This window comes from Agelaius tricolor, unplaced genomic scaffold (genome assembly GCF_023055355.1).
Source record: "Agelaius tricolor isolate 1412-34295 unplaced genomic scaffold, bAgeTri1.0.p SCAF_5, whole genome shotgun sequence".
Classification (NCBI taxonomy): Eukaryota; Metazoa; Chordata; class Aves; order Passeriformes; family Icteridae; genus Agelaius; species Agelaius tricolor.
Window position 1 is genome coordinate 37,835,082 of NW_027269265.1, and position 288,358 is coordinate 38,123,439.

Sequence of the window (288,358 nt, forward strand, 5' to 3'; positions counted from 1 at the left end):
TTTTATTGTAGGAAGGTTGGTTGTTCTTTGTTCAATTGTGTTATGGGGATTTTTTGTGGTACATGTGTTAGACTATTTGTGTTCACCTTCAAGCACATTAGCAAAAATCTCTGACATCTGAGGTGCGAGCTTGTAGGAACAAATGTCACAAAATGTCTGTGTGTCCTCTTCTGGAGCTCAGAAGAGGACATTCACTGGTTTCTGCCAGCAGAAGAAACGATTATCAAGACTCTGAAAATAAGCTCAGTTACAAGAAACTGATCTGTAAGACCTGCTAGCACCATTCTTACTGGTATTTAGCTTTTCCAGTAATTAAAGGATAGTTGGTTGCCCTACAGGAAGAGCTGGGGGATGGTTTGATTTTGATTTTTGTTTATACAGAAGGTTTATTTATGGATTGATAAATACAATATCCAGTCTCACTGGGACAATAAGGCACAACTGTAGGTTACAACTATAGTGTCAGAAGACAGCAACACCTACTTCTAAGCAAATCACAAAGCTACAAGCAATTTTTACTTTTCATTAGTACTGTTACATTCCTATTTTACATGAGGCAGTTATAAAAGTATAATGTTTCTTTCTCATACAGAATAGAGCTTTTTAATTTACATTTCTTTCTGGAACTGTGCTGCACTCTGCAAAACTATGAAGTGCAACATTTTACTTTTGAATTTCTTTATTTATAACAAATCAAAAATCCTTCAGAGACTTGCATGTTATTTTTCAACGAAAGTGATGATTGAAGGAACTGAGAAAAAAGGAAATGCACATTTAACAGTAGTTTTGAGACCGGTAAGTATTTATAGAAACGTTAACACATGACAGAGAAGCAGTTATAACACCGATTCTTCAACAAACAAGCTCCCAGGATTTTTTGGTTTTATTGGAAGTATCTCCCAGATTGTGGAATGCTCCAGCTGAACTACACGAGATCATTTGTCAATCTAGCCACAGAAAATTGTTACTATTGAACCTTCAAGGATTCCGATCTCTTTAATTTATCATCATTACATTAATAGTGTTAATCATCTTACACTTGCAAAGAGATTTGTATAGAAATACATTCTGAAATATTTGGGATAATATGATCTTTCCCAAATTGTATTCTTATACCAGAGCTTTCTTAAATACAGCTACCACCCTCAACACAAAAATAACAGACTAGGACTTTCATAATGGAAAATATAAATAATTACTCATTATGCAGGCCACTATAATTGGGGAAAAAACCCTATAAAATAAAGTTTCACAATTTCGTGTTTCACGACACTGTTACCAGGGGCAGTTACAGAACTACAAATCCAGATTTTAGCACAACTGGTTTTCTTGCATTTTGTACACTGGTAAACAAATTTACACTTTCAGAAGCAAAACCACCCTGATGAGGGGAGGGATCTTAGACGAAAACAATCTGGAGAGGACACTTCATGGTCCACCAGCTGTCAAGCCTGCAAGCTATGCAAAGGAAAGAAACAAGTTTCTGCCTCTGCTGCTAGAACAGTTCAAGTGACATAGTGCAGATTTCCTATTCCTTTTGAGAATACCACAACCTGTCCCAGAAAATCTACCACCATAGATTCTACTATTGTCCCCGAGAATTCATTCCACAAAGAACAAAATCTATTCACAGTACTTTAAAGTACTCTTGGCTATCATCATGCATTTGTGCTAGTTGTACAATGCAGCCATAGAAATTGAGAAGTTCTCAAGTAAAAGGCAGACTTAGAAGCACTGAAGAAACAAGTCTGCATGTAAAGAGCCAAATGGGAAAGGGGAAAAAATACTTTTTAAAAAAAGGCAGCTGTAATGTGGCAAAAGTGAATTATCAATGCACCTAGTATTTGAGTAGATGCTTGTCTCTGAAATGTTTCAGAGGGCACTTCTGTGGCATGTTCCTGTTTTTCTATTCTCAGATTCAGAGCTCAGAAGAATCAGTTTGTAGATTAAACAGTAGTGTTTAAGGAGAGACATTTTTACTAAAACGGTAGTGCAGAAGGAGACAAGAAAAAGGGCAAAAAACCCAGGATGGACAGCATTAAAAAAAGCTCCTTTTCCAAGTTGCATGGTAGCCATTTCCCTTCGTTCCTGTTGCACAGGGAATGTTCACATTGGTAGAACAAATCAGGGAGGGGTTGGAGATGTACTGTATATGCACCAGTAGCAATGCTCTGGGGTATGGTGCTAAGGAGAAAATGAAGTTCTATTCATTACATAGTTGGAGTAGAAAGGAATAGGCTCTCCATCCATCAGTGAAGGAATCGAATGCTCATTTTCTGCTCTACATCCACCTTCTCCAAAACCTGCAATAAAATTGAGAAACAGCTACTTAAGTTACTGTACATCTCTTCTACAAGGTTTCTTATTCTAGTAGTGAGGGAATGTGCAGGAACGTGGGATGTCTTCAATTCAGCATGCCAGTCCTTCATCTAGATGGAGACTGCTGTTTCTCATTGTGGGCTAAGGTCCATCCAAGGGAAGGAACTTAGCCATCAAAGCCACAAGAAGGCCAATCAAAATGTAACTCATGTGGTTTCAGTCTGCCAACAGCACAGAAAGGCCTGGATTTCCAAAACTAGACTGTGTAGCATAATGTCCAGCCAGGAAACACAAGGGAGAATGGAGTAAAGAAAGGGATTTGAGCAATCATTGAAGAGCAAAATCAAGACCAGAGCACCACTAATGTAGATCATTGTAAAACTGGGGTGGCAAATTCATTCACTAAATTGCTATTAACACTGAGGCATGAAGACATTACTCTGCTGCAGGCTATTTCAGGCAGCAGACTTCAGTGCTCCAAGATGAAAGTAATTTATGTTTGATGAGACCTCTGGAAGTCTTTCAGTCCAATCCCTCAATTCCTACTTAAAGCAGGGCCTACTGAATCAGGTTGCTCAGGGCTTTGTCCTGGTTAAGCTTTAAGTATCTCCAAGGAAGAAATTTCTACATCTTTCAGAAGCTACGACCATCCTCCTCGTAAAATGTTTTCCTTGGAGCAAACCACAATTTCCCATGTTGCAACTTGTTTCTGTTGCCTTTTTGTTATCTCCAAGCCTAGTTCCTCTTGTCAATAGTATCCCCTTAGATAGGTGAAATTGCTCTGCTACAGGATAACTTTCTCCACTGACTATCTAAAATGGCTCCCTACTATTACCTATTTCAGACTATCACAACATGTAATTCAAAGTACCAGAGCTAGGACCTTGAATACCAGTATTAGTTGTGTTGCTAGCAGATGAAATCTACCCGTGAAAGCTGATCAGTGCTATTACAGCAGAAGAATTAACCTGTTCTAACTGTGATAGTCAGGTTACTTGCGTAGAAAGAAGCTGCAAAACAAAAAGTGAAAGTTCTTCAGTATATTCAGGGCTGTAGCTTTAATTAAGAGTATAAAGAAATATGTGGACTAATTATTAGCACCCTGACAGTATTAAAAAACCAAAACATGACTAATAAAGGGATTAAAAAGCTAGCAGGCGGCTTTGCCCAAATGCAGGCACAACTATTTCAATGACTTCCTCTCTGTTCCCATTTGCATTTGTCTGAACGACTTGCTCATTACTGAGCAGCTTCACTTAGTCATTAAAAACATAGTTTACAAACCTTTACAAATTCTGCAAAGGAGATGGCACTATCTCCATCTTGATCAGCTTCCTGGATTGTCCTGTCAGCAATGCTGCCCAGCTGTTCATCAGAAATATTTACACCAACCATCATCCGTAATACCTGTAGCATACAAAATAACCATCAGTGACATAGGAACAGAAGCATTCTTAGTGTTTTCTTTTTATGTGTACTGTCAAAATAACACCACACAAGATTTTTCACTGAATTAATTTCTAGCCAGACTTCCGTTGTCCTTTGTACATTAAGTCTTTCAGGAAATACAGGTATCTTTTGCAGCCACCACTGACAAAGAATCCCGCTTTTTCACTAGGCAGCAGGAAAAGGCAGAAGCAAGAGAAAATTTTTGGAACTAGGAATGAGTAATTTTGTCCAATGCTTCTACTTTTTCCCCCAGAAAACATACCAGCATTTGATTGAGTATCTGCTGTTTGAGATGTTTGCCTACAGGAATCTTGAAGGCACATGGTCCAGTGCCTGAACGTTACCCTCCACGTTCAGTAAAGCATTTTCTGAGCAGATAGAAGAGGGCAGTTCCAGTCAAAAGCAATCCTTTTCTTACATCAGGAACCACAAATTGCCATGTGTACTTCCCAGGATTAGTAGCATGTAATTACTCCTAGCACAAGCCTAGTTTCATACATATGCAGAACTGATGAACTTTGATTACCTTTGCTGCAATTTCAAGAAGTTTTATTGTGTACAGAGGATGCACAGAGGATCAGACAAACAACCTAATCCACCTCAGTGACTGTCCTTTTGAAATCCTTTCAGAAGCACCTTTGAAAGTTACAGAAGGTAGTTTTTAAGGAGCTTAGTATATTTGTTGAGTGTTTAGGTGCCACTAGCAAAGTATCTGCCTAGCCTACCAAATAAGAATAAATTCCCATACTATATTTAAAGCTTTAAGGCAGAGGTAAGCAAAGCCACCACATTACTCCAGCAGCTCTTTTGAGAAAACCGTTGCAACTCCCCTCTTCTAAGTGGGTATGAAGTGACAGAGATCATCATGATTGAGTCATTCAAAGCAGCCCTGTACTATTTACCTGGAGAAGCTCATCCCTGGAAATTTTGTCATCTTTATCTAGATCATATAATCGAAAGGCAACTACAGAGAAGAAAGAAAGAGAAGAAACAGTTAAATTCAAGTGATGTCATTTATATTCATAATAATAGATGTATCTGCAAGAAAACCAACAAAACTAAGTACTTGTAAATTATTTTAAGAGAATTAGCTTAGAATTTTAATTCACCATAAAACTCATCCTCAGTTCCATAAAGTATTGTTAGCACACACAGGAATAGCATTACTGCCAATAATGGAAATTTTTTTGTTCACAAGCACTCTGCTTGCAGGATATTTCCTAAAAACCTCAAGTCATGGAAGAATAATTATCACTAGGATACATTCAGACCTTTAATTTCAGAGCCAACCGTTTTTACATGATCATTCCTTCTTTTTGACTATATTCTGGATGAGATATGACAAATTTTAAGTGTGAGGACTGTTGCCAACTTTGATTAGCAAGAAAGAGCATTCTGCTCATAAACTGTAGGCAGATATCCAATACTTGGGAAAGTACTCAGCTGAAGGTGGGGAAAAAAAGCAGAATTATATGGAAGTACTGGAAAAATAAGCATAAACACTTATTCATGTATGGGATGAGGCTTCTAAATCTGAAATAATTTTGATACAAACCATTTTGAAAACACTTCTGTTATGAGACATCTTGCAAAGTATGTATATTACTCAAGAGTCAACTAATTCCACCAAATTCTAATAAAACAATGGCTCAATTGTTGACATTCTGAACAGATAAGGTTCCAAGTAAGCTTTTCAAAAGATTAGGCATTAGAAGAGATCATTCCACAGGAAATAACTGTGCGGGAAATCTCAAGCCACTTCCCTCCAATCCTAAGGGGGGGAAAAAAAACCCAACCCAACCAAAAAGAAGATGGAAAAATAATTGATTCTATAGGAAGGTTCATATTTCTTACAGTGGAGCTTGTTACTTCTGCTGTTCAGTGGTTCTGGTCCATTCTGGTCTTTGCTCTTTTCATTATCTTCTATGGGTCGGAAGTGGGCTAATGTCCTCATGAATCCACGGAAATTCACCTGGTCCTCTCTGTGTAAGAATTCAGCAGGTCAGTTTTGGCATACCTTATACAAGCTCTTCATTTCAGTGAGGAAGACTATTAATATCCAAAGCACCTAGACCATGTGAACTCTTATTCTCACCTCCCCAGGGTTTGGCTGCCTATGCTGTTGCACGCTGGGATTGTGCTGTTACAAAGTATGAAGTGTAAAAAAACAGAAGCTGTGAGAAATCTTACTGAGGGCTCTCCTTCCCTGACCTGCAAAATCTATTTAAGCTGAAGCCCTCACCCTTAACCGTGCCTGAGCTATCTTGCTGATCTGGATTGACTTGATACAGTTTCAGCACTGTCAGACTGGCCGACCTGACTGCAGTCACTGGGCCTGCTCTGCTTTTGTGTTCAGGTGTGTGCCCTTCTTCAGCAAGTACAGCGCCCCTTCCAACTTTGCTGTCACTCTTGGCCCCTGCCTGTGGCGCTGTCATTGCTCAGTGCTCTCTGACAAAGAGTTCTCTAGTTTCTGTGGGGACCAGCCATGTAAGTACTTCCCAGGATGCCTTGTTTCTGTTCAGTAAACCCTGCCTCGTTTTAGCTGTTATTATGACTTGATCAGACAATCCAACCTTCATCAATCAGTAATAGCAACTGTGTTCAAGAGATTCCATAGGACAATCCAGAGGCATAATGAAGAGAGACAATATTGAAAATTTGACCATCTCTTTGGATTTGTGTTACAAGTGTCAAAATCTATGTCTAAATGTAATAAAAACCTAAAATCAACCAACCAAAAGACAATGTAATAACAATGGTACAGTTACTATATCAGATACAGTAAGACCAAATTAGTTAATTGTAATGCTGCTTTGCACAGAATAGTGTTGATACAAGTTTGCTTTAAGAACCAAATTCTATACACAGCCAGGAATTTCTTCCTAAGTGTTCAGTAGTTTAAGAAGAAGAGTGGAAAACTGTGACAGGAGCCTGAGTTTGTCAATAAATAAAGTCCAAAAAAGTCTTGTAAAGTTGTAAAGTATTTCTCATTAAGAGAATTAAAATATGCTGAGGAAATTATGTACCCACATACACTTCATGGCAAGTTTGAAGTATTCAGGTATTAGTCAATCAAAATTCTGTGCTTTAACTATCAGCATTTCACTTCTATGAAAACTTCTGACAAACCACAAATTTTGGGCCTGCTCATAAATTCAGTTTGTTGAAACTCACCCTTCTGGAAAGAAGGCATTGATAATTCTGTCTCCGAGTGGATTGATGGCAAGCTCTGGAATCCGCTGGAAATCTTCACGGCTAAGGAAAGCAAAAACACAACCAGTCAGCATAAAGTTGAAGTCAGAGAAGTTGCTTAAAAAGAATTTACAGTAAAACATCAGTGGAATCCTATTTCTGCAGCAAGACATTTGGTGATTTTGAAAATGCAACTTTTTAAATCATGTTTTCTTTATGACTAATGGCAAAATAAAAGACAATGCCAAACCTGTATTGCATTACAAACTAGCAGTGCTCATTTATCACGTTAACAACATTTCTCAGACACTAACATCATTTGTGCTAGAAACTTCACTGTAATGATGCCAACTAGTTTGCAATATTAGAAAAGGAAAGCTTCTGAAGTTGTTTTGAAAGAAATTCCGGCTCAATGAAAATATTCATTGGAGTTTTTAAATACTTATTTTGGTACTTAATCATATGAGCTGTCATGACTTTTCTAGACTGCCTTATTTCAGATTCTGAAAGAATACCATACTTCTTTAAGCATACTGTAGGCCATTAGCCTGTTTTGATAGATTTTTTTTGTTTGTTTATGCAAGAAATCTTTATCTTATTATAAATACCAAATTTCAGATTATTTTCGCTTCAACCAAGCAGTATTCCTCTTTTAAACTAGCAATGTTACACTTTTACAGGTACCTGTACACCAGATATAATTTCACCAGTACAGGCAAGTACTCAATGCTCTTGCCAGCCATTCTATTTTCTGGTCATGATTATTTGTACACAGCACAATATAAACACAGCTATGCTTACACTATTATTCTTCTGATCTGAAAGACATCGTGAGCTGTACTGCATACACATTTTAGAACAGTATGACATGAACACAGGCTTCATTCTCCTATTAGAATTGCACTAAGATTTTCTCTTTTCTTTCAACCTGACAGACTGTCAGTGACAGCAGAGTGGGTAATCTTAGTGTGACCAAGGCAAACACACCAAATGTATCTTAGTGAGCAGGTTTGCTTGGTTCGTTTTTCCTTACAACAGAAAACAGCAACTTATCAGTTAGTTCAAGATGCACTTCATAATCATCTAGATTTTAAACTGCAAACAGCAAGGGGGTTAAACTGTAAGAAATTCCCACCCTGTTCTGTCTGGATGTGTAACTTGACGTTTCCTGCCCAATCTCCAGAAATATTGGCAGTTCCCTTCAAGTCAAATGCAGTCTTGCTGATTTTGAAATTGGGGTCAAAGTCTCAAACTTGATTACTGAATTTTCAAAACTATGCTCACTAGCTAAACTGGCAACAAGGTCTGACTCATGGCATCATTAAACCAAAAACTTGGCTTAGTAAAGTAAACACAACGAAATTTTGAGATAATTTAAATATAAAAGCCTTTTATATTGCTGTGATATTAAAGGGTAAAAAAGAAATTGGCTGACTTTACCACCAGTCTAGCTTGGGAAAGGCAGAGAAGCAAAATGTTCTAGTTTTAAATGTATTCTAAAGCACTTTTTGCACCCAGTCACCACCACAGCACTGTTAAGAATCCTTATTACAGTGCATCTGGTTAAACTGTCTGAACTTCTAACAGAGTGACCTGACCATATTTTTAAGTTATCCCAGCAAACTTCTCTGACCAGGTCCCGTGTTATTTTTAATAGGCAAAGTTAACATCTGTTTAGCATGATCAACTTGTTACCAGGCCCTTCAGGACTGCAGCATTTTAAGCTATTGCCGAAGGGCAAAGTATGCATTAATGATTTAAGCAGGAGATGCAGTGTTGTGGAAAGCCCATGTCCTAATAACAGTATTTTAACAGCAGAACTTCAATGTCAATGCTAACTTTATAACCTAAAAGCAGCAGCTGCTCTCTCTTCCATGTAGACCAAAATCCTAATCCTTCAGAAACTTTTACTTGCATATAATGACTTTTTAGTATTCAGCCTCCAGTGATTCTGTTTTCTAAGAGGAGATTAACAATTAACCACAAATAATTCCCTGGTTTCAAATCTATTTGTCCTGTCATTATCAGGGTTGCAGTAGAGCACTTTTGCTTATTAAGAGCACATTACTGAGTGAGTGTTATAACTGAAATAGCTGCAACAGCCATAAAAGCAAATGAATGTGAGGCAAGTTATTCTCACTTTATAAAGCTAAGCTTTCCTGCAGTCATTAGGGACCAACTTCACCTGGCTGAAGCTGGCACTTACATGAAATTTAATATCCTCTACTTCTTCTGTGTTCATGGGCAACAAGGCTCCTCTAAGGTATCCTTACATGAACCTGGCTCTTATGAAATCTTTCCTTAAATGCAACAGGCAAAGCCACCTTTAATTGCATGTGGACATTATGTAGGCCAACCATTTAATACATGCGCCAGTGTATTCACAATTAGATGTCATTTGCAGCTAAGAATTTCTAGAGTCTAAGCAAGACAAGCGTTCCTAAGCATGAGTATTCCCTCCAAGACACAGAGCAGATCCCTGCTGTAAAGGTAGTTCTGCCTGATTCTAAAGACTGCAAAAAGCCTACAAGACCCTTTTTTTCCTTCTGTTTCTGGTTGTTCATTCTCCTGTTACTTCTAGATGTTAGCAAAATGCTGTTCTATTTGTTCAGGGTGACAGGGATGAGGAGGGGTATCTAGAGCTGAGGGAAAGTAAAATAATGGAAAGGAAAAAACTCCCATATATATGAGCATCAGAAGTGGTAGAGGAAAGAAAAGATGCCCAGACTATACAGGTAACAAGAAATGACTCGAAGAAGGGAAATAACTAAAAGCAGTAAGGCGTATTATGCAAATTAGTCAAAAATTTTTAAGAGCTTACTGCTGAAGAGGTTCCATTGCTCCATTCCCTTTGCTAGCATCAGCTTTGCATTCATCTAACCTTTTTGATGGTCTAACGTATCCCCTATAAAAAACTCCCTACCTTCCCCCTCTCCAATTAGCTTTCTGTTGAATTCACAACTTGAGGCAGTTCAAAAACTTCAAAAAAGTCTAAGAGCACCACAGCTGACAATGAGGTGCTGGCAGCCTGGAGAAGTTATGGGGAAAGAATACCAATATGCCCGCCCTTCAGGATTGTGTCATCCATCTCATCTAACTCCATCCTTACGCATGCTCTATGCAAATGTTAAAAGTTGCTTAACTATCACAGCACTAATTGGTTAATAAATGTAAGGCCAAGGAGTATGTAAAAAGGTGATAATTAGATGAGCAATAAGGAAGGGAAGAAAAAAGGCAGCATGCATAAAGTGTGGTTGAAGATGCAAGTATAGACTATTCTTGTACCCTGTCTTTTCCAATCCAAACCCATATCCTTCCTGTCTTTTCTATTTTAGATAAAGCTAAAAATGCTTTGCATTTGCTTGAGCAAAAGTAAAGAATTCCACATTCACAGAGCTAGCTTTTATGTTTTGCAATCTTGAAGTATCTGTTTTAACTAATAAGACCAAGCCTGACATCTTTCCAGACCCAGATGGTTCAGTCAGCTGACAAAGACTGACAGATGGCCTGGCTGGCTCATGTTACCCTTCTCTCAGGATCAGAGGCTTTCTGAAGTTCTCCAGAAGACATGTGTGAACAGCTTTCATAAACACAAGACATGTATAAACAGCTCAGTGTGTCTATTCTCTGTAGCTACCAGCTTTCAGATCCTTCCTCCTTCTATGCTTACCAGGCTATATCAATTACTGTACAGTAAAAACCACTTCTCAAGTGCTTAACCTGTCTTTTCCCCAGTGCCCCAGAAGCTACTGTTAAGTGGGAGGTTCCATACAAAAGTTACAGGCAAAGATTGCAGTGTACATAAGTACCTCCTTTTACAGCTCTCTATATGTCTGTCTAGAGCTACTTACAGTTGATAAGCTTTGGAACAAAGGTATTCTTGTGTGGTGTACGCTGCAGTACCAGCCCAACAGGAAGACTCACTAAGCAATCACATACTTGCCCTGTTCATGCTATACTATTTCCCCATATTGGAAATCAGCATGTAAGTAAGGAAACATGCACTCTTTTCCTCCTGAGCTATAGTTAGGATGTAAACTGAACAAGTATATTCACAACAAGTATATACAGATTTCACAATTTAGATGTAGCTATGGACAACCAAGGGTATCAATCTTTTGTTTTGACAACTCTGCATGTCACAATATTTAAATCAAAGATGACAAAAGAATTTTCAAGAACAGTTTTGTCTTGTCTTTTCCAACATGGTTTTGTTTAGAAAACTCATTTTGTTTAGAAAAAGTGAAGCTAAGGAAAATTACAAAATTTTTCTACACTTTTAAAGAAAGGTGAAGGTAAACCTGATATTTTTATCTTTACAGGTAAAAATGGCTGTAGTCACTTAGAGAATAAATATGTGAGAAGGGAAAAAAGGAAGCAAAAACCAAAAACTTTTTGAAGACCAAGCTTTGTCTTTATCAATAACCATCTCTAATATTTCATTTCTGTAACTCTTTAAAAACAAAGTACCTTGAAATTGCACATAAGTACACTGGATAGAAATATCTGGCTATGAAAGATTTCTGCTTTTGATTATAGTTCCAGAACTACCAGGATTAATCATCATCTATCAGATTTTCTGTACAAAGTGCTCTTTACTTTGCCCTTCTTCAGAAATGTGGTACACATTTAAAGATTTATTTCATGCCATAAAGAACTGACTGACATTTCTTTTCCTAATCATGGTCACATGAGTGATTTTGTCATGTTTGATTTGTAAATCAAAGGTGCAAGTCATCCTTACGGAAACAATAAATCTTGCTCACAGGAAACAAACGGAAGACATACCCTCTAAACTGTTTGGTGGTAGTAAGCAAGTGATAACTTCTTCTTACTTGTCTTAAAGCATCAAGTTCTCTTTGATCCGTATCTCAGAAACCAACATCTATGACCTTCCAAGCTGTAGTTCTTGCTCTCTCCTGAATCTATTTTTCAGGAAGTAGTTATCTATTACTTAAACTTACAAAACCACATTTTGAGAGTACCAGAACAAGTTTAAAAAATTGAATGCCACTCTTAAGTCAGACATGTTTGAGAGTGGGCTGTGCTTAGGGGGCAAGACTGCAAGTCAAGGGATCGTAATATGCACGGTTGCTAGGATTTCCCAACCAACCTCCACTTCCTTTCCTAAGTACTACATGATTATCAACAATGGAAGTCTGCCTCCTCCTGATGCATAATACCATGAAACTAAGCATTGTGCAACAGACATTCATAGCATATTTAATCAATTACTCCTCTTACATAAACTGAGTACAATCACTTTGACATTTATACAAACCTTACGGATTCAGTAAGTGAATTTAGTGTTGGAGAACATGCAAGAGACGAGGAAGAGCACGTCCTAGGTTCAAATTGTGCTCGACTAATTCAGTAGCCATCACCTTTATTCATCAATGAATATTAAATTCACATATAAAGTTTGAAAAGGCTGTTAATGTTCTTTTCAAAATAATTTTAAACATAAGGAGTATTAACCTTATCCACAATCTCATCAGTTGATCTCTGCATCAGAATTGCCAATGCTACAATTTAAATGCATTGGTTTAAGTGTCAGAGCGGGCTTTTGGAAGTTCCTGCATATCGTATCTCAAGCCAATTTTTTACGTGCACAATCCATTTAGTCATCCCTTCAGCTATGCAAGTCTAGATATTTACAGTACAGCCACAGTCCAAATCACTGGAGTCAATCAGCCTCAAAACCTACACAAAAGGCAAAAAGGGAAGGAGAGTATTTTTAACCCAAAATAATCACTCTGTAGTCCTGTTTACCATACAATTCCACATCCAATTACATAAATGCTGAGAAGTCAGCAATTCGTGGCATCAGAAGGAACTGCGCATTTCCTTCAGGAAAGGAAACTGCAGTAAGCCCAAAGTACTGCCAAAGACCTTGTATCTTACAACTTGCCACTTTGATCTTTTAAGAGGTGATTCCAGCATTACAGTTAGGTTGGTTTAAAGGTAGGCCTATAGCTTTTCTGGGTTTATAGTGCATCCTGCAGTCATATTTTACAAGATCACATACAAAACCTCAGGTGATGCCTGAATCACTGAATTTGACTGGGATAGAGCTGCTATGAAAGAAATTAACTCTGTAAGAGCCAGATCTCATGTTATGCTACAACAATGTCCCTTTCTCCTTCCTACTCTCTCCTGTATTCTTCTCCAGCTTTCCTGTGCCACTGTGGCTATACGGTGAATGGGAAACAAAATTCATGAGAGCGGGAAAGGCAGGGAATGACAGCAGGCAGGGATATATTTTAACAGGCCATCATCTCACCAGAGTTTACCTTTTGGTTGGGAATAGTATTTTCTAGCAGACTTTTCTAGCAGATCTTTTTCTAGCAGACTAGTCCATCAAAATTAAAAATATTTTGCAGATAAAGTTAAAGAGTCATCTTTATTTAATTGACTAAGCTGTTAGAAACCAGTTTACTTCTGTAGCTTTCGAATTGTAGATAGGAAACAAACACTAAAGATCTTAGAATGTTCTGCACTACCACTTTAAATAACAGAATGTTTGTTTAGTCACAATGACTTGGTTCCAGCTCTTTTTTTATTTTTAAGCATACTAATAGATATGGGTGTTCAACAAGAGGTGCAAAATTAAATATAGTAAATGGATTGCAGATCCAAGTGTTGTTTTAAGACACTGGATATCAGAGACAAGTAAGTATAGATCTTTTTTCTTATGAAAGCCAGGATAAAGATGACACAGCAGAACCATTCTTGTATTAAATAGTAGAAGCAACATATAAAGAAAGGTAAGAAATAACAATCTAAAAGTGTTGTTTCACAATTCTGAACATTTTTATAAGACTCTGAATACCAAATCTGAACTTTCTCCTATTAACTACTACAAACCTTCAACACAACAGTAAAGACAGTTGGTACTTAGAGCACCTCAGCTCAACAATTAAACCTTTCATGTAGACAGTAGCTATGAAAAAACTTGTTACAATAGCCTCAGTGATTTACTAATGAGAAAAACAGGCAGACATCCTGCAACAGCAAGCCACCAATACAGATGTGCCAATGCAAGTACAGCGGATTGAATTACCCACCTAAGAGTGCCATTTTCTCCTTTGTCCAGGCTGGTGAAGCGACTGTAGAGGCGGGTGATTTGACTGTGGGAGACTGAAGAAAAAAAGAAAGATGACAAATTAGCATGTCAATGATTCCTCATAGGAGAAGACCTCTGAACTTCGATGTTGCCAGAAGCTGTATTCAAAAAAAGAGTTCACGTAGAACCAGTTACATTGAAAGCACATGACAAGGAGCATTTAGGGACTTTATGAGCTATAAATCACAGCTTAATAGTCAAGAATCCACAAATTAGCTCATTCTTCAAAAATCTGTCTAACTCGGTCTTCTACCCATTTCTATTTTTTATCTTTAACAATTTAACAATTTTTGGTTATCTGACTCAGTAAACGTCAATTAAAAAAAAAAAAACTTGATTCACAGTTCCACTTTATTTCCTTTAATTCCTTTACAGCTAGAAATAATCTGAACAAAGCCTACACTGATAACCTCTATATCACTCATGACACTAAAGACCCCTGCTATAGAATCTTTCCTTAACTTTTGCTTATCTCTACTCCCATTGTCTGTTTTCCACCTAAAGACAGAAAGTGAGCTCAGTTTCTCTGCATCTGGCAAGTGGTCAGAAAGGCTTTAATTTTTACTTTACTTTTCTTCCTTTACAGGACTGCTGAAATCTGAACATTTTGGGGTTCACAGAATAAGAGAATAACCTGACTTGGAAGAGACCCAGAAGGATCATTTTTCTTCAGCTCCTGACCCTGCACAGCACCATCCTCATGTGCCTGAGAACACTGTCCAAACATTTAAGGAACTCTGTCAGGCTGGTGCTGTGACCCCTTCCCTGGGAAGCCTGTTCCAGTACCCATTCACTCTCTGGGTGAAGAACTTTGTCCTAATATCCAGCCTAAACTTTCCCTGTCACAGCTTCATGCTTTTCCTTCTGGTCCTATGACTGTTCACCAGAGAGCAGAGATGAGGAACGTTTTGTTCCAGAACTTGGAGCCAAAGATAGATTTATTGTTTTTATTTACTATTAAATCTTTAATAGTATTTTTTAGATCATGCATTCAACCAGCAACACTTTGGTGCCCAGCCCTCTGTTAAGATCTCTCTGCCTTCGAGGGAGTCAACAGCTCCTCCCAATTTAGTGACACTGGCAAACTTAGTATGCCTTCCAGTCCTGCATCCAAGTTGTTTACAAAGACATTAAGGAGAACATCTCCTTAACATCAAAGATGTTGAGGAGAACAACCGGCCCTGAAATGGAGCCCTGCAGAACCCTACTAGTGACTGGTCACCAGCCTGATGTTACCCCATTCACTGAAACCCTTTGCACCCAACCTGGGAGCCAATTGCTCAGAAAATTAATTTCCAGGTTCTAGGACATGGAATTAAAAATTAAAAAGCCTATTTCTAAAGAAATTTGAGAAGGAGTTGAGCTATAAAGCAAGCAGAAAGTTATTGCAGACTTTAAATCTGCACTTTGAAACATAAATTACAAAGGCAATATTAAGTTCAGCATAACTGTGTCAACATTACCAAGGTACTAGACAACCTAAGGTATTAGACAACTAGATCTTTAGTCTGTGATGTGAGTGGGATAAACCTCTATAGAATAGCAATTCCTTTAACACTGAAAGAACACTTGTCCTGGTTTCAGCTGGGAGTTCATTTTCTTCTTAGTAACTGGTACAGTGCTGTGGTTTCTGGATTTCATAGGAGAGTAACGATGACAACACACTGTTGTTCTGGCTGTTGCTAGGTAGAGCTTACCCTAAGCCAAGGGCTTCTCAGCTTCCCAGGCTCTGCCAGTGAGGAGGTGCACAAAAAGCTGAGAGGGAGCACAGCCAGAACAGCTGATCTGAACTGGCCAAAGGGATCTTCTGATCTTCACAGAACATCATGTCCGGTGTATACAATTCTGGAGGGAATTGGCCAGGAGGGGCCAATTGCAGTCTGGGGACAGGCTGGGCATTGGTCGACAGGAGGTGAACAGTACTGTACTATGTACAGTACTTGTACTGTGCTTCATTTGTCTTCCTTGGGTGTTATTTCTCATTCATTACAATTAGTATTAGCATTGTTATTATTGACATTTTAAAATTTATTATTATATTTTACTTTATTTCAATTATTAAACTTTTTATCTCAACCCATGGGTTTTACCTCCCCTCTCCCCGAACTTCTACCCTGACCCTGACAGGGACTAAGGAAGCATCTGTGTGGTACTTAAGTTGCCAGCTGAGGTTAAACCACAAGGCCCTACAGTAGATCTTGGCTTTTCAGTATCTTCTGATAAATTTAATAAATACATTAAATAAGATTGATTGACTGTTAATGTGTATTCAGTAAAGATGTGATTGTCTACAATGTTAAACTAGGACTTACTGTAATTCTCAGATTAAATAGTTTAAAAAGCCTTCACCAGGACATGCACAATGCTTCTCTTACTTGCTCAAACTTATTTGGGAAGAAGTTGCACACTAGCTGTTTGATCTGTGACAAGTGAGGCAGGTTTCTTTTCAGGTTTGTTTTTTCTTTCTCGAGGCTATTTATTTGTTTAGGTTCAACAGTTCTCTACTTTAGCACGACCTGCCAGCAACTGGGTTTTCAAACACATTCCCCCCCCCCCCCCCCCCCCCCGCCTTTTTGTCTCCTCAGCGACTTGCATTCTTTGCATAGGATTGGGCAATTTGTTCAGTTTCACCTCAGGCAACTTCTCTACGATAAGACTGGGCAGCTTGCTCACTTCCAAGTTAAGCAACACACACAGAGAAAACAAGTACCAGTACTCTAAAGACTTCAACCTTCTGCATTTCTGATTTAATGTTTTAGATACCATAACAACAACTGATGGTGAAAAAAAGAAGGCTAGAGATAGATCTATTAGAAGTCCCATACTCCCACTCCTCCCTGAAAACAAAGAAGGTGATGAGAATTCTACTCAGCTACCATTCCCAAACTGATGTCAGCATCTCCATTTTTGGAACATCGCTGTACCAGCTAGTATGTGAGAAATAGTCCATAGCTGTTGACAGGAGAAGTGATATTTTCATTAACGTCACTCTAGACAAAAAGCATATCACAGCTCTGTGCAAAAGGAGGATGATTCAGGTTCACCACTGTCTTCTGTCGTAATTTCCTTTTGGCTCTCATCCCTCACAAAAGCTGTGTCACTGGACATTTTTCAGTGCATTTGTAAGCAAAGTAAAGATTCTCCTGAATACCTAGGAGAGTTAAGATCTGCAATTTATGACTGCTTGTAAAGTTATGACTCAAAAGCTACGGTTAAGGCTTAAAATTAGCTGAAACACCATTTTATACTGCTACTCCACTAAGATCCTCCTAAAAATTTAGGGTCAAGACCTCTAAATCAGGAGTTGCTCTCTATTTTACTTATGTTAAATCACTGTAAAGCTTTTAGCAATTACATATTCTTGTCTACAACAGTAGCATAAACTCATATAAAAATATATATATACTTGGAAAAATATATAACTATCCATCAGAAAAATCTATTATCTGCTACCATGCAAACATTTTTTCCTCCTAAATTAAGGTATGAGCATTAATTTATTATTAATCCTTAGGCAGAGTGCTTCAAAGCATGGAAACAAAGGGTGTGAACCAAATAGTTTGAATACTGTTACATTCCAACAGCTTTCCAAAAGCTTGCAACAGCATGCAGACAAGCAACATCTTGGGTCTCTCATCTGTTTTTTTGTTTTGTTTTGTTTTTTTTTTTTTATAGTTGTTAATGAAATATCAAAGCAATCAGGATGACTTCAAGGTGTTTTCCTGCTCAAATCTCAAAATGTTTAAATGCAAAGCAAACACTTTCCAGACAACACCATGTGAGATTTAGGACTGTCAACTTCAGGCTTCGCACCTGCTGCTGAGAACCTCATGCATTACCTTTGCACATGTCTCTGAACTTACCCTACAAAGTGCTTTTCACTACCACAAAAAAGAGAAGAATTTTAATTCAAGCAAATTTCATTCAAGAGATTGTGTCATTCCTTAGCTTTTGAAAGACTATGCCTCTAGTGTCCTAAAAGACATGTTCTTTATCTGTTCTGCTGAAGAACATTAACATACAGTTTCTCACTCATGTCAGTATCATTAGCTATTCAGTTTTGTGCTACATGAAATTGAGCAGAAGTTATATAATTCCACAGCTGAACTCAATCAAATTGGTTAAGTTGGTTCTACTCAGTACTACACACCTACCCCAAACAAACTGTAGAAAACACATTTCACAGTAAAGAGGCCAAAAAGGAATCTTTGGGAGCACTTATCAGACCACCAGTTCAAGATGGACTTGTAATGCTGCCAGATTTTTTCATGTCTACAAAGTCCCTTTCTCAAACTCTTCAGTAGCTAAAGTACCATCAGCATCAAGTTTCCAACAGACCACAGCAGTCTATTCAGTAACACTACCTTAGCATTCTGCCTGTGAACTTCGATCCAGTTAAGTAGTGTTTGTTTGGGTTTTTTCCCCACCTTGTATAAATATTTTCACCTGTATGAAGTGTATAACAGTGCTAACATCTTGGTGGAATTTTCCATCTACCTAGAGAAATATAAAAAGCAGAGATAAATCACATTCCTAAACTGCAGTTACAGACTGGGGAGAAGAAGAAAATGATTGATAACGTCAATGAGACACACTGTGATGACTTACAAGCAAGCATGAGTCAGAGATTAGCAATGGTTGGTTAACAAAGTGGTATTAATTATAAAATTTACTAGATAAAAACATGGGGAAATGAATGGACATCAGGTCACAAAGCTGAAACCCACCAGTCATAACTTTGATCACCCTCTGATGATACAAGAAGAGCATTTAGAGGCTAACTAGAGTCAAGTGGATTTATTGCTTACAATGCCTATATAGCCATCTAAATGGTATTTATTTAACTATCATGTAAGTAAACTTTAAGGAATAAAACACCACAGACAATAAATCAAGTAGCAGCATGAGGAAAAATGTAAAACCTTCTGGAAAAATATTCCAGATTTGGGGTTTGGATTTTGAAGCATCTTTATAAATGACAGGAGGCTACCTTTACTCCATGATCTTTGTGATTAAAAAGAAAAAAGCCATAGAAAGTTATTGCTGGATAAACAGACTTTGACATTTCTACTTGTTTATCACAGCTTTCCTGTAGAAGGTTTTCATGACAGATGGAAAAAAGATCATGGAAACTATGTTAACTCACTCAGCCTGCCACTACACTAGCTCCAGTGCTCTCTTAATCTTCTACTCCTTTCCTGTAGACACGGATTTTCCTGACACAAATAAACTAACACTTAAGAAGAATATATGGTCTCATTTATATTGGAAAGAAAACCAAAGAAAGCATTTTCAAGTAGCAAGAACAGATCAGAATGTATATTCAGAAGAAAAATTGGAAAAGCTGGGCACAGCATGTTAACCTGAGAACATTCCTGGAGAAACAAACAGCAAAGTGATACCTATGATGTTATGACCTCTGCTCCCCAGATAGTTAGGAAGGCATCCTGCATTTATTATCATTTAGTGGAACTAAATAATTTCTTATCATTTGCTGGAACTCTCAGGCAGTCATTCTATCAGGCAAATTAACAACACTGGAGTTTCACCTTCTCTAAGGTACTTTATGTTTGTGCAGTATAACTCGATCAAATACTGTAGGGTAAAGTATCTAAATATTAGAGTCCAGCTTAAATAATGCTCACCCCGTTGCTGACTAGTACAGGAATTTCACTTCTTTTTAGTTAATAACACTTATGTCTCGTGAGTTACATTACTTCCTTTAGGGTTTAAATACCACTCAGCATTCATTCTGAATACCCTTACGGCAACTTTAGCATTAACCGATAAAACAAATAACACTTGGGGGAAAAAATTACTATCCAACGACAGTTTCTCTGGGTTAAAAACTGAGAGACACTCCAGCATCAGGCATCGATACATACAACTCTTCAAAACCCAAGGAGTTATCTCTGACCGAATACAATACTGCACACACCAAGAGCACTGCTTCCCTTCTATCCCGCTGGGATCTCGCTGCTGCTACCGGCAGCGGTGGGGGGGAACCGAGAGGCGCTTCCCAGGTTTCCGCGGGCCTGCCACACATGCCCGGCCCCGGGGGCTGCGCTGGCTGGGACCGGGCACTGCCCCGACGCGAACGCCGCGGCCGCGCCGGGCAGGGCCTGTCCGGCCCCAGGGACTGCGAGCGGCCCCGCTCCGGCCGCCGAGCCCGCGTACTGCCCGCCCCGCCCCACTCAGGCCCCCGCACTCACAGCCCGTCTCCTTCTTGATCTCCTCGATCTCCTCGTCCCGCAGCAGAGTGGACGCCCGGGACCCCATCGCCGCCGCTGGGCCCGAGGGGAAGGGAAGGGAGGGGCCGGGGGAAGAGTTACGCAGCCGAAGAGCGGCGACGGCGGTGCCACAGCCGCCCCGGCACAGGCCCGACCGCGGCCGCCCCCTGCACTGAGGCGGAAGGCGAGCGCGCACCGACTGCCGCGGCCCCGCCCGCCGCCTCCGCCCGGCCCGGCCCGGCCCGGCCCCGCCCGCCGCCGCCCGCCCCTCACACGCCCGGCAGCCACCCCCGAACCCCGCGCGCAGGCGTGTGGGAAGCTCTTGTGCGCAGCGAGAGAGCAGCCGGCTAGAGTAACTGCGTTGTTCTTTCTTTCCCGAGTTGATAGTGGCTCCCGGTCCTGCCGTCTTGCTTTGTTTTGCAAATCGCAGAATCACAGAACGGGGGAGGTTGGAAGGGATTGCAATGGGTCAACTGGTCCAAGCTCCCTGCTAAAGCAGCACTTGGCACAGGATCCCATCCAGATGATTCTTGAGTATCTCTTGTGAGGGAGGCTCCACAACCTCTCTGGGCACCTGATCCAGTGCATGGTCACCCACACAATAGTTTTTCTTCATGTTCAGGTGGAACTTCTGTGCATCTATTTCTGCCCATTGCCTCTTGTCCTGTTGCTTAGCACCACTGAAGAGAGAGCCTGGCTCCATCCTCTGACACCTTCCTTCAGATACTGATAGACATTGAAGAAGTCCACACTCAGTCATCTGTTCTCGAGGCCAAACAGGCCCACTCCCTCAGCCTATCCTCCAGCTGACCATTCATCCTTATTGCACTCCACTGGTTGCTCCAGGAGCTCCACATCTCTCTTGTACTGAGGAACCAAGAACTAGAGCACAGGACACCATTGGCCTTCTTGGCCACAAGGGAAGGCACTGCTGGCTCATGGCTTGTTGCCCACCAGGACCCCCAGGTCTTTCTCTGCAGAGCTGCTTTCCAGCAGGTCAGTAGTAATGATAAGCTTCCACCTCAAACAGTGGAACCTGATGTATGTCTGTATTTTTTTCCCTCCTTCATGTCAGTGAAGAACTTGGAAATTGGCAGAAGCGCTCCAGGATTAAGGATAATTTTTGGTCATGGAATAGTCAATGGTGAGGTTTGCTTACTGCATTTTGGGGCAGGGGGGTCGTGCCCACCAATAGTTCAGCATTTTAAATCCTTTTTGGGTCACATCTGAATTACTTGGTTTCATTTTTTCTCCTAAAATCAGTAGGAATTAGAATGGTGTATAAATCAAACGGCTTTTGTTCCCCAATTATCTATAAGTGAAATAATAATAATAACAGCCTCACTTTGGGAAGGTCTTGGGACTGTATTGAATTAAAGCTTACTGGTTAAATAACAGTGGTTAATGTCCAATGAGACTGCTAATGAAAGTAACTCCTCCAAAGTATTCAGTTGAGATAAGAGTGCCCCCTGTTTACATCCTGAAGGCAAGTTCATTTGATATGTTGCTGTACATGTGCAAGACTTTCCCTTATGGACTGTGCTGAGAGGTTAAAATGTTTAAAGGTCATGTTAAGTTGGTCTTACTTTTATTCACACAGGCAAAAACATCTCTATTGAATGATCTGTTTATCTGAGCCTCCTTCACTAATGGCATAAATATGGGAATATTTAAGAAAAACATTTCTAATGTATAAAGGTCCTGTGCATTTCTATTGCCATCTGCTTTGCCTCAGGGATAGGAGCAAAGTGCTGAGGGGCAACTAGCTAGAAGGCATCTACTGGACTTACCAAGTGATTAACTTACTTCATTCTGCCTCTTTTTATGTACTTGCTTTATTCTATATGTAATAGTCTGTAAATTAATTAGTTATAGTTCAATGCTGGCTTTGTTTCTGATGGGATGCTTAAGTCATTAGATTTGACTAGTCTTTAACAAGTGTGCAAAAGTTGCTTTTCAGCACTAGAATATAAATTGCTTCTGTCATTAAATTAAACAGATTCAGGGAAGGGAACAGCAATGCTTTTTGAGTATAGTGAAATGCTTCCTTCCTTTCACAGGAGGAGAAGGGATGCACAGTGCTTGCTGGGGGAACCACAACTCACATTGACTATAATTCCAATTTTCAAACTCAGTTGTTCCAAGTTTGTTTTCCTCAGCTCTGAAAAGGTGAACAAGGTGGTGGGTATAAGGCTTCTTCCAAGGTAAAAGGTTCCTCCAAGGTATTGTTTACAATTCTTCTCTCTCACATTTTTCTCTCTCTTTTTTATTTTTGTTTGTTTGGTTTGGTTTTGGTTGGTTGGTTTTGATTTTGTTTTTTGTGTCTTGTTTCCCAGTAATGTTCCTAGATAGAAGAATTTCCTTGGTTTGTTTCCTTGTCAGCTTGTGGTTTCAGGGAGAATTTCCTATGAGCATTTCACCTATGGTGGAATGGTTCCAGAACAATTTTACAGGAAAGTTAGAGTTATATAGATGCTCTCAAAACATTTATAAGTGTGCCTTCAGAAAGCTAGTAAAATATATATTTCAAACTCCTGCAGACCCATGCTCCAAGATGGTTTTACTTTAAGTCTTCTCACAAGACCACACTTGAATAGTTTATTCAAATATTATGTTTCTTCTTGTGGTCCAGTGATGTTACCATTTTTTTTATTATTTTAGTAACTTCTATTTGACTACAGTAAAGTTTCAGTGATGCAACTGTTTTTTTCATACTGGTGAGCTTGTATAATTGCCTTCCAATTACTACCTAACTAATGGATCAAATATTATTGATTCAGGGTAAAGACTTACAGATATTTAATTTGCATCATTCTTGGGCTCCAGTCAGGTACTTCATTCTTTGTGCCTTGAACTGCAGTTTACTTTAAGACTGTTGCTGATCTTTGCAGTGAACATCTGTTCAGGTTCTGCTTTCACCTTATATTTTCAGAATAAATGTGAAATTTTATCTGAGATAAGGGCTTTTTTATGGAAAATAAGCTTATTGTTGGCTAGCTTCAGGATCTTCTGTAAGAACCACACACACTGAATTAAGGAGTTGCTTCATATGCAGCAGTTCATTTTCTGAACAGAGGCAGAGGGTATTGCCTGAAATATTTCTCTTTCACATTGCACCAGCATGGACATTATTTTAATAATGTTTTGACTTCTGTGTTAGGTTTGTTTGTCTTGCTTGCTCAGATGCACTTTAGGCTGTTGAAGTTAACAAACAAGCAGACACAGAACCCAGCAGACTGTGGCCCATGGAGTTCTCCCTGTGTTTCCTTAGAAAGCCATCTCAGGGCTTCAGATAGCTCAAAATATTCCCTCTGAGGTAATGTGGATATTAGCCAAGCAGTGTACTTAGTCTTTGTCAGACAACGTTTTTCCCAGAGATTGTAATCTCTTGGTTTGTCTGTATCAGAACAAGATGTATTCTGAGAGAACAATGGCAACAGAAAGGTAGGTACAGAGCTTGTTATCTGCAGACATCGTAAGGAAACTGGCTTGCTTTCTAAAATGTTTATCCTGTAGCTCTTACCAACTGTAAAAGTGGCTGAGTAGCACCACTGATCTTTTGGAGGAATCAAAGTGCTTCAGCCAGTGAGCATTCCTCTTGGTGACTATTTTTATCTTATACTTGTTCCTGAAATGTACATGGTGTGATATATAACTCAAAGCTCAGTAAGTCTATTTCTAGGGACACAGTTTGTGGTAATTGGGAGTGGGGCTGCAGCCAAGCCTCATCCCCAATGGGCTACAGCTGTGAAAAGCAGGTGAGCAGCATTTACAGCAATGAGCCATGGAGTGCCCAGGGGCACTGACCAATCACCAGAGGGAACAGAGGGCACACAGGTGCAGTGCATGGACATGAGGGGTATAAAAGGTTGGGCTAAAGACTAAGAAGGGCAGATGCTTGCAGCCTTCTGAAGTGATGTGGTGATGCTCTGTATGGGTGAATGCTTGAAGCCTTCTGAAATTGTATGGTGCTACTTTGTGTATTGTGGCTGTCTCAACTGTGCCATGTGCTGCAACAACGATTGCCCTTTGGATTTGTGGTGGCTGTCAGGTGCTGATCTGGTTGTGTGGTTCCTGCTCTGATGCATATGCAGGTGTATACTTATACAGACACAGATCCAAAATCAGCTCATTCTGTTCTCAGAGAATGTGACAAGAGTGCAAGGCCTGTATAGGCTAAAGAACAGGTACCTGCTTTTACCTGGATAGTGGGAGAGAAAATAGAGTCATAGAATGGTTTGGATTGGAAGGGACCTTAAACATCATCTAGTTCTAGAGACACTTTGTATTAGATGAGATTGCTTAGAGCTCCACCCAGCAGCTTTGGTTGCATACCCCCAACAGGGGTTGCATACCTGTTGGGCTGTAGCCTTGAACAATTCCAGGGAGAGGACATCCACATCTCCTTTCATATAAAATATATACTTTGATCATTTTACAATAGTCTGCTGTTTGTATATACTCCACAGCTGAGCTGTTAAGTGTTTCAGCTATTTCACTGTCTATTCACTTTTATATTTAACAATTCAAATACCAAAGTATGAGAGGAAAAAAAAATTGCAAGGGTTGATGTGATTGGTCTGTTAGTTTTGTCTTTGCAGAAATCTTTTCCCTTCCCTCGCTAAGCCTGGAAATTAGGGTGCATTCTGGTTTTAGTGCACATAATATTTAAATCTGAAACCTTTTTGTTTCATTGTGCATCATAATGAAAAAGAGTAGTGCTGCAGTTCACTCTTAAACAGACAGGGTTTTTGTTGTTTTTTTTTTTTTTGTCAAATAACAGAGTTGGGGTCATGCTCTAGACTGTAGGCATTTAAATCAGACTGTTCATGCTTGAAGTCATGCATGGCTGCTGCTGTGTCTCAGACTGTCTCTTTCACCAGTACAGTGTCCTTCAGTGTCTTGGATACACAGGTGCCCTTTGAAAGTATTCTGTTTGGGAACAAAAATTTAACCAAGAGAAACTTTAGGGCATTCTCTCAGAGAAGGTCAGCATTACTAGGATGTGACAGTTGTTGAACCATGTGAATGTTCTGGCTAGAAAGAATGTTGTTCTAGCTAGAAAGAAACTGCGGGCAAGGCTGATAGAATCTTGTGTAGACCCATTTTAAAAGGTAGTTACTACCCAAAAATAGCAGCAGGTTTAATGTGCTTTTTTTTTTTTTTTTTAAGATGTGTTTGCTGTTCTTGATCAAACTTGGAACAACCTGAGGCTACTGTGACTTAAGCAGGAGCCAGGTCAGCTTGTCCATTATGTTCTTTGTTCTTTCTGCCCCTTGCACAAGTGCAGAAACAAATTCAAATACAGGCATCCAGCAGTAGGAAGCATCTGCTGGTAAAAACAGAGGTGAAAATGAGGGAACAGGCCAAATTATCACAAAAATCTGATTTTGCTGGTGCTAGCCCTGGTGGTGTGGTGGTTAGTACGTGACTAACAGGAGAATTAAGAGCCTTTTGAAGAGAAGAAAGTAACACAATGGCTATGATCCTTCATAATGGGCATGGTATGTTATACATAGTTGACTTGTGCTTGCATATAGACTAACTTTTCATGTCATAGGTATGACTGCCTGTAGGAACTCCTCAAATCCCAAACATGGGCTATATAGCAAGCTTTCTATGGCACAGGATTCTCTCAGTTACATTCTAATCTTAGAATTTTTAGGGGCCTCTTGCCCCTAAAAATTATGTTATTTCTTTACAGATCACATATCAGTCATTGTTAAGTCTTGACTGTATGAAAAAGGTAGAGCTGAAAATTCCCACCCAAAGCACTCCCAAAGGTACTGGCTAGAATATGTAACAGAAACAGTGGCAATAATTAACCAGAGCTGCCCACAGCAGGATCCAAGGTACACAGAATTGCACTCATTGTTCTGTTGTCTCGGTATGAGCTGCTGTGCCTGCTTTCCTTGCACTGATAGCTCTCTGTGCTCGGAGAGTCAATTACTCTGATTCCTTGGCCTCAATCCTACTTCTAATGGAAGTAAGCGACTGATAGAGTCTGGTTTTGGGTACCCTGTAGTGTACCCGATACTCTGAAATTGTCTTGTCTTCTACTCTGTACTGCTGGAAGAATAACTGGGAGGTACTTCTGAGCAAATTCTCACAGATGCTTTTTGTGAAGCACTTCCTCGAGACAGCTTCTCAGTGTTGTTAAAATGGGAACAGGCTGGGTGCACAAGTGAGACTCTGCATAAAAAGGCAGCAGTGGAATTAAGAACTCTGGCTTACATGGAATCCTGCCTGCATAATTTGAAAAATGTTATCCCTGGTTTTATCCAGTGGCTGCAACAGTTTATTCCTTACAATAAGTAAACTAATATAATTAATACACCATTTAGAGTGCAGCAGTGTTCTGATGTTCTTATAATACTTAAAAAATCACCAGTTGAAGTAACTTTTAATAAAGTTTGTGGAAGTGTGATACTGCTATTTTACATTTGACTTCCCTGGGGGCAGGGGTTATGTACCTCTTGGGCTCTAGCAGCCTAAAGAGCTCCATAGTGAGCAGGCAGCTAGCTGTTGTCAGTGCTTACATCCCTAACCTTGCTTTCTGGGCATCCTCACACTTTGAAACTCCTGCCTTTGTAAAATGTGGGTTGCATATATGTGTACTACCAAAACAAATACTGCACTTCTTAAAGGTGTGTGCTGAAAAAAATACAGAAAATTTGACAGCTTGAGAGAGACTTTCCATAAGACAGAAGTCCATGAGTCAAGGTTTAACCATAAAATGCACAAGTGAAGAACTCACTGCTGCTATCTGATTCCACAGATCATGCAAACAGGTAAAAAGGATGAAAGCAGGAATAGAAACAAGCAAACACCATGCTGTGCTGTTGCCTGCTTTCCTTCTGGCTCTGTGTTGTCAGAGATGAGTCATAATGACAAAATCAGTTTATAGACAAAAGGTTTGACAACTTAGCTATTCTTTCATCATGTTTTCCTTATCTTGAATCATTATTTTAGGTTTTGGATAAAAGGTAAAACTGTAAGTATCCTGGGAAAGTATCACTGTATGTTTACTCTCTTCTGAGTACCGGGCTAGAAGAAGACATAGACAAATACAGCATAAAACTTACATAAGTCATTCTTAAAACATAATCTACCCTTTTACATAACAGCTTTAAGGAGTCAGATTGCTAGCTCTGCACTGCATGCAGTCAGAATGGTGGTTAATTTGCTTGTAACATATTTTACTTCTTATATGCAACCCCACTGTAAAACCTCCCAATTCTTTGCCTTGGGTTAATGGACATTGGTCATGGCATATTGATCCCTTCCATCACAGGCTGCTGATGCTCTGCAACTGTTCTGCAGTTTTCAGTGACAACTTGTGGCTTCCTTCTGCACCATGTCTGCACGTTACAGGTGAGGATACCTTCCAGTGAGATGCCATCATGAAGTGCAGACAGCAGGTGACTTCACTGAGTGATTCAATGAGGCACCTTCTGAAGACTCAGTGGTGAGCTGTCCTTTGCCCATCTTGAGATGTTTCTGTGAGGTTCTTTTTTGAGGGCAAGGCAGTAAGAAGTGATTAAATTGCTGTAGTTAAGGACATTTTGTAACACTGCCTTGATAGACAGGTGCAAGCAGTAGTTGGCATCAGTGCTTATGCTGGTATTTCCTAATAGCTCATTTGAAATTCAGGTTTTGAAGAACCACAAAGGTTGTACAATACAGGCTATATATAACTTGAGTGGGAAAATGTTCTGGATATATGTTAATATTTTTGACTAATTCTGAAACCTAGTTTCAACAGAGCAAATTGCTTAAAATGAATCCTGAGTCAAATGGGGGAAAAGGGAACTTTTATTGACAGCACTATTAGAATGAAATAATTCTTGTGCAGTTCAGCAGCCAAATTATCATTCTCTATTTTCCTTGGTTTTGTTCATCTTTCAGATGGGAACAAGCAAGGGAAAACTTGATGGGTTAAGAACTTCTAAGATTTGGGGAACATAAGCTTGATAAAATAGACTGTTTCATATGGAAGGGACCTACAGTGAGCATGTAATCCAACTGCCTGACCAGTTCATGGCTGGCCAAGTCAAAGCCTGGTATTAAGGACATTGTCCAAATGCCTCTTAAATACTGTTAGGCTTGGAGCATCAACCACCTCCCTAGGAAGTTGGTTCCAGTGTTTGACCACCCTCTCAGCCAAGAAATTCTTCTTAACATCCAGACTAAACCTTCCCTGGTGCAGCTTTGAACCATTCCCACATGTCCTGTCACTGCATACCAGGGAGAAGAGCTCAGCATCTTCATCTCCACTGACCAGCTGGTGATGCTGTGTTTGATGCATCCCAAGATGCCATGCTGCTGACTCCCACTGAGCTTGCTGGCAATCAGATCCCTGTCTGCAGGGCTGTTTTCCAGCCACTCTCACAATATATACTGCTGTCCAATGTTATTCCATCCTAGATGCAGAATCTGGCATTTCAACTTGGAAAATTTCATCCCATTAATTATAGCCCAATGCTCCTAACTATGTAGATCCCTCTCCAAGGCCTCTTGTCCCTCAAGAGTCAGCAACACCTCCCAGTCTGGTACCATCAGCAAACTTCCTGATGGTGCATTCAACTCCTACATCCAGACTGTTGACAAATATACTGAACAAAACAGGCTCTGGAATTGAACCGCAAGGAATACCAATGGTATCCCTCGACTGGTGCCAGTTGCCAGCTAGATAGATGTAGCTCCATTCACTAGAACCCTTTGAGCTCTGTCCTTCAGCCAGTTTTTCACCCAGAACACCATGGACCATCCCACAGCTGGGCAACTTGCTCAGAAGGATGCTCTGAAGGGCAGTATCAAAAGCCTTACTAAAATCCAGAAAGAATGTGACCAGCAGGACCAGGGCATTGATTGTCCCCCTGTACTTAGCACTGGTGATGTCATGGCACAAACCCTGCAGTCGGTTTTGGACCCCTCACTACAAGAACAGCATTCAGGTTCTGCAGCGTGTCCAGAGAAAGGGAATGGAGCTGGTGAAGGGTCTGAAGCACAAGTCCTATGAGGAGCATGGGGACCTCGGCTTGTTTAGTGTGAAGAAAAGGAAGCTCAGAGGGCACTTTATTGCTCTCTACAAGTACCTGAAGTGAGGTTGTAGTGAGGTGGGATTGGTCTCTTTCCTCTGATAACAAGTAACAGTACAAGAGGAATGGACTCAGGTTGTGCCAGGGAAGGTTTAGATCAGATATGAAGAAAAGCTGCTTCACTGAAAGGGTTGTCAGGCATTGGAGCAGGCTGTCTGAGAAAGTGGTGTAGTCACCATCCCTAAAGATATGTGGATGTGGCATTTAGGGATGTGGTTAAGTGGTGGACTTGATGGTCTTTGAGGTTTTTTCCAAGCTAAATGATTCTATAATTTTTCTAGGATTTTAAATCACATGACCTGGCTTTTTTGTTCTGGAGAGGGGTTGAGGTGGGGTGAGAAGACTTCCAAAGGAGCTATTAAATAAGGATATCAGATACTTAATGAGACCTCACTATATAGGCAAGATTTTTTACCAAATAGGAACAATCTCTTTCCTACAAGAGCATTTTCTTATCCCTTCATTCTGGTCTTTTAACTTCCTCAGTAAATATAGGTGGGTTTGTGCTGCCTGTTCATAGACTTAAAATCTTTCTTTCTCAAAAGCCTGGATTAAATGTTATTTGATATTGCTATAAAAGCTACTCAGTGAAACCTCTAATTCAAACACAGCTTTATTTTTATCTAAGTTTTAGAATTCCAATAGTGTCTCTCAAAATTTCTGTTTTGAGAATTCTGTACAGCAAACCTAAGCCAAATGGCAACATGCCTTCCTTATTACTAGACCAAATCATCCTATTGCCCTGAAGACTAAAAGTGGAAAATGACCATGTAATGTGCATGTAATAAATATACCAGTGTAAACCACTCCATAGAGCAGTTTTGCCCAGGGTATCATGGTCGTGCTGTTTAATTGGGGCTTATTTTCATGTTCTTCTGGTTTTGACTACTGATGATGTTACTATCCCTAGCTGCTTCTCTAGCTCCCTTCATGGGAGGTGGTTTTTTTTGTCTATAGGTCTTTTATTTCAGCTCTTCGGAATCCAGTGTAGTTTCAGAGATAGATGATAGAGAATCCAGCATTAAATGCTGGAGTAGGTGTGTGTTGGTTTTTGGTTCATGTTTTTGTTGGTTGGGTTTTTTGCTGGTTTGTTTTGTTTTTTTTTTTGGTTTTTTTTTTTAAGGAAGCAATCCCTCCTTCCAAATTTCTGCTTCTCTAACCAACACAGACTTGTACACAGATGGCCTTAGACACTGAAAGCATTCAGTTGCACTGAAAATAAAGATCAACATGAGGAAATATGTTGTAAACTGCAGAAGTCTATGATGAAAAGCTTTCTTAAATATTTTTCAACTTAAGTAACTGTCTTGGGACAGAGTACATTTTCTTCTTAGTAACTGGTACAGCACTGTGGTTTTTGGATTCAGTATGAGAATAGTGTTGACAACACTGATTTGGTTCTTACTCAGTAGTGGTTACCCTAAGCTGAGGGCTTTTAGATTTTCCATGCTCTGCCATGAGGAGCTGCACAAAAAGGTGGGCATATGGCCAGGACAGGTGATCCAAACTGGCCAAAGGGATATTCCATACCATAGAACACCATGCCCAGTATTTAAACCAGAGGAGTTACCTGGAAGGGAGCTGATTGCTGCTCAATGATTGTGCATCACTTTTTCTCTTGGATTTTATTTTTCTTTCTTCCTCCACTTATCATTATTATATTATTAGCTTTTTTGTTTTTTGAATTATTAAACTAATTTTATCTCAACCCACAAGGTGTAACTTTTGTTTCCAGTTCTCCTCCCTACCCTGATGGGGGTTGAGGGGAGTGACCTTACAGCTGGCATGGGATTTAATTTGTGCCTGGGATTAAACCACAACAATAACTGGTTTCATCTGCACTGGGATACGCAGGAGAATCTTGATATATGGTCCTTGAGACCCTTCCTAGCTTCTCTGCCTAAAGTATTTGTTCTGAAAGCTAAGTACCTTCTGCTGCTCCACTCATCTCTAATGGATAACTTGATGTCTGACCTAACAACTTATTTAAATGCTTACTGGACTGGATCTGGAGATCACTTTGTGAGCACAAAGGTAGGTATGTCTTTGATTATTTCTCTGGCTACTGATTGGATCTAGGGCTCTTATGGATAAACTCCAGAGTACCCAGTTACCAGAAGCTTCTTTTTCTGCAGCTGCACACCCTGCTTTATGCTACCTCCCTTGTTTCAGTTTGCAGAAGTGCTGGTGTCTGTGTGTACCTATCTCCATTTCCTGTTAGTTCAGTAGCAGAAACCACCCCATGTCTGCCTAGTGGATGGTGAGTTGCAGCTCTTAAGGCATGAGCACAGTCACCTGCACCTTCTGTTCACTCTGCTCAGAGACTGAGAACCACTGGGCTCAACAGGGGCTGGTACATGTGTGAGGATATGAAGAGCAACAGGCAGGAGTAAAGTGCTGGTACCTGGAGCTGACAGAGTTGCTTTGTTTTGGTGAGAGTGTTTGGTCCCCACATCTTGTTCTGTTTTTCTCCTGATCTATCAACTGTGCTGCTGAGCTGGTTTGCATACACTGTCTGGTTTTGAGTAATATTTGTTCACCAAAGATTTTTATTTCTATAAAAGCATGACTGAGTTATCTGGTCATCCTTTTAATTCTCACAAGAGTTATCTTTAAAAAAAAAGTGAAAAATCAAATGAAGTAATGTTTTTCATCTTTGGTTACACAGAACCAGTTGTAGTGGATGCTCAGGTACCCTGGAGTGGCTGGATGGTGGAGACTTCTGTAATTGTTTGTTAATTTTTAAAGCGGAAAGTGGAGGAAATGAGATTTTTGGTGAAAGAGCTTCACTTATTGCACTGCTGGAAAGAACAGGTCCATGCAAACCAAACAAGCAGTGTATTGGTGTGGTGCTTTTCTGTCTGCTCAATGACATAATCTTGTGAGAGCTTACACTAACTGTGGAAGATATTGTTGGTATTAAATTTGGGTGAAAAGTGCATGGTCAAACATCCTCATTCATAAGAAAGAGACCAAACTAACATGATTAAATCCTTTTAGCTCCTCATTTTTGCAGTTTTAAATGTCTTGAAGTATTTATTAGGAAAAGAGAATGCAGCTCTATCTTCATGAAAAAAATTCTGTTTTTCTTTGCCCTAGTTTAACAAAGCACTGAAGCACAGACTTGAATCCTTTGGGAATTACTTAAGGGCTCAAAGCCGTAAATCCCATTATTGAGGATTTAGGAGTAGATCAGATAACCACAAGAGGTCATAGTTGCTTCACAGATAACCACAAGAGGTCATAGTTGCTTCACAGATATAAGAGAGGAGGTCATATTTGAAAATCTTTTCTGTTTAGAGGAAAGCTGCCAAAAAAATAAGGTTGTTCTTAGTTCATGGAAAAAAAAAGAGCTTGACATGTGAATTTCCATGTGAAATGCATGCGAAAGTAGGCATGACACAAGAGCAAAGAACAGTTTGTTAAAGGGAAGAGAGTACAAATTCTGCTTTGTATTGGGCTATTTGTATAATTTTTTAAATGGTGCTCAGCTTGCTGAAAACAATCCTTTTGTAAATCCATTTATTCCATAAGATTAGCCAAGGAATTAACTTGATCCTGGGTATTTCAAATGGTATTTTGAAGACTGATTTGATATCTCATCTTGTTGTCATTACTTTCTGCATTCTAAAGCAGTTGGCTTCAGAAATCTAGTACGGGTAGCAAAAGGAGCCATTTTCACTGTCATTTCACTGTTAATAATTTTCTGTTGTTTCTATATCTTGTGGGTAGATCACACAAATAAAAGTTTCTTCTACTTTATTTGAAATCTGTTTGCAATACATATTTAAACTCCAAATGTGTAGTGGCAAACTACCAGAATCACTTTCTGACTAAATGAGCTCCTGCTAGGGTCAGATCATCCGTGTGGTCTTTGACATATTCAGGAGTGCTTGATTTCAGACTTCTGCATCATTGCATGTGATAGATGTGATCAGACTGTGTCTGACTTACTAGCAACAGCAAAGTACTGCCAGTGGTTCACAGCAGCCAAAAGAGATAATGCAGCATTCTTGTTGATGAAGTACTGGCAGAAGAGGATGAAGAAGAAAATATAGAAAAAAAATAATAAAAAGGAAGGAAATAAAAAGAAAGGCATCTCATTGATCCTGATGTTTTTGGAAAGGTATGTTGACATTTCCTGTGGTTGCCTGTGTCATCATCTGCAAGTGGTAGTTGAGTCTTCTGAATGGTGGATGCTCCCTCCTAAGCAAGGGGAGGACACTCCCTGACTTTTTACCCACAAACCAGATGCAAAGCAGCAACCTCTGATCCTCAGGGCTTCATTATCGAAACCCTCAGCTTCCCTCTTCCTTGTCTTTCAGAAACTGATAATCTTCCTCCCTGCTGAGGGGGAGGAGTGAACACAAACTTCCCACCCTGAAACGCCTGGCAGTTCCTGCATTTTCAGTGTGACTGTCTGCCAGCAGTAATTGTTCTTCTTGTGGATGCAGACACCTAGGAAAAGAGCTAGTAAAGCAGCTACATCTGCTATATTTTTACCCCCTCCTTGTGGATTCATACTGATGGTTGTTAGGTACTTGGAAATCCAGACGTGTTCTCATGTTTAGGACTTAAATTCAAAGAAGCAGATGCCTGGGAACCTGGTGTACAGAAGTAAATATTTTCCTAGGAGTTCAGAGTCCTCTTGTTTAAGAGGTGCCAGTTCACATGCAGAGCTCTGGTACCACAGAGCCATTACCACACCCATGTGCAGCACAGTTGATATCCCCAGTGCACTTATGGTAGAGCTGCAGTAGATAAGGTGCTGTGCTGTATGTGATAGCAGGATTGTTGTGTTCCATTGGCTAACTACAGAGGGACCTCGTCCCTGCTTCTAACAAAACTATAGTATGCTATTTCATGTTATTGATTTGATTTCTTTTCTGTTTCTTTTTCCTTATTAGCCCATTTGCATGAAGCTGCCAGAGGAGCTGTGTCAGCTGGCAGACATACAGAAACTGAAAAGGGAGAAAGTAATAGAAGACTACAGAATGAATGAGGATGGTCTTTTGATCCAACCAGCCATGGAATTTAATAGAGGGAAACAATCCACAGAAGGATATAAACTACAGAGATAATGGCAATTGCTTTCCCACAAAAAAAAAAAAAAAAAAGGCAAAAAAGCAGGGTCTCAAAACACATCCTTCAAAAATCAAGGATGTACTTTGTTAAAGCAGAGCTTGAAAATCAAATTCATATGGTAAAATCTGTGGGAGGACCTTAAACTGACCTCAAGCAGACTGTATGAATTTAATTTCTGACACAGGTGATTTGATGAGCTTAGATTGGATGTTTGGAGACATCCAAGTGAGAAAAGAGGCTACTCCCCTTGCAAAGGTGTCCAACAAAAGCTCCTGACTTTACAATGACAGGTAATTCAACATTCCACTCTTGAATGGAAATAACGATGGTCTGTCTTTTGGAGGAAATTCCTGCTGTGTCTGACTGTTCTTCTCTAGGTCTATTTTTGAGATTCGTTTTTTCCAAGAGCTATTTTCGATTTTAGAAGAGTGACTTTTATTTTTCTTGCATTGTTAACAGACCACTTTCTTAAACTGTATTAGTTCTTTTGCTACCTGTTGCAGGTATGTAAAACTCATTAGAGCAGCTTCCTGCTGGAAGCTGCAGACCACCACCACCATTGTTCGCCATGCTGCCACATCCAGCTCTGTGGATAAGGCTGTAACACCACTGTGCTGTGTGGTGTATGTAAAAAGCACTTTAGGAGGTACAGACCAGTCCCTCCCCAGGCAAAATAAAGTATTAAGGCAAAACTACTGTTCTATCACAGGACAAAATTAATGTGGGTCGTGCCTCAGTCTCAGAACAAGTTTTCTGACATATTGGCAAATACTGAATGTAGAATAGGGAGGAATGAAGAAGGATCAAAGGTTGCTGTGCCAACCAGATTGCAGTCCAAGAACAATCTGGGCATCAGGCTGCAAAGGTGGGAATAATAATGACACCAGCTTGGAAGGTATGTGACATCTGCATGTGAGTATGTGCCACTCACTACCTGTTTTGAGTTGGTTTTCTTTGGATGTAAATTGGTGTGACTGTGTTTATGACGTATCTAAACATTTTAAAAATATTTTAGGGGAAACATGTTGGTTTTCTGGTGTGTTGGGTTTTTTTACCTTTCCCCACAAAGTACTAGATTGGCAGTATTTAAATACATTTTCATTTGAAACTGTAAGTCAGACTTCCTCACTTGGCAGAGTGACAGAAAAACTGCCAAGGTTTTCTTTGTCATTTAACTGAAGGAAGATTTTTCCAAGCAGTCATGGGTTATCACAGATCAGTGGGGCACAGTGTGGAACATGCAGGCTCTTCTGTCAGAGACAGCTCAAGAGCACTTAGGTTGTATTTCCACAACATGGTCCATGCAGTCCTATTACCAGACAGAAAATAGTGATGTATCAGGTAAGGGAAAGGGGGGGAGGGGGGCGGGGGAGAGGAGCTGAGAGATGAAGGCATCAAGTCTGGGATGTAGTATGGAATGTTTTTACATGACACAAAGTAATTGCTGAAGCTACCCTTCTTGATAAGAGACTGAGTGCTTTCTCAGCCTCTTCCAAGGACTTGATCTCTGACTGGAACAGCATTATCATGGAATAAGGATTTCCAGAGAGGGACTTCACAGTCCATTGCATCTGTGCCACTATAATGATTAAAGTAGCAAAACTTCCTTGGGTAAATATAAGTACTGTTTTCCCTTTGGTTCTCTTTTGGGAATGGCATAAAGAAAATAAATATATTGGAATGGAGTCATCACTCACTGAAGCACAAGATTAAAAATTACTATTTTCTTAAGAAGAAAAAAGGGATTATTTTTTTAAAGGTCCATCAGCAGTGATGCTGCTCAGTGCCAGCTCTGTTTGTCTGAGCTCATGTGGTACTAACATGTAACCAAATCATGCACACCTCCTGAACAATGCAATTCCTGGCTGTACTTAGGGGTACAATTAGCATCACTAGTTAAGGACAACTCTAGTGAAGCTTTACTGGAGCAGTAGCAATGGTCTTATTTTTATATCCTAGCAACTCTGTGTGGTGGTTTAAGCCCAGCTGGCAACTAAGCACCATGAAGCTGCTCACTCCCACCCTGCCCCAGTGGAATGAGGCAGAGAATCAAAAGTAAAAACTCATAGTTTAAGATAAGAAGAGTTTAATAATTGGGGGAAAAAAAAGCAATAAATAATGATAAAAAGGGGAAGAAAAACAAGTGATGCACAATACAATTGCTCACCCTACGCTGACTAATGCCAGATTCCCTTCCTGAATCCAGATTGGCCTCATTTCCAAGTAGCTGCCCTTATTTATACTGGGCATTATGTCCTGTGGTATGGAATATCCCTCTGGTGAGTTCAGGTCAGCAGTCCTGGCTGAGCACCCTCCCAAGATTTCCCTCTCCGTGGCAGAGGATGAGACGTGACAAGTACTTGACCTAGAATAAACACGATTTAGTGAAACTCAGAACATCAGGTTTTTTATTCTGCATGCAAAACTCAGTACTGTCTCAGCTACTGAGGAATTAACTCCATCCAGCCAAAACCAGGGCACGGATACCTACTAAGCGCTGGAGTGACAAAGCTTAGTCCTGAAATACAGATTTTAATCGCTATGCAGTAGGTGACATGGATTAATCATCCACTTAAGGATTTGCTTTAAGTGTACTGGTTAATGGGTTAGGGGAGGCAGCAGTGCTGAACAGCAGATGGCCACACTGTGTTTACGGTGCAAAGCATCTTCGCAATTAACCTTCAGGCCTATTTCCTTTAGAACTCCTCTAATGCAACTCCTAGCGCCTGACAAGGCGAGAGCGGTAGAACGCACGCAGCCCCACCGACTGCCCCACGTGTTAACCCTGACAGCGCCCCGGCTCCAGCGCCGCCAGCCCCTCACCGCTCTCATCATCTGCGGCGGCTGCCAGGCCGGACAAGCTGCCTAGCTGCCGCGGGCGGCCTCCGCGACACGCACGCACGCCCGGTACCGGCTCCCGGCTGCCCCGGCCCAGCAGCGAGAGCGACCGGCGCCGAGCGCACCCGCCGCCCCCCGCGGCGCCTCAAGGGCGAGCGCGCGTCACTTCCGGGACGCACCCGCCTCCCCGCACCAGCATCGCGAGACCCCGCCCCGCCTCGCGCGAGACTCGCTGGCTCACCCGGCCGTCTGGCCGAGTCCCTTCGGCAATTTCCGTCACCGCCAGACCCTATCAATCGGCTGCAGGAGCGCATCGATGAGGAAGGGCCCCCCGCGGGGTCCCTGCGGGGCCGAGCCCCGCGGTGCGGTCGTGGGGTCCGTGCGGCGGCCACGGCGACGCGGGCGGGGCGGCGGGGCCCAGGCGCGGGGCCGGAGCGGCGGGGAGGCATGCGGGGTTCGATTGATCAGGCCTGGGCATGGCGCCTCTCCTCCCCCCCGCCATGGCTCCCCGTGTCCCTGCTCCTCTCCTCTCAGTGAGCGAAAGTGGCCGCCGCCGCCGTCCCAGCGCCCGCAGCCGCCGCCTCCTCCTCAGCACCAGCGCGGGCGCCATCTTGGCGAGGCAGGAGCCGGGAGCGCCCCGCGGCAGGAGACAGGCAACGCCAGCCCCGGCAACGCGGGGCGAGAGGCCGGGTGGAGCAAGCGGGGGAGCGAGCCCGGGAGACACCCCCAGCCCCCCGCCGCCGCCGCCGCCGCGTCGCCGCCGGGCCCGGTACCCAGGTGAGCCACCGCGGCCACTGCGCAAGGGCACGCCAGGCCGGGGCTACTGGAGGCGGCAGTGGGGGCGCCGGCTGGGCAGGCCGCGGCTTCACCCCCCGCGCCGACCGGCGGCCGCAGCAGCCGGGCCTCTTCTTAAAGAGACAGGCCCCTTCCCCGCTCTGCCCGCCGGATGCCTCCCGCGGTACCGGCGGCCGTGGAGCCGCCGTTCGCCCCCTCCCCCAGCGCCTGTCTAGAGCGACGGCCGGGCCCCGCCAGGCGCGGGGGGGGCTCGGCGGGGGGGCGGGGGCGCCGCCGCGCACCTGCCGGCGCACGTGCGGGCGGTGGCGCGTGCGCGGGTGCGGGCGGGGGGTGCGGGGCGGGGGGGGGCGAGGGCGGCGGCGCGGCCGGGCCGGGAGCGCCGCGTCACCGGCGGGAGCGCGTGCCCGCCGCCGCCTGCGGGGGCGCGCCTGCGGGTACGCGCTCGCCTCCCCCCTCCCCGGTGCCGTCAGAGCGCGGCCTCCGCCCCGCGGCCCGGCCGGGCCGCCCCTGTGCGTGAGGCCGCGTGGCGCGGCGGTGCCCGCAGAGCCCGGCGGGACGGGGGCCCGGCCGCCCCAGCGCTCCCGGAATAGCCACCGGCACCTGCAGGAAGGGGCCGCCTGCCAGACTCGTGGCGTTGTTGATGGAAAGTGTCTCCCGGGTGCCCGTGAAACGTAGTTCAGCGCTGTGTTCGCGCCCGTGAATGCGCACTTCCCTAAAGCTGCGCTGTAAAGTCCGCTCCTGTTTGACAGCAAACAGGTAGCCTGGTGCAATTGCTCTGGGAGACTCAATACAATTTCTGTTCGTGATTTAGCGTTATACGTTCTTAACGCTGTTGCCTGTCTTCTGTGAATGATTTCTCCTACTGCGGTGTTGCAGATAATAATAAACTCCTTTAATTTATTTTCGCCTTTGCATGAAGAAAATGGTTCAAGTCAAGTTAGTTTTTTTATAGTGAAATATGTATAATTCGGATTTTAGTTTCCTTTCTTACAAACAAATCTAGTGCATGGATTTGTACAGCACATCTGATAAGCCCTGTATGGATGTGATCAACACAGTTTTTAACTTCAACGATTCATTTTTGCTGTCACTCCTTTAATGTGTATATATAAGTGTCGTGACACTGAGAGGTTGGTAAGATAGTGAGGGAAAAGTACAAGAAATAGAACTGTATCTTGAACCTTTATCCAGGGCTAAAGAATATTGCCTGTAATTCTTCTTTGTATATTCTCACATGTATTTTGTTGAAGCTGCTGAAAATACTGCCTCCCAATTTTTGATGGTTGAAATGAGCAAGTTTTGTTCCATTTGGGTATGACATAATACGCTGTAAATTCTGTAATAAGCATGCTCTTTGACAGGCTAGACTACATGCTAGATTAGCTTAGATGGCAAGTGCTCTTAGAGCTTTTTTTTGGATATAGTTCCCTTTTCATGGTCTGGGGTGGAGGGAGTAAAAACCAAATAAAACTGAAAATATCCATGCAGTTGTTATTTTGTGTGCACAGAATGGCAAAGTGTGAGGGTAAGTGTTGGTGCTGCTGTGTAGAGCAGAAACTATAAATGCATTGTCAGAGGCATCCATAAATACTATAAACTCTCTTGGGACAAGAGTTACTCTAATTGAATGATTAAATAAGTTTGTTTTTCTGCGAATTTAAACTTGGAAGCAGAGCTCTGATTCGCCTACTTTTGTGTTCAGTATGTTTGAAGGTATTCTGCTGTTTGCTACGTATAGGCTTCTGATACACTGCTGTATAGTTTTTCTTTTAAATAATAAATAAGGCCCTATCTCTAACTGGGATTTTTGGGAATTGGAAAATCCAGGGCATTCCGGAGGCAATGCCCTGCTGGCTCTTCTCTGTATTTAAAAGTGATTAAAAGGTGGAACACAGATCACTGAAATGCTGTCTCATTCCTTGGAAAACAATATGAAGCCTTACCACAAAAGCAGAACGGTAAAGTAAAGCATCTAGTTTACCTAGATTTCATTACTCAGAAAAGCAATTAAAATGTCTTTTTTAAATTTCAAACTCAAATGGTGTGAACGCAGAGTTTAGTTGTATATACATTAGTTTTATTTGTTCAACTTGAGGTTAGTGGAGGCTTTCGGTTCATATGAAATTTCGTATTTGCTTTTTGAAAAGCCATAGTGTCTTATATATCCCAGTTATATTTAGGACGCTGCCATAAAAAAACCCCATGTGGGACTTAGGTTTTGCTTTAAAATGTGGTCTATAGCTCTGGGAAATTGTTTTTAATTTTAACTATGCATTTACCAAAGCAAGCTAAAATGAGTGGGGAAAGGAGAGCGTGTCATTGTCCTTCAAACAAAATAATTCTTCAGGTTTTTTATACCACTACAGTTTTTTCTATTGGAGATTATATGCATTTAAGGAAGTCTGACAAAAATATGCCTAGCTGCTATTACTGTGCTAGTCTTTGTTTTCCACACAGACCTTGACTTGGTGAATCTTCTGTTTGGATATATTTTTGTCAGGATTTATTCTGGAGATATTACTACTGGAACATCTCACAGCATTAACTATTCTGCTCCTCCAATGAGACCTGTGTATGTCTCAATTCTAAATTTCTTCAAGAAGGAAAAGTATTTTAGGGATTTGCGTAAGTTTGGAAAACTATCTTAATAAGTTGGTGTCAAATTGCAAAGGACAAAAACCCCATTTTTTAGCAGAAAACTGCTAAAATTGCAAGGCAATTAAGGTGGCATAGAAGATTGTATTTTGACCAGTTTTAATCCTTATATAGATAAAGCCTTCCATGCTATAATTAATTGAGGAATACATACTTTCTGTGATTTCAGGTTTTTGTCCACATGGATGTTTTGTCAGTGTGTTTGCAGTGATGGGATGGAGAAGAGAAAAGAGGCTGCTTCTGTGGGCTGAAGTACTGGAACAAGTATTGGTGCTCACCTGCCTGGTCACACTTCATATCCCTGTACTTAGTGTGTGGCTGGGGAGACTGAATTACTTTTTCCTCCCTGATTTGCCTTGCTAAGAAGAGGGACTGTGCATTAGCTACAGTCCAGTACTTTTTACTTGCATGGCAGCTTGTGTTTGTGCATGTGCCCTCAGCTAGGAGTGGAGTTATTATCATTATTTACTATGACAGTTGATGTTAGTCATAAAGAGCAGAAAAGCTAATCCTCTGGGCTTTGTCTGAGGTGTAGAGGTGGCAACAGCTAAAGGGAAAAAACACAAGAAACTCATGGATGAAAAAGTATTGCTTCAAACAGCTCTGCAAAGCAAACCCCATCCAGCTTGCAGCTAGGCACAAGAGCCAGATTTTGCACTTAGCACTTGTGGGGTTCCTCTTTGATACCAGTAGGAAAAGCTTGCTGGACTTCCATTCAGAAATATGCAGTGGATATTTGTTTAAATTGGGAGAATCTACTTTTAAAGCTAAGCTGTTTTAGGAGAGCATGGTTGTGCTGTTTGGTTGGTGCAGGTCAGTGGGCATAAAATTTAGACACCTTGTTATAAAACCTAGCTGCTCTCAGAAGATATCCTTGGAGGATTCTTCTCCAGTGTGGGGTGTTTGCTTACTGACTGGATGCTATAAATGGGCAGACTTGAAAAAACAGGAGTGAGGGAAGAAACCCCACACCTACATTAACATTGAACTAAGCAATGGGACTTTAAAACAGCGTAAGGAAGGCTCTTCCAGAACTGAAATTAGTTATTAAAAAAATACAATTACTATGAAAATTATTTGCATGAAGTTATTACATTCCTGCTGATATTTTACCTGTACTTTTAATAATTTAGTGGTTCATATGATACAATTAAACGGCTTCATTGTGAACTTCTGATTAAGAATGCCAGAAGATTCAAAGTGCCAGCCTGGCAGTGCAGAAGCTATTTATTTCCAAATGTTGTTTTTCTAAACTGTTAGAACTCTAGGGAAGAGGAAGAGAGAAAGCAAATAGCTATTGAATTTGATACTGAAACTTAACATGAAGTTGGTATATATCAGTAAGAAAGTCATGATGGCACAAGGATTACTGTGCAGCTTCTGCTCATTTTACCCCTGTAACGTACGAGTATTTACCTAAATGTTACCATCAGTAATGAAATCTTTTTGAAAATCTGTGTTTTGTCCTTAAACTGAGTAGACAAAAGGTTAGATTCATTTCAAAAATGTGAAAGAAAGGTGGAATGAATGTCATCACCATGTAAATCCACTGAAGCAGTATGTTGGTGGTGTCATACACAGTTACATACAGTAGTGGATCAAGCTGTGTGCCTCTCGTTTGTTCCTGTCTTCTCTCACTTCAGTGTTCAATCAGTTTTTGCTATTGGAAATCTTTGTTTGTTAAAACCTATAGTGGAAATGAAAGAATAGAGAATGAATTATCTGTCACTTAGCCTTCTGTATTACTACTTTGATCAACAGAGAAGCACTCTGTGACTGTCAGCATATAAATAAATGAAGGGTTGAATTAAATGTCTGAGTTATTCACTATTCAGTATGCTTGTGTAACACTGAATTTCTTTTGGGCATTGTAAATATGTTTTAAGGATATTGTTAAGCTCTCCTGTGCTTATTTGTTTATTTGGTAGGCAGGATGCAGACTAGTAACTGTTTTGAGGACAAGAGTAATTAATGTTGTATGTACAGGAGTCTTGTGGAGCAATTAAAATAGGAAGACAAGCAAAAACGTGTCTTTTATATGGGTGAAATGCAGAGGAGTTGAGCTGTGTCACGTCAAGGAGGACTTCATTAAGTGTGGAAATGCAAGGCTGAGTTTTGGGAATGTGGTTTTCTGCAAAGAGCAGACAGGTGAAAGTTGCCAGGTTTTTTTGAGTTAACTGTGTTAACATAATACATGCCCTTGTTGATGGATACATTTTGAAATGGAATGGGAAAAGAATCACCATGCTTGTTTTGCTATGATACTAGGGAGAGATTTTCGCTCTTGTAATATATGTAATTTTATTAGTGATCATGAGGAAAGGAAGACGCCTTTCACCTTCAAGTGTTATTTTCTACCACTTCATCAATTATCTCTTCCATTAAAGGCACAAGTTTCATGTTTCCTCTCATTTTTTAACCCTTTTACTTAATTTCTTCACAGAAAGGGTTGTCAAGCATTGGAACAGGCTGCCCAGGCAAGACGTTGAGTCACTGTCCCTTGGAGGTATTTAAAAGGTGTGTGGATGTGGTACTTGGGGACATGGTTTAGTGGTGGACTTGGCAGTGTTGGATTAACAGCTGGATTTGATGATCCTAGAGATCTTTCCTGACCTAAATGATTTTGTGGTTCATTTTGTGTCTTCCTCTCTCTTGGAAGACTGTTCTTGATTTAAGTTTTTTTGTTTGGTTTGTTTGGTTTCAAATACCTGTTAAGCGCTATGACATATGTAGATAAAAGTTGCTTGGAAAATATGCATCTTACTACCCTTATCATAGGGAAGGCTTTCAGGTGTTGCTAAGTTCTGCTGGAAATGAGGATTTGGTGACAGAGGTCAGTCATTCAACTGCTGTCAGGTATGCAAAGACCTAATATGTAGAAAGCTTCAGTCTAAAAATAATTTTTATCACAGAGCTGTTACCTTGTCTAATGAATTCTGGTGTGTTATTGGTTATCCTCTGTGGGTAAGGATGTTAACTCAAGAGCCAGTGTTTATTAAGAAATAATACGATTTGCTCTTGTTCAAGCACAGCCATTAGTCTTAAGATGAGGATCACTTATAGTTAATTGTAACTTTGAAGTTCTGAATTTGTTCCGTAATTTTGGAGGATAAAAGACTTAGAGAAGGTTGGATGCTGGGTTTTGGATCTGTACATGTGGAGGGAGAGCACCTTGAACATTGGATACTCAATCTGGATGTTTACTTACATAAGCATAAAACAATTTAGTCACTGATTTAATAATTGAACAAATATATGTCTTTCAACAAATTAATGAGAAGTTTGCTTCAGATTTTGTAGTATTTTTAAGAAGTGATAGAAACCGCAAGAATCCTTCAGAAGAGCAATTAATCTAAGTCTGACTGGTTTTAATTTGAGCATCCTGTTCTAGCGAGAGGTGTCCCTCCCTGTGGTGGGGGTTGGAACTAGATGTTCTCTAAGGGCCTTTCAAACCTAAACCATTCCATGATTTTTGTCCTCCACCAGAAGTAAAAGCTTTAGACATTTATTTGTTTGTTTGTTTGTTTGTAAATATTTAAGATCTTGACAGCACTTTGATTTACAAAGTAACAACTCTGGCTTTGGAAATCACATACCTTTCTCACTGTTATTATAACAGTGATGGCATCTTTTGTAGTCAAAGAAAAGTAAAATTTGAGTTGACAGAGCTATTTCTGTAACAGTTGTTATGATGTCCTTTGTAATTGGAGGAACAGAAAACTGCAGTTGACAGAGGAATAAAATGTTTTGATACCTTTGTTTCCAGAGTATGTAGTATGCAAATATTGCAGGGGGGTGCATTTGGATTTATTAAGTATCTTAAACTTATCCAGAGAACAAATAAAAAAAAATCCGGTGGACAGTTCCTACTAGTGGAGAAACATAATGCTAGAATACATTCTAAATTTTTAAATATTAAAAAGTATCTTGAAAATTGCTTTTTATGTATTATTTTTCTTTAATAAAATAACAGTTGCGCTTTAGAAGGAAAGGGTTTTTGGTCAAGTATTTGTAGCTTGTTTGCCAACAGGTAACAGCTATATTTTCAGTGCTGAAAGAGCATTGCTGTAAGGTAAAGGAGAAATATAACAAGTATTCAGTAGACTACTGCTGTGAACTGAAAAAAAACAGAGGAACAATATTTTTAGTAATTCCTCCTTTTTGAGTCAGTTATATATATATGCCTTCTGTTCAGGGTTAAGCATGTTACCTTTAATAACGTGATGAAAGCTTACTGTGGTTGCTTGAGGACTATCTTCATAATACTTTTGAATTTCTATGTCACCACTTGGATTATCATACTAGGTTAAAACAGTGCTTGTTCCTATCAAACAGCAACCACAAAGTCATAAACCAGAAAACTAAGAATCTAGTTTGTGTTTGTGGTAGTACTGTGGTGGAAAGTTGAATAGCAATTTCTGTTTGTTTACTATATCTATTAACTGCAGCCTAAGCTTTTGCCTAGAGTTGTCTTGGTTTTTTGTCTTTTTTGCTCCTTTCAGAGGTGTGGTGCTGATGGCCATTGTTTCCTTTTACAGCTGTGTGTTCAGAGGCACCTGTGCATGAGGAGAAGTTTGTTCTATGGCCTCAGAGCTGGGTGCCAGGGAGGATGGCAGCTGCTCAGAGCTGGCAAAACCCCTCTATCTGCAATACCTGGAAAAAGCTCTGCAACTGGATCAGTTCTTACGACAGACGTCTGCCATCTTTAACAGGAGTATATCCAGGTACCAAAAGCTTTCCTACTTTCCCTTGGGAGTGCCAAGGAAAGACAGGCATTTTTATAATATTGTTCCACACCTACACCGTATGAAGAATTTATCAGTGACTTGTTCGTTAGAAGCTCTTCTGCTTTAGGAGAGGTCACTTGGATCTCTCAGCCTAGAGAAGAGGAAATCTAAACAATACTATTAAATTTAATAATAAATCTAGCATTAGGTTTGAGTTTTGAAACAAAGCTTTTCTGATTTCTTCTCTCTGGTGACCACTGATAGGACCTGAGGCAATGACATGAAATTTTGTCAGGGGAGATTTAGGTGGGATATTAAGGAAAGGTTCTCTAACCGGAGGGTGGTTGGGCGCTGGAACCGGCTCCCTAGGGAAGGGGTCACAGCACTAGCTGGACAGAGTTCAAGAAGCCTTTGGACAACACTCTCAGGCACATGGTGTGATTCTTGGGGACTCTCCTGTGCAGGACCAGGAGTTGGACTTAAAGATTTTTGTGGCTCCCTTCCAACTTGGGATATTCTCTGATTGTATAAAAGATTTTGGACTGTGCTTCTCTCAGTTCATAGTGATAATACAGTGTGCTACCAGCTCATGTACAAATTAGTACAATGTTTTAAAGCTCTTTTTTTGTAGCTGAGTGGCCAAAACTTTCTTTGTCTACAAAAAGTAGAAGGAGGAAGCCCTAAGTAGATTTTCAGGGACACTTACAGCCTTTAGTCATAAAGAAAACTGAAAGATTTGTCAGATGCAGAATTTGTCTAAGTTGTAGCAATGAGGCATCATTAATGTGTGTTTCTGTCTCAAAACAATCAAATATGTAATTTCATCAGTGTTTGCAGAGTTACAGAGCTGCTAACAGAATGGGCAACTGCTAAGAGATATATTTATAAGCATGTATTAAGACCCACAAAAGGATTAGAAAAGGTATATGTACATCTCTTACATGTTCCAGTGAGTATGACAATATTATGCTTTGGTTTGACTTGCATAGTTCATGCTTCTAAAACTAGACACCTAGTTGAAGACTGGAGGTGCAGGTTGATAACATAGCCAGGCTGATCTCATGATTAACTGTTGCTAAGAGTAAATGGGAAATTATTAACAGCAATATTTCTAATGTCTAGAATTACATCTGTAAGAGTCTCAGTTCTCAAACCATTAGACAAATGCCCATATGTAAGAAAGCTGGATGGTCATTTTCTCTTTTGAATATTTTCCTGTCATTGTCACTGTATTATGGATCTTCTTGCAGTGATGAAAGTGAAGATGGATTGGATGACAATCCTTTGCTGCCTCAGTCTGGGGATCCCCTGATGCAAGTTAAGGAAGAGCCTCCAGACTCCTTGCTTGGAGAGTCTTCTGGAGCAGGAAATTCTGGGATGCTGAACACACATTCCCTGAATGGAGTACTCCAGCCAGGTGGGCGTGTATTAGGTTGAATCTTGACTTTCTTTGGGTTAGTCTGGAAAAGCATTATTTCTAAGAACTTTTTTTTTTTTTCCTGTAAACAGAACCAAAGTCTGAAAAAGGGAGCTTGTATAATTTTTCCAAACTGAAGAAAAGCAGAAAGTGGCTGAAGGTAAGAATATTGGAAAGAAATGCAGCTATTGTGGAATCTCTGAGTAGAGTTACCCACCTAGCCATTCTCAGTCATTTACCAGAAGTCCTGGGTAACCAGGGAGATCCTAATTGACTGAAAGTTTGCAAACATGACAACCATTTACAAGAAAAGCTGGATGGAGGGCCTAGGGAACTACAGAACTGTCAGCCTATCCTTGGTGCTCTGTGAAATGTTATGGAGCAGAACATCTTGAGTGTCATCACACAGCATGTGCAAGATAACCAGGGGATCAGCTGCAGCCAGCATGGGTATATGAAAGTTGGGTCCTGCTTGTCCAACCTGATCATATTCTGTGACAAGGTGACCTGCCTAATGGATGAAGGAAAGGCTGTGGATGTCTGTCTAGACTTCAGTAAAGCCATTGACACCATCTCCCACAGCATTTTCCTTGACAAGGTGGCTGCTCACATTTGGATGAGTGCATGGTTTACCAGGTGAAAAACTGCCTGCATGGCTGGCCCCAGACAGTAGTGGTGCCTGGAGTTACATCCAGCTGATGGCCAGCTCCAGTGGTGATCCCCAGGGCTCAGTACTGGGCCTGGTCCTGGTCCTGTTTATTGTCTTTATCAGTGATCTGAATGAAGTGATCAAATACACCCTCACTCACTTGCAGACTAGTTGGGTTGCAGTGTTGATCTGCTGGAGGGCAGGAGGGCACTGCAGAGGGGTCTGGATCATGGGCCAAGGCTGATTGCATGAGGTTCAATGCAGTGAATATCCTGCACTTGGGTGACAACAACCCCATGTAGCACTACAGGCTGGGGGAAGCATGGCTGTAAGGCTGCCCAGCAGAAAGGGACCTGAGGGTGCTGGTTGAAAGTAACTGAAAATGAGCCAGCAGTGTCCAGGTAGCCAAGAAGGCCCATGGCATCCTGGCCTTCATCAGTATCAGTAAGTGTGGCCAGCAGGACCAGGGCAGTGATTGTCTCCCTGTACTTGATGTCCTGGTGAGGCCACACCTCGAACCCGTGTCCAGTTTGGGCCTCTTGCTATGAGAAAGACATTGAGGTGCTGGAGTGTGTCCAGGGAAGGGCAGTGGAGCTGGGGAAGGCTCTGGATCACAAGTCTTAGGAGGAGCAGCTGAGGGAGCTGGGAGTATTAAGCCTGAAGAAAAGGAGGTTTGGGGGGACTCCCTTGAAGGGAGATTGTAGTGAGGTGAGGATGAGTCTGCTCTCCCAAGTAATAAGCAATAGGGCAAGACAAATGGCCTCAAGTTGTGCCAAAGGAGGTTTAGATTGTATATTAGTAAAATTTTCTTCACTGGGGAGGATGGTCAAGCATTAGAACAGGCCGCTGAGGGCAGTTTTGGAATCACCATGTCTGGAGGTGTCCAAAAGGCATGTGGATGTGGCACATGAGGATGGAGTTACGTGGTGGGCTTGGCAGTTAGTTTACATTCAGAATCTGAATTAATTTTAAATTAAGCAAATCTATTATAAAATGTATTAAATGGAGATTTGGGACTTGACTGAGAATTTGTTTTTACATTGAACTCACTACAAGGTCTCAGTGAGGATGGCAGAAGAGAGTGGAATGGTGGCTTTATGCTGTCTTTGCGTTTTCACTGTATTGTAGCCATCTCAAGTTAGCTAAAACATGTTGCCAAGAGGTCAAACAAGAGCCAAACTTGCAGAAACTGATGCAGGTAGAAGTGGTAGAATAGCAGGACAAACCACAAATGGGGTAGAGAAGCACCTGCAAACAACACATCACAAAATACCCCTGCTGTTATCCTGGCTTTTCTCACTGCTGCTTTTCTGAGATCACAAACAGACAAAGTGGACTAAAATGATTTAACTGTCACAAACTAAGAGAAAACTACTTTCCTCCAAATCAGAAAATGTGTATGGGATTCACTGCTATACAGGTCTGCTCCTCAGAAATCTATTTTCTATGAGTCTTTTTAGATGGACACGTTGTTAGTGCTAAGTACCATTGTTGGGTGAGACCCACACCCCTTTATTAGGTAAAGGCTCAAGAGTCCTTTGCATAAATAAACAGGGACTTGGGATTGTTAAATTAGTTCCCATTTATTCTTGTTAGAGTATCCTTCTGAGTGATGATTCCAGTGACACAGATTCACCAAGTGATGAGGATGGAGAGGAGGAAGAAGAATTTTCTCTTTCAAGGGAAGAACTTCACGATATGCTGCGATTACACAAGTATAAAAAATTGCATCAAAGTAAATATAGCAAAGACAAGGAGGTAACAAGAATGTTTACCTTTTCTTGATTTTTATTCTTTCCTTAAACTGTATTATTTTAACTGCTCTTATGTTTTTATCAAAACTCATAATTTTGTGAACTGGAAAATGCACTGTTTGGTAGACAGTAATTGTCTAACAGCACTTTTAGACAAGGGTTATTGAATCAATTGCATACACAGAATGAAAGATGCTGTGAATCTGTCAGTAATGTACATAACTAGTACTGGCACATGTTATATATAGTTTCCACAGTGCTCTGTCCCAGTCATTAGAGCAAATACTGGGTGTTAAAATGCAAGATTTGGATTATATATATGCAATGTATATGAAAATGGAGATGCTGTGAGTTAAATTCTAATACAGGTACTAGCTGCTATTCAAGTGTATTTATATCATCGTTAAAGTAATGAATAGTAAGGTGATGTTTACAATCTCGAAAAGGAGTCCCTATTTTACTACCTTGTCATTTTCTGTCATGATTTGAGGTTTTACTTGAGTCTTTTTCTTTCTTTTTACCTTTTTTGTTTGTTTGTTTTGGACTTTCTTTTGATATTTTCTTTCTTTCTCTTAGAAGAAAATAGTCTGCTGCATTTTTGCATTTTTCTTTATAGTAAGCCAAATTCCATGGCTGCATTGATTCTAATAATGTATTTCTTCAAATTATAAGGGCTTTTACAGAAATGTTCACTGATGATTTGAATTGCAGCAGAAAGTCTTAGATGAAGGAGGTTATCCTATTCTGTTATCTGAGAATGTGTCTGAAGTTAAAATTTGTCCTCCTGTTTTATATTCTTTTCGAATCTCTCCAGAAGAGTGAAGAAATATTTTTCCACACAGGTCTTTGCTCTCTCTACTTCTTTCTTTTGTTTTCTTGTAAAGCTCTGAACCAATACTGTGTTAGCTTCTTGAAATATCATAGCTTCGTTAGATTTTACACAAATACTTATTTCCAGACTTGTAAGAAATAATACCCAGTGAAATTAACCAGTGAGAGATTGTTAGATCAGCAGTACACAGTTATGGAGGGAGAGGAGCATATATCAGAAAAGTTTGTTTATGCTTGTGATCTCACTTTTCAAAAATCTTCTATTAATTTAAAAGTATGCTTAGATTTTAATTAGTTAATTTCTGAGCAGTACTGCCTTTAATTTGCCTGTTTATGTGTAAGCTGTGTGGAATTCTTCACTACTTCATTTCAATAATGCTGGGAATATACTGGCATTTTTCATCATTTAGAGGAAAAAATGTTGAGGCAGCTGTATTTTTACTTGACAATCTGAGTGTTCAAGTTGTTTGTCCTTGTGGAAATCTTTTAAATGCCTTTTCTTTAAACCTGTCCTTTTACATCCTTTGGGATGATAAAGTAGAACATGTATGTAATTTGGGAATGCAGGCCAAGCAAATGTTGGGTCCATAACTGGACCTCTTCATGTAGTGTGTTGTCTTGCTGGGCAGCACCTGTGTGGAAAAGACAGAGCAGTATGTTCTGCAAGTACAACCTTGACTGCACCTCTTACTTCACCAGGTGGGCTCAGTTCCCTGTGCTCAATTTGGAGCCCACCCCTGGGAGCAGTGGTTTCACTTTAGACTCTGATAGTTGATAACAAATGCAAAATATGGAGAAGTACATGCTTCCTGATCTCTTCCTTATGTTCAGGATCTGAGCTTGTTTGGGGGCTGTCTCTGTTACCTGCTCACTCTCCCCTTCAGTTGCAGCAGTACCAGTACTACAGCGCGGGGCTGCTCTCTACCTACGACCCCTACTACGAGCAGCAGCGCCACCTGCTAGGGCCCAAGAAAAAGAAGTTTAAAGAAGAGAAAAAAATAAAAGGTAAAGTCACTAACTTCATGCTTTTAAATGGCTGCTGGGATTTAACTTCTGTCCTACGTTGTTTCCTTTGATTAAACATAACTGTTCAAAACTTGTGGGTTTTGTAGGGAAATACCAAGTTCTGGCAAAGAAAAATGTCTACAGAAAATATTGTGCTTTATCATCTGGCTTCTAGAAAGCTAGGGTGGAAAAAAGGTGTGTGACTGGAGAGTTCATGGCTTAAGATTTTCTTTGTGGACCTTATTCAGTAGTTTGGAATCCACAAACATTGTTTCATATCATGGTCCATTTACTCAAGAGTGTTTTGAAAACATGATAGGTCCTTGAAAAGTTTAAGAGCTTATCCAGTACCTGCTGCAGTTATTCCTGAATGTGTAGTTTTAGTGATTAGGAAGTTTCGGGGGGTGAGTGTTTTCTGGAAAATAGAGGGAACTTGGAGTTGATGTTTGATGTCAGTTAGAATAGAATTATATCTCTGACATAACAACTGGAGTTTCTAAGATGTATATTTGCCAGGAAATACAGTTTCCTTTCTTCTTTGGGCTGGCAGTAGTTGTAAATCTGTAAAGAAGCAGAGAAGGCTATGAGCTGTCAGCGTAAGGTGAACTCCCTTAGTGTAAGTACTTAAGTTTGAGCTGTGTTTTAAAGGTGTTATTTCAGGCTGACTTCCATTCTTTTTGCAAGTTCCTTTAACTGTGGTGGTTTTTTTCTCCATTATGCTTGCAGCGTCCATAATTTTGCATACTCACGGTGAACATTTTTAATATCTGATACCAGTATCAATTTCCTCTGAAAGCTGGTATGACATGACAATGTGCCAATATCTTTCAATGCAGTCTTCTCTTTGCTGAGAAGTTTGCTTTGAGACTTATTGTACCAAATGATAATATGTCCAATGTCACCTTTAAAAGTCTTACCTTTATGTAGCTTTAAGTAGAATTTTGCTGCAAAGCAAGGAACATGCACCAAGTCTGAGACATTTTAACTCTCAAGGCATGTTTCCCTGGGTGGAAGTAATTGCATTTCACCCCTCTATTAAACAGGAAAATCTTTCCATTATAAAGTACTGAGAAAATATCTAATAGTATAAATTAATTGTACCAGAATTGGAAAACATGGATAAGTTTGGCTTTTTTCTTGGTTCCACATATAAATTGACTAGGAGAATTTACTCAGGAAAAAGGTGCCTGATTAAATGTACCCCAAAAATAGAAATGTATTTTTATGATTGTTGTTGCCATGCAGGCAAGTTGAAAAAAGTAAAGAAAAAGAGGAGACGGGATGAAGAACTCTCTTCAGAGGAGTCACCACGACGCCACCATCACCAGACCAAAGTTTTTGCCAAGTTTTCCCACGATACACCTCCACCTGGGTCCAAGAAAAAGCATTTGTCTATTGAGCAACTTAACGCACGTCGGCGCAAAGTGTGGCTTAGCATTGTTAAGAAGGAGTTACCAAAGGTGAGCTTGGCTAATGGCAGTAGATCAGTGATGATACAAGAAAGTGAAATAGGAAATTAACTGAGTGGGGACTTGACACCTAGAAAAACAGAGTAAAGTAAGACCTGATTTTTCCAGTGGTCATTAATGACCTAACTGGAATTCTGTAATCTGTAAGCAACGTGTAGTTGAAATATCACCAGTGGTACCTAAACAGATCATGCAGTGCTTGCTGTGGCTATTCAACCCTCAGCAATGAAAGGTGCAGGAAGCTCTAGCAGGTTCTCACACTGATCTGCAGGATGGCAGTATAGGCCAAACCACTATCTAGGTTTACAGTGGAGTTCAGAAAATGGGTGTTTCAGTCACAACATCTGTGTTTTTCAAACCTTACCTCAGAAACAGATCAGGGAAAAGTGTTTGTATCATTTACAGTACAACCTTCAGGCACATTTGAAATAGAAGGCTGGATTCACTGTTGGTAGTTTTCTGAGATGGTCAGAGTGGACCTTAGAACCTGCTTTTTGAAGTTCACAGTCAGCAGACTTTGAATTCTACAACAAGTCATGACTGTGTCATCCTGTATGGACTTAAAAGCCAAACAAAGGGTATGTGCAGTGAGAGAGACCATATTTTTTCAAAAGATGAATTTTGATCATGTGAAGAACATAGGATCTACATAAATTCTTAACATCTTTGGGAAACAGTGGAAAATATTGTTTCCCTCAGTGATAAAAATGGAATAGGAGACCTCTGCTTTGCAACAGTAGTAATTAAAGAAACAATTGTGAAAAAAGAGGTGTTTTGCATGCTTCCTTCAGGATTTGGAATATATTTATGTATGCCTTCAGTAATTTAGGGATGAAAAGCTGTTTCAGTCAAAATGAAAAATAATTGCAGTATCTATTCTGAATTATACAGTAGTGTGCATGACTGAAGTTGGTGCATGTACCTGCTGAAGACTAGATAGTGATTTTTTTTAAAATACTGTGAAGCAATTACCCTTTAACTGATTTACGGGTTGTCCTCTTTTACAGGCATACAAACAGAAAGCTTCAGCCCGTAACCTCTTCCTAACCAACAGCAAAAAGGTAGGTGGTGTTTAATTTCATACTGTTCCTTGTACTGGATATAATAAACAAACTGTAACCTCTCTGTTTCTTACAATACTGACTATACTAGCAGGGCAGTATAGGAGAAAGAACTGTTTCCAATAATTGTGATTTACTATAAGGCTTTTCATTTTTTAGCTGTGTTGTTTTGTCTTGTTTCATAAGCAACAGATGAAACAAACAACATGAGTTCCTTTCATGAGATCTTTCTGGCTTTTGAAAGATTTAGTTTGTACATTTTAAATTTACTAATCTTTGATACTGTACATTAGTGGCTTTGATACACTTCACTTTTGAGTTGCCCATCTATCCACTAATTAAAACTTGATGGTTTTAAGCATTCTGGTTGAAATCAAAGGGGCTCTTGGAATATTAAGTGCTTTAATTTAGATAAATATGTAGAGGACCTGAGATTTTAAATAGAGCAGTTTTCAGCATAAGTGATTGGGAAAGCAATCCATCTTCTCATCAGAGTCTTCTCTGAGAATTGGCATTGTTTCTACCTGGAAAACTTTACTTACAAACACTGGGTAACAGCTTTCTGAGCACTTTTCAAGGGTTATGCTCAAGTGTCTGATTCATTTATATTGCTGCTGAGTAAAGTATCACAGTTTTTTCTCTTTTGAAGTATCAGACTTGGTTATAATTAAATCTGATACTGTTTCTTGCTGGCTTTCTTTACAATCTGCCCATTGTATCACTGTTCCCAAATCTTATTTCTTTCTAGCTGGCCCACCAGTGCATGAGGGAGGTCCGTAGAGCTGCTATCCAGGCCCAGAAAAACTGTAAGGAAACTCTACCACGAGCACGTCGTCTCACCAAGGAGATGCTTCTCTATTGGAAAAAGTATGAAAAGGTGGAAAAAGAGCATCGGAAACGAGCTGAGAAGGAGGCTCTGGAGCAACGCAAGCTGGATGAGGAGATGAGAGAGGTACAGCAAAATCACAGATTGCTGATACTTCATATGCTGAGGAGACAGAAGTGACTGGACAATTTGAGTTTCTGAATCCAAGCCATGAAATTCAGTTATTTGTTCTGTTTTGGTGCTATTTCACATATTTCTTCTGCTGTCTTATTTTTATTTACGTAATTATTCTAATGTTAGCAAGAGGTGATTAAAAAACCCCTTCAAATTGCATAAATTCTTTATAATTGAGTGAAATTGAGGAAGGAATCAGAGAAGCTGTGCATGTCTCACAGACATACACAGCTCAGTGTTGGTAAGGGCCAACATTTTGTAATGGTTTGTATATCTTTCTGGATCCAGAAGGGAAGACACTTTTTCATTGACATTGAATTTTTTTGTCCTGTTCTTTTTTCCCCCTGCTGCTGTAAGATGATTCTGTCATTTATGTACGAGACACAGAATTTTTCTGTGCTTGCTTTTTTGTTAGCCAACTGGCAACTTCTTCAACTCTATTACAGAGTAAAAGGGATTGAATTCAAGACAGTTTCCTTGTAAAAGCTCTCTAGTGAAACTGTGATTGTTATTTTAGATATGTATACCTTATATGAGGAATGGTTGAATCTGAAAACTAAATATAAGGCATTATAATGCTTAAATTATGCTTGCATTTATTGTGTTCCTCTCATTCTTGCAAATTTATTAACATTTGGTAAAGTTTTCTGCTGACTTAGATAAATAGACAAATTTTAACAGTTGCATTTTTTGCCAAAGCCTGAGGGTGAACAGAGCTTCAGCAATGCCTTGCTGAATGCTGAGTAATGATAATATCTCAAATCTGTTACTTATTGATGTACTCATGTGTACTACCATAATTCCCTCTACTAATAAGTAACAGAATGTGGGAGTGAGGTTGCCATGAGAGCACTTCTTAACTGCTGAGTTCCTTTACTATAAACCACTAAAGTCATGCTATTTTTTGTTGATATTTTTATTTTTCAGTGTAAACAAAACTTTGAAACTTTCTCTTAATAGATTATGGTGTTTTTTGTAATGATTACTGAATTTAAAAAAACTTTTCATTTACAACATTTTTATATTTTAGTATAGATATTTATGGAGTTGGTCAGTGTTCTTATGTGCAACTAATAATGTAGCACTTCAAAGTGATGTGCTTAACATAATCTAGATAGATTGGTTGTTGATACATTATTAGATGAATTTTTTTTGTTTAATTATATTTTTAACATTGAACTCTTGTCCTGTCTCTTTTTCCCCTTCTTTTGTTTTTGGTAAATGCTCTTCTCTTAGGCTAAGAGACAGCAGCGAAAACTGAACTTTCTGATCACACAAACTGAATTATATGCCCATTTTATGAGTCGTAAACGAGATATTGGACATGATGGGATACAGGAGGAAATCCTGCGCAAACTTGAAGACAGCTCTACCCAAAGGCAGATTGATATTGGTGGAGGAGTAGTGGTCAACATTACCCAAGAAGATTATGGTAAATGATTCATCTACAGTCCTTTCCTTGCACTCTTGAAATTTACTGTACTCTGTGTGTTACCGTGAAAACTTAACAATTTCAAGCACAATAATTACAGCAGTCCCTCTGCAAGAAGGACTGCTGCAATTATTGGAATTTATCTGTGTGTTTGGGTGGTTACTGATGCAGAGCTCTAATATGGGTCTGGTATTTTCAGATAGCAACTATTACAAGGCCCAAGCTCTGAAGAATGCTGAGGATGCTTACCAGATTCATCAAGCCCGGGTATGTATTTTTTTGATCCATGAAGTAGAAGAGCAAGCAGAGTAATTGGTAGAAGCCACAGTACCAGGATCTTTCATAGCAGTCAAGTCAAATAGGTTAATCCGGTGACCAGATTTGAATTTAATTCCATATACACATTTTGTGTTAAACCAGTAGAAAACCAGAGTATGACGATTTGGGCTATAGGAACAGACTCATTTTCTCTTCATTTCTGACGAGTATCATGTCTTAATGTGAATTGTAAAGCTCTTTACACTACAGTTTCTTGATAAGTTAATATATTCACCATCTTATGCATTACCTTCCTCCTCCTGTTCAGACCAGATCATTTGATGAAGATGCAAAGGAGAGCCGGGCAGCTGCTTTACGGGCTGCTAACAAATCCGGGACTGGATTTGGAGAGAGCTACAGTTTAGCAAACCCATCTATCCGAGCAGGAGAAGATATTCCACAGCCTACCATTTTCAATGGAAAACTGAAAGGTTATCAACTGAAAGGCATGAATTGGCTCGCCAACCTATATGAGCAGGTATATTAGTATATCTTGCAAATTTTTATAACTTTGTCATTAAAGTTGGCCAAAAAAATCAACTGTTTTTAAAAATAGACTGTGTATAGTTGATATTTAATGTATTTGGAAAAAAAAAATACTAGGTAGGCCATGTACCAGTTCTTGATTATTCTTTGATTATTGAATCAAAGTTCTTAATTATTTAGTACATAACAGCTTTGAATGGGGCTTTGAGTTCAGTATTCTTTGTGTGGTTTATACAACTGTATAGATCATATATATACAACTTAGATCATATATGGAGGAGACTTTTCCTGTTTGGAGTTGCATATTGTTTCAAGCTTGGGTCAGCAGATAAACTGCAGGCAGTCTTGTCCTTGTGAGTGTGCCCAGGTCACAATGGGATCATGAAGTACAGAGAGGCTTAGGGGAAAAATAAGACTGAGAGATGAATGAAATACAGTTGAGATCAATTACGTCTCAGGAGTAGATGCAAGAGATTATAAAGTTTCAGAGTTGTTACAGTGGGGCTGTTCCTCCTCAGTTCAGTAGCAACTGTTTTGCTAGTTCTTTGTAGTTTAAAAAGTAGTAAAGTGAAGGTGTTCATTTATGGATCTTTTGCAGGGCATCAATGGAATCCTGGCAGATGAAATGGGTCTGGGTAAAACAGTACAAAGTATTGCTCTCCTTGCACATCTGGCTGAGGTAGGTGGGTTATACCTTGTTCCTGGGTAGTACGCTTGATAGAAGATGCGTACTTTTCACATGTTGGAAATGAATTTTGGATTACAAAGCTTAAATGTCTTGAAGGGTATTTTATACATTGTTTCCACATGGAGCCATTGAAATAGTTATGAATGTATGTCAATTTTTATTTATATAGAGTTTTCATTTATTCACAGAGTAAAATCTTCTCACTTGCACTGAATGTAAAAGCCTCAGGAGAGAACACTCACACTTGATGGTTCACTGAGTTTTACAGATCAAAGTGCTCAGATTCTGAGCTTCATGGCAATTAGCATTAATTTCCATATTCCAGTGGGGTGTTTTAGGAAGCATAGTGATTCTTTTGTGCCAGACAAACAAAACAGAATTAACAACAGGAGCTTACCTCTTAATGCAAAAATAGATACATTTTTTTAAAAAAATAAAAGTCTTGATTGCAATCCACTCACTTGCCCTAAATAGGAGATATCAGTGAAGTGATACTAGAAGCAAAATTAGCTGCACTAGTGACCAAGTGACAATTGTGTGCATTTCTTTATGTTACTGCTACTGTTGGCCAAAATACTGTAAAAGTGTGCAGAGCTGAAGGTTCCTGAGCTCATCTGTATAGAGAGAATCACAAGATAAGCTTGTCTTGCTGTGACACTGCACCTTGAGGTTTTTCGAAGGTTACATAGCGCTTTGTTCTTCTGCCTCTCCCTTAGGAGGGCCTGCTTGTAAATGCTAATATATTAATGGATCAACTCAGTTATTCACCAGAGAGCACTGTAATTTGTGATGTGGCAGAGCTAAGTTTTTCAATGTGACCTCAAGTTCTTATCAAAATAACAGGGGCTGTTAGTAACATGCAGGTGGCAACTCTCAGAAACAAAGGAGTTTGTTCTGGGAAGAACTTTGCTGTTATGAAATAAGTTTTGGTTAAACATTAGATCTGCTCTGTTTGATTTTGTATCACCCTGCTGTGCTGGAAGAGTTTTGCTATTTTGCATACAGTTCCCTCTCATGTAGTCGCTGTCATTTAGTAGATTTAAAGCCATATCAAACCATCTCTTTATCACCTCACTTCAATTATTTTTTTAAATTTAATTTTTTATGTGTGTTTTCCAGAGAGAGAACATCTGGGGACCTTTTTTAATAATTTCACCTGCCTCTACTCTGAACAACTGGCACCAGGAGTTTGCCAGATTTGTACCTAGATTTAAGGTAATAAGCATGTCCAAGAAATTTCTTTCTGTTTCCTTGAGAGCAAACCATTTTGTTCTCCTGAGTTCTGTATCACATCTGGGTGCCTACTGAATATGAAACTCTGTAATGGGACTGTTTCTGGTACTTTTTCCCATCATCCTGTTTTTTTTCTGAAGTGTTTAGTTTTTTAGGGCTTGAAAATATTATGACTTTAATCACATGGTTTTCATTTTGCATTGACTTAAAGACACCTTCTCAGTAAGGAACTGTAGTAGGTCAGCAAATGGATGCATAATTGTAACATGTGGGCCTGGCAGCAGAACCAAGAATTACATACTGAGTTTTATGTAATGTCTTTGGGGTTAGAGCTGTGTTTTCAGTCATTCATATGAATTTGAGTCAGATAAAGATTGTATGTGAACGAATGCTGAACAGATAACAGGGAAGCAAAATGCAGTTATTACAGAAAAATAGAAGAACTATGGACATACAGTTAATAATCAAGGAAAAGCAGAGAGGTGAAGCACAAATAGATAAGAACAAAAAGATTGAAAGAAAACATGGAGTTTTTCAGGTATATTGTGAATGTGAAAACATAGTAAATAGAAATAGTAAGCAGTTAATTAGAAAGAAGGAACTATCAGTTACTGAAAAACAAGCTGCTTACCTGTCCCCCAGTGGAAATATTGGAGTGTTGCAAAGGAGAATTTGAAAAGAAATGTGTACTGCTAAAACAGTGCTGTAATTTCAGAATTCAGGATAGGCAAAAGTTTCAGAAGCTTGCAGTTACATCTGCAAAGAGAAACAGATAATAATTTAAGTGTTTGTGTTGTTAACATAATAACCTTTGATATAAAGAAGTCTTGATTGTTTTTTTTTTGAAACATCAGATTTTCCTTTTTACAGAAAACAGTAGAAGAAATCTAGTTGTGAGTAACCAGCATACCAGTAACATCAGGCTAATTGTTTGAATGTCTTGGCTACTTAAAAAAGTATGAGGAAAAAACTTTGAATGTGTTACTATAAGTGATTCTTGAATCTGGGGCAAGGCAAAATTAAAGGACTTGGCTTTTACCAAATAGCTTGCTTTGGAGATCCTGGTGAGACTGTACATTGGTTGTGGTGTTGTTTAGTTTGAAGTATCTGTATGAAGAGAAGGTGTGCTAGAGCATAGTTCAATACTTTTTATTCCAGTGACTTGTATTTTGGAATCAATTGACATTACTGAGCCTTTAAAGCAACTAAGAAATTCAACTGAAGAAATTCAAATACTTGTGTTATTGAGGAGGTATTCGAAAGAAAAGAAAAGCCAACACAACCTAAAAATAATCCATTCATGTCTTTTCATAGCCCAAAATAATAGGGACTCTTGATTAAAAAACTTGAGAGCTGTTGGCCAGTCTATCTGCTTTGTCTCACTTCTTTGATCTATTCATTGTATGGAATAGGCAAGCAACTGTTTATGCTTTCTCCTTCTCAGGAATGAAATACAGCAAATGTTTGAAAAATGCAGTCAGGATGCTTGTGAAAAGACAGTTTTCTCTTTTTTGACTTAAACACCAAACTGTTTATATCATTGTATAGATGTTCTTTGGCATGCTGATCTTACTGCATGCTGATGTTTACCTCATCCATGGAACAAAATGTATTTTAAAAATAAGTTTTCTAAACTTACTGTCACATGTTTACAACTTCAATCAATCTTTTTTTCAACCAGTTTTGTTTCTTCCTCTAACCATACAGAAGTGTGCAGTCAGTTCTGCTTGTAGTAAATCACAGTGAATTTATGTCCCTGGCAGAATATATAAACAAAAAGACTAAAAAGTGATTTGTCAGTCTGGTTGTTTTACAAACAGAACAATAGGAAGAATATTCAATTACAGGCTTTTGGAACTTGCCAGTTGAAGTTGTAAGGCTTTTCACCACCTCAGAAAGCAGCATTCTTCCTCCCTCCCAAACCTCCCAGTCTTAGCTGACTGTAAGTCTTTCCACCAGGCAGGAGATGGCAGTACAGTGTTATTAACCAGTGGCAGGATTCAGTGCTCTGCAAAGGTCTGAGTAATAGTTTTGAACTGTAGATAGTTTAAAGGCTTTCTCTGGTGGTAGTGCTTGATTTTAAAATCAAGCACTTATATATAAGTATAATATATAAGTATAAATATAAGAATCAAATTCTTATATTAAATATATTCATGCCAGACATTTTAACTTCATCTCAGCTTTTTGGGGTCAGTTCTGAAATAGAAAACCAACAGGACCATGGAGGTTGTTAAACAGGCAACAAGCCTTCTAGTCCTCTAGCTTTAACTATAGCAGTTGAGTGCATTCTGCCATAAGCAAAGTATCATTTTTAATTTTTGGAAAAAAAAACTGACTAGAAGGTTTGTGCTAAATGCTAATGGGCATTTTTAGATTCTCAGCATAGCTTGATCAGGCCAAGTTTCTTGATGCCTTTTCCTGGAATGCTCTTTTTAGTAAAGTAAATTAAAGTATTTTTAAATGCTTTCTGATTTTTCTCAATGGTAAAAAGATAATTTCCCTTTTTGTTGTTTTGGAGAAAGAAGTATGTAATTTTGTAGACTGCAGACTATTTCCAGAGCTGGTGTCATTATTTGAAAATAATGTCTTTCTGGTTTTTTTACTGTTTCAGGTGCTACCTTATTGGGGAAATCCCCATGATAGAAAGGTGATCAGAAAGTTCTGGAGTCAGGTAATGCCAGCATGAATGTGTACTTTGACTGTCTTTCTCTATGCACAGTAAACCAGAAACTGTTGCTACATGTCACCAAACTAGGCTAGTGGTGTGGATGCAGAGTTTCTTAATTCCTGTAGTAACATTTTCATTAAGATAATGAGGTGGACCATACAGGGCAATTGAATGTGGCGTGGGGTTCAGATGAAGAACTAGAGCTCTGTAAATAAAGCAGGAAGTTTCAGTGTCAAGGACTGTTTATTCTGTTTGAGTAACCTAGCTTGGGATATCCCAATGCAGAATCCCTGCAGTTCTGTCAAGATTGTTCCTTATTTAACAATAGCATTTTGTAGGGTTCAGTACCCAGGTCTTGTCTTGCCTTGCACATTAAAAAACGTCTGAATTTGTTCGAGGGCTGAAGTCCAGGTCCACTAGTTGAGTAACTGTGATATAATTAATTTTACAAGTCAGCTGTGGAAAATGCAATAGTAATGAGAAGATTGTAAAACAGAAGTCTGAAATTACAGTAAACTCTTGACAATGTACTTACATTATGTGGACATTTGTTTCTCCTTTTGTGGTTGTAGAAGACATTGTATACTCAGGATGCTCCTTTCCACGTGGTAATTACCAGTTACCAGCTGGTAGTGCAGGATGTGAAGTATTTCCAGCGAGTGAAGTGGCAGTATATGGTGCTGGATGAAGCACAAGCACTCAAGAGTAGCTCCAGGTAATAAACTAACTGAAAATAAAATCTTTTCTGTGTATCAGCCTCTTGGAGGAGTATCAAGAACGCATCAAGAGAACATAAATTGATAGAAGTTAAAATTGACACACATAAGACCCCTTAAGTATCTAACCCAGTTAAATATCTATATAACTCTCTGACACGGGATAGATTCATTAGGGTTTTTGCATTTAGATTTTCCAGACATGTAAAATGTAATTAAAAGGTAGCTCTGGAACAGAAACTTGTATGGAGCACAGGACAGTTAAACAAAACAGTGTGAAATGCTGTTCACTTTCCCTCCTGACTACTCACATAATTCTGCCTGGTGAATGATCTGTAGTCTTTAGTTTATATTGCTTATATTGGCTCCATTAATTGCATTATTTTGATTCCTTATTCAGTGGCGCTTCCAGACATGAATGAAGGTCAGAACCCCATGAGTACTGTTGGCTGCAGTAAAGCCCAGTGTGTGTTATGAGACTCTATGCCAGAAAATTTTCTGTTTGTTTTCAAGTAATGGATTTGTCCGTCTTTATTTCTGTAATTGCTTTCCCGTAACCTTTGTCCAAGTCGCAGTAAGTTGAGGACTGCTTTAGATGCAGGCTGATTCTGACCAAAGTTTGTCTCTTCAGCATTCTTGGGAAACCACCCCTCAAAGATTATTTTAATGTATAGCTCAGCACTCTTGTCACAGAATCCTATATGCTTCCTCTTTTAAAGTGTGAAAAATACATGACATTCTGATTCAAAGTACCTGTTTCTTTTGGAAAGTTAATTATTCTGATCATGAGACTTTATTAGTAAGCATTTGTTTTAAAAATGAGTAAAAAAGATATTTAGAAAAATATAATAAATTACACTCTTTTTTTTTTAATTGGAAAAAGGTTGTTTTTTCCTGTAGTTGTCTTTTGAAAGACGGGAACAGCTGTAATAGTTTTGTCCAGTGACTTCCAAAGATCATTTGGGAAACTCACTGGAAACAATTTGCCTTAAAATACCTTATGCTTCATATCATTCTACAGTTTTCTCTATAAATTATTTTTCTTGCTTTTATTCATCAGTGTTCGTTGGAAGATCCTACTACAGTTCCAATGTCGAAACAGATTGTTGTTGACTGGTACCCCAATTCAGAACACAATGGCTGAGGTATTTGGGAGCTCAAAAGAGTGGATTTTTCTTTATACCAATAATACATACTAAATATATGTAAACAGTTGAGAAATCTGTTGTATTTTTGTGGTTGCGGGATCATGCTTGTAGCAAACCACTGGCAGACAAACATGGGATCTGCCCTGGGAGGGAAAAATATGGAAACTTGCCACACATTTAAACAAAACTAAAGATATTTGAAGTAATACTTAGATTACAGGATGAAATTTAATTCTAGTGACTTTTCCTTTTGTTGGCTGCAGTAATTAGAATATGTTTGTCACTGCTTTCTAGTGGGATTCTGTTAAGTTGATATCTGTGGCATTGTGGGGGGAGGCAGGAAGAGAATGCAGCTGGTGTTTTGTTTAATTTTGCCATGTCTCATGATCTAGTGAAGTCATTTTGCTTATGAAGAGCTGCAAGCTTTTGGGATCCCCAATTACCTTATCCACAGTAGGATGACTTTTGCTAATCTGGTGTTTTCTCCTCTCCTTTTAGCTGTGGGCCCTGCTGCATTTTATCATGCCAACACTGTTTGATTCCCATGAAGAGTTCAATGAGTGGTTTTCTAAGGACATAGAGAGCCATGCAGAGAACAAATCTGCTATTGATGAGAGTGAGTGCAGTGTGTAACTGTTATGATTTTTATATTAAGAATCTGTTGCCTTTTTGAACTAAAAATGGCTAAATTTTCTATGAGATATGCAGAGGATGCATAATGAGATTGGAACATTACTGAATTGCTGTTGATGATTTACGTTGAAGTTTCTGTTTCTGGCTGTAATATAGCATGTGTAATGAACAGAAAAACAATGTAGCACAGCACTCATTTGAAAAAGAAAAATCAACAGAGAAAAATATCAACTCTATGCTGTAAGAATTCACATGGGGGAAATGGCTGAGCAGTTATGGACTTAATTTGTCATAAAACACCATATAATTTTCCTTTTTGATTAAGTAATTGTTCTTTCTTTCCCCTTCCCTTTATTTCAGACCAGCTATCCCGCTTGCACATGATCCTGAAGCCTTTCATGTTGAGAAGAATCAAGAAAGATGTGGAAAATGAACTGTCAGATAAGGTGAGAAAAAGTATTTCTCTGGAATGGGTATTACAGCTCTATTGTCATAGCTCTGTTCTCTGATCTGGTTTTTGCAAACTTGTTTTTCAGTCTGCATACCTGAAATCTGACTGTAGACTTCTCTTCAACCTTCACTTTCTTGCACCTCATCCCAGCAATGTCATTAGATATGAATGTAACTAAAGAACTTCTAATTAATAAACGTTTTTCTTGGGAAAGTATTTTGTTACCTGTTAAAAATGAAATATCTTCAGTCCTGGTTAAGTTGACAGAAGTATCCCTAATGGCCGTGAAGGAGATTAATACATCAATTACTGGGTGATAAACATCTCCAGTTGCCTTTGTGAAGGATTTGGCATGGATTTAGTATTTTTTTTTTTGCTTGCCTGTACAGAGAAATACATAGTGGCAGCATCATGCTCTTCTCTCTTGCCTCTTAATTTCATATGGATGTTAGCTATACTAGATGATCTTGTGGTCAACAGTCCCCAGGTTGAGAGACATTGGCTGAGAGACATCTGGTTTGTTCTGATGAGCTTAATTATTTCAGTGGCCTTCCCACAGACACTGTTGTTGTGCGATGCACCCGTCGCTGCTGTGGGTCCTGGCACTCCTTAGCATGGGTCTAAGTGGGGGCCTGTAGGATGGTAGAATTGAAGTCAGATTTTAAACTGATCAGCTGCAGGTGTGATGTCAGCATCTTAAGAATCCATCTGTTTACTCAGTTGTGTTCATGTACTTTTAAAGGTCTGTCTCCCACATCATTACACAAGCCTTCCAAAACACACCTGTCAGTCAAGTCCTTTCCAGGACTTGATTTTAGATCCTGAAATGCATATCTGAATGCAACTGCCTATAAATGTATTTTTTGAAAAAGTTGTGTTTTCCTCAAGGTGTGTTTCAGCTTTATGTACACTAATGTTATCATCCTTCATTTTAGAGAAAGAAATGGCTAAATCTTCATTATCATTTTGCAGATTGAAATTCTTATGTACTGCCAGCAGACAAGTCGACAGAAGCTCTTGTACCAAGCTCTGAAAAACAAAATCTCTATTGATGACCTCTTGCAGTCATCAATGGGCACTACTCAGCAAGCACAGACCACCACTAGTAGTCTCATGAATCTAGTCATGCAGTTTAGGAAGGTAAGGCTATTTTAAATAATAATTTTTGAAAAGTATGATCATTGGTTAGCACCAAACTAAGATATGGCTTCTAGAAAACACCATAATGAAAAAAAATCTGGCATAGGCAAGCAAATTGGCATGCAATTCAGTTGTGTTTCAGATGCAGTGTAGCACTGATGTTGGGTGAAGAAGGGTTTTAGCTCTATGATGCATGCATTTGCTAGCTGGTTTGGTTACAAAGGTTGGTTTGGTTGAAGGAAGCCATTCAGTTGGGAAGAAGAGGCAATAGCTGTTATATTAATAGCAAAAGGTCTGATGCCATATTCAGATTTGAGCAGATACACTAAAATAACCATGCAATATTAAGCAATACTAAAGTTTCAGTGATCACTGATCATGGTTGATTTGGGATGTAGATGCTGCACTGGACTAAGTTAATTCTTCCCAGCTTTTGACACGCTCTCTGTCTTACAGGTGTGCAATCACCCAGAACTGTTTGAGCGACAAGAAACTTGGTCTCCATTTCACATCTCCCTAAAGCCATACCAGATTTCCAAGTTCCTCTACCGTCATGGACAGATCAGGGTCTTCAACCACTCACGGGACAGGCAAGCCTATTCCACTTACTATCCAGTTTAGCATATTTAGTATTATTACTTACACTTATTTTTATAAATGCTAATTAGCTCCCTTACCTGGTGTACTTAAGTGATGTTGGCTGAGCAGTCCATTTCCTTTTAGTCATTCAGCTGTTAAACATCTGATATAGGTGCTCTTTCTTGGTGGAATTCTAATCACAGAATATCCCTTTGATTGTGTAAGAAAGCCAGGAAAAGGAATTTAGAGTTGTTGCTGATGATGTGTAGTAGAATTGAGCTTTAAGAGATCCTTGAAACAACAAAAAGCCCCACCTGATTTTCCTTTAGTGAGTTTTCTCATGCAAGGAAACTGTCAGTATCTGTCTGTTGCAACATGGTATAACATGAGCATCTGCTAGTGCCTTGACAGCTTTTAATGCTCACCTTGGATGAGGAGAATCTGCCTAAGTGCAGTTTCCTGTTTTCTCCAACCATGCCAGTTCTTGATTAATTTTGTCTGCATTCAGTTATGAGAAGTGCTGAGGGAAGACACAAGAGAGACATGTATGAAGACAAGATCAGCTTTTCTAGAAACATACAGTGCAGTTCCAACACAACAATGGTGTGTCTCAGTGTCAAATTAACAGCGGTGCATGTAGACTGATGGCACTTTCCTTCTACTGCTGTCCAGTTCCCGATATTCAGAGCACTAAAATACTTACCTTGAAGAAGTGATTGTGTGATTGAACATTTTATGTGTTAACACCTTCTTATTGATGTTGTTTGGTTTTGTTCCTTTAATTTTCAGGTGGTTACGGGTTTTACTTTCGCCATTTGCACCAGACCACATCCAGCAGTCTCTCTTCCACAGGAAGGGTAGGTTTTCAGTCTTGGGAAGCAAGTTGGATTTTAATATGCCTTCTTCTTCAGGGGGAAGGACTGAGAGGCCAGATTAATTAGTTCTCCGAGATAATATGATAAGAACTTACTAAAATTTTGTTTGTGTTTGTACGTACATTTTATTTGCTCAGAGAGGAAACAATGGAAAGCAGCTGGAGGAATCTGTTGGATAACTTGTCATTTAGTTACTGCTTAATCCTAGTGCGGTATTCTAATTCAGTCTGTCTTGTTTTAACTTGCTTCAAGAGATTAGTGCTGCCTTTTTAATCTAATGTGAATTTTTCATAGATTCAATTATAAGAAATCTTGGATTCATTTCAGTACATTCTGTGTTGTATCTTAAACTGCCAACTTACTTTCAACTAGAAACTAGATGAGATGCAAGTGACCCAGAATCTATCAATGAGCAAAGACCCCAGAAAAGCTGCTGATATTGGCAGATACAATTTATTATAGATGGTTGGATATTTTTTCTACAAGACCTAATTAGATCATTCAGCTACTGAGATGGGAAAATCTTCAGAAGTATGAAGCAAGAGAGATACTGGCTGCATTACTATGCTGAAATCTGTTAGCGTGGACCTCTTCAGCTGGTATTGGGGCTATGCAGTGCGCATGGGTGGGCCTGCAAGGCTTTTCCCTACCAATACCTGCAGCTCCTTCTAACCCATTTGACTTCCTGTGTGAGAGGGACCATGTGAGACAGACATCCTGAGCTATGCATGTTCTGGACTGCTGTCTGGAAGATATTTGTTCAAATTTGCAAATATACACACTGCCTATTAATTCTTAATAAGTGAAACAAATGTCCACTGCACTTGGGCCTAGCATGTATTTCTCTTTCTTGGTAAGAGCCCTTCTCTTGCCCACACTGGGAAATGAACTGGAACGTGGAGTCTGGCAACAGAGATTCAAACTGAACTTTCTAAAAGATCTAGGTTAAGTATTTCTAAGAGATGTAGGTTAAATTAAGATCTCCTGTTTATTCACCTAGATTTGTCATGTGTCATAGAATGTGTATCCTGAATGGATGAAGTAAATTTAGTTTTCAGCTATGAGTGTCTGTGAAATGTGTTGGCCTAACTTCAGTGTTTCTGTGACCTAGGCATCAATGAAGAAAGCTGTTTTTCTTTCCTCCGGTTTATTGATGTCTCTCCAGCAGAAATGGCAAACCTTATGAATCAGGGACACTTAGCCAGGTGATTACAACTTTTTTTCTCTCTTTTAGTAATTACAGGAAAAGTACAGATGATGTCAGTCATTCCTCTCTAAACCTGCATTTTCTGTGCCTCCTAATATTATAATTTCTCTATCATTATCTAATACTAGAACAGCTTCTAGAGTGTTCCTCCAGGTATAGGGCACCATTATGCAATGCAGTTTTTATGCCCTGTCACAAGAAACCCTGTGTTACAAAGAGTTGACATTGTAAATACACAGGATGGTCAAAGGACAAAAGGAGAGTTTGCTTCCGGTCATGCTGCAGGTTGCTGGTGTTATCAAGCACAAAATCCAGACTTTGGAAGGCCAGTTCAGTGCAGTTCTTACCAGTTGCACTCGAGTGTATGTTTTAAACACACGTGGAATAAGCTTCTGCTGTGGTAGTTGTTCTTCAGCCCTGAGCCATACTTTCCACATGTCTTGTTATTAATATGGAATGTCATTCTGAGGCATAGGCTTTGAACTGTGGATTTATACTATCTTGAGAGGAGAGGTGATCTTTTAAGTTATACTGTAGTCTGAAAGGACTCTGAGTCAGGTTAATAGGGACTGTAAGAAATTTTAGACTAAAAGTAAGTCTTAATTATTAAATAGAGATGTTCCACTTTAGGGCTTTTTAAGTGTAATATTATTTTTTTGTTCTGGTTATTTTGAATTACTGTTTCTTGACTGCCCCTCAATAACATAATTCAGATTTCTCTTGATGTGTCTCAGTGGTATTTATGATAAATTCTGTATTCATTACATGTTGTTATGAATAATTTATATGTAATTTACAGAAAAGTCGATGCAATTTTAAATAGTAGTGGCTAAGTGGGGCTTGACCATTTTAGATTAAGTGCTTCAAAGTATATCCTGATTTAATCACTTAGATTCAGTTAAGCCACCTTAGAAAAAATTGAAATAAGAAAAATTTTGAAGATGTCCAGCAGAAATTATTTTCTTTAAGGCAGGATGCTGTAAGCCTGATATTCTGACAAAAACCCCATTTCTGTCAAATACAGTTATGCTGTAAATATATTCAAGCCTTTCTTTCACAAAGCAGTGAATAAATGCATCTCCTCTGGTTTTTTTTCAGATGGTTAGCTCTTTTCCTGTCTCTGAAAGCATCCTACAGGCTCCATCACATGCGCTCCTGGATGGAGACTGAAGAGGACAAAGAGCAGGGGTCATGTTTTCTGAGGAACAGGGATTTCTTGCTTGATGTAAATTTCCCACTGTCTTTCCCTAACTTGCACAGCTGCACTTTGCTGCAGGTAAGCAAAATTTCTGTGGTCTGGGGACAGTAGCAAATCCTCAAAGACTGAGAAATGATGAAAACCATTCTGTCCTTATGAAACAGGGAAAACAGACTTGATAATGGGATGATGATACTGTCTGCTTTTTTAGATACAGTTAAGAGACTTTAGAGTGCTGAACAGAAAAATATTTAACCCGTCTCCTTCACATGTGGCATTACATTTCAAAACTTGCTATAATGAAAAAATCAGTTGACTTAGAAGACTTCAAAATATTACTGGAGCACCAAAAGTAGATACAGGAGCAGCAGAACTAGACTCATGATTTGTCAGGGATAGACTCTGTATGTAAGCTTAGGAGTTTCGTAATGTTTTTATATGCAAAATGGTCATTTTCTGGCTGAAACTGCTCTTCTCCTGTCCAATTCAATACATTGTTGCAGCAGCTGGGGAAAACAGTCTGACAGTATAGCTGGTGAACAAGCATTTTCAGTGCTGTATTTCTACTCTGAAATTTGCTTTGACTACTGTCTGGTAGATCCGTATGTATTCCAATTACTGTGAAATGCAAGATCATTTTTGTTAGTCTTTGGCCTAACAATCAGTGTGAAGATTTTGCCTTTTTATGACTAAATTGCAGTTGATTTCCTGAGTTAGATTAAGGCTCCATTGATTCAGTTCACTGGGAAATAAGTTCACAGAAGTGCTAACGTGGAGTCAGGAAAACATCTTGAGCAGTTAGCAGATATGCTGTAAAAAAAAATAATTTCTGAAAGAGTGAGATTGTGCCAAATTTCTCAAGGGAATATTGCTTCTGCTCATGAGTCTGGAAGGGGAAAGGAGATAGCCAGAATTCAATTGAATATTGTGTAGAGGAAGTTGAAATTGAAGACGCATAAGCAGTAGGAAACCAACCTTGGACTTGGTGTCATGTTTTGCAGCGTTGACAGCAAAGCCAACAAAATGAGTTCTCCTAGTTATCAAACAAAGAGCCAGCCAAGTGAATGTGTGCCTGTTAACTCTGGCTGTGCTGGTATTTCAGTAGTCCGTGTTTCCATGTCTAGCTTGGTAAAATCTCTATGCTATATGAATTTGCTTTCAGTTAGTTTTTTTGTGAATACAGTCAGCTCTTTCTGTAGTGCCTGCAGTGCTTATCTCTGAGACTGTAGTGTAGCTCTGTCCTCCTGTTTGTACGGTTAAGGAGAATTTGTGTGTTGGCAGTAAAGAAGATGGTATCAGAATTGAGAAGGTAGCATTCATTTCTACATATGTAGAACAAGTCCTTACATAGCCCTTGTTTTGGTGTGTATGAATATCAAAATGAAAATCATTAGATTTTCTGAAGGACAGAAGATGGATTAAGATTTTAGACTTTAAATGTAAAATGTGGAATATGCATGTGTAGGTTTTAATATTAATGATTAAATTTATAGGATAGGCTACAGACCCACCTATACCACAGTATAGCAAGATTTAAACATTACTTTGGTTTCTCCAGATAATTTCTATTCTTTGAGGATGTCAGTATTGTGTCCTAAGGTTTCCCAGGGCTGTTGGCTGTGTGTAACTAATGACTGTTGCAACTAATAGGTTCAGTACAGAAAAAAGCCAGCTGAGGAGCAGAGTTCATCAGTGGGTACAATACAGTGCATTTGTGATAACCCCAGTGAATCTAAAGGAAGAATAGCCCTGCAGTTATGACAGATACTTTAAAGCTGTTTTCTAGCCTTCCTGTTAGACAAATTACCACCTGAAGTCACTTTAAAATAAGCTATATTTACAGAATTTTGTTTGCAGAGCTTTTGTTTAGAACACCTTAAAAAAAAAAAGGGTGGTTGGGGAGTGCAAAACCTAAAGGAGAGTTGAAAATCAAGCTTCCCTTTACGTGCCTGTCATTTAGCACTGCACATTATTGTGAGTGAAATGAACTAACTTTTTCCTTAGCCCTGACTGGAGAAGCTTTCAATGTAACATTCCCCAAGGCTTCCTCTTGGGCTTCATAAGATAGTAACATGTAGGGAATGAGAAGGGTGAGAAAAGAGGAAAAAGGAAATGGTAAAATCTGGAAAGGTTTTTCTTAACTGCTCAGATCAGCATTTCCGATGTAAGAGACAAAGTATGAAAATAAGTCAATAGAAAAAGAGACACATTTATTTTTAATGGATATTTCTGAAATTGAAGTAGTATCTGTCTAAAGACATGTTTAATCATGTAAATACAGAAATTGCTTGCAGAGTGTGAGGTCTCTTGATTGCCCCTGCTCAACACCTCCACATGTTATGTATTCATTTGTATGCATTGAATTAAATGAATATAAAATCTGCTCTGTTTACATGAACCCTTCCCTCCTTTCCTTTCGTAATTTTATTTCTATTAAAAAGTGTTAATGGGCTTAAGATGTTGGTAGCAATCACCCATATTTATGTACAGCTCTATTTGCAATATAGGAGACCCTCTTTCAACTTATTTTGGAGTGCATAGTTGTACATTCGTGGCTTTTAACAGTCTTCCTCTTTGGTTTTTGGCTTTGTTGTTCTAAAGTATGTGAGCTATTTCAGAGCTGTGACTGTGTTCAGTCCTGTAATTTTACCCAGTCTTTTCCATGTATGTGGTTGATGGGAAGCTGATGGGTTTCCACTGTCCCTGTTATATCTGGTGACTGCTCCATTCATGAATACTTAACAGCTGCATATGTCAGAATTCAGAGGGATGTTTCTTATGTGACCTGCTCATAGTTTGTACACAGGAATCTAGCACTCAAAGCAGATTAATGCCCAGGTACAATTATTTTTCTCTTATTTTGAGTACCTTCTTGAAGCTTTATTGTTTCCTCCTAGGTACTTCAATTGCCATAAAGTCATTTTAAATGTGTCTTTGATATTGTTTTCCAAAAGAGAATTAAGTAACAAACTTGCATAGGTTTGGAATTACAGTTTGTTAACTTCCTCTCTATCCATTTCTTGTATTCTGACTTTCCAGGAAATAATTACCAAATGCCTCTATTGACCAGGGTTCCAATCAGCATGTCAGTGCTTGCTGTCATAAGACTTAGCTCTTGTGACTGGCTGCAGTGATGATTCTTCTTCATAAAATCAGCTGTACTCCCAGTGTGGTGTCCAGGGGTGGGGAAGAGAGAGACTTTGAGCTAAAGCAGCTGTTCACTCTTCCCCCTCTGACTCTTGCTGTCCTTTCTTTACTCTCAGCTCTGGAACCCTGTGTCTGCTGATGCAGGCATACCCCAACACATCTAGTATGAACCAACTGCAGAAAACCTTGTATTTTCATGGCTGTTGAATTTTTTGTTTGCTCAGATGTGTAGCCAAAGAGGCTTCTGGAGAGGAGACAAAATTAGCATAGAAAGTGGCACAAATATGGGAAAGGACTTGCCCTTTTTAGCAGCAGAGTTGGTGCTCTGTTGCCACTGTTTCTGTTCTCATATGAGTAAGTCAGCATTCATATCCATTGTCCACAGGCATGTATTTCCAGCCCTGTGATTCCCACACTGTTTCAGCACGTGGCCAGTTTTACCAGGTGGTGAAGCATGTCACAAAACTCACTTGGAGCGGAGGGGCAAGGGTTTGTTTTCATCTTGATCAGCATCTTAAATGAATACAGACAGCTTGGCCAAGAAGAAGGGGCTCTGTGAGGACCGGAGAAAACATGTGAAGCAGTTGTTGCTTAAGCCAGCATTACTGATTAAGAATTGTCAGCTGAGTAAGAGCCTGTTTTTGGGATCACTTCATATTATCCAGTGGGCCAAGCTTTGACCTGTACTTTTTAGCTCTGCTGAGTGTCATTGCAAGACTATTGTCAGCTTTCAGCTCTCAGCTTTCATATATAGAAGAGGAAATGTTCAGTCAGAGTATGAACTTTATTTTTGCCAGCTCCAGCCCATGAGTCTCGCTAGCTGCAGCTGAAGGACGTGCTTAGGGGCTATGGTTGAGTGCAGGTAGTGCTGGCATGTATTTGACAGACTGTTCTCCTCTCTTGTCAGCAGGTTCCAAATGATATGTGCTTGCCATCTGCATCTTGCCCAGTGAATGGAAATGAAAGGGCCCAGAATGCATTATCCATAATAGACTCCTGCTGTGGGTGTTTTCTAGCATTTTTTGACATACATAGAAATGCGTATATCTAATGTATGACATGCTGTACAGGGTGTCTACTTCTATCATGTATCTGGATGTTTACAATTTCAAATACTGGGATTTCATAAAATTGGTAGGCTCTGTAAAGTAAAAGTAGCATGCCATTAATTTTGGTGCATTAGGAACTGGGGCAAAAAAATACCAAAACTTGAGATCCTGTTTACCTTTTACTTAAGTGAACTTAAGTGCTGGAATTGCCATTTACCACATCCTGTGGTCCTATGGCAGTGAGAGGTATACCTCTTAATGCTTCTAAAATTATTGCTAGTTTCCTATTGTGTGCAGAATAATGCTCTCTGCAAAATTCAATTTTAACTCAGAATAGATAAATGAATAGCTAGAAAACGCCCTGAGCATCATACTTACTAGAATATTCCTGGACTGCCTTCATTAGAAAAGCTAGGGTCAAAAGGTTCAAAGGTAGAAAAACTTGTTTCTGGTTCCAACTGAGCATCAAGACAAGTATTGATATGATCTATTCTGACTGCAAACATTTCTGGATTTAATTGTTCTGATAATTACACAAAGATTCTTCACATATTCTCCACAGAAGATGTGTAGAGTTTTCCTTATTCAAAGAGAAATACATACAGAATGTGCTTTGTCTGTCTTCCTCATGAGTGGATACAAGATTTGAGAGTAGTATTTCTTCATAGATATTAACTTCTTTGTTTTAATTTTGTTTTCAGAACCTTGTGTTCAGCAGCCACTGTAAAGCAGTTACTGGCTATTCAGACCATGTCATATATAGAAGGAGATCAGCTACCTCATGTGTACGATGCTGCCAGGTGACTGAGGTACCGTCCTTCTTGTGCATAGCCAGTCCACGGGTAAGTCCCAGTTAAGTTGTAAATTATGTATTTTCTATTGTGTTTTAAACCCTGGTAGAATTGTGTCTTAGGAACACGATATATTACTTTCTTTTGGTTGGGTAAAACTGTTGTGAGGATATCCTTTTGCTACAGTATTCAATAGTGGTTTTTCGTAGGGGAAGTGACTGTAATGTGTACTGAGGGGAAAAGGAAAGTTGTAAGATGCACCCAACAGGAGCTGTTCTAAGATTTCACTTTCTCTCCTAATACCTAAAGCAATTATGGAAGAGATATTAAATTAAAATATTAATTGATAATCCAAGGGGGAGACTTAGGTGTCATCTCCACAGAATGAGGTGGTTGTTCGGTCAACTCAGATGACAAAAATGAGCTGGGAAGCAATGCTTTTTTGAAAAGGGTGTTTGTTTTCTCTCTTACACTCCAGAGAGGAATCACCAAATTGCAAGTTGGCATTTTCTAGGTCTTTTGGATGTTTAGTGCTACTGCATGGAGTTCTCTGTCATCTGTTAAATTAATTTTGAAATTATTTCAGTTGAAGTTTCCTGGCTGACACAAGAGACCTTCATTAGGTCTATGGCTATTGCCTGCCATGTTGCTGGATCTTGACAAAACTGGACAAAATACAATTTTATTACCAGACCATCCAGATGTTATATTCTTTAATCACTGTTGAAGTTATTGCTGTAGGCCTCATAAAATGATGTGCAGTTATACTTTTGCATTTGGGGAAGGGTGGATGGCAAGCTGGACCTCACACAAATAAGCTCATTACTTGCCTGCTGCTGCTCAAGCTGAATTTATCTGTGTCAGCAGCTCAAGGGCTGGGAATCCAGCTGAACTGCTCAAAGTCACATGTCACCTCTCTGTAAAAATCTACTGCCTCACTGGAGAACAAGAGGTTATTCTTAGAGTAAATTGTGAAAGCCACTTTGCCTTCAGATTCCTTTGATTTGTCCTTCTTTGTACCTAAATTTGCATCATGGATGAAGAATATGTTGAATTGCTCCCCTACAGCAGAAAGGGTGGAGAGTGGCTTAGAAGGCTACAAATTAAAGGAAAGGTGAAAAGAAATTGTATCTGAGTTTATTCTAGTGAAAAAAAGTTATTTGTTTTGGTTTGGCTGGTGTATCAAATGATTAAGTATAGACATGGCTTTTTGTTTCTAGGAGCACAAAGATTTAATTTTATGCTTGTTAGAAACTTTTGGCAGGAGTGTATAAGACCTGAAAGAGCAGAAAGAGCACATATGTTCCAGAAGCTATAGTCTTCTGTTGTTTGACCCATGATGAATTTTGGGAAGTTAACAGGGCAAATGATAGAAATAGGAGTGTATGTTTATGTAGCAGCTGGGGGAGGGAGTAAGTCTTCTTTCTATGCAGGCAGCTTTTGTGAGTACAGACAGGTCTCAATCATAAAAAACGTAACTTGGAGGATGGATCTTGCATTGTCATTAAGAAGCTAATTAAATAAATTTTGAATTATACTGTTTGGTTTAATTTCAATAGATTCCTTACACACTGGAATATTGTGTGAAGCCATTTTGGTCATCTCACACTGTCTCAAAGGTGAACTTTGCATGAAGATAAATGCAGGAAGCATTTTACAATTGCCTTAGCTAAACTAACTTGTTTAATTTAGGGTGGAAATGCATTCATACATCCCTATCACTGTATTTTTGATGTATTTCTGAACCATGACTCTTACAATCAATCAGTTTGACAATAATGTGTTGACAGAAGAGGATTTAATGCTGAAGATTAATCTACCTTTTGTTATTAGTAAAACCAGAAAAACAAACCTGTGGGGAGAAAAATTTGAAAAAATGCGCCATGACAAAATAAAGAGGAGAGTGAACAAACTTAAATGAAAGACTTTGTTTTGTCCATTTCAGAAAAGTCTTGCTTTCACTTGTAAGGGCATGCAAATGATACAGGAGTCTCTACCCTAGAAATATATGCCTGCATTCTAAAAAAAAGGAACTGATGGTAAAGATAGTCTGGGGTCCTCAGAGGTCAACCAGTTTTGCCTGGGATATGTAGGAAGAGTAGTTCTTGTTAGTGTAGAAATAACACTGAGGTGCACAGTGTTTGTGTCAAGATTGTCTCCTACCAATTCTTCCTTAGGTTGAGGTGTTACTGAAACATGGCTTGTAGAATCTTCCGACTTTGTCTTGTAGAAATCCTGTGTACAAATCTCTGTATTCTTTTCAGAAGATAGGATATGTGTCAGAAGTTAGTCTGCTCTGTTTTGTGTGTAGTGGCTGCCTGTCCTAGGGGTGGAAAATCTAGGTCCTGAAAATCAATATGGCAAGTTGTTTGTGCTTGAAAAGAGTGTTTGTTCCAGTCTGTCCAGTGTAGAAATGTGAACTGAAATGTGATGGTGCATAGTAAACAACTTAAACAACCTAAGTTTGTACCATCATTTGTGATGTACAGTGTTTATAGCGGTGTTCAGGTGACAGAACTTGCTTGCATTTTGAATTTTTTGTATTTTGGAAGAGGTTTTGCCCTTTTATGCAAAGGTCAAACATATGCTTTGACTGCAGGTGGCAGCACAGGATAGCAGCAACTCTAAGAGTACCTTTTAGGTAGAGGAAATGTGTTCAGTCTTAATATACCCTGTTTCACTTTGCAGTGTTTTGTGTGGTTATGTGTAAGACCCGTAGACAGGTATTAAAATAGCTCTTGACATCTTGAAAAACAATGGCTTTACCATTATTGCAAAGATTGTGTATGCTTTTTTGTTGTTTATTGTTTTTTGTTTAAGTGCTATAACTGTGCTCAATAATCTGTCTAAACAATTGTTTGGCCCTTGTAAACAGAAGTCTCTATGAGATTAATTTTTTTCCTATGAGAAGAATTCCTGTGAAACTGGTCTGGGCCACAGTTCCAGCTAGGAAACCTTGCTTAATACCTGTTACTGTTGAGTTAGCTGACAAATGTGCAGAGACATACAGCCAATATCTAAGATACCAGGCAGTCCTGAGGTATGGGTTGCTCTCTTTACCTTACAGTTCTAAAGGGCAGTGTTTATAACTGGTAATAATTAACTATCTATTGCTTATCACTTAGACAAGCTGCTAAAATATTTCATTTGCATAATACAATGTTGTATATGTTACTCTCAATATAGCAATTTTATCACACCAGAGTAAACTGGAACAAAAATTTAAACTCCCTTCAAATATAGAAGCTTTTCATCTGCCATACAAAGATGGTTCTTTTATTGTGTTTAATGTTTCAGATGTCCCATTGTCACACTAATCTCAATTCTGCAGGAAGTCCACTGCTTACTGTTCACCATTAAAACCTATAAGCCTCCTGTACTGTTTCTTCCTATGCAGCCCCACTTGCCTCTTTTACATGTGAAAACTCTCCCAAGCTTGATTTTCTCTGTTGTTCATTTGTTACATTGCTTTTCACAGTCCTGGAAGGAATGTCATTTTGCGCACTGTTAGGATTCATGACAATGTTTTTAACTTACATGACTGTACATGGGGGATTTTTTTATTGTACTTCTGAAATAAAAGCAACAATGACTTCTAAATTAATGATACATTTGCTTCTTACATTGGTGAAGAAAATGTCACAGCATTTCAAATCTCACTGTTACTAGCCTGTATTGTAAGGCTGTTAATAGTAAAATTTGCTTTCATTTCTATGTGAGTTTGTAACACATTATTAAGTCTTTAGATAGTATGTAAAAGCGTCTACTAGCTTTTTTTTGTAAACTTGGTTATAAATAGATTTTGTAAACACCCCAGAATGTTTTCCCAAAACAGATTTGCATTCAAAAAATGTAGAAAGAAGTTGGTAATCTGTTGGGTTTGTTTTTTTTTTTTTTAATTTTGTGCTAGACAGTGAATTGTTTTGCATTTATATTTGCATTAAAGTGTTGTAATTGTGTTTACTTTGGATCATGGTATTTAACTCCTGGTGAAGTATCTGAGGTTAAATCCAGCAGAGCCGTCCGTCCTGCTGTGTACCAGGCTCAGTTTCACTTTTGGTTGTTGTGGTAAGGGAGAGATATGAGAAAGCTGCAGATTTTACAAAATCCAGCCTTTTCTGCTGGAACAGAGTTTTTCTTGAGCACCTTGCAGCCACTGGCATTCAGCTGTTTGGCTCATGTGCACATTCCACTCTGTACAGATTTGGGTGGATGGGGCAGAAAAGGGGGAGTTACACTGAGGGAGCTGTTCCAGAACAGCTCACATGGCATGAAATCACACTTCCCGTGTTTGCAACACTGGTTTGTCCAGCTGGGTTGTATATACTGAAACAGGTAATAGGGCATAGGATTCATAGAATGCCGCAAGAAAAAGAGCTCTATTTCTGTGCCCACTTCATTCAAAGCAACTGTAAAGCCCAAGAAATATGCTGTTCCTTTTTTCCTCATTTCTAATCTATGAATTCCCCTAATTTTGAATTATCACATAAATTTTTGTTAAGGACAACATGTGTAATTTCTGCTAATGAGATAAATACTTGCTTGTGAAGGGTGGAACTAAAAAGAAATAAATCTTGGCAAAAGGAGAAGTAGAGCAAGGATATTACTCCTATAGTTTTGCTATCAGTTGTGTAGCAATTGGCAGAAGTCATAGTTTATCAAAAGGCAGGTTTTCTGTGCCTGGTTGTTCATATGGTGTTTTTTGTGGTGTGGAGAGATGTTGCATCTTTGCTTGGTTTAAGCCCAACCAAAGATTGTTTTCTGTTTCTACATTTCATAATGACTTGACTTCTAAAATTTGATCCCGTGGTAAGGTACTTGAACTGGGGGTTTGGGGACAGGGAGAAATGTGAACAAGAATATTGATTATTATTATTTTACCTGTAGGTAACAGCTGTGCCACTGGAGTTCTACTGCAATGACCGAAGTGCAGAATACGAGCGCAGGGCACTAAGGGAAGGAGGAAGTCTGGAAGCAAAGCAGTGTGTACTCCATGGATCCCCTGAGCTTGCAGCTGACTGGCTCAAGCAGTGCTCCCAGTTCTTCCCAGAGCATCCAGGAGGGCTCTTAGGGATCAGGCCTCAGAACGGCTGGTCTTTTATCAGGATACCAGGTAAGTTTGGGGGTTGAAGTGGAATGGAGATGAGATAAATAAGGACATCTGTTATTTGGTGGTAGTTTATGCTTGGCTGTGGGCTTTTTGAAGGATTAAGGATATCTGTGTGTTTATTTTTCCTTCTGAATGAAAGTTAACCTGGTATCTTAAAATACACCGTGATTTTGCATCCTCTGTCTGAAGTAAATCTCCAGTGGATACCGAAAACATCTAACACAGGTTTTTCTAATGCTTACAAGCCTCTCTTTGCATGCCAGTCCTCCAAATGACTGTAAAGAGATAGACTTGCTTACTAGAGCACAGTCTGCTCTCACGACCAAATACTGTTTTGAGGTTGGAGATAGGAAGATTGCATGAAAAGTTACGAGACATACCTTGCCTCCTAAGGTGTTGGAAGAGCTTCATATTGTCGTAAAAGATCTTTTATTGGTCTGCCTGGTGAAAAGGGTAGAATTACTTTTAGCAGTCTACCATGAGAAGGATAGGTTTGAGGACCAAGTTCAGAGGAAATCAGTCTGGAAAATTAGGCATGTGGGATTTACTGAATTTCCACTGAAATAAAGACTTACTCATATTTCCTTGTAAAGTGGGAAAAAGGTACCAGTGTACCAGTAAAATAAATGTACTGTTTTTTCTTAGAATTAGACTAAAGTAATCCAAGATCTCATAGAGTTTGTCAGTACTGTGGTGACTTTCATGGGCCAGATATGCTCTAGCTGTCAGAAGATGGTCCTGAGCAACAAGCAGAATTCTGCAGAAAGTACTAGAGATCTGACAGATAGCCAAGAGGAAAAACAGCTTACACTGCCAGATGCAAAGTTATTCCCAGACCCTTTTGGGTCAAGGATGTTTGGCAGGGGAAGTTAGTACAGTAAAAGGAAAATGGCCTTTTGCTTGCTACAGTCTGGTTTAAGAAGGTATCTTCTTAAGTGTTTGGAGTCATTTGAAGCACATGCAGATTTGTACCTAAGAAATGGAGAAACCATTTTTCATGAGTTTGCACTGCATTAATACTCAGTCATAGCTGATGATTTTATAATTTCTTCAGCAATTCTCTTAATTGTTTGCTGGTTATTTGGAAAAATAAAATGAATCTCTGTAGGAGAAAAGTGGGAAGTATTGAAGAGATAAATTAAGATAGAGGACATGGATAGAGATATGTAGAAAAGTAGCCAATGCAGAAAAGAGACAGGGCTGCATTCTCTTGAAAGACTTCCATTTTAAGCTGGGGACTTTGTTATCAGCAAAAAATTTTAGAGGAATAAAGGTAGGGTACAAGAAGCTTTCAGAAGTGAAAGGATAGGTGCAAGGTTGGGCAAATTGTTGTCAAAGCACAACAGAACTTGCTTGAGAAGGTTGGGATGAGTGTGTTACATAAAGCTGGCTTAATTTAGGAAGTGTTGGACCTAGAAGTGGGGTGACAAAGTAGTTTTGTTTTAATTTAAAAGTAGAAGGTAGCATTCAAGCCTGAACTTACTCTAAGAGGAGAGAGACACACCGCAACAGGACAGCTGTGTTCATAGGTGCAGAAACAGGCGCAGTGCCTTACAGAAAGTGAGTGATGTGCTGAAGGAGCCGTTTGCAAGGCTGAAGTAGCAAATGTCAAATGGAACAGTTGCTGTGAAGGTCTGTGGCAAATAGGTGACAAGAGGAAAGGGGGACACCTCTCTCTCCTAAACCCTGATCTATCCTCTCCCAGACTCTGCATTCCCAGTACCCTGGCAGCAGGCTCAGCTGTGATCACTGTGGGAATCTCTTGAGGTTTTTCCTGTTCTTTGAAAGAAAAATGGTCCTGGATTAAATGGCAGGAAGTGTCTGAGTCCTTTTAGTATCGATAAAAAGCACCGGCCTCGCTGGCTGTTTACTGTGAGAGCCAGCTAGCTCCTCACTGACCCCATTGTGCCGTCAGGAGGGGAACCAGGGGTGTCAACTGGAACCCAGGCTTTATCTCTCTTTCCTCTGCTTTTTGCATGTCCAGAGGCACTTTTTCTCATTCTCCAGAGAGCACTGAGCCCAGCTACAGTCATCAGCCAGAGCTCCTGACAAAGGTTATTCTGAGTCATAATCGTTTGTAACTATTCTTCCCAGGCCCACTGTATCCCCTTGTAGATAATTTATGTCCACATCCTAGCATGGCTGGAGGCAGTTGGGTTTGGTTTTTTTTCAGACTGACAGCCATTTGGTCTGGTTCCTTTTTCTAGTTCATTTCATAAGTGCTGAAGAACCTAAAAATTGTGTCCTATGGAGAGCTCTTGGACACTGCAGTACAGGACCTCTATCTGACTTAAAGTTTTAAAAGCTCCTTTTAAACAGCAACCAAAAAGAAAAATCCGAAGAATTTGTCATTTGGAGTTGTTGCTGATCATTAAATGTAAAAACATGTAGAACTGCAAATTTTGGAAATCCCCTTTTAAAAAGTAACAGTTTTTTTCTTCTCCTAGGTAAGAGAAAATTAGAAATAGAAGTGAGAGAAACTAGAGGTGGAAGACAGGGGTTTTTTTTCTCTTTTGAATAATTCTGGTGTTTTCTGAAGATGGCATGAGTAAAGCACATTTTCTGCTACCATTTTCCAGAATTTGTTGTTTGAAGCACTAGATGGCAGGCTTTCAGCGTGGAAAAATACTTGATCTTAGAAAAAACAATGGCATCAAGATAGCAAGCTTAAAGGTGCCAGGTTAAGGACAAATTATTTTCTCTTCCAGAGATGATAAATCTCTTTTTTGGTAGTACTGTTTTGCTCTCCTAAAAAAACTTCAAAAACTTTCTCACCAGTGCTGTCTGCTCTACTGATGAGCTATTGGATGACTTATGAACTGTTAACAAGTTGCTAACTTTTCAAATCATCTGCAAATAAATTCTTTACTTGTAATTTGCATTTCTTTGCGATTTAAAAATAGTAACTTACACAATGGAGACCTCAGGAGCCAGCAGCAGAGGACACGCATCATTTCCAGTTAGCAAAGCTTAATTCTACCTATTGGTGCCTTTGTGAGAAAAACAATAGCACTTTGCTTTTCGAAACTTGCTAATATGTTAATCTAATTCTGTCAACACTAACTTTTGAACAGACCCTGTTGATTCTCTGAGTTTTCTTCCAGTTAGATAGCTTTTGGTTAATAATCATGTTAGTTTCCCACTATATCTAGATTATATATCTAGACTTTTCATGTGGCTTCACTCAATATAATTTGTTCTGAAATAGCAAGCTGACCACTTAGAATGAAAGCAGAATGTCATGGCTGTATTTATCATTAAAGGAAATAATAACATTTTGTATAAAGAGTAAATACTGCTGTTGAACAAAGGCTTTGGCTTCCATAAGTGTCTTTTGAAACCAAGTAGCTGTAATTCATTTCCATTTTGCTTAATTGCCTAAGTTGAAAATTTGGTTTTCCTTAGAAGAATGCATGATACTCTTAATGATTTACATGTAATTGAGACTGAATGCTGTTCTAGAGATGAGTGCATCATTATACATTCTGTTGTACTTAGAACAAATGCTAGCCTGATGTATGGGCTCTAGTTTTCCTAACAGTATTTCCTTGACTCAGCTCTCCAGTTAATGGATCCCCTAAGGTAGTTGTCAACAATTTAAGCAATGGTGTAGTTCTTGCTCCACACAGAGCAAGATCATCAGTGCCAAAAGGAGAAAATACAGTCACTATCTAGATAGGCAGACAAGCAAGAAAGAGCAGACCTGTCTTGTCTTGGGTTCTCAGCTAGTGAATTGCAGGTGCATGGCTCTAAAATTGCCATAGGAGAGAGCATTCGCAGCATTGTTTTATACAGCAAGTGGAATAGTTAATTGTTTTAAACCATATGGAAACTCACAATTTTTTCAATTTCAGAAAGGAGACAGTTGCATTTTCTGATGTTCTGAGGTAGATTCCAGCGTCAAGTCCATTATTTATATTTAAGCTAAAGATACTTTTGAAAGAGAGCAACTGCAATCCTGCTTTTCCCAGCAAGCCCATAGCTGTACTTGCAGGGATTGCTTACTACTCTGCCACATGACTGCACACCTACCATATCACTTTGGTACTCATGGTCTGTGTTGCCTGCTGTGCTTGTAAGACCTTTTTAGGAGTGCTGTTATGTGATCTGTGCTCCTCTCTTCTGCTAGTCTGAACCTGCTTTTGGTTATATTAAAATACATGGTGGTCAGATGGAAGAATTAATTTTGTATATAACTTTTTTTTTTTAATTGGGATATTAGGCAAGACAGTTAACTGCCTTACAGAAAGCTGAATTTTCTTCAGCCCATGAGTTAATTCATTCTATGTAGGAGGAAGTGTGCAAAAGTGTTACCTGCTAGGCATTAGAGAACATTACCTGCTAGACATGCTGAAAATCCTTGGGTTCTGTACTAGCCTGCACCATCTGCAGTTGTCAGCTTTCCGTTTTGGCTGTAAACCCAAGTTCAGACATCCAGAAGAATAGAGAATCATCAATGGCCTTTCCAACAGATAATTTTTTGGAAGAAAATTTCTCTTCATCCTCTTTCAACAGTAATGTATTGTTTACTGACGTTTATGTACAGAATGTACAAACAGGAAGATCTCCTTCCTGAAAAATACTTCATGAGCAGTGCTGAAATAGACAGGACATGAAGTATAAAATCTGAAGTGACTGAAAAGATTGCCATCTGGAAACATTTCTTAAACAAAACAAAAGAAGAAAAAAAGGAGAGGGCAGGGAAGAATTCAAGGCAGTACTGTGAGGGGATTGTTTTACAGTGACCTGGACAACTGTTCTTCTTTTCTGGGAAGGTGAGGGGTTTGATTTTTGGAGGATAAGTCTAAAGCTCAGCAGCAGGTAGCAGCAAATGTGCAAAGGACAGCATTTTCATGTGTGTAGTGGAAAATATTTCTTCAAGTGTCAAGGCATTTAGTGCTTGTTGATCTGGGCAGAATAAAACCTTAGATGAGGGATATGGCTGTCCAGAAAAAGGATTGAGCCCATATTTAAGACCAGTCTGTAATGAGATTTTGCCACATGGAGCATATAGGTGTGCTCCCATCCCAGCAAACAAAACTTAATGTTACCATTGTGATTTTAAGTATCAGCTAGAAGGGATGTTGGAGTTTCTCCCATCACACCTCCCTACTTCAGAGATTATAATGCAGTGAAGTGCTAGGAACACTTAGAGGATAACTTGTGGCATGTATCTGGATTGGCTTTATTAATTACCTGCTTTTCTTCTATTTCTTTTTAGATAAAGAAAGTCTGATCACTGACAGTGGAAAACTTCATGCTCTTGATCTTCTATTGACACGGCTGAAATCTCAAGGACACCGAGTTCTCATTTACTCCCAGATGACACGGATGATTGACTTACTGGAGGTAGGAGAGCTATAGCTGACAGAAGACAAATTATGAAGATGGAGATTTAGCAACACTGTTTTGGAGAAAGTACAATAATTTGGATGCAGAAAGCCTAAATAAAATTATTATACCAGAGGATACCCAGAGGTTAATACATTAATATAGGAATATAAGAACTGCCATACAAAGTTAGACCTAAGGTTCAACCTAGTGTTCTGCTGATGCCAGTGTATAACAGCAGATGTTATGCAGAAAATAAGTGCAAGAATACTGATACTTCACCATTACTCACTCAATTTCCAGCAGTTTGCAGCTCAAGGGGTTTCTCAACCAAGTGTGCCTCCTATATACTCAGTTGTCCAACATGGATTCTTCTTCCATGGACTTCCTTCATTTCCATCTTAACACCTTGTTAGGTGTTGGTACTTGCACTGCCCTGTGGCTTAATTATCCTCTTTTTCTGGTTTGAACTGCTTCCTTCTTTTTTCATTTGATGCCTACATGCCTTTTTATTGGAAGGAAGAGGGAGGACAGTGGTAAATTTTACAGTGTTTATATTGCTTGTAATTTCACAGACCATTATAATTTTCCTCTAATATCTGATTCCTCTCCAGAAGCTTCATAAACATTAGGAGGTTCTCTGGCATATGGGATAGGAAAGAAATAAGGGATGAAGTCATAACTTATAATTTAAAACCAGACATTATGCCTCTGAAGAAAAAAAAAAATCTTTATTTGATGAGCAGCTGTGCCATCAAAGAGCTAGGATACTGTCTTCTCCACAATAAACTGAAGAGAAAAAGTTAGAAGCCTGAATCAATAGCTGCCTAAGTCATGAGTTCTGTATGAACAGGAGAGTATTTTAAGGTCAGCAGTTAATAGTTCAATAACAAATCGCAAGCTGAATTTTGTTTTTGCTGCTGTGAGGAAAAACAGAACTTGCATGGTTGCAATTCTGTATTTTGGCACTTTGCCTAGCATTGCTTTGTATGCCTCTTCTTTTGGCAAACATTGGACGTGGTGTAGGTTTGTTGATACCCTGCATTACACCGTGAAGCTCATAAAGCTGTGTTTAGTGCTTCTGTCTTTTCTCTTAGCATTCAATTTGAAAGGCTTATGAGCATACCATTTTGCTATTCCATCTCTTGAATGTTCAACTTCACTTGTGTTTTATTATCCAAATAAGCCACCTACTAAGTCCTCTGTTTTTCTTTTTCCCCACCCAAGTAACAGAAGCTGAAGTTAAGCAAGCTAAAAATCAAGTAAGGACTCCATTAATAAGAAAATCCTTGCAAAAGCTGTGCATCTATAGATATCTATTTTTTTCCTGATCTGTCAAAATATATCTGCCTTGAATATGAAAAAACACAGAATGTCCTTTTTAACAGTATTTGGACTATATTACACTAACCGAATCTATGCAGGGCAGAGAGCACAAAGCACATTGTTTACAAAGTTACAAAATGATGTTTGTTTTATGTAGCTTCAGCTGAAGAGCTGTTGCATAGTTCAGCCATTATAAAATGGCAGATATAAATACAAAGAGGAAAATTATTTTCTTTCAACAGAAGAGGAGAAATTATAATTTCAGTATTGTTTTTTCATGCAGATGTGTATTTCATACTTTTTAAGATTTTGGTTGTTTCTCTCCATGTGATTGCTTTCTTCTATAAAAGTTTCATTGGGAATCAGATTGTATTCATGAGATGAGGGGTTGGATTATGTTCTGCATGAAGTAAAATGCCTTGGTTATACTCTACCACAAGTTAATGAGTTGTATGAAAACAGAAGAGTTCTCTATTTACTGAGAAGTAATATGAAGGGAAAACATTTTCCTGAGAAAGTATCATTGTGGAAGCCCAGAAGAGCACTGGCTTTAGCAGCACTGCATTCTTGCCATACTCAGCTAAGGACTAATGTACAAAGCTGGTTTGCAGACATGGGGGAATAAATGCCAGTACTGCAGGTGTAGAATAACTTGTTCTTTTGCACTTTGTGCCTTTGTGAAAATGTCTGAAGTATGGAATAAGGATAAATGCACCTGATGGAATGAAATAAGTTGTCTTCTGTTTGTGCTGAAGTTTTTTTAGAAGACAGATAATGAAAGATGGTTAACAGATGAGGGAAAACTAAGTCAAGATCAAAAGGTTGAATCATCATAAAGGCAGATAAAGACAGTAACAAAGAAATGAAAGGGAAAGGTTCTTGTGATAATAGTAAAAGAATTTATCAAATCTGGAGAAAAGGCGGCATAGTGCCTGACAACTCTATCTGTCTGGTTTTAGTTTGTGACAGAAACCTGTCATAGAAATGGAATAAATTAATAGTTAATTAGGATTTGTTTGTCTGTGTGGTGAAGTAGCTGTTCTCTGCTTTGAACTTCTGTTGTTGTACTCCAGAAATCCTACTAGCCATGAGCTCTGTTTCATGGAGGTAATCCATGTCTGGATTTGGCCATTTCCACACTTTTATTTACCTCATTTTCTCTTTTCACCTGCTTCATGTTGAAGCTTGCGTCCTCTGCATTAGTCTTTTTCTCAGTTTCCTTATAATATGGCAGCTCTTTCACTGTTTCTGCAGAACACAAAGGGATCAGGAGCCCTGAAGGATAGGTGAAAAGGAGGACTGGGCATGGTTCTGTCAGAAGGTTCATTAGAGTGCAAGCACTGCCATGTTTTCTCACAGCACATCAGTTCTGTGTGTGCTGAGCACTGTGGCTTGGAGCAAGATGAATCCAACAGTTCTTGCTGCTAAAGCACTGTCTGTTCCTTTCTGTCTTCATTTGCACTCACAGCATCTCAAAAAGACTCATGCACCAGTATGGCTAAAACTAACTTGTGTAACCAGTAGGTGTTGCCTTTTTTCAGCCAAGTAAGGATCCCATTGTTTAAGCACCCCAGAGGATGTCTTTCCAGAGAAACTCTGTGGTTATTTGAGCTTTGTCTATAATTCAGATTTTGTTGATAGTTGCACAGGTATCAAGAAATGCTGAGAACCTTAGAGCATGAAAAATGTGTCTCAGTGGGAAAATCATTTGCTTTTTCATCAGCATTCCTAGCTGATGCCATTTGATTTGTGTCTCAGGCAATGGTTTCAGTTCTGCTGCTGTGTGGGCTCACACACCAGTGTAAGTGTTCAGTGTTCTCCTATGTAAGAGATTAACAGGCTCTTCGCTGCTGAGATAAAGGCTAGACAGACATTATACAGCTCCAGGTTTTTAAAACCACCAGTCAAATGATATACAATCGACAGGGAGCAGATGCAATTGGTTTGTTTGGAAAGGTTTGCTTGCACAGTAAAAACTTGGGATTTAGTAAAAATTTAGACTCTGTGAAAACAAACTTCCCATTTTAGTGATTTTTGTTTAGTTTTTTATTTATAGGAAAAGGCATGTACCAGGTCTGCAGTACAGCAAATGTATCTCCAGCTCTGAATTGACATTGTCATCTATGTCTTACATGAAATAGGCAGAAGCTGAGATATGATTAAGTAGCTTTAACTTCTGGATTGTATTATTATCAAGTATTGCTTACAGAACATTTGTCAATGATGTTTATGGAACCTTGTTATAATTAGCAATCCTGTTTTTATTGTGTGTGGCGAGGGGCTCTGCAAGAATCAAGACGGAACAGTTTCAAGAACAACTGTATTTTTTTTGTGCATGTTTTTTGCAGGAATACATGGTTTATAGGAAACATACCTACATGAGATTGGATGGCTCTTCAAAGATTTCTGAGCGAAGGGACATGGTAGCAGATTTTCAGAACAGGTAATGTAGTTTGCAAGATGTGTTCGTGCTAAAATACATGTACCTAGGAAATTGATGTAAGATGTAATGGAAATAAATGAAATTTGCACTTACCTTTCTTTATATCAAATTGACCTCATTTATCTGAAACAGTTTCTTGATGGTTTGCTGACCAGTCGTCAGTGGTTTTGATATGAATCTGTGAAAGGGTACTGGAAGCAGTTTTAGTGTAGCCACCTATTGGACTTCTTACCAATCCAAATAGGCTGTTGCTTAGAAAGAAGCTCAATAGAAAAGCAGCAAATGTCCAATGGTTATTAAATGCTTTGACAATTGACACTGTAAAGATGAGACTGAAAATCTTGCATATGCCAGAGTGTTGAAAGTGACCTAGTTTTCTGTAAAACAAACTATTTAACCATATTTTACTAAGAAACCTTAAACTAATATACAAAAGATAAAATGGGGATTTTATTAGCTAGAAATGTAGGGTAACTCTTCTCATTTAGTAAACCAAAATGGATCCTGACCATTTTAATAAGCGAATCAGGGTGCATTACTTAAAATGATTGCGTTTATGGTTATTAAGTTTCCTTTTAATCATGAACTGTGGCTTGATACAATGTCATTTTGGTATGGTAGTTCACAGTAAGGTTATCCTTCCTGTATGTTGAGGTGAGCTTGGAAGAAGGTCACTTTCCCATTTCAGTGGAGTTAGGTTCATAGATAGTTGTTTATTGCAGGGTGAAAGCAACATTCTAGACTTGAGAAAATTCCTTATGTTAGTGGTCCCAAAGTACTGTTGCTGAAGATAGAAATCAAGGCCTTTCAGGTCACTGGTTCAGGAGGCTGATGGACCTGAAGGACTGTGTTGCAATGATGAATCTTCTAGTGAACTTGAACATGTGCAGAAGTGAGAGGACAATGTAGTACCTTTCTTTCTGCCTGTTTCCAGGTGTCAGAAACAAGGTCCTTGCAGGTTATGATGTCCTCCTGGAATACTCACACTTACTCATACTCCTCCTGTAAGGTTCTTTAACCAAAAGAAGTGGAAAAAATAGTTTTATTAACGGACAGAATTTGGTTTTATTAGCAAATAAAACAACTGAAGAAAAATAATAATTTCAGCAGGAAATCCCTTTGAAATGTATGTCAGGCAGTCTAAACAAGAATTCCTATTAAGATGATAGTTGAGTTCCTCTTATACATGATTTACTTATGAGAAATATTTCCAGGAAAAAAAGCATGACTGAGACTAAACTATTCTGCAGGATATCCTTGCAAGGTGCTGAAAATCCATAGCTATGGCATGATAATTTGTTCACATAGTCTGTGGCTCTGTCCACTTTGCTCCCCAAATGGCATATCCAGAAGCATATCACAGCTGCATGTTCAGGTGACTGTCTATACACGCATCCCACTATAGTTACAAGAGATTACCTGGCCAAAGATTACCTTCAGTGCAAACAGGCACCTGTTGACTCCTTTGGCTTTTTTATTTGCAAGATAAAGTCTGAAGATTGACAGCTTGGTTTTAGTTCCTTCCCGTTCATTCCACTCGAGTTTCTGGTACTTCACTGATTTTACATTTGCCAAGTTGTTCAGACAGTGTAGTACCAAAAGGATGTGGCATTCCAGACTGTGTCCTCTCTTAAGCAGAGAAAGACAATGTGTCAGTGTCTTTGGAGTCCCTACTAGTGTAATGTCTGCTTTGTTTTTGTCAGTCTGTTCACAGATCCATAAGGTGCGGAACACTTCTAAATACTTGTGACCCTGCAGAGACACTAGTGCAGTTCACAACCTTAGCAGAAGCTTTGCTTTTGCTGTTATCACTGGAGTTTTCATCAGTATTTGGTCATGCTACGTATAGGGTTGTCTCCTTGTTTGTTCTGTTCAAAGCACCAAATTTAGAACAAAACTTGCATCTACACAGTTTTGACTTCTGTTTTTCTTTTTTTTTATCAGTTGAGCATCATTAAGGCAAGATTTCTTTAACATTGGGTCAGTTCTGTGAAACAATAGATTGTTCTTTGTGTGTATGAAATCCTTATTTCCAGTGTGGGGAAGATAAACAAGCCCTGGTTTGTTTTGATACAGATTAATAAACTGCAATTGCAAATTGAATGTTTACATGTTCAGACAGTCCTCATTTGTAGATTACCTTCTTTTACTCTTTCATATGTTTCTTTTCCTTGACCGTGAATGAACAGCACAAAGCATTCTGAACTGTTCAAGTAATAGAAATAGCCCTGATTGCTTCATATGGGTCAAAAAATTGCTTTTGTGGTTATTCCTTGTTTGTGCACAAAATAAGGGGGTTTCATCTCTTTCCTCTACAGGAATGATATTTTTGTGTTCCTGTTAAGTACAAGAGCTGGAGGCTTGGGCATTAACCTTACAGCTGCAGATACGGTAGGTGAAATTTGGTAACAATTTATGCTGGAAAATTGGTCATTCTGTGTGAAAGTTGGCCACTCTTGCCCATACTGATCAATATTTTTAGTACTGCCATTCACATTGTGAAATTGCATGTACTGTTTACTTTGTTATTCACAATGTAATATTATCTTGATGATAAAGTTGTAGAATATTGGACATTTTGGTACACAGTTTTTGGTTACAGTTGGAAATTTCTTCCCACTCCACACATACTTCAGTACCAGGGTCCAGAAAGGAGTTGGATTACTGAAGGGGTTTACAGGTGCAAATGACACTTGGATGAAACAGCATTCACTGTATGAATGACCCTTTGCTCCCAAGGTTCAATTGCAAAGGAACCAGTGGAATAGTTATCAGTTACCCGTTTTTCTGTGTCCAGAAGAATGAAACAATGCCTGTAAAAGTAGGAAGGAATTTGTAGTTGAAGATCAGCTACTCAGGAAGGATAAATTTCTTCCCCTGAGGTGTAAAGACAGACTGATTTAGTTGAATTGCAAGGATTTGCACTCTGGAGCAGCTGCCACTAATCACTAGGGAAGGAATACTGATGAACTATTCATCTTTTCATTAACAGCTATTCTTGTGCTTCTAACCTGCACCTGGTGTGCTTGCAGATTTGACCTCAAGTCCGTAGCCACACAAACCCAAAGATCTCTGATTCAAAAAAATCCTATCCTATCTTGCTGTCATTCACAAGAAATCAGAAGAAAATAAGTATCTGTAGAATTTTCAGGGTTTAAAAGAAGAAATAAACAGATGGAAGCTCAGGCAGGTTCCTTGCATGAGGACTTTTAGTGGTTTTCTGTGTTACTTTCTTAATACTTTGCTAAAATTTTTTAAATGTTTTTGGTTTTGATGCTTATTGTGCATAAAGTACTATTAGAGTAATAGTGCAATATTAATTTAATGTAGCATCTCAGTTTTTTATAGTCAAAGTACTAGAAACATGAGACTTTATCTAGGTTTTGAATACAAATAGGAGTACTACTTTCTTCATGAAATTCTGATATGACACTAAAATGTATCCATGATGGGGACTGTAGTCTGTAAGTAATTGTATGACAGTGATTCGATGTGATAACAAACTTAGGAATTTTGTGCCTCCCTATCAAGTCTATTTAAGAAGATATTAAAGATGTTCTTTGGAAGTTGAAGCATTCATAGTGTCAGTTAGTTTGAATTCACCTGAAATGCAGTGGAAGAGAATTCACAGGACCGGGCAAGGCTAGTTTAACACAGCCTACAGTGAGGCTGTAATTCTGTGAAACATGACTGAACTTCTATCGTTACCAGTATATTGGATTTCTGTTTGTTTAGTCACCAGGTGCTCTAAACGTGTTTTTTTATTTAATCCCTCTGGTGTTGCCTTGCAGGTCATTTTCTATGACAGTGATTGGAACCCAACAGTAGACCAGCAAGCCATGGACCGGGCCCACAGGCTGGGTCAGACCAAACAAGTCACCGTGTACCGCCTGATTTGTAAAGGCACCATCGAGGAGCGCATCCTACAGCGCGCAAAGGAGAAGAGCGAGGTAGGACTAAGGAACTCCCCTGCAACGAGAAGTTACAGGAATGGTATCATAAAGCATATATCAACATGAGTAAAGAGACAGAAAAAGTGTCTGCAGGGAGACAGAAGACAAAAGGAAGTATCTTTGTTCAAATATGTGTCTCTAACACAGCAGCATTTCAGTGACATATGAACTGGAAAGAAGCTAATTATTTACAGTATGACTTCATGAAAACTGTTTCTTGTGTTGCAGTGAAAATACTCAGGCTTCTTTAAGACTAGGGCTTCTGTCTTTGCTGTGTCAGAGTTACTGATTCTTCTCATGTTACACAACAGCTGATTTTTTTTTAAAGACATTTGGAAGGTAATCAAGTGGAAATTATTTGAGGTGTCAGTGTTGCCAGAAAAGCTCAGGGTCCTACAGCAAAGTGCACTAGGAACTTTAAACCTCATGATACTTAATTGGCAAGAAAATAACTAAGGAGATTCATGGGTTTTGGTAGCAGTAGGTACACTATATACAACACTCAGATGTTTTTTGTACTTGGAGTTTTTTCTAGCTTTTGTCTTACTTGGATGCTGCTCATGATGTTGCAGCAGCTGAATGCATTCACATTTCCCTTGTTGAAACATTTTTTTCTGAGATACTACACTAGAGTTACCTGAAATCAGCCTGAAAATGAGGCGTAGTCTGCTGGTGATCCAAATAATTGAAATTGCCTTATATTAAAGCTTGTTCTCTTCTGTTAAGTTACAACTCTTCTTAGTTTTTGGGTTTGTTTTTAATATAGTAATAGAGGCTGAGTGAATTGCTTAAACTGCAACACCGACTCAGGATGGAGATAGAATTTTCAGTCAAGGACACTAAAAATGTTGTACCCATTAAAAATGCGATCTTCATGATCCTCTGTGCAATTACTTGAATATTTGAATGGGTAAATAATACTTGAGGGCTGTTGCTGTATTTTTGTTTTGTTTTGTTCAACAGTATATTAATTAATACTATTATAATTTGTATTTTATTACATACTGCTTCAGAAAAAATGTAACTTTCCATAAGGGATGGTAATTTTCTGCTTTCTATCTCAGTTGCTTCTCATATTTTATACCCTGAAATTTTGCTGCTCAATTTGGTATGATAGAGAAATTGGATCAAGTCTAACTTAGAGAGACGTCCTTGCATGATTTTTGCAGCTGACTGTTAGTAATGGGTAATGAGAAATGTTTCATGGTGGCTTTGACTAATCTTTCCTTTTCTTCACTTGTTTTTTTCCTTCTAGATTCAACGAATGGTAATTTCAGGTGGCAATTTCAAACCTGACACCTTGAAGCCAAAAGAGGTGGTCAGCCTTCTGCTGGATGATGAGGAGCTAGAAAAGAAATGTATGTGAAATTAGTGTTTCAGCAGTTCCCCCATTTTCCACTTCATTACCTTATGAAGTCTGTGTTTTTATCTCTACAAACACATGTATTGCTGATAACAACTTCTGTTTCCTGTCTCTTTTTGTACTGCAACTCCTGTTAGTACAAGCTGTTTTGATATCACTGCTGAGCTGAATGAAGTTGTGCAAAATGAGACATGATGATGTGGTTTAAGTTTTTATTGGCACTCATTCAGGATCATTACATTGTTCCTGAATGACAGAGCTTTGACAAGAACTATGTGGGTCATGACAAGAAAAGTGTTAGTAAAAGTGCTGTATTTCATCATATTTTTGAAGTTAGAGGCATAGACTTTGATGTTGCTTGAAAGAAGAATTTCCCTGTAAGACTTTTTAGTGACTTGGAAGCAAATGGTGTTAATGGAGTAATGCTTTCAATGTGTTTTAGTTTCAATACAACTGACTTTTCTTCCCAGTTCTGTTAGAATAAGAACTTCTTGTAAGATTCATAAAAGGATAGGAAATGTCTTGGTGACCACTTTGTATTTCTTTTCCAACAGTGCGTCAGCGTCAAGAAGAGAAGCGGCAGCAAGAAGAAACAAATCGTGTGAAGGAACGTAAACGTAAAAGGGAAAAATATGCTGAGAAGGTATTTGATACAGAGAGATTGCCTGTGTCAGTAACAGAGCCAGAAGAGCTTCAGGATCACTGCTAGGGAATGTGAAAACATTTTATGCCAAGGCACTCTTAATGAGTAAACCTTCTTGCTTTTACTGTTGAAAGTCAGTCTGTGGGAGTTCCTTACACAGAAGAGGGATATTAAAAAATAAGTAATGCATAGTTACCTGTATTTTAGCTATTAGCAACTTGAAAAATAGGGAAGTACTGCCTATCCAACCAAACCTGACAATCAACTGATCATTAAATTGGTGACTTTATCAAGATTTTGTTCTGCAAGGACTAAAGGGGAATGTAAAGGAAGCACCAAACACAGGTAAATCCCATACAGCTATGAGCTTCCATGGAACTGGGAAGATTAGTTTGTTTAAAAAGCATCGCTAAAACCAGCTTATGAAAATTCTCAGTTTGTAAGACAGAGAAGCTTTGCATTAATTAATTGGAATTTTGTGTAATGATAAAGAATTTAAAGCTCACTCCAAAAGGTGCTAGAAATCAAAGTAATTTTGTAAGAGTAATACTCCATCGTTCCAGCTATTTTTTTAAGAAAAACAAACAAAACCCTTCTGAAATCAAGAGGAGGAGTATTTAAGGGATCTGTTACCATATGCTTCAGAAACTTGTTTTGGGAAATTCTTCCTATGGCATTCCTGAGTTAAAATACTGCACTAGATTTTGAGATTTTGGGTTGCTTGTTCCCATTCTTCTGTTTTACTGCCTTTTCATTCCTGGTATTACTTCATTTATTTCAGAAGAAGAAGGAAGATGAATTGGATGGGAAGAGAAAGAAAGAGAACATGAACCTTGTGATCCCATTTGTTCCCTCAGCTGATAACTCTAACCTGTCTGCTGATGGGGATGACTCTTTCATAAGTGTAGACTCTGCCATGCCCAGTCCTTTCAGTGAGGTAAGACTCCCTGCTTCTTTAACCCACATACTGTTTCAGTTGTGGCCCTATATCTTGTAGGATTCTTGCTGTCTGGTACATTAGCTCTCGTAGAACTTTGAGTTTTTGGGAAGTGACACATCTTAAAGGTGAACCGTGCAAATGAAAATAGTATATTCAAAATGCAACAGCTGCTAATAAGCTGCATTACAGCTCGTCATGTTATTTGACATTCCATTATTCCCCTCTTCCTTGACTCTCTGCCCTCCCTTTTCTTACAGCAAATTTATCCCCTGACTCCTCCCTTCCAGTCCATTAAATTTTTCCACTCTTACCTGGAGTCCCACTTAACTTTCTTCCTGCTTTCTTGTTCCTTTTCCCTGCCTTTCTCATGCTCACATTTATAACCATGTGCCCTCTCCCATAACAATATCTTCCATAGCAAGAACTCTCTGCTCCTGAGCCAAAAAGTATCCCTCAAATAGCTCCTTGACATTCAGTGTCTTTGAAAGTACCCCTCAATAGTCTCATCTGTGTCTCTCTCTCTGCTTCCTCACTTGCATCAGGTTCTGAATTATTGTGGTTTTTCTCCTCTGGAATTCAAATTAAAAATTCTCAGTGGCATATATCTTGTTTTCCTTCATCTGTGTGTAAAGAATTGCAAATTGGTTTTAGCAGCAAATGTATTTTGTTCTGTGCCATCTTGATTAAGATTTCTGTATTGTACTGTTCCTTTATTGATCAAGATTTTTATTAGCAGTAGTAGTGGATTAAGAATCCTATTTTCTCTTTAGCACTTGAAAATGCACAGTTGAACAGCAATTTGCTTAAATCTCTGTTGAGCCCATTAGTCTTTTTCTTCATAACTTAACATCTATTTTCATTGATTGAAATTAAATAGTGGGTGGAGGTCTTTACTGCTGCTCAGCCTGTAAATAAAGTGTGGTGTGATCAGGCAGATAATGTATCATGCTCATGCTGCTATTGTAGAGAAAATAGGAAAGAACAAGTACCAATTACTTGTGATTGTATAGGTTTTGAAGATCTTACTATTTTTGTACCCTTTCCTAACCTGAGGAGCTAATGGCTTTGTTCTCTGTCACATTTAGATATCCATCAGCAGTGAATTACATATGGGCTCTATCCCTCCCGATGAGAGCAGTAATGATATGCTTGTGATTGTGGATGATCCAGCTTCTTCAGCACCTCAGTCAAGGGCAACAAACTCTCCTGCTTCCATTACTGGCTCAGTTTCAGACACCGTGAATGGTCAGTACTCTTGCCTTGATTTATTACTAGCATTTATTAAACCATGACTTTGCATAGCTAAGTAATAGGTTTTCTGCATTCTACCCAGGATATGCGAATGGTTGGCAAGATTTGGAGGGAAAATAATTGCCTTTTCATTGCAAAGTTACTTCTGATTTGATAGGAGATCTGTTTATAGTCTGTCATTTACCACACTTACCTCTTTTCTATGTTAGTTACTTCAAAACCTTGTGTCCTTTGTTCCTATGTTATTGAGGGATCTCACCCTTAAGTTTGTTACCAAATTACAGACAACGACAGAACTATTAATCTCTAAGCTTTTCCTTGAATTTGCTATTGGGTTAATAATTAGTTCTTTATCTCCAGTGGGTGGTTGAAATAATTTTTTTCAAGGGCAATGTAATTTTAAATAATGTCAAGTGGTTTTAATTACTGTAGTTTTTCACTGTGGAATAAGTAGAATCATAGTTCTTTATGAGTTTCTTTAGAGGTAGCAGATGGAAGATAATTGCATCTCCATCTTCAAACAAGAAAATGCATTATCCTGAAGTAGAACTTGGAATGCTCCACCTCTTTGTAGGTTGGATTCATAATAATACAAGTAGTTGCAGTTAAGATACTGTTGCTGAAGAGTGAAGTTTTGTATACATAATTTCTTATCATGAGACCGCTGCTTGCTAGCAGTGTCCCTGTTACTGTGAGTGCCACACAGGAGCAGTATTGGTGTAACTGGCAGGCAGCTTGGATGCGGCACTCAGTGGTGAGGAACACTGTACGAGTCACTGGTTCAACATCCTTTCCTTCTTCAGGCGTTTCAATGCAAGATACATCTCTCGCTGCCAGAGGCCAGTCAAGTCGAAACCGAGGTCGTCCCAAAGGCGGCTCCAAGGGTGGCACTGGGAAAGGCAGGAGCCGGAAGTCGATAGCAGGGAGCGCGGCGGCCATGGCAGGGGCCAAGGCGGGGGCGGCGGCGGCCTCTGCGGCAGCGTACGCGGCCTACGGCTACAACGTCTCCAAAGGTACGTGGGGCAGGGCACAGGCAGCGGGAGCTGGCCTGATGCTGCTTACAGCCTGTCAGCAGATAGCTTAAATGCTGTGTTGTTGGTATTGCTTATCCATTATATTCTGAGACCCAGGCAGCAGAAGGTGTGACATGGTAAGGGTGTGAGAGGATAGCCAGTTTTACCTCAGATAACTTTGAGTTTCATCTGCCCTTTGAATTATCTCACACCAAATATTTTTTCCTCTTGTTGCTTTTGTTGGTTTGGGGTTTTTTATGTGGTATTCAGGCAGATCAGATAGTGTTGTTTATGCCATGGCTATGTCTGTGGTTTTCCTGCATTGCATTATGTTGAAGTCACAGTATCACATTCCAAAATCTGCTAAACTGATGGTGATTAAGGTGCAGCTTTACACCAGCTGAAGATAGCCCAGGGTATAACTGTAAGATGTTTTGTATCTTAAGGACATCCCTCTTCATTAAACTGTTGTAAGTCATTAATACAGAGTGGTCTTAGGGCTGATTGTTAATCCATTGTCTGCTGTTGAAGAACCACAAGTGGAATAATATGCTCATGTAGAATTTGATTCTCTTTTCCATTGCTAGGCATGTCTGCAAGTAGCCCTCTACAAACAGCAATCATTCGGCCTTCCGGACTTACAGATTTTGGACCTTCAAACGCCTCTTCTCCCTTGAGCTCCCCTTTGAGCAAAGGAAACAGTATTTGTGGGACCCCCAAAAGTTTAAACCTGACCAGCAGTCTCATATCAGAAACTTCAATTCGGAAGCAAAGCAAAGGTGCCCACACCTCAGGTGGTCGGTAGTAATTTTGAACCCCCAAAGCTTGTCTAACTGTGTTGGCTTTCAGAGTAGACCACCCTGCCAGTCGAAGGCGTGCTAACAAATGCCTTGTTGCTGTCCAGCACATGTGTGGAAAGAAAATCAAAGCACAATGGGAGTGGGTGGTTGATGTGAGCACTTTGATTATGTGTATTCCAAAAAACTATCTTTGCAGACACTGCAAGAAGGAGGGAAGGGAGTCTGGGGTAAGACAGCATCCAACTACTCCATGCAATATCCTGCAGCTGTGTGTGCTTGAAGTCACACCAGTATACTTCCTCTCTTGTAGCCTGAGGTGGAGCCCAGCATTAATTTTGTCCTATGAAATCAGTATCTGAACCCCAGGAGAATACTGTAGAGTCACAAGACATTTGTGTCCTGGCAGCTGATCAGTGAGCATGCAGGAGTAATTGGGGGCTATGCTGAAGATGATGTATGATCAAAAAAATTCTTGGGTTCTTCTGGTGTGGATCTCTGGGTTCTTTAAAGACTTGAAATTCAAAGGAAGGTGTCTCAGGTGGTTTCCAGGGAGCAGACTCTTTTCAGCACCATTTGTCAGGAAGATGTTCAGAGCTGCAGAATACAGGGAATGCTGTCAGGCCTCGTGAGAGCAGCAGCACAGCCTCTGCTTCACACAGTGGGAGAAACCACAGGCCAGTGATTGGTTTGCATTTCAGAGTTCTCATCAGCACAAACACTCACCGTGTTCAGAATGGTTTCTGTCATTTTTGAGGTGCGCAGAACTCTTAAAACCTTAGAAACAAAATAATGCTCTATTTGTATAAATCTCAAGAAGGAGGAAAACTGAAGTGTTGAGGAGGAGTTTGTGCTGCTCCTCTCACTGTGCCGTGGCAGAGCATGGATCTGCAGCTTGCAGTGATGTGAGAGGAGCAATGAAAAGCAATCCTGAGAGAGAGAGAACTGTGCCATTCCCCCTTCCAGCCAAATCCTGGGAAAAAAATTGTCTCATATCCCAGCCATCCCATTGACTGTTCCTGCAGTGTGTTTTCCCTCATCTCTGTGATCATCACACATACTGGCGTGGTTGAGTTCACTGCAGCGTGGGCGGTAGCCGTGTCCCATGAGGTTGCTGGAAGGCAGTGCTGCCAGCACCCATCCATGTTCTTGTTCCCCGGTTGTTCCTTCCCCATTCTTGATGCACAAACCCTGCCCGTAGCCCCTTGCTTTGCTGTAAGCGTTGTCTGCATTGCACTGAGATTTAGGTGTGGGACAGTTGTTCTGTCTCACACTTGGAATTAAGAGGCTGTTCTGCCGGGGCACTTTCATCCCTTGAGAGAAGCGAGTTGAGTTGCAGGTCTGGGCTGTGACAGTGGAAGATGATTTCTTTTTTTATTATTATAATTTTTTTCTGACCCCAAATCCTTTGCCTGGCGTCCTACAGTGTAGAGCGAGTGCTTCCTGTTGGTTCTGCCTCTAATTTGCACACCTGAAAATAGCAGAACTGAGCTTAGTTAGATTGATTTTTGAACAGATTTGCAGGGGATAATTGAGGGGGAGGTGATGTTTAATTAACTCATGAAGACTTCCCCCTTCCCCTTCTATTCACATGTATATATGATATTTAGAGGGAATCAGACAAATGCCAAGCCTTTTTTTCTCTTTGAATGTGCTGTCTATTTTTGTAACTGAACTTGTACATATGTATAAAGAGAGACACATCTTTCTTTTACTAACTGGAGGAGAAAATCTTAAATAAAATGGAGTGAGATAATTTTATGTAAATCAGTGTCTTTGTGGTTTTTATGCATGTAGCTGTATGAATGAGAGGATTAGGAAAGAGAGCATGGAGGGGTGTGCATCTGGAGGTGCTTCTGGAGACAAACACTGCTCAGTGTAAAGCTCTAGAGCATCTGTGCTCTGGCAAGTATCATGTTTGTAACCTTCTTCAGTTACAACTGTACCCTTATCCCATGTTTGTATTCACTGATTACCTCATAATCTATTTTGGAGGAAGTGTGCAGCAGGTCACAAGAAAACAGAAGCAACTATAATATTAAACAGTACCTGGTCTTCAGTGGTATTCAATACAGTTGATTGTTGAGACATTATTCTCTTATAGTTATTTCTTCTTTTTTCTTATTTTTTTCTTTCCAGTGGGAGTTGAAAGGACTTTTTTTATGCACAGTCTTGATCTCCAAACTGCAAGACAGTTGCATTAGATTATAATCCAAAGCGGAGAGAAAAAAATTTATCATTTGAAAAGCTTGCAAAAATGTAATATGTACTGTCACATGCTATACTTTTGGAAGATTAAATTATTGATATTTAAACCACTGATAAAAATAAAAAGATTTATTTAAGAGTATAAATATATTTAGAATATATTTCTAAAATAAAACATTTAATATATTTAATGTAACATAAATAAATTTTTTTAATATCATTTAATTTTCAAGAGAAACACTAAATGACATCACAAGTTGTGGCAAAAGCAGTGGTAGCCGATCTGCTTGCACAGTTTGTGTCAGTCTAAGAAGTTCAATAAATCTAATATAGTTGTAAAATAAATGAACTGCTAGATCATATTCAGTTCAATTTCTGTAAGACATTACATTTCAACATTCTTGGTATTATGCATCACAGGAGAAAAGATTCTGTGATAGTAATCAAGGAACTAGGAAAAATCATGTGATGGCTGTCCTAGTCTAATTTCTTGGGTTGGAGAAGGAAGTAGTGCTGTGAAAACAAAGACTGGGAATTTTTTAAGAAAGTGGAGGTAGTTTTGTAATCAATACCTGGGGAACAGTTATTCTGAAGTGAGCAGATGGGTGTGCACACTGAAGCTTTGTTCTTTATAATTTTATCTGAGCATCTTTTCACTCCAGCTGTGTGCTATGCACGTACATGCAGTAATGGCAGAGAAATTCACTTTACTCCAAGAGATCAAGGTATTTGCTAAACGTGGACACAATGATCGAATGAACTGAGTTTGTGTATGAGCTGGAATGGTGAAATAGCTGTCAGTATGGTTTGGGGCATGGTGGGAGTGCCATGTATTCATCATGCTAGTTGATTATAGCATTTTACTCACTAATTACTACAAAACTGTTAAATACAGTTCACTGATCAATGCTCCTATTGAAGACATTTAAAGGTGATAATTTTCTTAGGTCCTGAGAAGTTAGGACCTAAAAGTGCTGTAGTGTCCCAGCCTCACACACATTTTGGTAGTTTAGCCTACAAGGGTTGTCTAGTTCAGAAGGGTCCCAGAACACCCTTTGTCCCCTAGCCTGCATTTTCTCTTATCTATTATGGCTCAAGTCTGCTGTCCTTTCCATTTAGCCAGCCATTCAATTTCATTTCCTTATTCTGCAAAGAGATGAACAGTTTACTGCAGGATGGTTTGAACCAGGAGCTGCTTTAATTTTTCACTTTAGGATATTATTGCTGCACTCTCCAAATGTAGTGTATTTCTGTGCCTTCTCCCCCTTCTGTTGCATGCTTTCCCCACCACAGTGTCCCTGCTCTTTGCTGTCTTGTGCCCCCTTTGTAGAAAGCTGCCTGTCTGCCTAGAGCTGTATCTTGCTTTATTTCCATATCCCCAAGTATTTCCTTCAGCAGCATTTCCCAGTAGGGGAGGCACGCAAAGCTTAGTGGGAAAAGCTCCATGCAGCAAGAATAGGGATCTGCACTACTTTGATTGTAGCTCAGGAACAGCCAAGTTGCAGCTGAGAGGAGGAAGAGCACAATTGATAAAATCACTCTGGCACAGGATGTGGATCAGTGTAATTTGGGAAGTGCTGCCTGTGACCACTGCACTGCATGTTCTGTCCTGGTCTTCTCAGTGAGCTGGCCTGCTTCTGCTCCCAGATGGACATACAGGCTCCTCAGCTTCTCACTTCTGCCTCCATCTTTCTTTTTTTGTTGACTCTTCAGTCTGAAACACACATTATAACTCTCAGGGATCCTTACAGGCATGTCTTGTGCTCCCCTTCCTGCTCCAGGAGGGATGGTGGTGCACACCCTGCTGTCCTCTGGAAATTTCTGTTGGAGTGGCTGGAAAACAATTTGTAGCTCCCTATCCAAAGGGATGCTGCTTGCATGTGAAGTATAACTGAGAAATATGTACTAAAATAAAGGTAATCGTATCTTATACTCCTAGAATTGTGAAGGATTTATTTTTTATTTGCAGCCTGCACCAGTTGCACAGCAGTGAATGAGAGGGGAAAGGATGATTCAGCCTTTCTCTCAGGAGCATCCATTAGGCCACTACAGATGGCCCAGCTCTCAGATTCAACCAGCAGATCTGTAGAGTAAACAAGTCGTTCTTGTAGCACTCACATTAGCATGTGCTCCTCTGAAAAGCATCCAACAAATGCCTCTTGAAATGGAGGAATGCATGATAAGATGAGTTGGGTTTCCTCCAGCTTCAGCCTCCTCTTCACTCCTGCCTACCCCTTCAGAAAAGTGAAGTTACTGCAAAGCTAATGGGCCTTCCAGGCATTTTGTACTGTACTCTATTTATAGAATACTCTTCTAGGGGCATATGAGGGAATGCTTTTGCATCCTGAGCACGAGGAAGTGTTTCAGTACTCAGGTATGAAACAATGACTCCTTCCTTCCTCAGCTGATGAGCATCCCTGATAGAATGAGGGATGAAAACATTGGAACACCACTTTTGTGTCTTCTTGAGTTTCCCGTGGACTGTCTCTTCCTTCTTTGTCAGTAGTGCTGGTTCTGTTAGGTCTGTTGTACTTAACAGGTGACCATGTGAGCTAAACCTCCAAGCACTACAGTATCCTTTGTCATCCTGTGACTTTTTTGCAAGCAGTTTTTTTTGGTTGGTAGGGGAAATGCTTCTGTCTAAAGTGTTAACTTTTAAATGCATGTCCCTTATGCCTTGCACCTCTGTTGTGAGGACTGTACAAGAAAAACTCTTCCTGTTGCTCAGAGATTAGAATTTACTTGAAAATTTACTACTGATTTGGATTGTCTAACAAAACTGATTTTTTGACTATTTGTTAAATTTATTCAAATTTTCTTATTCATAACAAACTAGCAGCTTTCTTCTCAAGATGTCTTTAAGAAATACTCTCCTCTTAGTGAAGCAAATCCTGTTAATCTCACCTCTCATCTATTTCTGTAGTTGCTCTGATGTACCCTGCATTTTAACTTCCCAACTGGGTCTTCCTCTAGGAAGAAATACATCACAGGTGGGAGCCCTCCCTCCATATAATGGTAAGATGTCATCTGTCTTTCAGGTGACTGTCCTTCAGGTTTCTTTTCAAGTGTGGTGTTACAGTTTCCCTTGATATTACAGTAGAGTTAAAACACAGGAATTCTCATTTTTATTCATTTTAGCGAGTACATTTTAGAGTTTTGCAGCTGCTGTGTAGACAAGTGGTTTTATGATGCTTCTTCTTCAACAGCGTTCCAGAAAAACTCCCCTCCCAGGTAAGCTCTTTGCTGAGGAAGAACATTCACATTTGCTGGGAACAACTATTCTACAATTCACAGTCTTCTGTAATTCAAGTAACTTTCCTCCACAGACAAGTCAAAAATTGTATCAGGATTGGTCTAAACCCATCTGAGTTCCTCCCAGAAGTGCTTCCAAAGCAGTCACCTTTGGCAGCCCTTGCCCTCCACAGTCAGTCGGAAGCAGCAGCACAGAGTGCCTGTCTATATTTCACTCAGCCTGTGGAGGCTGATGGGGGTTTTTTAAGAATGGGAGAGTCAGCAAATTTCACCTGTAGTAGGCTGAATGTTGCTTTGGGTTTTTTTTTTAAAGTACATTAAGCTTTTGGCATGTGACTGCAATTAGCTACGTGCTGATCAGCGGAGCGTGCTGCTGCACAGTAAATGCAATGGCACGTGGCCCGACACACCCTTGAGTGACACTTCACTTTGTCTGTGACAAAGCTCACAGGTTTTCCTTTGGAAGCAGGGGAAACAAGAGATGTTCAGGCTATATGAACCTTCAGAGAATATTGAAAACTAACAGCCAAAACCTGTTTTGGGGGGGGATTACTCCATGCATCTGGTGGGTGCTAATGGGAGGGCCCTTCTGAGTCTTGTTTTGCTTGCTGCTCCTGGTCTTTCCTTAGAGGTCGTGTGAACAATGTCGGCATTCCTGCAGACCTCCCTCTTCTTGCCATTTAATCTAAATTTTTCTTTGATTTAATCTTAGTTACAATCACAGTACTATGGTATTTCATAGAACTATAGAATGTAGCTAAAACTCAGGTTTTAGTTGGAAGGGACCTTGAACATCATCTACTTCCAAACCCCCTGCCATGGGCAGGGACACTATTTTTGTTGAAGTGGATCTCGAAATAGCTCTAAAGGTGCATAATGGGACATTTCAGTCTCTGGATTTCAAGGGCCCCTGACACAGTAATTCAGCTTCATAATGTCTGTTTGTCCAGATGATTGCAGTCTTTCATCATTCTCTGTGTTCAGAGTTTGGAAGAAATTACTGTAACTATCTTGCAGTCATAATTTTAGTAAGATACTTATTTAATCTGGTTAACACAATAAGAAATTTTTTTTCTTAATATTCAAGTAAATTGACATTCAGATCAATTCCAATTGACTAATTGGAAGCTTACTGACATTGTGATTCTGAATCTGTAATGCACAAGGAGGTTTCTAAAACACTGTTGACATGGGACTGAAAGTCCTGACAATTCCTTTTATTGGCTGCTTTGAAGTTCTTTACATGATTTTGAAACAACCAATCATGAGCTTTGCAGCTTCCCTGGCTTTGATAACTTGCTGCTAGCATATGCAATCAGGGGTATATATTGTATAATTAACATAATTTGGTTTCACTGCAGTTTGCTGTTGTTTGTATCATTGTGTCTGTCTGGAATCAAATAACTAAATACTAAATGTGAGAACTGGTTTGGTAGAATATTCACAGACAGATTAGAGAAGGCCAGCTCTGCCTTGCAGTGATATAATTGATAGCATATGGAAAAAGTAATGTTTAAATTTTTACTTTAGACCAGATCTCATCTTTGAGATGTTACAGGTATTAACACAAGTGAGAAGTTTGGAACTGTCAGCAGGTAAAAGAGCTTGAGATACTGCAAGAAATTTGAGTGATCCCTATAAAGTAAAAACACCCCAAGCTATATAAAAATGTTTCTCTGCTGAGCTTAAATTTTAGTTGCTTTGGTATGTGAAAGTTTAAGAATATTGAAAGCAAATCACTAAACTTGAAACCACTCAGATCCTCGCTGAACGACTGCAAACATAAGAGTATCCATGAAAATATGAGATGACTCTTGCATGTTTGCATCAGGATGTAGTGCTGATTACAGGAGCACACACTGTCTCTTTTCCAGTGTGATATCACTGAACACCCAGTGTACAGTTCCCAGTACTCCGAAAAACATCATCCCTCAGTATTTCACAATGTGCTTTTAAAGTCATTGAATGCTTTTGAAATCATATTCTTGATGTCTCAGCTCCCCATCTGTACAATAGAAATTACACCTCTTCACAAAGGTCTCATGAAGAGGAATTTAGGCTTGCCAAGGTGCCACAGTGATGTGCAGATGTTGCTATAGTGATTTGCCAGAGAAAAGTCAAAGTGGGGAGGGAACAGTCCCCCTGCATTTGTGTACATAAAGGCATAAACAAATATATACAAGAGAAAAAGGAATTGAGCTGCTGCTCATTTTTAAGGCCCTCCCATCAACTGAAATGAGGCAGCAATCCTCTGGGAACAAACAGTGGATATTTATTCTGAATGAGCCTAGTCCCACAGTTACTTTTTTCTCCTCAGTCCTGAACTCATCTGCCCTCAAATTATAGGATGTATTCCCAGGAATAGATTCAGTATATATGTAGCTGAGAGACAGAAATGCTTCCAGAATCAACTGTGCTGTGCAGCAGCAAGAGACACTTTCATCTGCCTCCTGCCTAACATGTCCAGAGGTAATTGAGTCTCTTAACAGCTGCTGTCAAAGTAAAGATGAAAAGCAGCATCTGTCATAGCTGTGGGGAGCTGGGCACTCCTGCACTTTTCCCTCTTTTAAAATGGGATTGTGTGTTTGTGGGGATAAACAACTTGAAGTAAAGCACACTCCTATAAAGCAGAGCGAAGAATGCATGTATGTATAATCTGAAATGAATTTATGTACAATCAAAGAACCTGCTAGCTGTTTGAAACATACTTTTGGCTCAATTTTACTTAAAGAAATGAGTACTTCACTGGAAAACAAGAATAAGAGAGATTTCAGCCCATGGCGCCAGTAGAAGCACCCTGAGGACAGAGCTGCTGACCCCAGCTGTCTGTAACAGGATCCGCCCCCCTGCGCACCTCCAGCACACCCAGCCACGCTCAGCCGCAGTCCTGGGAGGTCACTGGCAGCGCTGGTTGTCACTCGCTGCTGTGACACGTGGAAGCACACGAGCCAGCGCTGGCCCGGGCGGTCAGTGCGGCGCCCTGCCTGCCTGCCTCCCTCCTTCCCACGGCATCGCGCGGTGCCTCGGGCCGGGCTCGGGGTTTGGAAAGGCTGGAACGCCGTCTACCAAGGAGGGGATAAAAAGCTGCTTTTAAAAGTTTGTTTTCTAAGTGTTTTCAAATGTCACATACGCTTTGTGTAGACAGACTTTAATATCAGCAGGCTGGCCGGTTGCCCCCCAGGCGGCTCGCTTGCAGACGAGGTTCTAATTGCTGTAAGTGGGCTGGATGTGTCTGTGAAATGACTTCCATATTGTCTGTGCTGTTGGTGTCTCTCTGTGCTCGGGCTCAGCTAAGGCAAAGCAGAGAGCTGAGGCCAGAAGGCGGTGAAACCCAGAGCTCACGCCATCCTGGACCGTTCCCAGGCTCCCTTCGCCCGTGAATGAGGGCCCTGGGGCGGGTGTGGTGCGGTGCAGTGAGCACATGGCGCGGTGTTGGGTGCAGGTGGCAGGGAAGCCCCGGTCTGCAGCTGCGGCTGGAAGTGGGAGCGTGGGCAGGTGTCCCGTGTGCTGGGCCAGAGCTCTCTACTGGCAGGGCACGGGTGAGCTGCACGTACCCAGCATGTGCCCAGCCAGCTCAGGTGCAGGTTCATCGTGTTTCTGAATCTCAGGCTTGCTAACCAGCACAGGTACGTGAAACCCCTCCAAACTCTCCAAAAGTCACTCTCTGACTGGCCTTTCTGTGAGTGAAACTCTTACAGATTTCCAGGTGCCTCTGTCGCTGATACCTGCTTGTGGACAAAGCAGCACTCTGGGGCTTCCTCCTGCTATGTGAGCCCGCAGGATTTGGGTAGTGGGCTAAAAACTTCCCCTTTCCTTTGGTGACAAGAGTTTTAAGTGATGGTAGCTATCAAGTGTCTCCTCAGTTGTCAGGCTTAGGCCAAGTTGATCCCTGGTAGTTTTAATTGAAGCTTCATGGAAATGAGTCCTTTTAAAACAGTGAGGTGAGGGAGGCAAAAAGCAGCGTAAACAGGAGTACATAAGAGAGAAGTCTTTGTTCTTGTGTTCCCAGAGCAGCCCAGCGTGGTCTGGGAACAGTGTGGTGTCCCCAGCTAGGAAAACAGCACCTCTGTCTTTGAACTTCCCTGACCTTTTACGTTATTTCAGTCTCATTCTCTAGAGTTCAAGGTACTGGCTGTGCTTCAGGAATTCACAAGCATAAACACTCATCAGTGTGGCTGGCACTATGATGAGATGAAAAGGGAGTTGAGAAGGGATAAAAAACATCCAAAAGCCAAACAAAAAGTGTACAGGGTTTGTAAACAAAGCATGTAGAGCTTCCCCAGAGCTGCCCAGAATGCCCACTTCCTTCCACCCTCCCTCCCCTCCAAGGCTCAAGACTCCTTCAAACCCACAAGGGGCTTCTCTCATAATTTTAATAGAGCATATAAATCAGGGTGGTTTTCACCTAAGCCAAGGCAACTAAGTTAGTAGGAAATTCCTAAGTGTTTTGAGCAGCTGCTAGTTTTGCTGCAAGTGTAGTTTTTCCACAGCTTGACTGTAAATCAATTTTGTTAATCCTTTCCTGTTCCTCCCATGCACAGGGACTGATTCTGTAGTGAGCTGGGCTGAGTGCTGATGGCACATCACTGCTCAGTCATGCACTGGGACTGTCCTTTCTTATGCTGCATCAGTCCTTGAGTTCTAAAAAACATTTGGATTTGGTGCTACTGAAGTCTGTGCCCTGTTGTGAAAACTGGCAGCATCAAAGTGAGAAAGAAGTCTGACTCAGGGAACATCTCCCATCCAAATTCTGCTCATTTGCTTTCCTTTCTGCCTTTGGGCTGAATTACTGCACTGAATGTGATAAAACCTGATTTAAAGTTTCAGCCCTAGATTGACTACCAGGTTTTGGGACATATCAGCTGTGCCCCCATTCTGGTGCTGAACTGTCTGGAATGTGTTACCTGGAGAAGTGTCAAATCACACAGGTGGCCACATCTGCATACTTCATGCAAAGCATCTGCCTTGTTCTGGTGCAGCTGTACAGCCAGCAGACCCTCTTTCTCTCCCCTGCTTTCTTTTCCCTGCCAGCTTTGCTGGTGGCAGGAGCAAAGAGCAGGCTGTGACCCAGCCAGCCGTGCTCTCAGGACAGATGCACCCTGTGTTCATGTGCACAAAGTGCCTCTGCCTCTGCTGCTGCCAGGGGAGCGCGGCCAGCACGGCCTCCGCAGGCTCCCACACACAGCAGCTTTCTTTGGGGTCTATCTCTTGCTATTCCTCTGCCTGTGAAACATCTGTAGGTAATTAAATCCATATTGCAGCCTGTCTCTGAGGAGCAGGCTGACACATATGGAATAATATGTGCTGCATACAACCAGCTGCAGTTCTGTAACAGATGCTAAGTCCAGCATGTGCCATTCCCTGTGACTTGCAGGCCACCTGCAAGGCTCTCCCTGCCACACATGGCGGAGCCCCAGGGAGCCTCTCAAGCCTGTGGGCATGCATGCAGAGCTCCACCTTCCCCCTTCAGCTCCTCCTGGAACTGAGACTCTGGGCTGGCCCTTCAGTAGCCTTCAAAGTTTGTGCTGGCCCCACTCTTGGGATGCTCAAATGTACCTTTTCCTCAGGTAGACTTGACCAAGCCATTGGCTGCTTTCACACCCATTTGAGGAAATGAGGAGATCTGATCTGTTTCCTCTCTTCTCTCTTTTTCTACCACCTCCTTCTCTTGCCAAGTTGCATGCATTTATTGTCATCAGCCACAAATACGAATTTGGTCTCATTAATTTTCTGACCTGGAGGAGTACATGAAGCACAGGTAAGTTCACACCTTGGAGATGCTATATTTAAACTAATTTTTACTAAAGCTGGAATCACTTTGGTGGATATATCTGCATGGTCTCCTCTGTTCTGGACACTCCACCTTGAAATTGCAATTGTACTGTAGCATCTAAAAACCAGAGGTTTTTCCTCTTGGCTTGGTTCTCTCTGAATCCTTTTAACATTGCTGAGTTTGCTTATCCTTTCTCTGCCTTTCAAGGACTGTTTGCCCTCAGGAGTGCTTTAACATATGAAGGCTGGGACTGGATTAACTGTTGTCCTCTACTTTATTTAGAGGCCTTGTGCCACTGCAAAGCAGTTGGGTAGGTCCTGTCTTAGTGTACTCAAGGAAATGGTGACTCAGGCCCATGTTCCAAGACTGTGTGGGAACTGCTGGGCAGGAAAATGGAAAAGACTGAAGAAGGAACTGAAATCATATGAATTGTGCTGGTTTTAGGCTTGGGAAATATGCAATTGATAGAGCTTGTAAATGTGTTTCCATTGCAATTGGTTTCTAATGTGAGGTGACCTGATAGGCATGAGCTTGTCATAGGGAAGTCAGAAAAAACTGCACATGCAGTAGGAAGCTGCTGGATAGGGAAGCATCTCCAGAGGTGTCTGGCAGCACTGGGTGTCCCTCTGACTATGGTGAGTGTTTTTTCCCAGGCCAGTTGTCAGTGGCAGGGCTGCCGGAAGCTGGAGCTGCACTCACAGCCAGCTGCTTGGCTTGGGCTGCACAGGGACAGGAAACCTACAGGGAAATATACCTGGGGTAGGACACTGTCTTTGTGTGTCACCATCCACCTGGCACTCCCAGGTGCCATTGTTGTGAGACTGCCTCCAGACAGCAATTACATTCCTCCCACTTGGTTCATCAGAGGCAAGGAATCCCCACCTTTGTGTAGCAGTACAAAGTCTGGGCATATAGCAAATGTTGCAGGGTGCCATCTCTCCTCACTCACATGGCCAAAGTTCAAGTCTGGGAAGTTAACCTTTTAAATTAATCAACTGATCAAAATATGACCAGTCCCCAGACTCACAGGACACAGCAAAAGCCTTGGGAGAAAGAAGTTAACTAATGACCTCAGTGTCTTACTGACTTGAAGATGCAGTGACAGGGTGACAACAGCAAGCTGCCGAATTCACTGCTTCTGATGAGAAAATGGGGTCCCTTTTTTGGAAGTCCACTACAAAGAATTCCTTGGGAAGAAAATGGTAGCTCAGTGGAGTAGTGTACCTGTGTTTAAAACAGTGAAGTTTTTCAGGAAGAAGAAACAGCCACTGAAGGAACATTCCTAGTGCAGCTGCATTGTTCGTAAGCATTCACTGCTTGTCTCCTACCAGATTGTGAAGGATCACGGGGCCATTCCAGGCTTGGCAGGACAAGGCACGGGGCTATCCCTGTGCAGTGGCAATGGAGGTTGCTCAGTGCACATCTGATGTTAATTCCTGTCAGTGGCATCTTTGTGCCTGTGAAGACCGGAAAGGTGTGAAGATGGTTTTGTTTTATCTGGAGTTATTCTGGAATCTGACCCCAGTCTTGTACTAGTGAGGGAGTGTTTCTCTGCAGATCAGTTCCATCTTTAACCCTTTGATTTTCCAGCTGGAGGATACCCCAGCCCCCAGGGTGCAGCTGCTCAGCTGAAGTGAGAGTCTCCACAGGACAGTGAAAGTGTATTTTTCTCTACTCTGTTATCCTGCCTTTAATTAGTGGTACATTCAGTTGTTTCAGTTAGTTTTTACTTCATCACTCAAGTCTTGAGGCAGGTTATACTGGTAGGTACAGTGATCTGCTGGTGCTGAGGGAGCTGGTAACAAGAGGAGTGGGAATGTGCACATTACCCCTGTACACACCACGTGGGGCACAAGGCAGGAAAAAATAACTGACTCCCTTACAGTAGCCAGCAGATCTGGCTGCAGCTGCAGTTTCTGGTCCGCCCACTATTACTTCTTGGAAACAGCAATGCCAAATTACAGTCAGAATGAAAATCCTTTCACCTGCCAAGGAAGAATTACATTTCTGTGCCTGCCCTGCAGAGTTTGGAGGGCTGGCTTGTGTCTGTTGTCAGTACCAGCACTCCACAATCAACAAAAGCTGGAAAGAGAAAGTCACTGAATCCCCTTTTCTCAAAGGGAAAGAGTCAGTTGGGTTCTTCCACTAGATTTGGCAGAGGCATGCTTCTCAGCAAGATGATTTAAAAAAACAGAACAAAACCACAAAAAATTCATAGGAACTTCAGCAGCATTAGCAATTAAGGCTTTGTTTAAAAAAAAAAATCACCATTAAAAAACCCACAAAAACAAACAAACAAAAACCCACAAAAATAAACAAAAACAGCCACACACCAAAAAAAAAAAAACCACAAACCCCAACAAACAAAAAACCCCAACAACAACAACAAAAAACCACACAAAAAACCCCAAAACCAAAACAAAACAAAAAAACAATAACCAAAAAAAACCCACAAAAACCCAAGACTTCTTAGTTTGAACTCTAAGTCCATCATGAAAAAGACTAACACCAAAGCACATGAGACTGACTTTGTCAGTTTGTTTTATTACTGGGCACAGCACCGTACCACTTCATATGCATACAAGCCACAGTAATACAAACAGTCCCTCGCCTTTTTTATAATTAAAAAAACACATGGCATTTGGGAGGAGCCAGCAGTCCCAGGGGGCAGCTCTCAAGAGCTATTTTGCTGCAGTTGCAGTAGCAGCAGTTTTGTCACAAAATACTGTGGGTTTTCATGCTGTTAATATGTGAAACTGAAAAGTCTGAGCTCGCAGCAGTGCCTCTGCTTAACATGGTCAAGGCAGGCTTTTCAGCAGCTCACAGGCGTACAAGTATGGTCACTCATGGTGCTCTGCAGTCAAATGGAAGGTGCCAGACACCCCTGTATGGAACTAGAACCCTCAAAAAATGCTTCTACAGAAACCCACGTCATCCTGAAGCACCAGAGGTTTATCCAGTTCAGGGCTAGTTAAAAGTCTCTTGACACCTTTCCTGCAGGCAGCACAGGCTTCCCACACAGGCAGGACCTTTTCTTACAGAGTCAGTTATGTCTGGAGCAGCACAAGGACAGTGAAGCTTGGAGAAAAGCTTGTCATTAAAGCAGGCTTAGCTCCTCAGAAAACGGATTTAAAACTAGAAGGCACAAATGCAAGGTTGAGCGTGGGCTGCATACCACTGTGGCATGTGAGTAGTTCAGATACCCCTCCTAAGAGGAAATGTATCACATAATAAATACAGTATGACATTTTATAAAATAAGTGCATTACTGTGATCCTTCACAACATAAGGAAGTAGGATCCACAAGAGCATTAAGAGGCCTGTTCACTTTATATTGCACAAATGTTCTAAAATTTAGTGTCAGGTCATTGCATTGGAGGTGGGACAAGGCAGGGGAAAAAAATAAAGGTTTTATTTGGCAGAATCTGCCAAAGTCTCCACCACCACACAAACAGTTTTTTGCCAATCTGAGGTAGAATTACACAGATACTGCTTAAACCCAGTCAAGTCCTGCTCAACTAGTTTTCAAAGAAAAAAAAAGGTAAGAAAAAAAGAGAAAGTGCACAGAATAGATGAGCCTCTTTCTCTACAGAAAACGAGTGCCTCAGGTTTAACTCCCAGAAGCAAGTCTTACAGAGCAGAGTTCCTGTGAATATCCCAGCTCCTCAGCTGGAAAGCAGTGATGGGGTATGGTGATGCTACAGACAAGGAGTGTAACAAGTACTAACTGCAAGTCCTATAGCAAGCCTTTTACTCTCCACTTCCTCCCTCCCCAACTACTTGCTAGTTCTCCCTTTATTCACTCAGTCCAGTATATTTTATCAGTTAAGATTGTCCCCACTGCTTTCTTCTCCCTTATGTCCCTTTTACTGAACCCTGCAAAAATATTTCCTATTTCAACCCTTAGACTTCTGAGGGACACTTGCAGTTTCTTCTAGAGACTCCTCTGTGTAGTATAGACAAGGAAGGATGGAGATAAGAGCCTCTTCAATGGAGAAGAGATGTTTATCCTCTGCTTGAGGACAGAAGTAGCGCATAAAGTCTGCCAGTCTCAGCAAGTACTCTATGTTATGACCAGCACAACCGCTTGAGACAATGATTTGAGCTGCAATGTCTTCTTCAGATGCTGGGCCAAGGTAGGAAGGGTTCTGGGGTGTTGCAATGTAAACAAGAGCCAGGATGGGTTCCTCTGCATCTTTCTCCTGAGGGTGGAACTTCACCAGCTTGGTGTCATAGCCTCCCAGGACAGCTTCTCGCATGTTGAGATACTCGAGCGATGCAGCAATTTGTTCCCCACGGACCTCATAGGCTACACCCCACGTGCATGCCTGAAAGTCAAAGAGCAGGGTGGTTACGGGATGCTGTTACCTGCACTGGCCTGTCTAGCCGCCCGCCAATGTTTCAAATCAAGGCTCCCTTGCTCGGGGTGGTCCCCGCACAAGTGATGAAAGAGCAGAGAAGGGTAACGCACCGCACAACCCCCCACGATCCCGGGGGGGCTTAAGAGCACTCGGCTGCCACCACACCTGTCCGGGAGGTGACGCGGGCACCCCCCACCCAGGCCAGCCCCAGCGCCCCGGTACTCACCCCGCAGTCCTCCAGCAGCGTCACCACCCGCCCGGGCTGTGGGCACAGAAAGGCAGCGCGTTAGAACCGAGCCGAGCCGAGCCGAGCCGCGGCACCCCAGCACCCCGCGCCCCCCCGCCCTTACCATCTTCTCGCTGCCGCGGTGGAAGGTGTCCCCCTGCCAGAAGCGGCGGCTGTAGCCGCGGATGAAGCCCACCTTGCGCGACGTGAACTCGAAGCCCGGCCTCCACACCAGCGAGCCGTACCCGAAGATCCACACCGGCGCCGCCAGCTCCGCGCCCTCCGCCTGCCCCGAGGGCGAGGAGGAGGAGGAGGAGAGGGGCGGGCGTGGCGGCGGCTCCGGGCTCTCCTCGGGGAGCTGCGGGTCGCGCTTCATCTCGGGGCTGCGGCGGTGGCGGTGTCGCGGCTCGGCCGCCGCGGCGCTTTAAAGGCGGCCCGGGCCGCCCGCCCCGCCCCGCCCGCCCGGGTGATGCAACGAGGGCGGGAGGTTTCGCGGCGCCGCGCGTGGGGCAAAGCGGGGCGCGGGTTGCGTCAGGCGGGGTGCCCGGCCCGGGGTCCGCACGTCCGGCAGCGCCGGGTGCCGCATTCCCGCCCGGGGATGCCAGAGCGCGGAGGCCGCCGGAGCAGAGCGCGCCGTGCCCAAAGGGAGACGCTGGGCTGCAATGAGCGGGCCGGCCCCTCTTAGCAGCCTGCCCTGCGCTATCGGCTTTGGCTTTACCCCAGAACCTGAGGTGCTGCCATGGAAAACCAGGCAGTTAATGTTTAACAGGGTGGCGCGACAGCACCTGACGTCCACAGCGCCAAGGTGTAAGGAACATAGGCGAAACAGAATAATAACATCCACACTAATGCGAGGACACGGTGCTGAATCCAGCTACTTGAGTGCATTTTCCCTAGTACTATGTCCAGGCTGGAGTGTCAGCTTGTAATACATAAATAACATTTGTTGCCTGGAGGGGTGCAAGTGCTGTCTGTGTATGGGATGGACACCCAGCTGTCAACCAGCTCTAGGCAGGTTGTGACAGCTAAAGAGGTGGACTTTTACATTACAAAGTAATTCCTTTTGGTGAGAGAGGAGGAGAAAGAACAAAAAACAAAATTGCCAAAGTGTTTCTCATTATTGTTCTTGTCCTTTGCACTCAGTCAATCTAAACAGTCTGTTTACAGTCTTTTATTTAGCTTCCTGTTGGTCCCCATCCAACTGGCACCCACCTTTCCATTCCGCTTCACAGGGTGTTGCAGCTACAACACCCACAGTGTGGTGGGTGCTCCCTGTACTGTGGTGTGTTCACCACGGGTGACAAGAGTCTGCATGGCTCTCACATCTGCCCTGCTGCTCTGTGCCTCACACAGCACGTCCTTTTCTCCTGCCCTGCACGACTGACTCTCTGACTTGTCACTGTCATGACCCTTCCCAAGGTCAGCCTTGTTACGGAGCCCAAAGCTCCTTCATTTTCCTCTCTACTTACGCTTTTCCCAATCACCTTCTCTGTCTTACTCAGGCTCAAAGGTATGGGGTTGGCATGGCATGCTCCCAGCCCTTCACACCACACACCCATGCTGGCACAGGCTGCAGCCTCTGAATCCTTTTCTGTTGGTCCCTTTCCATAGGCAGAAGGTGAATCTGTCACCTGTCTGTACAGCTGCTCTATTCAGAGTCCTTAGACCAGAAAATGCTCCAGAAACTGTTCTGGTCAGCTGTCTGTATCAAAGCTTCACTTGGCAAAACAAGAAACTGATGTCTAGTCTTATGTTTTTTCAGTCTTGTGGTTCCTGTCCCCTAACATACAAGACTCCTGCCTTAGCAGGAGTTTGTCAATGCTAAAATGATGTGGCCTTTCAATAAAATGAAAACAGTGTCCTCTGGGAATTAAACCAGTCTTCTGTGTCCGATTGTATATCTAGGGCAAGTGTATATTTTTCATATTCAGCTCTTTACTTTTTGTTTCCTGCTAAAATTAAGGAAATTCGAGCAAACCCCCAATATGTAGTTAATAAAAGCATTAAAACACTTGTCTGTAGGTGAATCCTCATTATTAAGAGCACAAAAAGAGACAAATCAGTCTAAAAGATAAGATGAAGGTGGTCTTGCTAGGTCCTGGTATTAGTAATACCAGCTGAAAAAAAAAAATCTGACCTCTGTCTTCAGCTTTCCCCAGAAGGTGAATTTCATCCATTTTCTTGGTTTGTTCAGTATGGAGGAGACTTAGAGACCTCATTGTGGTCTTCAACATCCTCGTGAGGGGAAGCAAAGGGACAAGTGTCGATCTCTTCACTCTTGTGACCAGGGACAGGACTTGAGGAAAAATCATGAAGCTGAGTCAGGGGAGATTTAGGTTTGATATCAGGAAAAAGTTTTCCACCCAAAAGTGGCTGAGCACTGAAACAGGCTTCCCAAGGAAGTGGTCACAGCACCAAGCCTGTCTGGTTTCAAGAAGTGTTTGAATAACACTCTCAGGCACAGGGTGTGATTCTTGGGGTCAGGGCCAGGAGATGGACTCGATGATCCTGATGGGTCCCTTCCAACTCAGCATCTTCTGTGATTCTGTGATCTGAGAAATGCACTGTGACTGAGAAATGCATGTGTGACAAACAAAGCTCTAGGTATCTTATCTGCTGGTACTAAGCTAAGGAAAATTGGACCAAGAAATTCAAAATTATATCACTGGGAAGTGACTGTATGCTTGCTGGCGAGGGAGAAAAAATTGGTTCTTTCCTTTGCAGAGCTGTCTCATTTGTGTGTCTGCCTTTGCTTAAAGGCTCTGGTGCACGGCTAAGCCAGATTTGCAATGGAGAGCCAATGTGTACAGCAAAAGCCTCAGGGGATCAGCTTCACATCCCACACCAGTTAAACACTACAGGTGTCTGCTCCCTGCAGTGCTGTACAACCAGATCAATGAGGTTAGAAACTCCTTTTGAAGTCCCAGATTTTCTTGTGTAAATTGGGATATTGCTCCATCATTAGGACCACAGCCTGAGGGAAGACTGTAACTGAAGTTGTAGCATATACAGCAACAGCTTAAGAATTTTTTGTTGTTGTTTCAAGATTTCTTTCATTCATTTCTTACCTTGACTGTACCTTCACTGTACTTTGGTTAAATAAACTAAGGACCTGAGGCTCACCAGGGGTAAAAGCCTGAGCAAGAAAAGGTGTCTTGCAGGCAGTGTAGATGCAGCTATGTAAGTGAAGCAGGTGGGTATAAAGGAGGTGGTTGGAGCTTGTGTTCAAAAGGCCAGGGGAGCAGCCTGCCAAACTGAGACACAGGAATGTTCAAACAGATGTGAGAGAGGACATGGAACAGCAGTGGAGTTAACTGTTAGGGAATATGATGTAGATTTTGTAGTACAACAAAAGGAGATGGAAAAAAGCCATAGCATTTCAACAATTTAAAAGTGCCTAAGGGAAAAAGAAATGGAATATAATGGTCATACTCTGTTAATATAATGATAATTTAAAAAAAACCCTTAACAGCATGTTTTCTTTGCCCTGGAACCTTTGGGAAAGAGAAAAAGGCAATCATAGCTTTATTTGTTACTCCTGAAACAAGTTTTTCCATGTTTCAGGAAAAGGAGGAGCTAGTTTCTCTTTAGCAGTATGTGCTGTGCTTCCCCAGAGCAGGCATTCCCATGTTAGTGTGGGGTGACCAGCAGTGCCAGGGCTGCCTGTTTTTCAGGATACTGGTGAATCACCTTAGAGCCAGAAGAACCAACAACAGGGCTGGCATGACACATAGCAGTGGCTTGTGTGTCAGGCTCTTATTTACTTCAATAAACTGAGGGCACACACTGGGTCTTACCAAAAGTTGGTATGTTCAGAAAATATCAGCTGGGGATAGGAGGATTGCCAGATCATTTCCAGACACCACAAATCTTCCAAAACCTTGGCACTGCTTTCCTCTCTACAATGAGCAGACAGAAGAATATAAAAACTAATTGTCCTCTTTTCCTGAAGGCTTCAGTAAAAATTAAAACTACTGGAATTGAAGATTAAGTTCAAACAATGCCACAGACTTTTTATAAAGAAATGTAAATCAGTGCTATTCACCTGACATTCACAAAGCCACATCCATGTGCATCACCAGGGGTCTTACTTCTGTTTGAGGAATCCAATTCTTATGGCATTCACAAATCCCCTCCAGATGTGAACACTTACCATAGAAACATGCAGTCAGCCTTGTTTCCAACATGGAAATGCAGAAGCCACATCGTCAAAGCTTCCATATTAAAACCTGGGGATCAGGAAAGACATATAGAGCAGTAGGAAATAGGTGTATTTGAATTTGTTTGCTGCATCCAAAGGGAACACACTTCCATTGTTAAAGACATTAACTCATGGGGTTAAATACAGTCTTGAGCACAGAGAACTGGAAATGCCAAAGGACACACCAGTATGTCGAAGAGAACAACTGAAAAATCCAGAGGAAGAAGTACCCTAAGGACTTCAGACTGAAAACCAAGTCTAGGACAAGGTGGTAGTTTGGGTGATTCTTCTGCAGGACAGAACTTGAACTGATGCTGACCTACTCCACATTTAGTCTGTTTACCCCATGATTGCTACAGCTCTGACTGTTGTCAGCTGTCTTGGGAGATTTTGCAGTGTCCCCAGTTCACAGATGAGAGTGACAAACTTGATGGAGACATTACAAACTTGATTTGTATTTGAATTCATTATATGACAGGAAAAAAAAAATCAATATATCTGATAAGTGTTTCAACACGCCATCAATACCCTACCAGTATCTTGGTAGTTAGCTGAGGGGGTCCTTTAAGAAAATCCAGCACTGTCATTTTGGCTTTTGAGTTGTACACCAGAGTGATCTGCTGCACAATGGGTTTTGCTGAGTTCCTCCACCCTGTTCTCACTTCAAGCTGGTGAGCAGTTTTGACTCCCCTGGCAGGAGCTGGCCTTGATTGCTCTGGTCATCCTGTCCCTCTCTCATATTCCATGTTGCTGACAAAGTTCCTCGCAGCACTAGTACATTTAAAAAATTCACCATAAAGAATGAGAACTACAATTTCAGATTTGTTTTTTTACTGGGTAAAGGGTAGGAAAGAAGCTCAAACACTTCCTAGTAGCTTAGCTTGAGGGATGAACAAATTGGACACTGAAATTAAAATCAGAGTACAGACTTGTGAAAACTCCTATTCCTTGAGCCCACAGCATCCCAAACCTAGGAGCTCATGTGAGTGCCATGCTGTGAGCCATGAACTCAATTGGCTCATCTTTTGGTACAGTATAACCCCCTGCTCTTTGCTCCCCATGGCCTCACACTGCTGCCCAAACACCAGAGGGGCATTCTGAGGAGTCATGTGGATGTCCATGTTGGCAGCTTTAAGGCAAGACAGGGATGGAGGAGGCATGGGCTCACAAGGCCAGGGTTGGGAACCTCAGCCCAGGCTGTAAAACTCAGCATCTTGTCTGGGCTGATGTAATTTCATTAAGTTTCACTGCAGGAAGTGATTGCGTTTCAGTTCCAGTATAAAAAGAAGAAAGATGAGTTTACAGCTAAAATTTTAAACAAGTCTGAGAAAAACCTGAAGGAACTGGTTGATATAAGCAGGTAGACTGAAGAATCCAAAGACAGAAATATGGTAGAACAACAGAAATTTTAATTCAAAGGTAGAAAGCAAATCTATGATTTGCATCCTAAGTAGGGAAGGATAACTGTTTATGGAAGTAACCAGCTGATTTCAATAACAGCTCAAGAAATAATAGGGAATTCATTCAGGATGGACAAGGAATAATGCAACAGAAAGACTTCTGTTTTGGCACTTAGCTATGTAATGAAATAACTGCAGAAGTTTGGGCCAGTTTGCACATTTGCAAAGAGTTTAAAATCCAGTAAGAAGCTCTCTAGTCAAATAAAAAGAGGATTAAGATAAAAGTAGATTACTGGCAGGGATATGACTTTAGTCAACCCCAAAGATACCTTAGATGCAATCCAATAAAAGTCAGGATGGTGATTGCTGTGAGTCCTTAAAAAAATTACCACATCTGAAGGAAAAGCACTGTTCTTAGAACTCCTGGTGCTTGTGTCAAGGGAGGTGAAAAAAGAGACACAACCCAAAAGTTTATTAGCAAAGAATGTAAATATATAAATGGGGCAGGTACCACAAGTGGAAAATAGCAAGTGGTTCCTGTATTTGAGACATTAAAATAAATCACAGTTGAGCAAACTAAAGCCCTGTTATTGAAACTGAATTCACACAAAGGGATGTGAGCATTAACTGGACACGAGTGGCTTAGCTTGAAGATTAAGAATATCCTAACCTGCAGAGCAGCAAGTTTTAAAATCTGCAATCCCCACTCCTCTATATGAAGGACCAATAACAGAAAAATAAGTTCTTTATGTAGATTTAACTGCAACAGAGATTATGTGATGTCATTACCTCTATTACCTGCTGCCTTTCCATCCAATGCTCTTGTTTGATGAGCAGAAAGTTTTCATTTCAGGAGTATCACAGGAAGTAGCTGAAGTATAGCCAAGCAGCAGAATTTCCCCAGATTTGTAGTGTCAGAGAGGCTTCATCAGTTTGCAGTGATGAGGTTTTGTCCTGACACGCTTGCAGCTGTTCTTATCTAGATTGTCACAGTGTCTTCATAACAAGAATTGCTTCTCTTCTGCTAAGGATTCATTTTCTACAACACAGCTAGCTAGAGTATGACCACAAAGCCCTAAACAGGCACAAACTGAGAGTTCTGAAATATCTGACTGATATATTAATGACAAAACAAAGGCTGCAGAACAAATGCACACCCTGAAACATTACCTCATCCCTTGACTGCTGAGAAACCCCAGCATTACAGATAAAGCAGTATTACAGTATCATCTGGAATTTTGAAGGGTAGAAGGAAGTTGAAATTCATGTTCTACTTAGCAGCCGAGAAGTGAGCTGTAAAGTCAGCCACGAAGCTGTAAGAAAGAGCCACAAGTAGCAAGCCTGCTTTTCAAAGAGAGGAAGCAGCAAGCTGCCAAGTGTAATAAAGGCACAAGAGATTTCTCCTTGGGAAGAAAGCCCATAAAACACACGGCTAAAGAGCTGAGAGAGAGAGCAAGAGCTAAGTCTGCAACAAGACTAAACAGCACAAAGAGGAACAAAGTCCTCCTTCTACCAGGCATCTGGTAACACTGCCATGCCCCACTGTAAGGAGAGAGCCAGCCTCCCAGCAGCCCTGCCCCTCTTTGTAGTGGCCAGAGGGATGGATTTGCGCCTGGAATACGCACTAATAGTCTTCATCTGAGAGAGGAAGAAACCCACCTGCTACCCACTCAGACAAGTCCTTATCAAGGCAAAAAGGAGAGTAGGAACAGTGCTTTTGACTCTTGATTGCTCCAGGGCAGGAAGATGTGTGTGTTGACTTTACAATCAAAGCAATAACCCAGCCACTCAGTGTGTGGGACTTATGAATCAGTGTGGAGAAACAGTGATAAGTAGCTATCTCACTAAGAACTTCCTCCTTCACTGCATCCCTTCTCCTTTACAGTTTTTAATGTGTCCATATGGCTTACTTACTTTGTATTCCACTCTTTTGAACATTTGCAAGCAAATGACCTACCTAATGTGATGCTTAATGCAGAGGAAGACAGATGCTTTTGCTGTTGTATCGGTAAGTGGGATTTGTTTATTTCTAGAATGACTAAAAGTCTCATTGCTGTGACCAAAAATCCCAAATAGTCCTGAGATTGTAGCTCATAGCAAGCAGATTATTGTTAGTGACAAGTACTGAAAGATTTTGCTTTAAATGTGGCCTTGCTGGGCAGAATTTTATGTTCTGATGTAAAGACTACATTTCTGTCTGAAGGAAATTTGCAGTCCTGCTGAAAATATTTGTCTTTCTTTTTTGTATCTCTGGCACATACGTTGAAAACTGTTTGTGGCTTGAAAACCAGGTGTAGATGTGATGTATGTGATCTAGCATGTTTGATTTTGTGGCATTAACAGGACAGATTGTCTCAACAGTGGCTCCACTCCTTTTGTGTGTAAGTCATGTTCACTTAGGTTTTGGGCACTTAGTTCTCAGCTGTCTCAAAATAAAACCCTGCTTTCTTTGCACTTTAATTTGGTAACCTAGGTCTGCAGTTTCCTTTTCTGAATCTTCCTGTGATTAGCCCAGCAGATCCAAAGACCTGTCCTTCCTAATTACAGGGGCTCTTCCCTAAGATGAGGAGCAGAACATGCTAATGATCACCCCCTTCCTTAAAGCCCAATGCTATTTATTTAGAACAAAATGCTATGGAAAAAAGCTACTTAATAAGCCAAGACATGACTCACACACCTGCTAAGTGTTGCCTGTCTTCCTTGTGGTGCCCTGGCAAATATGATAAGCAAGATCTGCCAGCTCTTTAATTCAGAGAGAGCATCTGTGTATCAGCTCATGCTGTCTCTTCTCCAGAAGACAAAAATGAGTGCCAGGATAACAGGCATGAGAACTTGTGTGAAGACATGCAGGTTCCACAGAAACACTTCTCATTCAGCCTGGAGCACAAATGCATAAGTAACATGTGCTGCCCGGCAGTCAATCCACACCATCCTTCCCATCTTGTGGGCCAGCAGTCAGTGCTGGAGCATCTCTGCAAAGCTGGGTGGACTCCTGCCTGTACCAGTCATGCTGCTCTCTGAAGTCAAGTGCCTGCCACCTTCTTGCATGTGGGAACAGCAAAAACTTGCATGGCTGGACAGCTGAGAATAGTCAAAGGTAATCAGTGGCTGTTGGATTTTCTGTATGGCAAGGATGGGCATTGTCCTCCTATGCTCAACCACATGCAAGATCAAACCAAGAAAAGCATCTACCTGGACAGAGCTGTCCTGCATGTTGGTTGTGGCCCCTCCTGGGTTGTCCTGGTGCATTCCATGCTTCATAATCTTTGTGGCAGTTTGCTGTAGAAGCATTTGAAAGCTTGGTGTTATCATTTCCATCATGGGGATATCACGACCCTCAAATACTTTAAAACTGTTGCTGATTGTGAAAGTAAATTATTTCAACATTAAACCCCTTTCAGTTGAGTTTTTAGCAGATATGATGCTTCCAAGCATACTAGAATGAGAGGTCAGAAAGTGCAGCTGTAGTCCATGTGGAAACAGAATTTTTCTAGTGAAATAACATTAATCCTGTCTTGAAGAGAAGGCATGATTTTTGTGGTCTTGTTACCAGACAGGCAGTGGCTCTGGTCACAGGCACTTTGAAATCTGCTTTGGCTTTACAAAAACCCCAGCAATATGTGTGTCTTACTATGCTCTTTTTGGAGAGGGAAGGTTTCCTTTCTGCCCCATATGGAACACTGGGGCCATGTAGCAGAGGGTTGTGCTGTCCTGCACTGAGATAGAAACAGAGGGCTTCTGAGAACATGTCAAGTCATAGGCTGTGGTGGTAGCAGAAGGTAGGTAGGAAGAGCACCAGTATCCAGGCTTCAGGCACTTGACTGCCCGGCCAAGACTGCTGTTGTAGTGGCTGCAAAGAGAGAAGATGATCAACAGGGTGACTCAGGCATTAGCATAAATTGAATTCCCTGTGGCTGCACTGTGTGTAAGGGGGTGTGTTTGGGGGAAGCTGACTCCAGGCACGTATAAGACTGGGCTGATTCACCTGTGCTGCCTGTGACGCACGGCACTGTCAGTGCAGAGCCCTGGCCTGCGCGGCTCTGGCAGCCGGGCTTGCAGTGACCGCTGGTGTTTCTGCCCCAGCTTTGTGTCACCAGACATGCCTCTGCCTGCAGGCACTGCCTTCACCTCCCTCCTCCAGGCAGAAACCAGCAGTCCCTACCCAGAAGCTGTGTCTTTGCTTTTGTTCTCTGGGCATAAGTCTTGGGTGCACTTTGTGTGCAATGATAGCTCTGTTCCTGTGCTGTGTCAGAATGCCTGAGCAAGCAAGGCTCCTGCAGCCTTGAGCAGCCTCTCCATGAACTAATAATAATTTCCCTGCTTCCAGTGCATGTGTGAGAAGGTTTCTGTCAGCTTTTTGATGGAATGTGTGACAAGGAAGGGTAACTCAACAGCTTTTCTGGGTGCAGAGATGTTTCTGCTGCACCTTCTTGCCGTGTAAGCAGTGTGTGGGAAGTGTTGACAGTGCAGTTCTGTGGGCCGTGCTCCTAATTGGGAGGCAACAGGAAAGTGACTCATGAGACATTGCATCCTCCTCTGTGCAGGCAACACGGTGACTTGAAGAGCAGGCACTGGACCACACAGAAGCTGTGGGACTGACAGCAAAATGATAGAGGCTGACAGTGACCAAGCTCTTGGCTGGTTAAGGTCCCGACTGAAGTCATCTGAGCTCCTCTTAGGAGTTCCTCAGCTATCATTGACCTGTGGGCACCATCAAACAGAGTTCTGCTCCGTCCAGAGCTGTCATACTGTGCCAGGCTTTTAATAGCCATGGCCGAAAACAGCATCCAGTGTTGACAGAACGAGGTATTTACTGTTAACCTGTCTGCTTGTGTAACTTCTCTATGCATGTAACTGCAGTGTCAGCCTGAACTCTCTGCTGCACTCACCATGTCCTGATGTTGCTGCTCTTTTGGCTAGCCCTGACCTATCAATGTTCCCTGTGAGATTGCTTTTCTCTGTCTGGTCTGATTCTGATATTGATCCTGTTCTGGCATTAACCTTTTCCAGCTCTGCCATGACACGTCTCCATTGCAGATTTTAATTCTTCTCATGTTCCTAACCTTGTCTTAGCTGAAACCCTGCTACATGCTGAGTTTTTTGGAACGGATGCGACAGCCTAAGTTCAGGTGAGCCATGTTGAATTCAGTAACTTCATCTCTTTATGTCAAGGCCAGAGATTTTCTTGTCATTCTTCCCATTCTAATGTCATCTCTCAGCATCTCTCCAGTAGTTTGAGGTGCTGTGGTATCTTTCCAATGCCAAATACCCTGCTTAGTTATATCTGTCTGTATGTGGAGGCAGTAACAATGTCACCAAAGCAGAAAGTAAGTACAGTTTATCTGCCTTGCCTGAAGTAAAGGATAGTGTAGGGTGCAGTAGTACACGCATCTGGCTCTTAAAAAAAATGGGACTTTTTTGAGAGATGGAAAAGAGGGAGAAGGGAGATTGATTTGGCTTATGTGCTTTTTTAGATGTAATCTACTTAAATTAATCCAATTTGAATTCTACCTGCACCCTGTAACGACATTTGTAGCACTCATTCCTCCAAAGCCAAGTGTAACAACACAGAGTTAAAGGTGATGTAGTTTGGTTGAATCTGGATCCAGAGTTTAGCAGGGCACTGTCCCTGTTTAATGGCCAGTGTGAAATCTGGCAGTGAGCAGTACAGTGCTGACCATGGGGAATCTGCTCCTGAGACAGACTAAACCTGCAGACGCTCTGGTGGCATGGGCACTGGATGCTGATGACTGGTGTGTCAGTGGAATATCAAAATCATAGCTTGAGTGGTTGGTATGTTACGTAATGATTGGACTGGAATGTTGTACACAAGCAGAGGCACCGTCACCACCTGTTTACTAACTCTGATGTTACACATAGCCTGGGGTTACATCAGGCTAAAGAGCCCGAAAGAGACAGATTCTCATGAGGTGGGAACACTAACTGGTGCCAGGACAGCAGCTGACAATGTCAGCTTTTTTTGAGAGGTATTTCCCTCCCCTCATTTCAAGGAAAAGCCTCTAAATGTTCCCTCGATGGTATCCTCAGTATAAGATTTCAGGACTCTCAGCTAACACATATATTTCAAATCCTCAGAGATGTGTGAATCCCATCATGGTACAGATTGCACTGTTGAGGAAAGACTCTGTGTTTCTATCTGTGTGTTTTGGATAGAAACAGTTCCTTGAGTACATCTTCCCAGTAAAAGAATAAATAAGGTCTTACCCCAGAGCCTCTAGACCATTATAATAAAGTGGCTGTACAGCTGCTTGTGTTCCAGTTTCTGATGAATGTGGCATTGCTATCAGCAGTGCTGGGACATGTACAGCCTATTCTTAATTTTACACATATAAGTCATATTGTGGAACACTGAGTGGTTTCCAATATATTTTAATCTGTTCTAGTTGTGTTCCCATTTTAGGAAATCTGTGCCAGCTAAGATAGGAAGGCTGTTGCCTTATAGATTTTAACAGGTAAATGATTCTTCAGAATAATAGTTTTCTCTTTTTAAAATTGCCCTCTAATCTCAACCTCTTGAGAGCACTTGGGTACAATCTGCCAAGACCCCTGCCTAGCAGCAGGTAGCTCGCAGCATCAGCTGGAGCACCTGGGCACTGTCTGGAGGAGAGAAGCTTCATGCAGATGTGGATGCAGGGTGAAAGGACAGCAGTGTTCTCCTTTCTAAGATCTTGGCTGGCAGATGCTTATTCCTAAAGTCTGTCACTGCAAGCTAATGGCAAATCCTTTAGCTTTATTCCCTGTCACACTACCTCAAACTGTGGAATGGGAAGTGACAATGCTGCCCTCTCATAGACTGACCATGTGCATGTATAATGTTATGATCAGACCCTGCTGTGTTTTAAAGCTTAGACAAGAAAACAAGGATCAGAGTTTCCTGATTGAAGATTGATAAGAATGTGTTTAAATCACTTGATGCTGATCTTCATAATGCGCTTAAGATCAAGCAGTTAGTGATTCCTTTAATTTGAGTCTGAGCCTATGCATAAGAGAAGTCTTCAGAGTCAGAGGTAGAAAGAATCCCTCTGAATCTGCCAGTGCCTTTTCTCTCTAACCCTGAAGATGGCTGTGGTATCACACTATTGCCCAAGGACTGTTTCATGCTGCATTCCAGCAGATGATGATTGAATCATCATCACCTATTCTTCTCCTATCCCCCACTCCATTACCCTCTGTGCTGAAATGGGAGCCTCTAACACGAAGTTTCCTCAAACCAAGGCTGTGGATGGCTGTTCTCTTCTTGATCCCAATGTTGGGAAAGGCCCAGCTTTTCTTGTTTCTTCTCCAGGGCTGCTGGCTGAGCTGTGTGTACATGTTTTATCCTAAATGAGCAGGACAAGCAAACTGCTCTTTAGCAGTTTAAGATGACATCTGATGGCACAGTAGCTTAGAGTGCACCTCCAAGCATCCCTCTTTTCCCTTAACTGCCCCATTAAACTGGCTTTACAATATTTTCCCTTCCCTGTATTGCAAAGCATCACAGTAGAGCCTTAGGATTTCTTAGCCCTTGGATTTCCATGAACGAGCATACAAAGGGAAGGGGAGCAGACAACTATTGTGTGTCAAGGGCTTGGCTGTAAAAGAGCAGTTGTGGGTGGATATGAGGATAGGCAGGTTAAATGCAGCAGCAGAAAGGATTTAGATTTCACTGTAAGTTGATGGATGGCACCAAGCTGTGATGGTGTGGCTGAGGGGGGCTCCATTCATCTAACAAAGCCCATGTACTGCACTTTGCAGTCAGGCAATACTGCAATACAGGCAACGGGAGACCAAATCTAAGCCAAGAACCATCTCTTATCTTCCTCCCTTCAAGCCAGTATGTTGAACATAAATATAGCTTTGCCATGTGTCTTCTTTTAAACACCAGCAATCAGCAGGTGTAAGGTCTTCTAGTTCTGTCATAACATTGGCTTATGCACCAAAGAAAAGCCAAAGCAAGACTCCATAGCATCCTCTGTGGAGCCTTGAGCCTGAGGGGTAACCCCTCGGACAAATTTCAGCCACTTTCCTGTAACAGACTGGCCTATTTTCTTTGAGCTATTTTTTGCGGTTCTTTAGAAATATATGTGGTAGAGGAAGATAATGAGAACAATTAAAGAGGAATTTCAAGTTGCTGCGCTGGAGGTAATGGAAAGAAGGTGTCATGATATGATTGTGCAATAGCCTCACGTTTTAGGTATTGCTCATGGCAGAATGTGTTGTGAGAGGACTCAGTACCTGGGTAGAAGGGTCATTGTGGCATGTCACAGCATCCATGATATATCTAGCAAAGATTGCATCATAAGGCTGAGCATTACCATTAAAACACATCTGAAGAGCCTTCAAGTGGGAGAAGTCCATGTGGGAAGGCCAGCTGGTTTTCACATGTGGCTTTTCCCAGAAGATATCAGATCAAAATAGTTACAAGTTGAATCCCCCAGGTTTTTTTGTGTGTTTGTTGGGAACACAGTGCACTAGATTTGAAAACAATTGATTTCATGCTTTGTGACCAGGCTAGTCAAAAAACAGCTACAAATGGGAAACTGAGAAACAAAGGCAGGGCAGGAAACAGAGCTGAGCTCTCAATATGACCCTTTAAATTGAAAAAGCTATAAAAGGCTGGCATAGATTTCATAAACAAGGGAGTTGGGGAACAACACAATTTGAAAGCATCATTGTCTTTTGTCAGATTTTTATTGACAAATCTTTTTCCTGGTATGTTGCCTCAGTATGAGAAATTAAAGCAACCGCCCAGATAGTGTTATTTGACAAATATTGTACCAATTGATCCTCTTAAGAAAACTCAGCGGGCAAATTCCTTTTCTCATGCAGGTTTTTTTCCTCTAATCTCTCATTCTCCCCATTTCCAAGTGCCCTAAGCAGGACCACTCAGAATCACAGAATATTCTGGTTTGGAAGAAACCCACAGGATCATCCAAGTTGAACTCCAGGCCCTGCACAGGACAGCCTCAAGAATCACATCATGTGCTTCTTAGCAAGCTCTAATGTGCATATGGAGAGGTGATGTGAAAGAAAGATGCTGATGACCATGACATCTGAAATTATTTTATGGCTTCAGTAGACCACAAGTATCATCAAAGTTTGTGCTGACCTTGTTCTATTCAGTGCTCTAGCCTGAGCATACCTCTTGCCTGAGCAGGTTCAGATGTTGCATCAGTGGGACACAGTAGCACACAGAACTCTTTTTACAACAGTTAATTGAGTCTAACTACCCTCTAGGCAGATGAGTGAGTACCAGCCCCACTTTACACCTAGGAAGAGGGGGAGGGGAAAGTGACTTGACCCAAGTTTGATTGGCAACCAGTGTGAGCAATGTGAAATACCCTGTTTGCCTGCACCCAAGTCCTGTGCATGCAGAAATGGTCAAGTTCCTTGGAGAGGAGGTAAGTCTTAGGCTAACATTCCGTGTTAGATATTATATTGCATGTTGGGTGCCAGGTAATGTGTTGAGAAATGCACGAGGGGAGTGGGCTCAGGGGCACAAGCTGCATTGCCAAGGACAATAACAGGCTCCACTGGCCTGCTGAGCACTGGCAGGAGGACAGCCTGGGTAGTCTGATGGCAAAAGGGATGCTGGCCTCATTTCAGCTGCTCAGTCTCGCTGCATCAGTGCCCTGGTTGGTATTTCCTTCCTTCTCCTCTCAAGAAAAGACAAGATAATTTGAAGCAAAAAGCCAAGACTTTGCCCTCTGGAGGGATTCCAGGGCTGCAGATGGACCGGGCTGTTCGCAGGGCTGCTGGAAAGCAATTACATTTGCAGTTCAGGGAAGGGAAGAGGAGGAGGGAGAGTCACTGAACTGACAGCAGGGATAAGAAGGTAGCTCATTAGCACATCATCTTTTCTGCACCCTTCTGTGTGGGAGCAGATCTCCATATGATGACATTCAGAGTCTGGCAGGAATGTCATCCTGGAACTAGTAGAAATTTTTCTGCAAGAAAGTGTGAGCAAGTAGGTTTAAAGAGATCAAAAGTGAGTTCCTCTGTGGTCCAAAGAGCATAAAGGTTCATCTTTCAAGGTTGTTCTCAAACTGCACCACCAGCTGCTGATCTGGAATATGAAGACAAAGTGTGGAAGTAATGAGGTATTCATTAAAACAATAAATACAAAAAACCCACATACAAACCAACACCTTCCCCATCTAAAACAAAGACCCCACAACTCAGAAAAACCCCAAACCAACCAATCAAAACATCCTCTATGGTCGATGAGTTATTAACTGAACATTAGAATTAGAGAGCTATTCATACACTGAGCAGGTACTTGAGCTTGGAGAATTCCAGCAGAAGCCATGCAAAAAACCTTCTCTTTATGGCATTCAAAACAATTTGGAGAGCAAGTCCTGTGTCAGTGACAGTGGCTGTTGGAAACCCCACAGTACAGTAATAAAGATATAATATACTAATTATGACCTAAAGGGTGAATTCCTTATGGACTTATTCAAAAGACTCATGTGACTGCTTAACAACACTCCCATCCCCTGAGCAGCAGTCTGCATGGTCCCACAGGAAAAGATCAGAAAAAGCACACCTGTTCCCTAAAGGAAAGTTGAGAATGGGAAATGTGTGTGTCTCACATCAGGCAAGCAAGAAGTCTGTGCACCGAGTCCTCAGTGGCAGAGCTGCTCTCCTTTTTGAAGATTTCTGTTTGCATGTGAATCTGTTGGTGTAGGGATCTTGAGTCCTTCTGTTGAGACAGGGATGAAGGGGCGAAGAATGAGCTCATGCCGAAAGCTTTTGAAGCCAGTGAAGCACCAGGTAAACACCAACCCTTCTTATTTTCTCCGAATTCTTCTGTCTCCTCAGTATAAAGCTCGTCCAGCTGAGAGTGGAGGAGCAGGGGTGCCCGCAGGACCCACAGCGCCATGCTGTGGTAACGCCTCTCTCTGGACAAGCAGTCGGCTCCAGCAGCGCGGGTTTGCAGCCAAAGGGAATCCCTTCGGCAGTGCCTCTTCTGGGTTCTCTTCCTGTCAGTGCAGCTGCTCTGCCATTTGCCTGGGCACATCCCACACGGTGCTGAGTGACAGCAAGGCGGAGGGCAGGCCTGCAGAGAGGTGTTTGTCCGTAATGGTAACTCTTGCCTCCACGGACAGAGGATCTGCAAGCACTGTACAAACCTGCTGTAACGTACAGTGGATAAACAATGCCTGATGGAGAGCATGGTGCACAGAGAACCCGGGGATTCTGCAGAGGGCAGCTGCAGACACTGTACAGTAGGAGCTGGGAGAGAAGAGAGGGAATGGATCCCTAACCCTGAATCCCTCTCATCCTGATTTACACAGATGTAACTGTTGGAGTCAGTGCAATTATATTAGTAGGAAAGCTGGCTGAGAAATAAAAAAATTATCTCCATGTCACTTCACCAGTTGTTCTTTGTACTACTAGCAAAGCTTTCTTCACACTCCAGAACACACTCCATCCAGCTTACAGGAAATTACATGCTGCAACTGTTTAGCAATGCTTTTTATATAAAAATAAAGCAGAGAACAAAAGGAGAACACAAGATGTGTGCATAACATACTGCTCAGGTTAATGCAAAGGCATTTTGAACCTGATAATCATTCAGCTCTGCAGCAAAATTACAGCTGAGGCTGCTCAGCCCCCTGAAGGCAGACGTGTGCCTGCATGAAGAGGGTTCTCTTTCATTTGGCAACTGCAGCCCTGTGGCATTAGTTGCCACAAGACACAGGGGGACAGCTGGACTAACAGTGTTAAAACAGAGTGGTGGTTGTGGAAGTGAACAACTGCACCTAGAAAGATACAGAGGATGGCATCCACCCTCCGGGGAAATGGCTGATCTCTGCAGGTCTGGGGTGGTGTCTTCTCCTGAGGTATTTGTCCTGTGTGGCTGCCTAGCAGTGCTTTAAATGCCTCTGCCTCTCCAGAACGTGACTCAAAAAGGTTGGAGAGCTGCAGCTAGTTACTCAGGAAGGAGGGAACAGGCTCTGGAGCAATGAAACAATAGTGAAAGAGAAGAAGAGGTAGACAGTGAGAAATCCTTTTCAAAGTAAATGTACACAGTGCAGCTATTTGCTATGACATTCTGACACCTTTTCAGAGAATCTCAGAATGTTTGGGTTGGAAGGGACCCTAAAGACCTTCCAGTTCCAATTGTCCTGCTGTGGACAAGGACACCTTCTACTAGACCAGGTTGCCCAAAGCCCCATCCAGCCTGGCCCAGAACACTTTCAGAGATGGGGCATCTATTTTTTGGTCAGGCTCTGCAACTGCCCACTGCAGAGTTCACCTTCTTTCTCTGCCTCTCACATTCCCCATCAGGTATTTTTATCTAATTCCGGTGTAGGCTTACAAATACTCCTTAAACTGTTCCAACTGCCCTTTCGCTGGTATAATTCCAGCATGTGTGTGAGCCTGAGAAAAGGAAAACTAAAGCTAACCAGCCACACCCACAACATCAGTGCTGCAGAAGTGACCAACTGTGCTGGACCCTGAGGGGCTCTGGTGACGTCTTTAGCCACACCTAAAGAAGCACATGGCCTGCCCTTCCCACGTGCCTCCAGGCTGCCATGGGGGTCAGGCTTTCTGAGCCTGCAGTCCCACTGGCAGGAGTGCTGCCTCTCCTGCAAACCTTTGGAAGCCCTATACACCATGGCCTCTCTCCCTGTTTGCCTTGGAGGCACCGATTAAATAGCTGTATGTAAATGAGCCTCTGACAACAAACACATTGCTGCATGTACAGGCTGCTGTTCAGACATCTGGAGCTGATTCCTGCCCCCCAAGGGCTCCAGTGCTGCCAAGGACCCTACTGCTGCTGAAGCAGGTATACAGGAGTCCCTAAAGCAAAGGGGCAACTGAGAAAAGCAGAAAGCTTTTCTGTGCCTTCAAAGCACCAACTGCAGGGTGGCTGTGCTGCAGCCTTCTGGCTCAGCTATTTTCAGTCAGTTTTGTGATAGTGGGCTGGGGAGAGATGTGCTGTCTCCCACACAGTGTTAGCCTGTCTTTTGTCACTGAGGAGCTCCTCCTGGTGCTACAGCTGCAGCCCACCAGTCCAGCTCATGGCCAGGGAGCACACCAGAGGAGGGTCCTGGGGTGGGAATCTGGTACTGAGGGGGAATGATGCTGTTTGTTTTCTCCCTGTGCCTGCTGCTCTGCAGTAATACTCCCCCCCATCTGGAGCTGCAGGCTGAAGCTGAAACATGAGCAGTGACTTTCAGAGAGATGCCCTTCCTGGCTCTGCACATTGGCACTGAATTAATGTGTGTTACCTGAAGTTCATGTGCCATTCAGAAATTAGTCACTGAAAGCCAGGGTATAAAACTTCCCTGATCCCTGTGGGCTTTTGAAAGGGTAGAGTTTGGTTTGTGTCTTATAGCTTAGAGAGGGCGTTAACATTGAGTCTCTTTGAAAATGCCTGAGTTGCCTCCCTTGCCTGCTGGGGAACGTTCTGATACCTTGTCTGTACTGTAATGTGGGTTTGGATGCCAAACACCCTCCTCCCATGACTCCAACCAGACCCTTGAAGGCAGTGTTTTGCAGTGCCTCAGTGCACTTTCCATGGTCACTTGTGACCTTGCAATTGGGTTCCAGACCTGTGCAAAACCTTTTAACTATGTTAAAAACCCCATTTTGGCCAGACATCTGCAAACTGTGACCATGCAATGATGCACCTCTACTCTCAATATTAGTAAGGGATCCCTACAGCCACAAATCTTGCAATATTTACCCTCTGTTAGTCCCACTTTTCTGTTCCCCACTAACCACAGTGCACAGGGACAGAGCTTGGTGTGCCTTCAGTTGCAAGAGACCCACAGTTCTGCCCAGTTAAGGTGCCTTGTGACAGGGAGATGTGGTCTGCCACCTACCCTGAGCAGCTGCGGGCTCAGGCTGTGCCGACTCTACAGACCCCTACTGGCAGAACAGGGCTGCTCAGGGATGCTGTACCGCCGGCGCCCGGGGGCTGCAGGGCTTGTGCAACTGCTGCAAACACACACTCCCTTTTCCTGCTGCTCTCCCCACTCTCTGGTACAGATGAACATGCTCAGCTTTCCCAAGACAAAATCTGAGTGCAGCAGCTTGTGCATGCTGAAGAGCTCCTTCCACACCAGCACTCTCTCCACTGTCAGATGCTGCCAGTTTGGATTCACCTGGCAGGATCCATTCCTTTCCAGCCTGTTTCCAGCACTGTGCCCCACAGTTACTCATTGTGGGAGAGCCTATTCTAAATATAATGTACAGAAAGTGCCCTGCTACTGTTGCCTGCGCAGATTTCTCATAAAAGCCCCCAAATGGAATGACCATAAAGCTTTATACTGCAAGGGGACCACTCGTGGTACACTCTTATTGCCAGGTGCTTTAGTAAGAAAACACCTAGTACAAACATGCACATTGTGTTCATTCAGGGTCAGCTAGGGAAATCAGCTTTTGTTTTTATGTTGTAGGTCGGTTATTGCCACTTCCATGTCTTCACTCTTCTGTTTAGAATGCCCAGTGTCTTTCCAGTGTTGCATCTGTGAAACACCTAAATATTATGAAAGCTGCAGCAAAGGACAATACTCAAATACTTTACAGTTTAAACCGACTGAAGAGGCAAAAGGTGAAGGAACAAGAATGTTGCTTGTTGTTGTTTTTTTATTTTTACCTACTGTAGGTGAGATGTATGGAAATAAAAGGCTGCAGCACAGCTTAAAAGTAGCATACGCCTGGTGTTTGTCTGCAAAGCTATTTTTTTTCTTCATATCTGAAAAGTGGTGACACAACAGAGTAAGTAACTGGCAATATATATTAGCTGGGTCAGGCCCTGAGCTGGATACTGGAGGGGTAGGGACACCTTCTAAGGCCCCTTACTGGGGGAAGGGACACCTTCTAAGGGCCATGAGTTCCTTGGGTGCTTAAACAAGGGTGTAAAGAGTAGCAGGAGGAAGGTTTTCTTCCCACCTGAGCAAGGGACCTCACCTCAGCTTTAGAGGCTGTGACATTCAAGGAGAGACTGACTGAAAGGGCTCAGTTGCCTCAGGCACCAAAACAAGACTAGGAACATCACTTTATTACAAGTAATGAGAAAATACATTAATAACTCCTAAGTAGAGTGGAGAAAGGTGTAACCAGAAGTGTCTGGATGTTGAAAGCAAGTTCAGTGATGGAAGTGGAAGCATTTCTACCATGGGGGTGATGAGGCACTGGGACTCGCTGCTGGAGACCACACTAATCCCTTGTACTCTGATGTCTTCATGTGATTTCCCACAGTTTGCTTTAGGCAGTTCAGTGCCAGGTGTCTGAGCAAGCAGAAAGTCCAGTGGCAGAGAGGGTGTCTGTAGAGATGGGCCCCACGAGTCCCTCATGTCATCACCTTCTCCGTCCAGCTGACTCATGCTCTGCAGGGTACCTTGCTGCCTTCTGCTGGCTTGCAGTAAAACCCTGGGAATTATCAGCACTTCGTTTTGTTCTCTCCCACTTTATGGAATGTGTGAGACCCACTTCTTTAGCCTGGGACTGGGCACCGACGTGGGCAGAGAGGGAGAGGGACAGTGTGGGGAGAGGGCTGTACTTCACATGGCAGCCGGGAGCACCCTCTGCCACCGGGACAGTGCCCATGATGGTGATTCCGTATCAGTCAAATGGGCGGGCTGGGAGGCTGGTTCAGGCCTGGGAAAAGCAGTTGGCACGGTCATAATCAGGCAGGAAACGGGAAATGATGTTGTGAGGTAACAAACAGGAAGCGCTGATGGCGGCACAGCGTGGCCCAGTGAGGGCTGCAGCTGAAGGAAAACGCTGTGAGGGAGGTGGCGGAGCAGCGTCTGCTCTGCACGGCCCTGCAGCGGGCTCGCCGTGCCCAGGGGCTGTTTGTCCTTAGCAGCTACTTGAACAATAAGACCAAACCGGTGAAGGCTTGTTTACACTTCCGTGGCCATGAGGAGGCTGAAGGATATGAGCAAGCCCTTCCAACATCCTTCTAAGCTGCATTAGCAGTAACAATTCCACCTCACATGTCAGGAGAGAAAAATGGCCAGCCATGGAAATGGAGAGCTCCTCAACGACATGTAGGGGTTAAGTGTCTGCATCCCACTCCCTTCACTACCTGCTCCTCAAATTCATGCTTTAGGATGCCTCTTGCACAGCTCAAACCATCTTAAAAGCAGTTGTCAGGTTTCAGTTAATGACATTGACCCTTCCAAGCGTCATTCTTCCCCCAGTTATTTCAGATGCCTCTCCAGGAGCAAACGCTGGAAGGATCTACCTTTCTCCATGAACCCTAGATAAGTCACACGGTTGGCTTAAATGAGACGCTTCACGCTTGGATGGCTGCAGTGAGGTGAGATGAATCTGCATCTGCTGGAGATGACTGAGAGCAGATTGTGCAGCAACTGCCAAAAAGGCAAGGAAATTCTTCCTCCTCATGTTTGAAAAATGTGCGTCTGATGCAAGGGTTCCTCAACATTACTGTCTCCGTGAAAAAGGAGATTTTTGGAATTATAAGCACACAGGTATTTCTACCTCTTCCTAGGATGTAAGTGAGCTCTACCTCCAGAAATCTGGACAGGCATTGTGAATTGTAGCTAGAGTTTTGAAGAACTTCAAAAACCTCCTCATTAGTGACTTATGATTAACATAAATACCATTAAAAGCATGAAAATCAGTGTAATCTTCATGAAAGGAGAGGGTTGGGAGGAAGAAAAGAGCCTCTGTATTATAAGGAGACATGAGAGGACGGGAAACTAGTGATGAAGAAACTAACACCAGGATCTGGTGGGCTGAATTGAAAGAGGGGATTAGAACAGGGCCATTGCTTTTTTAATTACCATGCTTTTATCTCATGTGGGTTTTTACCCCCCAGATACATGTTGTTCAAATTGTCTTTTGTTTCTTTGTTGACAATCTTCCAGAGAACAAATGAGTTTGTGATCAAGAACAAAATGCTTTGGCAACGCTTCGGCATTTTCTGCCAAAACAGAAAATGCAAGGCAAATATTAAACAGTGTTAATAGAGAAATACTTTCAAATGCACAGTGATTCATATCTGCACCAGGAATTTCAGCCCTCCTCATGAATCTCTGTGGGAGCCATGTGCCCCAGTACAGGGATCATCAGAGCTCTTGCATGATGCCAGGAATGGCCAAATCCTGTTCTGACTGGTGAAGGCCTTGCCAGCTATAAACCTAACTCTCAGCAGATCTGTTTGGATATTAAATACAACTTAGTTCAATTTAATTTATAAAAACACACATGGTGTCTCTGTGACCTTCTAGGCAGTTAGTTAAAAATATAATCACCAAAACCAATGTGAAGCCAGCAACAATTCAACAAATAAGCTATAAAGTACAGCTAAAAGATGTCATCACCAAACAGCCTCTCCTCAAACTGCATTATTTCCTCCATTAAACATGTATTTGCAAAACATGATTATAAGCAAGGTGCTCCTTTTCAGCCTTGGGAGTCTCCCTGGGGATGACCTGATCTTCATGCTGAGCAGCTGGCAGGGGGGGCTGGCTGCAGGGATAGATGGAGTCTGGGCACTGTCTCCAACTTGGCTGGCAAGAGGAAAGAGAGTGTGCTTGCAGAGGAAATGAAGAAGGATTAAGCCCTTCCATGGTGGTTCTGTACTGTGCTGCTATCTCTGTGGGAGGCAAGTCCATCACTACTGTACAGTCTGTGGAAGAGGCAAGGTAGTCATGGCATCACCTGTGTTATGCAGGTCACACAACACCCAGGGCTGTGTTATCCCCAGGTGTAGGCCCCTTTGTGTGCCTCAGCTGTAGGTATCCCCTCTCACATAACAGCCAGAAGTGACCCAGTCAGAGAGGAGGATGGTGAAATGGAGACTTGGGCAGCAGGAGTTATTTTCCAGTCCATTCCATGCCCTGCACTTTTAAACTTGACCTACTCTTCCTGTCTAGGGGAGCACTCCTGCAGTGTGGGGAGCTGCACAGAGCCTGTCACCAAGTTCCTCAGGGACATGTGTGGAGTGCTGCTAGCAGGCAGTGAAGACCTCTGGGTGGCAGTGACTGCTGGGTGAGCTGTGTAAGCAGATCAGTGGTGTGTCTTTTTTCCTTTGTGTCTCCTGAGGGGTAAAAAGCTCATTGGAGGAGACAGCTGGTGTATCTGAGAATGGAGCACCTCTGGGAAGCTGATGGTCTGTCATCAAGACCTAAAAGGGAGGAAACAAGGGTACATTCCACAAAGTACAAAGGTCCTTGGAATCAAATGCTGTGAGTGGAACAACTGCATTGGCATGTGAAATTATTGCTGTGTACACAATCAATTACCTGATGGATCAGAGAGTTCCATCCTAACCCTGCAGCATGACAGACCACTGTGCTGCAGAAATATGCCCCGGAACTGTACAGGGGAAGAGGAGCAAGGATGGCAGTGTAATGCCCAGCAGAGGCAGCAGAAGGGGTAGCTTTATGGTGCTGGGTCACACTGTTTCCCAGAGAAGGTCTGAGAGCAGAGTAGGATTGTTTAGAGCAGATGGAAGAGTGATCAAGGAGAAATCTCACTGCTTTGGGTGTCACTGGCCAACCTGCCAGCTCTGGGAGCTGAGCTGGCAAAACTTAAAAAGAGAGAGCAGGACTTAGGGAGGGAGAGGCACAATGAGGTCAGGAAATCTTGATGGAGATGGTCTAAAATTGAAGCTGTGAAAACAGTGAAGTGTGGCAGAGGGCCACTGAGTGATGTCAATTCTCTACAACTGGAGTTTGGATTGAGAGCCAAATGTGCTGGGAGTGTCATATTTGCTGCGTAAAAGCAATGTGTATTTATGGGTCAGGTATGGGAGATAAGGGAATGACAGGCAAACACAGATATGTAACTGTCGCTTAGGCTGCTGGGGTGAGGGTTTGCTAGTGACCTACAGTGCCTTACTTATTTTAGCATAAATAAATGAAAGGAAAGACTGAGGAGCAATGCAAATACCTGATATGCATTTTTACAGAGATGGTTTCATCTGTTGGACTAGGTGGCTGTAATTGCACAATAACTAACTAACTAACTCTTCCTCAGCAGTTCTTTCAAGGATGAAAGCTGTTACTGGTCAAGTGCATGTCCTGTATCGACCCCAAGTTCTACAAGCAGCCCTCACCTGCACTAACTTAAGTAAACTCTGTGCCCTGTGCTGTGTCCTGCTGCATGTTGTCTCAGCACCAGTGGGTGCTATAGCTACGGGTATATCCCGGCGTCTGTCTCCCTTCAGCAGCAGAGTTGTCAAAGAGGAAAGTAATGTAGGGCTGGAGCCGAACATGAAACAACTCGGGGAAAGCACTGCCCGAGGCAGTACCCCTCACTCTTTCCACCTCCAAAATTACTTAGACTGGAGTGTTCTGCATGGCTGTGGAAAAGTTTTTAACAGGTGCAAATACAAGGAAACATGCAAGAGTTTCGCAGAAGCAGTCTGTCCTTAAAATTGTTTTGTCACATGGCTTTCAAGTGAATTTGTGAAGTCTTTTAAAACTGAATGCCAAGTTTAGCTGCAGTCCTTGAGCCAAATCCATAATCTTACCATAATTATTGCAAATTATGCTGAAAGCAATAAATTGTACAGTTTGGTCTGAGAAGTCTATAAGCTTGTCAAGAGTTTGTTAAGAGAAAAGGCACTGCTTATCACAATATTTTGGTCCTGACATCGTCTGTGGTCCTCAAGAGGAATCTCTGAAACTGAGGTTGAGGAGTTTTTACAGCCAGAAGGATCTCATCTCCTCCTGGTGAATTCCCACACTGTGGCTCAGAGATGTACTCACCTGGGGGGGGGCAGGCTGCTGAGCAGTCGGAGCACAGTGGCCCTTGGTGAGGAAGGTTTTGGCCTAAAATGTAGGTTAAATCCAGGTCATATTATGTGTCCAGCTAACTTTCTTGTGGTTTCTTTGGCAAGGGCTTGGGGATGTGCACACGTGCAGGGATTCACATATGCTTTCCATGTCCCCCTGTGTGGAAGCAGGCACTGCTCCTGTTTTTCCTGTGTAGGATCTGTGATCTATTCCGGTAGCTGCATCGTGCAGTGCTGCCTCCAGTAAATATTCACAGATTTCCTTGTAAGATGATGCTTTTTTTTTTTCCTCTCTCCTGTGTGGATACACAAAGGCATGTGTTGTACCTGCTTTACCCCATGGGATCTACATAATCAAGTCCACAGGTTTTAATGGATTTCAACTCCTTTCTGTCTATGGGTACAGTTTCCTGTCATGTTTTGAGCAGGAAGAGCTGAGTCTTTTTTGGTCTTAACATTCCTGCTTGCCTAGGCATTGGGAAGAGTTCTCTGTCTATTTTCCTGTTTGATTTTTGTGTGTGTTTTGTTTTAAGCAGGACAGAGTGCATGTGTGTATGTAATCCATGTGCTCAATTAAGAGAGGCATCTGTTGGGTTTATTTCACATTGCCGAGGAAGGACTGCAAGCAGGGAGCATCTGCTCAGCTTTTTGTCAATGGCTTGTTTTTCATAATTTGCTCTACAGGGTGAATGTTTGGGGAGGGGGAGGTGGCTTTTTATTTCTGAGTTTCGTCCTAAATTTATTTTTATGGTAGCTGAGGAAATTGGCTGGGATTTGAAAGTTAATTTTGCGGTGAAAAGGTCTAAAGAGGGAGAAACAAAACCATCCAAAGTAAACAGTATTTATGTAACCCTAATAATACACTCAGAAGGACCCTTATGAATCGTTATTTGCAGTATTTTAATGACTTCTCTTTAATGAAGTAAAAAGAATTTGTTATGGTGCTTTTTAAATGTCACTGGGGTTTTTAATTTTTCATTTTTTGAAAAAAAAATAGCAAATTTTGCTTAGATTTTATTTTGGGGAAAGATAGGAAAGGCATTCAATATTCAGATGATTTTTTGGCACTTTGTCAACAACAACAAAACCCCCTGATTTTAAAATAGAGCAGCAGTAGTTTCCTGTTCTTATGGTTTTGCTTTTGGGCACTCAGATCTTGGCTGTATTGCACCTAGCTGACTTAGTGAGAGACTTAATTGCCTGTAAATGTATGTGCTTCAAAGGCTACTAAACTTGCTGGGAGTGTTTATACAAGTGTGCTTTTTACACTTTTTTTTGGGGGAAATGTGCTCCAAAAGGGCTGTAGAGGATAATGACTTTGTGATGCCCCGGGAGGACACAGCTGCTGGTGTAGTGTAGGGAACTCGGGAGGAGAAAGCCTGAAACTCCCCCTAATCCCACAAGTGAAAGACAAATCTTACCCCTTGCAATCAAACAAACAAGGATACAATCTTACATGTGTAGGTGTAGATGTTGTGCCAGAGGAACCTGCAGAGAAGATTTGGATCTTATTAAAAGTGTTTAAAGAAATAGGATTAAAAAAGATGATAGTAGTGTTTTGTTCTGTAAGTGAACCCCAAGACAATGCATTTATTACGCCACTTTGAAAATGTATTAAATCTGCATCTTTTGTGTCATGACTTGTCAGGGGAGAGGAAAAGTGAAAAGTTTAATTAAAATAACTTTCCTGACAGTTCAGTCCCACACATAGCAAGAGAATGTGTATATATATACATGTGTGTATATATGTAATTTGAATATTATCTATCACAATATAAATATGTATAACATCTCAAAATGTCAGATGAATGCCACTCAGCTGAACAACTTTGTTGACAGGTGTTAGCACTATAACTGTTTTTTATAAAAAGCAGCTGACATCATTTGGTGTGCACAATGAAAATGCAGGGACCAGGGAGGTGAGGTTACTTCTGGGGGGCTTCGCTAACTTTGGCTGTCACAGAATAACACGTGTAAAAGGACAAACCACAACAAACTTTGTAGTAGCAGGAAAGTGTTTTCATTGCTCGAAAAAAAAATAAAATTCAAACTTTGTCATCACATTAAAAACATTACATGAGAAGTAATAAACATATTTACACTTCTGTTTTGATTATAAATATACATTATATACAAAATAATGTTATAAAACGTAGAAAGTTCAGTGCTTCTGATTTTTTTTAAATTACTGAAATACTAGTCTTCAAAATAAACTACAAACAGACAAACTAAAACCCATATTATTGATTTCTGAAGGTCATCTTCAAAATGGTCCTACGTGGTCAGAGCAGAAGGTCAGTAGTGGACAATATGAAGGGGTCTTGTCTGCACAGTTCAAGGGAGTAGATGGGCTAGTCCAACAGGCTTTACAAGGGCAGGAATATCACTGTCAGAGAGATAGCACAGTCTGTGTTTCCTCCAAGAGATCTTGTTTCTCCCTCCTCATTCTGCCCCATGCCCTGGTCTCATTCATGAGTGTCACGGCACTTTCCACTGGGGTGTCTGATATTATTGCTGTAAATATGTATAGAAGAAAGGAGCTTCTGCCTGCCTCTGGCTGCCAGGGACAGACACAGCATATTTTCCATGTAGCACTGGGTGGGTATGAAAGAAACAGGATGAGCCTAAAACCTTCTAACTTCAATCTCCACCTGTCTTGGCAGAGGGCATCTCAGCGAGTGCTTCACTACTGGGCATTTAGAACCGGGATGAAGAACAAGAGTTGGAGTTTTGCAACCAGATGGAGAAATGGTGGGGGGAGTGAGTGGGTTGTGTCACACTGCTGCTGCTTCTTCAGGAAGTAACAGCTGCAATTTTGAGACTATTTGCAGTAAAAGGTGGCACCTAATTCAGAAACACTACATAAACCCCTGAATTTGTGTCAAAATAAGGCAGGGGGAAGAGAATGAGGAAGGAGAAGAAAAGAAGTAATGTCTATTCACAATCACTGGTAGTGCAAAGGGCATGAAAACAGCTGAGACAGCTCAGCACATAAAGGTTCTAGGAGCTGATTGATTTTAAACGCATTTGTAAGGCCTTATATAGAGCTGGGACCACCTCCTCCCTATCAATGGGGACGAGGCAGTACACATTCCTTATCACAACTTCCCCAAAAATCACGTTCCACATCGTGGCTTGAGTCAATCAGTTCTCCAAAACATCACCAAATGAGTTGACAAGTAAATTCGGTTTTCTTCTTTCCTCCTCCTCTCACCCCTTACACAGTCTCCAGTACATGCAGCAGGAGAGAGGAGATGCAAATGGATGTTTAGCAGGAAGTATCAACTACCTCTGCCCAGTACTGTTCAGGTAACTGCAAAAACGGCAGTCAAGTTTCTGTTTGGGCTTGTTAGATTCTCTTGACACATTATAGGCACTTTTAAACCCAGAAAAAATTGAGACCTCATTTATACTGTATCCATTATCTGCATAGCAATGTGTCTTGCTTCGCACCTTCCATGGCAACATCTGTGACAGTTGTGTGCCTCCTTATCTACCAGCACCTCCCATAACCACAGTTCTGGAAAGCCAGGGGTCTGTCCATGAGGAACTGGCCTCAGCATCTTTTAAAACACCAACATTTTTAACCTCTCTCTTCCCTCTGCCTCCCCTTTTCAATAGCAAATGAGATTTCTGGTATCAAACTTCAAACAAGGGCAGTAAGAACAAAAAGGTGTATTGCATCTTTCAGTAAATTCACAGTCTGTCCAGTTCACTCAGTTCCATCCTCCGCCTGAGAGCAGCAAGTTGCATGTAATTAAAAACAGTCCAATCCAGTTCTGAATTGTAAACAATGCAGCAGGAACATCCATCTACTGGCATCATCAAATCTGAGGTGCAAATGGTCTGATCTTCAGTCTTATACCTGTCAGGATATAAAACAACACTAGGAATGAGAAGGAATCACAGCATACAGAGTAGTGCAGAACTAACAAACTATAATTCAGCTATGTCAAACCGAAACAATTTAAGCCAAACATTACTGCAGTTTAACTCTCAGTGTTTAATGTTTTCAGTTGGGTCCAGAGGCAAAGAATCACCAGCAAAAATAAAATAGTCATCTGTGGCCTCTCTACCTGGCCTCAGGGGGAGAATGCTTACAAACCTGGGTGTTTAACATTAGGAATCTGTAAAAAAAGTACACCGTATAGTTAAATAGCTTGTGTTTAGAAGCATTAAGCCTGAATGGTGTGCAGAGAGATTCTAGGGGTTGTCATTCTGAAAACAGAATAATTTCTGGAGATGCCTGATGTAAATTTGGGAGCCCAGCTTTGCTCTGCAAGATCTTTGAAGATACAGTATTTAGGTCACTTAACAGGAATGAAGTGTCTAGCTGTCATTTGTATCTCTGAATCCTTTCACTTAGTCTTAAACTTTTAATATTGTTGGTTGACTTGTGTTCCAGCTTGCTTTCAAGGGGAAATCTGATATCCACCTTGGAAAGGGAGACTGAATCCTCCAGATCTGACTTCACAGATCACTGCTGTATGGCACAGCAAGCTTCTCTTTCCTACAGGTTGCAATTAGTCCTAAAGATGACCACACCGAAGAAGGCAGGTATTGGAAGCTAAATTGCCTTTAACTTCCACTGAGACTTTTCCCAAAAGGCTGGTAGTTCTTCAGGAACTATTTGGTTCCTCAATATCTGCTTTTCAAAGTCTTTAAAGTTCAGTGTTGGGCCTTTCCTTTTTTTTTGTGTATCCAACTTTTCAATATAACATAAAAATTGAGATTTTTTATCAGTAACAGCAGTAACTTCTGCTAGAGAGTATTGATCTGGAGCTTAAATGCTAAGAGGTTGAAATTACCTTATAACAGACTTCCTAAATGGCTGTTATGCCTATCCACTAACACATCCTGCTACCTTCCATCTTCAGCTAGAAATCTATAGCTTTGCCTGTTTCCACAGAACAAAGATTATCCATTGTAGTCACAGGAAAAAACATGGCTTTACATCAATGGGCCTAAGAACGATTATTATTTCCATTTTTTCTGACCACCTATTTAAGAGGAAATAATCCTACAATGTGCTGAATTTTTATGGGCTGATGTTCTGTGTTTTCATCTACCACTGACTTATCTATGCCCAAAACCTCTGGTTTAATAAAGTCAGAGCAGCTTATTTTTTTATTTTCCCCACTGCATATTCTGTGTGGGCCACAGAAGAGGAGAGGAAAATGCTGGAAGCATCATGATCCCTGGAAATAAAGGAACCTTCTCAGATACAATACTAAAGGATAATATACCCTTTTACCTTGTGAATTTATGCCTGTCCACCTCTGTACTTACTTACCTCTGTGGCTATGATGCACTCATTCCGTTCTTCTGTTATCACAAAGACGGACTGGTACATTGAATCCCTCGGAGAGCATATCGCTGATATTCTGCATTCTGGCTTTTCACTAAGGCAGGGCAGAGAAAAAAAGAACATTAGCTGATTACTGACAAGCCTGACTCTCAAAATCTACCATGAATATGGAGCGGTGGAATGAGATAGCCATGAAGGTGTGGAAGGGAAGTGCATGGGATAAAGTTTCACACGTTCTGTGTCTGTTGGGATATTATGCTAGAGAAGTGGAAATAAGGAACAAGGAGAGTCTTCCTATGCTCCTGCCATGTCCAACCTAACAGCAGGTTCCTCAGAGCCCTTGGTCTAACAACCACATGCAGATCCCAGTCAAGACCTTCAGCACATGAATCAGAAGACTGATAAGCCACTGAACACCCGCCCTTTTCTCCTTTTGAAAAAGAGTAGTTGTTTTCACTATATCATTCTCCTCAGTAAGCAGACCATCTTGCCTTCTTATAAAGTGAAATACTGATTTTTAATCACTGTATGCCTTTACTGTTGTTCCTCCAAGATCTACTGAAGAAGGAAAGATACTTCTTACTTTCACCACTGGCCTAGCCACTCTGGGTTCCTCACAGTATCCATACCAGCAGCACCCTGCACAAACACTCAAATTAATTGACTTAGTTAAGGATAGCATTTGGTTGTGACACACATACTCCAGTATGAAGATTCCTGGCTTTGATCTGGTTTGTTTTGTATATAATCTGCTTGAGGTTTCTTTTTCCCTCATATGCTCACCTGCTTCTAGACTGATATGAAGATGAGTGGCTTTAAGAAAGACTATAATGGAAACTACATTCTCACCTGTGTAGTCGGAGGGGAGACTTCTCTCCTAAACACTTTTCACTTTTGTAATATTTATCTTCTGGTGTCCCTCTACTTGTCAGGTCTTTTACCAGATTGTAGTCCAGTTTATGGTTCTTGGGTTTGTAGTTTGATTTCTCCAGCCCACAGTCTACTTCAAGGTCTTTATTTTTATTGGTGTTTTTCAGCTGGGAAGCTGGAATGAGATTGTCCTTCTGGAAGTCAGACAGGTTGTTCATTGTCTCCAACTCCTGCTCTGGGTGCATCCTCATCTGCCTGATGACCATTGCTATCATGCAGAACAGTATGAGCAAAGCCACCAGCCCCACCCCCATGGATATAGCAATCCAGGGGACTGGTTTAGGAGGAAGTGTAACAGGCACTGAATAAACTGGCAATTCACAGCGGTTGCCCATGAAGCCAGAAGGACAGTAGCAAACAAAGTTGGCACTATAAAGTCCACTGTAGCATGTGCCCCCATTCTCACATGGCCCAGAAGCACATTCATCTCTGGTTTTGATGTCACAGTTCCTGCCACTGTAGCCTGGCATGCATGTGCAGGTGTAATCGTTGATTAGATCATGACAAGTTCCCCCATTGGAACATGGGTTTCTGGCACAATCATTGATGTTTATCTCACATTTCTGACCAGAGAAACCAGCCCGACAGCGGCACACACGAATCTGCCCAAGGTAAAAGCAACTACCACCTGAGGGAAAAAAATGAAATAAAAATTAGTTTGCAATGCACTTCACACAGAAATCTAAACCTTTCTCTGGTCAGCACGTTATACTACCTCAAAAAGAGAGAGGTTATTTTACAAAACAACTGCACATCTAGAAGTTCATTCTACTTTACCTAATTGTATCACCATGCCTTAAAATTACGCCCCTTCTAAATATGTAATAGAGTTAATTTAATTTAACTTCCATCTTCCCCACCATATGATAAACCTCATGTATTGTTTTGTTGCATAGAAAATGCCAGTGAAAGTCCCGCACCAGCAAGAGACTAAAATTAGGGTGGATGTGGAATAGAGCAGGGGAGACGGACTAATGTTCTAGAGGAAGAGTAGAGGTCAGATTGGATTTCTATCACTTCTGCACTGAAAAGCACAAATGGGTCAGGGTCATGAGATTTTTTGATAAAAAGACTCACCATTTGCACATGGGTTGCTTGTGCACCTGTCTACTTTTTTTTCACAGTTAGACCCTGTGAAGCCGAAAGGGCAAACGCAAGTGTAGCTGGCCCCTTGATCCTTTTCCAAGCATGTGCCACCGTTGAAGCATGGAGAATCTATACATGTCAGAGCGCTGTGCTCACAGTGAGTGCCATAGTAGCCAGGGGGGCACAGGCAGTGATAACCGTTCTCCATATCCTGCAAAACACAACATTAGGCCACTGTTATTTAATGGAAAGAAATGATAGCTCCCTGCATGCTTAGTTCTGGTCAGCAGCAAGCACTGTTCAGTCTCCTCTCATCCACAGCCTGATGTGGCAAAAGTGACATCAGGAGAGTAAACAACTGCAGGTTGGACTGTGAGGGACAGAGTTGTGGCTCAGCTGTGCTCAGTGTACAGGAGTAATCGTGCAGCTACACATGCAGAGCAGATGCAGTTGTAGGGAGCACACAGGTAGCTACACAAAAGCATTGCTAACACCACTACTGTCTGATGGCATCCAGAGGTCTTCCCAGACGTCTTCCCAGGGTGGTATGTGTTGACCTCACAGCTGTGATCAGGCCATTTATCCTCAGTGTAAGAGCCCTTTTTTATTTCATAAGGGTTTAAATTGCTTTGGATTGCCTAAGTCCCACCACGTAAATCATAACAAACTGTTTCTTCTTTCCAAGGGGTATATGTTCAAGGCCTTGGGAGAAGGTAGATAGGGTCCTGTGCTTTAATCTAAAAATTGCATTGGCTTTAATTTAAACATGCATCAGATTACATTTGATATCTATAATCAATTGGCCTTTACCAATCCATCATTGGTAAGAATCCATCATTAACTGGATCCAAAAACAGGCTGAAACACTAAACTACGAGAATCTAAAAGTGTGGAATTCTGTTTTGCAGAAAGTTCAGCTGATTGCCCCCATATTGTTTGACACTATCTTCTCATAGCAGAAAGCAAAATTTTCTTTAATTTACTATTAAAATACAGACTTAGTGCATTTCTATATGAACAGTGGGTTGAGAAGCTTATTTTTAACAGATCTGCTCCCTCATCAACCCTGGATCTTGCCAAGCTCTCATAATGGCTGCCACAGAAACCCAAGGATCAGTTGACCAGTTCTAATCTAGATGATACATCTCCTCCTGTGACAGACTTCCTCCCCCGACACCTCTCGGAAAGGGTTCAGTATGATAGTTGGGAGCGTCAGTAATGAACCCGCGTCCTATCGAATTCCCATTCTGTTGTTACAGAGCCATTGCTGGAAAGGTACACCGGGGCTTGCTGCACACAAAGGCTTTACATTTAAAATGCCCCTACCGTGCAACTGCCACCGTTCCTACAGGGATTGCTGTCGCACTCGCTGATCTCGTGTTCGCAGTCGACGCCGGTGAAGCCGGGTTTGCACGCGCACGTGTAGCTGCCCTGGCCAGTGTTCATGCAAGTTGCTCCATTTTTGCATGGCCTGTGGTGAGTGCAGTAGTTCAGATCTGCAAAGATACCAGGAATTAGGAGAACAGGTCTTTGACAGGTGGGAAAAGATATACATACAAAAAGGCTGTAGTCAAGAAAAAAGACAAAATTTCCAATGAAGCATTTTGTTTTGGTATCGATGGGAATACTGGAGATTGTTATCTGGGTTATTATCAGTCATAATCAGATTACCATCTATCACTTGAGCTCTGAATTTTGAAAGAGCTGGCAAAAATATAACTTTCTTAGTGTTTTGATATATTGTCCCTTTTTTGTGGACATAAAACTGTTAGTTGCAATTGGATTTAGGTACCAAACTGGAAAATGTACTTCATAAGTGTGTGTTCTCCGAAACACACACCACAGCACTACGGCCACTTCATGTACAGCATGCTACACACTAAAAGAGTGAGCCCCATCTTTAAAAGGTGTGCTTTTAGGCACATTCTAGAAAGGCAGGGAGGAAAAACCAAAGATGTTTTGGCTTTGAGATTTAAACAAACACTAGAAATCTTTTATTGTTTATTTGCTCTTTTGTTATGGATGTTAGTAGATTAAACTGTCAAATGCCCTGCCAAGCTTTATGGTTTTATTTTTTTTTTCCTTTAAATTTGAGACAGAGGTTAAGCATATGTTCATAGGACATAAGTAAGAAAAGCTTTATTATCTCTATAAATATTATAGAGTAATTTGAACGCAACTGGTTAATAGATAACTATAAGCAGAAAAAAATCTGCAACTTTACTTTTCCTGCTTAATTCAGCCTTCACCATCTTAATCCTATAACTGTCCTGGAAACACTTAGCCTGATTTGAGCACTTAATAATCTCAGTGCCAGCAGTGCATATATGGCCTTGAGGACATGACTGCTCAGCTGGCTACGGTTCAGTGATTCAGTGGGTTGAATAGGTGGAAGTGGTCTGGTGTACCTTAAAATGGAACCTGTACTTTTCATTCTTGCTTACATGATTTTTCTCTCATGCTCCAGACTTATCACATGAGTTAACTTCCTTGTATGCAAAATAAGGAAGGACCAAATTATGGTGTTTACTGCTGCTGGAAACTATTTAGTAAACTCTTATACTTGTACAAGGAATAAGTTAAACTTAGCTTGAGCAGGCAGAAAACTTGTCTGTTCAACACTCATCCAGATTGTTAGGTCTTTGTCCAAGAGAAACTTCTTTTGCAAGAGAAAAACTGCAGCTACCAAAAAGGTTTCCTTGTTTTCAAACAAAATTACTACAAGAACTGGTATGTAAGGCTGCAGTGCTACAATCTGATGCCTGTGAAGATGTACCTTGGGGAAATTTAATTCCAGATCCAGTGGGTCAGATTCCTTAGTGTAGTACTAAGGAGTACCCAACCTAGGGGCTGTAAGTGCAAGCTTCAGAACTAACCTTGATCACAGAAGAGGCCACCCCATCCTTCATCACATATGCACTGCCATTGTGTTTTACAAGTCCCGTGGCGGCAGCCTATATGGGGAATGCATTCATCACAGTAGCGGCCTTGCCAACCAGGACGGCAGCTAAAAGAAAAGTCCAATTAAAACATTAATGACATGGAGAAGAGTTTAAGTTTCTATTACAAGGTGACATTTTAACTGATGTTCAGACTGCATTCCACATCTACTCACATGCACTCTCCAGGCTTGTTGCAATATCCATTCTGTTCAGTACATCCAGCCAGACAGATGGCTGTGAAGAGAACATAAAAAAGCATAAATGTTTAGGTAAAAACACATGGCGCTACAGAATACACTTTTAAAGGATAAAAAGCTTTTAAAAAACACTTTATAAAGAGTTTTACATGTTCAAAGCTTTGTTTTAAAACTTTGTGGTACAGGAAGTTCTGGAACAGGAGGAAGTGAATAGGGAGAGCCAACACTTGACAAGTTGTCCTTTATTGACAAGTTACTGTGTTTATGCAACAAACATGAACTCTTGCAACTCTTGCTAGAAAAGCAGCAAGAGAAAGCAGCTTTGGCTTGTGCTAATGAAAGGCTGAAAAAACTCAATGATACCCTGAGCTCAGAGTAAAGGTTGCTGCTACTACACTGCAACACCCATCTCACGTCCTCTAGCTGCAAGAATGGTTGGTGGCAGACTTTGTGCGAACAAGCTGCTACCCTTTTACCTTGCAACAGCTACTGCTATTCAGGGCTATCAGCCAAGGTCCCTTTCCTGCCAGCTCGCTCTTTGCTGCTAAGGCTCGCATAGGTGCAGCACAGCGTTGGGTGGTTGCAGCCAAAGGGGCCAAAGTCCTCAGCGTGCAACTCTGCCTCTCCAGACAGGGAGTGGAGAGGTCGGTAGGAAAACACGGCCCGGGCCACGGGAGGCCTCCGTGAGCTTTAGAGGCGCGGCCGACGCCCGCCGCGCTGCCCCCCGCCCGGCTGCCCGTGGCACTCACGCTCCGTGCAGTACTCGCCGGCCCAGCCGGGCAGGCAGGCCAGGCTCCCGTCCGCCGCGCACACGTAGTGCCCGAAGCGGTCGTCGCGGCGCTTGCAGAGGCGGGAGCAGCTCTCGCCGTAGTAGTTCTCGCTGCACACCACGCGGTAGGAGTAGCGCAACTTGGTCAGCGGGTCCTGATGCACGTCCTGCGACCAGTCCTCGCCCACCGACAGCGACCGCTGGATCGACATCTGGCTGATGAGCCACTCCTGCGGGAGCGGCCGGGAGCCTGCGGGAGAACGGGCGCGGGTCAGGGGCTCTGAGCCCGCCGCGTCCCGCTCCGCCGGGCCAGCGGAGCGGGATACCCCGCTCGCACATATGTACACGTACATACACACACATATATACACACATATACATATATATACATATACGCAGGCACGCGTCTGGAGGTTGATGTATGCAAGGGTACAAAAAGGCCACCAGGGTGTGCGAACCCGGGCCAAAGGGATTCAGCCGAGGGGCCTGTGAAAGGAGGGCTGCTGTGAAATATCCTTTTCCTCTCCTCTCAGAAAAACATCCCAAAGCCATTATTCCTTTCCAAAGGGCGGAATTCGAGCAAGGTGTAAAATACAGGAAAAGGCGGACGGGGCTTGCTGGCAGGCTCCCGGCTTTCTCACCGCAGCCCGCCTCGCTTTCCCACGCCAAAAATAAACCGGAGGAAACGCAATTGTGTTGGAGATTAGGCCGGGGCAGAATCAAAGCGGCCCCTGATGGATATCGTTGGGGGACCGGCTCCTGATGGTGGGATAAAGCCGGCCCTGGAGTTATGGCATAAACAGCTGAGCCGGGGGGGCCGCTCGGCCCGGGGGGGACGCACGGGACGGGCCCGGGGCGCTCCCGCCGCGCGGGCGCCCCCTGCCGGCGGCGCGCGCAGTATTCACCTTCCGGCAGGTAGTTGTCGGGCGCGTGCCAGGCCTCGATGATCATGGAGAAGGTTCCCTGCGGGAGAGAAACCAGCGTCAGCCCCGCGCCCCAGCGCGCACCGCCGGACCGAGCCCAGCCGCGCCCCACCGCGCCACAGCACACCGGCCCTGCCCTGCCCTGCCCTGCCCTGCCCTGCCCCGCATTTGCGCTCTCTCCCCGCGGCTACACACTTCCCTCCTTCCCTCCCTCCCTCCCACAGACCACGGATACACATCCCCACCTTCACGCCCCTCAGCCCCTTGCTTTATTTCTCTTAATAACATTAGTTATCCCAAGTGCTTCTGATCTGGATGAGCTTTTTCATTGCGCTTTTTATTTTTATTTTCTTTTTTTCCTTTTTTAAGGAAGTTCTGGAAATAAATCTAAAAGCAAAAGTAGTTGGTTTATATTACAGGCTATCAGCCCACCGCGGCTAGCCTGCTCTTGCCACCCTCCTGCCCACTATCAAAATCGGGTTCAAAGTAGAATCTCACCGGCCACGTGAAGTTAAAGGGCAGCTTAATGGGGCTGTCAAATCTCTCAGTATCCTTGATGCTGAAGGAGTTTATTCCCAGAACCGGGGTGATGATGCTGCCAAAAGTGCAGGAGCCCGGGGAAACCACTGCCTGAAAATGCTTCAAACAAACGCGAAAGAAGGTCCTGCAGTGGGGGGAGCAGGGCTCCCCGCTGGCCAGAGACGCGTGGCTATTCACGAATTCGTGTAGCTCCAGCTGGAAGACGCCGGAGCCGGACACTCTCTGCACAAAGGGGAGACACACAAAATAGCCAAATCAGACCTTACCCGGCTTTGCCATGCAAACTTGCTTCCATCACCCACTTTACACTTCGCGAACCCCCATTTTTTTTTTCTGCCTGTGCGATTACCTGCTGCAAAATCGTTAACAGAAACGTCAAGCCAAAGATGCGCAAGGCTGTCATCCTTGTGTTATTCGAGCTTCCAGTTCTTAGTGGGTTCTTTAGTTTTCTTTCTGTATTCCTCAAATGGACCAAGCAAGCGCTTCTCAGTCGAGGGAGAAAAGAGAGGCGTCACGGCGATTCTCCGGGAGCAACCTGCTCTTCCAAATATTCCCCGAGCACCAGCAGAAATCGGAAGGTAAAATCCAGGTGTCGATCCGTCCCCTTCAGGGAATTAATCCTGCAGCCAGCCGCCGACCTCTGATCGCTGTCGTCGCCTTTATAAACTCCAAAGCCGGGTGGGTTTGGTGAGAGACGCGGAGGGGAGTGCTTACTGTGGAACCGCTCCTCCTTTAACCGGTGCTAACAGCGCTCAGTAAATGGAAAACTTGCTTCGCTTCGAGCTGTTTATATAGTTGCCTCGCATCCTCACAAGCTCATTATGTAAACTGTCAGTCAGACTCACGGGCGATCCCTCCCCTTTTCCATCTTTCCTTTCTGGAAAAAAGAACCAAATGTTGCGGAGAGCCCTCATATCCCGAATTAATACCCTGCTGCCGCCGCCGCCGCCGCCGCTGCTGCCGCGCTGCCCGCCGAGGAGCCGAGCTGATTACGAACGAGCCGAGCATCTGTTGAGATATTTACGGCGCTCACACTGGGAGAGAGAGTTCCCTCGAAAATCAGACGCCTCTCCACAGGGCAGCTTTCTACGGCGGCCGAACAATAGAGGATGAAATGTTTCAAAAATACGCTTGTTAGTTAGTTAGTTTGCTCGTTCCCCGTTGCCCTCCACCCCACGACTCCACGCGTGTGCCCCCTCCCCGCCGTGTCCCGGGCGGCGGGACGGGGCGGCGCGGTGCCCCGCAGCCGCGGCCGGCCGGCGGGCAGGAGCTGCCCTGCCCGGCGGGGGCCGGCCCCGGCTGGAAACCAAAAGTAAAACGGTGTTTGCCCGGCAGGCGGGCACCCGGGGCGGCTCCCGGGGCGCAGCGCCCAGCTCCGGGGCGCCCGTGCCGCAGGCCCGGCCCCATTCCTGACCCCGGCTACCGGAGCCCACCGCGGAAGGGATGGGTGATGGTGGGTGGTGGCAGGGGACGCGGGCACAGCGGGGATCGACGGGCGCTCGGTCGCCCTTCCGAATTCGGTGGCGAACGAGCGCTCCTGCGAGGTGACCGGGGTCGACAGCAGGGACGGAGCTGGGTTTTCCCCAGGCTGCCCCGGCTCCCAGAAACATGGGCAGGGGACAACTCGGGCGCCTGCAGGCAAGCGGGGAGGGAGTGGGGCCGCGGGCCGTGTCTGGCCGCCTGGTCGCGGCCGGGTTGCGGTCTGGCGTGTGCCATAAAGCCCTTGGCCTGATTGCAGCGTGCGCTTATTGTTGGGTCGCGTGTCCCTCATTAAAGCCAAGCACAGAGAAGGCCTTTCATGTGGCTTTTTATTTCAGCTTGTTAAATGGATGGGAGGCCGGAGTGGGGGAGGGAAGGAGGGAGGGAGGGAGAGAGAGATAAACCCTCAGCTGTATGATAATGAGGTCTTGCCACCTTTCTGCCAGCGCCCGGCGCGCCAGGCTGCGGGCCTCCGCGGCGTGGGTCACCTGGGGAGCAACGCGGGGCGCAGAGCGCTGCCGGTCCCCTCCCGCCCCTCTGCTCTCCCAAAGGGTCTGTTCTAGCGGCGTCACCTCCCCACTCCCGAGTTCTTTGCGGGGGGATAAGGAAAATCGGGGGTCTGGATCGTTTGGAGGCGAGGCAGCATGGGGAGGGCACACTCCAGCCGAACTTCCCAGGCCGTCGCGCTCCCTCGTACGTTTAGAGCGGCTGCTCTCCCTGGAGACCCGCTTTGGCCCAGGATGTGGTCAGGGTCCAAACGCCCGAAGTGTCACCGGGAGGGCCGGGGGACGGGGATGGGGAACACGACACGGCTTCGCAGAGAAAGCGTGGGGGAAAGCCCGGGCACCGCCGCCGTGGATTGGTTTGGGCAGAGGCGCAGGCTAGAAATCGGGGTCGCCACCAAAAGAGGATTAAAACTTCTCCACTGCGCCTGTGAAAGCCGAAGCCGGGAGGCACAGACTCTGGCAATGTCGGGGGACTGCAGCCGGGGCCGGGCACCCTTGGCTTGGCTCTGTCCCGCTGTCACCTGGGGTACGTGTTTGTGCGGACGAGAGCCGTGTCCGTGGTGGAGAAAAACCATGAGGCACAGAGGCACAGGCGAGGAGCTCTTTTGTCTCGGCCTCGTAAACAAGTGGGAAGGAGGAATGTGTCGCCGCTGATGAACTCGGAATTTTGCAGCGATCCACCCGGCCAGATCCCGGCTTTACCAGCAGCAGCGTCAACTGTCAAAATCAAATCTGATGCTAATAGCTTCGGTACTAAATAAAATGAGAGGCCAGATAACATCAGTGCTTGATAAATGGTAATGAGTGTCTAACCTAGGGGAACAGAAGGGCTGTGGGGCTCTTTAATTCAGTATTGAAAGGCTAGCTGGGTACTGCAGGCTCTAGCAGATGTTAGTATGTGTGTGTTTTGATTTTTGACTTGTATTGGACGTTTATTAGGCTAACCAGAGCCACCCCACGCATGGCCACTTGGTCCAGGCACCATCTGGCACAAGCAGGGCGGCGTGCAAGAATAGGGCCTTGCTTTGGTGCTGAGGATCCACAGGCAGCATCTACCATATGGACCCGGAGCTAATGTAGGTTAAAGCAAGACAAGCTCATCTCTGCTTTTCACAGCTCCGCCAAACCTCTCTGCCATCCTGGCGGAGTGCACCTTGGCGGCTGGAGAAGAGCTGCCACCTCTCCTTCCCCCAGGTCTGACAAAAGGGGAGCAAGCCCCCCAAGCACTCCTCAACCTGCTCAACTGCTCTTGGGTGGCCACTGGTTTTTGAGTCAAGCTTTGCACCTAGCTCTGCTTGATCCCGGTGGGAGCACAAGTCACTCCAGCTCCCCACGCGTTGTCCCCCCTAAAACCAAATATTTTCAGGAGATCAAGTGAGTGGTGCAAAACAGACGCTAAATCCTCCTCGACCATTATTTTGATTGCAGCTATAAAAAGAGTTCATAATAAAATAATAACAGGGCAATATAATAAACCACCTGCTGCATGTTGACACACACGCACAGGGAGTTCAGATAAAAAAAAAAAAAAAAAAAAAGTTTCACTAATAGCATCAAACAGCTGAGCCTGAAAGTCGGCCGAGAGCAGATTAGAAGCATAACTCCTGCAAACTCTTTCCTGTGCCCAACACGCCATCCTGGGTCACTTGGAGAGCAACAGCCCAGCCACCTCCCCTAAGATCCTCGGCTCAGTTCGAGGGGTGCCTGTCCTCGGGAAGGGGGGAAAGCCCGCAGAGCCCCCGGCTTTGCCAAGGAGGGTGCCCGCGGCCCCTGTCGGGACGCTGGGCACTGACCGGACCGGACATACCCGGTGGTCGCTGCTTCCCCGTCCATTCCACCCTGCTCCCTCTCTCTCCAGCTCACTTACTCGAGGTCAGGGCGCTTTCTTCCCCTCTTTCGCGCCCCATTTGCTGCCGGTTTATCTCCAGGCTGGCCCGGCTCAGCATACGCGTGGCCGGGCCAAACGCATCTCGCTAACGAGACAACGTTAATTAATTCCGGGCGGGTGAAAGTTGCCAGCCTGCCCAAGCCATCCCTCCCCCCGAGCCCTCGTGCCAGGCTGCCCTCCTCCGCTCCCGGGGGAACGTCCTGCGCTACCCCACCCGCGGGATGTGCCCGAGCCCCCCCGCCCCCGGCCGCCCGTGTCCTTGCTGCTCTCAGCCTGCCAAGCCCCGGGAAGGGGGCTGCTCGCTCTCGGCGCACAGGCGCAGCCAGCAGCACCTGCACCGCGACCATCAGCCCCGCTTTTCTCTTTTTCTGAAGGCTCCATGATTTCTAATCTGCTCACATCACCCACGGGAGAAAACTCCCGCGGGGAGCGGGTCTGGGCGTGAGCGGCTCCCGGTAATGTTGTTGCCACCATGCGCTTTCTGCGTGGCTTCTGCTGGGTCGCTTTTAAGGTCCTGAAGATACAGAGCACCCGTACCTATGGCCGCGGCAGGACTTGCCTGATGCTCCGGCCGCGCCGTGGTGCCACCCGGCGTTTTTGGAATGGGACACGCCTGAGGCTGTCCCTGTCTCCCCTGTGTCCCAGGTGTCCCAGGCTGTCCCCTAAAGCAGCATGAAGCCACAGCCAGGCTGGCCTGGCTTCCTGGCCGGGTCAAGCTTAGTTGAGGGTGTCCTGCGTCTTCCCATTTCCCCTAACTCTGACCCTTCCCTGTGCCCGGGAGCGGTGCGGATGCCCGAGGGGCACGGCTGCTCACGCCCCTCCCCTGCCCTCAGCGCCAGCCGCTGCCCACCCACCTCCCCTTCTCCGCACTCATTTGGGAGCGGATCGCGGGGCGCGGAGCAGCGCACTCGCACCTTGGAGGCCTTTCGTCACCTTTCCCGGGAGCCGACGCCCTCACCCCCAGGGTCGTGGGCTGCGGGGCACCCCGAGACCCCTCGCAACTCCAGAGCCCCGCGGGCTGCCCTACACTTGTTCAATTTTATCATAACAAGTTTGTCGGTCAGTGCAGCATCCCGAGCGCCTGTACGAGCGCGGTGCGGTGTTTTACTGTGCACCTTGCGCGCCTTTCTCGGCAGCGTTCCTGCTTCGGGCTCTGCGGTTTGTTTCGGGGCTGGCCTCGCTGGTCGCCTTCTTGATCACGGAGTGAGTTTGATCTCTTAGTCAGAGACTCGCACATTTATTCAGGGCTCGCCAGCCCTTCCATGTGCACAACCCCGCTTTTTGAGACGGATTCCCCGATGGCTTTAAAACCCCTTAGCTACAAAGTTGCGCATCGATTCAGCGCTGACGCACCCCGAGAGCCTCTAAGAAAAAAAAAAAAAAAAAAAAAAGAAATAAAAAAAAGAAAAAGAAAAAAAATGAGAGAGAAAAGAAGAGAGAAAAAAAATCCCCCTTGTTGTTTTGTTTCTGCCTAAAAGCCCGTAGCGTGGAGCATCCCTCCAGGGAGCGCCGCTCGGAGGGGTGTTAATGTGGTCGATTTGGGGTACAAATGTTTGGAAATGTTTCCCGATTCGCACAGAAGGAGGGGGGATTTGCAAACTGTTGCTGCCACATGGCCCCTCCAGCCTGCCCATTCTCATTGTAATGAGGCCGGCGCGTGCCTCATCTGCCGCGGGGCGCTGCCGCGGGCGGCCCGGACACGCCGCGCCTCCACCGGGCCGGGCGGCACCGTCGGCAGCGCCCGCCCGCCCGCGCGGGGCCGGCCCGGGCCGGGGGAGCCCGCGGCAGCCGCCGCCGGCGGGCCCGGGCCAGGCCGGGCTGCGCTCCCCGCTGCCCGCTCACCCCGGGCCGCCCCGCGCCCTGCCCGAGAAAAAAAGCGCATTTCTGTTAAAGGCTGTAACGATCACCATTGAGTCTCTCGCTACAAATCGATGGCTTCTTTTCCATACAAATGCCTGCTTATGCCTTTATGTTCTCCATCTGTTTGTAGCTAACACCTGCCATTCAATAAATCGATTTGGCCATTTAATGTAACAGCTTCCCGGGACATTTTTTCATGCCAGATGCCACAGCAGCTCCAAACCTCTACCCCAGCCCAGCGCTCCATCGGCACAGCCGCCCAGCAAGAGGCTGTGCCTTGGCAGAAACCTGCTGCCGGGGTGTGGAGCAGAGTTGAAAAGTAAAGAAAATATGAAAAAATGGCTTTATTAAAAAAAAAAAAAAAACCCAAACAAAAAACCAAAACCTCTAACCCCACCGATTTCACCCTTTTCTTTAATGCTCTGGTTTCTGTGTGCCTGTGGAAGTGGTATCTGGTCTTGGTGGCATTTGCTACCCATGGCAGGTGTACGGGTGGTGCTGGGATTCCTGTGGGTCACAGGCATCAGGACAGCCAGTGACATTTTTAGTTCCCCTTTATTTTACTCACCAAGAGATACTTTGCATGTTTTAGGGAATTTAATGTTTCAAGGACACACAGGCACTGCCTGCAGTTTATCACTCCATGACATGGGGCAAGGTTCCTTACAGGGACTTGCAGGATGAGAGACCCCAACATTCTACATGTTTCAGGGGGTTGTTCCTCCTGGAGGGGCTGCTTTGATGGACGTCAAGGTTGAGCTCTCCCAGCCTGTGGTCCCTGACTGGAAGAGCAAGGAGAGGTGAGTGCTCACCCATGTGCTGCTCTGCCCCGTACCTTGGCAAACCTTTTGGCTCCCAAAACACTTTCCCTGCTAAACTGCCACAGAGACAGAAAAGTGGGTCTCTCTAGGTGACACCCTGTAGGTCTCAGGGGAGAGAAAACAACATCTGGGGATGTGAGAAAGTGATATAATATAGCATGGGGAAGTCACAGCACTGTCTTCTCATGGAGGAAGTGAGCAGCACTCAGTGAGTGGCTGAGTTCCTCCAGAGGAAGTGGTTTCAGTATTGCTGGGATTTTGTTTGACTGTATTTGTTGTTTGTTGTATAATTTATTGTGCCTAGAGCCTTTGAAAGGTGCCTTTGCTTTAAATTTGAATAAACACATAAAATGAAGCATAATACAAAAATAGTTAGGGACATGCACATATTTCAGCTGTGTGGGTCTGTTTCTTTCTCAACTAATTTAGTGTAGGCCATGGATACCATTTGTAAATACACCTGTAAAAGCCCAATTTGCTTTGAAAGACACAGTCTTGCAGTTGTTTGGCACTTTTACCCAGGATAGCTGAATAAAATTGTGATTTCTCATAAGAAGCACCCCTGGAAGTTATGGCAGGAACTGAGAGTACTTACCTGGGAGATGACCAAATCTTTCTCTTTATTCTGAGTCTGGGAATTGTGGCTGAGTTTGGCAGGGGAGAGTTGGAGGGGAGATTTCTCACTTGGAGCAGAAGTTCCCACGTTTTGTTTCATATACAAGTCATGTATGGATCAACATTCATGGATGGGACAGTGGCCTGAAGCAGCATAACAAAACAAGTACAAGCTGCCCTCTTAAAGGGGAAGAATTCCCTTTGCAGGCTCCATAGCAAATGTCCCATGGGCCAGGCTTTGGGAACTCCTGCATCAGAAGGTCTGTGTCTTCAAACAGATGGCCAGGCAGCCCTTGGCTACTTAGAATATGTTTGGGGCTATATTATATAGCACTGAGTAAAGAGATCTGTCACAGAAAAACAGTAAAAGGCAGTTTTAACCCTTCCCCTGGGGAGTGGCGTGGATGCACGCTCTGCCTGTGTCAGCAGTCCCTCCTCTCCTGTCCCCCATCCCGAGCCCACGGGATGTTTGGTAGGGGCCCAGCATTGTGGAGCTCGCTGCAGACACTCAGAGGAGGAAGCCTCAGACCTCTGGCATGTGAGAGTTGGCAGCGCAAATCCCAGAGCATGGCCTCAGTGCAGCCTGTCCCAGAGGACAGAGAGGAGAGCAGAGCGGAGCTGGGAACTTTCTGGAGTGGCCAGAGATGTGTGGCACACAACCCTGCACGTGTAGGAGGCTGATGAAATGCCATTGTCCCAGTGGGGCGCGGGGCTGATCCCCAGGTGGGACACCTCCCACTAGGAGTGTCCTGCCATCAAGGCACTGTGGCTGCACCAGGTGTTTGCTGAGCTCTTCTGCTTCCCTCACTCTTCTGGTGGTCTGGTGTTGGGCAGAAGCTGTTAAACATCCAGGGCTGGATTTCTGGAGAGATGTGTAGGCCAGTATTGGCAGGAAAAAGTCTGTGGGACTCAGTGGAGTTACACCTGCTTGTGCGCCAGCATAAGCTGCAGCAAGGCAGCAGCAGCAGCAAACATCTCAGAGTTGCACATTGGTAAAAGTTAAAGGTATTTAAAATACAGCTGGCCATTTAAGTAAGCAAATCCACTTTGAAATCCCTTCATTAGAGGTAAAACTTGCTAATGACTGGAGAGAAAGACCTTCCTGACTTATATCCCTAGCAATTATATTTATTTCTAATAAAAAAAGGTTTTAACCAGGACCAGCTGCTTCCACAGCCACTCAAAACCAGTCCTAGATTGTCCAGATGGAGTCACTCAAGACAGAGACTTGAACGAGAGCTGCCACCGGCTCCAGGATTTCTGGGTTTGTTCTATTTTAAGAAGATCTCTCATCCTGCAAACACTGCTTATGGGAACTGATTGGGTGCAGAAATCCTAGTGGGGGCCCATGAGGCAGCCTCATGTGGAGATGTGGCAATGTGGCATGCTGACATTTTGGCATAACGTGGTGATGATTTTATGTTAGCATCAGGCCTCCAAGAGGAAAGTAAATATGTGACATATTGTTCAGGGAAACAAACCAGACAATGAGGTCCTGTGCCGAGTGACTGATGTAGCCTCTGCAGGCCCTTGCAAAACCTCTATTCCTTTGTGATCTGGGGATGCTGGGAAAATGAGTGCATCAGGGTATCCAATACCATCCCTGGACCATCCAGCCCTCCTTGCTTTTTGTCTTTGTGTGCGGCCATGCAGGGAGCAAACACAGAGCCCCCGCTGAGTTTCTATTGTTTCTCCTGTCTAATGGCCCTACTTAGCCATGGAGGAGCGGGATGGATTTGCCTTGTGCACATTGTTCTTGGGGTTCAAAAGAATACTTAAACTAGAGCAGTAGTTAGTATGACGGTCGAATAGAAATGAACATTCACTCCAGTGGCTGTGGATGGCACAGGGGCTTAGATAATGGGACAAGGGAGAAGAAAATTAATGAATCTGTCTGTTTGTCTGTTGACCTATCAGCATAAATATCTTGTCACTCATGTGACAGCAAATCTAGTTGGTCGGTAAGAGCACGGCTTTCCCGAGCTCCCAGCTCTATTCCTTAAATCAAAAGTTTCATCAGGTAATTTAGCAGACTGAAAAAAGCTGGTACTTGACCACATAGTGAGCCCTAAATGGATGAGCAATAAACACTTCATTTGTGAGTGTTAAATGATGTAAACCAGTGGTACACTGATGGCATGGGTACCAACTCCTTCGTCAGCTCTGTTGCAGCCTACACAGGAACCTTTCTTGAATTGAGCAACTGTGAGGACTTCTCTTGAGGCTCCTAAGTGCCCTTACATAGGACTGTGCTGCCACCCTTAGCCAGCAGCCAGGGATCAAGAAATCTTCTGTCACCTGGTGCCCTTTGTCAGAGACTGCTTAAGGATGGCAACAACTAAAGTTTCTCCAACTGATCAGATCATCTGGGGGCAGGAGGGCAGACAGCAGCATCCATCACATCCTGGAGGGAATTAAGCTGTCCTGTAGGTGTCCTGAAGCTGTCCTCAAGGAGCAATTAAACAGCTGGGTAAGGTTGACATACTGTCCTCTTTAAAAGCCTGGGATGAGGCAAGGGCCCATCCTGTGTGGTTCTTCTCTCACACACACAAGTGCTGTGTTAAAATCCTGCTTCTCAGAGCCTCTTTACCAACCTTTTAATAGGTACATAGGCTACATTAATTATCTACTTTTCCTCTTGACTCAAGTCCCATTGAGAGGTGGGACCATATCGCTCATTCTGGAAGGACACTCTGAGCTAGAAAGGAGGAATCACCACCTGCAGAAGCCCTTCTCTCTCCATTGACTCCAGAGCTCCCTACATGACTTGACCAGGTGAGACCCCTTACTTGTAGAAAGCTAAGGCAAGGTGAGGTTGATCCCTCCCTTAGTGCCTGACTAGAGCAGGGATGATGTGGTTTACCCTGATGCACAACAGCTCAGGTGGAATCTGAGCATCAGTCCCTGGCCAGTGCTTGCAATGTCTAGCTGAGATTAGGATCAGGAGTGTCTTATTTCTGTCAGGAGCACAATCCTTATGACAAAACTTGCAGAACTAGGTACGAGGTGTATAAGGTAAATAAATACAGTCTCATAGGTTGCTTGCATTTTGGGCACTATTTCCATGGAAACCTGCCTTATGCCACAGCAGGATGCCGAGTAAAAGGCATCACTACCACCTGGAAAGGATGCAAGCTGGGATATCTGGATTAAGCCCGGGATCTCTACCACAATCATGGTGCTGAATGGATTAATTGGTAAAATCAGGTTGTGCTCTGTGGATTAGATTTTGAGCACCCTTTCAACTTTGGGGGCAGGGGAGTCTTATGCAAGATTCTGTTCTGGGCCCAGTCCTAATAAAATCCAGAATGTTGCAGTAAAGGTAGAGCAAAGAATGATTCAAATAATATGTACCACAATTAATGAACTCCTTGTAGGTTACAGAGCATTTTCATTCTATAGTTTATACATTGAGAATGCTCCAAAACAGATAGTGTGATGAATCAATACCTTTTAAAATATGTCTGGGTTTTATTACTTCATTAGGGGATCTCATAGTTAACCCTTGAATAATCAGCTTAAAAGCAGAAGGCAGATTTACTGGCATACGGTTTTACACGGACGCTTTGCTGGTCAAGTGCCAAGATATAGAACAGTTGAGATGTCCAGGGTGTTGATTATCCAGTATGTAGCAGAGGCTTTACCCTTCAGTCTCGGATCATACACGGTGGCAGCTCAAGTTGTTGGATGTTACCACCAAACTGGGATTCTTTGACTCTTGTGCTGGGAAACATCTTATTCTGTTCATGATGAATTGACCAGTAAAGACACTTCACATGCTTATTTTGGTGCCTGTTTGTTTCCCCATGTAAGAGTTTTGGCCACATTTTCATGTTGTGTTTCTTTTCATTCTTGCTTCAGATCCCTTGTGGATGACTGCTGCTTTTTGTCTCATTTTAGAAACAATTCACAGCTGACTAATTTCTGCTAACTCTTCCAGCTGATGAAAACAGTAAGCATGCATTTGCAAGGACTAATTGTGGCCTCAAAGTATTCCTCGATGTAGCTTTTTTATTTGAGTTTTTGCTAGGCCTTTATGAGCCTTTTTCCCATTTCTTCTTCCATCAGAAAGGGTAGGAGGAGTTGCAACAGGAGGGTAGTCTATATCCTCTTGCCTTGAACTTTAACCACCATGATATCTGTTTTTTCTCAGACCAAGTCTGTATGACAGGGGGCAACTTGCTTTATGTTAGCTCTCCAGCAGTGACTGCCACCAGTGGAGGTCTAACAGGGAGGCAATGACAGAAGATGCTGAAGGTAAAAGTCTGTCAGGAATACAACTGGTAGTCCAAATTCTGATTGGTCTCTCCTACCTGATCTTCTTGCCTTGGGGGAGCCACTTCACTGGTACACTAAGGGTAAGTGGCACAGGAGCCATATAATCCCACAAAATATCCTCTGTGATGAACCTGTTTCAAAGTATCTCTTCTTGCTACAGATGAGGAGAGAATGGTTAAAAATAGGAAATATATTCACCTGCCAATGTACTTCTGTGGTTCTCATAAGACTCTTACTGAAGGTGGCATCACTATTCTTACCTGAGGTAAGGCAGCCCTGCCAGGAAGCTCTTCCTAAACCCAGAGGCAGGTGTTCCATGTGATGTGCACTGACCTGAGATCTGTTGCTAACCAGCACTACAGCAGGATAGGAGTGGTGAAATGGAGAGAGAAAACTGTGTGACAGGAAAGACACTTATCCTTGGTCTGTTGCTGGTACAGTTTTGCTTGGAGATTGCAGCTGAGGCCAGAGATTGTGGGATATTTTGGGTGGAGAATGAGCACTTGAGAGGTGCTGAAGGTGATGTTCTTTGCTAAGATCTCAGCATAAAGAATGAAGGAAAGATGAAAAATAACATAAGAAAACAGTACCAGGAGAAAAAATATGGAGGTAATTTCTTTGTGTGGGGTGGAGAAGGAGGGGAGGGCAGGGGGCTGGATTTAAAGAGGTGCCCAAGAACTCTTCTTTAGCCTACAAACCCATGATATCCCAGATATGGGTGTATCTGCTCCTCTGAAGGCAACCATCTGGGAAAAAAAAATCAATCAACAACTGGTGCCTTTGCTGTGCATTGGTTGGCATCCATTCTGAGCATAGGTTCATAGCTCTGACTCTTTCTCTTCTTATTTACCAGATTGGCAAATTGGTGAATTCAAGCTCAATTCTAAAATTGCTGTGCACATCATTCACAGTACTTTTATCTGCACAGTCATTCAGAGGCAGCCAGCAAGGGTGATGAGAAAATTCACAAAAATCCCCAGACTCAGAATGGTTGCAGCCTGGAAGAGGAAGTGCCAATAAAAGCTGCTGTACAAATATGATACTTAAAAACCAAATACAATACTTTAAAAACCTTTCTCAGCCAGACATTGCAATGTTCACAGTGCAGTTGAGTTTTGTGGTGTATCAACAGCAAGGTGTTTTCAGTCCACTCCTAAAATAACAGAGAGAGGCAAGTTTTGTTGCTTAGAAATCTGCTGAAGAGTCAAAGCCTTGTACTGCTGTGGACACCAAAGCACCTCTAACAACAGACTCAGTACTGCCATATTTATTGAAGTGCTTTGTGTAGAGTTTAGCTAGGCTGGAAATGTGCTGCCCATAATCCTATCAGACACTGTTAAACCAATGAAAGCAGCCACCAAATTCTGTGTCAGTGGGTCACGGTTCCGACCAGGTTCGTGGTGCCCCAAACGAATTTTTCTTGAATACAATGCAGTTGGAAGATTTTTGACACTCAACTTTATAGGCTGATACTCTCCCATACTAATGGATCCACTACAGCACAAGCAGATAAAGTACAAGATATTCTGTGCCACTCATCTGTTGTGGTTTAACTCCAGCCTCTTGCTCACTCCCTCATGCTGGGATGGGGAGAGAATTAGAAGGGCAAATGTGAGAAAACTGATGGGTTGATATAAAGACATTTCACCAGGTAAAGCAAAAACTGCAGATGTAAGCAAAGCAAAACAAGGAACTAATTCATTACTTTCCATGGGCAGGGAGGTGTTCAGCCATTTACAGGAAAGCAGGGCTCAATCACAAATAACAGTGACTTGGGAAGACAAATGCAATAATTTCAAATATCCTCTTCCCTTCTTTTTCCCCTCTCCCCCCTTTACTCTATATACTGACCACGATGCCATAAGGTATGGAATATCCCTTTGGTGAGTTGGGGTCAGCTGTCCTGGCCATGTCTCCTCCAAAAATCTCGGGCATACCTAGCCCACTTGCTGGTGGGGTGGGGCAAGAGGCAGGGAAAGTCTTGGCAACTGTGTAATCACTTCTGTGCACTATCAAAAACATCCCCATGCTATCAATGCTGTTTTCAGCACAAATCCAAAAAGCAGTCCCCTACTAGTTACTACAGTGAACACAAAGTTGATCCCAGCCAAAACCATCACATCATCTAGTGTTCCTTCATGGCAATGTGGACGGGTAGCCAGAAGCATTAAGAACCTTTAGAAAAGTTGCTTTGCATGCTTTGCTTGTGGATTGGTACCCATGGGCAGTAAGGCAGAAGCCATCCAATTCATTGTGTGTAAGACAGGTAGTATGTAGGGGTGGCAGTGTCTTTTGGTCACTGACATGTTGGGTGGTGACTTGAAGAGAAGCCACAAGTCCCTGAGCCAGCAGGTCCTGCTGGTGATTTTGCCAAGACTGCTGAGCTGCTGTTTTCCAGCAGTGGTTAACTTTGGTCATTGTAGTCTAAAAAGTCCCAGCGCTGGATGAAATGTGGAGCTCTCAGTTGCTAACAGATGGAGGTTGATTTACATTGCTTCGACCTGAAGGTTAAAAAGTCACAGAAGTAATTTCTGTCTATGAGTCCTTTTTAATTTCAAGTCCTTGAAATGTGGAGTGCAAAGTTTGTGGCTATCCTTGGTGAGGTGTGTAGGGGTGCTCCAAAAGTACCTGACTCTCCAGAGATGTCTATCCTGTCCTAATACAGTGCCACAGGAATGGGAACACTCCCCTTAGCTGGGCCCAGGGCAGGGTTGTCCATCAGGATTTAAATACTATTACTTTCCTCTCCTCTCTCTAGGTGAAATCTCTCTAGGTGAAAGTTTGGGGTGTTGGGCTGCCATTGCCTGCTGGGATATCTGCAGAGGGAGAGCATTTGGGCAATGAGGAACAGAGCAGCACCAAGCAGGCTGTAAGCCTAAATCAAAGATGCAAATCAGGATCAATGTTTTGCATTGATCAGAGAGGGTTTTCTTGAGAGCCCCGGTCTCCAGTGGCTATGAGTAAATGTTGAAAGCTAGTCTGGCAAAGGAAGCTATTTCTGTGGAGATAACAACTGATAATTTGTGCCAGCTCTTTGTCAGTAAAGCAGCTCACAAATCAGAGTAAACCAAAGTATGGAAACTCTGGGAGCAATGACTGTTTTGACCTTGCCATTTCCCTGGAAATTGAGTACATGGACTTGTGGGAGTATGCATGCTAGTGTTCAAGTGAGATTTCTTACCAGACCGATTGTTAACATATGTATTCTCTCTCCCCAAACCAGGGACTTACTTAAATAAATTGCCAGAGGTTTGTAGATGTGTGAGGATTTCTGTGGGGTTTGGTAGTGAGCTTGCTGGTAACACCTAACCCTGGGTAGCTGTCTGTTTTGATGGACTCTCATTCCAGAAGGATCAGAGAACCCCACCATTAATATCCAGGCTGAAAACTCACTGCTTTTCCAGGCCATTACTGCATGGATAGTGCATGGTAGTAAAAGTCCTTCCCTTGCTCTGTGCACAGGCAGGGCCTGAGTCCCAGGTGACATTTGATGGCCCCATGTTATGTGGCAGCTGATCACTCCTGCCCACTGAATCTGTAAAGCTCTCAATAGACCAAATTGTCTCATGCTTGCTGTTATTTTCACACTTTCCTTTGGGAACACACAGATTTAGGAAGAAGATTTTAGGACAGGATTTGGGGATAAAACTCAACTCCCTGTACTTCAGATCTATAATGTTGTCATCTTTGGAGCTCTGCACAGGGCTCTGGTCTTTACATCCACAGAAAAGGGACAGGAAAGGGTTACAAAATATTTGACGAGATGGAATGGCAGCTCCATGTACATCTGCCAGCAGTGGAGGGATCTATGAAATCTGAATTTGTCTTCAGATTTGTGAAATCTGAAGACAAAGCTTGAGCAATGCTGTCACTGGCAATATATGTGACCTTGGACTGATAAAATGAGACTGGTTAGCTCAGTGGTGTATTTTCCACATAGAGAGAGCAAATGAATGCTTAACAGAAATTATATCTTTATTGCTTCTGTCCCTCCAGAAATCAAAACTATAGGAAACCACTAGAATAAGCAAGAGCTGCCCATTTCTTTGGTGCATTTCTTCGCCTCCCACACACAGTCATGGGCTATTAATGTTTACAGCAAGTTAGCTTTCACCTACAGGCCCTGTCACTCAGCCCATTAAAGTGGTTTCTTTGAATCTCGGTTTTGTCTTGATACAGCTATTTTAGTAGTAGCTGAAGCTGTAGAGAGCTGCTATCACCTTGAGATTATGGTCCTGATGTTATACGCTGGTGAACACAAAGCAGAGTTTAATTGCAGTGCAACTTAGAGAAACTGAAAGTGGGCTCGTGTGTGTTCGTTTATGGTAAATAAGAAGTTTGCTGAAAAAAGGTGGACTGTCTGTGAGTCAACACCTGTACCTGCTTTTGTGGTGTGTCATACCCTAGTGTTTGCTGGACTGTGCAGGAAGGGCTGCATCCTTGTTCCTGTTATGATGAAGTGCTACCCCACCTGCCAGCAGGTACCTGTCTCAGCTGTACAGAGTTGTGCTGATGTTGTTTTGCTGGGAGCACAGAAATGGTGACTCTGTGCAGTGGATCAGTGGATGTGTGGTAACCTTTTTTGCTTTTTAACTCTCCCTCCAAGGACAAAATTCTTTGCTTTTTTTTTCCTCCCCTTTTTTTCCTTCCCTCCCCTCCCCCCCCCCCCCCCCCCTCCAAAGTCAGAAATGCAGCTGGCTCAACCAGGGCCCTTTAGAACATGGTTTTGTTGACTCAAGATTATTAATTTAGCAGATTTCCATTGGAGATGCTCACAAACGTGGGACTTGCTGGGTTAATCTTCATAAAAGAAAAATTGGCAGCAGAAGGAATTTTTGAAAAACCAAATTAAAGTAAAGGAAAGAAGCGGGTGTGAAGTAAATTATTTGCCATGGAGTGTTTTCCTTTCTGAACTTGTAGAGAATGTAAGGGTATTTCCTGGGGACAAGAATGTCACATTTAGAGGTGTCCTTCCTTTGCTAATAGAGAGGCAAAAGTCCCTTAACAGTTAAATATTTCCTGCTCAAACATGCCCATTACAGGCAGAAGAGGTTCTGTGATTAGTGTTTACTGGACCTTTGGGTCTTTGGTTTAGTTCCCACATATATTTAATTTGCTGTGAAGAATAAAGTTGCAGTACAAATGATTAAGGAAGTTTTTCCAAATCATGTTATTGTTTCATTTGTGCCTGAGCAATTCCTGCAAAGAAGGAAACATGAACTAATATAACATATTTATCTCATATCTCAGAGATGGCTGAGGCCAATGCCAGAGGAGATTTCTGTTCATAAACCTGCCCATTGGGTTTTTTCACCAGAGAGAAAAAAAATTTCAAGGTGGTAAGTCAATTCAGTGCCATTTTTGGTGTCTTTTTGAGAGCAGCTGAGCTTCTGTGAACCCTGAAGATCAGACAGTGCCACACTGTTCTTGAAACAACCTGGGGATTTTCATGATACAGCAGGAGTTTTGGGTCCAAAAACTGGTGCAAAACTTCTGGAGGCAAAGAGCCAGCAACGTATGAAATGAAAACCAATCAGTGGATTTCCAGATCTAAGCAACTAGGTCAGGGCATAGCCTTTTTGATAGACTCTTTGAATCTGATAGACCCCTCACTATTTGCTGTCTCTTTAACCTGTTCTGAAGATGTCCTTGCTCATTGCAGGGGCGTTGGATTACATGAACTTTAAAGGTCCCTTGCGACTAAAACTATTCCATGATTCTATATTGCAAGCAGGAAACAGTGTATTCTGTCTTTATATCAACATTCAGCTTAGGATTGGCTTCAGGATCCGGAGGAAAAGTTGCAAGGCAGTTCTGATGTAGCTGATATGCTTATTTGAAGATGGCACACCTATCTAAAGAGTGAGTTTAGACCTTTTGGCTTTCACTGCTGCAGCCAGCTGCTCTTTCAGATGGGCTTGGACAAGTCTACCCTCAGCTTAGTGCTAAGCCTGACTTGCAAAAAAAGGGTAAAATACTTACTTTTTTTTTCCTTGACAAGTAGGTTCTGCATGTTCCTTATGTCTTGCAGTGGGTCTGGCTTTGTTGATGTCATAAGTGTTTTGCCTAGAGCAAACTGGAATGACACTGCTTGAGAAATGCTTCCTACACAAGGTCTCCAGTACTCTTGACTCCCTTCTGAGTGAAGAGCATCTGGAGAGCAGTTTTTCTGTCAGACCTGGAAAGTGTAACCCCAGATGTGATCCTGCCTTGCACTGTGAATGTGACTACATGTGTATGTGAGTATGCAGGGGAGCAACACACTCCAAACTTCTGAAGCTGGTGTTGAACATATGGAGGTCCCATTGAAAATCACCCTTGCAATTTAATGAGTGTTGTGCAAACTGCAGAGCTTCTGCCCTGCTCTGACTGAGGTACTTTGGGAGCTGAGCCCACGGTTGTGCTCGCTGCAGAAACACCATCACCTGAGCAGTGACAGGTTTGAGGGATGTGGGCATTTGGAGGTAGGAACAATTCAGATTCCAGGTTTCAAACTCTGACTGTGAAATGTGAAAGACAGTTTTTAATCACCCTTCAGCCCATTGTATTTCTATCATTAATCCTTCAGTGCAACTAACCTTCACAGTAGGTGAACGTTTTCCTTTTTCCCCTTGTCATACATCTAGGTCCCACTTAGTGCCCATTCTAATTATTAGTGAAATACAGCATCTTTATGATGCCCTGGTAGCCCAGAGACTCCAGTCCAGGGCAGGAAATTCCCATCATTAAGGGTTTGCTGAACTCTCTCTCTCCAGAAAATGACATTTACTAATTACATCATTTTGATGTATATGATACCCAATCCAAACATGTTATAAATTAGCAAAAGCTCATTTGTTTCATGAAAAGTATTGTTCTTCTTTTATTCAATGACCTTTTTGTTCCTCTACATCCTGGACCAATCAAGAGCCGGTGCAGTCGCTGACTTCTGAGCACAGACAATAGCTTATTCCGTCTATTCTGTTCAGATGACTGTAGGAATGGGCAGCCACTTTGTCATGTGGAGACTGGAGGTTGTATAAAACCATTTTTCCCACCATTTACAGAGAGTCTGAATCCTGAGAGGAAAACCCTGTCATAATAATAATAATAATAATCCAGAAGCTAGAGCCCATTGAAGTTTTCTCAGCTTTATGATTTAGGTGGGGCTGGAATGCAGCCCTCCCCAGCCAAGGCTCCCTCGAATTTTTAGAGCTATAGCATGGATTGCCTTTCATTACATTTCTAGCAGCAGGTTGTTATTTTTCAATGAGCTTCATATGCAGTTTTCACAGAGAGGCTTCATTCACTGACAAATGTAGTAGGTCCAGGGCTGACTGGTGCAAATTCATTGCTTTCTTCTCCAAACATTCTGGGACAGGGAGTGCTTTTCTCCTGTGCACTTGTCAAGCGGCGCAGCACAACAGTCCTGGGCTGGACTGGTTGTGGCTGTTGTTCAAACACACAACAATCCTCAGTCACCTTCTCAATGCTTCAGAGCCTGTGGCCTGATACCAAGGCATGGTGGCAGGCTATGCTCCAGAAAAAGCTTCCCATGGGGAATTTCTCGGGAAGACTCTTGGACAGAGAATGGAAGGAGCAAGGTGATGGGGGAACTGGCACCATAGCAAAGTCCTTAGGTTCCTTTTGTGTGTGGCCTCACAAACACCACCCTGGACTGGGGCAAGGGGTGTTGAAGTGCTGGCAAGATGCAGGTGGACGATGACAGGGGTTTCTTCTGTGCCAGGAGGCTCTGCCTGGCAGTGTTTTGTACCATCCATGCACCAAGACAGCAGCAAGATTTGTGTGGCCAGCCAGAAGGGAGCGGGGTCCAGTGGAACCTCTTGGGCAACATCAGAGCTCATGGCTGCCCCACACTTGCATCAGCCTCTCACAGGGTCCCAGGGAGCAGGCAGGGACAGAGTGAGCAGGGAGCAGAGGCAGGAGGAGGACTAGGACTGCTGTAAATCCCAGGCTCTTCTGTGGCTCCAGTGCCACTGCTATCCACAGGGGAAGCCCTGAGACACAAACTGAGAGGCGTCACACGTGTTTGGTAGGGCTAGGAGAGGGCTGAGAGACCTCATTAGCATCATTCATATATTTCTGAGCAGTCATTTAGTACTGGTCTTCTTCCTACCAGCCCGTTTGGAAGGCAGCATGTACCATTCACAACAAGTGTTTATCTTCCAGCTTTAAAGACGGACGTCAGAATATTTCCCTCCTTATTCATGCTCCGTTTTTTCTCACAGCCCAATTATTCATGACATCACCACCTTTTCCTCCTCAGCCCCAGACACAGTGTTTCTGTGGCTACAATTTCCTGGACAAGAGTTTCCAGTTCGCATTGTTGGGGGGGGTGAGGGGGGAACAGGAGGGGGAAAAAAAGGTTGTTTCGTGTGGAAATATTAAATGAGAAACACAGCCATGGAAAACTCAGATGGACTCACTCACACACACACACACATGCACACATGCAGAGCAACAACAACAACAACAACCGCCACCAAGGTTATTATAATTAATTTAAAATCTGTTTAGAAAAGGGTTCCTTTTATGTTGGACAGGCTCTTTAAGCAGCTCAAGAAGTATGAAAAACAGGAAATCAAACTGCCTCATTAGGAATTGACTCTGCTCAGTAATTAGAGGCTAGAAAACAAAACAAGGAAAAGCAGGTGGCGAGTGAGCTCCAAGCAAGCAGCTATTGTATCATTTAAATGTTTTGCAGGCTAACAACATTATTTTTTTTTCAGAAAAGTGTTACTTCCATGAAAAAATGACTATGAGAATCATCCAAAGTTTAATGGGAAAGTGCTGTTCGCTCAGAATCAATCCAGAGGCTGCTAACTTGGCTCAGCCTGGGGTTTAATTCATAATTAGGCAGTATTTTGCTGCATTTAAAAAGACAACTCTGTTCTCCAGCGTCAACTGCTCTCCCGCGAAAATCATGTTAAAAGTAATTACCAAGTGATCCCATATTTTGCTGATACAATCAGATGAGATAACCCTAGACATTAATATCAATTATATCTTCTCACAATAACCTTTGCTGAGAAAATGCTGCCAATGATTTCCAGCAAATAGCTGTTTATGTTTTAGTCATGCCAGAATAAGGCTTTGCTTGCTGTACTCACTTACTCCTTCATTTTTGAAGGAGTGTGCTTTTTGCAGAGAGCTCACTTCCACCCACAATTATTTGCCAAAACCAATTTTGAATGGTGTGCGAATAGTCATGCTTGGGGAGTGCCTGCTCTGTACCTCAGGGATGGTTGCAGGGCATTCACTGATCCAAGAAGGTCCACATTGCAAAGGGCAAACAATTGTGGGGACTGGGTAGGTCTTTATTGATCCATAATATACGTTTGTTAATAAATCAAATAATTTCCCAGCAATTAAGTAGATAGATGCAAAAGATCTAAAAATCCAGCACAAACATCATCAAACTTTTTTGTGTGGGGAATAATGATGACGGAAATGGCTCTCTTCACATGGCTCTTCTGTGGGCAGAAAATAGAAGCTACTTTTGTCATACACATTTTTTTTCAGTGGGAATTTTAGTCCAGTTCTCTAAAAACAACAAATACTAACCAATGATAAAGCATGAGTATTTACCTACTGTTTACTGCTGACATCCTGTCAGGATATGGTGCAGCTGAGTGAGTGCACTTTGGCTCAAGATGGGCCTGGTGACTTTGCAGGAAGAAGCCCTTGATCAGGAATGCTGAGCAAATGGAGGCAGCAGAGCAGTGCAGTTTATCCCCTTGCTGGGTGGGTATTTCATGGCTCTGTGGTGGCCTGTCCCTTTGGGCAGCCAGAGGCTGTGGCTTCTGGAGAGGGTAATGCTTCCCACAGTGTCTGCAAGGGTCAGGCATGGTGTGAGGCAAGTCTGGCAAAGGGAAGCTGAAAGCCAGCTGCAATCAAAGCAGGTTCTCTGGTGTAAACAGGGTGTCAGTAAGATTAAAAATCAGCCTTCCTGTGGCTGAGCTGAGCCACAGAGCCAGGGAAGAGCTGCGATTGGCACCGGGCTGATTTATGCCAAGACTGATACAGTAGGAGGGACTGTGGCTGCTGCAGGGGTTTGTGATCTCTGGCATATTTTTTCTTCTGTAACAAAACTGAGATGGACAAAGAGGGAAGTGTCTGCTGGGTGTTCAAGTTTACTTAGGAGCAACCTCCAGCCCACTGCCCACAGGGACAGTGGGAGCAGGGCAGCTTTGTGCTTCTGGAGCAGTGCTCAAGGGCAGGACAGGTCACAGGTCTAAAAAACCTGTGAAATAAAAAATAAAAAGAAAAAGAAAAAGAAAAAAGAAAGAAGCTCTATTGCTTGTTATTAACAATGTCTCCTTAAATCACTTATTTCTTCGTGGAAAGGCTTCTAGCAGCTAGGAGCAGACGTGGCTGAACCTCTGCAATAATGAAAGGAGCTCCCTGCAGCTTGCTGCTTTGCTGTCAGCAGTGAGCATGGGGACCTTTTTCACACACGAGCTCTCTCTTTCAGGCTGCTGCCTGCCCTGGACAGGCTGCATAGGGTCAGCAAGGGATGCAGTGGTGGACAGCCAGCCCAGAGCTGCCCTCAGCTGCACATCGCTGCCTATGCTCTGCCTTGGGAGGGAGCTTTGTGCCAAACAGCTCTTGAAATTGAAACCCAGGATGCTTTTCTGTACTGAAGAAAATTTTCTTGTAAAAGGTGGTGAGGATGACTTCTCCTCTTTGCATGAGTGGAAGCACTGTATGCAGCAGAAAACTGCTGTATCTTGATTTATCCATTAAAGGGTTTCTTCCTCCTGGCCAGCAGATTCATGTGATGAATCAGTTCCTTGGTGGAACACTGGCAAGTGCTATGCCTGGTGGAGGAGGAGAGGTGTAGGAGTGTCACCTTGCCAAAGGGTGCAGGTGAGCATTAGGAACATTCCCAGATGCTTACAGGCTGCACACCCATATGGAAGTGTGCCCCTTTCACCCTGTGGTTGGTGGCTGTCTTGGAGGACAGCTCGGGGCTGCTGGAAACCACCGTGCTGAACAAAGGGACTTTGTGCTGGCCAGGAAGATCAGATATGCTGAAAGCACCACAGATTGCTAACCTTGCCTTGGTGGAATAGCCCCAGAAAATGTGGACACAGATTTGATGGAGCTTTTCCCTCCCATCATCCACCTCAGTGGGTTTCCTTCTGCCAGCAGGCTTGTGTTGCTTTCCTGTTGTGGTACATGTGTTTGCTGCAAGGCTAAGGCAAGATGAAACTTATTGCCAGATCTATTGACATTTACTATAAATGCTTAAGCTGGGCAAATAATCCATGAATATATGTTGACATTTCTAAACCAATTTGCTTTGGCTACTGCTACACCTATCTAGGGATTACTCTTTGCAAACATTCGATGGACTGACTTCTGCTGTAAAGATTCACAGGAAAAGTCTTTCAGCATTTCAGAGGCCACATTTGAAAGCAGCTCATAAATGTGTGAGGGCTAGACCTGCTGCTCTGTGTATTTATTAGGGAGCAGGTATACATTCATGACTTAATTACCTGATTGCAAAGCAACGTTGCTACTTAAAACCATGGTAACTGCAATATGGGAGGCCTTTGAACCCCATAACGATTGCTACACCTAAAATACACAGCCAAACATTATAAACTGCATAAACAAGCATCACAAACAAACCTGTGAAAATCATAAATATCTTTAAACAAAGCAAAAAAAAAAATCTCTGAATACATCAAATGTGAATAATTTGTTCAATCCAGAAGTTCTTAGCAGGCACAGCTAATGATTTCCTGTGGTTTCACAGCACAGTGGCCGAGAGGGATGTGGGAAGGAATGGCACACTGTCTCCTGTATTGTTTAAATCAGGCTCTTGTAGGTGAAATTTGTGAACTCACGAGAATGAAAGTTTCCCAGCCCTGGCAGGGATCCAGGCAGAGTTTGGGCAGACATTGTGCAAACTTCCCCATGCATCTCCAGGGGCTGATTTACTGCAGGATGAATGGGGTCCCTGAGCATCCTTGCTAGCCCAGCCCAGCACTGCCCACATCTCCCAGTCTCACGGTGGATGAGTGTCTGGGCTGCCCATCATCGTGGCTCTGCCTCCTTCCATCCCTCTCTCCCTCAAGAGGAGGAGGTATTGCTCCCTCTTCCAAAGCAGCTTCTATCCTGATTTGCATCAGGCTTGCTATTTCAGTCCTGGGAACCCCAAAGCTGCCGGATTAAGTTCTTTCGTTGTTTTTACACATGTCCCTTTGGGGCCAAGCTGAGCTGTTAAAAATAAGGCACTAGAAAGACAAATGGTTTCCGGGGGGGGGTGGGGAGGGGAAGGGGAGAAGGGAAGAGGCTTAGGACAGCTGTAAAATGCTGCAAGGTTAAATAAAACTTTTGACTGCTTGTGTAGCTCTTCCTCATGTTCCTGAAACCACCAACGACCTGAAGAAGCTGGAGGAATCATTCTGCTTGCTGCATGTGGTTGTTTTGTTTTTGTTTTGTTTTGCTTTTTTTTTTTTTTAACTTGTTACACAAAACATTGTTTTTTCAATTTCAGGAAGTCTCTTGATGCCCTTTGGTTGATTTTGTTTTGTTTGTTATCTGGACAACTAATATTTTTTCCTGTTAGGGGGAAAAAAAGATTTTCCCAAGCAGATTAAAGATGTTTTTAAAGCATATGAATGGTGACATGGTTCACTTTCATTGCTTTGTTTATTTTTAATAATGAAAAACACCTTAATTTATCGTAGCAAGACGTCCATCCTGGAGTAAACCTTGAATTGAGTTTTCGCTTGTTGTTTCTGATTTGTTTGTGGCTTCTTATCTCAGGGAAGGCTGCAAGTGTTTTCTCATGCTTTTCTGAAGTCAAGGCACATGACAGAGTTTTCTTCACAGCACATTGATGGCCGCCAACAATGACAACCACGTTTGCAAGAAGGACTGACTTTATTTGATTGTTTTGAATCTTATTCTAAATGTATTAGTTTTAAGAAGGTCAGCCCAGCCAGCCCCAATATCAGGGGGATTGTTTGATGTGATCTCAGGTCCTTTTTCAAAAGAATAAAGGAAATGGCTTGAGAATGAGGTGCAGGTCTCCAAAAGGGCAGCCGAGGTAAAGCCAACCAAGCTCATTTTTGGGAATGAGGACTCCAGGTACCTTAACCCCGTCTCCTTTGTGCCCAGGTTCCTATTCTGTGCTTTGCAAAAGCAACAACATTTCAGAGCTTTCAGGCTGGTGGTCTATTCTACATCAATGCAGATGTAAGCCAGGCAAGAAGAAATCAGGCTGTTAAGCTTTAAAGGAGAAAGGCCAAAACTAAGAAGGGGATAGGAAAAGGTGAAAAAAAATCTTGGTTGTATATTGTGGGTAAAATCCCCAGATGTTGTGTGCACCACTGGTGAGCAGATGCCAGAGGAGCCCCAAAGGATGTCCTTCCCAGCCACGAGTCCACAACCTCCCCAGGCTCATGCCAGGCTGGCTGGAAGGGCTGTGAGCAGTGGGACTTGTGGGGGGTCTGGCAGCCCCAGGGAAGCTGAAGTGCAATGGCCACTGCTCAGCAAAGGGACGCAGACCCCTGAAGGAGCAGGTGGGTGTGCTGGGCAGGCAGCGGCTCCAAGCACAGCACACGTCCCTGTTTGTCCCCTTGCTCACCGGCCTGAGGAAACCACTGGGGCTGTCCTGCCCACCAAAGGCTGGGAGGAAGTATGGCCAAGATATTTTTCTTGGCACAGGGACCTCCAGCATTGCAGGCCTGCACATGCTGCCTGACCCCAGTGAGCTGCCTCCTCCAGGGACTGCAAATAGTTTCCTCCTGCTCCAAAGGGGAGGTCCTGCTGCCCCTGCATGCCAGTGGTGGCATTGGGATCATGTGGGTCTTTTTCAGCTGAATAACAGCAATATCCTCCCCAAACTGCACTGGTCCTGTCCCTGTAGGTGTCACTGAGTTTTAACTACTTCACACATTTTCAACTACCAGTGCAAATATTATCTTAAACCCATACTATGGATTTAAATCACAGAGAAATTGAGAAACTTTCATTTTCTGAAGTGAGCATCCTCTCCCTCTCTAGTTTATATTAATTATTTGCTAAAGCTGCAATAGGTATTTGCATTATCCTTACTTCTGCAGTAAACTGCATTTTTTAAGCCAGCCTACATGCAAGAGGCAGGCTAATTCTTACTGGCCATTTCAATTGTCCTGTAAGTAGAGGGGAAGTCTGGGGAGCAGACACAGTTGAATTTATTAATAGAGCTTGCAAGAGAGGTACAATCCCTTCCAAAATGAGAGCTCACCTTACTCCATTAAATGCCTGAAAGCAGGATTCAACTTTTGCCTTTTCTGACTATCTAATAACAAAACTGCCCATGCATCTCAAGCAGGTGCTTTCAAGGAAGAAAAACAAAATCCATCAGCATATTTATGGCACAATTTCAACAGTAACTGAAAGGATCTGGGTCTAGTGGTGAGAACAGCTGCACCTAGAGACCTCTTGGACAAACAGCTGGACCAGACCCAAAAGAGAAATGTAATTGCCACATTATTACATTAGCCACTGAAACATGCAAGTTGTTGCACATAATCTCTTTTCCAAATGATGGTTGTATAGCTACCACTATTTCTATAAGCTCTTACTGTGGCAATAAAAGCCCAAGTCAAGCCTGGAACCCTTGGATATTAATTTCTGCACAAATGTGGGAAAAAACATTAACAGAAGGGAATGATGGAAAATCAAGATGGGCAAATACTAAAATCATGCTGTGCTTATGCATGCAGACACGTGCTGTCCTTGCACAGGGAGGACACACCACCTCTGTCTGAAGGAAATGCCATTCTGGGAACAGAGACCAACAGGAGAATCCAGCCAGTGGCTGTGCCAGGCCTTGAAGGCACTGGAAAACTGCAGAGGCCCTGACCAGCCTCACCTGGGGCTTGCTTATGTCCATGGACCCAGGGCTCTATTTAAGCTCAGTCTAGGGCTCCCAGCCTTTCTCTTTGTCAACTGCATTCAGAAGCTCATTGCCCTGTTTTCTACTGCTGACTAATCCAGCCTTTCATCTGTTTGACCTCATGGCAAGTGTGGAAAAAAGCTGAGAGGGGAGCGATAGAAGGTGGATGGGACAGGGAGGTTGGGAAGGACATGTCCCAAGTGGCAGACACCTCACTGAGGTCTTGCTGCTAATGCAAGAAGTTCAGACCACTTGAAGGGATTCATAGGTCTGTTCTACAGCACTGCTCATTTTCTGGAAAATGAAACACTTTTTAATACCAGGAGAACAAAAGCTGGAGGGGGTATAGCCAGCACTCCAAGCACGTAAAAATCAGAAAGGAAACCAAAATGTTTCTGATGAGGATTAAATGTGGGCCTTGTAACAGTGCTGGGAAATGATGAAACATCCTAGGCATCCATCATTACCCTGATTTCAAGACAATAGGTCTGAGGGCCTACTTGGTGCAGGGTTAGGTCAGCCTTTCCTGCCAACCTTGCAGGCACAGTGAGCTGTGAGCCCGAGGACACCCTTGCCAGGGGCACAAGGGGAAGCACAGGGGTGATGCAGGGAGTTGTGTGGACAACAGTTGAGTTGGTAATGCACAGCCAAGAGCCTTGAAGTGCAGATCCTCTTCCTGTCTCCCTCTTTACTTGGTGACTGCTGCTGCCTGGCTCAGATGGATGGCCTTTCCCATTCTTGGCCCCATTTAATGTGAACCCCAGAGACCCAGGGCAGAGGCTTGCCATGCTGCTCCCACCACTGGTGTAGCAGCACTTGGCCTGTCTCAGGTCCTGTGTTTGTTAGGCAGAGGTGATTACTCTTGTCCTTGTCAGAGGGCTGATGAGCTGTTGATGACTATAATCTTATTTCCTCAGTGCTGCAGTGTCATTCTGTGTGGACAGGGCACTTGCTTGCTTTTGCCAGTCTTCCCTCATCTCCTTGTTAAAAAGCTCCCTTCTAGATTTCCCCAACTCCCTCAACACAGACATACATGATATTTCACAGCGAGCCTTGGCTTTGCATTGGCACCTTCCCAAAGGGCTGCAGAGGGGTGTTCAGCCCAGAGCAAGGCTTGGCTTTCTCTCTTGGGTTGCACATGTTATTTGTGCTTGCCATACTCTGCTGCTCATGGTAAACGAGTGACTGTGTAGGATGCTGTGATGCTTCTAGCCTGACCTGGCACTCCTAACATGTACCCTGCAGCCAGCTGGCTTGCCCAGTGACTAGGTCAACCTCTTCCCCTCCCTCTCCCTCCCTGTGATTCCTATTCCCTGTGCACAGTTCTTTGAGTGCCCTGGGTGGAAACTTGCACACAGAGTTGAGCCCTGAGGAGTTGCTGTCTCCCTTCTGCTCTGTAACCTGCAGCTCAGCAACCCCCATGTGTGCATTCAGTCCTGGTCAGCTCAGGGAGCATGAGGGACCCCTCTGGGACCAGGACCACATTCCCTCTGTACTAGGCAGGCAGAGCAAGAGGAACTTTAGCCAACATTTTCTCTTCCATGAAAACCACCCGCAGGGCTTCACAGAGCTGTGTGTGTAAAAGCGTGTGTCCAGGGGCACAGGACACGTGTTCCCACTTTAGCCCTTCAAGAGCAGCAGTGTAAATGGGCTCCCCAGGGAGTCCTGGCTGCCTTGCTGCTGGAAGAGACACAGCTGCAAAGCATCACTCAGAGAAGAAAGCAAACATGGGAGAAATGGACGTTGTTTCATATGCCTTTAAATAGCTGATAGTATTGAAGTTAGAGCTACTGCTTACAGCCTAATCTCTTGATTTTGGGGCAAGATCACATGGTGAGGTCATTGCTCACAGCCATACAGTAGTCATTTTTAGGGATGCAGAACTATCAGTTATGATTCTGTGAGATAAAGTAGAAAGAAAATCTTGATCTTGAAAGGGGGAAAAGCCTCTAAACACTTGGGCTTACTGCAAAAATAACCAAGAGAGCTGGAAAAAATCTTAGCCAAATATATTCCAGTATGTATAAATAAGCTCTCTTTTTCCAATGTTCTTCACTACAAAAGGAAATGTCACATTGAGTCAACTTGTGACCCAGATGAAATTAAATGTATTTGTTTATTTTTCTTATTCTCCTGTGTACAATGTGTTGCACTTGGTGGACGTATTTTTGTGCATGCTGTTGTGTTCCAGCATCAATATTATTAAAATGCATTTTCATGTTTGCCACCCAGGCACTGGCTGAGGACTTGTGATTCTGGGTATCAGTCACATAAATGAGCAAGGTCTGTGTGTGCGCATGTGCACTTGCTAACTCAGAACCCAGAGATCTGCAAACTAAACCTAAATTTGCAAACTAAAACCTAAATCTGCAAACTAAAACCAAATTATGCACACAAAATAGTGACAAAAGACTTTCTGCTTTTTATGAGCCACATGATTTTAAGGAGATGGAGATAGGTTTTCTGCTTAGGCCATTTCCAGGAAAGTGTTTCAGTGGACCCTACAATTAATTTTAACCCTTTGTTTTAAGGTCTATTCTGTACAAGGCACTGTAAGATACCACTCCAAGAAACATATGGGATGCTCTTTTCTGCTGTCTAGGTGTGCTTTTGTGGCTCTGCAATGACTTGCAAAGAGTGAATGTGAATGCTTTGGTTGATGGTGGATTTGGTGGAGGGGATGGCTGCTCCTGCTGTGTGTTTGCTGTGTGGCATTGTTTCGGACTCCTCTTGGGGTGACGTGTGCCTCACAGGTGGGGATGTCTCCCAACTGCTTGGGAATGATCTGTAGCTGTAATGCATTACTTTACTTGATAAGGAGCTATTTTTTCACTAGCCACCTGGATGCTTCCCATAAAAACTGCACACCAAAGGTCTATTCATGTTGGCCTACACAATGGATTTCCTTTCCATGAGCATTCTTGGAAATAAAGCTCTGCTCCCTGAATGTTTGTGAATAACAAGGTTTATGGATCCCATCTAAACAAAGCAACAGTTTTAGTAGAAAGAGCATATTGTTTTGCTGCATTTTCCCAGCTCCAGGTTATTTCAGCAGCCCACCAGTGGCTCCAGCTTGTGTCTTAGTGTTACCACACTCAAGGGTTGGCTTGGAAAAGGGTTGGCTCAGGAGAATGTTGCAGGATGGAGACCAGAGCCCTGGATTGTTTTATTGCAGGAATTGGATTAACTCATATGAGCTCATTCTCTGGTCTTCATTGCATTGTGTTTGGCAGTTCCTGCAGCATGATTGCATCTAGGTTAAGTGGCATTGTTCTGGAGTCAGTCAGGGAACAATCCTATATTGACTAGATGTGAGAGAAGGACAAGGTGATCTCATAAGTTTTCACCATTTTTGGTACTCGTGTTTCACTTGTATGTCCATTCTTATAACCTTTTCTCTCTGCCTGAAGGTGATAATTTTCCACATGCAGTGGAGGGACTTGCTTCACGAAACAGTGGAGTCTGGCTCAACCAGGCTAGTGCATTTGGCAGAATAACTTACTCTCAATGAACACTGGCCAGGAGACACTCACCCAGTCAGGCACTGGACTATGGGCCCACCTTAAGTAAGTGACTTGCCAGGCATCCATGTTCGTACTTGTCAGCAGGAATTGTCCTTCTTTCCTCCATCTCCCCTGAGTGCTGCTCTCCTGAGGGGAGGTAGTGGAAAAGTCACAGTGCACTGGTGCAGGGAAGACTCTGACTGTCCTGTGTGTCATCAAGAACTTGAAGGTTTACATCATTCATGCTCACTGAGGTGCAGCGCACAGTGGTGTTAAAAGCAGACCTCATGCTGTATAAGCTGCCTTAGGAGCATATGTGGAGCTCTATCACTATGGACTTGGATTTCTCTGGAGGAAAAAAAAAGGACTGCACCAGACCAACAAAAGTGTTTGGACAGCTAATGTCAAAAAATAAATCTCTGACACTGTGGAACTCTGGGTATTGCTTTCTTTGTTACTGACATCCAAGCACTCTGCTTTTAAAGCCTTCGTTGGTTAGCAGTGAAGTGCAGCTTTCACTGAACACGTCGACTGTGCCTCATAGATCTGAGTACACATCAGGCAAGAGGTCTTCGTTAAAGGCCAGAAAAAAAATCTGTCTTGAACAATAAAAGTAGGGAAGTTTAGTTTTGACTTGAAGGTGAAAGAAACTGAAAGATCTCTTTTTTTTCCCATCTTCTCCCTGGAATCCTAACCTTAATGGTGAGAGTGTTTTAGGAGCAAGAATGTGAAGATGGAGGAAAGACTTTCCTACATCACGCTTCCAAAAGCAGTGTTGGGTTCCCCTCAAAGATTTGGAGGAGCTTCTCTGCATTATTTGTTTCTGGTTTTGTGTCTTTTTGGTGACCCTTTTTGCATTGAATGGGAGCCTCTGTAGCTCTTGGAGGCAGATGTTACACAGGGGCTGACAGGAAGCAATGGTCCTGGGGGAAACGAGATGCCTGCTGGTGGAACAAAGGGGGTGGAGTCACTGTGTAAGTTCCTGAGCTCTTTGTATATACCCAAAGACTGATCAAGCTGCAGGACTGGGGAACTACCCCCAGGTTTGTCAGAGATATGAGAAGCTCTGATCATCTGCCTGCTAAGGTGATGAGAGACTGTGATCTGTACCCACCACCCTGGTGGGACCTGCAGCACTTGGACCTCTGCAACTTTGAAGCACATTAACTTGTTCCTGAAACTTCACAGAAACCATGAAATAAGGAGTGGTTGACTTAGTTGGAGGCAGCTGTTGAAGGTGGATAGGCCTTCCAGTCCTAAAACTGTTTCACAGGAAGAACTTTGCCACCAAGACTTCCTTTCTCCATCTTGATTTCTGTCTATCAGCATCAGTTTCTGTGCAAATCCCAAATTTCAGTTCAGAGACAGCTAGAGTGGCTTAATCCCTGTAACAGTATTTATTTTATCATAATCATATTTTAGGCAGTGCTTCCTATGCTCATGACACTCAGTGTCTAGGCACATGTGGTGTGTCCCAGGCAGTAGGCAGGGTCATCCTCCTGCTGGCTGCTGGACAGGAATTTGCCCCGGTCTCCCTCGTGCTGTGTTTTATGAACGTGCACTTCTGTGACCTATGTGCAGGTCAGAGGCACCTGCCTGTGGGTCAGAAGCAGCACAGGCATCTCTAGGATGTGGCTGGATGCTGCAAGGCAGGGTGAGCTGGAAGCATGGTAAGTCATGCTGGCAGTACTGGTTTGGGCTATTCTAAGAAAGCTGGGTGACAAAATTCTGTCCCAGATCGGTTTTAGAGGTTTTTCATTTCTGCTATTGCAGTGGCAAACTACGAAGATATACGGCCTTTCCTGTTATAGGAAGCTACAAATACAACTTCTCATCCACTCACAGAGACTTATCCAGCTTGTGTTTTGCTAAAGACATCAAGGCATATAATTTAAAAGGAAACCAGTGGTATTTTCATGTTCCAGTAGAGGAAACTGAGGCACCAATCAGTGAAGTGATGGATAGGCCGAGTGCAACTTGAACATTAGGTGCACATGCTCTTACCAGAATGGCCCCCCACCATAGCCTCATGTAGAAAACTCCAGCTGGGAGAGAGGGATGGGGAGCTGAGCTTACCAGAGGTGCTCCTGTAGAAAGGGAGAGGCAGCTTGCCTTGGGGATCAGTACAGAAAATACCCTTGCAATGAGCAGTAGGTGCTGTTGCACAGGCATGTCAGGGAAAGTCTATTCCTGTCAGATACATTGGAGAAATTGTTTTGGAATGGTTCATTGGCATGAACATACATCCTCAAAATAGTGTCAGGAGCAGAGGAACTGTAGTGATACGAAGGTGACGTACCAGATTTCTGCATTGGAGAGTAGGGTGATAGATTAGGAAGGAACATGGGTGCATTTACTTCTCCATTCTTCCCCAAATCTCTTTTAAAAATCCCTGGAGATGAGGATGGTTTCCCAGCCAAGGGAAAATACTAAGGCAAGGTAGAATTTTACTGCCATTGTGGGATCATGAAAAAAAAATGCTATTTCCCATGGAGTTCCCTCATCTCTGGCAGACATCAGAAAGTGGATGGAAGATGCTGGGTGGGAGGTGGGAGTTTTGGCGTATACAGAGTTTGAAGAAGCAGATGAATCCTGGAGACCTGGGGAAGTTTCTGATTCCTTTCCCAACTGCTCAGGTGGAATCAAGGCATGCTGGAGTGTGAGTGAGGGGAAGGGACATACAGCTAATCGATAGTCCAGCCTTGGCAACACCAGTGCCCTTCCTGTGATGGGACAATGTGGCTAAAGGAAGGAGAAGGATTTAGAGCTTGCAGCCCCCAGCCTCCCTCCTACAAACTCTCCCTCATGTACAAACACACAGCCCTTGTTGGTGGAATTGGATGCTGCAGCTGCTATGAGAGATCCAGGCAAATCCCATAATAGGGGTGTGGAAAGATAAAGTAACCCAGGAATGAAAAAAGCCCTCCACCGTGTGCAGGTTATTTTCAAAGGATGGCATTGCTGTTTTCCCAGGCAACAGCAGGCCAGGAGGCAGCTTGGGTGGGCAGGTGATCAGGGTGAAGCAGAGAGCTACCATCTCCAGCCAAGATGGGGATGCTGTTTACAACAAACAGAAAGCTGTAAGAGAAGGGAGGGACTGTGAGAGGGAGCTGGGGAGATCTCCATGGAGACACTTAACCTGCTCCAATGGGTACCTTCGGAGACTGGCACTGACCAAATCCCTAGGAACAAAGACACCTGGCATGGGCACAACAGGATCTCTGCCACACATGCCGTCTGCAGCGAGGTGGAGATTTCCAGACCTGTTATTCAGCACAGAAGAAAAATGGCATTGAAATGACATTAAGGTTGGGACCCAAGCCATAGAAAGCCAAGAAATTCAAAGAGTAACAGCCAGCTGTTTACTAACAGCGAGGAGCCCAAAGCCCTGGGAGGAGGGTGAGTGGGTAGAGGAGAGGGAAGGCAGGGAAAGGATGCTGCCTTTGCTGGGCTGATGGTGTGGTGACTTGCTTTGTCTCTCAGGGTGGCAACAAGTACCCTCTATTACTATTTTGGAATAATTATTATTAAATCCTCCGAATTTGTTAGTGTTCTCTTAATATTTTGGAGCAATACCTGACAGTGTGAGAGAGGGAAGAATTGAAGAAGAGACTTTCCTGGAGGATAAAGCACTGGATGGTAATTTTGTGATTCACCTGCAGGAACACACAGCACCTGTTCATCTGCCTGGGGATATGGCCAATTCCACTGCCTCCTCCCTGCCCTTCCAGCCCCTTAGGAAGGCCTGGACTAATATCTGAAGCTGAGCTCTCTACTTTACTTTATGACACTGGAGTCAAAATTCCTCCCTCTCCCTTTCCAGCCCTGGGGAAAGTGAGGATGTGTTCCCTGGTGTACATTTCAGCTGTTGACAGTCTGGGTACACCCTCTGTCACTGTGGTGCCTGACCACCCTGTAGCCATGGTGCTCTGTGAGGGATAAGGGGGCTGAGGCTGTGGCTGCTCACTTTGTCGTCTCAGAGGGTGTCTGCAGAGTGACAAGACCAGACTCGTGACCCCAAGCTTACAGCCAGCACACTGCAGGTACAACCTTCAAACTCAGATTCAGATATTCTCCTCACTTCTCCTGAGGAAACTGGGGAATGTCACCAGCTACTCCTCTACAAGAGCTCTTCCAAATGGAAAGCAAGATTCATGGCATTAGAAGCAGGCAAGATATGGAGCAGCTGTACTCGGTAAGCCATGGTACTTCCACAGTGGGCACGCACCCAAGCTGTGCTGCACGTGCATTTGCAACCATCCCGCTTGAAGGAGGAAGGCTGAGGATGCAAGGCTGCAGTTCCCATTTGCACTGGTGTGGGAGGGTGAAGGGAAATGACAGTGCAGAAGCAGCCCTTTTACCTTCTTTCCAGGAGAGCCCGCAATGCGCTGAAATGATGGTATGGTCTGTGCTCCTGTGCCAAGAGCTGTGTCACACAGAGATGGAAACCACCGAGTCCACCTAGCATAAACAAAGGAAATGGGGAAGTGATTTACTGTAAAATTAATAAAAAAGTGATCCATCTCAGAGGGGAACTGCACAGACCACACTTGGGGGTTTGGGAAGCATCAACAAGATAGGAGGGGGAGTAGGCCAGAGAGAAAGGTTTTGTCTGCAGCCTGAAGTTCAGCTTTTCCAGTGCTGCCATGCTCTGGGGTATATTGGGAACAGTACAGCAAGCCCAGGAGGACAGCCCTGAAGGAAGGTGGCACTGGTTCACACACTAAGGTGTCAGTGGGCTCTGTCTCTGTATGTGGGGGGAAAAAGGACAAACCAAGCTATCCATCCCACAGCACCAAAGTTCATGAAGTACTTTCTGGAGGAGTTTTCCTGTGAGTCTCAAGTCTGTCAGAGATGGGACACCAATGCCAACAGATCTATGGTCTGAACAGAAGAAGCAGTGGGAGATGCCCTCAGGACTAGAATGGCTTTTGGAGGGCATTACTCCTGACACTCATGTTATGTAGCCCAGATGTCCTCTGACTTTCAAATGTTATCTCCAACATATCTTCATTCTTACCCCTATTACAGTCCTCTAGGCTCTTCCCCTTTGGGCTGTTAGGAAGAAAAGCTCCACAGGGGGGACAGAGAGGGATGAAAGAATGGCCACATTTGAATGGATAGACTATTTAGATCCAAAACAAGAGCAGTAGGCCACTACTGGGGGTGTCAGGATGCACTGCTGTGACTCAGGACATGCAATCATCAATTACCTGAATTACTAGCTTGCATTTCCACATGAAGAGTCATTTCTGAGCCCTGGCATTGCATGTAACCTCTAAAAGCTACAAAGTTATGTAAACTAAATGATTAATAGACCAAAGATTTTTAACATCATTTTCAACACAATGTTTCTTAAGTGAAGCAATGCCAGCTACTAACACAGCTACTAACTTCTTCTGAAAATGCTGGATAAATGCCTGCTCTTACTGGTTTTCCACACAGCTGGAGAAAATTCCTTGAGTGGAAAAGTCCCTGGGCAGACAGTGTACATCAAAAAAGATCCTCTCTGGATGCTGTATGAGCATGCACATCTTCAGAGCCCTTCACAGAAGAGGGATTGACCTGGGGAAGGTGCATTTATCAATAACCTGGCTCTGCAGTGGTTGTCCAGAGGTCCCCATTGAATGGTGGGGCAGAGCTGGGCTGGTGTTTGCTGCTTACAAGTGACCAGGGATTTTGTTTACAGACAATCTTCCAAGGAAGGCACACGTTCTCTTGAAGGACTTTGGTGCTTTAGAGCAACCTGCCAGAAAGCCTCCCAGCAGCTGTGTGGGATTATCCATGCTGGGACTTCGCCCTCCAGCAGGCTTGGCCCTGCTGGCTGTCCCACCTCCGTGTGGGCAGATTGCATCACATCTGTGTGCTCGTTGTCTCCCTCACAGTGGGGTCAGCAGGTCTGGGGTCACCATGCCTGCTCCAAGCCGTGGCACAGCTGGGCACCGGGACAGATGTGCACTGAAGGACTGGGAGAGAGTGGGATCTGCCATGCCTCTGGCCTTGGGTAACAAGGGAGATGCAATGAATCATGAGTCTGGCTCTCAGTCGTGCCCTGCCTTGGGAGACGTTGGCTGTGGGCTGCCCCTGTTCAAGCAGTAAAGAACTGCTCCCACCAGATAGAATGATTCACACAGACCCTTTTTTTTCCCCTTAATTTTCACTTTCTTCTCTATTTGTAGAGATCCCCACAGTACTAAAAACAGTTTTGTTAAAGCATTTGGGTAGGTCTCTGATCCAGAAGCTGGAAGCAAAATCTGCTTTACTAGTTCAAAATAAAACCATTGCTACTGAGGCACAGGGAAATAGATGGGAGAGGCTATCTTTAGTAGTCTTAATGTATTGTAGACTTGCAGTGGTTTTGTTCATTTAAATATAATTTGACATTAAATATGTCTTCACATAGTGTGGAAAAAATGGATGCTAGGATTCTTTTTCAGAACAGAGAACCTTAGATTAATTGACCAAAAATTATTTCTTGCACATAATCTTTAATTTCCAGACCATAATATTTCCTATAAATATATGTAGGGCCCTGAGACAAATTGTAAGGGCTCCAGACTAGCTCTTGTAATGAAGCTGAGGCAGTCTGTTGAGCAAATCAACTATTTCATCAGCCTGTATTTATGTTACAAGAAACTACACTCTAGTATGACAAATTCACCATCTGGTCACTTCCTGCTCTACACATCTGTATTGTATTATTGGTTTAGACCATGATGGCAGGATTCATTCTTTTTTTATTTAGAAGATAGGTGTTTAGTTGAAGTTGTGAGGAGGCATCTTCAAATATCAACTTAACTTCTCCTCCCCTGCTAACACCATTTATCTTGGGGTGGAATGAATTATCCTTTGGAAATACCTCTCTTTCTCCCTCCATTTACTTTGGACACTGCAAAGATGACTGGCCTAGACCAAATGACAAAATGTTACATGGGCTTAGGCTGCATTGACATCTCCTCTGGCTACGCATGCAGCAAATACGTACATGTGAATACAAAATATGTCTGCTAATATCTGCAGAGAAGGATGCTTTAAATGCACCCAGCTGGGCTCAGACTGTCAGGACTGAAGGCCCATAGCTAACAACCTAATGGCTTTATTTAGATATTAAATCAGTTACTAGTTGAGGGGGTTGTCTGAATAAGTGTTCTGGACCCAGGAGTCTGGATTTAGCCCCAGTGTAGAGTCATTTCCTGGAAGTTTTTCTTTTGTTGTGTCTCTTATAACTCTGAATATCTCCTCAATTTTCTATATTTACTTGCTTTCCCTCCTTTTGTGGAGTGCATTGTACAAATCCCTGGCTATGACAATGTCCTTTTTTTTTCAGGAAATGCTCTGAACATCACACGAGAGCAGTTGTTGTTTAGTGGTGAGGTCATTTCAAGAGAAAGGTTTTGCAACACATGCAAGGTTTGTTTTGCCTAGAGACAGACGACCAGGTCTGGGAACTCCAATCAAGCAGGGCACACAGAGAAGTGCTGATGAAACCTGTGCTGCACTGAAGTCTCCTCAGTAGGAAGAGTGAGCAGAGTCCTTTGAGAAGAATATGGATTCCATGCATTTCCCAGATACATGTAATAAAGAAAAACCAGACTACCTGGAAAACACAGAGCACATGTAGCTTGTGGTCTGTGGGTCATTGTGGGTCATCAGGGTTGTGTCCACTAAGAAACAATTATCTCACTAAAATACAATGATCGAGTTAAGTTTTAAGATATCTGAATTTGGTTCTTGCCTTCTGTCATTGGTGGCCATTTAAAAAAAAACAAAGTCACTTGGTAATATTCTTGTTCTTTAAAACCAGTAAAAACAAGGGTGTGCACACTGAGTTCATGAATATGGCTGCCAGGGATCGTGTCTTCTGCATTCAGAAAGGTCATCTTAAGCCACACTAATAGGGGCAATATGAGGCACACAAGCCTGGCCACAACATGGAAGCTGTTGAGTACATGTGGCCCTTCCTGAAGGGTTCCTGTCTTCCACAGGCCATTAGTGGGGAAGCTGCACCTGCCTGTTAGCTCTGCTCCCCTCTGTGCATTCTCACAGTCCATGTTGCTGCTCAGCTCTAGCTCTGTCAGGAGCAGGCAGGCTTTTGGAGCTGTTCAAACAAGCCACTAAATTACACAGGCCATTCAAAATGGAGAATTTGCTGAAAATTTGCTTATGCAACCTGCAGTTTCCATGAAAGGAAAGTTCTATTTTTCTTAAACTGGTGCTTGTCCTGCAAAGACACCATGCAAGAGTTATCAGCCTGCCAGGCTGAGTGGAGAACCTGAATCAAAATAGGGTTTTCCCAGCCAAGAACAAGACAGACACATGGATGGATCAAACTGGAGGTATGTGAACACATGTATATTGAGCCTCGATTGAATGGTGCATACTAGATTGAATGAGCCTTGTTAGTAAGATATTACTAACTGAGGCATGCAGAACTTTTTCTTCCTTGTTTTAGCAGTCTAAAACACTACATCTTCATCTGGATCAAGAGAACTGAGATGAAATGTCACCTCTTGATGATAAACTGTGCCTTACTCTACACTTCCAGCAACAGCAAAGCAAACAGTGCTTCACATTTGTTGCCAAATCCTATTGTAGCATCATTTTTTCTTTTCTCTGGGAATGCACTGGCCTTTTCTGCCCTTCCACAGCACAAGCTAACTCTGATACCAAAGGCACCAGTGCTGCTGCAGACATCAGCAGTTTTGCACCTTGACACCTCATTTCTTATGAGAAAGGCTCAAAGTGATGACACCATAGAAATGCAGCAGCCTCATGCTGGGAGCTCAGGGTGTCTCAAATGCAGATTTTCATGCAGTGATGTGCAGTGCTCTACAAAAGCCAAGCACAGGCACTGTCTTGGTGCATCACCACTGAGAACTCTTGATGTGGATGTGGGTGAATGGTCAATACCACATACAAGAAAAGGGGTTTTTTCCAGATAATTTTCCCCGTATTTCACTTCGTGAATCCGGTTAAGACTTGAAACCGTTCCACCAACAGCCATCTCAGAAAGTTTATGCCTCCCCACACAGGCCAAGGAAATTTATAGCTTGCTCTGAAAAAAGTTTATGAGAATAGACAAAAATTCTGCATTTGTCACAGACAGTTCGCAAACAAAAAAATTGATTTTTATGCATCTGTGGTGTGAAGTGAGATTCCTGCTCAGCCTGAGCAGTACCACAGACAGCCCCTGGAGTGTTCCTTTAAACAGCTCTCTGAAATTCCCAGAGTCACTGTCTGAAACCAGCACTTCAGTGTGTGACCTTTGCGGGTTACAGTAGAGTTAGGCACTGGGCCACTCTCATGCAAGTTCCGCGAAACCTCAGCCCATTGCTAAACTTCCATATTGATATGTTTTCTCGTTCCAGTGATGCATAAAAGAAACAAACTCCAGAAAGCCCCACTCTGGATTTTCCCTTGCTCTTTTGTGAATCTTAAATCCATGGTGTTATTTGTTAGTATTGCCCATTCTCTCACACAGGTTCCGTTGGGCGTTCAGGAAGAGCTGCTCACCTTCCAATTGCTGATGTACTCAAAGCCCAGAATGGAGTAGCTGAAGACAAACTTCAGCCTGCTTCCTTTGCCTGGTTTCCATCTCAGTGACATATTTCTTCTTTTTTTTCTCATTGTCTGTACATGGTAGGAAATGATCACATTACATTTTGTCCCAATTCACCTGGGACAGCACCTGTGGTGCTTCTTTGTCAGTTTCACATTGAAGAAGAACGGCTCTTATCCTTCTCCTCACTCTGTGCCTTTGCAGGTGCACTGCCTATTTCTGCCTGCAAAAACACTCCTGATGCCAATGAGCTCACTCAGAGGAAGACTCCTCTTTGCAAGGGATGCTTTGGGATTGTAAACTCTGTGTAAGCATCTTCTCCTTTGGCAAGAACCAATAGCCACATCTTTGTGCCCTGATGACTCTGAGTACCCAGGTTAGCCCTTGGAAACATGAGTAGCCAGCACAAATAGTGACCAGCTGGGTTCCTAAACAGCCCAAAGTGTGAAAGAGAGCAAATCCTGCAGTTCTGCTGCATGCCCGCTCATACGGGTGTTCTTCTGATTCAGCCACTAATGTCTTCCAGGCATTAGTGCCACATCTTTTGCCTTATCTCATTCTTCCTTTGCATCTCCATGTCGTTCTCAATAACTCTAAGTCTCAGCTCTCTTGCGGTGCATCTTCTTCTGTGGTGCCCCTAGCAGAAGGGATTCAAAGAAATTCCTCCATGGCAGATGTGAAGTTAGGTGTGATGAATGAGGACCCTGATAACTGTGTTCTTACCTTCTTGGCACTAATGACTCCTGAGCCAAAATAGGTGGATAAAGAAGCTGGAAAAGCCCATCCTGAAGCCCAGAAAGGATTGATGCAGCTGCATCTGGCTGGCAAAGGAACACAGTAGCAGGAAGACTCAAAATGGGGACATATTTGTGCACAGGGGAAAGGTGGGGATGGAAGTGCTGGGAGAGGCCATGCTGGGGCTGAGGCCAGTAAATGCCTTTGTTGCCACCTCATCCTCCCTGCAATGTCAGATCTTCCCACATCTTTCAGTACTACTCATGTTTAATGACTTTGAGTTCTCTGCAAATGAGAAAATGGGGAATGGGAAAGCAAACAAGTCCTTTCTTCACCCTTTGCACCTCTCTTTGATCTCTTTCCTCACCTTTCTGTTGAGCCTCACCCTTTATCTCAGCATGGCTAGTGACAGTCTGCCCCACTTGGGCTGCAGTGGTGTCTGGGATGTGCAACTGGCTTCCTCTGGGCACTGCTCATTGCAGCTCAGGGACATATGGGAGAAAATATCCCTGGGAAGCCACATGGGGTGGCAGAGCAAAGGGCTTAAATAGTACAAAAGAAAGCTGTTGTTTGCACGTGGTGGAGCCTCTGTGAGCACCAAGGGTGGTTTGTCCTTTCCTGCCTGCCAAGCTCCCTGTGGGACACAGCAAAGCTGAAGAGCTATTCACTTTGGCTATTTTGGGAGTAAATAGCAAAATAGTGAAGAGCAAAAAAAAAATCTATTTAAGGTTTGCAGAAGTTTCTGTTTTCTACTCTCCTCTTAAGAAAAAAACCTATGAAAACCTTCTCAATGTCTACGTCTTTGTAAAAAAATTGCCTTTGACTAATGTCCAAACAACCCACAAAGAGAACAGTTCAATGTTAGTGAGTGAGTGCAGAGGGCCAGGATTACTGCTGAATGCATGATTTGTGGTTATTACCCAAGCCTACTTATATTGTCTCACAGTTTACCAGATGTCTTTGTTTCTTAATTTTCCACATACAAAACTGGACAACAAAGATTAAAAATCCTGGATCACTCTTTCCAGCTCTTTTCTTTTCAGTGGAAAGCTTCCTTTTCAGGCTCACACTTCATCCAGGCAGAGCACTCATATCCCTCCCTGTCCAGGGCAGTGGCAAAGCACCATCTTATTGCTGGCCTGGAGGTGTGCAGATCCTCCTGCTTTGGGGTGTCAGCCATATGCTGGAGTGGGCCTGTTTGGTGCATGGGTATTGCAGCAGGGTGGGCTTTCTCCATATGAACCTAAACTGAGGTAGGAATGGAGCTGGAATTTCTCCTGGAGTTTTCTCAGCCTTCTGATGAGCCCTAATTGCTCCCAAAGGCATTGGTGCTTTGGAGATACAGTCATGGTCAACTACTTGTGCATTTCTTTGTAAGTATTTTCTCTCAAAATGTCTGATGTTTGCTGCTTAAGTTGTCTGTTTGTGGTGCTCGGCTGTTTTCATCACGTGGTGTTGTTTCTGTTTCCTAACTGGAGAAACGGGCCAGCTTTTGAGCAGGTTTTCAAACCTAGAAATTGGCTTATATGAAGATTTACATCCAAAGTTTCAGTGCTGGGGAGATGCTCACTAGCATTGAGACTTTGTAGGGTCTCAATGCCAAATCAAACAAAAAATCACCTTTATTTTTTGCATCCTTTTCCAGTTAGAAAAGGTGAGGTTTGTTATGCTCTATGGATTTTGCAGTGTGATTCCCCTAGAGCAGACAGGGAGTATCTCCCCACCCCAGTTTTCCCAGCTGCCGGTTCTTCACCCCTGGCTTTGCCATTCCCTTCTCCTCCCAAAAATGCCAGTGATATGAGTTTCCCCCTTTTCCTCTCACTCCACCAGCCAGCCTCCCCGCACTGAAAAGTCAGCTGCTCTGAAGGCAGGTGCTCAGAGGGAGCACAGCAGCGCAGGGCCATGAGGGACAGGAAGCCTTTTACTCTAATTAGTCCTTGCAGAAGTTTGGCATTTCTCCGTGGAGCTGTTTCCCCACTGATGAGGAGCACGTATCCAGCTCTTCCTTCTCACCTCGCACGTCCGAGCCTCCCGCTGTCTCCTGCTGGGATGCAGGGGTTCAGTCGTGGATCACGTTGCTTGGAGGAAGCAGGCAGGGGATATGTGAGGAGATAAACACTATTTTCTGATGCTGGGAGGGATTTCTTTCAACTCAGCCACGTTCACGACCTGAACCTGGATCATTTTTAATACTCGCTCCCGCTCAACTCCTCCCTACTGGCCCGGACTCACCAGGCTTTTGTCTGGTTAATCAGTACAACCCCTTCCAGGGCTTCCTGGGGGCTCTTTGGCCACTGTGTTATGAAGACCCATGAGTTCATTGTTTAAATTAAGTTCTTCTATATGGAAACACCACTGGTTTCCCATATGGTCTTGGCAAAGCCACCATCCGCTCTCCACCTAAATTAAATTTCACTAATTGAATTAGTTACCATTTTATCAGCTGCCGCTTTGCAATAGTTTGTGAACCCCCAGGGGCTCAGGCCACGCTCAGTCAAGAGCTTCCCCACCTCACTCTCTCATTTATCATCGTGACAATGCACAGCACTGGGAGAAGCAGGGGGTGGAGAGTACTGTGCCCTTCCCAAGCATCCCAGCCATCTCTGAGCATCCTAATGATTGACCTCTGTAAGTGAAGCAGCCCTGTGCTGACCCCAGACTGCTGAAAGGAAGCATTCTCCCCTTTGTAAAAATCCCCCTGTGGTGGTGGCGCGGGCCGGGCTGAATGCAGAAGTGTCAGAAGGGAAGCCCCACACACAGGCAGCGGCGCCCTGGGACATTGCAGCTTCCATATGCCAGGGGACTAATAGCGACAGGCCTGGGCTCAGGGGACAATGCCATCACGCTGCCCCGCTGGCGAGAAAGGGAGAGGGGACACGTGGAAAGGGACAGCCTGAAGTGGGTCTGCCAGCGTCTGGCAGCGGAGCGTGGAGTGTGAAGCGTGTCACCTGCTCCAGCCCCGCCTTCCCTCAGCAGGCACCAGGGGCTCGGCTGTTATTGTATCCCAGCAGGATGCTGGGGACGCAGTGCCATAGTGGCGCAGTGGGTGCCCTGCACTGCCACAGGTGCTTCTGGCTGCTGTACTGCACCCACTGCTCGGGCTGTGGCTGTATGCAGGTGCTGATGGCCATTTGGAAAAGTATTGGCTCTCATGTTACAGGCTGGGGGGGCAGGGAAGTGTAAGAGGCAGAGGAGCATCATCACCCCATGCTTCCTGACCCCCTGGCACTGCACTATCATCTCCTCTCTGCGGGGAAGGAGATGGATGCACAGAAGCATCAGACAGGCTGGGGATGTAACCCTCTGGACTCAAACCTCCAGGAAATGCTTTCTAGGAACACGTCAGCGCTGCATAATCTTAGTGGTGTGGGCATGCCTCTGTGATGGAAACCAGGGATGATAAACCCAGCAGGGATATGCAGGCTTAGCAAGAGGAGCTTAGCAACCCCACCAGTTTGTGTTTCGACCCCTTGCTGAAGGCAGACCCCTTCACTTCACTCAGGTGCTGCCAGACCTGAATTTGCTTTGCAGATAAGGCAGAAACCATCGGTAATGATGATCAAGTTCAGTATTTGCAGGATGCACCCAAATAAGGCCCATCAACGACTACAGTCAAACTCCACCTCTTCCAAGAAAATGTGTCAGAGTGACCTGGTTTTCCTCTGTGGATCTGTGATGCAGAAGAAACTTAAATGTCCCTAGACAGAGGGAAACCAGACCTGAGAATGAAGCTGTGCTACTGCAGTTTGGAGCAGGGACAGCGTGCTTCTGTCCACAGCCACCCACACACTTTGCCTTTCTGAGGCACATACTGGAAAACAAAACAAACAAACAAAAATCTGGTAAAAAAGGATTGAAGCTGAATTGCACTTCTCTGAAGTCTGGCTAACACCCAATATATCACACGTTCATGATAAAAATGCTGACTTGTTTCAGAAACTCCAAAATGGTGTTTGAATATCTGAGAAAAAACAGTCTCAGGGGCAATCACTAGTCTTTCATGATCAATGGGTTGATGCTTAAATTTAAAACTAGTCACTGACTTATAGTACCTGACCAATTTTAACTTTTCCTTATAAATCATCAAAAAATAAAGAGAGAGGTCACAGCAACAAATGAGTCAGAAAGAATTAAGAACAGATTTCTTGGATAGTAAGTGGGATTTATTCAAGCTGATTGCCGGTTTCACCTTTTTTATTCATATTGCAGGTTTTCATCTGGTTTTCTGTTAAGTCATATCTATTGTCTTCCATTTTTACCTCTGCAAACAGACTGTAACAAAGATCAGTACTGATTTTCAAATCAGACAATGACTGCATTAGTGAGGTTATGAAATAATGAACATAAGCTGTGAAAATGTCTGCAAAGTCTGACACCCATCAAAGTACTACAAAAGCAGTAGGTCTGAAACCTCAGCATGGTTCAGAGGTTTGGATCTATGTCAGTGGTGGTGATAGCAATATGGAAGTGTCCAAGCTGGTGAGTGATTTAAAGCAACAGCTGCAGCACCACCATGAAGAAGAGGGTGTTGGGCCAGCGGTGGGAGCAGGAAGATGGGGTAGAGGAAACGGGCACCTGGGGAGGGACACCTGGCTGTGGGGTGTTGAGTAGGGATGGTTGGGACAAGAAGCAATAAGGGGAGAAGGTGTGGGATGTGTACTCTGAGTGGCACTGGGGTGTTTAACCAGCCTGCCTCACCTGACACTGTTGTGAGGCATGGACGGAGATGCCCTGTGAGTCCACCACCTCGACACCTGATACAACAAGTTTAAATGTGCTGAACTTAGGTGCCATATCTGGATACACCAGAAGCAGTGTTACAGGCCTGCACTCACCTCTGCTCTCTCCCTCTCCATGCAGAGCTCTTGTTGAGCAATCCCCAAAATATTTACTTTGCTTTTGGAAGACAATGGAAATTTAGTCCAGAGCTTTACCTCATCACTACTGGGACATTTGTGGGCAGCAGTGTTTCCAGCACTGTTTTGGTTCTTCCTCTGCCTGGCACCTCCTCTGCCAGAGGCATCTGGCTATGCAGCAGTACTATTTCCCCCACACCCCAATTTAATTTGAAGCCATTGCCTCCAGTACTTCTGTGAACACTTCATTCACATATTCTTCTGAATTTGCATCAGCCAAAACATTAGTCATTGAAACCTCCTCTCCTCCACACTGAACAAAAACTGTCCTTTCCACAGATGAGCCCTGAGGAGCCAGGGGCTCTGCATGGGATCACATTTCCTCTCCATGAGGTTCTGGCCGCGGGGCACCTCCAGGAGAGAGGACAGATTTGCCAGCACCCATCCGCTAGCTCCATCTAGTGAAAAGACTACAGCGGCACCCATCAGCGTGGGGACGTGGGGCCAGCTCCCCAGACTGCCCCAGGCCTCTGGCAGGACCACCCTGGCTTCTTCAAATCCCCAGGTGGGTTGGGGTGCACTGGGGAACGTGAAGGTGGCTCGAAACCTGTGGGCACAGAGCCACTGTGGCTGTGGCCACTGCAGGACGTGGAGGGGTGTGGGAGCAGGACAAGGCATGGTGTGTTGGCTCCATGGGTTCCATGGTTTCCCTGCTGAGTGAGGAGTGAGCTGGAGCATCTCCTACTGGTCTAGGAGCCAGAATGTTCCTTCTCCCAGGACAGTGAACTTACAGTGTGGCTGCAGAGTGAATCTAGTCTTTACACACACCTGCTTTCAAATGTCAGTGTTCTCATGTGTCTTGGCACCACATTTCTGTGGCTAGCAGCATAATTCACTGCCTGTCAGACATAGATGCCAGCACTAAGAACTTCATTCTTCCCCTAGACTGGCTGTTGAGGACAGAGAGATGAATGCAGTGAACCTAAGTTAGCATCATCTGCAAGAGAAAAATTGTGCTTTAGCATGGGTCTCTTTATATCTGCACAGGTTGAACAGTGTCCTGGTTCTTTTGACAGCAGGCACAACACAGACCACCACTGTGCAGAGCTGCACCATTCCCTGGGGGGAAGAGGTGCTTTTGTGCTGCCCAGAGCTGACACAGTCTTTACTTTTCCATTACCAGCACTCATGGTTCACGTTTTGGCAAGCCATGCCCCACCCAACTACCTGTTCCTCTAAGCCTGTTGGGATGATGGCTTAGCTTTGTCTGTTCCCTTGGCTGCCAAACCCTTTGGCTACAACCAGATTGTTTTTCCAAACTCTAGCTGAAGTGCATGAGTTTTAAGATGATCTAATAGATCATAGTAATTTCAAATTCTGCAATAGCATAATTCTGAGCATAAGATTCGAGACTGGGACTCCTGGCATGTTCTTGGCTGCTGCTGTTGAACAAGATTAGTGGAAGTAGGGATTCACCTGGTATTTCCTTTGTTCACTCTGTAACTCTTTGCTTTAGTCAGTGGATTCCTTCAGTGACCAAGACTAAAATTATTTTTATGGTCTTCATTTCTGCCACCTCACTGCCTATTGAATTAATCACTTTCATGGGAACAACACCCTGAAAAATCATAATCTGGGAAAGAAATGGGAATAATTATAGATAAACTTCTGGGTATGATGACTTAATATGCAATCTGGCAAAAAAATAAAAAGGCCTGTACTGTTCTCATGCTGTGCAAAAAGGAAAATCAGGGTGTGTCAGGAGGTCACCGAGAGGATGGACTTCTCTGGTGGGAACCACAATGGCTTATTGGGTCTGGCTCTGCTAGCCATGCTTGGAGATGTTGAAGGAGGCTGAGAAATTACAGATGTGCCAGATAAGATCTAGAAGAACATGCAATATTAAAACCCCTTCCTTTAGCTTAACAACTGTTATCCTCCTTGAAGATCGTTGAAAGTGATTTTGTTTTTGCCTATAAAAATCTAGATCAAAAGTAACTATCTGATATAATTGAATTCATTTAGTCAATGAGACTAATACTCTCAGCTGGCTGAAGGTTTGGGAATCTAAATCTGGAATAAAGGTTACATTTTTAAGAATAAACATAACAATCCACTTCATTTGAGCAATCTGGGGAACTGCAGTGTTATTCATAGATTACATTCCTCTCTGCAATAGAAAAAGGATCATTAATCATTCTTGGTTTTTTAAGAGCAACATTGTAGTAATTCCTATCTCCCTTCCAGGCAAAAGCAAATTATTTATGTAAGTTTTGAAAATAATTTTGTGCTTCTTTCTTCATTCTGTGACTCACAAAGTTTCTTGTGTTTCTCTATATTTTGTTTCATTCCCTCTCAAACAAAAATATTGGGTTGAACCTTTCAGCAGTCTGCAGGTTAAACAGTGAAGGATATTTTTCACCCTCCGGCCATTTCATGGCTTAGCAAAGATGAAGCCCTGTGCAAACCTGGCCAGTGGCAGCTTCTCTCTCCCATTCCCTTTGCTTGGAGCACATACTTGGCACCATATCATGAGGTAAAAGAAAACAGTGGTAAAATGTCAATTTTGTCTAACCAAATTAGGTCTTCCACTAGAAGGAAAAAAACTATAGTCTTAAGTCCTGTTTCTGTGTTGGTCAGGTTCTTCAACTTTGAAACTTCATTTTTCACTTGAACCCTGCAGTGTCTTTCCTTTCTGGCAGCCTGATAGAGATTTAAGGAAATGTGGCGCATACCCTTGCAGCAATAAAACCATTGCAAGAATGGGAAGATTCCAGGAATAGCAAATGTGGTATTACTCAATAAACATTAAGTAACAAACAACCCCTCAAGCCATAAAAGAAAAAAAACATTAATTGACCTTTTTGGTACAAAATGATTAAGAAAAGTGTGTATGATTTGAAGACGTTTGATGTTCCTCTCCGCTGTAAATGTTGGATTTATTTACCGGAATGTCTAAGGCTCAAACTGGAATGAGGGGAAGCAAGAGAGGGGTTTTCCTGTGTGCATACTATAAAGGAGAGAAGTCAAGTGTCTTTGCATTGTGCAACACATGATTTCTGTAACTTAATCAAAATGTGTGTGCAGGGTAGGGGGTGGGGGGGGAAGAGTTAGATTGCGTTGATAGGGCATTGCTTAGAGAAATTCCAGTTCCTGAAGCTCTTAACAAAAGAATTCACTATGAGGAGGGGGAAGGGTTGGCAATGAAGGCCTTTTTTTCTCAAGAACTCCCATTTGGAACATATTATGCTCTTGCAACATGGGATGGATAAACACTGTATTAATGATTAGATGGAGATCAAGAGCTGAATTTGTTAGCGTTTGATAAAGCAGTTGTTCTATTGGCCATATGTCTTTACTCTGGGGAAGAAATAGCTATTAAGGGAAAGCACGTCTCTTTGTGAGAATTAACTAGGACTTTGTGTAAAGGATGAACAGTCAACTGAACTTGCCTAAAGCCACTGACATTTTACCTCTGTGCAAGTTTCACTTTCAGAAACCAGCTGTCAAGTTATCAGGCTGAGACATGATTGTTTCAATCTGCTGGGTTTCTGGTGATCTGCATGACAAGCATCACAGGACTGCCATGAACTGGAATCCAATGCATTGCAAGTGAAAGGAAAAATAAACCATACACTTTTATAAACAGGTAAATATGGAAGTGAAGCATTGCACCTGGGGTCATGTGAAGGTGCACAGAAGCATCCAGATTTGCCTTATGTAGAAATTCTAGCGTGTTCTTCTGGATCTTTTTCCTAAACCTACCATTTAATTTTTAAGCCACAGTCCTCAAGTTTTCAGGTACTTTTTCCAGGTGCAAAATGTTTGGAAGAACCACACCAAAATCTGAGCAGAACTTCCAGCTGGTTGCCTGCTCCCATTTGTCCTAGTTGGCTAAGATGGGGAAGGGATCCCTCAAGAAAAATTGTTTCCCATTTAACCCAGATGGGGCCTGGAAGGGGCATAAACAAAAGTATTTTGCAAGATTTTGCACCTGCTGCTCTCCTGCCAAAATTTTTAGGAATTTTTTCTCTACAGTTTAAAAACAATGATTCACCTTTTAGATAGTAAATAATAGATTCACAGCTTTTGACCTGGAATTTCTCTTGGACTGGTCTTTCCAGGAAAAAGACCAGCACTGGGATGACAGCATTATTTTTTTTTTTTTTAATATTACCCTCTGTTAAGTTGGTATTTATTTTCTTTTCCAAAATGAACCATAATTCTTTGCTGGTTTTCCCATTTTACTGAAGCTGTGTGACTTTGGAAAACCTGAAATTTATCTATATGCTGAAGTTCACCCCAGGTATCAAATAGTGACAAACTAATTCTCAGTAAAGAACCAGAAGTTCTTAAGTATTAAAAAATACTGCTTTTTTCACAAAATAAATACTTTGTGAGAACTTGTAACATCTCTAGATAATCATCTGCCAGTGCAGAGAAAGATTTCATCTGTTGCCTCTCGGAGCAATTTTCTCCCTCCCTGAATCAAAAATGAAAAGATTTCAACAAGCCTGAAGGACTGAAGAGGGCTCAATTTTGAGTAATATCAGTTTTCCACCCTTCAGTATAAGGGAAAGTCACGTTCCTCTGGTATTCAGGAATGGAAATGACTCAATGTCCGACCACAGGATAAATTCCATGAGTGTGGGTGTTGAATTGAGAACAGATAAGACAATTAGACTGGAACATTAGCAGACACTCATGATTGCTCAGGAATCTCAGATGTGCAGCTGGAAGAGGAGATTATATATATGGTGTGGTTGGGAAGGATGCAAAGTGGAAAGCAGAGACACTCTTCCAGTTGGAAAAAGGAAAGTTGCTGAGGGAAGTGCCAGGGTCCTTATGAACCAAGAGCTGCCTGAGCAACAAGGCATTCCTAAGACATGATGCTTGCTAAAGGAGAGACTGCTTCAAGTGAGAGCAGAAATTTGGCATATCTCAAGAAGGCACATGGGAAGGACAATGGCCAGTAATTTAAGAAATTGGACATATCTCAAACAGGCACATGGGAAGGACAATGGCCAGTAATTTAAGAAATTGGGCATATCTCAAGCAGGCACATGGGAAGGACAATGGCCAGTAATTTATCCAGATTAGACATGTTTCCAGGGGAAACACAGGAGATGGAGGCATATCACCTAGATAGGCACCTCAGTGAATGTGTGAAAAGAATGGAGAACAGAGGTGTGGGAGAAATTTGGGTGCCTCAAAAGGACAATGTACAATGCAGATTTGCTGGGGCATCAAAACAGTATCCAGGCAGGAACAGTTTTTGAAGGATTCAGACCTGAGAAGGGTGTAGTGATGAAGACCATATTTTATTTTAGACATGATGTCTGGATGTTCCAGAGGTGTGGGGTTTTGGACCACTGGGCCCAGCAGAGCATAAGGGCTGCTCCTCTGTGCTGCGTCTGGGAATGGGGGTTACACACATCTTGTCTGGATGTGAGTTACTGTTGTGCCACCCTCTAGGGTCCATGGTATCAAAAGCAAAAGGAAGAACTTCCTATAGAAGTTGTTCCTCTCCAATGGATGGTTTGCCTACTGCTTTCTACAGGAGGTTGCAATTGTTCCACTGCAGTGACTGCTAAAAAGGGAAATAATCCTAAAGGTTGGGAGCTGCTGCAAGATATTTGCAAACGTGTCACATGCAATGACAAGGGCTAAGTGATGTCTTCTGGTGTTTTTACACTTTGTGTTGAAACAAAGAAGAGGGTGGGTGTTTTTACACTTTGTTGTGAAAGGGAGCTCATAGTTAGGTTTGTTTGTGGCTGACAAGTAGCAACCCCATTTCTCTCCTTAGTTGCTCTGATCAAATAAATGTCTGATCAGATTTTCTTTCCTTAATGCTGTTGCAAGCTGCCCATGAACCCACAAACTAAAAAGTTTAAATCTGGGCAGAGGGGTGAAGCATGTCCTGCAGCTGCAGCATGGTGGAGTGGAGCTGGCAGCTCACCTGAGAAACTTGTCCAAGAATCACATGTCCAAGCTTGTCACAGCTGTGACAACTTGTATAACTATGTTCATGACCACAGATTAGGATCCAGGAAAGGACTGGTATATTTGTGTTCAAAAAATGACTGGACATGGCACTTAGTGCCCCAGTCTGGTTGACAAGGTGGTGATCAGTTGAAAGCTGGACTTGATGATCTTAGAGGTCTTTTCCAACCTAAATGATTCTGTGATATGAGTGTTAACAGCTATGGTGCTCTGGCTTCCCAGGGTTAGCCCTTTAGGGAAAATTTTGCAAGAGTGCTATTAGGGAGACATTCCTAGTTACTTCAGTCCTAATCTGACTGCCCAGGAGCTCATGACTCTCCTCAGCACAGATAGATGCATATCAGGTTCCTAGGATGGCAGTGACATCCTCATTGTGGAATGCTGGGGACAGAGGTGTGCGAATCACTAACATCAGGGGACAGCCCCAGTCCTAACCTCTGTTGGGGACCTCAGCAATCTCAGAAAGACAGGGTTTACCTGGGGTGAAGAGCAGTATTCCTTATTTTTCTTAGTGAAATCCACAGCAAAGTGTAATATATGTGGATATGTGAAAGGCTGGCAAGAGCTCTTATCTGCAGAGTAGCACATAGTGGTTCTGCTGAGGTGGATTTATTGCTGTCAGTTCTCCTCAGCTGATACCAGCACCCTGGACATGGGAACTCTCTTTTGTGGTGCCATTATCTTTGAGTCCCTGAAATAATTTGTGTGACTGAGATGCTTCAGAGACCTTTTGTTCTCCCAATTCCCAACAACAATAACAATGTGTAAACAAATACCATTCCTGTAAATTAGCATTTAAGTAGATTAGTGGAAGGAGTTCAGTGAGATGTAGCCTAGAAACAAGATTTCACAGAGAGGTTTCTGTGGCTTCATGTCCTGAGCACATCTGGCTCTGCAAGCAGGATGCTGAGCCCATTGGGAAGACTGCTCCAGACATTTGCTGAGTGCCAGCATCACCCAGAGTCCCAGCAAAGGGGTCCAGTCCCAGCTGTGCTGTGTGGGCACTGCCCATCTGCAGGCTGCTTGTTGGGAACCTCCCAGACACGCACAGTGTTTTTCAAGTACACTTGAGAGCCACACCAAGGGGTGCCAGAGGTCTCCTTGCCTTGTAGCTACAGGACCTGCAGTGGCTGGTGCAACTACACTGACATCCAGGCAGCAATGGCTGCCTGTGGCACCTTGGACTTTGGGGTGATATAGACACAGGTTACTGCAGATGTTAATGTCAGCATCCTGTGAGGCTTTGTTTGGCTGAGTCCTGCACTCACTCTGATCTTATTCCCCATCCTGGTCTATTTGCATTCACCTTGCCTCCATCCCGAGGCTGTGAGGATTATGCCATGACACCACCTGTATTTCCCTCACTTGTGATGAAGGTGGAGGGAACTGCCTCCCACACAGGAGATGATTTTTAAAATCAATGTGTTTATGTCCTGGGATGGACATGGAAATGGATACACTAAGTTTCATTGAAGAGGATTCTCTTGTTCACACTGCTTCTGATCCCAAGAAAATGGGCAAGAGAGAAAGTTGCTTGAACATGCAAAAGACTCAAATAGTTCTGTGAAGGACACATTGCAGTTCCTCCATGCATCACCAGTTATTTCCAGATAGTCCAAATTTTGTGTGCCAATATGACTTGCCTTCCCTGTGTTCCTCCCCACTTCTCTAACACAAAGAAACAAGATGGAGTGCTCACTTCAAGAGTTATTTCCAAACTGTTGTATTTTCTTTCCAAAGGCTCTCAGCAGAAGCAGGCAACAGCCTTCTGTACGTGTCAGCATGAACTAGAACACTTCCTAGCTTGACCTGCTTCCAGCAGAGTAAACACAGATGCCTGAAATGTGAGTTAAAAATTGTACTGTGCATACATAAATAATCTTCTAGCTATGGTAGTAAAATAACACAGCTGTGCTTCTCTAGAACTAAAAGAGTCAGACTCTCATGAGGAGATACACTGATTTAAGTGACTGCTTCTCTGGTCTTCTGTTTTCCTGAAAGCTGTTTTTTTACCATGGAAGATAACACAGTCACCACTTCTTGGTTTTGGGAGCTATGATGATGCTGGTCTGTAGTGATCTCCCTGTATGTTGTTGGCTGCTGCCCTGTGCAGTGCCTGGGGGTGGTGTTGCTTCCTGGGCTGTGAGTCTGTCCAGTGCTCCTACAGCAGCAGGTGGGGTGGACCCTCTTGGACTCACTTTTCACCTGTGCTCTGAGTGGTCCTGAGCTGGATGCAGCCACATACACTGGCCTGTACCCAGCCTCCTGCCAGTTCTGAGTTGGGGTGCTGCACCTCAAAGCCCTCTTGCTTCAGTTAGCAAAAGCTGCAATGGAGCAAAACCCCCATACCTTGGTTTGCAGAGCAGAAATGCCGTGGCAGCAAAGCCAAAATGCTCCTTCCCTGTGCTGGTAAAGGATGGGCTTTGACCCCCCCTGTCAGGTGCTCAGGCCAGGTTTAGCTCATCTGCCTTCAACTGGGTTGCTTCAAACATTCAGAGTACTGTTCAAGAGTGAAACAAGGTTCATAAAACAGCTGAGTTTCAGAGAACAGTCTTTCTTTGGTTATGTCTCAGGGATTGGTGAACTACAGAGCCCAGGGCAACACTTACAGCACTGCCTTCCATTGCTGCCCTAAAGATCCTCTGCTGTGGAGGAGGAAGGGGAAGGAGTTTTAGAGCTGGCAGTTATTCAGTTTAGAGTTATTCAGTGCCAGCTCAGTCAGGGCACTGCTTTACTTGCCTCTTATCTTTATGTTAATCACATTTTATAATTTTTATGGTTAGGAAAAGGAAATAAAACCTTAGAGATACAGAAAACCCTGAACACAATATCCAGGCAAAGACACTCTTCTGGCTGACGTAAATGCAGCTTCTGGTGTTAGTTACATCCAGACTTTGATCTTCCTCTATGTCAGCTCCTTATGTTATCAGAAATAAATATACATTTTGATTTACACCAGTGCAAATAAGAGATACTGTCCAACAATGCTCCATTTGTAGGAATAGTTTGGCCTGCCTCACATTTCAGTTTCTTCCAGAGCCTTCTGGCTGTGGTGGAATTGCAGTGAGTTGATGCTCATCTGCGAAGAGGAGCTCTTTTCTTACAGTCACATTTGCCAAATCACAACACACTAAATGGTCCCTGAGTTTCAGCATGACAGGGGAAATTCCCCCAAGTTTCCTTTACTACTCTAACAGAAGGCAGTCTCATAGATTTTCACAGTTTTGGAGAAGCTTAGAAGAAAAGAATTTATGAGGGAGGAGAGAACTCACGAGATGTCAAAAGATTTCTTCTTGCTCTTTCCAAAACTCCTGGGATTTCCCTGCTGGTGAAAGACTCTGATGCTTTCCCCGCTTCTCATTTCTGTGATTCCCTTAGGGCTGGGCTTGTCAAATCTGCAAGCTGCAGGTAATAAAATCCACAGACCCAGTGGATCCAGGAGGGATGAGCTCTGAGGGAACAAGCACGATTGGGAGCTGTTGGAAATGTCCCAACACAGTGACTACAGCTTCTGCTAACAAGCTCAGTTAGGGCAGGAAAGCAGGTGGGACTGCGGCAGCTGCAGCATAACACTTCCCACATTAGCTGCAGCTGCCGCAGTTCCACCTGCCTTCCTGCCCTAACTGAGCTCTGCTGTAGCTCTGCTTAAGCTCCTGCTACTGATATCTTCCTGTCCCTGGGTTACAAGGAGTCTGGGCTGCTTCCCTTCCCTCTGTTTCCTTCCCCTGCCCCTTTGCAGCCTCATCAGGTAACTGAAAGGCAAGAGAGGAGGCAGTGCTTTGGCTCCAGGCATTTCTTGATGAGACACGATTCCTGTGGCCACCACACAAAGGTGGCACTGTCACAGGTAAGTATCCTCTCCAGCATGGATCTGGCAGATGGAGCATGCTCACAGCACATGCATGGAAATTGTACACAGGACAAATTCATACTGTGAGTGTATGTGGTACGGAAGAAGCCAAACACATGGTATGGAAGAAGCCAACTTCTGTTCTCTTGGATTTGGGTCCCTCATTCTAGGCACAAAGATTTCAATACCAGAGCACCTGGCAGTACTTTGCCACAGTTAATGACCTATTTACAGAGGAAAGGAACTGTGCTCCCTTCTTGTGCACTTTCAAACCAGAGAAAAAATTTCTGTATTATCATAGCAATCTTGCCAAGATGGGATAATCCTTTTTATAGTCAAAATTAATTGATAGTGGCTCTCCAACTATTAGAGTTGCCTTTTCTGTGCTCCCCACCTGTTTATCTGATTCCTGTACTGCAGTCAGTCTCTCTTCAGCACCATTGTCATGAAGAGCAGTTGACTTAACTTGCATTTTTCAGAGTCTTATCTCAGAAGTGGATATCTTCTTTTTAGCTCAGCCATGGGCCTGTCATTTTGCTTTGATGAGAAGTGATGTTTTTTAGAGTGGGGGTTGCCATAGGCACTTGGCAGGAGGGAAGTTCCTTTCCTTCCTTTTCTTTCCCCCTTCCTTGAGTTGAATTTTTTTGTCCCTCTTAAAAATGGCTTTTTGTTTACTCACAGTCTTTACTCACATCCCTTCTTCTTACAGTTGTGATTCGGCTTTCTTCTTTATGCCTCTTCAATGCTGTGGTTTCCAAAAATATCTGAGCAGAATCTCTGAGTTACACAGGAAGAGGGAGGCCTTCCTTAGCCCCCTTAACATACAATAAATACAGCGCTGAGAAAATATTTTATTATCATGAATGAACAGCCACAGCTATTTCAAAATGAAAACCCTAAAGAAATATTTTCACTTAATGGTAGACCTTAAGGCTAAGATGATGTTTTCTGTCCTGGGTTTCCCCAGAGGTTTCCCCCTGAAGCCAGCTAGTTGCTGTTCACTTCCCAGCCCACCTTGGGTGGGAACAGATACAGTGGTGGCAGCAGCAGGCAAAAAGCTGAATGAGCTCAGCCCCTTCTCTGCCCACCTAAGGAGAGACACAAGCCTCCATCTCCAGGGCTTCAGGTCACAGCCTCTCCTTAATCACTGCAGTAACACCAACAGGGGGAAAAAGGGGGTTTCCTAATGTGAGCTCTATCTGAAATTTACTGTTGTTGGTAGTGGAGCTCACAGTGTTAAACAGGAGAGCTGTACTTGACACTTGTGTGTTGGTTTTAGTTCAGCTCATTAATCTAACTGAAGCATTGCTGGCTTCAGCCACAGCGAGGATTAAGTGAGGCAGCAAAACAAACGGAAGCCTGAATATCTGCCCAGGTTATCAGCACCTCCCTTCCACCAGCAAACACCCTGGGATTGATCAGCTAGTGGGTTCTAACCCCTACACTGTTTTCTGACTTTTTCATTACTAAAATTCTTCTTCAGGATTTTATTGTGAGGAATATTGACCAGGCAGGCATGAAATTCACAGAAATGAGAATAAATCATTACCTGTGCTGCCAGCCAGAATTGAGGACAGACAGGGTGGTTTTTCAGTTCATACTGATGATTCCCTTTTTTGCTCTTATGTACAGGATTGACAGTTCCTTGTGACCTGAATAACACCATCTGTAGATAAAGCGCAGGTGCTGCAATTTGCTGAAGGATATTTCTGATTATTTTATCCCCAGAGCTCTTGTTTCCTTATCAATGCTCAAAAGCTTTCCTTTTATTGAATTTATCCTTTTATTTATTGGGAGGCGAGATGCTTTTTAGAAAGCTTTTTTCTTCTGGATGGCTTAATTCAGATAGATCATGTTGACCCTGATTGTGGCTGATCCTCTGTACAATTCAGCACTAAAGCTCAGATCTTGTGAGGATGTGCTTTTAAAGCAGTGAATCTCAGCTTCTCTCCAAGACCTGTACAGATGTTGCACAAAAAACTGTACTCATACCAGGAGGGTTACACCCATGCAAAATAGACATGAACAATGGGGACAACAGGGCTGCACAATGACCAGGAATAATATCTGTTGACCCTCAGGGTGCAGTTTCCCATTTAGGCTTAATCTGATTGACCGTGAGCTGCTGGTGAAAGGGTGGTTCTGCTCTTCCTGCCTTGTCCTACCCATGCATTCCTGGCACCTCCTTTGCACTGGAAGTTGTGCTCCTAGAGGCTACAGAAAGAACCAACAGAATTTTTTTTTAATTAGTTTTCTGTAGCAGTAACAAACAACTCTAAATCACGTCCAGAGCAATACCCCTAGATACGATGCAGGAGATCAACAGGTCATCTGGAAACCTAGAGCTGGACTGGATTAAAGATAATGAGAAAACAGATTATTGAATACCCAACTTTTACACTATGGCCTCTGGGGAACCACCCCTCTCTCCATGTATCAATGTAACAACACAAAGCTGGATAGCCAGCTGGAGAGCAAGGGACCAATATCAGCCCCGGTGCTCACCTGTGCTGCCCACAGCAGTCACCTTGTCTGCATTTCCCGTGCTCTATCTCCCGCTGCAGTTCCACCTGCACAAAGCACCAACCAGAAAATGCTCTTGAGGGAACCTGGGACACTTCCACAAGCTGCTCCTCCTTCAGCTGTGGTGGAAAAAAGAAATATGTGTAGCAGTTTGATCTCATCCTCTGCAGGTACCTGGGAGCTGGGATGACAGTGACACTCTGATTCCTCAGGAATACTCCTGCCTGTGATGCGGCATGGTGTGGAAGTAGATTTCTTCTTCTTGGATGGCTGCCATACTGCTCCTCTTGAGGCAGTGCAAAGGGACAATAGCTGTAAGAAAGCCTCTGCAGGTGCAGAGAGCTTTGTGAAAAGGTGATGGCCAAGCATGTGCGAGTGTACAGGAGAGCCAAAGCCATGGAAGGGGCTCTGAGCAGAAGTATATTTTCCAAGGAGCCCTGTGCAGGAAGTCAATTTGCAAAGACATGCTGGCAAATGCAACCTTGGAGGTGTATGCATGTCCTGCAAAGAGATATGCATGCTCAGTAACACAGTTTGCAAGTGGCAAAACCCATTGCAGCATCTCCTGGATGTTCCCCTGTGTTGTTTTCATGCACTCAGCTGTCCATTTATATTCTTAAAACCCAGCCTCCTCTGTTTCACCTCTGACATGGGTTTCTTCTCAGGTTAATTCCCTCTGGCTTCTAGGAGAGCGGGATGTGACCCCTCCTGACATTTGTTTAGTGAGTTATGCTTGCCTTCCGGAGAACACAAACAAGCTGCTGGACTTCCTCCCTTCAACTTTAGTTCTGGTCCAGCTCCTTGCTGCACTTACTCTGGCCTCATGCCCATACAGCAGAGATTGGCATCAGACTTCTCAACTTCTGCCTGCAAAAGCGCCTTGGAGATTTAGAGTTTGTGCTCTGTTTTCAAGAGGAACTTATGTCCAACCATATTAAAAGACATGTAAGTATGTAATCCCCTGCATTTCACTCAAAATGAGACTGTCTTTAAGGATCTGGTCTTAATCATTTGAGAAAGTCACTTGGATTTAGGTCTGTAAGTAGTGATGTCCTTTCTAAAAGTATGCTCTTTACTCCAAAGGCACCCCATCAATGCCAACATTGTCCCTCCTGTCCCACCCTAGCCAGCAGGCAATTTGGGGACTATTATGAGAAAAATAGAAATAATTTCCATCTCACAACAGCCAGACCTGAATGTAATCACTGATGAAACTGTAAGCCCACCTTCACAATAATATTTGGAAACCAAAATGAAGCATCCTCTTTGCTCATGGGAACAGAAATTGTATTCACATAACAAAGAAATTAGGTAAAAGGAAGTATATTGAGGAACTCAGGAAGTGAAAAGTCTTTCATTGCTATATTCTTGCAAGAGCTAATACAAAGCAACATGATTAGGTGGTTCTTCGGCAGCTTCCTATTTCCATCACCAGACTACTTTAATCTTTATGGTAGTGAACACTGTTTTTCTGAAGACAATCTGGATGAACTTGATGCCTGGCAGTGTCCAACTGCATCTCTGTGCACAGGTGTAGTATGGATGATCTGCTGGGGATCAGATTTCAGAGATATCTTTCACACCACTCATCCACCCCCTCTTGCTCTCTTAACTTTTCATCTACCTCAGCCTCAGCATCTCTTTGTAGAGGTGCTATTTCTTGCATTTTCATTATTGTTTGTCAGTGCTACTTGTCCATGGGAGGAGGAGCCTATTGATGTGTTACATCTGAGCATTGCAGTTTTCAGCCAGGCTGACAACATTAAGGTCAAAATACTGGACTATAATTAATGAGCAAATTCCACTTCTAGGACACATTTTGGTGTGTGCATCAGCAGTTGGCCCAACTCACTTTCTCTTCTCTCAAATGGAGAATTTATTTCTTCATCCTTCTTCATGCCCACAGATTCTAGAGGTATAGGCTTCTGTACCTTGCCTCCCCTTGTGCCCCTGTGGAGGACACTGCCTAGACACTTGTGATTTGAGAGTTTGCCTGAGATGGGTGGCTGCAGCCAAAAACTTCCTGGAGCAGAGCAGAAGAGCAACCACCAGGGTTTCCATATTTACCTATTTCTTCCCTGGGAGCAGGGGTTCAGTGCCAACAGTACAACACATTACAATAAGTGTTTTCTTTATTGCCAGAACAACTGTCTATTTCTAAGGTGACTTTTAATGAAAAGTGCTTATCAACATTGCAGTCAGAAGGGTTGGAGGATGTTCTGCTTTCTCTCATGTTATTTATCTTTCCCTTCACTTTAAAAAATAAGGATGGAATGAAGGAGAGGAGAACTGGAGCTGGAGGTGAAGAAGACTATAAACTGAAATGTTTTCAAAGGGAAGTTTTCTGTTTAACTTTCTTCATCATATTTTGAAAAACATTTGCATATTTCAAATTGAAAGGCCAGGCAATGTCCTCAGTGAACACACGCTGGCTCTGTGCCAGGCTGCCCCCACGGTAAGGGACCCAGCCTGGCAGTGGCAGCACATCTGCTCCTACACCCACTTCTGTTCTGGGGGACAGCACATCCTAGCCTGGTTTAATCTGCAGAGGAAAGGTAGCACAGGGACCTTTACACTGGTCACCATCTTCCATAAAGCACCTCCATATCTGGGCCAGCCAAGCCACTTCTCATTTATGATTTAAGAGAAGGAGGATGTCCTAAGTATACAGGACCAGACTCCCATGGGCATAGGCTCATTTCAGTTGCATTCAAGGCAAGCAGGGACAAGGTCTGAGGCGTGTGTGAAGAAGAGAATGAGGAAAATTGGTCTAAAAGCCAAAAGGACATAATAAAATTTACAGTGATTATAACTAGCCAGGTACACCAGCTGTCTCTGCTTGCAGATTTGCAAACAAGGCACCCTCCATTCTTCAGCACTGCAAAGAGGGAGACAATTAAACAACACACATAACCCCCATCAAAAGCTTAATAAGGACCTTGCTGTGTAAGAAGAGCCATGCTGATGTGAGGGCTCCTGGCTAGCCAGTCACCTGTCCCTGCAGCCAGCAGGTCGGGCAGGGGCGGTGGGTGCTAATCGGGGCTATTGTGCTGACACCTGGTACAGCAGGGGAGAAACCATCGTGGCTGCTATCACCTGATTTCCTTTCACCTGTTTTACTGAGACCCATTTTACTCTTCAACACTTTCTCTGTGTCCAGTTTGAGATAGGATTACAGATCATTTCAGGTGGCAGAAGGAATTTGAAATTATGTGTTTCCTCACATTCATCCTGTTTGGACCATTTCTAGTTGGGAACATCTCCTGGATGAATCTGACAATAAAACTGATCAAGCTTAACCCAGGATAACAGTGGCTGGCATGGCTCAGCCAGCAGCATTGATCTGAGTCCTGGGGCTCCTGTTCCAGGTGCCACCTGGCTGTGCAGCACCTTCCATCTGCAGAAGGAAGATCCTTCTGAAGGAAAACATATGTAACGTTGGATCAGATCACTCATCCCAAAAATCTGAGACATCCTTTTCAGCAATGGCCAGTGGTGCTTCAGAAAAGCATCTCCATTTAATATCCCCCCTTCCCACAAACCAAATAACTGGCTGTACATGAAGGCTGTCTGAGCTGTTCTCCTTGTCCCTTGGCTTGACAAGCCTCTGCGGGGTGGTGGCATTGGTGGGACAGGCGGGAGCTGATCCAGCATACCCAGCCAGTGCCACAATGCTGTGCACAGCAGGAGTCCTGTATCTCAAACCTAATCAGACCTGTTCCTGAAGTGAGGCATTTCATCATCATTTTCTTCCTGGATCAGCTACTGCACAAAGGTGATACTTTCTTACAGTATTTTGGTACTTTCACTTTGGATGCCAGCTGAAACTGGCAAGTGTAGTGGTGGGTAGAAATATACAAAACCTCGGTATCTTCAAAGTGAGAGCCTGAAAACAAGAGAGGTGTCAAGGCAGGTTAATTTAACAGGCTATTGGTGTTGGCAGCATTGCTCTTGTTATTCCCAGAGCCATGCACCTTCCTTCTGACCTCACCGACGATGCTCGGCTCCTTGCAAGGAAGTAAACAAAAAGGACTCATGGGGACTTTGGTTCCATAGAAACAGCAGGGAAAATGTCCATGTGTGCCAAGTGGAAAAGGACTAAATCAGTGGGGAAGGAAATTTTATTGTCACGAGTTCAAAGGGGATGTTACAAACAAGACAGTGGGGGGAAAAAAAAGAAAAGAAAAAAAAGAACTTCAGAAAGCTGTTCCTGAAGTCAGATCGCAAAATACTACTAATGAAACCTTGCCTTAGAGCAGTTGTCAAATATGATGTGTTATTTACATCAACAGTGACTCAGGCAGCATTTACTATTTCCCCTTTAAACACAGTAGGACACTGCCTGCTCTCAGAGATTTGTGGATCCTAACCCTGCAGATGGATGGATGGACCCAGGGCTGGTGAATGGAAGGGAAAACAATGCACCGGGCAAGGGATGGGAGAGCACGCAGACCAGCAACCACAGCTCCGCATCAGTGCTTGGTGTGAGCCAAACAAGCAAATGGGGGGATGGCTGTGGTGGGCAGAAAGCCTTGAGACATTTCTGCACTGAGAGGCTCTGCAGCCAGGTGAAACATGCTCCTGATTCCCAGCCTGGCAGCTCTTGCAGAGCAGGGGACTTGCTGTGGTGTGATCCGGGCTGGTCTGGTGCCAGCAGTGCCTTGGGGCTGGGGTGGGATCGCTTTAAGCTATGCCATCTGGCCACAGTCCCCAGGGCCACCACAACCAGGGCATGCTGGAGGGGAGCAGACACTGGCAATGCCCCTTCCCATTCTGCCAGTGCTCAGAGGAATGGCATCAAGGCTGTCTGGCATGGCCCAAAGGGGAGTCCAGGATGGGGTTCCCTGAAACACAGCAGGCCTAAGAGTCCAGTCATTATATCACATCCTAGCAGTGGCAGCATCTGGGTAGCACAGATTTGTAAACAGGAGAGAATATCCAAAGGCTCAAAAATGGAAATATCTGAAGACTGTGATGAATTTCACTGTGAGCCAAGTACAAACATGACTTTGCGTCTCTGAGAAGGAGATTTAGGGCTACAAACGCAGAGGGATGGTATAGCTGGGCCACTGATAGTCATTTCATTTTCCATTGCCTTCTCCAGTTGTGGAAGACCTTCATAAACATGGGAGCAGTGGGAACCTGTGTTTCACAGGACAAAGGACTCACTGTGTTTAAGTGCCACCGATGGCAATGGCTCCATGCCATTGTTACTGTTGCATACCTGTTACTGTACACTTCATGAAGGCTGAATAAAGGTAGTCTTCATATCTCCCATTTTCCTGAGATCTTGAAAGGTGAAAGAGCAAAGTGCTGTGAATAAGAGGGAAGCCCTTGGGTGGGCTGTGCCCTCCAGTTTGTGGAATAGCACCTGACTGGGTGCCTCCTTCCTCCAAGGAGCCCTGAGCTCCTTACAACCCCACAGAGCAGTGACATGGTTCATGGGATCAGCAGGGAAATAAAATAGAAGGTCCCTCCCTCTCCTGTTGCCATGTAACTGCCACTGCTCATCCAAGACAGCCTAGAGAACGCTTTAGAAGTAGTAATTAATTTTGGTGAATCTTCCAGGCTGTGTTGCTCCTGTTTGCATCAGTCTGGTGGCAGTCTACAGAATCTGCAAGCACCTTAACGCAGACTCTGAAATAAAGCCTGCAGCTGCATGTGTTTGAGTTGGTTTAAGGGACATGGTGCTGAGGTTTGCAACACGCTGCAGCAGGTCTGAGTGACAGCAGCAGACTCCATCTTTGCTGAGTGAAACTTCACCAAATGCATCTTCATTCCTGTAAAGCTGTGGGTTGGTCTCATACCTCTCTTGGAGGTTGCTCCTGCTTGCACATTGGGAAGTGTGGACACTCAAAGAGAGGGTGTAACTTTAGAGGCTCCTTTGGACCATCAAGCTTAATGACCTTTGATTTGGGGCTATGTACTCCGGAAGTGGGAGAATATTTTCTAAATTATTCATGCCAAATTCACTCTCCTTTCACTCTCACTGCAGCATATGTGACTGAACTTGATATCTTTTCCTATCAGATGATTATTTGTTCACATTACTCATTGAAACTTTGTAGCATCCTAACACCCTCCATAAGGATCTCTAAGAATCTCTACCACAGTGTCAAAAGCATAGGCATGATAGGCATGTGCTTTGCAGTGCCAGACTCTTGGAAAGTTGTTTTAACAGGCTTCTGCTTTCAATTAGCAAGTAAACTCCTTGGGGCACGAGTCTGGCTTCCCGTCAGTCCTGGCAGGCACTCTGGTACTTTCTAAGCAAATCGTCCTCATTCTCATCTTCCTACTCAGGTTGGCAAAAATCCAAAGATAGCACAGATTTCAACCACCCCAAATTCCCCATCTGAAAGGCATGTAAGATGTTGGTGTCTGGGTCTTGTCTTACAGAGAGGAACATCCCTGCACCCTACCTTCAGGACCACTCTCCATGTAACACAGCATTTGAAAGAGGGTTTTCTGGAATCATGTCTCTCAGCAGTGCAAACAAGATATGAGAAAGATGCAAATCACACCTCTGTGAGCATCACCAGGCTAGGCTTCTCTTCAGCTTCTCCAATTTACTGAGCTGCTGATGCAGTCAGGTCTCCCAGTGCTTGCTAGAGCTTTAGCCAATTCAGAACCTGCCTGCTGGGATTTTGACCCCTTCCATCCCCCAGGCGTTTGTTTGAAGAGATAATTCTTTATATATATATATATATTTGCTCTTTGAACGGTGGGGAAACCTTTATTGTTGTCTCTAAACTTCTCCAGCATAAAGTTCCAGGATTCCTCCATTCCCAGCTGCTGGATTCAGAAAGCTTTTCCTTTTCAAGCTTCCTGTTCACACAGGGTGGGGGTGGGAAGTGGGGGATGAGGGGGGAGATTAGGCATTGAATAAAAGGAATTAACCATTTCCCTTCTCTGACCTTTGGGAATTTCCGTATGTGAAAGTGGCAGCTTGTGTGTCTAAGAATTATAAATGATGGGGCCTTGCAAGTTACTGAATGGATGTGTGACCAAAGACCACAGGCTGCTCCCTGAGTAGGACTGGGAGTGAGGAGGGCAAAGGGGATAAAGAACAGGCAGGAAAGGCTGTAGATACTGGAAGACTGCATGTTTTATAGGAATGAAAACTGCTTATAGTGCTTCAGAGAGCTCTTGAAATTGCAGCTTCCCTCCACCATGCCTTAGTTCATCTCCTGTTCACAGTACACAGCAAAAAAGGAGGCCAGGAAGTAAGTTTCCATGAGAAGCTCTCATGACTCAGATCTCCCTCCTGTAGGGTTTCATCAGTTTCCCTAGAACAGGGTCACCATCCTGAAAGGAAAAGAGCCATCCTGACTTGTGTTTAACTGTGTGTGTATTTAATAAACATAGCGTGTGTGTGCACAATTCTTTCTAGGCCCTTAAAATGGACTTGACAGTGCTTGAAAGTGGAACTTGCATTGCTGTTTTTGAGAAACCAGTGTGTGTGCTCTAAGCCACCCTCTCTGCTGGTTCGTAGGCACTAGGCAGACTCTCAGTGCACATCTCAACAGGTTCATAGCCACTCCTGTGGCACACCAGTGCACACACATGCAGCAGGGCTCTGGTATCTGCATTTAGCAGCACCCATTACCACTGTTATTTGTGAGGAGCAGCAAATATCCCTGCAGGGGCACCCTGGCAAACTGGTGTGGGAGTAGCAATTTTATCCAGATAGCTTTCTGTTCTCACTTTTTGTTCTCTTGCTCCCTAATCCATAGGGAAATTTGCCCTTGAGCCTAAATTTCTGTCTTTTTCCTAAAGCCACCAAGGCTCATGGGCAAGTGAGAGGGGTTATATAAGCAGGGAGGGTATGCCAAGCTGAAAGGAGATGGCAAATACTGGCAGGGTACTGGCATGACAAATACTGATGAGGGTCAGCAAAACTGGTGTGAGTAGCACAGATGGGGCTTCAGGCATGGTCTCATAAAAGCTGCTCTTGGCCTCCCACATAACACACCCATTATTCAGTGCTCCCACAAACACACATATGAATGGTAGGACCCATTGCAGGGCTTCAGGCAGAGTGAGCCCACAACCCCCTTTTACTTTCAGGAATCTGTTTGGGATCACTGAGCATGAGGCACTCGCTGTCTGAGTTTGTGTCACATTATTTCATGTGCCTGAGAAGCATCCAGGCACCAAGCTTAGCTCCACGCTAAACATGCACCTTCATCCTGACACCCAGAGCAACCCAGCTCTTCCTTCTTCACCACCAACAGCAGAGAGATTTCCTAAGTGCAGGAGGGGAAAAAAACCCTGTTCATACACACTGCTGGCTGCAATTTGCAAGATGCAGAGGAAAAAATACGTTGCTCAGCAGGGCCCCTGCTGTATCCTGTATGGCATTTCTGTGGAACTAGCCAGGCCCATCTGTCTAAGCATTTACAAATTGTAAACCTAACAGGGATGACCTGGGGAGTCCCAGGCCCTGCTGCTTTGTCAGGATGACAGAACCAGACCAAGGATGCCTTATTCCCTACCAGGCTGCCAGAGGATGGGCATGGAGGGAAATGGGTGGCCTCTTGCCTTGTAGAAAGCACCCAAACTGAAGCACCCAAGTAGAAGCACCCAAACTGCATTTAGGGGGAGCCTCAAGGATGGTTTAGGAAAGAGCTCCTCCTCACCCTTCCTTTACTTTCTCTGCTGTGGGATGATGGGGACAGCCAAGATGGAAGCTTGTTTTCCCTCTGTAGCTGAGCATCCCTGTTCCACTGCCGCCCTCAGCACTTTCATCAGCCTGTAGATGCGACAGGGACCAGCCTGTGCATTAAAGGCTAGTTAAGTTACTGCTGTGCTGTGAAAGAGAGGCAAAAAAATCCTGTTGACTGTGACAAATTAGTGAAGTTCAGGGGTGGCACTCACCCTTTTATTGGAGAGCTGCTTGTGTCTGTGCACTGCTAAAGGGATTAAAGCAGCGTGTGGCATGTTTCTGATTCTGACAGAAACTTGAACACGCTCTAGCAGAGCTATAAAGAGAAAGGCCATGTCAGTGGCAGGAGGGCTGAGGAGGGCTGGGAGTGATTAGCCACACTTGGAAGGTACTGGGGTTGTGAACTGTACATGCAGTGTTAACTGTCGAGGTGCTGAATCCTCCAAAGCATTGTGTTTGCAGCCAGGGGAGCTGGCTTTCTTTTCCTAACTGTGGTTTTGGGCACAGTGTGCTCTCCCAAGGCCTCTGGTGGTGTTGGCTCCTGGAGAATGAGGCCTGGGTGTGTGGCTCAGCCCCTACTGCAACAATCTCCTCTAGAGATGGAGAGGGCTTTGGGGGGTTAGGGGTTGTCTCCATTCCCATTCAAACCTTGCTCATTCAGCAAAGCCCAAAGTAAAAGCATCAGATCTTGATATCACACAAGTAAATTAATGTTAATGAGATTTAAAAAATGAAAAAAGTCATAATTTATTGGGAAGTAAGACAGTCACCATGCCTAAGGCTCAGCATTCATGTGAGCCTCCAAGGCAACAAGCTGATCGATCATGGATGGTGGCTAACTTGTACCTGGTTACTCTCAGCTAGATATCCTAAAGGTTTCAAGAAAATGGCCCTTTTGAATGTGGCACAGTGGGAGCCTGCTCTGAGAATAAGCTCAGAAACTAACCCTACAGCCTGATGCATAACCTGAATGGTATATTCCTAAGGACACCTGCTCAGTAATAGGAACAAATTAAAAAGATAAAGATGTTAAGAGCAACCTGGCACAACAGACTTGGAGAGATAGGACAGAAATGTCTGGAAGGATATCACATCAAGCACTGCTTTCCCCAAATGTACCCCTAGAGCAGGATTAGTCAGGAGCTCTCCAGATGGAGGGGGCAGGATCCAGACTGGTCATTCATGTACTGAAATAGATTTACATCAGCTCTCCAGGTTATCAGAGCTCACAGCCAGCTGGGTCCAGAAGGCTCTGCAATTGATGAACTGTAAAACTGGAGATGAAATTTAAGTGGAACAAAACACTTCAACCTCCAGGAAAACTGCTTAAAATATTGAATAGGCATGCCATTGGGACAATGAATTAGAATCAGAATGAATAGCAATTTTTAGCTGCTGGAAGACATAAAGCTATTTCAAGAAGTCAGCAAGAAATCATCATCATGTATCACACTTCCTCCTGCATGATGGCGTGACAGCTTGGTATCTGGTTTCCCAAGATGTAAAGGTAAAGCAGAGGTGACTAAAAGACAGGGGACTTTATGAAAGTAAGGGAAGAAATCTAACACCAATCCCTAGGAGGAGCACTCAGGAAAAAGAGATAGAAAAATGCCTGTTCAAAAAAAGTAAAGTAATACCAATGTGAGAGATGACAAGAAACCCTCAGATAATGCCTCAGAAATGCAATGCTCTGCTGAGGAAGTTGAGAGTAATAAATTTTCCCAGGAGCAAGGTGTAAAGTGGAGACAAGGTTTTTCACATTCTTTGGAAAATATTTGAGATTTCAAAAATGCTATTATTTCTATTTATGTCAGGAAAAAAAGAAAATACACCTTTGGAAGAAGATCATGAGAAATAATCCAATTTGTTCTTTCCTTTCTGTTGCCTCAACACAAAAATGAGAACAGAAACACATGTGGGACTGAGATTTGGGTTCATGTCCTAGAATGAGGTGAACGCACTGACCTCCCAGCCACTAACTCATTTACTAATCCAAGAAAAGTCTGGATGCAACTGGAAACTCTGATGGGTTAAAGTATGTCAAAGTGTGCTCTGGGCTCCTCATCTCTCAGCTTCATGCAGCAAGAAGGAGCAGAGCTGGATTCCACCCAGCCTGTCAGTCCTGACAAAAGCAGACCACTGCAGAGGGGAGCAGGTCAGAACAGTTCAGAGCACCTGAGCTACAGGGACTCAGGAACTTCAAAAGCACTTTCCAGTTAACTAAAACTCATGTATGTTGTTTAGTTAATTTTCACCAGAGACTTGGAAAATCTACCCCAGAGAGTATCTTGGAACTCAAATTGCTCAGCAAATTTTTGTTTTTAATGAATTATCATTTGCACACACAAAATTTGAAATATTTTCAGATTTTTTTTAATCCAGTTTTGTTGCTGGCAGAAATTTTTACAGTGAATCACTAATAATATCAAAAATCCTGAAAAAAAAATACAGGGAGAGCATATACAGGAGACACCAAGCATATAAACACAAAAGGACTAGAGCTTGGGAAATGCCTTGCACTGTAAGAAAATACATGGGAGATGCAAGACAAAAAATTAAATGCACTAATTGAGAGCCTGTTTGAAAGGTTTATGATAGTGGATTCACCAACCAGTCCATTGTAGCTTTCAGTGCCATTGGAGAAAAGCTCATGAACACTGGGAGAATGAACACTGCTGCTGTACTTAGCATTACTGAGAAAGCCTGAATGAACACACGTCCAGCTGCCTTTTGGAGTTTTGTGAAGTTTGTTTTTGTGGGCACCAAAGGAGTGATTTGGGCAAAATTAAAGGAAAAGAGGCCTGAACATTGACCTGAAAGATCAGATGCTGACTACATTTTAAAAAACATTCCTCAAAGAAAGCACAGGCTGGAGGAAATCACTCATTGTTGTTCATAGGAAATCATTTTCTAGCCTTCCTCGCAAATTTGAGAAGTTAAAATACTAATCATCCAAGACACTGGTTAGCCAGAAAGGCCAGCTGAGGGAATTCCTACTCCAAGTTGTGCTGGAGAAGGAAAAGGACTGAATGGCCCAGGGCTTGACAGTACAGACCCCTTGTGAAGAGCCTTCAGGGCAGACACCTAGGTTCAGACATCAGGCAGCCTTTGAGGACATCAGTGTTCAGCACATGCTTTTGGCAATGTTCCCAGAAGACATTTGAAAGTCTACAAACTACTCCCCATTGTTATATAAATTAATTGCTCCATAGAGCACTTATTCCTACACTTCCAGAGTTATGAGTTACACGTTCAACTGGTATAAAACTGCACAAGTAGATGACTTCTCTTCCTTCCTATCTAATTCCCCTCTTTAAAGAAAACATTATTCTAGTCACTCAAATGAGCCCAAACAAACTGGTTTATGCTAGCAGTCAGTAAGCAAATAACTGGGCTTTGAGATCCTGAATTCCATTGAGCAAGATGGTCATGGTGTTCCAATGGTGTATTAATGGTGGATTAATACACCATTTCACTGTCTTGCCAGCTTTTGATAAGCAAGGGATCTGACCAACACTGAGCTATCAAGCCACAGGCAAAAAAATTCTTGCAGCATTTTGAAGTCTCCCTTGGGTGCTAGTTTCACATTCGTAATCAAAATGATACAACATATTATTTCCTGGCATTTGCTGAGTTTGCTTGCTTTGGCACATTACATTAAACCCCTCAATTCCTAAACTCATATTTACAATATTAGTTAGGAAGTTCTGGGAAATGCACAGGGGATTGTCAGCTGCTACAGAATTGGGGCATGTCTTGGTTTCTCCCTGGATGTGGGAAGTGTCAGTGAACATCCCTTGTCCACTTATGGTCTTCCTTAGATGCTTTCTTCTGTTGCCTTCCCGTGTTCCAGTGCATCCTGCTGGCTTTCACCCAGTCAGGTTTCCCAGCTGTCCCACACACCAGACACCATCCATGGCAGCAGAAACCCTGGCTGCCCAGACTTCCCTGCTGCCAGTGCCAATGTCAGTGCAGGCTACAGCAAGCCTTCCCCCAGTGATGCCTCATCAGACCTTGCTGGGGGCCCAGAAATGTGGCCTTCCCCTAAAGCCCACTGTGTCCAGGCTGGCGCAGACCCCAGCCATGTCAGCTTCCCCACAGCAGTGTCATGTCAGCCCTGCCAGGGCTAGCTGGGTGAGATGAGCCAATTTAGAATTTAGACTCACTTCCCATCCCCATATCCAAACCATGAGTCAGTGCGCTCATGCTATCTGCCTGCTGCCAGCTGATCCCAGTGGATGGTGAAGCATCCCATGTTCTGCCCATGGGATGGGGGGCATCTGCTTCCTAGAGCTAAAACTGAGCCAGAGCTACATGGTGCTATGAAAGAGGGTAAACCGAAAGAAAACTTCCCCCTGACATACTGTGTGTGGTCAGTGTGACAGGGCTGCACGCTGTACATGACACACAGCTTCCAGAGGAAAGTACAGGAAGAGGTTAGGGATGAGAATCCCTGCGGCCTGCAATAAAACAAGAGGCTCTGGTTTAACAAGCAGTAAATGTTCCTAGCACATACCGGTCTATGAGACATCTCACCCCCCAGAGTCTGTAGATGACACAGCATGGATTAGGGAAACAGGCACTAAGGACAGGATGGGTCAGCAAGCTGGGTGCATTTTGCCAAGGATGGTAGGGATACTGCAAGTGGGAGCTGAGTCTAGCCAAATGTGTTCACCATGAGCACTCTGGGATCCTTCTCCTTCAAGATGGGCTGAACAAGGATGTTTTAGCTGAGAATGTGCTCTTCTTCCCCTGCCACATGGATTTTTCTCACCAAGGTGCCTTTGAGGCATCTAGTCAAGTAGTAGTTAAGCTAAGGATGTCAGGGAAGGACAGCAAGGACATTTGGTAGATGGGTGTTTTGGAGATACCCCACTCCCAGAATACAGCAGTGCCCTCAATCACATACAAGCTATTAGCAGCCCCCTGGTGCCAGAGGAAGGGCACCTTCTTAGAGCACTCCTTTGGAGCAGGTGGTACAGATACTGTCTGCCACTTGGCCCTTGGCAGGTGTCCCTTCTGTCCAGGCCAGAGGGCTTTCAAAGGAGCAGCTGCTTTGAGCCAGGTTGACTCCTGCCTGCTGATTGAATGGTGGCATTGATTTTGGTATCCCTCATGGATCTGACATCTGCAGCTGAAAGTCCTGTGCCCCCGTGAGTGCACCGGCCCTCTCTCTGCCAGGGGTAGCTCCTGACACTGCCATGGGCTGTGCTGACCAGCAACACTGCCTGGAGGATCTGGCTGGAGAATGAGCCAAGGCAGTGTCTCTGCCAGCATGTCCTGCAGAATTTAGGCAGGACTTAAAGTTCACCTCCCCAGAGACACTCAGAAGGGAAAACAGACATAGAAATACCTCCAGCAGTGGGAAGGCGGGTGAGCGGAAGATCTGGGAGGTGCAGTAGGAGGTCAGCCCAGCCCACGCCACTCTGTGCACAGCACACAGATGGGACCATGGTCTGTTTATCTGTAAACAGGGGCACTGCTCAGCACAAACATGCAATCAGCCTCAGCTTGGGAAGCTTCACATCCTTCTTGGTAACAGCGTGATAGAAAATAAGACCTTGGCTTGTTGCCCCGAGTACATTGCTGAAATGGCTGGGTAAGGAGCAAGGAAGACAGCTGGAACAGAAAAGCCGAGCTTTGATTTTCAACTCTGATTACCTCAACAATGTAATTTGGGCAAAGGAGACCCTTGGAGCTGCGTGTCTGGGAAGGATGCAGAGTCCTAGGACAGCTCTGAAGAACTGCTTAGCACCCTGCTTGCTTTCTGGCAAAAGCTGTCCGTGACATCCCAGGCTGCAGACTTGAAGGTGCTTTCTGTTGACCATAGGCACCTACAAGGCATCTATTACTCTTGTGTACAAGAACCCTCACAAGTCTCTCTCTTTAGGCAGGCATGAGGCACAGCAGGATCAAGTGATCATGCAAGAGCCAAAGGCTAAACCTCCACTGCCACAGCTGCTTAGAACAGATCAGAGCCATCTGTGTGAGTCCCAGGATATATCTGCCCCATCAAAAGAGCAGCATCCATTCAAGTTCTAATACTAGGGAGACTAAAGCCCAGTCTATTAGTTAGGTGATATTAATTCATGTAACCCTGTGTGACCCCTTGCTCCTTTTCACCAAATATGAGCATATCTGCAATAAAGAACTGTCTGTTTCACAGGCAACTGGCAGGAGCAGAACAGCACCAAGTCCCCTGCTGCTGATGGAGAAGGGACATTTCAGTTTCTAGTGGTGAGAAACTTACCATCACAGACACAGACAAAACCACTGGACATCCAGCTATATGAATACAGGCATGAGTGTAACAAAAAAAGCCCTGATGTGATAAAGGTCGCAATCCTGTCCCATGGATTGTGCTAGTGTTTTCCCTGCAGCAATTTCTTTTAGTTAGCAAACTTTCAGTTATAACTTGCATTCATCAGATTCGCCACATGCTGATAATTGGCTCTCTTAACATTCATGCACAGACAAGACCATGATGTTAAGGTTTCAACTGAGGCATCAAATGCACAGCAAGGGACATAACACTGACTCCTCAAGCCTGTGAAAGGCTGAGGAGGCTTCACAGTCCCAGATTTGAGTGTTAATACAGCAATCCTCTTGCTGCAATCTTCCAATTCCCCACCCACCCTTTATCTGGGGAACCATTCTGGGAGACACACTGACCAAGGTGCATCTAAACCTAGGTTATTGGTGTCAAAAGAGAGAATCATGCTGGTCACTTATTTTACAGGAAAATCCCCATTAAACATCCATTTCCCCTCCTCCTTAGGAACATCCATGAGTGACTGGCTCACATTTGCCACAGTATTTCTAAGAGCGGCCTGTGAGCTCTGCAGCTCTTCCTCAGCAGGAAGCCAGAACAGCACTGTGGTCTCTGTGCCAGGCCTTGAGGACAGAGTATGGGAAGGATGTTTTGGGAGAAAGCAGCCATATTTTTCCACTGCATATGGGTTGGTTTATTCCCCACTCTTATTCCACTGGAGAAGTCTTTAGAAGAAGAGACGTGCATGAAATTTGCCTCCTTACATTTACCTTGGGGAATCTTTCCAGACATTGTCCCCAACAGCATCTTATTTCTGAGACATTAAAAAGCCACCCTATTCAAATGCAAATCAAGTCCTTCCTGACAATAACTGTTGAGTAATTTTGACGTCAATACAAGCACTCTAGCCGGACGTTCCAAGAATAGACCTGGTGTTTGGGAACGGAGCAAAAAGGAAGCGACCACAGATAATACACAGGAGCAACTCTTTAAAGGAGAGACTGTGAGGGGAAGATAGCACAGCTGGGGGTATCAGGTACCAATGTATCACAGGTTTAGAGCAAGGGACACACATGGAAAGCTAGACTGGAGAAGGCTGAGGCTTCCTCAGACCTAGGCTGAAAATGCTGGGGCTTTCATCTCAGGTGAGTCCACTTGCCCACAGCCAACCCCAAGCTCTTTCCCTCAGGCTGCATTTCGATGAAGATTTATACATTTGGATCTTGCTTAGGTGCCTCTGCTCTGTGCTGTGTTATACAATGTGCCTCTGGAAGTTTTCTTCTGCCAAATGTGTGCTTTTAGGTTCCTGAGGCTGGTTGCAGACAGGACACAGAACTTGCTGCCTTCAGAGGGAAAGTCTTTCAACCAGAGCTTGATACCAAAAAGTACATTCAGCCAGAGCACTAGCCCACCCCAAGCAAGAGATGCACACAGCAGATATGGCTGATGGGTTGATAGAGCAAACTGCGGCCCCCCCAAGGCTCTCCAAGGCAAATAGCATGCTCTAGAGCTGAAGTAGACCCCTTAGGAAACATGATCCAGCAGAGATGCCATTGATGTGCCTGCGTGATCAGAGGAATACATGCAGGGCTTCCCGAGTGCTGTGGCATTTGAGCTATATGGAATACAATGGCCTTTCTGCCTGTTTTGGAAATTTCTGACATTCTAAGTACAATTGTATTTGTAATGGTTACATCTGGCCTTTCTGATCTGCTTGCTCATCATCCAGTAGAGAGCCCTCAGGTACAAATCTCCTCTTAGCTCTGCCCTGTTCCACTACTTCATCTTGTGCTAATTAATCACTGAGGGCTCCGAGCTTTATAGCATTAACCCATTCACATCTGAAAAACCCATTCATAATGAGTCACATATTTATCTGCTAAGGACTAAGTAATTGGTGAAGCCTGAAATCATCACATTATGGTAGACAATTATTTCATCACCATTCTCTTGCAAAGCTGGCATCCAAACTCACAAGGCAAAGCAGTGAGAGAGATGGGCAATAAACATGGTTGTTCAAACCTTCTTCTGCAGCCACTAGTAAAAATTCTTAATGAAAAGGCTTTCTCATTATTTCATGCAAACGCAAGCATAACCTCAGCAGTCAGGAGCCCACCTTTAGTCACGGGTAGGACCAGATTTACATCTTGAGGGCCCCTCTGCCCATTTCTAGGAGACTACAGATCTTCTCTTTCTACTAGAAAGTGCCATGGTAAAATGCTAACGTGCTGAACAAGAAGGTGTCATCAGTCAGTTTATGCCCTGCTAAGAACAACTCATCAATAGATGCCACCTGCTCTTTGTGGCCTGCTTCTCTTCCATATCTTGGAGGACAACAGCACACATCTACATCATGAGAGAACTACACTGGATATGCTCCCAAGCCTGTTCCCCTCCTCCCATACATTTTCTGTCAGCTGTGAATTTCTTAGAGGGGACAGTGGTTGCTGGGGCATGCAGCCCCTGCTCTGTCGCTGGCCTGTGTGATATGCTGCAGACCATAGCACAGGGTGACCACATAGCTGCACAATCTCCCAACCAGACTTGGCCCTAGCTTCTCACCTGAATGCTGGTCGTCCCATCTTGGCTGTGTACAGGAAAGAAAAAAACACTTCATGGGTTTCCTATTTCATCCTTCCTTTTATTTTCATACAGGTCTGGAAACATTTCAGTACATTTAAAGGGAGGGGGATGTTCTCCAGTAAATGTAGCTTTATCGGGAGGAAAAAAAGAGAGATGGCAGTAAACAAAGTGCACAATTGCTGAAGCACAGTGGACATATGGACCTCAAAAGAAGTGCTGACCTCACCCTTTCTAATGAATATGATCTATATTGCTCATACAGAGAAGGCTACTGTCAGGAAATGGAGCACCACTTAACCCTGCTGGCTGCGGGGCCCCTGGCAGAGAGAGCCCTGCCCTGCCTTTGGGCAAGGAAGGGCATGGGCTGGCCCAGGCTGGGGGGCTGGCTCTGGGTGCCCGAGGCGCTCCCTCATAAACCTGGGCCTCTCTGGGGCACGTCCAGGCAAGGCCCTACCCTGCACCAGGGTCCAGACTTCCTTCAGCTCTATCAAGCTGAAGAGGGAAACAAGCTCCTGAAACCCTTGGCTGATTTTATCTGGACCCTGCAGGTACAAAAAAAAAAAAATCTCCAGGCTCCCCCAGCCCAGGCTTACCATATTACAAAGTTCACTTCATGTTTAAAGTGAAGAGACACCTCAGATATTCTTCAGACACCCAGTTTCCTTCTCTGGGATGCCTCCAGAAACCTCTCATCATCTTCATCCTCGGGTGAGGCCAGGCAGACCGGCATCCCCAGCCAGCCATTCCCAGCGCTCCCTGCCGCACCCCCGCTCCTTCACTCGCTCCCCATGAGCCCTGGTGTCCGTAGCGTGTGGCCATCCCCTCCCTGCGGGATCCCTCGCTCCCAGGGGAGGCGCAGGGCCGAGCCCAGCGAGCACGGGCGCCTGCCTGCAGCGGCAGGGGCAGCGGGCAGCGGGCCGGGCCGGGCGCGCAGCGCAGGAAGCACCTGCTCCTGAAGTGACGGCTCTCTTATCTGACCCCAGTCACATCAGGTGGCTTCCTTGTTTGCCTTGGCAGCAGGCCCCCGCGGCCCCCTCCGGCTGCCACTGGCGAGCTGCTCCTCTGCTCTTTTTTTTTTTTTTTTTCCTCGGGAAAAAGCTCCCATTGATCTGAAGAGAAAAAGGCCCAGCGACATTCCCAATGCACAACTCTGGCCGCCGCTTTCCCTGCTTGGGGCAACGGTGGGGAGCAGGGATGAGTGGTATGGGATGAACCTCCTCGATCCCACACTAAAGCTGTCGATGTGCTTGTCCACCATCATGCGATGCAGATTCCTCTCTCCCGTGAAAAAGCAGAGGATGAGGATCCCTGCGCCGGTGTCGTGAATGGTGCGTGGCTGCTGGACCCATTGTGGGCACCGGGAGAGGAACACAACTTACCGCAGACTAAGGGTCGCCACGTGTGGCCGTGGCTCCCTCGAGCCAGAGTGTCAGGGCTTGAAAAAATTAAATCAATGATTGCGGTTCCTCTTCCTTCCCCCTCCGTCCCTCCCTCGGTCTGGATGATTTACGGAATGACGGCTGGTCCCGGCTGCAGGGCGGCCGTGCCGGGGGCATCCCCCAGGCAGCGCCAGGGGAGAGCCCACCTGGCCACTCCGAGGTGCCGCATGGCATCCCGCCACCACCCCGGGAGCCAGCAGCTTTCAGGAGCGATTCCCCGCATCTCCTTCCAGTTCTGCCCCAGGGGCAAATCACAAGGCTGAGAGGGGCGTGGGCGTTTGCGCTGATCTGCATTTCAGCCACAGAAGTTGGCCGGACTCCAAGACGGTGCCTTTTTCAGTTTGACATCCACCTCTTAAATAATCTTCAAAATAAATTTAACTAGTGTGTTAGATATTGGCGCATTGAAATGTAGCACTCCTGCCATGTAAAGATAAGAACAGACTCAGAGCACACACATATTTTAAAACTGTACCCTGGTCAACAGTCCCCTGTAAGTTTTAGATGTATGACAGAAATTGTTTGGCTTTGGATTTTATGAGACATGCAAAGAACAGTGAACAGTCTTGCAACATATTTTCCTTTTTCCTTTTTTTTTTTTACCTAATCCTTAGTCTTAGACTCTTCTCAAAAAAATTTCTCCAGGGACAAAGTTTGCAATGAAAAAACCCACAGAAGAAACTTTTCATACTTAATGTACTATGCAAAGAGGACCAATAAGATAATAAAAGGGCTGAATATTCATTATGTTAATCAAATGTGAATAAACCATGAGATAGTGTGCAGCTCAGTCTGGCTCTCATCTCCATCCTTCTTCCATTCTTGTTTGCTTGCTTCTCTCCTCCTTTCTTCTTTTTTGCTTGTCCTACGAGCAGAGACTGGGGAAGCTATCTTGATCAAGATGACAAACATTCAGATTGAAAGCATTATTTATTTATTTTAAAGAGTCCTGCAAATAGTAAACACTGTCAAACAGATGTGCAACATCTGTGTGGTTCAGGCAGTGGTGAATATTTCTACTCCAACCTTGGGGCAGACTCAGGTCCAGGAACAGAAAATAGTTGATAATCGGAGAAGCCCCAAGCAGATGTGTTCAGCTATGCCATGTTCAAGACATGAATAATTAAAAGTGAAGACTACCTCACACAACTGTCACCTTAAAATGGAATAATAGTTATGTTTGGACATCAGTCAGCCTCACAGTTATGTGGACAGTATTTTCATTTCACTGTATTAATTATGTAAGAAAACAAAAAAAAACCAAACCACAAGGCAACACACTCATGATGGTAAGAGCAAAGGCTTGGGTATAATATCTGTAACCAGAGATGCACCAACATTGTGTGTCTCTAGTTTCACGTAATCACCTGGTGTCAAATCCTTTGTGCTGGGGGTGTACCGCAGAGCAAGGGATAAGAGACTAAAGCAGTGTGCAGTGCTGAAATACAACCCGGCAGGTGACCCTCTTCCTCCCTCTCCAGCAGGGTCCTGCCTTAGATATTGCGTGTCTGCTACAGCAGCAGGCTTCCTCTTTGCCTCCTGCACGAGTAGCCAGTGGAGCAGTCAGCCAAGCAGTGTTACTTTGAACACAGTGTGCTGTGCCCAAGCAGCTCTGGGATGCCTCTTTCAGCAGCACCCTGATGGCTGGGGGTGCTGTGTGCCTTTGGTCCCTGAGCTGGGCAATCCTTATGCTGGGGACAATCAGCTCTAGTCCCCTTTGCTCTGATGATATTTAGGTGAGCACGGCATTGGTCTTGTTCTCTTTGGGCAGAGAAGAGACTGCTCAAGGAACAGCACAGCCACAGCCTTACAGCTCTTGGAGGTGCCCATACAGTGCAGCAGCTCCTCAGTCCCCAGCACTGGAGGCTCAGGGTCTGTCAGCAGCACAGTCACTTGGAGAAGGCTTGGTGTTTCTCTGCTGGCTGAGCTCTGGGTGGCCTGGTCAGAGCTGCCCTGACCTAGGCTTTCATCACATGTCATGTTGTGGGAGTCACTCAGCAACTGCCCCGTGGGAGATGAATATTAACCTCACTAAGTATGGAAAGGCTGCAGGGGCACTGCAGCAGCCCCGCAGTGCTGCTCAGGGCAGGCTGCAGCGACAGTCAAGTTAGGAAGAGGTGGGTTGTGCTGATGGCTCCAGTGAAGGCACAAGCCTTCTGCCAGCCCAGAGGAAGGAGCACACAGTTCCACAGCTCACTCTGGGTGTTTGTATGACTGCTGGCACCAAGGGACCACCTCCAGCCCTCTTGCCTCTGTCACAGCAATCCAGAACAGCAGTAAGATACAAAAGGCAGCAGTGGTATGCCAGCCCCGCTTGCTTGATTCTGCAGCTATGCTCAAAGAAGCTGTGCTCCCTCTGAGCCCCAAACCCTGAGTATCCCTCTTTATGGAAAGATAGAAACACCAGCTCCTGCAGGCATGCTGCCTCCAAAGGCCTTATTTCTTCTCTGTGACCATGCCCGTGCCCACTCCTCACTCTGCCTCTTGACAAAGGTCAACAAAGCACGAACACCCAGACTCCTGGCGCTGCTGCCCCACGCTGCTGCAAGAGCTGCTCACTGAGCTGCGCGCTCACTGGGACTTCCCAAGCAGCAGCAGGGAGTTTTCACCAGGCCAGCTGAAACTAGCAGAGTTTTGCTTTCTGGGTCCTGGGTGTTTGCACTACTCTGTGAGACCAGGAACTCTGCTGGGAAAGGTCCCTTTGTAGTGGGGAAGCTGCCTGCTGGGTGGGCAGCCAGCAGACTGTGAAATAGCTGCAGTTTTTTCAAGACTGTAGCTTGGGAGTATGCACTGGTCAAGGGACGGGAAGAAGTCACAGTCTCTTTTGTACTGAGGGACTTGCATGTGGCCTGGCCTTTGCCAAACTGACCCCAAATGAATATTTCCCATTGCTCTCAGCCTAGTACACATAGCAAAGCTGATCCATGTGGACTTGCCTTAATTTGTCACTGGCATTAACCTCCTTGGCCCTATTTGCTTTTCTCTCCACTCTATAAAATCCACTTCACTGCCCATACTTCCCCTTCCAATCAGTTTTTGTCTCAGATCCACAGTCTTTTTCATGTGTTCATGCTGTGTCCTCAACTACCATGAATGTAAAAAACAAAACGCAAAAAAAAAAAAAGAAAAAAAAAAGAAAATAAAGAGAAAATAAGAAGACCTCCCAGGAAGATGTTTTCAAAATACAGACATCTTTTTTTCATGCAGCTCCACTGCTCATAGTTATTTTGGGAAGAAATCAGCCCTATTAGCTCTACATACCTTCCAAAGGTGTAGGAATTCAGGTGGATGGATGCCAGACAGAGCATTCCTAGGCACGTATGAAAGCTGCTGCCCAGGATGCCCCCAAGCCCCTGCTCAGGCAGACAGAAATGCTCCTGCCTTCCTTGATGAACCTTCTAACCAGGATGAATATTTCAAATGCCCAGGTGTTTGCTTGGAAACCAATGCCAGTCTAGCTTAATGCCCATGTGCATTGTCTTCACTTTTGCCTGCCTCTGATGGGCTGCCTGTCGAGGGCAGAGGTGGGACTGCAGCGTTCCCTGTGTGATGGTGTTAGCTGGTGGCTCTGCAGTGGAACAGCTTAGCCAAGTTGCTTGTCTCAACAGAGCAGATACCTGGATATTAGGGGCTGAAGGAGGGTGCTGGTCTGAAGATGGGCACAAGCCTGTGGCTGCTGCTGGGGAGGGCTTTGGGGTTTTTTTCCTTAGGTCAGGTTTCTGTGTTTTTTTTGTCAGAGCTGGGGTGCTGGTGACACTGTGGGCAGAGCTCAGGACATCACCAGAAGCTGAATTTCTGAATTAATTTGTGTTGAAATAACAAAGGCAATTCCTCTCAGCATGCCACATTCTACTCACTCAGCTGCACTTGCTGAGGCTGTGGGACTCTGCTTCCTCCAACCCATCCCCAGTGTCCCAAGTCTCCCCAGGAGCAGTAGGGAAGCAGCAGATATCGAGTTTCTTTGCTCACTGGGGCTGGAGATTCCTGCCTTCCTCAATCCTTTGCAGAACACAGGAGAAGAGGAGAAGCTCAGCCTGTCCTGATGCTCTTACAACACCAATCAGGGGTTCCCCCAGGGAATATTTCCACAGCAAGAGGAAGGGGATGCAGCCATAGCAGCTCTCTACCCAAGCTAATGTCACATCCCCAGGGACAGTGACAGCTGTGCTAAGGCCAGATCCACCTTGCCCATTGTAGAGGAGTGCAAAAGCAGGCTGGAAGGGAGGAAGCAGGACTCTGTACACACTGACTGAGTCACAGCACACAGCTGCTACAGGACGACTCTTTCATAAGAAAGGCAAGGCCCCATCCCTTCACAAAAGCTGAACGCAAGCACAACTTCTTTGGAGGAGATAGATCATGGAGTCCCATCTGCATCAAGTACAACAGAGTATTTCCCTGAAGTTCTTCTCCTCCATCAAAAATGCACAAACTCTTTTTCTGTCAAGCAGCTCCTGCCCTGCACGTAACATACCGAGCACAAAGTGACTTAGAAAAGCTCACAGGGTCCCCAAGTCCATGTGGCATTGAGCATGTTGAGACAGTCAAGATGCAAGTTCCTTGGCAGGGTGTCATATTCCCTCTTGAGGCACATGGTCCTGATTCTCCATTTCTCACCCAATCATTCTACTCCAGAGGCCTATTTATTTTGTCCCTCACCAGAATATGCTGCTGCACGTTTAAGCTGAGAAAGTAAAACAGCTGACTCAACAGCTGCTGGATTTGGGGAAGGGAAGGATATGCTTTCAGTTTTGACTTTTAACCACAAAATGCACATTGGATTCTTCCTGCCAAAAGTGACAAGAAACAGAGCCATAGGTCTTTGCTGGAAACAGAGAGAGAAAGTAACAGAGCATATATTCCCTGATGCTTGTGTTTCTCTGGAATTTTCTGGTAATAGCAGTGAGAGGAGGCAATGGATCAGGCAGGAGAAGGTACTGCTCTCCTCCACACAGCTGAGCAGAAGAGGGATACAACTAACTACATACAGTGAGCTGAGCAGCAGACTTGAAAGTGGACTGAAGTCTACTGCATCCTTAGGCCTCCTGCTTTCATCCATCTTCTTGGCTGTTGTTCCAAGTGTCCCTACCACAACTTGGAAGATCTGAGCTTTCTGCTCAGGTCTGACCAGGTTGGTGGAAAGCCAACAGGAGAGAGCTCAGCATTAAGTCTGATGTTTCTAAACCCTGCTACTGCTCATGAAGGGCACTACCTTAACAACTCCAGTGCTATCCAGCATACCCAGTATTACACCCAGATATCCTGGCAGGAGAGGTGCCTGTCTAGAACATAGCCTTGTGCTGTGGTCTTTGCCAGAAGGAAACCTCTCATCAGATTATTATTTCAGGACCCACTAATACCCACCATTACTGAGTCTGACACACTTTTTACTCTTTCCTCACTCAGGGAATCATGTGCCATTTGAAGGCAGAGGGACCACACGATGTATGAGTAGGGGTGGAGGTCTGCAGGGCTGATGACTTGGCATAGGGCTTTTAGAGCGGTTTGTGTCTATAGATGAAGATTCTTTGCATCAAAACTCCCCAGAGATGCCTTCCGGTTTCCATGGAAGTCAAGACCATTGGAAAACACCAAGTCATTCCCCCCAGTGAGGATACTAATGAGCTCTGACAGACTCAGTGTCCGTATGGATATGAACATGCTTGTGGACTTTCTTTCAAAAGAGGAACAATACTTTGTTAGCAGGAGAAAAGATTACTTCTGGGCAGCGTGTCCTTGACTGCCTCAGACAAGGTAGCACTACTCAGTAGGAAATGCTGTTTTGGATCCATTTGCTCTATAAACAGAAACAAGGAAGGAAGGAAAGAGAGGAGAGAAGGACATGGTTGATGTGTCAAAAACAAAGAAACCCTTTAGAGCATATATTTCTTTTCCAATTTATGGTGAGAGCTGCCTTGCAGATATAGGGCAATTCTTATGTTTGGTAAAGCTTCACTAAGTCAGTGCAATTTGAGAGTGGACAATGCAGGCTCCCCAAGGCTCACTCCTGTGGGGAATGTGGAATTTCTTCAGACTGAGTCAGGGCTTTCTACTACAGTCCCCAGCCGCAGCACAGGGTGGCTTGTTGCCCCCACTGCTAATGACGGACCATGCCAAGGCTACACACTCCAAGCATGGAGAAGGTGCTTGCTGTGTATCTGTTTGTCCAGTGAGGAGGAAAGGGAGCCTGCTCAGGTCTCAGAGGGGCTCAGTGATTGCCCAGAAATAGGAGGGGTTATACTGGGATGGGAGGAGGCAGGGGGACCAGAGCTTTGTCATAGCTCAGGAGTGTGAAATGATGTGGATCCTTGTGCCCTCTGTTCCCCTCACACAGCAGTGCAGCAATCAGGTGTAGCCAAGCCACACGTAGCCCCATCCAACAGAGGAACATTTCCCATTGTCCCACTATTTTTTTTCCTCCATTACAAATATTATTACCTCAAAGGTATGGAATTAGGAAATGAAAGATGTGGAAAAATTCCTTGGACCAAAGCACTCATTTCCACCATTTCCACCTTGCCCTGGATTTCCTTCTTGATTAGTTCCAGCGGTGTCCTTGGTTCAAGCCTTAGAATCATTAAAGTCTTTTTGAAGCTCTAGTGCCTCACACCAGTTCTCATTGCTCAGCAGAATGATGCATCAAGAATAACAAAGTCCACTTTGATCAACAACTTCCCTCCTTTACAGCTGCTTCTGTGGGGGTGATTAATCCCAGCCCTTCCTCCGCTAATAATAAGTGCAGAGCATCAGCTACATCCTTTGTTGTTATTTTCTCTTTTCATTTCCCATTTTGAGGAGAGCTGAGGAAGGGACTCGGTGACTTTGGTCCAGTCTTATCAAGTGGAGTGGCCACAGCCATAATGGTGGTGGAGAGCATGGACAGCTGGTGGGCTTGGGTGGACCGACCTCTCCCCTAGTCGAGGCTGTGAACTCAGCTCCCTGTACACCTGTTCTGGAAAGCTGTGCAGAACCACTTGTGCCTGAAATCCTACCTACGTGCAGGAGATTAGTGTTTCCTATTGGCAGGGAGCCTTTGGGATGTGCAGGGCCATGCAATAGGAAACACAAGGCACAGGGACTTTGCTGGGAATTAGTCCATTTTTTAGTAAATCCTGCAGTCTCTTGGGCTGCTGATCTGGCACCTTGCTCCTCCGTGAACTTCTCCTTACAAATAAAAATTATTCCTGGCCTTTGCTTTCTGTTTTAAGCCAACACTGAACCGGAATTGCTCTTGATTTCCACCATTTAATTGAGAGAAAGAGGAAGCACACTGTTTATTTAAGGACAAATGCCAGCTAAAGAAGAGGAGGTTGAGTTATCAGTGACCATCAACTTTTACAGATAAGATTCCAGCGTCTAGGCCCACAGTGCACTATGTCTTGAGGACTGCAGAGAAAAAAAGTCTTGGATGTGGAAAACACCCCCTAGAAGAAGAGCATTTCAGGGCAGAAGCAAAGCTGGTAACACCTCCTGGTAATGGCTGATGCAGTCTGGGCTATGCGTTATGCACCCTGCCTTCAAGGAGAGGGCATTGTACCTTTTAAACCTAATCTCTCTCTACTGAAACAGCTGGTACCTGAAGTATATCCTGGTATGCATATGCACCTCCAGGTATCTCTTCCCAGTCCCACTGTACAATTTTGGGATACCAAGCTCCGTCCAGATTGTCCCTGGTATAATGAGGGAAGGATTGGGCATGGCTAGTAATAGGAAAGGGAAAGACAAGAGAGACGGTTGGTACCACTAGTTCCTGCCCCGGGCAGGGGTGAAACGGGGAGAGGAAAGTCCAAGTTCTGAAGGGAACAGATTTGTATTTTCTATGAGATCTAGTTTGGGGAAAGACCACCTTGTTTGGGGCAGACTATGGTGTCAGGCTGTTCTTCCACAAGCTTTTGGGCCTTCCTATGGCTTGGAAGTGCACTGACAAACTAGACAGGATTTAATCAGGAGACCTGAACTGAAGAAAATAATTTGCTTTCTCAGTCTGAATATAGCAGATGTGCTTTGATTTTTAATGACATTAGGTCTCCGGAACACGGCTTCTGTAAAAATCCGTGTATCTTGGGCTGTTGTATGAGACCAATCCAGCTAGCTCTGGACTCTGGCCCACACGGTCTTACATGGACAAAGTAAGACAAGAAGCGCTCTTCTCCACATGGGGACGAGTGTCCTGTTTATTGGCTTGGGAATGGACACTTCAAGCTCCAGTGACCACCCAGATGCAAAAGATGGTGTAACACCCTTGCAGTGGACCTTTATACCCGAGGAGGGGGGCGGGGAAAGAGGACCTCGGCCAATGCGATACCATTGAGGAGGGGCGAGGGGAGGGGTAACCAGGGGCCAGACCACCAGGGGATATAGCAGAGGGGTGCATGAGGGAAAGACCATGTGATGGGAGAGGAGAAATAACAATCTATGTGATATAACATACTCAGCACAAATTTCCCATCACCCAGTGCAAAACAACAACTAAGTAAACTATTTAGTGCAATACAACAGGCTTCAAATTCTGAGAAATCAGGAGAACTATGTTAGAAATGTGTCGTGCTTCCCACCAAAGTTTTCTAATCATAAACTGGTCTAGACATAAACAGATAAAATAGTCTGATAAAACAGGCTGAAATTTCCAACTGCTTTGGAAGAGAAGACTAGACATCCTTGGCAAGGTTCATGGCCTGGAAACCACATGTTCCTCTTGTAGGGCTGGAGGTGGCTAGGAAGAGTGAGTACGGAAGAGGACACCAGCAGCCCTGAAAAATGGCTCAAGGAAGATACCACCATCATGGCACAAGTTAGAGCTATTTCAAATTCCAGCTACATCTGGATTTCACTTGCCATTTCACTGGAAAGGCATGTTCCAGCAGTGAAATGACCAACCTTTCTCAGGGATCTCTATTTACAAAAGATATTGAGGGTGCACTTCTGACATTTCCAGGCAGTATAAAGATGTGTATATGAGATTCCTGTATAAATGCAGAGAAATGTGTACCAACAAACATTGTGTTTCATGCTTGCACATTCCTACATGTCATGTAGATCAGGTTTGTTAGGCTGAAAGATGGGGACAGAGCAACAAAGTATAATACAGATTCATCCCTGGTCATCTTTGAAGCCAAAAGGAAAAGGAATATTTAGACCTGCTCATCTGATTTGGTTTACAAAAAATGAGTGATTTTAAATCTGGGTCCAAGCTGAGATTCTTTCATGGTAGAGGATATTTGGATCGAGTTCCTGTCACACTGCAGGCAGCACCCAGGAAAGTTAGTTTAAAGCAATACCAGATGGGTGCACATTTCCTGACACTAATCCATGCCCAGTGGCCACCTATTTACAGATGTAGTGTCTTCTGAGTTTTTGACCTGAACAAACTGTCCCTGGGATTGATAATTTACTCTTTTATACCTATCCTATGTAGTGTGAGGGTGGATGAGGGCAGGTACATTGCAAAATTGCTGCAGGACTTCTTGTAAGGCCTGTTTGCAATACACAGCGATGATTCAACTCAAGTGGTGCCTCTGCTTGCATGCAGTGTCATCAAAAGTTAGGAGATATGACAGCTAATGGCCCCACAGGGGTGGCATTTGCATCAACTCCTGTTGATGGGCTCCTGTCCTGGGCTACATATGTGCTGAGGAGGGTGATTGCAACTATCCCCCCTTTTCATGCACCTCAAAGCTTGGAAACAGTGATGAAGTCAGTCAGTCCCTTCTGATTTTTTATTACCAAAGGTAGCTCAGGTCAATTCACTAAACTTGGTGAAATAATTCCCCCTCCAAAATCAGTATTGAGAACAGAACCAAGCTGATGTGTGTTTTTCTATCATGTGCTAACTTGTTCTGCCATCCTGTGAATGAACTTCTTGTTTTCGTCTCCTTGATAAGACAGTTCCACCTAAACCAGGACTGGACGCTGAAGTAAATCTAGTAGGAGAATACACTTCCCGTTTACAAAAATATCCTTCCTGTGTGGAAGAGCCGTCTTCCTGCAAACACTCATCTGTGTACAGCATCCCGGACCTGTTTCTGTGTGGACATAGGCAGAGCCGCTGGGGGCGGGGAGTACAGCTATTACAGATATTCAATCAGCCTGAAGCTCCAAAAAAATGAACATATTGGTTGTACCACCTCTGGAAATCAAACACAACCCCCAGTATGTGCTCCAGATGCCATTCTTCTGGAATGAAGGGCTTTATCTCTAGCTTACAGTTAAATCTATCTGTGACGACTTCCGGAACCGGTGTCGCACTGCCATGAACTTATTTAGCCAAGTTATACACAGGGTATCTGCCTCTTGTGGGTTGGCTGTGGCTCATGGCTCATCCATGAGTTCACAGCAGCTGAGGATTTGAGCTGTGTGCATGAACTGATAAATTAAAAATAAAATCAAATCTCAAAAGGTGGTGAGTTGTATGTTTCTATTAATATCCCTCACTATGAGTTTTCCTGTAGCTTCTGAAAGGCCTTTGTTGAGATCTTCATCAGGCTAGATGTATTAATCCACTCTCCCCTCAGGTGGCCTCTCCTCTCACGCACATCAAGAGATTAATGGTGAAAGGACTGCATGCCTCCATCTGCCATGACTCCCAAGAGCAGCTCAAAACCCTGCCAAACTTCAGGGGTCAACAAACAGATTTCTTCAAAAACAAGTTTATGAAAGGCCCCAGCCACCATTTCACCTTTCCCCCTGGTTTCATCATCTTCCTCTGCTTCGTATCTTTCCAAGTCCTTTGGTGTCTGTGCAGCATGGTGTCTGAAATAGCTTCTCATAGCCTCACCTGTGCTGTTTTCCTTTCCCTCTTGGATGGATCCTCCTTGCACTGTTCTATGTTGGAAGTCAATATTTGCTGTCAACGCCTGGCCAATATGTTCTAGCACCTCATCCCAGGTCTGAGTAGCACTCAGATGGTTAATCTGTTACCTTTTCCCTCACCACAATTTCTGCAAATTCTTGTTGCCAGTCAGGGAGCTGATGACCTCTCTGCACCAGCATTTATCACTTTATGGCCACACAGTGTTGAGAAGTGCTGGTTGGAAGGCAAGGTACTGGGTCGAGGAAAGTTCACCTGGCAGGGGCAGTGCCTGCTCTTTGGGTCTTTTCCTGCCTGTGTCACTTCCCACAGTCCTCACCAGTGTTCCCAGGCCCCCCAGACACTGCTTCCCTAGGGATGAAGCTGTCTAAGGGTGGTTGTTCCCTGGCTGGGGCTTCTGCTCCAAGGTGTCCCAGAGCCATGGGCAGCACACAGCCCCCCAGGCCGCACCTGCCTTGTTGGGCAGGTGAGCAGCAGCAAACCCCCTCTGCTGCCCGAGTCCTGCCGCAGCTGCTGGGACCCCCCAGTGCTCTTCCGCCCTGCTCGCCCAGATTTCCTTCACGGGGAAAACAGGATACAAGCAGAGGGGGAGGGGAGCGGAGCATGCCTCCGGCTCATCCTGACACGGAGGTGACAAACACAAACATGCCCATCTGCATGGGAGCGCCCCTGGGTCCCACGCTCTACGTACAGCCCCTCTGCTGAGCCCAGGGACAGGCGGAGGAGACCGTGCTCCTAAATTTGGCACCTGTGTTTTGGCTTGGGGCCAGCAGTGCAAACATCCCCTTTCATCTTCTCTTCCTGCCCCCCAGTTTTGAATAATTGTCTCCCCAGTCCAAGCAGCTGATGATTTGAAGGGTGCTCACCCTCAGTTTGCCAAGCAACTGTGCTCACTGGGCTCATCAGCAGAGCCGGAATCCAACTAAAGAAGTCCAACTCTCTACCATACCACACCTAAAGAAATTTAACAAGTTGGCTTGAGGGAATCAGGGACTGGCCTGTTCTCATGCTAGATGCCATCTGTTCAAAGTTCATGTCATGCCTGCATCTGTTGACAACATCCAGGGGGGAAAAAAGAGAACCCAAGCTTCACTTGGTTATTTGTGGTAACACCAGAGGAGTAAAAAAGCAGTTTGTTTGGTTTTGGCTACTGAAATCAGCAGATCTGATTCTGCATGCACACAAGGATCAGACTGGGCAAGTCCTATTTATACAAAAAGCACTTTGCAGAGGACAACTGCACTTTAACAATTTTCCAGTAAAAAAGGAAGGAAAAAATGGCCTAAGCATTTGAAGGAAAAACACATTTCCTGTAAGGAGGTTTAACCAGTGGAGATTGTACCTCTGCTCCCTGTATACCAATGTATTTTAGCCTCAGGTATGATTGGCCATGTGAAAGGGCTGGAACTGTGGTGTCCTCTAGAAGGTGGCACATTTTCTGGTGACCTTTGTGCTCATCATCATGAAATCAGTTGATACTATGCTGGAGTTTCAAAGATGCGCTCCCATCCCAACCTTTGCTCTGGATTTGTGACACCTGCACCTTTCTAAGGTTCTGCCTAAACTCCTGCTCAGTCCTTCCTGGACATCTGACAAACTGCAGCTTGGCAAAGGGCAGGCACCAAGTTTGCCTGTTATTTGTTCAAAATGTCCAGGATAACTTCTGCCCCCAAATCCACCTTCTCTCCTCCTGTTCATAATTGTGGAATAGATGGTGAATCCCTCTCCACTTGCAGAGACCTGGACTGTAATTTGCTCCTGGGAAGGGCACGAGGGGGCTAAACTGGCCCTGGGCACAAGAACCTGCAAAACTGTCCACAACTAGGGCCTGGGCATGGGGAGAGAAACAAGAAATTTGCTTTAGCAAAGACATTTTAAAGCTTACGTCAAACTGTTAATGGGGTCCCCATATTGCTGAAGCACAAGCCTGCCAGGAGAACAACCCAATATATGTCACTTTTAACTCCAAGGAGAATTTTGTGAGAAACAGAAAAAGGGCTTTTTCTCTTGGATAACCCTGAGAAGGCAGCTATTTGGCAAAATGCAGATAGGAGATGTTGTAGGGTTGGCAGCCAGCCTCTCCTGCCACAGCCACAAAAAATAATATAAGCACCTTGATCCTATAAGCAAAGAGTTGATCCTTGCTTGTGCTATGCTAGTTATAAAGCAAAGAGTTGATCCTTGCTTGTGCTATGCTAGTTATAAGCAATTAGGATAGATATTGCACAGAGTCTGGGTTTTAATTGATAAAGGATGCTGGAGGGGCACCTCCTGCCTTTTGCATATACAAGGGATTACATCAAAATTCCTAGGCACATTGCCACATTGAGACCATCCCCCAGTTACTTTTGGGAAGTGAGACAATCTAAAAAAACATGGAGAGAAACATCTGGGAAGTAAACTGTCCTATCCAAAGTTTACATTTCAGCTCAGCCCAAACCATTCAGATAAAATGAGAGCTGCCTTATGTTGTTAACCTCAGAGGCTCTTGGAATCTGACATTTGTGTCAGATCCAAATAATATAAAAGTCAATCTCAAAATGCAGCCTAAAATGCAAATGAAACCAGAATGGGAACCAGTTGTTTAAAAGAATAATCATATATAGAAGGGGTAGAAAAATCATGTAATTTCTTGAGGAACCTCCTCATCGTTTCCTGCATCTAAAAAATCGAGGCCTTTACTCTGTGCAAAGCAAGGGAGAGAGGGGCTCTGTGTTGGCTCAGGCCATGCTGCCCTCAGCTCAGCTGTTGCTGGGCCTTAATGAATGATGCTTTTCCCGAGAGGCTGAATGAGCAAGACAGAAGTCCCAAAATTTGAACCCCAAGTCGCACAGCACAAGAACTAAGGTAAGAGTCAGAGTAGCTTTACCTGACTGAAACCCTGGCAGGCTCATGTTGGTGTAGTGCAGCATGGGCTGGGGGCTGCTGCAGCTCTGCACAGGTATGGCTGCAACACAGCTGCAGCCATGGGGCCACCAGCTCAGTTTGGGTGACTTGGAGGAGTGTGGTAACCAGAGCAAGCCAGCTGCATCAACGTGGAGCTTGGCATGGGCTTATAAAGCTGGCTCAAAAGCTGGAAAAGCCCATGAGAGCTTAGCTCATGCCGAGCTCCACGTCGCTCCAACTTGCCTGCTACTGCTGGCCAAGCCAGCCCACCACTGTTGCTGATGCACATGGATCATGTGGTGGTGCTGCTGAGGTTGCTCCAGTGTGCAACTACTTTGAGGTGCTCATCTTGCCATGGGGCTTTAGTACCGGGGGGGGTTCATCCATAGCCCTCCCTCTCCCAGATTTCTATTGCCCCCCCTGCTGACTTTATGAGTGCTATTCTAGAGACAGGGTTATCTGAGGACATATTCTGAAGATCAATACTTTGAAAAGTGCACATCTACATATGGGAAAATCCAGGACTAGTTCTCCACTGCTAACTCCACCCAGATGAAACTTGTTGGTGTCATTCTTGACTGATGTTAGAATAAGTAAAAGCAGACTTGACCCCTTCAGTTTCTGCATGCAGATAAGAATTTCTGTTTTCCTTCGTGGAAGAAATGTTTGAATTAATTGTTACACTTGCATAACATTATGCTGAAGTGCATTTTTTTTCCACTGTTTAACTTCTAGATGAAATTGCAACGTTAGAGTGAAGTTATACAACAAAGGACCAAAGAGAAAATGTATGAAAGATCTGCAGAAAATACCCTCATAACACATTAGAAATGCCAAAATTCTGAAGTTAAAAAAAACAATAAAAGAACTCCAAATGCAAAATAACAAATATTAGGAAAAGTATACACCCTTAATCCTGGCCCAAAATGAAGCCTGAACAGGGAAGAGTGTCAAAGAAGTGAACAAATAAAAACTTACTCTAGGACTTTTCCTGAAAAACGAATATCAGTTAAGTATGAATTGCAAACACTTCAATGCCATTATCTCACTACAACTATTCCTGGAGCAGGTGGAGAGCTGTGGGCTGAGCAAGGTGTTGGTAAACACGATTTCCTGAGAGTATCCATCCATCCACTGCCCGTGCAGCAGGTGCTGTGCCTCTGTTCTCCACGGGGCGAAGCACAGAGCTGAAGGAGGACAGGGCGAGACGGTGCCTTGCAGCTGTGCTTCATGCCTTGGCTGACACTCCCTGCTCCTCCTTCTCCCCCAGGAGCCAGAAGATGCTGCTGCACTTCCTCACAGCCAGGGCTGGGTATGAGGGACGACGGAGAGAGGAAACATAGCCCTTCTGAGGCCATGCACTCACTCTGGCTTACATCAACTACCTTATTTACCTACGGTCCCACAGGCAGGCTTATGAAAAGGACCTGTCTGCTTTGGCTGCACACTTGAGACACATCCTGCACACTGCTTTCCCAGCTGGGCCCATCCCATCCCGGCCAGTGACTCAACTGTGAGAGAGATGGAAGTGTCACATACCCCATCATCCTGAGTCACCAGCTATTATTGTCACACGCAGGTGGACAATGCTGGTGAGAGGAATTTCTCCAGGGTTGCCAGAAAAAGCAGGATTACCATCTCCACATCACCACTGTAAAAACAGACACTGCTCTTTGGGAATCACTACTTCAGATTGATTTCTAGAAGCTTGTGGCCTCCTGGCAGAGATGGGATGAATTAGTCCCAATGTAAAAGAAGCTCAGGGATCATGTCCTGGCAGTAAACCTTGGGGAAAGGTACGTTTGGAAGTTCTGTCTGGGTTCAGGCTCACTTACCCTAAGCCAGCCCCCACAAAGTGAGTACATCTGGATGCTGTTGGGACGAGTGCTGTCTACAGAGCAGATATGCAATATCATGCTGTACGTGGCTTCAGCAAAGCTGCCTTTGCCGACTGAAAACTTCCTGATTTATCAGCTTTGATCTCTTTGGCAGACGAGCATTTCAGCACTTAACGCTTTGCAAGAAAGCCCTGACTACATTGGTTTCTGGTGACGTCCCCTGCATTTTCATTTTGGGAGGATTCTTCTCTGTGCTCTCCAAGAGTCAGTCAGGAGTGCCCCGAGAGTTCAGGAGGGAACAAACAGGGCCATTTCCCCTCCAGATGCTGGGGACTTCCAGGCAAACCGAGCTTATGCAGAGAGCACAGAGGGTCGCAGAGTCCAGGCCGGGGCCGCAGCCTCTCCGCCAGCGGCTGCCTACGTGAGTTCCCAGCTCCCTGCGGAGGTGCCAGGGAATCCCGGGCTGCGTTTCCTAGGGAAAGGTTTAAATCTGAAACAGGTTTTGGCTGCGGGCTGCTCACGGGTCCCAGCCGTTTCCTGAGGAAACGGAGGCTGATGGCACCGCTCCGCCACGCTCGGTCCCGTCCTTCCGCAGGCCCGGGACACCTGGTGCGGCCCGGCCCGGCCCGGCCCGGCCCGGCCCGGCCCAGCTGCGGGAGGCGCCGCGCACCTGAGCCCGCACAGGCGCTGGGGCCGTGCCCGTCGCCCCCGAGCCCCGGCCCGGCCCGGCCCGGCCCTCGGTACCCCCTGGCGGCCGCGGCTTCCCCGGGCCCAGCCGGCCCTTGCCGTGTGCCGGCCCCTGGAAACACGATAACCCCCCGGGAGAAGCACGGGCAGGGTACTCGCCTGTGCCCGCAGGAGCCCAGGGCAACAACGCCCTGGCTGCACAGAGGACCATTAGCCCCGGCACGGGGCCCCTGCCTAGGCTGTCACCCCGAGTGTCCCTCAGTCCCCTGCCGGCCCTGCCCCGCCCCGAGCTGATGCCTTGCTGTGACAGAGGATTCGAAGGTTCCCCCAAGAGCCACAGGTTGGGGGAAAAACTCTGTTTAGCTCACAGGGGCCCTACCGGGTTGCACCAGGACTATGGTAGGATCATGGCTTTCCCTGCAGCATGCAACAACTGCCACATACTCACTGCCAACCACAACTCTGAGACTACACAGACATTTCCCGCCTCCACCCCAATGACCTCCTCAGATGTTACAGTATCCTACCTGCTTCCCACGCAGAAACAGCTGCATCTCTGAGATGTCTCTGGTCAAGAGGAGACCAGTGACTGTAACAACCTGGTTTATGTCCCTGTTTTATGCTCTCCCAAACGGGCCAGACCCTGACATCGCCACACAGGGAAGTTTCATCCATCCCCTTCTCATTGGTTGTTTTGTGGGCTGCAAAAACCATGCTCCTGGAGCTACTGCTCTGGTTTCTGCAAGGGAGAATGCATCTTCCTGTGCAAGGCTGGTTTCCAGGTCAGACTGCACTCTAACATTCGTTTATCACCCCTTGACTCTCATTAGTGTTTGCTCTTTATGCAAACCTTCAACTGATGAATGAGTAAAACAGATGATCTTCCCTGCTTCTTTTACTGTAGTTGAAAACAGCTCAGAAATGCAGTCAGGAAGCCCCTCTGAATGACAAAGAGAAAGTAGATATGTGCAGCTATGGTGGAACAGGACTTGTCTGAAATCAGGATTGGGGCAGGGTTTACTTTGCAGTTTGTTTAGAGCAAAGAGCAGAGCTGAATCTTATTTTAATTCCTGACCTGTTAGGCATCTCAGCTTCAACATTCCTTATGCTTAGGCAACATAAATCATCTATAAGCTCCTCAGATCTGAAGGGGACTTTTTTAGTTAGAGAAGTCCAGGGTGCATTCTTCTCTACCTAGCAGCTTTTGAATTTCATGAACCCAGTCTATATTTAGCCTAAATTTGAAGGATGTGTAGACTGGATGTCCTGTTGGAAACGCATGGAAAACTGCCTGCTGACCTGACCCGTGCTTGCATTTCACCCAGCAGCTGCAGCCCCATTGGCACATTAAACACTTTCAAGTCATATTCTCCTGTATAAAGAAATATCCTGAGTTGCGTTGGCTGTGAGCAGGAGGGGAAGTGACCTCTTGGGTCAGTGTTTATTGCAGTAGTTATAAGAAAACAAGGAGTGACTCCATAAGGAGGGGCATGATCCCTAGACAATGCCTCTGGTAGGATGAGAACCTCTCTCAAATCTCCCAGTTTGGAGAACCACACCTGAAATGGCAAAAGCAGGGCTCGAGGGATTGCTGTTTCCTTATGCCATTGGTATACTCTACAGTCTTACACTTCCCACTTTCCTCTCTGTAAAGCAGGGACAAAAGCACCATGTTTTACAAGACCCCAGTGTGACTTAACTAGATAGAGCTTGCTTTATGCTGTGGGATTCCTCAGCAGCTCAGGTGTGCATGCCTCAGAAGAGGAGACAAGTCAGTCACTTCTCTTATCTCACAGTGACAGCAGTGCCAGGATGCAGATGTTGCTTTGTGAATCCTTCTGAGACCTTGGCCTGCACAAACTGGCACTTGGAAATAGTCTCCAGCTTGTTCAGTCTCCACATTCACATGTCCACCTCCAGTCTCCAACCTAGAATGCTGTTGTTCTTCCACACATAATAATATCATTTACGTATTAGGCCATGGGCTTTTCAAGGTCAGTGTCATCAATATGTGGAAAGCACTAGAGGACAATAACAGGTTGATAAATCACATGGCAAATTAGGAAAATGCTCTCAAGGGCTGTAAAATGTATCAGATCTACTTATCACAACACTTTCTGATAGTTTCTCTGAATCCCTGGTAGTAAACATCCTGCTTACAGTGCCAAAGTTGCTTCCTCATTGTGTGGTATCAGGCAGCTGTCAATCCCAGCCACTTCTGATATAAACCTGACATTCTCCTTTCTTTCTCTTGACAGGAACAACTCGAGGCATTCACCCTGCAGAGCTGAGCAATCTCTTCTGCTTTCAAAGCTCATGAAACACAAGTGAGGGCTCTGTGAAGAAACGCTGCTGAATCCCTTTGGATTGTGCCAAGATGTTTGCACTCGTTGAGGAATACATTTGGTATTGTCAGCTCAGTGTGCAGCTGAAGGGGGAATGACAGGACACTCAGAGACAGCAGGAGCTGATGATGCCAGGCTTTGGCATGCTTAGACTGTGAGGGTATAAAAGCTGAGGGTTTCCTTTTTTGGGGGGTCCGTCCTTGGAGGCACACAGCTCAAGTTGTTATTTTGTTGCTGCACCATGATTAAATTATTTTAAGGATCCTGACGTCTGAGAGTCTGCTATGGGGGAAAGCTAGGGCTGAACTGGTAAGGAAACCTGGTCTGACTGGGATGGAGGGGGTGGTGTGTCACCATGAAGGGGCCTTGGTCTCAGCTCAGGTGGTGCAAATGTGACTGCCAGTGTGGCTCCTTGCTTTGCTCCAGAGTCAGTAGCTGGGACAGCAGCCAGAGGTGCTTTGGGAATGGTAGGGCAATATTATGAGACACCTGTAAAACAGTGATGTGGCTGGGGTAATCTAGGCTCAAGGTTCCTCTATCCTAGTAAAACTAATGTTGCCAGGCACTGGTATATTGCCTACTCTGTCAAATGGAAGTGTCTATTGCACAGTTTTGTCCTGTGAAGCAGCTCCAGGCATGGCCCAGGAATTAGCACAATATGGACATGAATGGTTCAATGCTACCTGGCCTCAGTGCTGAAAAAAGTCTCAGGTTCATTTAATTTAATAGTAAAGATGTACCATATGACTCCAGAGCTGTAATTTGCTGACTCTTGGAAGAAAGGAACACAGACCTCTTACCTGTCCTAAGCATCTGATTCCTGGGAGGAAGGTGGCTCACTCACCATTCGGTTTAGCAGAGCAGGGACAGACACACCACTGAGCAGCACAGGCACATCCAGCAAACACATTCCTACCCATCCTTGGTGTGGGATTCACCTCCCCTGAGAACAGCTCTGTCTCCCTGCAGAAGGGTGAAGGAGGACAGACACCTCCAGGAGGTGGTTCCTCCCACCTTGGCTGATGCTAGGCGCCTAATCTGAGTCTGGCTGAAAGGAGATGTTTCCTCACAGCTCATGGGCTGGCATATGCCGAAAGGGTGATTTGTGTCCCCCAGCCAGAGAACAATTCTCCCCATAGGATATGGACACGGCAGACAAGTGAAACATTCACTGAGGAAGAAATGACCCAGTTATCTTCATCCTGTTAGCTCTGTTCCTGCCAAACTGGGTCCAGTGTCACTTGGAGATAAAGAGCAAGCACCTTATTATCACCACCATGTCTGCCCTTGAGGGTTTATTCTTTCACCCCCTCCTGTCTTTGTTTCTTTCCCCCTTCCCTGATTTTTTTCAGTGTTGTCTCCCTACTTCCTACCATGCAATTCCCATTTCCCATATGGGTTTCTTTCCTACCCTGTCCCCATCCTGTCTGCTAAAATAATCAGCAGTGAAACCCTGAATATGGCTGTTCACATTGTTTCCATGGGACTCGGTGGCAAGTCTCCTAGTGCGATGAATGAAGGCAGGACGCACTTCTCAGAGCCATTGTTTCAAGCTGTCTGCTGTCTCAGGAAAGCACTGCCAGCTTCATTTACACTGAGTCCTTGACTGCTGTGTTTTCTCCTCCATCTGCTGTGAGTAAGAAAAGAATCAGGTCCTTGCAATTTAAACAGTAGCTGCTTAGTTTGTGGAGTGCATGCTTCGTCACCATCCTTCCCATGGGAAGAGTTGATCCATGGGGAGGATGTCAGATGAGAGCATCATGAGGTGGTCCTTTGTAAGCTGCCACAGACTATATTCGCTCCCTGATGTGGTTGTTAAGAGTGGGAATCTGGCTCATGACTGTGGCAAACCTGAACTGAGGTTCTCCTCCTCCCTGGAAGCCCTGATGTCATGTTCATCATATTTACAGTTTTCAGTCCACTGAAAGCACGGAAGGAGACAGCCCACATGTGTTTGGAGAGAGCTGCACAGACATCTCCTAACTCAGAATAACTATAATGAAAACATGCTGCAGCACCTTTTAGCTATGACACATGGTACCTCCAGTCTGTGCTGGTTATTTGAAACATTTTAGTACATGATCTAAAACTGCCCACAAGGAAGCAGGAATTATGGTAGATGAACCTGGAAGACATCAGTAGGATTTGCAGGTTATAAAATACTTTCTTTTTGGAAACATTTCAGATTGTTTTAATAGTTTCCAGACTTCCAGCATACAGAAACTGGCAGGACCTTGTCCAATGTCTGAATAGCTGAACCATACAGTTTACAAACATGATTCACAAAAAAGAAGACTAAGTGGGATCTGAATACAGACGTAACAAAAGTGAATATGAAGTGAGACATCCCATCTGCTGAAGAAACCAGTTTCCTGGTAATTTACCAGTTCAAGTACCAGTTTTCTGGTAATTGAAAATTCAAGGCAGTCTCGCCTATTTCAGTAAAAACATCTTCCCATACCAGGAGAACAGCTTCCCATCCATGTCCTGCTCAGTGTTGCAAGAAATTTGTTCTGTCTCTTACTGCTCTTCCCCTTTTGACCCAAGTGCTGGATCAATGTTTTTCTGTGCAGTTTATATATGCTGGAAGTGTGTAGATAGAGGCCCTGGTATAACAGAGCCTGGAGGGTCCCAAACTCCTATCCTAAACAAGAGATTCCCTGAACACAGGGAGGGTGACAATTTCTTGTAAAATGCCATTCCTTTCACAAACACAGATAGTCCCCCAAAACTCTCCTACTTCCCCCCATGCAGAACCAGGCTGTGATGATTCCTCTGTGGGCACAATGAGAGGGTTTCACTCCTTCAGCCCGAGCAGGAGGTAGATGTCCTATCCAAAGATCTCTGTGAGGATCTCCCAGCTCCTGTGACAGTGTGAAGTCCTTAGGCCTTGTTCTGGGTTTATTTCTGGTTTATTTCTTTTTCTGGGTTGTTTCTTGCCTTATCACATATAATTCCAGGCTAAGATTAAATATTCCTGGAAGAAGGGGGATTCAGCAGCCAAACTCTTCCAAGCCCAATTCCTCTGAAGAAGGAGGACCTAAATTAATTGTGATGCTGCTATTCGTCACAGTCCCTGGCTAGTCCCTTCAGGAAAACAGCTTCAGCCTAACAGTTTAAGAGTGCCCTTTGTCTCCAAATGCTCCAAGAGGTGGAGCATTTGCCTGAGACATGCAGGTCCAGGAGAGAGAGAAACTCCTCCAGCTGTTCCTGTGGAAGGAACCACTAAGGACTAGAGAGCAGGCAACATGGACAGCAGTCAAATGGTTAGTGTTCCTGGGTAGAAAGAGGAGTGTATGGGTTTAGACTGTGATAATTGAGAAGTTTGTGCTCTTTGTATGATAACTGCATATTTTACAAATACATCAGAATGTGCAGTGCCCTCAGAACATCAGTGGCATAGCTACAACATTTGGTGAGTGGGATTTCTGCAACACATGATTCACCCTTGAGGGCCCAAGTCCTTTCCCAGACCCAAGCCCTTTTCTAGATCTAAGCCTAGGCGACTGATCAGTTTGCCAAAATCAGGTTGCCTAGGGTAAATAGGTCTTTAACCACTGTGTTATCCTGGGTCTTTGTGCCATTTGTTATTTCATAATCTTTCCTAGGCTGCTGACAGTTTCAAAAAATCAGTTCTTTTTGTGATAATTACAGTTTCAGTTTACTTTCCCCAACAGCTGCAGAAGGAGGTACAAGCACAAAGCACATATGTGGCATTGTGGGTGGGGAGGGAGAAATTCTTCTACAAAAGCATTTGTAGATTAGAAATATGGCTGCCAAAAAGCAAGTTCCAAATGCCTGGGGTCCACATGTTGGAGAAAAACAGAGTACCATCTTCGCATGGAAAAGGAACATTGCATGAAGGAACTCAAAATCTCTCCAGGTCACTTTGTCCTTACCGAAGATGAAAGCCCATGAGTTGCAAAATGGTACCCCATCAGCTGCCTTTGCCACCAGGCAATGACTTGCTTTGCTTTAACTGCTTTGAAAGAAAACCCCTTACAGGAAACATGTGCTGGGTATACAAATGCAGCGTTTCGTTTATTTATGACACAAATGGAAAACCAAACAGACTTTCACAGTTCTAGGTCACAGATGTCTTTAACGAAAACCAGCTATTGGAATGTTAATAACAGCTTCTTGTATCATAAGCAGTGAGTCCACTCAGTCATGCTTTTAGGAACTTAACAGTTTCAACAGATCAACCTATTAATCACTTGGCCTCCTAATAGTTCACGTAAGGGCAGCTCTTATGAATTTGTTAGTGTGCTGTGCTGACAGTTTACCGAGCAGTACAAGTGTCCCAGATTCTGCTGCTCTGAGGTCCAAGAGGGACAGAGTCTCCCCTGGGATAGCAATGAACAATCCATTTGACCCAAACTGCTTCCATTCATTCAGTCTTTAGTCACTTAGTTAACTTGGAAATGCTGCTGTGGCTACAAAATATTCATCAGCGCTAAGAAGATGACAATTCATAACCCCACACCAGCCACTCTGGAAACCTAAGTGACAAACTGGTGTAAAATACTGTCCCTTAGTGCAGTCAGGGAAAGATGATGATTTATACTGGCCATGAGAAAAACTGTAAGGTGAAATTGTTGTTTTCTTTCATTGGTAAGAGGCAGGCAGTCTGGGCAAATATTTCTAAAAAGTGTTAGCTTGGAAAAATTGTGGAGTTCCTGTAGATTGAATCTCTGTGTTTTCCTATGCAAGGTCTGCTGCTGCTGCTTCTGCTCTGTGGCTTCATTCCTCAGAGCCTTCATGTCAAGCTGCTTAAATTGATCCGGGATGAAACAGACAATGACACCTGTGGGTTTTGTCCAATTTTCAGCCAGAAGCATGCACAGCGCTAAACTGCACCATGTAAGCTCGTTACTTCTATGTATTTTTAGACATTCTTTCAAGGTTAATCACTGCTGTTGTCATTAGAAAGCCAGGAAAGATTAGCTACAGCTGGACTTTCCTCTCCTAAAGCTTCAGCTTCAGAAGTAAGCAAGGGTTTTGTGACAGTCCTGGTGCATAGCATGGTGTTACAGCCCAGAGATGCTTTAGCTGTTCTCACTTTCCGGTTCCTCTGCTGCAGTCCTGTGCTTAACATGGAGCCACAACTGCTCTCTGGGTCCTGAGGCTGCTGGTGGGTGGGTTGAGCTAAGACATGATGTTTCCCAGTGCAGAAGCAGGTACATGTCATGGTGGGGATGGTAACTTCTGGCACAGGAGCAGGGTGGGCAGCTGAAGGTTTGATTGTCAAACCTTTGAATCAGCAGCTTCTTCATGGGACAATACAAGGCAAATGAAGCTGCCCATTCTTTGTTCCATATCTGTATCTTACCGACTCTGTGCTATATTTCCCTCCCCTTCTCAGAACACGAGTAACTAGCTATGTAATCAAGGTGACAGCCTGAAAGATATTTTCCCTTTATTCCTAGCAAAAGACACAGAGTCATGTTTTGGGCCATTATGGACTTGTGTCCTCCAGCTGAAAATCCAAGTCATGGCAGTGGGATGCTGCTACAGAAGCTTACCCATTGCTGGGCAGCTGGCCCACAAGGATGGGCATGCTTTGCAATTAAAAGAACACTGTCTACAGAGAGCAGTGCAGATCAAGACTCCGAGTGTTCAACCCTAGTCCTTTGCTACACCTCATTCCAACAGAAGCTCACATTTTTAATCAAGGCATTCCATTATTAAATGAGAAACCTCTGGCTGACAAGAGCTGATTACATGGTGTAATCTAATACAATACTGTCTACATGGTGTACCCAGGTTTTCTCCCCATCTGTACTCACACATAAAATTTACCACCCTCACCAGGTAAGCTGGTGTATTTTCTTCATCAGAACTAATCTAATTCCAATTATAGAGACAATATCACAGCTTACATCATAATGCTGGACTGCACATTTCATACAGGTGTCTTAGGATCTCTGCCCTAATGGGACAAAAGCACTGCCAGTGTCACCAGGAAAGGTCTGTGCTTACCCCAAAGAAAAGAGAGTCCCATAATCTGCAAACCATCATCTCTTTTCCAGGAAGATCAATTCACAGATAATAATTGGTTCATGGGAAAGGAAGAGGACATGTAAGGAGAGAACTGCTGAAAACGCAATGGTTTGCTACGTAACACTGATGCTTAGCCTGCTGTTTCGAAGGTGAAAGTTTAAGAATGAAGAGTCCTTGCCTCCCCATGCTGCATGAGAAAAACCAGCATCACAGCCCACAGAAGGCAGTTGTTTTTGTGCAGGGTTCCTGTTTGTTACTCATTTCCCCTCCTGTGTCCCAACACTCTGCCTCTTTAAAGCTCTTCCAAGATTCCTTATAGGAGAAGGTCTGCTGCCAGCTCAGAGCTTCCTGTTGTACTCTGAGAGAGCCTTATCTCTGCAATCTTCATGCAGACTGCAAGGAGATTTTGTGTTTGTTTGTGTTTTTACAAACCAGGCCATTTCTATGGACTAAGCAGTCTCAGTGCTGACTGTGGTGTGGCACTTTGTCAGAAAAGTCATTAAGTAGATTTCTTTAGTTTGAAGGTTTCAAATAATTCTCTACCTCTATAATTTCTGACAAATTAACACTGCCAGGTTGCCTTATTTAAAAATCCTTTTAAAAGTTCTTAAAATGCCCCAGAGAGATGCCTAAGGATCTGGCAAGTGGGTCTCTCTGCCTTTCTTTGGTCTGTTTTGTCTTTTGGTTTTCTAGCACAGCTCTCATCTCTGGGCCTCTACATCATAATTGTGCTCAGGAAATAAGAGCTTAATTTTCTTGTAGCTCTTCTCAACAGCAAGGGCATCATTGCATTTCTCAGGTCCACTGAAAGTCTGTCAGCATTCAAAATTAATGTAAAAAAAGCTTCATTTCCGAGATCCTCCTTAGTTTTAAATGTCTCCTTACCTCTGCGTTTGTGCATCTCTGCATAGAAGCTGTATGAAAGTGAAGCTTTAAAAATATTATAGTATCAATAATTCTTTCTTACCAAGTTCTACTCTGGCTCTGGATAAAGATGGCTGTTTATGTCTGCTCAGAGGTACAAGAATCCTTCTGTTGCAAGCTGATGGTGTTACTTCTCCAGGGGCATTCCAGGCAGCTGCCAGCAGTAGGATGAGAGCACTGGCTGTAGCTGCCAGAACAACTTTTATCCAGGAGAAGTCAACCTGAGCTTGCTCACAACAAGCCAACAACACATGCTCCCTGGGTCAAACTCCAGATGCTAAATTTATTGAGAAGCAGCTAGCATCTCTAAGGATACCTAGGACTGTTCCAGAATGTTCCACTTATTGCAGTAACTATGGAGCATTGATATCCTGGAGCATCTGGTTTGATAATGGCACCAAAGGGACCAACAGCAGGGTTAGCTCTCAGGAAGGTCCCTGCCAGAGCAGAATTCAGAGCAGGGAGTCCTGAATCTCAGCTCTGCCCTGTGCCCATTTCTCTGAGGCCATGGGATATATTTCACATGTTTGGAGGAGGGGTTGTACCGGCTACTTAGACACCTCTCATGCTAATGAATAATTGTGGACCTTCCCAGACACTCAGTCTATATTAGGAAAAGATTTCTCTGCTATTAGTTAAAATAAGAACAGCAGGAAGGCCTAATATCCTGGATCAGTTCTTCATGCAAGAGCCAGGCTGAGCTGGGTTTGCTCTCCACATGAATCACACACTTGCTCTTGTGACTCTGTGTAGGAATGAGGTATGGATGCCCCGAGGCTGCTCTCTGGGGAAGAGCTACAGTGTCCCAGTGCTGCCATGGAGAGGATGCTTTCTTGTTTCTGTTCTTCTGATGAAACTGGCAGTGAAAATGTTGTGGTGCCCAGCCAGATGATGGTATATCACCTGAGATGCTGCAGTGAGCAGCTTGGGCATGCTCTTGGCTTTGGGATCCACAGGGGCAGTGTCATCTACATTCATCAATACAGTGACTCCAGAGGTGGACAGTTCAAGGGAGCTTGGAAGCAAAGATGTGGCAGTTTGCTCTGTGTTGGCATGAAAGAGTGTAAATTCCAGCTTGTCCGTGTGTTTGGATGCAAGAAAAATTGGTGTGCTGAGTGGTAGCTTTCCTTTCCCTTTGTGAGGGAAATACAAGAGTCAGAGCAGCACACAGCATGGATGAGAAGGTGAGCATTATTTCCAGGACTGAGAACAGAACAGTGACAAATGCTGCACTGTGGGACAATTTGGGAGCGGGGAAGGCTCCAGGTAATGCACAGGGTGGGAAATGCTTAGTGTGTGCAAATGGAGAATGAAATACTCTGTTCAAATCAGTGAAAGGAGAAGGAAATAATCTGTTGAAGGAAACATGTGAGATCCTAACTGGGGGCTTGAGAGGAAAAAAACGAATATGGAAGAGGTGAGAAAAGTCCTTCTGGTGCTTGGGAACAAAGCAGCACAATGTAATATGGTATCTCCTCAAGTGAATTCTCAAAACAAGAGAGCAACATGTAGCTGAAAAGTGTGCTTTGGCCTCCCAATTAATAAGCCAAGGGGTGATCATTATTACGAGGAATTAACTCATGAGGGCATGAGAGGAAAACATCAGCTTTGAACAGACCTGTCCAACTGAGAACGTTAACTATTTTGCCTCATAGAAAAAACACATGTGGACTTTTCTACAGCACTGACCTTTCACCATGACTTCATGCACTGCAAGGATCCTGTTTCCAAATAGCCCCATGAAACTGTCAGACAAAAATTTTACCTTTCATTTCTCAACAGTCTACTCTTGTATTCTAATAAGGTTGCTCCAACCATCCTCACCAGAGACCTGTCAAGCCAAGGCAGTATCAGATGAAGAAGGAGCAGGTGGCCATGCCCTTAAGCTCTTTTCTTCCCCCACTGTCACCCTTGGAGAATGGTTATCAATGCAGCAGCCTTGATTTTGGCATCAGAAATTAATTTTCTAGCAAATTATTGAAAATTAAAAGTTACTCTCATTTCCCACACAGCAGCAAATAATAAACTATTAATATTGTTGTGAGTTGAAGACCTGTGTAGTTTGCCAAAGTGAGATAATTATTTGGCTACTTTGAGCAGACACCATCAGGTAGCCTTTTGTGATATTCATTTACTGCTGGGTCCCCAAAGCCTCATTATATGGTGCCCTGGGGAAGAGGTGGAAAACTCCTTTCTCTCCACTGTCAGCAGAAGACTACATGACATGGTGCTGAGCCATTACATGCACAGTTCTTCAGAGCATGAACATGGTCCATCCCTCTGGCCCCAGACAGTTTTGGGGATGCTGGTGATCCTTGGGATATTACTGGCCCTGGCTGAGGAAGATATCAGTTTAGCTGCTGTACCCATCTAGAGCACAGATGTCCATATTTGATCTCCTTGACTGGACTCCCTTCTAACACCTGAAAAGTTCAGGCACTTCTAATGTATAGCTCACCTCAGCCTAAAGCAGAGGGCTGGAAGAGCTCAGATGATTTGCTCTCTCTCCACTGACTGAAAAGATACTGTCTCAGATTTGGAAAGATAGGTTTGTTTGCTCTATTTACCAAAAGCTGACTCTGACAAAGCACTCATCTGGGGGTCAGAATAATATTACAGTATGACTTTATATTAAAGTGTGACATTTAATATAAAGTCCTGGGGGGAGGGAGATCAGCCTGAGTTGGGGAGTCTGACTCTCAGCACAAAATGTGATGGGAGCAACATGCTTCCCAAAGGAGAGCTGCAGCACCACAGCCCCAGCAGAACCACTGAAGCACCAAAGCACCTCAGTTGCCTCCAGCTGCCACCACCCTTATTGGGTGGGAAAAGGAAGAAGTCCTGGGTGAAAGAGCAAGGTAGCCCAACAGCCAAACCACTTCTGCATATGTGGGTTTGATTCCTGTGTGAGCCATTCATTAAGGATTGGACTTGATCCTTCTGGGTCCCTTCTGACTGAGATTCTGTGATTCTGTAACTTCTGAATGCTTTTGAAGAGCTACCACTATCATGCTGATGGTTTTGCCTGGTCATCCATAACCAATTCTTCTTCAATCTCCAGACATTGTTTGTCTGTAACCTTTTCAGGTTCCCCTTCTCAGCATGAGCAATAATCTGCTCTGTGCTAAACATGGCCCAGCCATGCTGGCCCATGGAGGACTGAAAACTGCCAAGGCATATACCAAGAAAGGATCAAAGAGTAGTTCAAATATAGGGTAAGTAAGGGCATCTCCTAGATGGTCACATGAGCACTCACATCACACTCGCAGCTCCCATTTTCTGTCTGCCCAGGTCGGTCATCCCCTCATTTGAGACAGTTTTCAAAGCTGCCAACTGTCCTGTGCTCTCACAACTTCAGGCTCCTTTCACAAACAATAACCTGGTGATAAAAGGAGGAGAGTAACAAAGTTCTCCTTTTCCAGTTCTGATCAATGTCAATAATTAAGGAACAATCATTATTTTTGTGTTTCCTTTTTTTTTTTTTTTCCCCTCTCATTTCCAGACCAGTTCAAGGAAGGGAGGAAGAAGTGGCAGACAGTATTTTGAGCCTATCAGTCATGGTGTGAGATGAAACTGAAAAGTTTCTACGTCACTTCAAGGTCTAAGTCCCCTTGAATGTTCTTTAGTTACTAAAACCCCTAAACCTCAGAGGAAATCAGAGGTAATGGTAGTCTTAAAAGTCTGAATTACTTGATCAGGGATAGCAGCTGATAAGTACACCTTGCAAAAATTTGCCTATTTATAAATGAGCTTTTTCCCTGCCTTTCCTCAGTGCCAATTGAGTGCAAGTGTTGGCAAGATCCGCGCTGGTTTGTCTGGACTCTGAGCCACTTTGCTGAATACTTAATCAAGCTGCTCGCCTCCCTTTCCCAACAGAGGCCATTTATAGAGCAAGGGAATCAGCTGGTCGATGCAGCAGACAAGTGGAGCAGGGGAGAGGGAGCAAGCTCTTTGAATGGGATGAGAACAGAGCCACCGGCACCTCAAGAAAGTTTATCTGTCTCCAGTGCCAAGCATACACAGTGCTAATCTTTTGTTGCCATGAATATTCAAGCCCAGCTGCCAGCAACAGAGGGAGCAGCTGCAGTGGCAGAGCTGGCAGGTCCCCTCGTGGTGCCCTCGCTTGCCGACCCTGGCATCTGGGTCTGTCTGGGTGTGGGGAGGGGGAGATGCTGCTTGCATTGCAGACAACAGACAACAAGGCATTGAGCAGCTCAGCCCCACGCTTCCTGAGCAGCAAGAAGTCAGGAACTCACTCGCCTTGGAGAGCCCAGGACTGTCCTGTCTTGCTAACATGGGTATGCCAGATGGTCCAGATGTGTGGGGTCATGTGAAGCCCTGGAGGGAGGAGGTGAGTCTGGGATAAGAAAGTGCAACAGCTGGGGCAGTATAGGATTGAAGGACGTCTGCTGCTGCTTGGAGAAAATAGTGAGACAAAATCCTGCAGGCTCCCTGGAAAGCTAGATGTACATAGCCCTAGGCAGATCACAAGTCTCATGGCTTATTTGGCAAAGATGCCTGTTTGTTATGACAGGGTGGGCTGGTGAAATGCCATTACAAGAAAGCAGCACTGGTCACAGACAAGTTGGCAGGTGAATGCTGCTGCAGTGTCATGGAAGAGCTGAAGGATTTTTGTCATGTGAGGTGGGAAGCTGCAGTAGGAGAAAGCCATGAACTCTCCTCAGATGACCAACTTGTTCTTCTCCACAATTTAGGGCAGCATTTCAGGGACAGGGCAATGTAAGAGCAAGTATTTGCCTCAGCATACTCCAAAGGGGCAGATAAATGCTCTGGTACAAGTGTCAAGAGACAGCAGGTCAGAGCAGACATCCATGCTGCCAAGGAATCACTCTGCCCAGCACCAAAGTTAGCAGAGGCTATAATGACCCTGCCTTGGCATGGAAGATCACTGAGACCCACTTTGCTTAGATTTTCCCTGCAATGCAATGAAATACGCTAGGGGGGAAATAAGAAATTAACCACCCCCCACCCCCCCACCAAAACAAAACCAAAATATGACTGGGGAAGGCAAGACCAAGCTTCAAGAAACACCTGAGGCTCAGATTACTTCCCATCAAACCCAGATGTCACTGTTATAGAGCTTTGGGAGGCTGGAGACTGCTGCTGAACTTTTTTCTCCTGTGTGTTGAAGAAGATGGCTCCTGGAGCCCTTGCTATGATCAGCTGTAAACTGCTGGCATTCAAAAATGTTCATTCCCATTCTTCTGAGGCTCTAATTCCCTTCAAGAAAGCAGAGCCTCAGAGCAGCAATACATTCGTGTTACAATGCCACAAGCACAACATTGCCTAACCAGAACTGCAAATTTCCTGCTCTCTGGCACAGAACTTTCCATCAAGCTCAGGCACACAGCCACAAAACAGACCAGTTAGCCAGGCCTCCTTGGTACAGGGCTCAGAACTGTGGAGTAGTTGATATTGCTAGAAAAACTACCAGAAACAGAGATAGACAGGTATCCTAAGAGAGGGAACAGTCTTTGAAGGCTGGAGGTGGACATTGTGCAGTTAGCTACTGTCTCCAAGAAATGGGGGACTGGAATTTTCCAGTAGAGGATCAGACCTGATCATCTGGGGGTTTGTGTCCCCAGAACAATTTCTGTAGTCAGCCTGTAAGGAAAAATGAGCCATAGACCTGCCTTGGGATTTACATTTTAGAACACCACATAGACCAAGATAAGCACTCTTAAGCAAGAAATAATGCAGCAGAGCAAAGGGAAAAAAAGTGATCTCTTGATGATGCTGAACTTTCCAGTTCTCAGTGCTGTCTCTATCCTTCCAAATTAAGAAAGAAATTCTCTCCTAACTGTATCTGCAAATAGGCCATCTCAGACAAAGAGGGGAAAGTAGGAATAAAGGCAGGAGAAATCACATCTATCAAAATGTTTCATGTTTTCTTTGCCTTTTATGTATCAGTTTTTAAAAGGTAACCTAAATTGAAAAAGCTGATGACATATTTTACATTTTAGTAGGAGCCTTAATGATAAACACAAATGTAATAGTACCTACTTGAATAATCTGATTTTTTGACTAAAATTAATTTTCCCAATTTTCTAGCAAAACCCTTCAGAGAGTAAGAGCCCAGCCACCCCACAGTCCACTTGCCTGGCATACATCCCATTCAGTATTAAAATGGACACAGAATATAGATGCTTCACATAAATTTATGGCTATCTTTGTCCCTAGATTGATATTAAATGATAAACAGTTTGTGGAAAAAAGCTTTATCCACAGCAAATCCACCTCCGCCTGCTGCTGCTTTTTCACACGAAGAGGTCAAGGGTTTAGAAGCTGATTTCAGACTCCCAAGCTGTTACCGACAAAGTGCTGATATAGCAGAAGGAAGGGCCATGGTCACAAAAGGTATCTTTGTTTGCAAGAATTTAAAATCCCTTCTCATATTCCACTGCTACTGTATTTTCTTCCACCAGGTTTCACCTTGGATTGAGCTACATCCTCCTGGCCTTAGTACCATTAGATATATTTGTCTCATGCTTTTTTCTGGATTTGAACACAGTGGATCACATGAAATTCAGTAGCATCGCTCTGTGCTTTGGGAGTTGGCATGACTTTAGCCAGAGTGTTCCTGATGATCCCTCATTGCTTTGAAATGCTGCTCTGCACTCTCCAACCTATCAGGTGTGTACACAGTGCTGCTGCTGTGCCACAAGCACATTATAGACCAGATGAGCATAGAACAAGGATCTGCTAAAAGGAAAAGGGGGACAGAGCTGTACCTGGGCTCCCCTTGCACCATGGTGCTCTGGACAGGTTCAGTCAGCTCCGGACCTGCCAGTGTCTGAGCTTGGCTCTGTGACATTCCTCATGTACAAATTCACCTGGTGGAGTTGGATGCCTGATTTAAGGCTACTTTGGGATAGGAGAAGGGCCTATCCAAGATACATTCCAAAATGAGAAAACCCCTTCAAACTCTCATCACAAGCCACTGCAAAAGGGAGAAGGATTTTAATAGGGAGAGAGAGCAGGAGAAGTTGACAATGCCAAGGAAGATATGAAGGGTCCTACAGATCAGATTTAGGAAAAGATGGTCAAGGGAATATTTGGACTTTATTTTTACTTCTATTCTACTAAAAACACAGCTGAAATGCCACCAGGGTATATACTCAGCACCAGGTGCAAAAAGTTTTAACCCCACCTGAAGGAAGCTAAGGGACTTGGTGTAGCCACATCTGGTTCCCTGATGCCCAGCATCCAGAAAGGAGTCCAGATCCACAGGCTGGGGGGAGGCATTGAGTCTCCTCACAAGACTGCTCTACCTTGCAGATGTAAATGGGATCCCCCAGACTGCCTAAAGGGGAAGTGTGTACTTCCCACAGAGGAAGGCAGCTCAGCAGAGAAGGGGGATTGGGCTCCCAAGGGGATGAGGAGTGAGGATCCCTCTTGCACTCGTCTTCTGGCTCGATGGGTATTGGGTTCTTCCCCACACAGTGAAACTTTTTAAAAGGAGCCATCAAAACTATTCCCCAGCATCCAGTGGTTTTTCTCAGCAAATACACACTGGGAATGGTTTAGGTAAGCTCTGAGGAAGACAGGTACTAAATTGTTCAGAACAACAAAAACAAAGCTTTTTCTGGGCATGGTGATTTCTTTTGAGGATGGGGGAAAAAAAAAAAAAAGAGGTGCTAAGTGAGAGAGAGGAGAGTAGGAATTTTGGGTTTACAACCTGAATTCAACCTCCTGAATTCTGCCAAACAACCTGTTCAAACACCTAACTCTTTACTTAGGCCAAACAAACAGTTAATCAGCTATATTTGCAATCTGGGAATAGTTTGTGCATGTGTTGTGGAGGAAGGGAGAGTGTCATGCAGACACTTTCAGACTTACCTGTGCTTGGTGTACACATTTCCCTTCATCCCTCCCATCTGACATAAGATTAGTTACACAGGATGGAAGTGTCTCATTTTTTGGTGATGTGGAACTTCTCAGCACTGCATCCCCTCCTCTGCTGGGGGCCAGTCCAAGCAAGGACTGCTGGGGGGAGCACATGTGCTCAAACACATCAGCTGCTCTTGGCATGCTGGCTGATCCCAGTACGTGGATGCAACTGGCAGGAGCCTAGCAAAAGAGGAGGAGGAACTGATGGGAAATACATGACATGTATCTTGGGTAGTAAATCACCTTGTTGCAGCCCCGACTTGAGGGCAATCACTGAGAAGGGGACTGATTCAGAGGGTTTTCTTCTGATGAACTCAAAGGTAGGAACAAACCATACAGGCAGCACTCCATTCTGCCCCCTCTCCTGAAATCCAGCCCATGGTGCCCTTTACAGGGAAGCATGTGCTGCTCTTCTCCCAGGTGGGCTGGAGGCACGCCCTCAGCCCAGCCTTGTCCCCAGCCCACTGGCCATTAAAGTTTGCTAAGCCTCCCACTGCTTCCGGCATGTCTGATGTCTTCCTCTGCCAGGCTAGTGTCTGGCCTCTTCTCCCAGTTTAAATACAGGCAAGATGTTTTTCTGGTAGTTATTTTGTAACAATTTCTTAAGATATTTCCTGTTTGGTTGGGGTTTTTTAATTTTTTCCTTTTTACCACAAATTGGGTTTTAATGCCTGTGCATTCAAAGCCCAACCCACAGGCTAAAGGGCATCTGTCTTGTTTTGCCAGGTGCCAGAAACAGCAACTGGACTCCACCCACTGCCTGGTGGATGGCAATATTCTTCACCATTTCTACAGCATTTCCAATTACCAATTTTGTGGAACTCTCCAAGTCTGCTGTATAACATAGATAGTGTTGCAAATCACTCTGACGCTGGTTTAACAACTTTAGTCTTTAGTGCTAGAGTGATCCAGGGAGCAGAGGGTCGTGCTGGCAAATTTAACTGAGGCTTGGCACAGAAAACACAAAGACCTTAATTCAAGATTTTCAAATGATCCTCGAGACTTGACATAGTAAAAGGAGATGTTTAGGAACATCTGCAATTCTTTCTCTTGCACCTTCTCATTTGGAGTCCTCCAGAAAATCTGTGCCCAGAACAACAAATGTGGCCAAATCCATACTGCAGCTGAACCTATAACAAACCAAAACCAGCAGCATAAATTTCTAACCAGGACTCATACAGAAAATCCAGTTCTACCCCAAAAAAAATGGACAGACAGAATTCCTTGAGCCTTTCTACTGTCACAGGAACAGGCTGGTGCTCTGGGGCTTTTGTCCTCAGTGGAATATGGGGCCACTGCCTTCTCAGATGCTGGGGAGGACAGGCTTTACAATGTGCATAAATTAGAGGAGAAGCTGGAGGATGCACTCTCTGCACTCCATGTGTCAGGCAGTACTGAATCCTACATGCATGAGGGAACAGCTTTTTCACAATCATCCATCAGCTCTAGAGCCATGGAATACCACAAGCCAGCAATAACCCAGCACACGTGTTAGGGCTGCCCGTGTCTCTCTGCACTCCTTCAGACCCTGGAAGCTGCTGCTGCTGCACTTTCCACATGGACAAGCAAGAGTTTGCAGTCTACAGTTTTGCTGCAATCCTGAAATCAGCTTGAAACTCTGGTGGAAGTGGTTCAATGTAAGTGTCTGCAGCACACAAGAATCCTTTGGATTCTTGACAAGTGACAAAGCTTCCGTTTCGGCATGGGAAAAAGATGAGGGTGCATCGCAGGGCTGGAAAGGGATATTTCAGATATTCTTATGCCATCCCTGCCTATTTTTATCTGCCTTACAGGTGCTTAACTGCTGATGTAGCTCTTTAAAGCTCTGTGTTGCTCAGGTCTGTGTTTTTTAACTTGTGCCATGTGTTTGGCTCCAAGGTGTCCCCTTTCACATGGCAAATCCATCAATAAGAAAAGTTTGAAGACATCTGTAGGATGAGGACTTAAAACTGATCGCAGCCCCATTTCATCAAAGTACTTCAATGCAAGCACTTTAAGTGGGGCCATAAATCACAGTATAGTAAACTTCTAGACTGATCCCTGTCCAGTGTAACACTGCAATGCCATTTTGATATGCACATTGATACATGGCATTAAGAACTTCAAAGATTTTAAAAAAAGTGGGGCACCTAAACTACTGATCATTTCTGAGCCCAAATAACTAAAACAAAAATCCAAATCCCTGTTTTGTTGCTCTCTTAATAGTATAATTGTGGCCAGATGTATGGTGCCTATTTTTTCAAAGTAAACTGAATTTTAGAGGGAAAAAAGCTCATTTCGCAATTTGCTGATGCAGTACCTCAAGCTCATGCCAGACAAGATTTGGCTGACATGCAATTTTTCCAGTTCATGCATCTTATGGGTAAATTATCATATTTATGCTTCTATGCTTAGTTCAATAGTAGAAACTTTTCTACTGGGTCACTAGAAAACTTTATAGCATGTCTGAGCGGAGATTATGTGATGCACAGTGCTTCCTGCCACTCGAGTACTGCATTGCACGTGTGTGCAGGTACAGCTCAGTACCATGGTGCTGGACACAGAGCTGTGTCCCACCCAGGACCTCCACTGGGAACCTCAAACGTCCCAGCAGTGGCACTTAGTAGGAACCTAGCTCTAGAGGGGTGAATGAACTACAGAAGGGGTAGAAGCATTCCCTGACATTACACAGCTGCAACAACGTGCACCTCAGCAGGCCCAGCCAGGGAGGGCATGGACGCCCGAGCAGCCTTGAGCTGCAGCGGAGCTCTAGTCCCAGCTGCCCCTGCGGCAGGTAACAACTGAGGCAGAGACTGGGGTATTTTGTGTGCCTGTCAGTCATGTGCCATCGCCACAAGAGCAGATGGGGCAGGCACGGCACGCAGGGACCTGCCTGTGCGATGAGTAAATTCGCAGAGCTCATTCAAGGCTCTTGCCTTGAATACACTCACTGGTTCACCCTCAACCCAGTCCCGCGTGTGGGCAGTCAGCAAATTTGGCCTCAGGCCCAGCCTCGAGGCTGCTCTTAAAATTCAGCGTGGCTGCAGCACGGAGTCAGCCTTGGCACGGCAGGGCCCAGGAGCCCGGCTCCGGCAGGCACCGAGCGGCACCACGGCCACGCTCGGGCCCAGCACAGTGGGCATGGCCCCGCAACTGCTGCTGCTCCCGCAGGGCCGCAACTGCGGGCCAGAGGGAACCAGACCCTTCCCGACAAAGCAAGCTGCATGGAGGCAGAGTGTTCGCTTACCCCAAACTGTGAATCGCTTCTGAAAAGGCAGACCTGTTCCTGGTGTGTTTATACATATAGGGAATCTGCATAAACATGCCACATGTCTAAGCACATGGGCCCAGCCATATGCACCCATGAATACACACACGCTTCCTTCCGTGTGTGTGCGTGTGCCTATGTATCCCTCTGCCAGCACCAGATTTCTGGCAGGAGCTCCTTCTGCCCTTGCCCCACAAACAGCAGGCACTAATTCTCCCATCTGCAGGCTTCACCCTTTTCCTTGCCTTGCTTTCTTGCCTGCCAGCAGACATGCCCTCTCTTTACCTAGTCAGTCTTGCAGTCTCCCCACCACTTCCTAAACTGGTGCTTTTTATCAAGCAAATTCTCTGTTGAAACATGATGTCGTCAGGGGAAGAGCTGCAGGGGCCAAATGCTACAGAGATTAAGACAGCATGATGTGCTGAAGCCTGCCCACACCCCACCTCTGACTGGCACCCCAGAGGCACAGCTGGGCACACCTGAAAACCCCAGAACCAGAGCAATGACATACCATTTATCTCTGCCTTGGATCATGGTGAATGGTATTGCATACTGAGGATAAAAACACAATAGCAAGAAATCACAAGGAGAGTTTCAAATATGCTGATTTCTGTTATTCTTTTGTTTTCTAAATTTGTCCATAGGTTATTGTAATTCTGTGTAGCACAGTGATGCTTTGGCTTGAAGCCAAACGCAGTAGAATTTTGAGGCAGATGACTGAAGGGTTAGAAACTGGGTTAATACATTTTTAAAAACAGCTTTAATATTAGGTGGTCATCTGCTTTCCCTATTAGATCAGTCTTTTTAATCTTTAGCTATGCTATTTAGCTGCATGCTGATCATGAGATTTCACAGTTATTTGAAAACCAGACTTTGTCCCAGCACTTCTATCTTATGTTTTGAGAGACAGCTTCAAATCTAGCCTCATCCACTGAAAAGATGAAACCTTCATAGAGAACTGCCTTAAGTTTAATTAAAGTAGAAATGCAATTATACTTTCTTTTCCTGACTCTTTACAGAAGTTTTTTTAAACCCATACAAGTGTTAAATTCACTCTGAGGTGAAGCTGGTGAGAATATTTGTTCTGAATAATTGTTCACTTTTTACCACTTTCAAATAAGAATGAGAAATTTGAGAACAAGTCCTGTAATATTTGTTTTGATAGCACTGCTGAATTAAGAAAGCTTGAAGGACCATCCTGATATCTCTTCAAACCTCCTTTGTATCATTTTATCAGACATGATTACCATGTCTCTTCTAGCACAATCTCCTTAAAATAAACAATCAGAGGTAAAAGGAGGTTAAAAAGAAAATAGAGTGTGTAGATGAGGAAAACTTTTTTTTTTTTTCTTACAACAGAACCAGCTCCAAACCTGGCCAATATGTGTCTCTCACATATTTTATCCTCTCCCCAAATCCTTCCTAGGTTGTGTCATTTTAAAAACCTGCAAGCTGGGACATCAAAGAGAGTCCAGGCATAAGAGGAAAGCAAGCATGGAGGTACTGTAAAGAATTAATACACAAAGACCTGTGGGATTAGTACCTGGAGATTTAGGTCTGTTCACAGCCACAGTGGAGACTGTGCAGGCAGGGCATGAGAAAAGATCTGCCTTGAATATCAGAGTTTCCTGGTCAAGGGTTTTTTCAGCTCTGCTTTGCAGGATGGGAAGGCAAAGTCAGCACAAGCAGATCTACACTGAAACAAGAACTGAGTTACTGCCTCTACTCAAGATCCCTTCCTCCCAGTCAGGGCTGTCACAAAGGCAGGTTTGGTTTTGTTGGGGCAGTTTGTTTTGGTCTTGGAAGGATATGCTTTGTCCTTGAGATTTTTTCTTGTTGGACAACCAACATTTGGGGCAATGCCATAGATTCCATCAATGCGGGAGCCTGCTGCGCCTTTTCTTTCTAGACTGAGCCCCCAGCCTGCGAGACCAGCATGGTGTCTCTTGATCCCTCCAAATGAAATTAGGAAAATGGGCTGGCTGACTTGCATCTGCCCTATGCTGCATGAAACGGCATTGCAGAGAGGGCGCATTTGCTCGGAGAAGTAATAAATGTAATTTCCTCCACGAATTAGCTGTGCCACACTGGCTCCAAAGGGGTCGAAGGGAAAACAAGAAAAGAGCCACTGTCTGTTAAAATACCAGCCCCTGACTTATCAAAGGAAACGGGATATCAGGTCATACTTCAAAACCTAATGACAGCAGTCCAGGGGATTTGAGCAGACCCATTTCCTTTGCCCAATTTTTACGGGGCACTGGCTACCTTAGGGTGAGGACAGAGCCCTCTGTGCCTTTGAGGAGAAGGTGACTGAAGGATTGACCAAAGGGATGGAGGGGAGGGCAAAGCAGGGCACCGGGTTGTAACCAACTGGCTCTGTTGGTGCCTAAAGTGACCTTGTATAGAAGCAGAAAGAATTTCAGGTCGGCAGAATGTAATTACTCTGGTTGGAAAGTTGCCAAGATTCTGGCATTAACATCCCCATGCCTCTAAAAAATGCCACAGGGCCAGAACTATAGATTTCTCCATGACTGAAAAACAGCACTGGAGAGGTAGAGGAGCCTGTAAGCTTTGTAAGCAGCTTGAATTATTATATAGTGGGGATTGCAAGGACAGTTAGGTTTTTCAAATCTCTCTTTTAGCTTAAAAAACATGGCTAAATGAAAGTAAAATGGTGGATATTCCCTTTTACTCTCCATCCCCCAAGCCCCTCTCCCCCACCCTTTCCTCTCTCCAAGAAAAGCAAGAAGAAATTCCCATAGAACTGTAGCAAATACAACCTGGTAAAATAGCACACATGGATTATTTATCTTCCCCTCTTCCACCAGTGTCATTGTTTTTTGCAAATCAATCTCATTCAGGACAAAGTCTATAGCAGACAGAACAACACTCAATTCTAGCATTATCCTAACACGAGATAAAGACTGAGAGCTACAGTGCCCCCAAAAACACAAAGGTGAGGGTTTTTTTACTAAGCACCTCCTTCTACTTTGTGACAATTTAGAGGAAGCCAAACTGAGTCCCCTACACTTGGCCAAAGTTTACCAGGACTTTCTGTAGCGCAAAAGGCAATAACACTATTGCAGAGTATCGAGTCCTGCTTGAATTCACTGGCCAGCAGAAACACTTTGTACAACCAGGTGGGGAGGTTTCCTATACAGGTCTCCAAAATCCAGGGGCCCACATCTGTGCCAGAGGAGAGGAAGTGACACGCTAGCACAACAGCTGTATTGGATTATATTCATAATTCTCAGAAATGTACCGAAACACTTTCCAGCATGCGAACACTTGTGCTTCAGGACTAGTCTTGAAAAGGCAGAATCGAATTCTTCCCTTTCCTGGCACTCTCCTCTTGACCCACAGGGGATCAATCAGCTTGCAAGCTACAAATGAATATTTGCACACAATAAAGATTCTTTTCAGATACAGCATTTGGCAGGGGCTCATTAGAGGAAAAAATGGCACTGATTTAGACAAGGAGTGGCATTAACTTTTCTCCTTGCAAAAGGCAAAGGATATCAGTTTCACAGAAAACAGACATGAAGTTCTGAGAATGGGGGCCCAGTAGAAAAGCCTGAGTAACTCTGAGAGCCCTATGGCATTGCCACAGACGGCATGTGCAGCCATGCCATGTGACAAAGTTGTGAATATGCACTATGACTTCACTTTTGGGTCAGAGCTGTGTCTCTTTATGTGACAGTTGTACAGAAGAGCTTGAAAAAGCAAATTGGAATAGTCACTGTGACAACTCTCACATCTTTCTTTTCAGATGTTGTTTTAAAGCCCAGGCTCTGAAAGAAGGCAATGATGAAATACTTGTATTTTCAAAGTTAGCTTCTGTCCTTCTCTGCTATAGAAGAATGTCAAAAAAATGCTGGAGACCCAAAACAGAAGCAGCAGAACTTCATTTTGTAAGTGTCAAAATTTCTTGGACTCATGCTCTCTAGCTGGCAAGATTGTTTGAAAGCCCTGAGGGCTTCTTCCTCAGGAGCTTGCCTGACCTGCAACATCTAGACAAACATGCAGGAACATATCCTTTCATTGCTTTCCTACAATTTTTGCTCCTATAATTATACATATTTTATGAAGGCTAACAGAGGTGAATAGTCTAGCTCTCCACGAGGGCTGTTTTTCCGAAGGGAAAAATCTGTAAGTTTCCAAAGTATTGTTGCTCTTGTTTGGACCTAAGGGTCTAATAAAAGTTAACCACTCCTGCACAGATTTTTGGTGGAAGTGCATTTGCCACTTTTTATAACAAGGAAAAACAGAAGCAGACTGCCAAAGAAACTCACATGACTGACTACAAGTGAATCACTCAGTGCTATTTCTTGTGTATGCATAAAGTTTTTCAGTCCCAGCATGCCCAGTCCTCAGAGAAGGGTCTCCCCCTTACTCTATTTTGACTCACTAAAATTGCGTTTCTTCTATAGCATCAGCCCAAATTGAAGCCCAAACTGTTCTGCGTGCCAGAGAGAATAATCCTACTGGACACATTTAAAAAGGCAGTCATGGGATGTCTCAGATTATGCAAAGTGATGCCCTGATGTAATACAGAAAACTACTCAAGAAGAGGGTAAGTGGAAAAAAAAAAGCTGGAAAAACTGACCACAAGCCTGTATTTTAGGCAGGGAAAGGGAGCTCAGCTGGTGTCATTCCAGTATGGACCAATTTTGTTTCACAATTTAAAATGTGTTGTGATTGAAATAAAGCTGTCTATACAAGCATTGCCTGCCTCAGAGGTACTCCATAATTCTAAGTGCTCACAATTGTTTGATAATGCTCAAGCAATGTATCTGCACCCTGAACCACTGCAGGCACTGCTTTTATAAATAACAATTTTCAAAGACTTAAGTATGTATTAATCAAGGTGCAATACTGAATAGGTATATTGCCCCCACAAGGCAGCCTTCAAAGTATTCCTCAGTTCCTGAGGAACAAAGACATGAAGCAGGAGCAGCAAGAAATCACCAAGGACTTCCTAGGTGCTCACTGTCAGGTCACTGGATTGCAATATGATAGTCCCAGTGGAACATTAGGAAAGAGTATTTTCTTTTTTAGAATGACAACAGTGTAATTTTCTGGCCTCCCCATGCATGATTGGAGGTCTCGCATTTCTGGATGATCTGGATTAGTGTAACTTTAATCTGTTGCAGCATTCATTCCATCACCAGCTCTGGCAGCAATCCAGGCAGAGGACAGAAAACCTCCAACAGACTTTCTTTGGGAGCCTTCTTTTCCCTATCTACTTTGCAGACATGGTGAGAGTGCTTTTTCTGACTCAGAAATATGCCTGTTTTATACTCCTGTTGGCTTTGGGAGCCTGAGATAGCCACACAGCCATCTGCCACAGGTATCATTCTTCTCACTTTATCATACCACTATGTGACTCAAAAACCACAGAGCAGGCAAGTGGCAGAACTAGGAAGATGTACTAAGTTTTTTACACCTTCAAAGAACAACAGCATTAAGCAGATGGTAACTTATCATGAACTATTTTATTTGGTTCTGGTTTGCACCAGTTTTAAGAAAAAGGTGTTGACTGCATGAAGAATCCATCGTTATATACTATGATAAGAGGGGAAGAGAAAAAAAATCAGTACTCAGTTAAAAATAGACTCTCCCCAAAATAGGCTTTCTTTTGTCAACCCTGTAAAGTGAGAGCAGAAAATGGAGCCCTGCTGAACAAAACCTAGAATTGTGGTACTTCTCATGTGTGGTGGCAGATTAAACTGTGATAGTTATGGAACAATCCCCCATCTCTTCCTGCAGCCATCTACCATGTCTCACTCAAGCAGGGAGCTGCACCCTAACTGCAGCATCAGCTGCAATCAGGTGAAGTGTCATAGCAGCTTCTGTACCACCATCATGTATCAAAGCCAAGTTCACAATGAGGTTTTTTTTTTGCTATCTGCTGCTAATTATCAAGAGGTAAAATACTCCTCACCACCAGGTCCTCTTTCCTACTTAGGAGAGCTGTTTAGGCTGGTTCAAGAAGATAAGTTGTTCTCTAAGAGTGTGAGCACTGATTTTTCTCTTCTACTCAGATCTTCCCCAGCTAACACCACTGCAAAGCAACCATTTTGGGAAGGGACAGAACAGCTGAGGATCCTAATCAGTTCAGACATCTCAGCTTAATCTGTTGCCTATACACTACCTGCATCATCCCTACTCTGCAGCTCTTAGCACTTCTCTGGAGCTTTGGAGCATTGACAAACTTATGAAGTGTCCTGCCTGATGATGGCCTGACCAAGACTCAGGATGTATAGCAGAGTGGAGTGCTTTGTGGAGGACCCAAAAACTTACACCATTCCATGGCTGCAAATCTTCCTAGCTCTTATTAAAGATTAGCCTTTACAAGTGTCCAGTCCTCTCTCAGAATCACCCACCTCATGACACAAGAATACAATCAGTTTCACTCTAGAGTTGGGGCTGCTATGAATGAGCCCCTTTAAAGGTGAATTAAAAGTGTGCCATCTGTAGATAAAGCAACCTGCACTTGAGAAGCCAGACATCTTCACTAGGAAGAAAGGGTCTCAAGTCAAAGGCAATAAAATATCTCAGTAGGACTGTTGCAGAGCTTAAATTCCCTCTTTGAAGTAGCACACAGTACTGTTGTTATGTGTGCTAATGAATAGCTCAGCATTCTCAGACTAGTTAGTTAAGCACTACAAGGAATTAGAAATGCCTTGTGCCAGCCACTCTTTTCTATGGAACCACTGGCAATATTTTTGTAGTAGTTTGTCTCTGAAGCCTTAGAAGTGGCATTGAGGCTTCCCGGAGAAGCAGGGAAGGAAGAAAGTAAAAGCAGGTGTACTGGATAAATAACAAAAACCTGCAATTTATTTCCAAAAAGTCCCAAGATGCAATTTCAGCAGCAGCAAACACAGGTGTTCAGCAGCACTCTGAACAAACCCATGCAAATTAGGATGAGATAGAGACATCTAGAAATGTGAGTTCCCTATTCCTTCTTAGTCCTTTTGGTTATCTTCATCTGAAAAAAGACTAAGGCCAGAGAAAGCAGTTAGATATCTGTAATCAATAACAAATAACTGCTTTTGAACAGGAAACTTTGCACCTCTCTGCTGTCTGAAAAAATAGTGTATGGGGCATCTTCCACAGGAGATGCACAGTATTATTATGTGGACCAAAGCCAGGAATCAAAGCCAGGATTGCAGCAGAGAGAAAATAACTGTGATAAGCTATTAACAGCAGTTCAGTGGCTCCTAAGCTTAGCCTCACTTTTGCCAGCAGGAAAGGTCCTGAATACTACTTCATTGAACACAACTGCCTTAAGCAATATAGCCTCATTTATTTGAGCATCTGTTTCACCTGCTAAAGAGAAGTGGTTTTGGTCTTGTATAGGCTTGAAGTGACAGCAGCCTTGAGAACACTTTCAAGGAAACTTATGGAGAGGGAGGCTCTTAAAAACATTAAAGCCCCTCTGCTTTTATTTCTGAATTCCAGATGCACTTCTAGTTGTCCCCTAGATAAACCCTCACTCTCTCCATTTCTTGACTCAAAAGATTGGTGCAGAAGTTCCAGTATCTCTGTGGATTATTGTAACTAGTGTGACAGCCTCAATCTACGCATGGTCCCTGGGAATTCAGTGGCAGAAACAGTTCTGCTCAACCTCCCTCAGAAGGAGCAGGCTCAGCAGCATAACCCGCTGCCAGCAGTCAAGGAACTCTGCTCTCCCAGCTAACAAATGCAGCTGTCTTTGCAAAGATCAACAAATCTGGGATGGGGGGAAGTGGACCCAGTCCAGACCCCATCTCTCCTCCTGGAAAACCCCCCTTCCCCACATGCAGATACCCATAACCCTGCTAAAGAAGTCCCCTTTAAGCACAAGGGACACCTCCCCAGCCTCTGCTGCCTCACAGAGCTCTGCCCAAGAGCTCTGCCCATTACCAGCAGCCTGTGCTGTCACTGTCTCCCGAGTGGCCTGTGCACACCCAAGTCCTGCCCCAGAGTGCCTCTGTTTCCCCTGGCAGAGAATACCTAACCCTGCACCAGCACTGCACCTTAAAATCTGCCCACTACTGCAACCAGCTAAGACCAGGCAGGTCCCTGGGTAAAGAAAGATGCATTAACACACAGTGCTCTTTGGGAGAAACATAAAACCCAAAACCAGCTCCCCTCCACCCCTCACACACTTGTTTTTACTTACACATCAGTTCCAAGAAGTCTGTTTTTCACCCAGCATGCTGCTGTCAGGATACACACAGTCTTGCTGTTGACTCCCATTTGTCATGATTATTGTTTCCACCAAGAGAGCTCCTGCCTTAGCAATACACATTATCTTTACATATCCAAACTCTCAGCAGCCTGAGACACAGTAAATTAAATAGCTCACTATTACCAGGAGATGAAAGTCTTTTCCCCTTTTCTCACCTCTTCTGTCCCTACACATACCTTGTCACATCTTATTGCCCACTGGTGTCATCCACAAGCCAGAAGAATCAAATGCCAGCTCAGATGCACGTGAAGTCTCTGCCTCAGGCTTTTCTCTCTCCCTGCAGAGCTTCTGGGCAAGACCCAACTTAATCAGGGATCACCTGTTCAACAGAATGGATAAAAGCTCCATCTTTCTTCACAAACATCACCCTCTAACACAGGACATGGTTCAGCCATTCTCTTTCCAGAAAATAAATAGAACATGTTAATAAGTGTCCTGCAGGCATCTACAAGGATGGCCTGTAGGGTTGCAGTGGTGCTAAATTAGAACAGTCATAGACAGTCTCTGAAAAATACAAGGAACTTGGGTTTTTTCCCTCGCAGTGACTATTGGGGCTAGTTTTCACTAACAATTGCAGAAGTCAAATTAAAGAAGACAGCTGTTATATGAATTAGCATTTGAACTCTCATGTGTCTGGTAAGTTCCAGCATCAGAAGCATCTTTTCCTCTGGCCACAGCCTCCCCTCTTTGTCTTTCATATAGATTCTCTAGTATCTCCAATTCTGAATGTACACCATGGGTGTTGTCTTTAGAGTCATTCCCCATCATCTATGTTCAGGAAACTTACAGTAAGTTAGTAACTTTAAATGTATGTGTCAAATAAAATTGCACTTGGCAAATAAATTCAGAAAGCATAGAGAAAAACCACAGACACAGAAAAAAAGGATATAACAAATGTCCACAAGCTCAGATGCCCAGGCATTGTTTCCTTAGAAACCAGGCAAAGGACAGGAAAATCCTGTAACCAACAGCAATGTCTGTGGCAAGGCCTCAAGACTTAATAGTAAATCCTTGTCCTTTAGAGTATGAGCTCAAAAAAAAAAAATCCTCCCTCTCCTGGAGAGGGAGGATACAGCTGCAACACATGGACAGGAGTAGATAGTGATTGCCTTGTAAGGTTCAGATGCTGAAATTAATAGTGACAAGTGATACAGCTGAGAATGTGATAAATATCATCCTTGCAAAGAACTGGCAGGAGGCTGCTGCATTATCAGTACCCAGAGTAAACAGAAAGGTTTATCAGGGAAAACATCTGCATTTACTATTCTATGGAATCAAGTCTGAATTTCAGAAATCTCCATCTAGATCTTAAACTAAGGAAGGGATTCCACAAAGTAAAAGAGGTTTGATGGAAACTTGTCTGTCATGTCTGCCAGTCCACCTGGAGAACAGCCCAGCATTAACACCCACATGTGTAAGGCTGTTTTTTGAGAAAAGTTCTTCAATCCAAATCCTTTGCCAAAAGTCACAGTAAATGGCACCAAAATGATTTTTGAGTGAGTCTTATAGGGCTCATTTCAGACAGAGACAGTTAGAGTCCAAGCACCCTATAGATTTCAAACAGTGAAAATCTGTACTACAGATCTTGTGCAGCACAGGAAACTGGTGTTATAAGATATATAACTCCAATAACACTGTTCTAGAGTGCTCCAGAGAAGACTTCTTCCTGCAAGGACTCTGGAGTAGATTAGATGTAGACTTGTGTGAGGCTGTGTCAATGTGCAAAGCTGTAGAATTTGTTTGAAGAACTCCAAAACACAGGGAATTGGGAAGTCTTTTTTTCATACTAGGTATTAGACAGTGTAAAGTGATGCTGGTCCAAGGGAGATGGGGATCTTCTTGCCTTGTGGTACAACTGGGGGAAATTGTCTCAGAAAACAGAAAAAGGAAAGTATTTCTGACCAGATTGGTCAGTTAGAGGTTTTGATCACAAGAGGACTGAGCATTCATTCCTAATACTCTGGATGCAGCCTCTGACTCTGGCTAAAATCTTAATCTGTGTTCTGGAGTGTGTGTGTGTACCTCTAGAAATCTTAACAGTAGCTGGAAGAAATTGGTTCCTCCCTTACTATTTCTTTAACTCAAGAGAAGGTGCTGGTTGTCTCACAGTGCAATCTTTGAGCCAGTGGAAATGGAAAAAAACCATGAAACCTGTTCACAAGCTGATTATTATGCAGATCAGCAATCATTATCCTTTCTCTCATTACCTCAAATGCTTTCTGCCATCTGTTGGTAACAAACCTGCATCTGGCAGATTACCAGAGGAGCCCTAATCAATGGGTAATTGGGGTAGAGGATTGTGTGGACAATCCTGGCAATGAAAGCACAGAAAAACTTGGAGTGGGAGAAGAAAGTTGCCCGTTACAAAGGTGAGATCCTACACCCAGCATTTCTCTACCATTCTGACTTAATTCCTTCTAGGTGGGAAGTGTGTGGCGGGGTTAGACAGATACTTGTCACAGGCAATGGGATGAATTATAGCAGCCTGTGTAACAATACCTCAAGCAAAAGGTTAATTTCTGACAGATTATGCCAGCAAGTGCTGCCAGGAGAGGCACAAGGAGAGCAAGCACAAACATGCATGAGTTTGCATTTCCACTGTTGCCTTTTAGAACCATCTGTTAATGAGACACAGAGGATGCTATGGACTCATTCACGTAAGGGCTCCTAATCTAGTGCCTTCTGATAGGAAATGCTCAAAATATGTCCACTGCAGGTTTTCCTTCTCCGGCCATGCATTCAGAGTTCTGCTCCATTCCACATAGTCCCAAGTCTTGATTATAGCAGCTCAGATCTAATATCTACATTATTCCTCTGGCTTCCAAAGGAAACAAAGCTTCTAAAATCCTATTTCTGGTGCTGAGCTCCCAGAGACATACTGACAGATCTTAACTGAAATTTCAGAATGAGGCAGAGTTAACAGATTCCTACAATTTTTTGAGGGAAATGACATCTGAGTGGAACAGAGAAACCCAGACAGAATCACCAGCAAGGGAAAGGAAAAGGGAATTTGCTGCTCTGCATTCCCATTATGACCTGGCTGGTCTGTCAGAAAATGCTTTGGGCTACTCTGCACATGAGGACCTGTCAAGCAGGTACCTCTGCTGATCTCCTTCTCTACCATGAGTACCTAGGAAGTAAGATGAAACTTCAAGTGGCAATTGTAAAGATTTCTGTAAGAATCAGATTTTATTGATTCACCTTTCAAAGAATGGATCAAAACAAAACCAGTACAGTACTGTTTGAAAGTTCCACCCTTCTGCCACTCTGTAGATCCAGAGGAAATTATCAACCAGGAAAATGTTCAGGGCATTTGACTCTCTCTCCCTCTCTAACCACATTGTAATGGTGCTTCAGATGTCAAGATACCTGAGTTTAATAATGACACAATAAATCAACAAGGCTAAGTAATCTCCCAAAACTAGATCTAAGGGTGTGAAAAAGGTGGTACTTTTTTTCCCCTCAGTGCCTTTCAGGCCAGTGCTGTGCTATGCCTGCTTGCACTGGCCCTGGCAGCTGGGAAGGTACATACATAACATCCTCTGCCCAGACACCACCCTAGAAGGGTTGCATTCATTGGTGCATGGAAGAAACCAGGAATTCTTGTAGTAAGAAAGTGGCCCAAAGAAAAGAAGGAAGTAGAAATCCCTATAAATATCCAAGTGCTGCCAATGCCCACGCATGCTGGGCTGGGATCCAATCTCACTGTTTTGGGGTGATAAGAATCCATAGTAGGCACCTGAATATGGGAGAGGAACACCAACACCCAAATTAAGATGTTAGTAAGACTGTGACTGAAAACCAACACCCTCAAGTGATCTAATATCCAGGCTGAGGTGACTAAAATGTGACAATGTGAATTTTTAATATTCAGAGGGACTAAAAGGAGACATAGGAATGCAAGTGAAAGTTGGTTTTAGAAGCATGTTCCCAAGAGATACAGATCTTATTTCCTTCCTGCTATTAAAGGAAGGGGGCCTTTGATATGTACTGGACTACATAAGGGCAGAGAGCAACACCCCCATTTATTCAAATCCAACAACTTTGCTTTTTTTTTTTTTTTTAATTCAATGTTTCAGGGACATTACTGCAATCTCCATCTAACAGCTGCAGCTTGCAACATGTTGTGTTTATGTCCCCACTCAGAAGGCATCTCAACACAATAACTTCTCATAGGCTACCAGCCTTTACTGCTACCAAAACCCAAGGGTTTTGTACAGCTTGTAACCCAAATTAGCTAACTTAAAACTTTCAGAAAGGGAACAGAAATAAAGCTGGTTGAGAGAGATTTGCCACACTGCTTTTTTGGAGAGGGCTGTTTTTGTTTTCAAGGAGATATTGCGTGGCCCATCTTGAAACAGGGAAGAACAACTCAGTCACTACTCTGCAAGATCAGATTCCTGATTGTCAATGGGAGGAATAGTTTCTCCAGCCATCTTGAGCCTCCCATACTCACTAATAGTATAAGTCAGAAAGATGGAAGCACACTGAAAAGAGCACAAATCCTCTTCACATGTCATTTGTGGCACTGAAAAAGCAGTGAAAAAAACACTAAAAAATCCAGACTCAGTTATTCAATATGACTATGCTATTGTGGGCAATCTCTGCAGACTTAAATCACAACCTTTGCTAAAACAGCAATCCCATTGCTTTGCTACTGAGACATCTCAGCACAGCTACCTGGACATGCCAGAGGTGGCTTTAGTTCAGACACGACACTGAATTGTCCTGCTGACACCTCAGGAGTGACTCAGCTGTGCAAGCACCTAAGAGCATTTTAAAGATCCTGAGTATTTTCATATATACACAGTGTTGTTTAGGAAATAAAATCACTATAAGCCAGCTATGATAGCAGCCTCTAGGAGAGCTGTTTATACACCCTCTTGAATCCAAAGTATGCTCTGTCCTACTCTCTAACTCCTCATTTCACTAATAAAGGAGCTTGTAGATCATCCTCTGAGCCTGCTGCAAATTATAAAATCTAAAACTCTTTTCCCTTCACAAATCTGTGATGTTCCTGTCTATGACTCAGAGAAAAGTAGTACACTCTTCAGAAAAGAGAGACCTGCCAGAAGCAAGAATTTTCACAGCTTGTACTAATTCTGCTGTATTGAAATAAGCATTGCAATACACATCACACTACCCTGGCACAGCTTTGGTCTGTATCCCACATTTCATCCTTCTGAAATCTGAAACCCAGAGGGCCTCTTGTTACCTTCTTCATATAATTCTCTTCCTTTCTTCCTTAGTTTTCCAGCTTAGTGTCAGGGAGCTTCACCACTCCCCACGTATTAACCCTTCCTCTATTTATGCCAGAATCAAACAGTTCTTTGCTAAATCAGTGAGCAAAGGAGGTGAAAGAATTAAGTGAGAGACAAAGGTGTCTGCTAAGATGGTGCCTGTCACAAGGATAGAAGAATCAATTAAAATTATTTTTTAGCCATCACTCTTGACTCAGGGTCTCAAATGAAGGTAGTCAGCTCCACCAGTGTCCTAATTTCTGAAGAACAGGAGAAGACAGCACTTTGAACTTCTGCCCAAGGCCCTACCTACAGATTTTTGTTGACCTACAGAGAGCATTTAACCTTGCTCTGACCTAAACAATGCAGATACACTGAAGAACTCACAGCAATATCTATGTTGTGTGCAGAAATTCTTCCTCTTTCTTCATTTTAACATGAATTTCTCAAATTGTTGATTTCATTCAGAGCATAACCAAGAGTGGGACAAGGTGCCTGGCAGGTAAATAACCCACACCTTTACCTTTGGTTCAGCTGCCACAGCATCAAGCAAGCAACTCACAGCTGCTAAAACACCATACTGAACCACTCAATTCCATAAGTTACCACTTTCCAGGTAACCTCTCCATAAGGGTACAAGGACTGTTCAAGATTCTTCTGAAAACTCCCTTCTGTTTCTGTAACCATACTGCAGAGAAAAACAGTCTTCAGGGAGAAAACTGATTCTACACCAGCAAAGAAACTACTGCCAGAGCCCAGTCTTGCTGCCTTCTGAACACTGCTACATATTGTTCCACTACACTGTCTCCTAGGACTGGCTGTAGGTACCAATATTAGGTGTATCCAGGTCACAAGACATTTCCCAATCAACAGCCAACAACAAATTTAAGAAGATGCTACTTAGAAAAGTCCACATTAATTGATTTGCACCCCCTCAAGTTCACAGAAGATGACATTTCTGTTCACCTTCCATTAGATGTTTCCTGTACTAAAATACTTTTTGCTTTGGAAATCCTGCCACTGCAAGTCTTTGAAGCATATATTGAGGATTACCATAAGCAACTTATCAGAAGAACATAGAAAGATAACATGGTCCTAGTTGTTCCAATCTCGTTAACTGGGCAAGCAGGCAAGTGTTTGAAACAGACTGCAGAACATAAGGAAATGTGTTTCTCCCCAAAAGGCTGCTCAGCAGAATGTACCACTGTGACACAAATGCAGGTGTCACTCTGAGACAGTCACACTGTGACACACAGGCAAGTATTCAACAAAGAATTGACGCATCCAGGAGCTTAAGCCTCAAGCCTCTCCTCCTCACCCAACCACCGTTCAATTCTCTCAAACAACATGAGCTTATCTAAGTCTACAGTCCTGTTATCAAGGATGGCAAAATATTGTTCAGCTTCATGTGGAATTTTTTATTTAGATCAATGATAGTTATCTTGATAGCTACTGTGAGAAAAATTGGACAACAGATATTTTGCTAAAACTGTGGTAATTAGTCAAAGACCAATTTTTTACTACCCATGCCTTCCTAGGCTCTTAGCAGAGAATAAGTGTCTTGCTCACATGGTGAAAAACATGCAGCAGCCATCAAACACAGCCAGGGCAGCTGCTAATAATTGTCATGCAGAGTCTGTAGAAAAGAGTCCTCAAAAACTAATCCATCAGCCTTTGTGCTCCTCTTTGCCTGTGACATTCCTCAAAACCATACTGTGTACCTCACTTCTAATAAACATGTGAAAATAAAAGAGAATCTTTAGATAGGAACAACTTCCTTATGAACCCAGTTTCACAGTAATAATTTGTTTACTAGAAAATCTATTCAGCATGTACACAAAAAGAGATGAAAAAAGACTGTTGAATAACTGACTAATTGGAAAACACAGATGTCTGCTTAAGCAGAATCCAGCAGCCTCCAAGTTCAGCTGTGTTCTGAAGATCATGCCCCATGCCAAGTGACCAGCACACATGAAGTAGGGAATATCTGGTTTTGGATACCAAACAAGTTGTTCAATCCTTTTCCTCTTAGCCATCTCCTACAATGAACCATTCAGGATGGATCATGAAATGAGGGACAGGCTATAGTTCAGCTCCTCTGGAACACTTACACTGTACTAAAACTCTACCAAAAACTAGTATTCTCAGTTCAGATGAAGCAAACAAACCATGTGTTAAACAAAAGGCTGAATCTAATCCTCTTCTGAAGACAACACAGCTCAGAGCCAACACAGCAGCACAGCAGGAATATATGAACTCCTGCAAAGTAGGGAAATTCCTACCTGTTATACATCAGGTATGGCCTGTATGCCCCTTTATAAAGCAAGGGTATTTCTGTGGTGCTAGGAGGCATATGATGGAAAGCTCTGTGCAGTGAGGCAGCCTGATATCATACAGGTTTATCAGTTGTGCTTATTCCCACACCTACCAAGACCTGCTGCTCAAGTGTTGAATTAGAACAGCTCTCCCATCACCACAGGGACCTAGAGGCACTGTAGCAAGTCTGAACCCAATACAGACATCCTCTACTGAGCTGCCCCTCCATGGCAAAGACAGTGTACAGGATTAGTTAGAGATGTACTGTAACCTTAGAGTGCTCCTGTAGCTTCCCTGTTTCTAAGCAACCAGTCCTACTCAAACAAACTGCCTCCAATACCTCTGGCCATGACAGAGAGGAAATGCCTGAGCCCCTTTTTCTCTCCATCCCAACAAGTTTCAACGAGCAGATCTAACAAGTTCATCTAATCTTTTCCCCCTTCCTTTCACCTGAAAGCAGCTGCAGGCCAGATCGCTTTGAAATTCATACCCTAAGTAAGTTGCCTGATGCCTTTCCATGAGATCTGGGAGTGAAAAAACCAAACAGTGAGTTGAGGGGAAGTATCAGAAGTCTCCAAAATCACAGTATTACCATAAAATGCAAATCCCAAAGGATTCAGAAGGTGTAAAGTCAGGACTGGGCATAATCAGAGATAGCAGACAGTTTAGGAGCTGAATGCATGCATAATTCACAATGAATTTAAGGAATGCCTGTAATGTCCCTCTTCCAAGCCCTAAGCTCTTCAATTTTACAAAGTCCTGATATCAAAGGCAATTATTTTTCTTCTTTATCACCTCAGCACGAGAAGTACAGATCCATCAATATCACAGTTTCACTGCAGAAGCTTCCCTGAAGTCAGATACATGAAGTTCGGCCAAATTATTTTACAGAAACCAACATTCCCTTTCGATTCTAGTGCATCACTACCTTCATGTACAAAACCAACAGAAGACCCTGGACAGCCCCTTTCTTCTTTGTAGATGCCATAAGATTCTCTCATAAACACTACACATACCACAGTGAATCACATCTTACTCCCTCTATTCTGGAGAAAAATACTTAATCCATCTCAATAATAACAACTTAAAATTCAAAAAACCCATAAATCTTGTACATTTCAAACCTCGAACTTCAGCTCAGCACACTTACTGTAAGTAAGAAATCTAGTTTTGGTCTGTCTTCCCACAACTCAGTACAGAGTTGTTGGATGAAGTGAAGCAAGGAACAACAGACTTCCCATGAAATCCCACTAGAAACTAAGAATTTGCACTTGTAAACATAGATAATCTATATGTTGGCATTGACAGGGCAGGGGTGAATGGGAACTACCCATTCCAAGAAATACATGCTAATACATGACTACAGTCTGAGTCAAACTACATATTATTTTGATAGAGTACAATATGTACCTACTCCCACTTGCTGTTTTACAGGGATTATGATGCTACAACTCAAAAGGAAAAAGCAAACATACTAGCTTATCTGTTTGTGCAAGTCAGTGTCCAATGTCACATTACAAACCCAGCTTTACTGGTGCTTTTAACAAGACAAACTAAATGTGAACTCAGGCAGCTAAGGAGCTGCTGTCACGAGAGTGTGAAGAAGAAGCAAGCAAAGATGACCCCAGACCCAAGGCCACCAGATTTTGCAACTCCAAGCCCAGGGATGATTTCTCTGCAGTTTACTAAATCAGCCAGGTCTAAAGGGAACTTACACTAGAATACAATTCAACAAAAGAGGCCACACCTCAAACCCCGTGTTGAGCCTCAGACCTCTCACTACAAGGCAGATACTGAGGTGCTGGAGCACCAAAAGGTGTCCAAAGAGCAACAAGGAGCTTGTGTCTGGAGCACAAGTCTTAGGAGTGGCCGAGGGAACTGAGGTTGTTTAGACTGGAAAAAAGGAGGCCCAGGTGGAATCTTACTGTTCTTCACAACTACCTGAAAGAAGGCTGTAGCAAGGGGCCAGTTGGCCTCTTCTCCCAGGCCACAAGCAACAGGATGAGAGGAAATGGCGTTTAAGTTGTGCCAGGGGAGATTAAGTTTGGATATTATGAAACATTTCTTTACTGAAAGAGTGGTCAGGCACTGGAACAGGCTGTCCAGGGAAGGGCTGGAATCACCATCACAGAAGGCATTTAAAAGGCACATGGATGTGGCACTTGGACATGTGGTTTAGTGGTGGATTTGGCTATGCTGGGTTAGGATCTAAAGGTCTTTTCCAATAAATGAGTATCTATTATACTCATTTATTAACATAGTAAATCTAGCTTTTGATGTTCAAAACATTAAAATCAGTGATCTGTGAGCTGAAATTGCCATTTAGTTAAAGACAATTTTTTTAGCATCTTTACGTCAAATCTTTACACCAAATCCAAGCTACCTTACACCAAAGGCTGTGTCTCCAAGCACCTCTCCAAAAGCACTGGGATCCTGCTTCAGTTCCTCACTTTTGTGCCATTCTTCCTTCTGCTACAGAATGCTTTCAGCTGTCTGCAGCAAACCCCAGTATTTAAATGGACAGCAATGACATCTAGTGGCTCCTTTAACAATTTGCCTTTCTAAATTCCCAGCCTGGGCATCCATTTTTAGAAAGGAGACAGAACCTACTGCTTTCAGCATTTCACTTAGCTGCGGCCAGCTACAGGAAGTGCACCTGAAATTCTCTACAAACTCTTTCAAAACACACACCACTGTCTCCCCCAACTCAGAGCATTTCCCCCTATCCCTTGCTCAAAGCCTAGGAGAGGCCATGTAGTAGGCACAAGTTTGCTTTAGGCCTTGCCCACCTACTGAATTTCTTCAGTGTAGATGGAGCTACAGATATTTGTTCTGGGTACACAGGGCTGGGACTTCCCCACACCCTTTTGGTTATGCTGTTCTTCAGCTGCATGAGGCCAAGTGGTAGGAGTTATTCACACAGACAAGGACAAGACCCAAGGCCACAATTTTTAACAGCTGGTACAGTTCATTCATAGTTTAAAATACATACAAAGGACTGCAAGTTCTAAAATGTAACTGTGCTGAAGTTACAAGGAGAAAAGATAAAAATGTTATTCTGAACGCAAAGAGGAAGAGATCTTGAAGATTAGATTTATGGGAGAACAGTAAGCAGTTCGCTTCCTTCCACCACCACAAACCCACCCCACCCCTCCCAAGAAAAAATAAACCCTCTTACCTTTTTCACTGAGTGATGTTGCAAAATTGCCAAGAAGCACAGGTAAGTGGTTACTGAAACTTTTTGAAGCATGTGAGAATGTAAAGAAAGTTTGGAAGATACCTTTATGTACCTTTTTGTATTACTGGCACTAGTCATTTAATCACTACTGCAGTCTTTGCCAGCAGTAACACTCTCTATAACCTTGACAACAAATCAAATGATTTTTCACTTAACAATGGTGAGGAAGAATGAGATTTGTGGTACATGTATCTAGTGCGTGTGCCTACAGCCCTCCGAGAATACTGCATACTAGTCATTAAAAAATACATAGTTCTAGTTTTGTTAACTGAGATCTATTAATACCCATGACTGGAATCAGAGGTGCCTTTCCCCACCACCCAATCTCAGGCAAAGACCAGAGGGTTTTTATTTACTTGCTATGCCTCATTTCCCACAGCTTCTTCCAATACTCTGGACAACCAGATCACTCTGCAAAGGTCTATTTAGTGATGTGACTTCTCTAGCACAAACAGGAAAAGAATGGAAGACTATAGTAATTCTAATATATCAAGAAAGCATCCTGTAAAAACCCAAAAGAGATGGAACTAGTGTTAAGAACATGTCAAAATAATGTGAAATTACCCCTGCATCAGAATGAGCTGATACCCATGTTCTGCTAAAGGGCAGGAAAAGAGCCACTTACCTTTGACCAGAAATTAGTTTGGGTGGGAGGCTACTGTTGGTTTGCAATGACATGTATAACCTTAAATATCACACTGTTTACAGGAAAAGATGATGATTCACAGGAATGGCCAGTTATAACAGGTTTAATGGTAAACTTCAGAAGACATCACATTTAGTTTTCATCACAAATCCTTCTGCCAGACCCACCAACTTATTCAAAGCAAAAGGCTATGCAAAGCCAAAGAAAACTACAGCATGTGGGTTTTCTGAAAAAGTGCTTTCTGACAAGCCAGCAAATACACACCACGAGGTGCTAATGGGACTGCCTATCCCATGGCTCCATCAAAGAACAGAGGATCTTGAAACCTCAGGTCTTCCTACTTTCATATCGGTTTTTTATTACTCGTGTCATTTTACACAGATAAAATTAATTTGTTCCAGGCTGATGCTCCCAACAAAAACATAAATGTTCTTCTGAAGTTCTGAACTCAGAATTCTTAGGTCAGATCCTTGAGGAAACCAATACATATTCTCCTACAATAACATGAAGACCCATTTCTACAACCCTACAAGCAGGGTAAGTGGTTAGGAGATTGAGAGAGGTATTCAAGACAAGCACACATATTCATGTGAAAGAACTGAGGTGGCTTTTCAGAAGACAGTATTTTCTATTGCCTTAATTACAAGAATTGTATTTTGTCTTTTAGAACATTCAATTCTTCTGTCAATTACTACCTTTGTGATTCAGTCCCAAACAGCAAAACCTAATTAAAATCTTATTTTCCTAAAACAAAACAAGGAATCCTTGCTAAACTGTTAATGACAATTTTTTCTTCTCTCACTCACAACATAGTGATTGCTACCTTCTGGGAAAAATTTTCCAAGTTGGAGTAATAGATAGATGCATTGACATGCAGCCATCTCCAAAAAGTGGAAGGCAAAAGACTGTTTAGGCACAAGGTACTAGTTTCAAAGGGCAAAGCAAATTTCACACCAACAGAACATTTCTGTAGACTACCCTTGAGCAAACCCCTGACTAGATCTTGAGCCTAATGCCCAAGTGCAGAAGAGAACCACAGCAAGATACACAAACAAATTGTGCTCCTGCTTGCAGAGTGTCAGTTGAAACCTTTCTACTGCATCTATCAGTTTTGGTTTGGGGTGAAGAGAAAACCAAGACCCACTATACAAAGGCAGTTATAATAGAAATAGGATGGAAAGAGGAGTGGTGAACAGGCATTTTGAGAAACAGTACCTACAGAAAATCCAAATGTGCCTGGTCTCATGCATAAAGCTTATGAGAAAGAAAATTATACACCTTGAATTGCAGGCAAATTACTTTTATAATTTTCCTGCAAGATTGTATAATTGAATAATTGAAAATTATATACATTCTTGTATCACATTGTGTAGAAACATGTATTTGTGTAGCATGATGTTTACAAAATATTAATATGTAAGAGCTTCTGTCCTTTCATGTTCTTTCTATGTATGTGGTTATAGACTTTCAACAAAAAGGAAACAGAGGGCAATTCTAGCTTTGAAAATTATGAACAAAGACTACATTGCTTAGTGGCCTTCACTGCCTTTCTCTTTCAGCTCATCTTCACCAAAACAAATACCACACAACAGGGCAGATAAATCACAGGCTGTTCCTAATTCCTTCTGGACAACAAGGCACACCATTTAGCTTCACACTGTGAACCTCAGAAGAACTGCAAGCAGAAACATCTGCTAAATATATTCCAGTAGGTTAGCTCTAAGTATTGTTAAAGTTCTTAGACAGCCATAGCTATATCTCCCCACTTCTCAAGACTAGTTCTCCCTAACCCCAGTAAAAAGACTGCACTACCCTTTGTTTAGAGTTGCACAGAAGTCACTGTGTTCCTGCTCCTGGAGGTTATATCCCCAGCACAGAAGCTTCACAACTTGTTTGACAGTTGAAGATTCGGAAAATTACAGCCAGCTTTGCATCTCCTCTTCATACTTCTGGGGATCAATAAAAGGCTTGTCAATGGACCGGATCATCAGCTCACCACAGTACACACATTCAGCTGCCACAATGTCATCAATGTCAGCTTTGATCTGTTCCCGGCTCTGCTGCCCCTTCCCCAAGCTAATGGTGTCTGCATCCTTGGGACGATGGTGGCTCTTGGATGGCTGGCTGGTAGCTGCCAGCTTCTTCTGAAGATCTTCAAGTTTTGCCTGCTTATAGGCAGGAAGGTTAGGGAAAACTGCTTGAAGGAGACAGTCGTAGTGAAACATGTGCCCACACAGGAAAAGGTAAAAAGGGCGGTTTAGAAGTGGAAAGTCACAAGCAGCACATTTTTCCTGAGGCTCCACAGAGCCATATTTATTTCTCATTTCCTGGATGTCCTCTCGGATCCTCTTGGCACTCTGCGTGGCTTCCTCCATCTCCCTTTTCAGCTCCTCGATGTGCTTGTTGTAATCCTCCAGGGAGTTACAGATTGCCTCCTTGAAATGGTCAATAGTGACAAAGTCTGGAAAGAATGGCAGCACATCTTCAATCTTCAGCAGGGCACAGCTGGAGAGGCAGGCCATTGCCTTCTTGACATCCTTCTCTTCCTGAACAACATGGCGAGCGATCTTTAACCATAGCTTCTTCCGGAGCTCCTCATCATCTTCAGGAAGATCTGCACAGGACTTGGCAAGATCAACATCCACCTAGAAGTTGGACAGACAAGGAAACAGAGTTAATCAAGCTTCCCTCTTTGTTTATCCGCCATTCAACTTCAAAGCCTGCTGTCCATTTTAAGAGGCATTTAGAAATTGCTATCTCTATTGCTATCTCACTGCCTAGGACTGCACTACTGGCCTGCTCCATGTTTCCACGGCAAACAGCTCTCCTCTCTACCAGCACTCCTCACTGAAGATTAGCTTGCTACTCAACAGCACAGAAAGGGCAAATTCATGTTATAGTATCTTTGCTGGCCCCACACTTCAGCGAAGACACAGCAATTCTAATAGGAAAAAAAAATCCAGCATCTCCCTGAAGGTCAGAGTGAGCTGACAAAGACTTCTGTGATAATTATCAAAGCTATGAATAGGTAATTAGAATCCTTAGCAATAGCTATACAAATCTGCATAAATGCAGATATGTTAAAGGTATTTTATGCCAGAGACTGAGCTTGAGACAGACAGTGCTCCTCCTTGTAGTATCCATGCCTCCACCCTCAGTTATGCCTTGCCAGTCAGCTGCCTACTTGAAACAGCTGTGAAAGCACAGAAAAATGTTAA

At 43.6% G+C, this 288,358-nt stretch overlaps 5 protein-coding genes and 1 long non-coding RNA gene across 15 annotated transcripts in view; 2 read left to right on the top strand and 4 right to left on the bottom strand.

The window, feature by feature from the left end:
• Positions 1 to 483: 483 nt before the first annotated feature.
• Positions 484 to 20,558, bottom strand: CHP1 (calcineurin like EF-hand protein 1). Its single transcript, XM_071427371.1, has 7 exons — positions 20,299 to 20,558; positions 14,028 to 14,100; positions 6,943 to 7,023; positions 5,623 to 5,750; positions 4,671 to 4,732; positions 3,604 to 3,726; positions 484 to 2,303 (listed from the first exon to the last, which is right to left on the bottom strand). Exons 1-7 carry the CDS (start codon positions 20,363 to 20,365, stop codon positions 2,250 to 2,252), a joined length of 588 nt encoding a protein of 195 aa, XP_071283472.1. The 5' UTR covers positions 20,366 to 20,558; the 3' UTR covers positions 484 to 2,249.
• Positions 20,559 to 37,976: 17,418 nt separating this feature from the next.
• Positions 37,977 to 100,402, top strand: INO80 (INO80 complex ATPase subunit). Of its 9 annotated transcripts, none has more exons than XM_071427362.1 (37): positions 37,977 to 38,117; positions 43,234 to 43,307; positions 45,329 to 45,514; positions 46,768 to 46,934; positions 47,027 to 47,094; positions 49,180 to 49,341; positions 51,053 to 51,173; positions 52,419 to 52,633; positions 53,650 to 53,703; positions 54,452 to 54,655; positions 55,940 to 56,135; positions 56,335 to 56,402; positions 56,722 to 56,931; positions 57,538 to 57,618; positions 58,747 to 58,842; positions 61,475 to 61,534; positions 62,104 to 62,246; positions 63,308 to 63,392; positions 63,894 to 64,011; positions 64,389 to 64,474; positions 65,452 to 65,619; positions 66,076 to 66,209; positions 66,988 to 67,055; positions 68,185 to 68,278; positions 69,379 to 69,556; positions 74,376 to 74,516; positions 79,353 to 79,578; positions 84,797 to 84,924; positions 88,581 to 88,675; positions 90,994 to 91,066; positions 92,467 to 92,625; positions 93,884 to 93,986; positions 94,546 to 94,634; positions 95,416 to 95,571; positions 96,660 to 96,819; positions 97,629 to 97,838; positions 98,426 to 100,402. In XM_071427362.1, the coding sequence occupies exons 3-37, from the start codon at positions 45,372 to 45,374 to the stop codon at positions 98,641 to 98,643; spliced, it is 4,677 nt and encodes a 1,558-aa protein (XP_071283463.1). In that variant the 5' UTR covers positions 37,977 to 38,117; positions 43,234 to 43,307; positions 45,329 to 45,371; the 3' UTR covers positions 98,644 to 100,402. The 9 variants fall into 9 exon arrangements, with proteins under 9 accessions (XP_071283463.1, XP_071283466.1, XP_071283467.1 ...); XM_071427365.1 differs by having other exon boundaries at positions 95,419 to 95,571; XM_071427366.1 differs by having other exon boundaries at positions 51,059 to 51,173.
• An 11,981-nt stretch (positions 100,403 to 112,383) lies between these two features.
• On the bottom strand, positions 112,384 to 114,931 carry CHAC1 (ChaC glutathione specific gamma-glutamylcyclotransferase 1). Its single transcript, XM_071427373.1, has 3 exons — positions 114,580 to 114,931; positions 114,456 to 114,491; positions 112,384 to 114,196 (listed from the first exon to the last, which is right to left on the bottom strand). The coding sequence occupies exons 1-3, from the start codon at positions 114,829 to 114,831 to the stop codon at positions 113,765 to 113,767; spliced, it is 720 nt and encodes a 239-aa protein (XP_071283474.1). The 5' UTR covers positions 114,832 to 114,931; the 3' UTR covers positions 112,384 to 113,764.
• A 9,681-nt stretch (positions 114,932 to 124,612) lies between these two features.
• LOC139590159 (uncharacterized) lies at positions 124,613 to 131,392 on the top strand. The gene is made up of 3 exons (XR_011679266.1): positions 124,613 to 124,862; positions 125,067 to 125,185; positions 128,886 to 131,392. It is a non-coding gene; the product is annotated as an uncharacterized lncRNA (long non-coding RNA).
• A 10,399-nt stretch (positions 131,393 to 141,791) lies between these two features.
• DLL4 (delta like canonical Notch ligand 4) lies at positions 141,792 to 153,494 on the bottom strand. 2 transcript variants are annotated; one of them, XM_071427375.1, is made up of 11 exons: positions 152,833 to 153,438; positions 152,442 to 152,705; positions 151,926 to 151,983; positions 151,001 to 151,270; positions 150,228 to 150,288; positions 149,989 to 150,119; positions 148,439 to 148,608; positions 147,104 to 147,323; positions 145,946 to 146,654; positions 145,082 to 145,190; positions 141,792 to 143,653 (listed from the first exon to the last, which is right to left on the bottom strand). In XM_071427375.1, the coding sequence occupies exons 1-11, from the start codon at positions 152,884 to 152,886 to the stop codon at positions 143,648 to 143,650; spliced, it is 2,052 nt and encodes a 683-aa protein (XP_071283476.1). In that variant the 5' UTR covers positions 152,887 to 153,438; the 3' UTR covers positions 141,792 to 143,647. The 2 variants fall into 2 exon arrangements, with proteins under 2 accessions (XP_071283476.1, XP_071283475.1); XM_071427374.1 differs by lacking the exon at positions 141,792 to 143,653 and having other exon boundaries at positions 143,729 to 145,190; positions 152,833 to 153,494.
• Positions 153,495 to 285,227: 131,733 nt separating this feature from the next.
• Positions 285,228 to 288,358, bottom strand: part of VPS18 (VPS18 core subunit of CORVET and HOPS complexes) — a 9,335-nt gene continuing 6,204 nt past the window's right edge. Inside the window, exon 5 of the mRNA XM_071427376.1 lies at positions 285,228 to 287,785. Within this exon, the coding sequence (XP_071283477.1) occupies positions 287,057 to 287,785 (729 nt within the window). The 3' untranslated portion in view covers positions 285,228 to 287,056. The remainder of the gene's footprint in view (positions 287,786 to 288,358) is intronic.

Excerpts from the sequence above, each read along its gene's own strand:
- CHAC1 (XM_071427373.1), bottom strand. The coding sequence starts at position 114,831 with ATGAAGCGCGACCCGCAGCTCCCCGAGGAGAGCCCGGAGCCGCCGCCA. Across the intron at positions 114,492-114,579 it reads ACCGCGGCAGCGAGAAGATG|CCCGGGCGGGTGGTGACGCT; the intron begins GTAAGGGCGGGG and ends CTGTGCCCACAG. Across the intron at positions 114,197-114,455 it reads CGCTGCTGGAGGACTGCGGG|GCATGCACGTGGGGTGTAGC; the intron begins GTGAGTACCGGG and ends TTTGACTTTCAG.
- INO80 (XM_071427362.1), top strand. The coding sequence starts at position 45,372 with ATGGCCTCAGAGCTGGGTGCCAGGGAGGATGGCAGCTGCTCAGAGCTG. Across the intron at positions 64,012-64,388 it reads CAAATCTGCTATTGATGAGA|ACCAGCTATCCCGCTTGCAC; the intron begins GTGAGTGCAGTG and ends CCTTTATTTCAG. Across the intron at positions 67,056-68,184 it reads GTCTCTCTTCCACAGGAAGG|GCATCAATGAAGAAAGCTGT; the intron begins GTAGGTTTTCAG and ends TCTGTGACCTAG.
- DLL4 (XM_071427374.1), bottom strand. The coding sequence starts at position 152,886 with ATGACAGCCTTGCGCATCTTTGGCTTGACGTTTCTGTTAACGATTTTG. Across the intron at positions 150,120-150,227 it reads AACAAGCCTGGAGAGTGCAT|CTGCCGTCCTGGTTGGCAAG; the intron begins GTGAGTAGATGT and ends CTTTTCTTTTAG. Across the intron at positions 146,655-147,103 it reads AAGCAACCCATGTGCAAATG|GTGGTAGTTGCTTTTACCTT; the intron begins GTGAGTCTTTTT and ends TTTTTCCCTCAG.
- CHP1 (XM_071427371.1), bottom strand. The coding sequence starts at position 20,365 with ATGGGGTCCCGGGCGTCCACTCTGCTGCGGGACGAGGAGATCGAGGAG. Across the intron at positions 14,101-20,298 it reads GATCAAGAAGGAGACGGGCT|TCTCCCACAGTCAAATCACC; the intron begins GTGAGTGCGGGG and ends TTTTTTCTTCAG. Across the intron at positions 7,024-14,027 it reads GGAGAAAATGGCACTCTTAG|CCGTGAAGATTTCCAGCGGA; the intron begins GTGGGTAATTCA and ends TGCTTTCCTTAG.